General features: G+C 39.3%; 2 protein-coding genes, 1 non-coding gene and 2 pseudogenes across 3 annotated transcripts; 3 read left to right on the top strand and 2 right to left on the bottom strand.

Annotated features, from left to right (window-relative positions):
* Positions 1-18773: 18773 nt before the first annotated feature.
* On the top strand, positions 18774-19678 carry LOC144243779 (E2F-associated phosphoprotein-like; annotated as a pseudogene).
* Positions 19679-23039: 3361 nt separating this feature from the next.
* On the bottom strand, positions 23040-28874 carry UTP23 (UTP23 small subunit processome component). Its single transcript, XM_077778931.1, has 3 exons — positions 28620-28874; positions 25147-25321; positions 23040-23949 (listed from the first exon to the last, which is right to left on the bottom strand). The coding sequence occupies exons 1-3, from the start codon at positions 28805-28807 to the stop codon at positions 23569-23571; spliced, it is 744 nt and encodes a 247-aa protein (XP_077635057.1). The 5' UTR covers positions 28808-28874; the 3' UTR covers positions 23040-23568.
* Positions 28875-40743: 11869 nt separating this feature from the next.
* On the top strand, positions 40744-138031 carry EIF3H (eukaryotic translation initiation factor 3 subunit H). The gene is made up of 8 exons (XM_077778929.1): positions 40744-40909; positions 63222-63378; positions 124098-124265; positions 125785-125884; positions 127081-127230; positions 133906-134026; positions 136276-136408; positions 137810-138031. Exons 1-8 carry the CDS (start codon positions 40778-40780, stop codon positions 137905-137907), a joined length of 1059 nt encoding a protein of 352 aa, XP_077635055.1. The 5' UTR covers positions 40744-40777; the 3' UTR covers positions 137908-138031.
* On the bottom strand, positions 107767-107851 carry TRNAQ-UUG (transfer RNA glutamine (anticodon UUG)). The gene has a single exon. It is a non-coding gene; the product is annotated as a tRNA-Gln (tRNA).
* Positions 138032-174060: 36029 nt separating the features above from the next.
* Positions 174061-174469, top strand: LOC144243794 (large ribosomal subunit protein eL32 pseudogene; annotated as a pseudogene).
* The last annotated feature ends 80102 nt before the right edge of the window (positions 174470-254571 follow it).

Below are 254571 nucleotides of genomic sequence, written 5' to 3'. Positions count from 1 at the left end.
AATTACAGCATCACCCATATTCTCAACCACCCTTGTCCATGTATCCTTTTTCATAGCACTTAATTTTTAGTAAATCATGGAACTCATGTGTTAAATGTTTACTGTTCCTCTTCAGTCTCCACCTTCTCAGAAGACTTTAAGAACAGTACAAATGTTCGGCTTTTTTATTCTTGAGTATACACCAAGCTTCCATCTAGAAGGTGCTTGATAAATACCTGCTGCACAGATGACCACCAAAAGGAGACCTCGGCTACAGCACAGTTCAGCCTTGCACTGGGCAAAGCAATGGTGTGCTGGGGCTTCCCCTCACCAGCTTGCCCTTCTTCCCAGCTTCCTGATCGGGGACATCACATTGGTAGCTTGGAATCAGCCATGGTGGAAATATTCACACCACAAAAATTGACAAGCCCTACTAATCAGGCCTTTGTTTTTCCTCCTTCAGGAGAATTGTTAAACATTTACCAGTACATCACTACTGCCTAACACTGAAAACTGTTAAAAGCATAATGGAGTTTTAGCTTTTTAGTATTAGACCAACTGATCAATCAGAATTTATCTCATTTGGCTTGCTTTACTCATCAGAAGCTAAATGCTATTGAAAATAAATTCCATGCCCTTGTCAGTGTTGATGTGACAATGTTTATCTATTGTAATCACTACCAAAAAGAGCAGTGGAGGGGCGCCTGGGTGGCTTAGTCGGTTAAGCGTCCAACTTTCGCTTAGGTCATGATCTCGCGGTTCGTGGGTTTGAGCCCCGCGTCGGGCTCTGTGCTGACTGCCAGCTCAGAGCCTGGAGCCTGTTTCAGTCTGTGACTCCCTCTCTCTCTGACCCTCCCCTGCTCACGCTGTCTCTCTATCTCTCTCCTAGAAATAAATAAAACATTAAAAAAAAAAACAAAAAACAAAAAGAGCAGTGGATTAAATAGAGTTCTGATCAAACAATGTATTATGGTCACCACTACTGAATCTATATTATGGACACAGATGAATGTGGATAGATCATTCACTGAAATAATTTCTCTGTTTCACCCTCTTGCTGAATTTAATAGCACAATTATTAACTTGATGTTAAACTTCAGTTTAGTTGAAGAAATGCCTGACAAGGCACAAGCATTGTAATAGAAAATGATGACACTAAGATGTGACCTTAGTTCTCAAGGTGTCCAAAGTCTAGTGGGAGAAAATGGCACCAGTATTATGTGGTAGGCACTGAAGATCTATAGATTTAGGAGCATTCAAGAGACAGAGACCTACAAATGATCAAGAGGATTTACTTTTGCAACAATTATTTTGCTTTTATTTTTGATTATCAATACAATATCACAAAACACAAGCCTGATGATGACAACTTGGATACAATGCAAATGGTCACTGGGTCCACTTTCTGCCCTCCTGAAAGGGGTCAGGCTAATGTTCATATGTTCTGTCTCAGTGGTGATGGAGAAACAGAGGGAAAGGGAAAGTAGGAAAAGGCCAGGGATTGGAAACACCATCTCGGGTGGCAAGACAGAGGATGGATCCGGAAAACCCCGGCTCCATGTTTCAGAATCAGTACAAAGGAAGCAAAACATCAACTAACCAGGAGATTTCTGGAAACCCCAGCCACATACAGGACCCAGAATTAGGGGGGACCATGTGTTCAGCTGGTTGGGACCATCCTGGTTCACACCCATAATCTAACATGGGTCAAGTTTAACATTTGTCCCAGACAAAAGTAGACCAGTTTAGATACTAAATAATTGTCCTGATACTAAGGACATAGGCCATCAAATGGCAGCAAATGAAGCAGTACTCTGGGATTCCCAACCAGCTAGCCTAGTCATTTCTTTAACTTTGCAGGAACAGGAAGCTGTACTTTATACCAGTCCAAAGCCCCACCTATTACGGAATTTGGAACATATAATGGATGCCTTTTTGTAATTTGTGTTTTCCTGCCTCTCCTCTTTCATCCTTCGCCTGATAACACCTCTCTTCAAGAAGTACATTCACACACCCTCATCGTGACCCAGACCCAGAAGTGGCACCTGACAAAGGACTGGCCGACATCCTCAACTCTAGGTCTTTTTCCCATAAGCCTAAAAGCAGTGGGCCATTTTTCTGGCCTTATCTCAATATTCTCCCTGAGAATAAAGCCAATAAGAATAAGTAAGGCATCCAGATGACCAACAGATACATGAAACGATGCTCAACGTCACTCATCAGGGAAAAACCAAATCAAAACCACACTGAGATACCACCTCACACCAGTCAGTGTGGCTAAAATGAACAAATCAGGAGACTCTAGATGCTAGTGAGGATGTGGAGAAACGGGCACCCTCTTACACTGTTGGTGGGAATGTAAACTGGTGCAACCCCTCTGGAAAAGTGTGGCGTTTCCTCAAAAAATTAACAATAGAACTCTCCTATGACCCAACAATAGCACTGCTAGGGATTTACCCAAGGGATATGGGAGGGCTGATACATAGCAGCACTTTCAATAGCCAAATCATAGAAACAGCTTAAATGTCCATCAACTGACGAATGGATCAAGAAAATGTGGTTTATATATATAATGGAATACTACTTGGCAATGAGAAAGAATGAAATCTGGCCATTTGTAGCAATGTGGATGGAACTCGAGGGTATTATGCTAAGTGAAATAAGTCGGGCAGAGAAAGATACCGTATGTTTTCACGCATGTGGAACAGGAGAAACTTAACAGAGGACCATGGGGGAGCGGGAAGGGGAAAAATAAGGAGAGGGAGGGAGGCAAACCATAAGAGATTCTTAAATACTGAGAACTGAGGGCTGATGGGGGTGGGAGGAAAGGGAAGGGTGGTGATGGACATGGAGGAGGGCACTGGTTGGGGTGAACACTGGGTATTCTATGGAAACCAACTTGACAAACTATATTTTTAAAAAAGGAATAAGTGAGGCAGGATCAAAGGTATAGAAGGAGCTACAGAAGCTAGAGCCAGCTAGTAGAGCTTTTAAGTCAGGCTTTAAAAATCTGAACCTTATTTGAGGTTCCACATCTTCAGAACCTTACTCTGAGGTTCTCAAAACTGTCCCTCCCCAGGGACACCTGGGTGGCTCAATCAGGTAAGCATCCAAGTCCTGATTTCAGCTCAAGTCATGATCACACAGTTCTGGAGATGGAGCTCCATATCGGTCTCCACACTGACAGCACAGAGCCTGCTTGGGATTCTCTCTTGCTCTGTCTCAAAACAAATGAACTTTAAAAAGAAAAAAATAACCTGTCCCTCTCCATTTCCATGGCTACTGCCTCTCATTTCAGGCCACCATGATCTCTCATCTGGACTACCACAAGTCTCCTAAATGGGCTAGGTGTCTCCACAGTCCACCCCCTACCCTTACGCTACAGGACTTCCCACACTCCTCCGAGTTAACAATACGATTGATTAAAAATTCAAATATTATCACATTACTTTCCACAGTGGTCCTGCATTGGCTACAGGGTCAAATAGAGGTCAAGATCTACAAGGACTCACAGAGCAGACTCCTGCCTACCTCTTCAAACATACCAGCCTCTTCCATACCCACACTCCATTTGTTCTCCAAACCCCAGCCCTACACAAGGGTCTACTCTGGAGCCTTCCGTGCTTCAGTACCCTGCACAACTACATCAGCTGCTTTTCTTCTCTCAGTTTTAGAATTACCTCTTCTAGAAGCCCTGTGATTTCCAAGACACCCTGAGGTGGAGCTTAACATGTCTGTCTACCTGTCACACTTTATTGCCTTATTGGTCAATGTGTCTTCCTCTAGTATTTGACCTAAGCCTTTTGAAGAGCAGCTCCTCCTCCCTGACACTATTTTTCCCTCTTTACCATCTCCATCCCTTCCACCCACTTTCACCCCAACCCTCCATTCACCCCTACCCCAGGTGTTTCTCTTTCTTCACACAGGTCTCCTCAGCCCTCCTTCAGGAAAGTCTTTTGGTCTAATATTTAGCAAGCCTAGGTGTAATGAAAGCAAAGGACTGCATCTTGAATCTGTGAGAGCGGTTATTAATCTTTTCTTCTACCAGAACAGAACAATTACTCTTACAGAATCTCCCGTATCATTTCCGTGGCTCTAGGGTATGTCATTTGCATTACAAAAACAATTCCTTTTAGCCCTTCAGTACCTAGCAGAATATAACTGGAGTGTCAAACAATGCTGAGAGGCATTTTCCCAAATAGGTTTATGGGTTTCACGTTGGGCAGATACTGAACTAAAGTAAAAATGCAAAAGTGATTAATTGTTTGCAGCTAGATCTTTCCATGCTATTAATGAGACTTTGGTTATAGCAAAAACCAACTGCACGGTTTTCTTAGTAAAAAAAAAAGTTTCAAACATCAGTTTACATCAGAACCCCCTTTTCCTTCGGAGTTTTATCAGAATTGCACTTTTTGTTGTTAAAGAAATATTTTTAGGTCAGGGTTATGGAGAGGTTATTTTTATACAGTAAAATTCATTAGATTGAGGTATGTGAAAGTAAGCAATTCTGCAACAACCACATAAGATAATCTTTCCATCACCCCTATATATTTTTTTAAATTTATTTATTTATTTATTTATTTTGGATTAATGCAAGAGGGAGAGGAGCAGAGAGCATGGGACAGAAGACATGAAGTGGGCTCTGTCCTGACAGGCTAACAGCAGTGAGCCTGATGCGGGGCTGCAACTCATAAACTGAGAGATCATGACCTGAGCAGAAGTTAGATGTTCAACTGATTGAGCTACCCAGGTGCCTCCACCCCAAAAGGTTTCCTGTACCCCTTTTTCATTCATCTCCCCTCACTCCCAGCCCTGCTGATCAGCCACTGATTGGTTTTTGTCCCTATAATTTTGCTTTTTCCAAAAGGTCATACATGAAATCGAAGTTTGTAACCTTTTTGTTCTGGCTTCTTTCACCTAATTATTTTGAGATTTATTCCTGTTGCTATGTGTGTCAGGAATTGATTTCTTTTTGTTGCTGAATAGTATTCCATCCTGTGGATTTAACAGAATGTTCATCCATTCACCTGTAGATACTTTGTTTCCGGTTTTTAGTGTTAGGAATAAAGCTGCTATAAACATTTGCATACAAGATTGTGTGAGAACATAGACCTGTCTTCAGTAAACACTTAAGTCAATGTTTAACTTTACAAGCAACTGCCAAACTGTTTTCCAAAATAGCTGTACCATTTTGCTTTCTCACCAGCAATGTAGGAGAGTCCTTATTATAGAGCTCCACATTCTGGCCACAGTTTGGTTTTTTATTTTAATGATTTTAATAGGTGTGTTGTGGTACCTTATTGTGGTTTTGAACGTTATTAGTTTTAATCCTTTGATTGGAATACTACTGAAGCCAATAAGTCTAGAGATCTAGAGAGAAAATACTGCTATTAATACAAGTGGTTCTCAGTCGGAATTATGAGACCTGAAGGAAGCACTTGAAATGTTAAATATGAACCACTGACCATATTTTTTGTTCTTATTTTGTTACTGAGAAGGACAACACTCTTCTCCCATAAGAAAATTACCAACTATTGTTTTATAGAATGTCAAGATTTGTAAATAAAAAAACAAATACTTATTGAAACCCTGTGTTTGAGTCATTACTTGTTTGGTCCTCGATATCCATTCTTCTCTGCTTTCTTAGAGAACAGACCTCCTGATTAACCTGGGTATGTGGCTGGAACCTATATTTTCAGTTTTTCTTACAACCAGCTGTAGGCACATGTTGTGGAAGGGTCATGTGTCAACTTCTAGGAACCTCCCTCAAATATAGTTAGCATGAGGCCATTGTTCTCTTTCTACTTTGTTCCTTCCTCCTGACGGTGAGAGCTAAAGAAACCACCTTGACAGTGAGGCCATGCACAGATAGGCAATAGGGTAAAGCAGCCTGAGTTCCCAAGAATTTTGTAGCTCACACCAGCCCTGGACTGTCTACCTCTGGACTTTCACAGGAGATCAATAAATGTATCTTGTGGTGGATTGAAAATGTGTCCCTAATTGTCTCTAATCCTTCACATCATATCCTTTTCATCATCATGGGCTGAGTGTACTGTGCATATTCTGACTTTGGGTTCAGCCAATGTGACCGCTTCCTGGGTAGAATAGAGCTGCTTCTGAGCCTGAGCCGTATGAGCCTCAGCATTCCTGCTTGCCATTTTGTGCACCTTCCTTTACAGAAGAGTAGTCCTGGTTAGCTTGCCCCTCACTCTCCAATCCCAGGAGGAAGGAGGCCATCCTAGGCAAACCACAGACCTTCACTGAGAAGCAGAGTTGGCTCAACTACCACAACTGGAGAAGTATCCAGTCAAGCTCAGACCCACTAAACCATAGCCACTAACTATAAATGATTATTGATTTAAACCAGGGAGCTTTGGCATAGTTTGATATTTAGGAATACCTAATTGATATGCTTGTTCAAGCTATTGTCATTTTGCCTTCTTATTATTTAGAAACCAAATCCCATTTTATAATACTTTACATCAGACTTAAAGTCCAAGACCTCCAGGAGTATGTATGCATCAACATGGGAAAATAGGAACCAAATTAATGAGGAAAGGAAAGTATTTTAAAGGCTTCTGTAACAACTGGATGGATCCATATAGAAAATAAAAAAAGAAATTTGACCCAACATCACATACACACCAATTAGTTTGAGATGGATCATAGACCTAAACATAAAACCCAGTGTTAAAATAAATTTCTAGGCCCAAGATGGAGCCGCTCCTGCCCCGGGTGCCACACCAGCGAACTGAAACTCAGATAGCTTCCATGTCCCTATAAACACTCTTCTTGACCCCAAAATACCTTACATCCCATCAAGCAATCCCCAGACACCAAGCCAACTCGGGGCTCTCTACATGCTTCCTTGATCCTTCTCACCCCAAACACAGTTGACTACGAGGCCCCAGCCAATCAGATATTTTTCTCTTCCTTGTTCTTTACTCTTTATCCTGTACAAGTCTTCTGTCTTCTGCCCCATTTTGCACTTCTCCAAGAGGAGACAGTCCACTTTACAAAGTGTTGAAGTTTGTATCACCCAAACGGTTTTCTTTAATCATTTTTTAACACCAGAAACATAAAGGTCATATTTCTTACTCTATTTATACTGAGTGCTCACAACATGCTGCTTTAATAAGAGGAATTTATAGAATTCACTAAATACTTGCATGCCAGGTGCTGAGAAACGTTTTCGTGTGCATGATTTTATTTCATTCTCAAAGACAGCGCCATGGCTCCCCATCCCTCCATGTTTGTAGGGGATAGTTACTTTTCTTTACCTAACATTGCTTCCCCTTATTTTGGTAATGGCACCTGAATTTCCTCGGAGGACCAACTTCTCTTATACTTACTCCTTTGTGGTTTCTCCAGCACTGGCCTCAGAATCTGGTTCCTGTATCAGACATTTGAAATCCTGATGATAGTCCCAGATTCTGGGAACTGTCTTCTCTCCTACGTTATTGTTCTGTTTTTATCTAGATAGGTGGTTCCTAAATTTTAGCATGCACAAGAATCACCTGGGGAGCTTGTTGAAACACAAGTTTCTGGATTCCACACCTGGAGATTTTTGACTAGAAGTTCTGGGGCAGGGTTCAGGATTTGCATTTCTAATGAGCTCCCAGCTGATGTTAATGTTGCCAGTCAGAGGAGCTAAGAGCTTGCTAAAAATGAAAATTCTGGGCCCTCCCCCAAGACCCACTGAATCAGACTCCCTGAGGAAAGACCCAGAAAGCTGAGTTTTAATAAAATCTCCAAATGATTCTTATGCAAACCAAAGTTTGAGATGCACTGTTCCATTAGAGCTCTTGAACCCTGGCTACATATTAGAATCACTTGGAAAGCTTTTAAAATATTCAGAAGCTCAGGCATCTCTCTTAGAGAGCTCATTTGATTTTTGGAAACATCTTATTAGAGACAAGTTTGCAGCTAAGGGATGAGAAAAGCTGCTGTGAATCATGTTTTCCTTAGGAAGGAAAATAGGGCCCACATTTGTGCCTGCAGAAGTTGGGTGGGTAGAGAATGGGGGTAAGGGAACAAACACTTGTTTTCTCAAGCAGTCTTCTAACATACAAGTTCTAATGGCTGCATAGTATTCCATTATAACCTATGCACTTTTTATCGAACATATGCTAAGTACCAGACATTGACTTATTTACAATCTGTACAACTCTGTTTTACCCACAAAAAATCTGAGAAATTCCGTTGATTGTTTGGGCCTGGAACTGCCTGACTCCTATACCAGACGTTCTCAATCTGGTTCCTCATCCGAGGAACATTGAAATTATGCAAATATCTAATTTCCCAGGAGGTGAACAGGTGGAGATTGGGAGAGAGCGCCATACTCTGAGCATGGACGCTTCTGCCTGCTCCCCATACCTTGCCCTACATGTCTCTTCCATCTGACTGTTCCTGGGCACATCCTTTTGTAATAAACCGGTAATCTATTATGTATATATGTGTATGCATGTATGTATGTATAAATAAATAAATGTCTGGATTCTACACCACACTAAAGGAACCTAAATATCTTGGGGGAGGGGTTGGGGAGTGGGCATCTATTTGTTTTTTTGTTTTGTTTTGTTTTGTTTTACTATTCCCCATGACTCGCTGCATAGTAAGGACTAAGACCCACTGCCCCACAGCATTCTGCTTCTCATGTTGATGGTTTATTTATGTACCTATTTCTGATCACTTTTTCCCTTTTTCACTTTAGTAGTGTCATTTTCTTCTCCCCCTTTTGTCACTTCACCAAAGTCACTAAGGAAAGATTCAGATGGTCTAGAGTGTGCTTAGCCAGAGTGTGGTGGGGGTTAGATACATGATGATGGCCCGTGACATTCAGAAAGACTCAAGTCCTTTCTCATTGCAGTGAGAAGCACTGGGGGTTGTAAGGGCCATCCCCCTAGGAGGTCAGAGGAGTGTGTGTATCAGTGCAAAGGGTAAAGACACTGTTGAAAGGACACTGAATCAGACAGTAATTTCAAATGTGGTCCAATGGTGACTCCCTTATTATCAGCTGGGGGTGGGGGTTGGGTCGACAGACACAGAAAGACAGAGACAGTGTACCTATGTCCCCTGTGCATTAGCAATGACCTCTGGGAAATAGAGCTGTAGGACTGATGAGGGGCCCAGCCACTAGCCTTGCACTGTAACCACACCTGTTCTAAAAAAAAAATGTGTTTTATGTGCAAGGGAGTGTATACATGTGCACATGCATGCGGTCTCTCTCAGTGCCCCCATACACACACATTAGATTATCTCAATCAGAATAATTCATAAAACAATGATGAGAAAAGTAATAAATAATGTTTAGAGGCAGATAAACTTAATAAACTTAACAATATTTCAGTTAGAGTACCTATTTTTCCAACAACATATTTCTAAACATTTTTCCTTTTCACCAAAATGTATTTTTTTCCCCTAACTGATGACTATTTCCAAATTCCAAAGACTCAGGGAACAAAGTTCTGAGCAATGTGTATACTGTATTGGCAATCTAAGTTAGATGGCCCCCTTTTTGTCATACATATGTGAAACAGTGTTACTGAGAGTCATGAGTTAGGAAGGCTGAAGAGCCTGGATACAGGTATGATAAAAGAGTTCATTTCATCCAATTCAATTTCATTCATTCATTCATTCATTCATTCACTCATTCAACATTTATTAAGCACTCAGGTGCCAGAAATGACATCAACCTCTACTAGAAAACAAGGGTAGAGGGGCGCCTTGGTGGCTCAGTCGGTTAAGGGTTTGACTTCAGCTCAGGTCATGATCTCGCGGTTCATGGGTTCGAGCCCTGCATCAGGTTCTGCGCTGGCAGCTCAGAGCCTGGAGCCTGTTTCAGATTCTGTGTCTCCCTGTCTCTGACCCTCCACCACTCGTGCTGTCTCTTTCTGTCTGAAAAAATAAATAGAAACTATTAAAAAAATTAGAAAACAAGGGTAGAATAAAAAAAGGCTTTTGAGGGGTGCCTCGGTGGCTTAGTCAACTAAGTGTCTGTCTCTTATTTCAGCTCAGGTCATGATCTCTGCTGGATGCAGAGCCTGCTTGAGATGCTCTCACCCTCTCTCTTGGCCCCTCACCAACTCAAACACGCGCATGCTCTCTCTAAAAAATAAATAGATAAATACATAAAAATTAATTAATTTGTTTCTAAAAAGTCTTTGATGTTTAACCAAAGACAAGCCTAGTAATAGATCTGACTGTCTAAATGTATTATCTTAGAAAATGATGATGAGATAGAAAAACCTAGAAGCTGTCAGCATTACTGTCATACTACCCACCTGACCCACTCTCTGGGCTCACCACCATTTAAGAAACTACAAATGCGGACCCTCCATGCTAACTATAAACATGGGTCTTCTAAACTCTCCTGCCATTCCTTGACAGTTTCTTTTCTTGCCTCTGCTCTTTCTGAATCGGGAAAACTCTATGAACGCCACTGTGAATGTCATAACATCATATTGCTAAACATCATCCTGCTCATGACACTCACCACGTAAACGAGTGACATGTGAAAACAGTTCTGGAGAGCATACTATTTCATGACACAGGGATTATCATTTTCACATCAAGTTAAACAAAACATCATTGTAAGATAGTTGTGCAAAGTGATGAGCATTTGGAAGACATACCTTTTCAGCATTTGCTGCCTGTTAGAGAGGTTTAGATAATCTGTACCATTTTGGGAGCTGAAGGGAACAGATGGCATCTTTCTGACCCCATCAGGGAGTGGACAGTGAGCATTAGTCACCTTGCAGAGGTCCGCCTGAGATTAATTCACAGGAGAATGAGAAATGGTGCACTGGCACCCAAACAGCTTGTCGATAATTTTTTTCCTTAAAAGAAAATGGAAACATTCATACATTTTCTTTGCTTCTTCAGTTGCCACTAAAAACATCTAAGGTGCAGAGGTATACTCTGTTCAATTCATTCAGGTACATGACTAATTAATGAATAAGTATGTAGTATATAACTATGGTATATACTTTTTTGTTGTTGAGAAAGAGAGACAGCAGGCACGAGCGGGGGAGGGGCAAAAAGAGAGGGGGAGCAGAGGATCTGAAGAAGGCTCTACGCTGACAGCAGTGAGCCCAATAGGGGACTTGAACTCATGAGCCAGCCAAAGTCAGAACCTCAACTGACTGAGCCACCCAGGTGCCCCCCCACGGTATATACTTTTATTTATTTGTTTTTATGTTATTGTTATTTATTTTGAGAGAGACATAGAGAACAAACAGGGGAGGGGCAGAGAGAGAGGGAGAGAGAGAATCTCAAGCAGGCTCCATGCTGCCAGTGTGGCGTCTGATACAGGGCTTGAACCCAGGAACTGAGAGATCACGACCTGAGCATGAATCAAGAATCAGATGCTTAACTGAGTATATACCTCTACTGTATGTACTTTTAAAAGCAGCTTTATTGAGATATAATTCGCAAAGCACAATTCATCCATTTAAAGTATACAGGGGCACCTGGATGGCTCAGTAGGTTCAGCATCCAACTTTGGCTTGGGTCATAATCTCACGGGTTGTGAGTTCAGCCTGTCAGTTGCAGAGCCCGCTAATCTGTCCCCATCTCTCTGCCCCTTCTCCACTTGTGCTCTCCTAAAAATAAATATTTAAAGTGTACAAATTCAATGGTTTAATATATTCACATTGTTGTACGTTCATTAGCACAATCAACTTTAGAAATGTTTCCTTACCCTGAAAAGAAACCTAATCCCCCCTTACCCGCTATTCACCCCCACCTCTCCCAGCCCTGGGTATCCACTAACCTATGTCTGTCTCTACAGATTTGTCTATTTTGAATAAATGGAATTATTCAATATGTGACCGTTTGTGACTGGTTTCTTTCGCTTAGCATGTTTTCAAGGCTCACCCATGTTGTAGTATGTATTTCATTTCTTTTTTTGTTAAAAAATAATATTCCATTATATGGATACATTGGAATGGATACATTTTGTTTATCCATTCATCAGTTAATGCACTTTTGGATCGTCCCTACTTTTTGGTATTGTGAATAATGCCGCTATGAATTTTCCTATGTAAGTTTTTGCATGGACATAGGTCTTCATTTCTCTTGGGTAATACTTAGGAGTGGAATTACTAGATACATGATAGTTCTATGTTTAACTGCCAGACTTTTTTTTTTTTTTTCAAAGCAGCTGCACTATTTTACATTCCTACTAGGCATGTGTGCAGGTTTCAATTTCTACACATCTTTTTTTAAATGTTTATTTATTTATTTTGAGAGAGAGAGAGCATAAGCAGGGGAGGGGCAGAGAGAGAGGGAGCAAGAATCCCAAGCAGGCTCTGTGCTGTCAGGGCAGAGCCTGATGCGGGGTTCAATCCCACCAACTGTGAGATCATGGCCTGAGCTAAAATCAAGAGTCTGACACTTAACCAACTGAACCACCCAGGTGCCCTTTCCACATCTTTGACAACACTTGTTATTTTCTGTCTATTTGCTTATAACCATCTTGGTAGCTATGATATGGCATCTCACTTGCATTTATCTTTTTACCTTTATAGGGATTGTATTAAGAAGGTTTTTTGAAGACAGAGACAGGTTGTGAGACAGTATTTTATAAACTTTAAAGTCTATCTTAATATGTAGATGTAGTTATTCTTTGCCTGATCCCTCCTACCTCACTTTGTAATAGTACCCCATGTTTTTCTTTGGGGGACCATCCTTTATCCAATCCCAGTCTATATAATTTGAATAGAGCTGACCTCTTCCCCCTACTTCCCAAATGGGCACATGAATCAGGCTGGCTAATTCAACCAGGGATTGTTAGTTAGATCAGGGTCCAGTCAGGGAAGAGAAAGCACACCAATTATGTGAATAGCGAGAATTTAATCTAAACAGGTATGAATAGGTATCAGGTAGTTAACCAGGTAACTAAATAGATAAAAAGAGAACTCAAAGAATTCTGGGGGTAGTAACTGCATGAAGTAGCTTCTGTTCTTAGGGCAAGGAAAGAAAGGGAAGAGGTTAGAATTATTAAAACTTAGAAGCTTGGAGAAGGAGCCCTGTGAAGCTGAAACCTCTAAGGAGGTAGGCTTTAATCTATTGGTGGTGACATCTCTCGGCCCATAGGAGGGGACCCACAGATCTGTTTCCCAGACAGATCTCAGAAGAATGGGCTCCAGCCAGCTAGTGCTGATGTCTGGATCTCTGGCTGAGGGAGAGGGGTGGAGGTAATACAGACGTTTCTGTAAGCGTTGCACATTGGATTTAGGGATCATTGGTAAGAGAGAAACAGCTGCTGTGAGAGTAACGCAGTGACACTCATTAGAACCTCAAGGAATCTGCAGTAAGCTCACAGGAAGAGGCATGTTCTTTCTTCCTCCACAGTCCTTTCAGGTCTTGCCTGTGGCGCCCCACATTGGACGAATCTTAGAGAAAGCAGGTGCCCCAGAGAACTGTGGTTTGCAGAGCTCTGGCGCCATCATCACCATGGAGAGTATAGAAAGGTGGGCTTGGACCTGGACAATAAACCCCTTTGGCCATTCAGCATCCATCCATACCCTTCTGTACATATTTCAACTTTCATGTAACAAACAATTCCCTATTTCACCTAATGTGATGCAATGATCCTTCATGCAAATGAAGTTATTTGCACCTTCTTTACAAAATGAGAAGATACAAAGTCCTAATGATCACTGTAGCTATCTCTGAACTATACTGCTCACCCCTCCATTTCTGTCTCAGTCCCATCTGAAATTCTGTTACCTAAAGATTAAAGAGTAAAGTTAACATCAAATTAACAAACAAAGGGGTACCTGGGTGGTGCAATCAGTTAAGCATCTGCTTTTGATCTCAGCTCAGGTCATGACCTCACAGTCTGTAAGTTCAAACCACCCACTGGGCTCTGCACTGATGTTGCAGACCCTGCTTGGGATTCTGTCTCTTCTTCTCTCTGACCCTTCCCTGCTTGTGCGCTCTCTCTCTCTCTCTCAAAATAAATAAAATCAACTTTAAAAACATTTTTTAAATAAACAAAAACACTCATAGAAAAGAATTAGGGAAAGGAAGAGAGAGAAGAAAATAGTATGCATGTGTAAGTATATGATTCTATTATATATAATGTATATGCATACATAATACATATGCACATATATTTATATTACTTATGTTAACATATTATTAATATACTTATATACAATATACATAAATATAGATGTGTATACATATAACAAGCAAGGAAGAATATACTCATTACTGTTAGAGACATGATTTATGTAACTGTACATAAGGCCATAGCTGATATTTTAAACTTCCTTCTTCCTCTGGTATTAGCTATCTTTTGCTGCATAACAGATTAACCCAAAACGTAGTGATTTACAACTACAACAAATGCTTATCTCACATAATTTCCTTGGGCCAACAATTCAGGAGGGGCTTAACTGAGTGGTTCTGCCCTCTATGAAATCACAGTCAAGATGTTAGCTGGATTGCTGTCATCGGAAGGCTTGAGGAGGGCTAGAGGCCCTACTTTCAAGATGGGTCACTCGTACTGCTAATAAAATGATGCTGGCTAACTGCAGAAGACATCCTTTCCTCTCCACATGGAATTCTTGGTAGGGCTACTCAAATAGCCTCCCAGCATGGGAGCTGGCTTACCCCAGAGCAAATATCCAAGAGAACAATATGGGAGCCATTATGTTTTTTATGACCTAGTTCCAGAAATTACACACCATCACTTTCATAATAGTAATATCCTATGTTTACACAGGTCAGCTCTGTCCAGTGTGGGAAAGGACACACAGCTTATGAATTCCAGGAAGTGAACTTCTGTGGGCACCATCTTGGAGGCTGGTTACTGCAACTACCTGTTCCATATTTCCTTTGACCTCAGTCAGAATCTCAATTTGTTCCTTAGTTGGTGAGGTAACAACACCTTCATTCCTGAAGGGTCTGAATACCCAGTAGATCTGCCTTCCTCTGCTTGTAGTCATTTCTATTAACATTTACTATTGGACATGGAAATACTAAGAGGCATCTTAGAGACTCTCCTAGATTGCAGAAATAGACCTTCCCACTCTCATTCTGTAGCAGCAATCCAGTTTGTTCTTGGAATCTAGGATCAATCATCCCATCAGTAGAATAACTCACTTCATTGCCTGTTGGTTCAGAAACATAAGAAAGAAATCCCCAATCGACCTGGTGGCAGTCTTATCTTCCAAAGCAATAGGATTATGTTGTATCCTTGGTAGAGGTATTCCTCCTTTGGACACAGGACCTCCTAATGAGCAGAGCTCAAAGCTGCAGAGGGAATGAAGCAAAAATTCTCTGAGTGGTTTATGAGACAGTGAAAGGAGCAACTTCTACTTCTGTTCCTAAATTCTTGTTCCCAGGTATTCTAGTTATGGGAGCGACAACCATACATTGGTCTCTGATTCAAAGCTTATACTACATCTTATAAAAGAATATCTATTCTTTCCACGTATTGTCTCCAAATTGACACTGTAAGAATTACGTTTATATAGCAAGATCGTTTAATATCACAACTTCCTTGACTGGAGCAATGTTGGTGGAATACCAAGATGGCAAATAAAGCATGCTGTTAGGCAGTGCTGGCAAAAGCATTATGGGAAAGAAAAGGAAATCCGTATATAGAATAGGCTTGGTTCCATTAAGGATGCATTTCTATTCCTTCCATGATGGAAAGGACCAGTGTAATCAACCTACCAATCAAGCTAACCTAGGTAGCTCACTGGTTCCTTCCCTCTACTCTCCCAGGGATGGTGCCATACTGGGGACTCAGTATTGGTCTCTTGTATGTTAGGTACTCAACAGTAGCGGTAGTTAGGTCAGCTATGTTGTTGAAGCCGATGTATGGTGTCCATTGCTACCACCATAACTACTTTGTTCCTTAGTCCAGTGAACAGGCACTCAATTAGGTGGGAAAGAGGCTGACATTCATAGAAAGTGCATCTTTGTCCATGTGATTATTGAGAGCCTTCTATATAGTAAATACCTATTGATGGACATTCAACTGACACACAAATATCTTTAATACTCTGTGACCATTCTGAAAAATCTATTCAGAGACCTCTTCACCCGACATCTTTCCCACCAATCTTTCAATCTGATTCTTTCCAAACCCTTAACTATCCAGCTAAGCCATTAGTATCTGCCTATAAATCAGTCAAGTTCTATAATTCTGACCATTTCAGAATCCAAACAAGGTGGACAGCCAGATATATTGTTCAAAGTTCTGCCAATAGGGGAATTTCCTTTCATTGTCATCTTTCTGGGCCATTGGTGAATGGGGCTTTAATGTTGCCCTTTAATGTTGTATTCCCTTTTGGTTTGGAGCAGCATATAGTGTGAAAATATCTATAAACTAGGCTCAGGTTTTTTTCCTCTTCAGTCAGCTGATCAAAGCAAAACTCCTTGAGGTCATGAGTTGGGGAAAAGGAGGCAATACAGCACAGTTTGGTGTCAAAGGAGTGTGGGAGACTCACTCATGCACACTACCTATACATGCTGGACCTGCTTAAGTCTGGTCTCTTATGCACCATTTCCACTTCACAGACATGCCCAACTTCATGGTTTAATGGGCAGATGACATCTAGTTAGTTACAGGAAGTTCAGGTTGCCTGGTCATTTGATATCCTACGTCTAGGTCTTTGTCAGGACTCAGCAGTAGACTTATAGCTCTCTATCAAAGGATAATAGCTATCTGCAAAAAGAGGATATGCATTTCCTTCAAAACTTTAGAAGTATGTGCCATGATTCTCCATTGTACTTGCCAGAGACTCAACACTGCCACAGAGACTTCAAGTATCAATGGATCTGGTGGCCCAAGCAGAAAAACAGCTTGCAATATTTTGCTCTAGTTTCCATTGAATCTCTCAGCCTTATGGGTTACTCAGTAACATATTAAAATGTGGCATGCTTTGCCTCCAATACTCAAAATACCAAACTTTGATGCCCTGCACTGCTTCTCCTCTCCCCCATGTACCGTTTTTTTACTGAGTGATACATGGTTGTGGTGTGGCAATGTGTCACTAAGAGGTTATTTTGACATGCTAAAGATCACTAGACTCTCAGAAACTTTACTGAGGTGGCAGTCCCCTGAATTTTCATAGGGTCTATTTCCTAAACCCTAGTTCATAAAGCTTGGCAAAGACATTTGTAGTACTTGCTACATCCTGCTCATCAAATTAAATTTGCATAATGCCATCAATGTCATGGGTTAGTATGATCTTTTATGCAATGTCAAGATGATCAAGATCTCTGCAGACTATATTATGACTGAGAGCAGGTAAGCTGATGGAGCATGAAGCAGGATGGTGAAGGTGTGCTGAACTCTGTCAAGGAAACCAAACTGCTTTGGTGGTCCTAGCAAATTGTTAAAAATGGCGGGGGTGGGAGACATTTTCCATATCACATTTAAGGAGCTGTGGAGATTTGTTCCAGCAAAGGAAATACATCTGGAAGAGTTGCTTCAAATGAGTCACCCTCTGATCAACATTAAAATAATGTAGTAATGCTTTAAAGTCCATCTGCCTTCTGCACAGACCAAATCGATGAGTTAAATTGAGATGTAATAGGAACGGCACTTCTGCATCAGTCAAATGTTTAATGATGGTTGTTATCTCTATAATTCAATGACGTCCTATTCTTTTGGTTTACTATCCTGGTAGAGAGGAGAAATTCAAATAACTTCCCCTTGACTCTTCATACCCTAATGACCCTTAGTCCATTAATAGGGAGCTATGTTTTTAACAATAATACATCCTGGAACTGGAGAAAAAACATAGGGAGGGCTCATGGATCTACTGAGCCCTCTGTGATTCAAACAGCCTATGACTCAGTTTATCACCTGACCACCATAAATCTGCATTTTAAATGTCGGACCAGCAATATACAGACCCCTAGCAGTTAGAATCGATTGAGAGCTAGTATCTAATAATCCCCCGAAAGTCTAGGTGTTTCTATTCCACAATGCACATCACTTTAGAAAATAGCTACAGGGAAACTTGCAGCAATGCTTCAGGGTCCTTCCTCAGGAGAACCCAGCCTCCCCTTAAATTGAAGCACTCTGGGCCTTTGAACTGGTTTAGGTCTGGAAATTGTATGAGAGGCTATGGTTATCCTTTCTGATAGACCTGGCTTAATTTTCACGTATTTGACAAATATGTATTAACACAGTCTACTCTTAATATACTCTTTTTCCCCCCTATACATTGTCATAAATATTATAAGAGAAAACCAATGACCTAGTCAGGTCTCGCAAAAAATATATNACAAATATGTATTAACACAGTCTACTCTTAATATACTCTTTTTCCCCCCTATACATTGTCATAAATATTATAAAACCAATGACCTAGTCAGGTCTCGCAAAAAATATAATCGTAAAAAGTACTTCAAGTGGATTCATATTCAATATTATTGATAAACCTTATGTCTTGAAATATTAGCTAATGAAGCCATTTAATGGCAAAGATTTTAAAATATTTTATCTTCACCATCCTTTACATTTGGGTTTTTTTTCCCTGTGTATATTTTATAATGTACAGTAGTAAATCTACATAGTTTATAAACATACATTTATAGGTAGACACAAAAATTCTTTTACTGACAAGGATATATGATTAAATGTTCAGAGGCCACCAATCTAGGATCATATGAAAAATCAGTTCCTAAGCTCAGTCCAGATACCCAATCTTTTCTCTTTATTCTTATTTAGTTCTAGATCTCAAATTATATAGATACAGTTACACTAAGTTATTATATTTTCTCATTTACATCTAAACTAAGAATTTTTGGCTTGTACATGGTGATCGAGGGTACAGGCCACCATGAACCGGCCCCAGGATGACTATGACCCGTACGCACTTGAGGAGCCTAGCGACGAGGAGCCAGCTTTGAGCAGTTCTGAAGATGAAGTGGATGTGCTTCTACATGGAACTCCTGACCAAAAATGAAAACTCATCAGAGAATGTCTTACTGGAGAAAATGAATCATCTAGTGAAGATGAATTTGAAAAAGAAATGGAAGCCGAATTAAATTCCACCATAAAAACAATGGAGGACAAGTTATCCTCTCTGGAAACAGGGTCTTCTTCGGGAACTGGAAAAGTTGAAACAGCTGTGACCAAGTACTACGATGATATATATTTTGATTCTGATTCTGAGGATGAAGACAAAACAGCACAGGTGACCAAGAAGAAAAAGAAGAAACGACACAGGATTCCAACAAATGGTGAATTACTATACGATCCTGAGAAAGATAACAGAGATCAGGCCTGGGTTGATGCACAGAGAAGAGGCTACCATGGTTTTGGAATACAGAGGCCACACCACCAACAACAGCCTGTTCCAAATAGTGATGCTGTCTTGAATTGCCCTGCCTGCATGACCACACTATGTCTTGATTGCCAAAGGCATGAATCCTACAAAACTCAGTATAGAGCAATGTTTGTGATGAATTGTTCTGTCAACAAAGAGGAGGTTCTAAGATACAGAACCCCAGAGAACAGGAAGAAACGACGAGGCCGGAAGAAGATGCGGTCTAATCATGAAGATGCTGCAGAGCAGGTAGAGGCAGAAGCGGATGAAATCTATCACCCGGTCATGTGCACCGAATGTTCCACTGAAGTGGCAGTCTATGACAAGGACGAAGTCTTTCATTTTTTCAACGTTTTAGCAAGTCATTCTTAAATAGCTAAGTTGGCATTTAATTGCCCCAATACAATATACAATGCAAATAGGGCCACTTCTTTTCCTCCTGCTAATTCCTCTCCGGTGACATTCGGACTGGTTATTTGAGGAAGCAGCGCTTGTCTTTTTGGTAGAGAATGGTTGTCAACCTGCATCCCTCCACCTCCTTAAGAAAATTTTTCCCCCAGTTGTGTTGGGACTGATTATTCTTTTCCTTTTTGATGGGCATTTGGAAACCGTGGGGGCTTTTTAAATATTAAAACTCTTCAGAATTAAAATGTTCTGGAGTTATTAAAAAAAAGAATTTTTAAGAAAAGCTGCAGTACATTTACATTTAAAAAATATTTTAAAGAATACAAACTATTCATTCTACCCACTCATGAAAATCTATTGATTAAACCTGTCAAATCACAGCCACCTTGCCTTACTAGATGCAGAGACATAAAATATTATCTCTTAACTCTGCATAATTAAAAAACAGGAAATCTTTTTACTTTTGAACCTCAGGTGTTCTGAAATGACTTCTAGCTTTAATTTACATGTGGGCAATGAGAAATGACTGTAGGGCTTTGAAAATTAGGGAATACAGAATCCTGCCCAAACTCCACTACAAATATTTTTTTGAAGTGTTCATAAAAAACAGCAGTTTTCTGAAACACTGTTTTTGAGTCTGGCAAACTTCAGATGTTCAAAAGCACATGTACTCCACCTTTATCCCTAACAAAGCTAGCAGCTACCCTCTAAAGCAGGGGTTCTCAACGTTTTCTTTTTTCCAACCTGCAAAATGGATTACAATCACATGTGTGTACATGGTGCCACGCCCCCTTCCCTAAGTTATTATGGAGAAAATAAAGCAAGTAGTGCTAAGGATATCTGGGGTGGTGCTATGAGGGTATTGTTCACAAAAGAATTATAGTACAAAGATAGATCCTTTCGTGAAGATATTTTTTAAAGCAATATGACTAAGTAATGCAAAGTTTTAAAATATATTTTAATGTTAATTTAAAAAATTACTATTTTATAAAAATAAGTTGACTTTTCTGCCTCTCCAGTTCAGACACTCTTATTGGGCAACTAGATAGCACTGTTAAGTATTTGAGGTTCCTGGACCCAATTTCAACGTGTATTGGCAGAGGTAGTCTTCATGCATAGAATAAGCAGTGCTCTGACACCAGCAATTCAACTCAGTTCTGACATTATCTACCTGGAGATAGATAGCCTCAGATCCCACAGGTTAAGGGTTCAGTCCTTCAAGACTGGCCCCTCCCTTCCCCTCAGAACACACTTCAGACCCATACAGGCTGTTACCTGTTCTTCTGACCTCTGGCTATAAATCTTAAATTCCCACAACAGTCTTCTCCATTCATTTAATTTGCTAGAGTGACTCACGGTACCCAGAAAAACATCTTACATACTACAAGTTCATTGTAAAATGGTGATTGATTCAGGAACAGTCAGATGGAAGAGATGTATAGGGCAAAGTACCGGAAAGGGCAGAAGCTTGCAAGCCCTCTCCAGGTGGGTCACTCTCCCCAGTCTCCATCTGTTTATTAACCTGAAAGCTCTCCAAACCCTGACCTTCAGTTTTATAGGGGCTCTATTACATGAGCACAGTTGATTGAATCAATGGCCATTCTCTTCTCTCTCCCCTCCCCAGAGGATGGGGGTGGGGTGGAGACTTAAAAGTCCCAACCCTCTAATCACATGATTGTGTCCAAAGGTAACCAGTTGCCATCCTTAGATGTTTTTCAAAATCATCTCATTAACATAAGAGACCTTTAAGCGCTCATTACTTAGGAAGTTCCAATGGTTTTTGGGAGCTGTGAGCCTGGAACCATGAATAAAGACCAAATACATATATACTTATTATTAATAACAATACCTCAATAAGCTTTGTTAAAAAGAGAAATACCTGGGGCGCCTGGGTGGCTCAGTCGGTAAAGCATCCGACTTCAGCTCAGGTCATGATCTCATGGTTTGTGGGTTTGAGCTCCGCGTCTGGTTCTGTGCTGACCCCTAGCTCAGAGCCTGGAGCCTGTCTTCAGATTTGGAGACTCCCTCTTTCTCTGACCCTCCCCTGCTCATTCTGTCTCTCTCTCTCTCTCTCAAAAATAAACATAAAAAAATTTCTTTTAAAAACAGAAATACCTAAAAGTTAAGCATTTTAGCATATTGAAAATATCATCAGTGTACATTTCACCTGCTCAATCACTCTGTCTACATTTGACTCAGTAATCCTAACTCATTATTGACAAAATTTTTTTTCATCACAGGAACTATACAGCTATATTCACTTTTCCCAGTATCTTTGCCTTCCTTTAAAAAAATATCCCTGTTAAGAATTTGAAACAAAATCAAAGGACAACCCAAGCACTAAGCTGGCTTGCCAGGTAATGCTACTTGCACCTTATTCCCAGTATAGTTAAGGCTAGAACTTCACTGTCAACCCAAAAAAGCATCTCTGATTTCAACTGAGAATAATGTTTCTGTAGAAAAATTTATGGTCTCAAATTTAGGAATGGTCATTTATTTTAGTCATTAACAAGAATTTATTCATGACGTACTTCATACCTCATCGTGACACCTGAACGATACAGACTAAGAACCACTACAGAGGTGTCACAGGCAGCACCAAGTCAGGGGCTAAGGAGCAGATCCCACCTGTCCCATATTCTACTTCAAGATCCCAGCACAGAAGCATTGTTAATTTTGGTCTGATGATTAAAACAATTGGGAAGGGAGCTGAAAAAGACAAGTATGATTATTCAATTCCTAATAGAATGAGCTCTTCAAGACACTTTATTAAAAACATATGGGGGGGGGGCGCCTGAGTGGCTCAGTCAGTTAAGCATCCAACTCAGCTCAGGTCACGAGCTCACAGTTCATGGGTTGGAGCCCCGAGTTGGGCTCTCTGCTGACAGCTCAGAGCCTGGAGCCTGCTTCAGATTTTGTGACTCCTTCTCTCTCTGACCCTCCCCTGCTCACACGGTCTCTCTCTCTCTCAGAAATAAATAAAACATTAAAAAAAAAACATATAGGGGCATATGGGTTGCTCAGTGGTTTAAGCATCCGACTTCAGCTCAAGTCATGATCTCACAGTTCGTGGGTTCAAGCGCTTTGTTGTGCTCTCTGCTGACAGCTCAGAGCCTGGAGCCGGCTTCAGATTCTGTGTCTCCCTATTTTTCTGTCCCTTCCCCATTCATGCTGTCTCTCTCTCTCAAAAATAAACATTAAAAGAATTATAAATATCTCTAACAAAGCTATTAGAGAATGTGGCAAGACCGAGTCAGATGCTAAAAGAAAATGAGTACATTATTAACTTTGGAATAACAACAAAGTAGTGAAGAAATAAGTTCAATCATGGCATGCTACTTGGTTCAGTGGTGAACAAAGTTTATAGTCATAATAATAAAAATACTTTATTTGGGATGTATAAACATTAAAATATTAATATACTAGAAAAATAAAGGAGTAATACAAGTTAAGCAAAATTTCCACTTTCTAGTAGAAAGTCAAATAATGGATGGGTCAAAAGGTAGCAGCATACTCTTACTATTTGAGAATATAAATTCTACAACCACTAAAAGAATGAGGAAGGTTCACTGTAAACATGAAAAGGGACACCCATTTTTTGTCACAAGCCTTTTGTATGTTTTGATTTTTTTTACACGATTTGCCTATGTTGGAGGTAGGGGGACAATGGTGAGGCAAGTTTTACACTGAAAAACGATCTCCAAAATGCCTAAACCCATCCACTATGAGTTGTTGTTTTTACAAATAATTTTAGGAAAAGGCCTATGAGTCCATATTTATTTACAAAAATAGCAGTCTTTTATTGTAAGTACTTGTACAGATTTAAAATAAATTTATTTTTCACATTTGAATGTCTTTAAAAGTATTCAAAGGATTATCATTCTGCATTTTGCTTTTCAGAAAGTATTTTTGAGGTAGATCTGTTCCGGATTCTTTTTCTTTTTCTTTTCTTTTCAGAGGCAGGTGACTTTGTATCCTGTGCTTTTTTCTTTTTCTTCAAACAGCTAAGAGGATTGGGGCCACTTACTTTCTTGTGTTTTTTCCTACTTCTTTGTTCAGGGTTTTTCACTAAACCCTTTTCTTCTTTGAGTTGCTTGATACTTTGTTTCTCATGCACTGAGACAAGCTGACCTGACTCTACTGCTTTCACAAAAGCAATTGTTTTGGGAGAAGGTTTGTCCAAGACGATAGTGTTCTGAATAATGAACATGAGAGGGACTCCAGGCTTTTTCTTCACCTTCATAGACAAATTTTGATCCTATTAAAAAGAAAAATAGTGCTATTTAGTTCAAATATGTCAATTAAATAAGATGTCTTAAGTGGAAAAAATAAAAGAGATTACAAGTTTTACTTTTCAAATCAGTATGTCTCACTAATAAATCTTATGATTTTAAAAAAGGAAGATAAACAAGAAATCTGAGCACAAAGAATTAAGTGGCAACAATGTGAACTGGATCTATCAAGAGTCTACCACTATGTATTACAAACTATCACAAAGGTAAGACTGTTAAGAAATGCCCGACTTTCTACTCTAAGACCTGCTTCAAAAAGGGTTAAGAGTGTTCACAGAGGTTGAAGGAATAGAAATAAAATAAGAATTCATGGACTCAGATTCTAGATTCAGCTCTGCATGTAATTTTGTGATTTTATAATCCTAAAAGCAGATGTAAGCAAATCTGTATGTATGTGAACTTCTTTGTTAATATCAACCCTTCAAGGAGATCAAGAGTATCTCCTTCCCCGTCCTGGTCTTTAAAAGCCAGAAACAGTTCCATACTAGTGATACAATTTCAAATAATATAAAACATGACTTTTAGGGAAACAGTATAAACCAAGAACATGAAAAAATACTGATGTACACAGAATGTAAACTATTTGCCCTACTTCTTTTCCCTTCAATGCTGAAACATACCCCATCTTTTTCTCAGTAACTATTAAAAATTTTTTTCAGTAATTAAGAAGAAAAATCAATATGCTAAGGTTCTCTCCTCAAATTCTCTAGTGACAACTGCTTTTATTGACTGCAACTTCAAAGCCTGTATTTTAAAAAATTGAAACATTTTATCAAACCACTTCGCAGCACGGTTCTAGCACAGAGAATGGTCACAATGGTCACACGGAGGCTGTTCTTTCCAGGAAGCAACTTTATTCCTGCCTGAGCCCTGAACACCACGAGGCATATTTTCTTATATATTTTTTACTTCTTTGTTTCCTGTATATGGTAACATACAAACATGTAGTCTGATTAAGTGGTCTCATGTTACAAGGTCATGAGGGATCTTGACAAACAGGTGAACAGTAAGGTTGCCTTGAGGTTTTATTTTTTCTTTTTTCCTTAGGGAGGGGACCCTACCAAATCTCCACCTGATTTTTTGTTATTATAAGCAGCTCCATATGAAATAGAAATAGAAATAGAAATGATTAAAATTGACTCTGATTTTAAAAGCAGTATCACCTGTGTTGCCACAAAATAATGATGAGGATTTCCCTCTTCAACCATGGAGAGAAGACATTCTGATCCACTCACTGGATTCTTGAAATGGGGGCAATTTCGGACTTGGCATTTTTGTGCAATCAGTTTTGCGCCATATAAGTCTTTTCCCAATGTTTCTAACTCTTTTAACACACACCTGGGGAAAAAAATGTTATTAGCAATTCACAATTATAATATACATTTCAGTTGTTCATCTAAGTATAGAAAAATAGTCAGTTTCTACAAAATTTAAACTATACCATTACAATCTGAATTTGTTACATGTTGGCCCCAAACATATGGTAGCCATTTCACCCTTTAAAAACCTGGAAAATACTTGGGGGCACCTGGGTGGCTCCGTCAGTTAAGTGTCTTGACTCTTGATTTTGGCTCAGGTCATGATCTCATGGTATATCTGGGGTGTGGGTATGGGGTCGATGACAGTGCAGAGCCTGCTTGGGATTCTCTCTTTCTCTCAGCCCCTCCCTCCCTTTCAAAATAAACAAACATTTAAAAAGTAAATAAAAACCTGGAAAACACAAACACCGAGTGCAAGGAATAAACAGTTAAAATTTACTGAGCACTTTTTCTGTCAGGCAACATGCTAATCGCACTTTACAGAAATTCTTGCTTAAATCTCAAAGCAGCCCTATCAGTTAGGTACCTTGCTTGAAAATTATCCTTACAGTACCTCACCCTGAGAGATTCTAAGTAACATGCTCAAACACAGCTCAGAAGCAGTAGAGTTGAAATGTTAATCCAATTAGTTGACAACAGATGCCTTGCCCCAACCTTAGCACTATATGCCTCTCCTTCAAGTACAAACTGGTACACCTGTAAATTATTCTCAGTACAGAGAAGTAAAAATTTTCAAGTCATCAGTTTAGTAACAATCACAACTTCCTTTTTCAATCTGCATTTTCTCATTAATATAAGCTAATGTTTTTTAAAATGTCAGCTATATCAAATAAGACAGTAATAACACAAATTCTATTAATTTCTACTCCTTTCACATCCCCAAATCTGCACCTCTTCAGAAGTCAAATGTTAGTATGTTAATAAGCTCCCCAGGCACTTGTTCCATTACACTAAAAGAAAAAAGAAAAAATTATGAGAACTAATCAAAGATTTCTTAAACTCCAGTCAGCCTTCACCAGACTCTACCTTACCTCACTCCCTTTATCATCCATTTAGTTTTTGTTTAAGAGATTTCCCTTACTACTCATCAGTTTTGAACTTTTGGAGTTTCAGGCCCAAACTGCCAAGTATCTATTGAACACTTCTAAGGATGTACATCATCTCTTCAAATTCATGTCTAAAATCATGAAGATTTAGATCACGAAGATCCTGGGTGTAAGTCAGAAATCCTAATTGACCTTTGCTTCCTCATCCATCACCCTACCCCATCGGCTGTTAGTCGTATCTCAGTTGTTATCTGTCTCAGTAAGGTCTCTTTGTAGAACCCTCGGGTTCCTTCCCTCTCTGAAGTTTAGGCTCCGACTATTTCTTGATCAGACAATGACAAAATGAGTTTGCCGGTCTTCAACCTCTTGCTTCTCCAACTTAGCCCCCACACTGTTGCAACTAGCTTTTCTAAAAGACAGTTATCAGGTCTGATAGCATTGATCTCTTCACGATGCACACTAAGAACCCACTATGCTTTAAAATAAGCCACCAGTAAGGTGGGAGGGTGGATAAATGAAACAAGATTGGGCATTTCAACAATTCCCAAGGCTAGCTGACAGTCATTTAACTAAGCTACTGTAATTTTGTGTATGTATAAAATATTCTGTAAGTTAAACTCTTTAGGGAAAAGATGCTACAGAATATAGTTCCATGTAGTACTTCCCAAACTTTTTTGTTACAGCGTTATGTTAAAAATGTTGGTATTTTATGGGGCGCCTGGGTGGCTTAGTCAGTTAAACGTCCGACTTTCGCTTAGGTCATGATCTTGCGGTTCGTGGGTTCGAGCCCGCGTCGGGCTCTGTGCTGACTGCCAGCTCAGAGCCTGGAGCCTGTTTCAGATTCTGTGTCTCCCTCTCTCTCTGACCCTCCCCTGCTCACGCCGTCTCTCTCTCCTAGAAATAAATAAAACACTGAAAAATTAAAAAAAAAAGTTGGTATTTTTATGGCACAGGGATAGATGGACAGTATGTAGGCAAATGGGATCAACTCAGGGGCACAAGCTAAGGACTTGTCTGGCAGCCCTGAAGGCCACGGTAACAAATTGTGGGGAATCTGTAACTATTGTGAGGTACTACTTGACTATGGAAAGCAGTTCATGGAGTAGTTATTATGTGAGAAAATCAAGCCACTAATATCGAATGCCCAGAAGAGCCCATTCCTTTGTGTGTTTGAGGTCTAAAGAATTGGATGGATGATATAGCACATTAACAGTGGTCACAGGGTAGTATTATGGGTCATTTTAATTAAAAAAAATTTTAAGGTAATAATCTACAATGGGAACAATAACAACAACAAAAACCTTAAGAAACTATTAAGGTTTCTTAATAGTCCCTGGTATAAGTCTGATTTACCTTCAGAGCTTCATTTCCAATCCCATCCTGTGCTCTACTCTCTTTTTCAGGCATTTTACAACTTCGCTTATTTAAGAGGTCTTTATTTTGTCACCCACCCTAGTCCTTCCCCTCAAAAAATGAAAGGCGTCTGGGCTCAAAAGTTACCTCCTCTATGAAACCCTCCATGATTCCATTCCTCCCCCTCCGCCCCCATCCCCATCCCCAACCCCAAGAGGTTCCCAGGCTGAGGAAGTCACAATACACACGAGTCAAAACACGCCCGTAGAGGTTGACTTAAGCATTTTTACCGGCCCGGAGGGTTGGCCCTAAGTCCTGTTCACCATTATCCTCAGTGGCTAGAGCCGTGCCTGGCATATGGCTGGTAGTTAATGAAGACAGTTCAATAAATAAATAACCATGGGCAAAGTTCTTAACCTGGAGTTGTGAATTATCTTTTCGGGAATTGGAGATGTTAGCTTACAGGGCAGCTGCGAAGCTTGAAAATTTTTATTTACACTAGAAAAAGCTATCTAATAACAGCAACCACTTGGAAGAGGTTGATTTTGGATACCAGCAAGTGCTCTCTATACGTTTGATCCTTAAAGCAACCTTATTAGTTACGATATTTTCCCCTACAGGTGAGAAATCCAAGGCTCAGAGAGATTAACTCGCCGGAAACCACAAAACCGGCAGGTCTGGGTCCAAGATTCGAAGCCAGGTCGCAGTACAAGGCACGGGTCTTATTCGACGGGCCAACGACGCGAAGACTCGCAGTGCACTGTACCTTCTACCTACGCGGCAGACACTGGCCTGGCCTCCTCAGTGCCTCCACCTCGCTGTCAACTCCCAGTGGGTGGGGCGTTTTGTACTTCGTGGCCTTGCCTCTACCTCACCCGCAGGACCCCCGGGCCTCCTCCCCGGACCAGCCAGGCCCACCTGGTGGTGCAGAGCTGTGTCTCTCCCATGAGGTAGCGGGGCAGCTGCTCCCGCAGCTGGATACGGCCGCGCAGCGCCGCCTGACAGAAGGTACCGTCCAGCAGGATCTGGTACGGCTCGCGGACTCCGAAGTTATTGCGGAAGAAGCCGAGATGCTTCTTGGCGTGTTTCTGCCTCGTGATCTTCATGCCTGGCTTTCCGGGACCGAGACCTGGGCACCAGAACGCTGTAGGAAACGCCTACACTACAACTCACTCCTCCCGGAAATAAAGCACCCTTTGCCCCCGGAAGTAAACGCCCCCACCTCTTGGGCCTGCCCACTGATTGCGTCATGCTCAGACAAGAGCGCGCTTCGCTGCTGGTTCACTGGCTTGAAGATGCGCGCCTTCGGGGCGGTGCTGGATTCTATCGCGTTATCAGGCGTGCAATCAGCCTCTTAAAAATAGGCAGTGTGATGATAATCAACATTAATGTTGAAACTTAATATGCTGCAGGTAATATTCTAAGTAATTTACCATATTTTATAATTTTATAATTAATTTTATAATTCCGAAGTGGGGAAAGGAAAGGGATTGGAGTATATTGGACAACTATGGGCAGGTTTGTACTAGTTGCCTTTCATCAAAGAACTTAAGCACGTTTGCTAAGTGCACGTGGTTCTTTAGTGTTAGAACTATCACTGAAAGCCAGGACTGAAATTAGGAGCCGCCTGTAGCTCTAATGACCTTGCTACCCACCACTACCCCCCACCCCCACAGCAACTACTGTCCCTGAGAGCCAATCCTACGGATCGCCTAACTCTTCATTAATTGAGAATTAATCAGAAAATTTGGTTCCCCAGCAGGTAATTGCCAAGCATCCACTTCAATTCAGAGCAAGCTAATCAGAGAATGTGGAGAATAGAATTTTACATTTTTGTCCTGGGTCCTGGAATCTGTCCCAGATTTAGTTTTGGCTAAAATGATTTACAAAGTGATCGAGATGTGTGTGTAACTTGCATTTGGGTTTTTATTTTAAGATCTAGGTTTTTGGAATTGGAACAAAGATCTATAACGTCTGCCCTGTCCTGATTCCCAGCACAACATCACTTAGATGGCTGCTTTTATTTTGCTGAAAGTAAATCTAGGAATTGGAAGCTCTAAAGTTTTATTATGGGATTGGATGCATGGTTCTTAAGTATAATTGGTCACTGCTTTCCAGTTTTATTCTTCATCTCTGACAACTCCTTACCCCAGCGATACTCCCACCACAGAGAAATTATACCACCCCAGCCTTGCAAAAGCAGTTAAAATATTTTTTACAAATACATTTATTGATTTATCTACCACCATCATTCCATTGGATCATATTTCACTTATGATAATTAATAAAAGGAAACCTCACTATAATGGAGTTGGGAAGCTGGGTAGAGGGAGCTCTCACACCCCACTACTCATTCAATAACAGACCCCACAGAGAAGAGACAGACCTTGTAGGTGGATACTGCTTTACTACCCCAGCAGCAGAAGGAAGTCTTTTTTTTATCCAATCCCCCAACAGCCCAGCCAATGAGGTCACAACTTGGCCAATGAGAAGCCACCATACTTCAAGTTTTCAGTTTACTCCAATAGACATTTTGTTTATATCAGGCTTCCTAACCTCCATCTATAAAAGATATACCTCCTTCCTACATCTATAACAGAGCAGTACCTCTTCTTTTTTTTTTTAATTTTTTTATATTTTATTTTTTTCTGAGAGAGAGAGAGAGAGGTGGGGTGGGGGAGAAAGCAGGGGAGGGTCAGAGAGTCAGGGAGTTATAGAATCCGAAGCAAGCTCCAGGCTCTGAGCTAACTGTCAGCACAGAGCCCGATGCGGGGCTTGAACCCACGAACCGTAAGATCATGACCTGAGCCGAAGCTGGGCGCTTCACCGACTGAACCACCCAGGCGCCCCCACATTTTATGTTTGGATTCAGGAAGGCTGTCCATTAAGACAGAGAACTAGACTATTTTGTGTGTCCTGTGCTAAAAGTGTGTGTCCTTCCTTCCTTCTTATAATCTCACATCCAGTAAAGTTGATGGTGCCAGTCAGTTTTAGTGTGGAAGGTTCTCATCCAAAGTATCGTCGCTTGGATTCTCTCCTCACTCTCTAAGTGAATCACACATCACTTTTGATCATTTGGGAGATTATGACACATGCAACACATGGAAGCTCACTTTTACTCTGTTTTTCTAAGCTGCCTGATGGGTAGCAGGGATGAATGATGTAAAAGGCAGCAGAACGAAAAATGATACTTCACACTTGTTTCCACGTACGTTGCTTTGCAAATGGAATGTAGTCACTGTGATATTACACAAAAACGATTCTGATCAAAATATTCCTTTCCATTGATTAACTGTGAAAGCAGAGGACACTTCTGAAGTCAATATCAAGAAATCATGATTATGTTCCTGAAAGTGGTATCAATAAGGCAAATGGGTTTGGGTTTTGTGCCACTCAATGTCAGGCACTGTATAGTCAATGAATTCTTAAAAGTGACACCTTCAACCCATAACCAGTAAAGAAGCTGAATTAGTCATCAAAAAAATAGAAATGGAAGGGAAAACTTCCAAACGCATTCTATGAAGCCATCCTTACCTGGATTCTAAAAGGAGACAGAGACCTGACTGAAAAAGGAGAGCTACAGACCCATGTCCCTGATGAACATGGTCGCAAAAATCCTCAGCAAGATACTAGCCAACCAGATCCAATGATACAGTAAAAGGAGTATTTACTGTGACCCACTGGGATTTACACCTGGGATGCGGGGCTGGTTCAAAATCCACAGAACAACGTGAGACATCACATCCATCAAAGAAAGGACAAGAACCAGAGGATCCTCTTGATAGATGCAGAGAAACCATTGGACATAATACAGCATCCTTTCTTGATGAAAAGCCTCAAAGAAGTAGGGATGGAAAGACCATACCTCAGGATTCTAAAAGCCATCTATGAAAGACCTACCACTCATGTTATCCTCAACGGGGAAGACCCGAGAGAGCTTTCCCCCTAAGGTCAGGAACACGACAGGGATGTCTACTCTCGCCACTGTTATTCAATGAGCAGTATCTCTTCTTTTTTCCCCAGACTTGCCTATGGCTTTGAGGTAGCTCACTTGTCTGGTATTGCAATTTCCCGCTATTTGTGAATAAAACCATGCTTTTTCTTGGTAAAATAACTGGCTTAAAGTAACTGGTTTGATTTTTTTTTTTGCAGGTTTGATTTTTAAGGCTAACTCGTGAGAAAAATGTACTGCAGGACTACGGATTTGAGTCCTAGTTTTTTGTTTATTTGTTTGTTTTTATTTTTTTAACTTACTAAACTACTGCATAATAATTTTTCAAGTTCTATGTATGTGACAGTGCCATTTACATACTGGATCCTTATTTCACAAACATGAAGACAGTTTACAATGGTGATAACCAAGTTTGAAACAGAGTTTTCTATGACAGCAGTGTTTCTGAAAACATGATCCTGGGATATGCAGAAAAAGCTGTTAGGATGCTTGTTTAAAATGCCCATTTCTGATTCTGAACAAGTATTGAAGGATAGGGACACTATTCAGAAAGGAATCGACATTAATTATAATCTTCCCAAGTCATTATTATGCATATTAATGATCCTGAAGGCTGGTTTGCAGTAAAGCATCATGTTCATTCAGTAGGACATTTTCAGTAAGTAGTTCACCAAACACTTTCTGGTCTGAGGGTCAATGACCTAATATCAGAAAATCAGTATTTGTCCACAACCAAGGCAGAAGACAAATATTGCCGTTATTTGTTGAACTATTACAGGTTCTTATATTATCTTATAATGTCATCTTAAATTATTCTTATAATATCTTTGCTAACAATTTTAATAGCCATTGAAAATAATTTTGACCTTATGGTGCTGGAACAATAATGTCTCAGCATTGCTGGCTGCTAGCTTTTTTCTTAGGTCACTTTACTGGACATTTTCCATGCCAAATAGACATTCAGCCCAGGTTATTAGGGAATTAATTTATTTTTATTTTTTTCACGCTCTTCATATTCTTTATTATGTCTGGATCAAATATAATTTATAGTGTGATTTGTTGTACATGATTTTGAAGTTTTTTCTTCATGAAATTTTGACGAAGCCAAGTTGACAGGATGATTTATTCTTGTAAGGTGTGACTAATTGCGAAACAAGAGTTTTTCATGAAAGATTCACAGCCTAAGTGGAATTGAATAGGTAAACATTAAATGCAATTCATAAAGCTTATTTTGTTTAATTTCATAAATGTTAGTATTCCACATAATTGACGAGATTTCTATTGTGAGATTGTCCTGCCTTATATTCATATTTAAATATTTATAAACATTTGTTAACATCCATTGGTTCAAAAAGAATACAATGTTCTTTCTAACATTATGTAGCTAACACACGCTCTAAGTAAATAATTTCCCTAAATAAATCATTTAAAACAACTTCGGTAAACTGGTTTGTATTGAGGGCCTACTAAGTCCTTCAGTAGAATCCCCTATGATAGACTCCATCCTGGACTAGCTTACTGTGAATTTTCATACATGGCAGGCAGGCAGTGTTTTGAAGGCTGGATCCAGAGGCCGCTCCACCTTTTAAAACATTTTTTATGTTTTTCAAATTACAAAAATGCCTTTTATGACAAGTGCAACAATGGAACAACACGACGATACTCATCCCTCCTCCCGTTGCTCACGTAACACATTAGCAACTTCCTATCCTATAGCCGTTGCCCATATTCATATACTTACACATCATTTGCATACATACATGGAGAGACTTTTGCCACTTTATGTTATTCAAAAATGGAATTATATTTTATCACTTCTATACATTTTGCTTTTCTTACCCAACAATCCTTGTGGAAATTCTCCCCCACCACACACACCCCAAGTCAATTAGCATAGCTCTCATTCATTATTTTTAATGGCTGCCTGACATTCCCCACAAAATCATCATGTATAACATGATGTGGCACAGACTGAATTGTCACTCAATATCTCTTCTCTCTTTTTTTATTTTTGTTTTTTTAGTAATATAAACTTGATTTTATTCTGGATATTAATGTGCCATGGAAAAGAATCCATTTCCCAGCCTTCTGTGTATAGTCATATGGTTAAATTCTAGCCAAGGCTACATAAGTATAAATGTTACAAAGGCCTTCTGGAAAGACTGTTTAAAAGACACCAACTTGGCGCAGCAATTGGCACTTGTTTTTTTCCACTTTCTTCCTTCCTACTCTCTGGAATTTGGATGCGATGAATGGAACACTAGAAGCCTATTTTAGTCCATGAGGTAACCTGGAGGATGGAGGCTATGTGCTAAGCTGGAAAGCAGATAAAGGAAGGGGTCTGTGTCATTTCCAAATCTAGGCTCTCTATGTTTGGATTTGTTTTACATGAGAAGAAAAATAAGCTTTTACCTTGGCTTAAAAAATATTATTTTAAAAATTTCTCCCACTTTTGAGACTTGATTTGAGAGCAACAGTAGGTTTACAACAAAATTAAAAGGAAGATACAGAGATTCCCCAGATGCCCCAGCCTCTAAACATTACATGGCCTCCCTCATTACCAACATCACTCACCAGAATGGTTTGTTGTTGTTGCTGTTTGTTTGCTTGTTTGTTTTTTTACCTGAGGGTGAACCTACAATGGCACATAGAGTTTTCTTTTATATCCAGCCAAACCTACTCCTAACTGATAAAGTTAAAACTACTTGCCAGAATTTTCTATTGACCAATGTCTTTGATGAAGCTTTGAGGTTGGTAAGTGCTTGCCAGTACAATCGCCCTTTCTTTGAACAGGTTCAAAATCCTAGTTTATATATTTTCTGTAAAAGGTAGAATCTTTTTCCAAAGTAAAATAAATTAAATCCTTTTTACATGCTATAAAAGCTATCTTGACATTTGTTTCTTTTAAAAGTATAAACAATTTGATTTGAACTGGGTATGTCAGTGGCATGCATCTCCTGTTGAGTAAAGTTAGTTAAATATGAAGAACCCCAGCTGCTTGGGCAAGAAACATCAAGGAAATGTTAATGTCAATGTACTTGTCAATGAAAGCAAGCAAGCAGGATTTCTGTCTTTTGGTCCAGCTAGTACCGGTGAGCTCTCCCTCCAGGGTAAATGACAATAAAGAAACTGTCTCTTATAAAAAAGTTTCAAAAGATTTCTGTTTGTCAATGATATTTTTAAACCAGACAGTAATCAGGAAATATCCACCATTGGTTATCAGACGGCCATAAAATTAGACTAGCAAATTTGCTTGCCATAATAGTCTCGTTGAAAGAAATCACAGAGGACGCGTACTGCCATGTGAATTAAGCTGAAAGGAATTTTCAACTTTTTACTGTGAACAGATCTGAATAGTGCTCTACATTGGGATGTTACTATAAAATGTTTAATGATGTTAATGAAAGTGGCAAAACCCAAAACTGGTAGAGAGGAGGAAAAGTTAAAAGGTGGCAGCAACGTGCAAACTGTTTTACTTTGATGCATAACAAACTGCCATTTGAAATTTAATTAAATCATAACTGAAAGTGGTAGAGAAGTTTCTGCCATACAAGGTCTTTCATTTTAACTTATCAAAGCATTTTCAAAGATTAATAAATCCTTGTAAAATTACTCTAGGTAAGCAAATATTATTACTGTTACTTAAAGGAGTTTAAAGATCAAAAATTACATCAGACTATGGCATTAAAAGGATTTTCTAAAAACAGTATTTATTTACAGTGAACAAAATGTTGAAGACAACCATTTTGCTCATGCTTTCGTATATATTTTTAAGCAGCGGGAGGACTTCAGAGCAGAAACTGAGCTCCTGGTGGCAAGAAATTAAATAGACTTTCAATAATCCAGTAGAATATTATTTCAAAGTCTCTTATTTATAATTAAATTACACAAATACAAGGTATTAATTACATGATATTATACAAAGTAAAAGTCACTCTTAGAATCTGTGCAAATGTTTTCCATAATAGATGACTTTGTTTTAATATTAGCTGGTAATTCATAAATCAAAATACTGAGATGAGAAGGTCAAATGTTGTTTCTAAAATTATTATTTTAGCAAACATGCAGAAAATGCCCCCATGCTGGGTCTTATGTATAAATGAATATTATTTTCTTTTTTTTTGGCTCTCTCTTTACCCTCTTTATTGTTCCTTTCATAATACTGAACAAATCACTTAGCTCTTCAAACAATAGGCTCACAGTTTCAATCTACACGTACACAGAAGGAAGCATATGATTTAAATTGATCCCAATTAGACTAAAGAGAAAGACCTATTTTGGGAGGTGCCTGGTCTGCTCACTCGGTTGAGCGTGTGACTTTGGCTCAGGTTAGGTGATGATCTCAGGGCTGGTGAGTCCGAGCCTCGCGTGGGGCTCTGTGCTAACAGCTCAGAGCCTGGAGCCTGCTTCAGATTCTGTGTCTTCCTCTCTCTCTGACCCTCCCCTGCCGGTGCTCTGTCTCTCTGTCTCTCTCTCTCTCTCTCCCAAAAATAAATAAACATTAAAAAAAGAGAAAGAGAGAGAAAGACCTTTCTTCCCTCATGATTGGGGAGAGGTTTTCTTTTTCTTGCCATAAAAATAAAAAAATGAAGTGCATCGTGTCCATTGCTACTGGCAGCTGTTTTGAGTTTACAGGGGTAGCCAGTCTGTGGACAGAACTAAAACATGTCAGAAACCGGAGTCAAGAGAATCATAATGACATGGAACTGGAGATTCTATGGTACTTCATTTGGAATATGTACCTCCAACCTAGACATTTAGTTATATGATAGAGTACATTCCCTTCTTCTTTTTTTTCTTAGTTTATCATCAAGTTGGTATTCTTGTTTAAAATAATTAAAATGTTTTTTGGTGTTTTTTTTATTACTTGCAGCTCCAAGTGACCTAACTGATGAAATGTTTGTTAAATCCATGCCCCCCAAAAATGTGTTTTAAACAGAAAAATGACAGGGGCACCTGAATGGCTCAGTTGGTGGAGGGTGTGACTCTTGGTCTCAGAGTTGTGAATTTGAGCCCCACACTGGGTGTATAGCTTACTTTAAAAAATAAATAAATAAAAAGAAAAATGATAGCATTAACTGTAAAATACCTTGCTTTAAAGAAATTTAAGTTCTGTGACTGTTCTTATTTTATCCTGGACAATACCATGAAGAGGCTGGAATACGGAAGTAACTGTTGCTATTAGCTACTTTCAGTAACTCCAAAAGGCATCTTTTCCACTCTCGTTAAATATTAAGCAAAATGTTTTGTGTTTTATGCCTCATGATTTTCTTTGGCCAAGTGAATATTTGTGGACCTATAAAAAACGTACTAGCTTAATCCAGAACTTTAGTTTTTCCCTATTTATATGTTGTTTCTTGTGGCTTTGCTTACATCCAATTTTTGTGTTTTAGACCTGGCTTGTTAATTATAAGGACAGCATATAGTCTCTTATGGAGGGGTAGAAACTGCTCTTTCTGTAGAATAGGGAGTTTCTGATCCCTCCTCATGAGTGAGTGTCATTGGAGGGCAGGACCCTTGTTTCTCTCCATTCTCTGTTACTTGTGACTCCTGAAAGAAGGAAGGGCTAATATATTTTTGGAGATCTCATAACCATCACATAACCATATCTCCTTCCCAAGGGAAAAAAAGATCTCTGTGTTCCTTTCCAAGAAAATAATGTATACAGAAAAGGTAAGAACATATACTCCTTACAGAATCCTTGGCTGAAAGCTTTGCCTTTCCTTTCCTTTCTTCTTTTGTTTCTAATGGACACTAGTGGAGGACGACCCCTTAGCGGCGCACCATGAACATATGGTTACCCCCTAGAGGGACAGTAGATAGAAAGATCAGATTACGCTCTCCCCTCTTCCTTCACACCAAAGCTAGAAGCAATGCCAGGTTGGTCCTGTAGAGGTTAGCTATGAGCCCTGAGCAGGCGCAGACACAGAGCCTGCTCTATGCCTATCTACTCCATGACCAAGGGCACTGCTCAGTTCAGAACCCAAGATATGTCAGATGATCAAAGGAACTTTGCCTTTCATAGAGGTCTGGAAGCAGGCAACAACTGAACAGGAATAAATTGGTATTTAAAAAAATCCTTTGGCTCATCTGTATACCAAATGGGAATAAAGTGACATAAAAAAAAATCCTTTGACTCGTCTTTGGTGTCTTGACTCTCATTTTACACATTGAAAGGGATTTAAGTAAGCCTTTGCCAAGTGAGGGAAAACAGCTCTAATACTGGCTGGTTCTGAGGCATAGACTGGTCACAGTCTGACATTCACTGGGCTATGTTTTCCTAGTGGGTAGAGTTACTCTGCCACAAAGGCAGAACTAGTCAGACTGTTTATTTTTTCATTTTTTCATTCAGGTATGACAGGCTATTCTTTGCTTCCTGTCCCTAGGTGGTAGTCATCCATGGGCACAGCCCACGGCTTGCTTTGGAAGGCCCTCACTATCCTCTCTCTTTTTGCTTCTGACTGAATTTGAAATACTTCCAGCAAATATAGAAGTATGCTAAAAACTTTAGTTCCTGTGACAGAATGAATGAAGCATGTATTGCTATGGATACAGGGTAAATTTACAGGGTAAATTTATTTTATCTGGTAAAGGAATAGCCACAATGACATTAATACAATATCAAACTGCTTTTGGCAGGGCATGGGCATAAACACAATTTAGCGATTGTGACCAACCTTTTTTGGGTGATCAGTACAGAATATCCCATGTTCTACTACAATCTTTTTTTTTTTTTAATATTTTCTGTATGCTTTAGGTTTATTTTGCTCTTATTTTTCTAAGATCTTGAGGAAGGAGCTCTGATTATTTTGATTTGAGATATTTTCTCTCTTAGAATGTATGCATTTAGCTTTAAACTTTCCTCTTAGCACTGAGGTAGCTGTGTCTTACAAGTTTTGACATTTTGTATTTTCATATTCATTCAGTTCAGTGTGTGTGTGTTTTTATTTTTTATTTTTTTAAGTAGAAGTATTTTTATTTTTTTAAATGTTTTCTATTATTTCTGAGGGAGAGAGAGAGAGAGACAGCGTGAGCAGAGGAGGGTCAGAGAGAGAGGGAGATACAGAATCTGAAGCAGGCTCCAGCCTCTGAGCTAGCTGTCAGCACAGAGCCCAACGTGGGGCTTGAACCCACAAATTGTGAGATCATGACCTGAGCCGAAGTCGGACACTTAACCGACTGAGCCACCCAGGCGCCACAGTGTGTGTGTGTTTTTAAAATTCCCTCAAGACTTCCTCTTTGAAGTTATTAGAAGCGTGTTGTTTAGTTTCCAAGTACTGTATTTGGAAAATTTTCTATTACTTTTATGTTTTGACTTCTAGTTTGAATCCATTGTGGATAGAAAACATACTCTGTATGATTTCAGTTCTTTTACATTTTTCGAGGTTTGTTCATGGCTCAGTATATGGTTTATATGTTCCACGGGCATTTGAAAAGAACAAAATGAATGTGTATTCTGTTGTTGGCTGGAATGTTTTGTAAATGTTATTTAGATCCTGTTGATGGAATTGCTGAGTTCCTTTATATCCGAGCTGATTTTCTCTCTAGTTTTTCTGTCAATTGTTGAGAGAAGGGAGTTGATGTCTCTAACTATGACTGTGTATTTGTCTATTTGTCTTTTAAGTTTTAGGAATTTTTTTTCTTTACATAGGTTGAGTTTTGTTGCTAGGGAATACACATTTAGAATTGCTATGTGTTCTTGGTGATTGACCATTTTATCATTCTATAATGTCTCCCTCTGTCTCTGGTGATTTTCTTTCGTCCAAATTCTTTATTTGATTTTAATAGAGCCACTCCTGCTTTCTTTTGCTTAATGTTTGTGTGATATGTTTTTTCCATCATTTTACTTTAATATGCCTATACTATATTTGAAATGAGTTTCTTTTAGACAGTCTATTGTTGGGTGGACTGTGGTGGTTTGTACTACATCAACTTAGCTAAGCTGGAATCATACCTCTTAGAATTCCCTTTTCTGTAGCTCTGAGTTAGGATTGGCTGTAGGGGTGTGAGGGAAGTCAAAGATGACTCCAAAGCTTTTGGTCTAATCAACCAGAAGAATTGAGCTGTCATCAAATGAGATGGGAAAAACCAAGGAAGGGAGGTGGTATGTGGAGCTCTGGGAAGGCTAAGTTGGAGGTGCATGTTGAACATATAGGTGGAGATGTTGCATAGGCAGATGTGCATGCTGGTGTAGACTTCAATGGAGAGATCTAGGGAAAAACAAATTTGGGAGTCATCATTTCTGCATAGATATCTATGGGACGAGTAAACATTTGAAAAATGAGCAATAGGCAAAATTTGAAGCATAGAAAGAATTTCTTAAATTCCTTATCTAAAATGACATTCTAGAGCTGTCAAGTATTGTTTTGAAGACTTGAGTTCTAAATATCAGAGAATTATGTTGTATGTCAGCATGATTTTTAAGGAGTATGTTCTGCCTCATCCTTGAACACTATATAAAATAATTTCTGTGTACATTACTCATGTAAATCCTGTATGAAACTAACGGCAGCAAAGGGCTATCAGTTCTGATAATTCTGATAAAATTTCCGTTTTAATTAATTTCTCCATAATCTAAGTGGTTACAGACCACTATCTAAAATTACATGAGACAAATTGCAATACCATCTTGCTACTAATTAAAAGAACGACGTGGGACAAATCACGTCTCAACTTCCAAGCATATGTGATGGGAATTAATTAGTACATCTCTTCATAGTTTAGAAGGTCGGGAGTGGGGATTAATAAAAATGAAAATTGAAATCGCTTTTAGGCAAGACGCTACATAAATGTGAGCTAAAATGCTGTTATGATCAACTTACTCGATAAATAGACACTGACTAAATATAAGGTGTAAAATATTTTAAAAAGTCTGCTTCTGTCTTAAAGCATTCAATGAGAAAAATAAAAAAAACACCAACCCTAAAACGCACAACGCACATGCGCAAATGATTACTTCGGCGAAGGAGGTGAGGCTGGAAAAGGAAAAAGGAGGCGGAGACCCACTTCAGTTTTTCCTCCCAGCCCCGCCCCTCGAGCAACCGCCTGCGTATGACGTCACGTAAAGCTCGTACTTCCGCTTCCGGTCACTCACGTTTCTCTTTTTTCCTGTCTGTCTGGAAAGATGGCGTCCCGCAAGGAAGGCACCGGCTCTGCTGCCACTTCTTCCAGCTCCACCACCGGCCCGGCGGGGAAAGGCAAAGGCAAAGGCGGGTCCGGAGACTCGGCCGTGAAACAAGTTCAGATAGATGGCTTGGTGAGTGGGGTTCCGTTTCCTCAGGCCCACGTGGGCAGCACAAATCTTAGTCGAGTCCTGCCGCACGCGCGGCTTGACAGCCTCGCCCCTGAGCTTGGTGAGACTGGGACAAGGTTTTTCCCTTGAACCTTTCTCTTTTTCAAGAGCCTTGAATCTTTATTTTTCGTTGGGAGGCGCGACAGCTTTCTCTGCCATCCGTCGGGGGAGTTGAGGGCTGAGATAGGGAACAGAAGGTAGGGGTGTGTGTGACAGATCCTCGAGGTCTTGTTTTAAGATGCTTGGATTTGGAGAAGGATCCTTCTGGGAGACCAGTAGGTGAAGGAGGTGTCGAGAAGGATCTAGGAATCTAGGGCTTTTGGAAGATATAGTAAGCTTCATTGTTTCCCCGCTGGGACCTGACATCTGCAACTTCCTAAGTGGAGATTTGCTTTCTAGACACTTTTTTGAGTTTGTGGTTCAGCGTTTACCTGAAACCGTACAGTGGGAATAAACATCATTTTTGTTGGCGTCCCCTGTCCCCATAATGAATTTTAGAGTTCCTCAGGATTTGGGTTTAGGCATCCTTCTATCAGGTCTATGCCTGATGTAGTGTAACAAAGCACACTGCTGGAGCCAGACTACTTGGGTTTGAGTCCCACCTCCAAAATTAGCTGAATGACGTTGGCTAAGTTAATCTCTTTATACTTATTTTCCTCATTTTAGTTGTTCTGAGGGTTAAAATTGGCCGAAAATGTGTCAATAACTAGAGCAGTCTCTGGGACATTGTAAGTTACCATTGCATCCTGGTTGCTTAATTATTATTATCTTTGTTACAAAAAGTTACAGTAGTTGACACTCCTTTATTACTTATATTCTGATTTATATTTCTTGCAGGACTTGGTTTTTGAATGCCAGTTTTGAATACCCTACTGCTTGCTTGACATCGCTATTTGGATATTTTATAGGCATCTCAAATTTAACTTGTCCAAAAAAAACTGTTGCCATCTTCCGTTCCTTCCTGTCTCCTCCTCCTTGGTCTTACCTCGGTCTCTCCCATATTAGTAAATGGGACTACCATCTACCCATTTGAACAAATCAGAAAACCTAACCTATATTTCTTCTTTTTTTCCCCCCTTCAGCATTCAGTCTCAGCAATTCCTGTTGGTTTCATTTCCAAAATATATTAAATTCATCTGCTTCTCATCTATATGCCGTCAACATATCCACCTGCAATAAAATACAGACTTCCTACCACTTTTTTCAAGGTCTTGCTACTGTTGTGTCTTTCTCTAAACTCCCCTCATTTTTTTTTCTAGGCTTCGTTCACAGTGACATTTTAGTTGATTGTTTTGTCTTCCTGAAATACTTTCTCAAGTATTTCTTTCTACTTGGTGGCTTCTTTTGTTCCTTTAGGTTTTTGGCTTAAATGCCTCATTTTAAGAAAGGCCTACCGGGGCACCTGGGTGGCTTAGTTGGTTAAGCGTCCGACTTCGGCTCAGGTCATGATCTCACGGTTCATGGGTTTGAGCCCCGCGTCGGGCTCTGTGCTGACAGCTCAGAGCCTGGAGCCTGTCTTCGGATTCTGTGTCTCCTCTCTCTGACCCTCCCCTGCTCATGCTGTCTCTGTGTCTCTCTCAACAATAAATAAAACATTAAAAAAATAAAAAAGAAAAAAAAAGAAAGGCTTACCAACCCTGTCAAATGTAGCTCCCTCCGCATCCTCCTCCATCATACCACTCTGTTTCATAGCATATTCCACTGCCTGCAACTATCTTGTTTGCCTTCTAGTTTGTCTCCCTCACCAGAGTGTAAGCTACTGAGGGCAGGCTAGGGACTGTGCTTTTTCATGTGGTTTATTCCCAATACAGAGCCTTTTAACCAGCATAGAGTAAATGAATGAATAAAAGATTTCATTTTATTTCTATATTACTCCTAGTTCATGTCCTGATAATCTTTTACAGATTATTTTAATGGCATCTTGAATCGTTCTCTTAAGCCTCTTCAGTCCATCTTTCATACTTTCATTAAAATATTCACTTAATGTGAAAGTTTAGATCTTGTTAGCTTCCTTCCTGAAATGTTTTCAGTGATGTTGCCCTTTGCTTTTGTGTTCAGGTTAATTTTCCAGGTGTCTTAGGAAGTGTACATTCCAGCCACATAGGACTGTAAGTAGCCTCATATTTAATCAGATTTGTTCTTGGCATCTTGTTAGTGGCCAAGACCAGTTTTTCTTCTTGTATTGAACCCTTCCTTTCCTACCCTTGGTCATTTTTCATCAAATTTTCCATATCTTTATTTAGTTTTTAAAATTTTATTTATTTAAAAAATTAAATTTTTTTTTTTAGATAGAGAATGAGCAGGGGAGGGGCAGAGAGAGAGGGAGACGCAGAATCTGAAGCAGGCTCCAGGATCTGAGCTGTCAGCACAGAGCCCTATGCGGGGCTCGAACCCACAAACCATGAGACCATGACCTGAGCCGAAGTCAGACGCTTAACCAACTGAGCCACCCAGGCGCCCCATCAGATCTTCCTTATGTTTAATATTACCTTCCCCTTAACGTGTAAATGTTGTCGGGACTTTCCCATATTAAAATGCTCAGCTCTGTCTCTTTTTCATTTAGCACTCTGTGGTCCATTTCTTAGTCCCTACTTTTTTTCCTCTTGAAGTCAATATTTTAAAAAATTATTTATAGTTGTACTTTTCCATTTTTTCTTCAACTCACCAATGTTAGAATTTCTACTACCACCAGTTCCCTGATTTAGGTTTTAGAGCATTGATAGCATTAGCAAAGAACTATGAAAAATATCAAAATATAATACATAGTTTAATCACAAAATAAACATCCAGTTACCTGCCATTCAGTGTGAGAAATAGGACATTATGAAAATCCTTGAAGCCTCTTCCCCTTATTTCATCCTTTCCTCCCACCCCTTCTTTGTATCATGTAATCACTATTGTGAGCTTTGTTTCAGTGATTGTGTTTTCTTTATACCTTTACCATACAGAGTATCCTTAAATAACTTGTTTATCTTTGCTTGTATATATTAATATCAATGAAATATGAATTAAATCATAGTACATGTTCTTCTATGTCTGGAGTCACATATATGTATATGTCACATTGTTTTTGAAATTAGTCCATTCTAGACTAAGTGGTGGTAATTCATTTTCATTACTATTACTGTGGAGCATCTCATTGTATGAATTTGATGTAAGTGTCCTCATCTGACTGCTAATGGACAGTTATAGATGGCTTGTTTTCCTTGTGTTAAAAGGTATCTGTGAGGAATCTTTTATCTGTTCCATTAGACTTGTCAATTTGACTTTTACTGCACCCTGCACAGACTCGGTGCTACGTGGATCCTCTTGGAATTTCGGAAGAGTGGATTTTTATTGCAGTCAAGTGATCTCCTTGTTCTAGAGAAGATCAAACTAATTGTTTCTGTTGAACTTTTCCTGTAAAAGCTTCATTGTTCCTCCAGACCAGTTTGAATCTTCCCATTGGCCAGCAAGACTAGTGGAATTGGGCTTACCTGGTACCTTGTTAGAAATGCAGAAATACAGTATCTCAGAATCTCAGGGCCCTTTCCTGATCTCTGCTGTATCAGATAATTTATAGCATATTAAAGTTTGAGAAGTATTGTTTTGGTCCACATTGATCTCTTCCTTTTCTTCTTCCACGTTGATCTGAACTTTTTATGATGATCGTTTGTATCTCTCATCCTGACACATGAGCATAGATTGTTAATTAATAGTTTACTGTTTATTTTTCCTTTCTCACTGAGATGATCATTAGAAAGCAAAATTGTAAACCATTTGTACTTTTCATAGTTCTGGTGCTGAAAAATTATTACCACTGAAAGTTATTTACTTTCAAATTCTGTTTTTCTGTTTTATGTAAAAAGTTTACTTATTTAAAGTCGTTGGCTACCTCATTTCTCCCGTATTGGAAGTAAGGTAGAGGATGTTATTAATAAATGAAAAAGTGAGAGTTCCATATACTTTGTCATTCAGCTGTCAGCTCAGATGTTACCTCACGGGTACTTTCTGACTGCTCTAAAGTGGCTGCATCAGTTCATTGACCCTTTTATCAGTGTATTGGGCTGTTGTTGCTGTTGAAAGTCTTTTATTTATTTGTTGCTTGTTTGTCTTCTCACACTAAAATATCAACTTCTGGAGAGCAGGACCAATGTCAGGTTTATTCGCTGCAGTATTTACAAGTGTCTAAACAGTGACTGACCCATAGAAAGCACTCAGATATTGTGAATGAATTAAGACAGATCTGTGGTACAAGAAATTTTCTTGAAAATGAATCATAAGGAAAGTGGGTCAGTAAATAGTTTTGTAGAGATTAATGGTGTGTTGGTGAGAAACCAGTGAGCTTTATAAACTTGCTCATATTTCTTCCTCTTTTTAAGCATCAGTGTCTTCCCTATAAGAAAAATCACTAACGTTAATTGAGCACCTGCTATTTACAAGACCCTGTGAATGAAGGTTTGGTGAGACTATGTCTGATTCTCAGAACAGCTTTAAAGGGTAGATTTATCTGCTTTCCTTACCTGGTGGTGATTCTGATCTAATGAGAAAATGTTGGTGGAAATGCCATGTGAACTGAAATGAGTAATTCAAATTTGTAAAGGGCTTGTACTAGGCTATGACATATATCACTGTATGTTGTGTGTGTTTGTGGGAGACTACATGAAGTTACAAAGACTAGATAACAGTTTGTTAAACTATGAAATGGAAACTCTTGTCTGTAGACAAAAGTCCACGGCTCAAGTCGAACACACACAAAAATTGTGTGGCTCTTGGCTTCTTTTAGTTTTCTGACTTCAGTGAAGAATAAATAAGTTGTTTCATATATGTTTGAATATTTTCACCAGATAACTTGAAAGTCCTTCAAGCACCAAAACGTTTACATTTTAGCCATTTTAATTGTAAATCTTTTTGAAGTGTATTATATACATTTCTGCCTCTTTAGTCAGAGAATACTGAACTTAGCTTGTACCACTTAGTCATGTTTTGATCACTTAGTATTATCATTAAAAACATAATTTATTGCCCCATACTGGACAGTAGTCCTCCAGAATCCCTTTGGGTATTCACATGATGTGTTTATTTTTGTAATGTTCCCTGTTTTTGAATTTTAGGTGCCTTGAGTAACTTATCTTTATAATTGGCTGCCTTGTTTTCTTTTGTTTTGTTTTTGTTGTTAAACTTGTATGTCCATTACCCTTTTTATTTCCAGCTTTTCATTTGCTATGGATGGAAAACTAGATATGCAGTCTTGTTAGCATTATTTTTAAAGTGAGACTAAGCACACTCTGAATGAGGATTAAATTAAGTGTGCAGTCTAGCTTTTTGACCACTTAGTTATATTTTTGCTTTGACAAGTAAGATGTTACTAATTTATCTACTACTAATTTTGTAGTAGATAAAAACATTTGACATACATTTTAGGAACTCCAGGAGTTGATAGAACCAGGATTAGCTGGATTATACATATGATTCAGTCACTCAGAAACTGAAGTGTATTTTCTAAAACGTAGGTCTCTTACAGACTTAAAACCTTAAAATGCACAAGAAAGCTAATATATTGGAATCTTTAGATTTAATAATCTGTCATATTTGAGGAAATGATTTGTACCTAAAAGAAGTTAACTTAGTAAATACTGTTATTTGGAAAAAGGCAGCCTTTAGCCAACCAGTCACACAGATTTAAGACATTAGGGAATCAACATTTGAGAAAACAGGAGAAATGTTAAGGAGAATTGAGTGGTAGGTATCTATTGGTCGGTATTCCTAGGTAAGGCAGTTTACTTTCCTTAGGCTATGTAGATCTAAGTCTGTCTGACTTCTCAGGATGCTTTTAAGATTTAGATAACCCTACGGACATCCTGGACTTTTGTTCCTGTCCTCAAGGTCCCAGGGCTTATTGAAATCCATTGCCTTTTTGAAAAAACTTTCTGACCATGATTCCTTTGCTTATGGGGTATACATTAGTGATGACAAGCTGTATCAATGTTGTTTCTTGTAGCTATTTTGGGATGGTTTAAGGAGCCCAGCATACATGGTATTTCTCACGGAGGCAATGATTTAATAAGTCGATTAGCATCTCTGGGCCTTAATTTCACCTTTAATATGAGGATAACACATGGCCTTCCTACTGTAGTAAATAGCAGCTTAATATAGATAACTTCCTATTGATGTTTAATTATTGCTAGTAATAGTTTTGGTGGTTGGTATTGACTTAAATAGTTGGTATTAGTTACAGCGGGATTCCAGACTCCATGCGTTAACACGTAATGGAAGATAACAAAAGATTTTAACTTCAGTTGTAGCACACCTGGCCCAGATGAAATGGCATGTTAACTCTTCAGATACCTGTTTTGACATTAAAAGGCTATGGGTGCATAATATTTACTGGTTTTTCATCTTTTGTTGTCACCTTTGGCTCCAACTAGCTCCTATATAATTATAAATTCTGATCTTCAGCTTAATATCTGAGATTTCAAGAGCTTTGCTGAGTAACACACCAGGTATTTTAAGTCTTTGCAACATTTTTTCTGGAATTTAGCTTAGTCCTAGTCTTCATATTAGGGAGACAAGCCTCTACAAAGCATTAGGCTTTGGTGAGGGTCTCTGCCATTCTTATTTTGTGGTCATATATTCTCACTTGTACTTTACTAAGCCTCCTTAGTTTCTTAGGATGAAGGCTTCTGATTTCTCTGCCATTCTTATTTTGTGGTCATATATTCTCACTTGTACTTTACTAAGCCTCCTTAGTTTCTTAGGATGAAGGCTTCTGATTTCTCTGCCATTCTTATTTTGTGGTCATATATTCTCACTTGTACTTTACTAAGCCTCCTTAGTTTCTTAGGATGAAGGCTTCTGATTTCAGCACTTACATGAAAATTTGGTGGCATTTGCTTTTGGACGTTAGTTCATAATTGTTCTTTTCTTTTTTCTTTTTCTTTTTTTTTTTTTTTTGGTAAAATATCATTTAAAGTATGGTACTGGGATTTATTTCCTTGGACAATATATAAGAAAATATGCTCAAAGAGAAAATAGCCCTAATTGTTTCAATAAAGTACTGTTTGTAGAAGATAATTCTGTACAATGGTTATATCCTGTAAAGATTAGATTTAATAGCAAAAAGTACATTGTAATGTGCATCTCCATCTATATGGTGACGAACTATATTTGTTTCAGTAAAACTGAAGGGGTTGAAATGGACACTGGCATATGCCAGAGTACTACCCTGTATTTTTGTTAACGTTGGTACCAAGCCCAAAAATAGAAGACAAAAATTAACTCAGTAAAATAGTGGTAACTCAGTATTAACTTAGTAAATATAAAAAACTTTTTGCTGTTTGCGTCTGAATATCAACTATATTTTGGCATAAAGTTTTAAGGTTTTATTTTTACCCCAGATAGTAAGTACCTAAACATCACAGGTATTCATTGTATCCTGATGATTAATAAGAAATTTTTTTTCATAGTACCTTTTATATCTCTGTCCCTGTCCTCAACTGGCTTCATTTGATGTAATTAGAAAATGTTCATTTATCTATGGGACAATAGTAATGTGCTAAAATATGATTATTTTAAACAAAAACTGTGTATATTAATTGTATTTATTTAATTTATTTTCTTAAATGAGAAAATAAGTATTATTTATTTTATTTATTTTTGAGGGAGAGACAGCATGAGCAAGGGAGGGACAGAGAGAGGGAGACACAGGATCCGAAGACAGGCTCCAAGCTTGGAGCTAGCTGTCTTCACAGAGCGCAGTGTGAGGCTTGAACCCACAAACTGTGAGATCATGACCTGAGCTGAAGTCGGATGCTTAACCCACTGAGCCACCCAGGTGCCCCTGTATATATTCACTGTAAGGAAAGTTTGGAGAAATCACACACACACAAATACCAGAAAGAACATTACTTAGTTTATAAGCTCAGAATATGAGTATGGGTAGCACTGTTAGGATTTTGGGTTTTTTTTTGTTTTTCTTGTGCTTTATTAAATACCTACAGCCAAAGTTAATGGCTTAAAGATTATGCATGATTTTAAAGTTTGTAGCCAAATTACTCTCCAGAAGAGTTGAATAGTACAGTTTCTTTTCCCTTGTACAGAGTATTGGAGTGCTGCTTGGCACCATTGCTAATGGAAAGTGAAGAGTTTTACGAATCTTAGTCTTTAATTTTAAAATTAAGTATTCAAATTAAGTGTGCATGTTAGTATGCTAATATACTTGTTACAGTGATTCAAGTCAGTATAAAATACTTTGTCTCCTGTTAGTGCTATCACCATCTACCCAAGTCACCCAGGCTTCTGATACCATCTTTGATTGCTCCGTAGGTTTCCCTTGAATTCTCTTAAGATCACTTACATAGTTTGTGAGTCTATAACTGTGTTGTCTGCACTATTCATTTCTTACTTTCCTTTCTGAATTGTTGCAAAACTCTCATGTGACAGATCTCACAGAACCTATTTTGTACTTGGCTATCACACACCATGGTGCTGAGTAAATAAAGGATAGCTGTAGTCCTAGAATGCAAGAACCTTTTGGAAGATCCCCATTACACAAAATAAAACCAAAGTTGATAGGCTGACTATTAAGATCTTCTTTACTTTTTGTTTTTAGCCTCCAAATGAGGGCTTGTAGATACTGTTTTCAAGTTTGGTGTAAGAGTAGTCTTTAAAACAGTTAAAACCAAAATCTTTTTGAATAGAAGAAAACCTGTTTTACATTTTGTGCAGAAATGCATATAATCTTCAGTTTAGTCTTCTCAAGAGACACCTCTTGAGAAAGAAGGTGAATAATCACCTCCTGGTATCACTATGGTGTACTTTTTATACTGGAAAACTGAAGTCCTTTTAATATATTAAGCCTATTTAATTAAACAGCCATTTGGGTGCACATGGTATTCAAATCAAAAGGCAAAAAAGAGTTTAGTGAAAAGAAGCTCTCACTTTTCATCCCTGTCTTCAATCACTCTCTTCCCAGAGGCAGTCACAGTTACTCTTTTAAATGTTTCCTTCTCGACTTATTTTAGCAATCACTGCCTTCTGTTAAGGAGGCAGAAACAAACTGTAATCCAGGTGCCCCTGGATCACGTAAAGGCTTTCTAATTAAGCTGTGGTTCCGGCTCCCCAATATAACAAATTTATAATGTATTAGGAAGTAGATAACAATTTTGAAATTTTTTGGTTTGTTTTGTATGAGAGAAGACATGAATTTATTCCAGTTTAGCTTTTTTGTCACTCATTTTACTTTAGAAAAATTACTTTCCAGCTACGCATGGGGAAAATTTGCAGATCAGTTATGTATATTGAGTTGGTAAAGTATAAACTTAATGTTAAAAATAAAACCTCATCATTTAACATTTAATTGTGGTTATACTTTTGTATGTTCGATGACATCATTGTACTTCTCTCTTGAGTAATTTTTTAGGAGGGCAGTGCAGTATATTCTACTGAAATTCTTGAGCCTGCTTTGCCCTTCTCTCCCTTTTCTCAACAATTATTAGATGATTTAACTTCAAAACTGGACCATCGATGAACATTAGACCCAAGAAAATAATAATGAAGTATGCTCTTTCAACTGAAATATAGAGGGGATATTGATTAAGTGTTTTGGAGCATTGCAACTAATCCCATATGTGTCAGAATCAAAATATTTTTTTTTTTTTTGCTATTGAAGTTACTTAAATTTCTTTCACATCAAAACTGAACAGCAGTGATTTAAATCCTATTTATTATTTGACTCAGCCAGTTATGAAATGGAACCCCTATCCCACTTGAGCCATAAAATGTGTTAAATTTAAGACTAATGCTGCTTTCTGCTTTTTGAATTTACATTTTGGCAGTAACTACCTTCTTTGTTCAGTGTTAGAAAAAAATGATCTAGGCTTAACCAAATAAGAAAACTGCCAAGTTCACAGATCAGTGAAAGAAGCCAGAATTAAATGAAAGTCTAGTTATTGACTTTACAGAATATACTAAGGGGAGATTCTGTGGCATTACAGTTTCTTTGAGACTAAAATTCTTCTATGGTAATAGCAGTTCTTTGACAGTGATTGATGTGAGAAATTCAGGCTGTGGACCTTACCTCCCAGAATCTACAAAACTGGAATAAAGCCAGCCTAGGAATCATGCATCCTGCCTGACCTCTTCTCCAAATGGCCAGCAACTGGCAGTTGGGCCTTGCCTTTCTGTTTCAGACCTTTAAGAAACTCTTATGGAGTGAATCTAGTCTTTACTTTTAGCACGGTTAATTTACTTAAAATTTTCTTTTTATGTTTATTATTTATTTTTGAGAGCGAGAGAGAAAGCATGCACAGGGGAGGGGTAGAGAGAGTAGGGGAGACAGAATCGGAAGCAGCCTCCAGGCTCTGAGCTGTCAGCACAGAGCCTATGTGGTACTCGAAACCACAAGCTGTAAGATCATGACCTGAGCCAAAGTCGGATGTTTAACTGCTGGAGCCACCCAGGCATCCCACGGATAATGATGTTTTTAAAGGAACCTCTGTACATACATAAACACATGCATGCATAGCTGTTTCAAAGAAGTCAAGTTAATCTTCCCTTCGACTTTTTTTAAAGCAGATTAAAAAAAAATCTTATTTTGAACCCTCTGGTATCTATAAATAGCTCTAGATGAAGATGACTGATAAATCTTAACAAAATTGGAAGTTTGTTGTCAGGTGGTTGATTTTTAATAAGTTATATTTACATCCTATTAGACTGAAGAAAACCTCAGGAATAAACTGAACAGTCTGGGGGAAACCAGTGTCAGTGCCGTGAAGATACCTTGCTTGTTGTAGTCACTAAATATTTGTTGGATATGTGGATGGCGAGTGTGAATGGATTAGGTGAAATGTTTACTATGTAGTTGAAACAGTCGCTGACAAAAACTTTACTGAGAATTTAGTAGGCATGTGGGCTAGCTGCTTTGGGTGGATAGTTTTTTAATCCTCGCAGGAGTGCTGTGAGATGGGCGCTGACTGACTTCTCTCCCCAGGAGGTAGGTGATCTTATCTCGTTATCCTAGATATGGTAAGTTGCCTAAGGCCACAGAGCTGGCACTCAAACTTTATTTTGGATTCTAGTGCCCCAGCCTCTCAACTACGCTATATTATTTTTCTGTCTGTACAGACCAGAGCTTCACATTTGTGTATACATTCATAAGAATTAATTTTTAAGCTTGTACTGAAGTTTTCCCTCTCACTTGAACATTTTTTTGGAAAGAAATAAAAGTTAGTTTTAGAGTTGCTTTGTACAACAAATGGAAGACAGCAAATCAAGTGTGAATGTTGGAGCTTCAGCTGGGCTCACTCACTGGATAATTTACTTTCTCTCTTTTTTTTTTTTTTTGATGTTTTTTATTTATTTCTGAGAGAGAGAGAGAGACAGAATCTGAAACAGGCTCCAGGCTCTGAGCTAGCTGTCAGCACAGAGCCCAACGTGGGGCTTGAACCCACAAACCGTGAGATCATGACCTGAGCCGAAGTCGGACACTTAACCTACTGAGCCACCCAGGTGCCCCTACTTTCTTTTGTCTTATACAGCTTATGATTTAAAAAATTTTTTTTAAATGTTTATTTTTGAGAGAGAGACAGAGAGAGAAAGAGAATGTGAGTAGGTGAGGAGCAGAGAGAGAGAGAGACACAGCATCTGAAATAGGTTCCAGGCTCTGAGCTGTCAGCACAGAGCCTGATGTGGGGGTTTGAACTCACAAACTGAGATCATGACCTGAGCTGAAGTTGGACGCTTAACCAACTGAGCCACCCAGGCGCCCCTATAGCTTACAATTTAAAGTGGGCTCCTCCACGTCGGGCTCTGTGCAGACTGCCAGCTCGGAGCCTGGAGCCTGCTTGCAGATTCTGTGACTCCCTCTCTCTCTGACCCTCCCCTGCTCACACTGTCTCTCTCTCTCTCTCCTAGAAATAAATAAAACATTAAAAAAAATTTTTTTAAAGTGGGCTCCTGATACTGAAATAGGTTTGTTTTTACCCCTGTTAGAAATACAGTGTTCAGAATGGAATCAGAACTGAGACAATAGTGGTTTGATCCCATCTAAGGAATATGCCTGTCATCTCCTATAGAAGCAGCATGGAGTGGTAGAGAAACTATGGGCTTGATAGCCACACAGTTTGGAGTTCCCATCTATTGAAATATTGTCATACTTTGAGAGACTTCGTATCAGTGATATAAATTAAGAAGTGTTTGATTATAAAGTCTGAATGTTCAGCTTCTGGAGTTAGGAGAAAATGGTCTATCTGCTTAATGTTACAGTGTCTATAAACCCAGTGCTACCTAAAGTGCGGGTATGGTTTGCGAACTGTTTACTGTTTGTATGAGATAAGCCCAGGATTGAGATTGTATCACAGCACGATATTGCTGTGATAGCCAGAGTATGATCCCTGAGCTTGTATTTTCTGTGTCTTTTTAAAAAATGTCACTTTTCTTAAAAGTTTTATTATTATTTTTTTTACTACAGTATTGGTCTGTGAGGGACTGGAGGAAAATGAGTTCTCCCCCACTGATAGCCTGAGAAGCCCTGTTATAAACGATTTGCATACCTCTTCTAGCAAATAGCATCTTCCTGTAACCAGAGTCTAATTTATTTAATAGTACCATAGCTAAAATACTACTGTGATTATTAAATGCCACTAGATGTACTTTTTATTATTGGCTTAGTGGTAAAACACTTAAATGATTTCAGGATTTCTTTACCTGTGAGCTGTTTAAAAAGATGAACAAGTGGATTTAGTGTTTTCTTATTCTAGGTACACATAATATAGTTTGCAACCTGTGAACATTTCTTATGAACTCAGCTTTATAAAGGAAGGTTAAACATGGTGGATGGAATAGTTCTAACAAACATCCCTTTTATGTCTACTACAGGGACAGTGAGAAACATGCTGCTTTTCTTGGTGAACATTTATTGCTGTTTGCTCAAAGTTTGAATTGACATTTTGCTGATTTATAATTGGCTTACATTAGGCTTCTCTTAAACAGACCTCTCTGATTGTTGAAAATCAGTCTGTATATCCAGAAGTTACCTCTTTCACCTTGATGGTGTGTATGTATGCATATTGTCCAGTCATTTGTGACTGAGTGCAGTGACCTCTGAATAGAGTTGAAGAGTAACCATATCAGCAAGAGATTAGAATTTAAAGTCAGCAGGTGCTCAGGCTTTATAGTGTGTATTTTTTCTTCTTTTCAAAGCCACTCTTTCAGCCCCTCAAGTTTTTTTTATCATATCTCAGAAAACATACTTGAATCAGGATGTGTCCATATCTTTCTGTCAGCTCAGTAGCACTGTCAAAAAGAAATTAGGTTTCTTTGGTGAAACTTCATGCAATAAATTGCAGTGATTGCTGGATTTTAAAATCTTTTCTGTTAACTTTATTTGATGTTTTTTGAATTGAAAACAAATGTGTGCTTATTATAAGTAAGTAATAACAAATTCATAAGAAAAGATAAGTCCTTCCACACCATTCTTGTTCATGCAGACATAAAATGATAACTGCATGTATACAATACCTTGTTAAATAAATTAAAACTCTAACTCTGGGTGTTGTGGGCATCTTTGGGAATATGACGAATGCCACAGATCTTTCTTCCAGGAAAATGCTTTTAAGTATATAGAAATTATCTGTTAAATACATAATTAATCTCCTTAAATTTCAAAATACTTTAAAATAGTGGTAAACTTTAAAATATTATACTTTTTTGACTTCTAAAACAGTACAGTTTAATTTATTCATTTTTTAAAAATGTTTATTCATTTTGGAGAGAGAGAGAGAGAGAGAGAGAGCATGAGCAGGGGAGGAGCAGGGAGACAGGGAGACGTAGAATCTGAAACAGGCTCCAGGCTCTGAGCTGTCAGCACAGAGCCTGATGCGGGGCTTGAACTCATGAACCGTGAGATCATGACCCGAGCCAAAGTTGGATGCTTAACTGACTGAGTCACCCACATGCCCCAGTTTAATTTATTCTTGATTGCCTGGACTTACTGTAAGCATGAGTTATTATAAACTTGAGTTTACATATAGTTATACAAAATTCATGTTATACATAATGCAGGGATATATGCCTTATAATATAACTCATGTTATACATAATGCAAGGATATATGCATTATAATATAATGCAGCAGTGTTTTTAACCTAGTTTCTTATAAGCATTTCAGGGGATCTTTGAACTCTAATTAGAGAAAAAATTAGTAGGGGTACATATGAGTTGTTTCTTCATCAGACTTTTAACAATATGTACAGGTTTCTAAAGTTAAGGCATTATATATGGAGAATAAAATCCACTTATTTTAAATGTCTAGTGTGATGAACTTTTGTAGTTTTAAACAACTCTATAGTCCCACCACATCAAGATGTAAAATAGTGGCTTCACCCCAAAGTGTGCCCTTCCGTAGTCAGTATCCTCTCCCTCACCTTGGCCTCAGGCAACTACCTAGGGATTTTGTTTTGCTTTTTTAGAATTCCATATAAGTGAATCGTATAGTACCTAGCATTTTGTTTGACTTATTTCATAAACTGTTTTTGAGATTCCTCTCTATTGTGTTGATACTTTGTTCTTTTTTTATTGCTGAGTAGTACATAGAATGGATATACTGCAATTTGTTTATCTACGTTTGTTGCGCCTTTGAGTTGCCTTCAGTTGTTAGCTGTTATGGGTAATGCTATTATGAACAGTTGTGGACATATCTTCGTGTGGATGTGTTTCCATTTCTCTTGGCGAATTCCAAGTAGTAGAAATTTGGTCATGTAGTAAGTAGTAAGTTTATATTTAACTATAAGATACTGCAGTTACTGTTTTCTGCCTTTCCACCAGTACTTTTTCATGGAGCCCTGTTTGGAAAGGTCTTGGTTTCCACTTTCCTGACTTAGAAGTTCAGGACACCATTCAAGACACCATCTAGGACATAGATTGGATTGCGATCAAGCTCCTAGCCCTTAGATATTAGAGCTAGGTCTGATGCACGTTTGGGTACTGCTGTGTTAACTCCAAGGTTAATGCTTTGGTTGTTGGTTTCTTTGTCGCACTTTGTTGGTTATTTAAACTTTTTAGAAATGTAGTATATTCAACATTTCTACATGTCCTTCTTGTAGTCAAATTGGCATATTGCAAGGCCTAACAATTCCAGATATAGTTCTTAAGTAGTTTACTTTTTAACCCTGGACTTTCTTAGAGTTGCTGCCTTTGATAGGGGAATTTTGTGTGGTAGCTTCATAGACATAATTTTACCAGGTAAAGATGACCTCTGACACTGGTATTAGGAATATTGCTGATTAAAGTCCTGGTAATATTTTTGGAAAGAATTTTGTTAATATATTGTTTTATAATTAATCAACAAAAATTAATTGAAATTGCTCATCTTGAATTATGTAATGGTAACTTAAGACATAACTGTTTGACTGGGTTTATTATTTATATGCCAGTGCTTTTGGTAAAAACATGCAAGTGTACTACTCTCATGCAAGTGTTCATCCATCTCTGGCCTTTTTGTTTGGCTGAAGTATGACTTTTGTGCTTTATGAAAACTAAATATTAGCATTTTTATTTAAACTCTTATTTAAAATCCGTAGCTCGCAAATACTGTCTTTGCTCAAGCTCACTTGCTTATTCTTCAGTTTTCTCTGCTCAGGTGTCATCTCAAAGAGGGGCCTTTCCTGGAACACGCTTGTTAAGATTACTTTTAATCTCTTTTACTCCCCTTTTTATTTTCGTCAGAGTGCAATTCACAATCTGTAATCACATCCACCTGCATAATTGTCCTTCTGGTTCTTTAAGTGGGAGAATCCCCAACAGTTTTATATAGAGGGTCTCTGAAGTCTAAACTATTTTCATAATAATATTGAAACATTATTTGTCGTTTTTACTCTCATTCTTGAATGAGTGTTTAATGGAAGTTTCTGGATACTACATGATATGTGATATTAAAAGATTGAATGCAGAAGCAGATATGAGAATCCAGTTGTCTTTTATTATACTAGACATTAATAAGATTCACAAAAATGTGAAACAATGTTCTTCGATTCTGATTGAAATTTCTCTTTGAAAATGTGAATGTTACACAAAAATGTGAAACTGTCATTTTTTATATCCCAATCGCTTTTATTTTGAAATAGTTCTTTTTCTTTTTTTTTTTTTNGACTGACTAAGCCACCCAGGCGCCCCTGAAATAGTTATTTTTCTAACAAATGTAATCTGTGATAGTATGTAATACATTTGTTATTGTTTTAAGTGGATAAGTTATTTTGAACATTTTTAATTTTAAACTTCTGTAAATATCAACATAATTCTTTTGGATACTCTGTAATTTCTACGAGTGTTGGACTTTAGGATTAAAAACTTTTGAGACTTGCTATTCTAAAATATAAACTGCAACAAAGTAAAAGACTTTTATGTGTTTGACTTTAGTTCATTTTCCCAGTTGGCCTGTCAGAGGTAACTGGCCTGTAGAAGTCATTCAACACATACTTAGGTGAATGGATAAATGAGTGAAAGGAAGAAGCCCAAAATAACAGACTTCTGGTGATTCTGTGCACAGCTTCCAAATCTGTCTGTAGTAATTGATCTTTGCAGACATTATATTTGGTATAAAATTAACTCTAATTCATCAGACAGCATAATCTTTATTTTGGTTAGACTTAAAATTGTTCCCTGGTATGGAATTGAGTTTTTGGTAAGATTTTGATAGGTCTTAGAGATTCTCCTAAATGTTACTTGTTAGAGAGGATAGAAGATTTTATCCCTGATACTTACTCAGATTTTAGGTTTGTGGACTTCTGGTATAATTAATTTATTTGGTATTTTAGATTGTTGTTCATATTTTATCCTATAATATTGAGAATACTTCGTTGTGTTTAGTCTTTTGGGCATACTTAGGTTTTCATTTTTATTAAAAAGCTAGACACTTTTAAAAATCGTATTGTGTTCATCAGAGATGATGAAATAGTTTGCTTTGCTCTTTCAAATTGTCTTCTCTGAATAATAAACAATAGTAGGAAAATGGTTCCTCTGGGGTAATTTCAGCAGACAGGACATCTGTTTACTATCTTTCAAGTTAGGATTCCTTTCTAAGATCCACATAGCTTGAGAATGTGCAAACCTCAGAAAGCTGGGAGACTGTTTGAGAGAGAGTTGTCATATTCAGAGACCAATACTTACTGTGCAGGGCAAATCAAGTAGGTTATTAAACATTTAGATCCAGATTATGACAAAGTTTGGTGGGTTGTAGAAGAATCTGGTGATTCTACTGGCCAGTATGTTTCCATCCTTTAGGCATAATTTGTAGGAATATCTTTATTTACCCATGAATTTATAGGATAAGCAAACCTGGTCAACATTAGTTCATAAGTAGGGTCTTTTTTTTTTTTTTAAAGTTTATTTTGAGAGAGAGAGAGACTGCATGAATAAGGGAGGGGCAGAGAGAAAGGGAGAATCCCAAGCTGCAGGCTACGGAGCTCGATGTGGACTCCTGAACCACGAGATCATGACCTGAGCTGAAACCAAGAGTAAGACACTTACAAACTGAGCCACCCAGGCACCCCAGTTCATATGCAGTTTTAAATATGGGGGCATAAGTCTTAGAGAATACCTGCTGCTTCTCACATGGATTGTTGGCATTATCTTCCTTCCCTCTCATGTGTGTTGCTGTAGAGATTCTTCCAAGTAGGGCTTGAGTTCCTCTTATGAGGAGGTGATGTTTATGCTCTTTAAGTGAAATGTTCGCTTCTGGGTCTTTTTGTCAGTGTACTCACTGTTCATCAACACAGGGAGTCTTAAAACAGAGGAAAGGAAACTTTGTTTTAACCAGTTGTACATTTCAGTCCTCTGAGGAATTAAAAAGAGGAAGGCTGGTCCATACTTCCACGTTAAAAGTTAGAATGAAGTAGGATGTTAGAATCACCTGGAGAATCTAAAACAAAACCAAAAACAAAGTCCCCACAAAACCAATACAGGAATCTCAGCCCAGATCACTTAACTCAGTTTCAGATGTTGGATTCAGGCATCAGCTTTGTGTTTGTGTTTGTGTTTGTGTTTTTTAATGCTGTTGGCTCTATTATGTAGCCACAGTGAAAACTTCTCTTCATTTATTTATTTAAAAAAAAAAAAAAAGGCTCTGCAGGCCATTCTGGTAAGCTAAGAACAAGTGATATAGAGCTCTTGAGTATGTGGGGTCGTTTGTGACACTTCTAAACAAAATATAGGAGTATGTTTTTGTTTTGGAGAATATTAAGATTTCATGTATCTGTTTTTAAAAGTAATAGGAAGCATGACAAGCAGGATTAATTAAAAATATATAAAAATAGGGGCGCCTGGGTGGCTTAGTCGGTTAAGCGTCCGACTTTCGCTTAGGTCATGGTCTCACAGTTCGTGGGTTCGAGCCCCGCGTCGGGCTCTGTGCTGACTGCCAGCTCAGAGCCTGGAGCCTGTTTCAGTCTGTGACTCCCTCTCTCTCTGACCCTCCCCTGCTCACGCTGTCTCTCTCTGTCCTAGAAATAAATAAAAACATAAAATATATATATAAATATATAAAATATGTAAAAAATATATCCGCACTGTTTTAGGGATAGAAACCTATGGTTTGGTTGGAGTTCAAGAAAGTGAAAGAGGGATGAGCTTACCGAAACAGGACTTTAGTGGTGGAACATTCCCATCTTGTGGCTTCTGAGAATAGTGCTGCTAAAGAAGCTGTATTACATTCTAGCAACTAACGGCGGTTTCCTGTTGATGTTGCTTCTAGTGATCAGGGCACAAAAAATTTGACCTCCAGCGTCATTCTTTTTGCTGCCTGACCCAGTAACCTTACACTGAACTTTTCTACTTCTTGCGCAAAACTCTGCTTCTGAAACTTAGTTTACAGGGGCTTCCTGAAGAGCTGTTGCCCCTGCACTCTGTCTAAGCCTTGTTGTTACAAAGTTACTGGGTTATTATGAAGTAATTAAAAGTACTTTGAAATTCAAAATCCTATCTCACCTACCTGATTTAATAATTTTGTCAGAATATTTCGGTTTTCTCATCTGTCAAAGAAATGGAAAAATATTACTGACATCATAGAGTAGTTAATGGGGATTAAATGAGTCATTGCATGTAAGACACTGGACTGTTTGATATAAATGATTGATAAATGCTCAGCATTCAGTCCTTCAGATCTATTTTGAGTATCTTTTATGTGCCGGTACCAGTTTGGATGTTAAAGATGTGGCAAATAAAACATCTCTTCATTTTTATGAGAATACTTAAGAGAGGAGACCATGAGCAGAACATGGATTTTTGTGTTGTAAATACCAGAAATCTATGGAATGTTCTTATTTAAACAATAAATTCTTGTTAATTTTGTGGAATATCAAAAGCTTCTATGTAAATTTATTATTTCTGATCAGGAATTTCCTTTTGACATCACGTCTCAAGTTTGAGTTGCAAGTCCATTATGTTATTTTTTGAACTAAAGAATTGAGATTTTAGCATGTATATAGAAAATAAGAGCATAAAATGTCAAAGTGAAGAATGAGTTAGCTTAGTTTTGATAAAAATGTTTTTTAAAAATATTTTTGAATGCTTTCTTTTATAAGATTATATTACAATGGCAAGATCACAGATACTAGGGTTAGAAATTATTTTAGTGATCACCAAGCCTTTCCTTAAGTCTTTTTATTTTGGATAGGTTTAAATGCTAGAGAGAATTCACCCTTAAAATTTAAGTCCTCTTTCCTGATACTATCATCTGTGGTCCTTATTTTGCCTTTCAAAGACACATCCTCTAGTGCCTCACTATTTAGGAACTGCTCTCTGTGATTGTCCCGCTGTGGAGAGAGATTTGAATTTATTGAACTAGTTCTCATCACAGGGTTTTAAGCTATCTCTCTTACAATTACCCCTTTCTGTGTATACTTAATGTTGATCATCTTTAGCAGATAGTTAAGCCATGTGCTTCTCCTTTCTCTTGGTTGGATACTGTTAATGTAAATTTTCTCTCTGATCATCATAGAGAACTGAATGTAACAGGTCAGTGATGCTGAAAAGAGATGAGAGTTTCTCTTAGTTGGAGCACTGTACTTCTGTAGATGCTGTGTGAAGTTGCATTGACTGTTTGGCCACACATATCAAGCTGCTGTGCTGTTTGGTTACATTGCCCTCCTACCCTCATCCTTTTATAGTTCATTATTATTAGAGGTAAGACAGTGTTTCAGTGTGAGTTATCTTTGAACTGTGATAACTCATTTTCAAATTAATTTCACATCCCAGTTTTATTTGTAAAAGGAAATAAGGTTATTTTGGCCTGGCTTCTTTGTGAAACTGCTGGGTACTTGTCAGCACCACTCCTTTTTGCACACATGAGCACCAGCTGTTTAGGAATAGGAATCAGTTCTAGAGTTTGTCCGAAGATCTACATTAAACTCCGCTGTCTTTAGCATCTCTCGTTTACTTTGATTTCAACAGTGGTTCAGTGATCTCATTAATAAGGTTAAGTATCTAGGAACCTAGGCAACCTGGACAAATTGGTAGGTGTGTTTGTAATAACTTTTTATAGTTCTCTTTATCCCTTCTTAGTCACGTATGTTTCTTTTTTAAGTGTGACAATAATTGTTTTGTAGCCAAGAGGTAAGTTGAGCAGGAGCTAAATAGTTCTCCTTTTTTTATAAATTTAATTTTTTAATGTTTATTTTTGAGAGAGAGAGAGAGAGTGTGAGTATGCGAGCAGGGGAGGGGCAGGGAGAGAGAGAGAGAGAGACACACACACACACACACACACACGCACACACACACAGAATCTGAAGCAGGCTCCAGACTCTGAGCTGTCATCACAGCTGGGGCTCAAACCCATGAGCCATGAGATCATGACCTGAGCCTAAGTCGGATGCTTAACCAACTGAGCGACCCAGGAGTCCCATATGGTCTGCTTTTTATTGACACAAATCAATAATATTCATCACTTATTACATATCAGACCCTGTGTGAAGTATTCACTATACATTATCTTATTTTTAATGGTGTCAGTATTGCTATGGAACAGTTCCATGTTGCAAATTAGAAATCAAAGACTTAGGAAGAATAAATAGCTTTCCCAAAGTCACAGCTAGTAACTGTTAGTTGGAACTCATACCGATACCTCTACAACTCTCTAAGCTCATTTTGTGCCTTTCAAGAAGTAGAGAGGTCTTTTCTATAGGAATGTGTAAGATTGTGTACTTGCTTCATTTCATACTGTAGAAGGTCTTAATCATTTGAGGTTCTTCCACGTGAAGCTCTTTTTCCTCCTAACTGCTTGCTGTCCTTAAGAAGTCTGGATCTTGTTGATATCATATCTTTTTGGGGTCTGTTCATCACAAAGTCTGTGACTAATCTATTGTTTTAATTACCGAATTATTGATATGAAAGTAAGTCTCCTTGTTATTCAAGTTAAAATACATAGCTTTGGAGCTTGACTTGGTTTAAATCTTGGCTCTTCCACTTTCTGGATGTGTGACTTGTAATTGTTTACTTTCTCTCTGTTTTTGTTTTCGTATTTGTAAAGTGATTATAGTCCATTTTTCTAACATAATTGTGGGAATTACTTCCTAGGAGTTATTATTAATGATTACTGATACTGTGAACCTTTAAATTAATTGCCTGTCCAACTTTGCGTTGTTAACCTCTTTATCTTTATGGAAATGTTAAAGGAGTGAGAGTAATGCAAGAGGCAGTTTTCCATTAGAGCTTATTTGCTGTATCCTGGTTGAGGAAAATTAGGTAGTGCTGGAGACTTGGTTCTCTTTGATTTCTGTTATCAAACAGATCCTTCTTGGATACACATTCTCATTGTTGCTTCCTTTGACTTAATGAGATGCTTTGTTCAGGAACCACCTTGAGATGTTAAATGGTCTGGGGAGTGGTCTGCTTTCAGGTTTTCAGGTAATTGAGATCTTTATGCTATTGATAGTTTTATCTGTGTCAGGAAATTATCATCCTGTTAACAAAAGTTAATAGGATCACTTCCTTTATAATAACCTTGAATTGAGGTGATACTGTTTGAAGCTGTTTCTGAATTCCAGACCTTTTGGAGCCTTGACATGAAGTCATGAGTGCTGTTCATCGACACTTTTGACATGTCTTCAGACTCCAGGAGTTTCAGGTGTACATTTAGATTATGTGAGTTTATTATTTGTGTCAGAGTAAGAATTTATTTGTAAGAAAATTGGTTCTATTATATAATTTTGTAGTTTTTGCAAACCTACTAGTATGGTTCATTTTTTTTTTAAATAAAGGAAATATAAACTGTTAGGATGATTTTTAAGCTCATTTCTGTATTTTCTTTTAGGTGGTACTAAAAATAATCAAACATTATCAAGAAGAAGGACAGGGAACTGAAGTGGTTCAGGGAGTGCTTTTGGGCTTGGTTGTAGAAGATCGCCTTGAGATTACCAACTGCTTTCCTTTCCCTCAACACACGGAAGATGATGCTGACTTTGATGAAGGTAAGGGTACTCATTTCAAAAATCTTTGCAGTGCACACAAATGATTTTTAATACAATTTCTCACCGTAACCTTTGATTGTCTCTTATTGGAAGTCTATCAGGCTAATCTAGTTCACTTGATTTCTGAGTTTCCTGAAAAAAAATTATGCAAATTTGGGGCACCTGGATGACTCAGTCGATTCAGGTTATGCTCAGGTCATGATCTCATGGTTCGAGCCCCTAGTTGGTTTGTGTGCTGACAGTTTGGAGCCTGGATCCTGCTTCTGATTCTGCGTCTCCCTCTCCCTTTGCCCCTCCTCCACTAGGACTCTGTCTTTCTCTCTCAAAAATAAATAAACATTAAAAAATTATGCAAATTCTTTGAAATGAGGATTTATATCAAAAGATTCGTTAGTTTGGCCTTATTTGTAATTTGAGATTCTGATTTTAGTAATTTGAATAGGAGCTGTGCTGTTGTTAACTTTCCCATTACGAAATCAGCTTGTAAATAATTTACATCTTGAAGGGCAGATGAGCTTAGCTGTCTATTTCAGAAAGAAGATACTTCTTAAGCATTTCAGGAGGTTTTTTTTTTCCCCCTTGGTGCTATAGGTATAATTGCTTTGTTAGCAAAGGCCAGTAGTAGATAAAGCTTACACCAAAGGCCACATCAATAACTTGAAAGATTAAAAAAAATGTAGTTGAAAGTAATTTCTTACTGTGTGAACACTCAAGGATCATTCGGTATATAACTTTTTTTTATTATGTTAAGGACAAGTAGTAAAATTTACTATTTTAAACCATTTTGAGTGTATAGAGTGTTAACCATATGCAGGTGTTGTGGAAAAGATCTGTAGAACTTTTTCATCTTGCAAAAACTAAAACTCAACATCCATTGACCAACTGCTCCTCTTTTCCCCCTTACCAGCCTCTGGCAACCACCGTTCTGCTTTCTGTTCTTGAGTGTGTGGACTCTCTTATAAGTGAAATGAGCAGTATTTGTCTTTTGGCTCTTTTGAGACTGGTTTATCTTACATAACTTTATGTTCTCCAGGTTCATTTGTGTTATAGCGTATGGCAGGATATCTGTTTTTAAGGCTGAGTAATATACTGTCGTATGTAATACCACTTCTTTATCCATTCATCTGTTGATAAATAGATTGTTTCTGCCTCTTGGCTTTTTTGAGTAATGCTGCAGCTATCTCTTCAGAGTCTTGTTTTCAGTTCTCTTAGATATATATATACCCTGAAGTGGGATTTGCTGGATCATATATTAATTCTATGTTTTATTTTTTAAGGAACTTCCATACTGCCTTTTTAGTGGTTGCACCAGTTTACATTCTCCACCAGTAGTGTACAAGGGTTGTGATGTCTTCACATCCTCACCAAAATTTGTTATTTTCTGGTTATTTATTTTTTTGAAAGTGATAGCAACTGTACTAACAGATGTGAGGTGATATTGTGGTTTTGATTTTCATTTCCCTGATAGTGATGTTGAGTATCTTTTTATATGCTTGTTGTCTGTATGTATTCTTTGAAGAAATGTCTATTAAGGCCTGTTGTCCATGTATGTATTCTTTGAAGAAATGTCTATTAAGGCCTGTTGTCCATTTTTAAGGATTGTTGTTGTTCAGTTGAAGTTCTTTGTATATTCTGGGTATTAGCCGCTTATCAAATTTTCTTCCATTTCATAGGTTACTTTTTCGCTCTGTTGATTTGTTTCCTTTGCTGAAGCTTTTTAGTTTGATATAATCCATATTGTCTATTTTTGCTTTTGTTGCTGGTACTTTTAGTATAATATCCAAAAGGTTATTGTCAAGACCAATGTTAGGAAGCTTCTTCCTTATATTGTCTTCTAGGAATTTTATGCTAGTACCATTCTGCTTTGATTACTTTTGCTTTGTAATATATTTTGAAATCAGGAAGTGTGAGGCATCTAGCTTTGTTTTTCTTTCTCAAGATTCTGGCTGTTTAAAGTCCATTGAAATTCCATATGAATTTTAGGATTTTTTTTTTTCTATTTCCATAAAAATACCATTGGAATTTTGGTGGGGATTACGTTGACTCTGTAGATCAGTTGGGTAGTACGGACATTTTAACAATATTAAATCTTCCAACCTATGAATAAAAAATGCCTTTCCATTTATTTGTAATCACTTCCTCTCTTTACCAGAATATCTGGAGATGCTTAATTACATTGCAATCATAGCTCTTTTTATTTTTTATTTTTAATTAAAACGTTTTTAAATATTTAGGAGAGGGAAGGTGCATGTGCACGTGAGCGCCAGGGAGTGGCAGAGAGAGAGGAGGGATGGAATCCCAGGCAGACTCCCGAGTTGTCAGTATGGAGCCCAATGCAGTATTTAAACCCATGAACCATGAGATCATGGGCTCAGTCGAAATCAAGAGTTGGACACTTAACCAGCTGAGCCACACAGGTGCTCCTATAGTAATAACTCTTTTAGAGCTGGAAGACCAGAGGAGAAGACAAGGAATTATTAACATAGTTTTTTTTTGGTTTGCAAGTGAGGAATCTGAGAGGTTCATTTGAAGTGACATACTCAGTTATTGTGTTAGTGGCACAGTTGGGAATAGAATCCATTCCTGAAGAGTTTGTATTGTCACATAGTTTTCTTAGGTAATTAATTTTTTCCTAAAATTCTCAGTTTAGAATATGTGCAAGAAATAATGTTCAGTGCAGTTACGGTAGATGAACAAAGCAAAATGTATTATTAATTTAGATCTTTTTTCCTCTTAAAAAAATTTTTTTTAATGTTTTATTTATTTCTGAGAGAGACAGACAATGTGAGTAGGGAAGGGTCAGAGAGAGAGGGAGATACAGAATCCGAAACAGGCTCCAGGCTCCGAGCTGTCAGCACAGAGCCTGACGCGGGGCTCGAACCCACGAACTGTGAGATTATGACCTGAGCCGAAGTCGGACGCTTAACCGACTGAGCTACCCAGGTACCCCTTAGATCTTGATCACTAGATGCTGACTTATCTTATGAGCTTTCAAATAATTGACCAATATGCTATTTCACTAACATGTACTTTAAGAAGCTCCTTAAAAACTATTTTAACAACATGGAGATAAGAAATTTCAATTTAGCGTCACATAATAAAAAATTTGCTGGGATTTGTGTGCTCTGTACTGTATGTACATTGCGTATAATTAGTTGTTACTCTGCACATTTGAAGGTTTTATCAGTCCTATTTTCTAAATTAGGAAACTGATGCTCAGTAAGACAGAGAACTTGTTCAAAATCATTTAACTGGGAATTTATAGAATAGGGATTGAACTCTTTGGCTCTTTGGTTCCAAGTCTCATGATTTTCCTGCTATATGGTGTTGCTTTTGGACACTTAGTGACATGGAAGCCAGTGATTAAAGGGTGTAGAGTGGGGAGCATCATTATTTTATGCCTGAAATCTGCTTTTTGGATAAAACAATTAAATTTGTTTTTCTTGATTTATCTTTAGAAGCTGGTAGGATTTGCCATTTTTCTTATATGTGTGAAAAGTCTAAGATAATACGTTGTATTTCTGCCTAGCCTTATATAGTCAGTCTTGAATTTTTGGTTCTCTCACATAATTCATTTAATTATGTGAATAGGCATTAGTATATAGTCACCATTAGATTTTTATCATATCTAGATAAAAGCTAAATTTTTTTCATTATATGGATGTGTCCTGGAATAGAATTGTCCTGCATATTGATTATTTTAAATCTTTCTAAACATCCATTGTTTTGCTTACTATTTTTCTGTTATTCTATGTCTATAAAAATTAATATTTAGGGAAAGATCTTTTCTTATGCCCTTCACCTTATGGAAGTAAAGTCCTTAGTAAATATTTCATGATTTTAATGGTTACGTATTTTGAGTTGCTTAGGTGTTTGTTTCTGTGTTTTTGTTTGGTGCCTCATCTCATGTAAAGTGGAGAGTTTTAATCTGTGGTCTAATGTGAAATGTTTTAAATTAGGGACTGGCTTGAGGGTGTTATGCTTAGTGAAATAAGTCAGGCAGAAAAGGACAAATATCATATGTTTGCACGTATAGGAGGATTAGGAGGAACTTAATGGAGGACCATGGGGGAGAAGAAGGGGAGAAATGGTGGGGGAAAGGGAGAGAGGCAAACCATGAGAGACTCTTGAATGCTGAGAACAAACTGAGGACTCATGGGTCGGGGGGGAGGGAGGTGATGGGCATGGAGGAGGGCACTTGTGGGGATGAGCACTGGGTGTTATATGGAAACCAACTTGACAATAAACTATTTGTAAAAAAATAAATAAATAAAAATAAAAATGTATGCCCGAAACTAATATCACATTGTACGTTAACTGGCTGGAATTTGAATAAAAACTTGGAAGAAAAAAAAATAAATTAGGGGCTGGCAAGCTATAATCTGGGCCTGCTTTTGCATGTAAAGTTTTATTGAAACACTGCCATGCCCATTCCTTTATATATTTTCTTCTGTGGCTGTGTTCCTGCTACAGTGGCATAGTTGGGTAGTTGTGACAGAGACCATATGGGTACCAAACCTGAATTTTTTTTTTAACTGTTTGGCCCCTTAAGAAAGTCTGACCTCTTCTTACATTTATACACACACACACACACACACAAACACACACACACGTACACACATATATGTATATATACACATACATGTATATTCACATGCATTCATTCGTATGTATGTATATATACACATACGCATATATACATACTTTTTTTGCTCTTTTCTGTCATAAAGTTAAAGAATAAGGTAATAAATAGTACTCTCTTTCCATCGTAAATAGATGACTTTGTTGCTTATTCTTGTAGATATCGTTCTTAACATTGACTGTTAAGTTCAGAATGTATTGTGGGCACTGTAATAAAAACACTGATATTATTGGGTGTTTGTACATCTGGAAAGTATCAGAGAATGTAGTTTTTTCTTTATTCTAATGCATTACCTCCCAGCCCCCATACTGAGCTGTTGGTGTTGAGGGGAACTGTCTATAGGTACTAGGGAAGAAAGATATTCAGTTCATGGTTTTAGACTTGTGAGCCAGGTACAGGTTTCTGCAAAAGTAGAGTGTTTCTGTGAAACCTTTGTCACAAAACGAAGAAGCAGTTACCATTAATTTATATGGAAAAAATTTTGAGCATTCCCAGACCCCCAAAATAACCTCTCCTAGGCTTTTCTGATACCTTAGTACACATCTTGCTAATGGATACACAGAATAAATCAGGATAAAGCACAGATGCTCACACAGTTCTAAGCCATGGCTGCTTGGTGCTGAGGAAGATTGGCGCGGCCACTCTCACTGCTTGGCTTGTGTGCTGCCTCTAACAGTTCGCTGCAAAACAAATACTGAAGGTTATTTTCGCTTTTCGCCATTTTTTGTAAAAGTGAAAATTCTCTTTGGATTTCTTTCATTCGGTCTTTTGTAAAAGTGAAGTGGTATACTGCGGACTTCCAAAAGCAGGGTATGCCGGTATTATGGAAAGGTGATGGTATGAGGCCAGAAAACTTGGGTGGGAACTTCAGCTCTATACTCAGATTTGTGTGACACTGAATGACCTTAGTTCCGAACTATTTTTTTCCTGACTGTACTCTTTTAGCACATATTAATTACATACTAGAAACATAGCTGAAGGATAATTTCTTTATGAGTTTAACTTTATGAGATTAATGCCACCTTGGATTACATTACGGTAGGATGATTCAAAACCAAGAAAACTCGTGGAATGAAGTTTTTAAATTTTTGTTTCTTTTCATGAAGTCATATTTTCCCCCACATGTGATAACTTTAAGTCGCTTAAATCTCGATATGCTTTTTTATTACAGGATTAATTTTCTAGTTAAAAGTGAGATAACTTGCTCTTACTAGAGAACATAAGCTATTTAAAAATTGAGTGGAAAGACTCATATTAAAATTCCCATTAGGGGGCACTATTATCAAGCTTAGGAGAACTTGAGACTAATTTGTTTTCTCAGACATGCAACCCGAGGCTTGCTAAAAGGGAAAAATATTTTCATCTGATAAGATTCAGATACTGTTTTATACAACTGAATTCCTTAAATATGTTATAAAGTGCACTGAATTAAACACAGATCCAATAACTCACTGTCTTGTTTTTCAGCAAACTAAATCAGTTTAATATTGCAGGTGATATAAGACGCTTACTTTTTTTTCTGCATCAGAACCAAATCCGTAATTTTCATCTTTGGAGTGGACAAATTTTTTGTTTTGCTCTAAGTCAGTCCGAAGGATGATCCTTGGACTTCAAATACGTTTCTTTCAAAAACGAAACATGAAGACTGTATTGTACTACTAAAATGCAGTTAGGGGAATGAAATGATGCCTAACTTACTCAGATAGTATGAACGCGTGCAGCCTGCATAATTTCTAAAGTAATTTCACACACTGATATATACACACAGATAGCTTTTGTTTTTTGTTCATTTTCAGGTACCTGAAAGTTATTTTTTATTACTCATGTTTGTGATTAGAGCAAGAAATATTACTTTAGCCTGTTATACACAATTATTTTGTTATCATTAAGCCTCCAAAAGAAAAGCAGTGGTGTAGAGTATTAAACAGACTTTTCAAAGGCTAAAACGAATTGATAAAAGTGTAATTACAATAAAGTGTATTGGGAGTAATTTTTCACTGCATAGGTGTTATTTTTGTATCACTGGCTTCAGAGAGAGTAGGTTTTGTATGATTATGGTATTTACAACACTTTCCACATAACTAAGCCATAGTTTGAATTGGAGAAAAATCTCTGCTTAATCACTTCCTTCCTGAACCATCACCTTCCTTCTCTTCTTAGTTTGCCTGCAGCCCACACCCAGGGCAAATCTGCTTGAAATGGCCTCCGGTAATTACTGTTTTGGCTTCGTATTGCTTTTGAGTTCAGGGAAGAGTTGAGTCAGGATAGAAAAAACTTTCATTTTTTTTTTTTTATACAGATGGGGACATTTTGTGACAAGACATATTTATTATCTTCTGTCTGTGTGAATAATCAGTGATCACTGTGATCTGTTCGGTCTGTGTGAATAATCAGTGATCATTGTGATCTGTTCGGATTCAGTTTTGTTTTTTTTTTAATATTTTTTTACAGGGGCGCCTGGGTGGCTTAGTCGGTTAAGCGTCTGACTTTCGCTCAGGTCATGATCTCGCGGTTCGTGGGTTCGAGCCCCGCGTCGGGCTGTGTGCTGACTGCCAGCTCAGAGCCTGGAGCCTGTTTCGGATTCTGTGTCTCCCTCTCTCTCTGACCCTTCCCTGCTCACGCTGTCTCTCTCTCTCTCCTAGAAATAAATAAAAAAATATTTAAAAAAAAATATTTTTTTACATTCTTTATTCTTTTTGTTTATTTAATTTTATTTTATTTTATAGTTTTTTACAAATAGTTTATTGTCAAATTAGTTTCCACATAACCGGATTCAGTTTTTAAGGAACTATTTCTTTTACTGCTTTTTTTGCAAAAAGCTTTTCTTGGTGCAGATATGGGAAATATATACAGACAGTTTTGGAGTATGTTTTGAAACTTACTGGAGAAGTAGGAGCATGTTTACTTTGTGACTTTAAATCGTTAAGAGGTATGATAAAATGTTTCAAATATCTCAGGAAAAAAATTAGTTCTTAGTATTTCATTTAGCATTTATTGAGCAAATTACATTGAATGGTTGGTGCAAAAGATCCAGAGATAGGAAATCCTGGTTACAGCTTTGAAAGATTTTAAGTGGGAGAGAAATATGTAAAGAATTGTGAAACAGAATTGATGAAAGTCTAGAGTGCGGAATGACAAAATGTGACAGGAACACCCTTAGATATGAGCTACTAATTCCTTTTGGAGGATGACTTCACAGGAGAGGTGAAGTTTGATTTTGTAGGTGGGTGTTATTTGTATTTTAAGTAATTTTTAAGAAAGTTCATGTCTTGTGAATTTGTTCTAATTATTTACATTTCTGAGCCCTCATAACACAAACATCTCTAGAAATAAAGAACAAATTATTTAGTATGTATTCAGCTTGCCATCTTTATTGTACATTCCTTGACTGTGTTTTTCAAATTTTGTTGCTGATTTTAGGCTCTTCTGATACATAAAAGACATCTGATGATAATTTAGTGCCATGTTTATAGAAATATGGGACTCATGCTGCACTTAGCTGTATTTAAAATATTTAATAAATGTTTAAATGTGTTATTAATGAGTTTTAAACATTTAATAAAAACACTTCATATATACTTCATTTCATTTTATGTTATTAAAAATTTTTTTAAATGTTTTATTTATTTCTGAGACAGTGTGAGCAAGGGAGGGTCAGAGAGAGGGGGGGAGACACAGAATCCAAAGCAGGCTCCAGGCTCTGTGCTAGCTGTCAGCACAGAGCCTGAGGCAGGGCTCGCACCCAGGAACTGTGAGATGATGACCTGAGCCGAAGTCAGACACTTAGCTGACTGAGCCACCCAGGTGCCCCATATATATTTCATTTTAAATGAAACAGTGTGTAGGTAGGTAAGTAGAGAGAATGTGTACACTGAATTGTGATTTAGTTCTCCTGTTTACTGATCTCTTTGTTGTTATTCATGGTAGTATTTTGAAAATGTTAAACCATTCCCATTTAATGGCTTATCACTGAATATTCAGGGCAATGAATTTTAGGTTATTGCTTACTTAAATTATTTTGATTGCTCAGAAAGCCGATGGTTTGTGATTTGAAACTAACTTGAGAATCTTACTTTATAGGTTTAGTCTTTGGTTTACTGAAAGTGATTAGAATGTGAGCCTCAATCCCAATGTTTTTATGCCTTTTTTGTTCTTTTAGTTTGGATGTTTCGAGATATTAAGTATAAGAGTAAAAATAAAGTCTAGCTTCATTTTAAAAGTTTGAAGAAATTTTTTAGATTTATTAAATGTTTTAAAATTTAGTTTTTTCCCCCTTTTAAAAGAGTTGAGGAACTCATGTATGGAAGGATATACATACTATTGAAAATGTGGTCAAGGTAAAAGATTTTTCTGCTTAAAGAAATTAAAGTGCTTTACACTATACCCTCCCTTGGTCCCTAAAGTGTAAGTGCTATGGTTTGGAAAGAAGCCAAGTAAAACGTGTTCAAATTTTGTGCAGACTTAAAGTAATACTTTAAGATTTGAAAATTACAGGTGGATACAGTACTTAAATAGTATTTAAAATTCCTAAGTTTCCCAAGTCTAAAAGTGTAATCCTTAAATTACTATTCCCAGTGGTTTACATTTTAATTAAATAAAAATTGTCTTATTTTTGAGCCACAACAACTTTAGGTATAGATATTTGAATTTATTACCGAACTGTAAGGTAGTAACCATTAAAAATGAACTGTTTTGGCCCTAATTAAAATGTCAAAAAGCTACAGTTACAGTGTATAACCAAAGATCCTTGCTCTTTATGTTTTTCCAAAAATTATCCTAAGCAACACGGTTCAAGCTTGCTTCCTATCTTGCCTAGAAGTGTTAACTAGCTTCCTGCCTCAATTTGCAAGTTCTATAGAATTGTCTATAGATTGACAGATTAATTATAATTAGATTTGATGTTTTGATGCTAATGCTGAGTTTTCCAAACTGCCCTTTATGTTAAGAGTGGTATCTTAATCATGCCATGCTCTGTTTTATGTTCATCTCTAGGTGAAATTTTCATAGATCTTGAAACTTTTATCCATTTGCAATTACTCTTCATGGCTAACATATTACCACTTTCAGAGTGTTATTTTCATACCTTTATCTCTTCCCACCTTGAGGGTTATTTGCTGCCTTCTTTTTTTTTTAAGTAATTTTCACTGAGGGCATCTTAGATGCTTTCTAATATATTTGAAAACAAAGGCAGTCTTTATTTTGACTTCAGTAACCCTAATGGTATAGGTTTATAATGCAACCCTAAATTTTCCTACTACCTTCACTCACATACACACTCACCCTTTGTTTTCTCTAATGTTGAACCTACAGTCATTTTAGTATACTGTATAGACATCCTTTCTTCCGTTCTTGATTGGTGAGGAGATCACAAAATTATTCCAGTGGTCTTTGCAGAAATATATCTGTCTAATGCCTGTTTTGTAGAACTGGATAGTGCTGACCTCAAAGAGGAAGCTTTTGATGGCAGGACCCTTCCACTAGCAACAGTGGCAGTAGGAGTTGGCAGCACAGAGGAGGTGGGGCCCTTTGGACTCGCAGCAGCATGCAGCAGCTTGCAGAGGCCACAACAGCAGTGTCCTCAAGCCCTTGGGGCGTTCAGGCTCATCTGCTCTCACTTTACTCTCCTTTACGTTTCTTTATTCCTTTGTTATTCATTCATCGAATCAATATTTCATTGGGAACTATGTTCCAGGCATTTCCATTGGCTGTTGTGTACCTGTATTTCTACTAAGGATGTTTTCTTTCTTTCTTTCTTTCTNGGGGGGGGGGCAGAGAGAGAAGGAGACACAGAGTCCAAAACAGGTTCCAGGCTCTGAGCTGTCAAGCACAGAGCCCAACGCAGGTCTCGACTCACTAACTGCGAGATCATGACCTGAGCTGAAGTCGGCTGCTTAACCAACTGAGCCACACAGGATGTTTTCTGAAGTGACTGTTGTTTAAAGAACTTAACTATTCTATGCAGTATGTTTGTCTGGAAGCATGGGAAGATTTGTTAGCACATTATTTTAGGAAATTAGATTATTAGTATTAAGTCTAGATTATGTTACTATTCAGGTGAAAGTATCCAGAAGACATTTTTGTGTAGTTGGAGAATGTCTTGGGCTTACAAAGTATGTATCTGCAAATCTGTACATGTCTAAGGTTGCAATTCAGAGATTCTGTTGCTTTGTTACAATAATTTTGTCGCTAAAAATTTATAAATCATCTTGTGTTTTTTACTTTCATGGTGGAAATATTCTATTTTTGTTTTTAATCTCACTTAGTAGTGACTCCCAGAATTTTAGATAAAAGTTTTTCTGTTAGTAATTTAATCTGTAGATAAATTCTGTGGTTTTAAAAGTTTGTTACCAAGGCTTTTGGTAATGTGAGTTACTTCTTCTTAGTTTTAAAATTTCTTCTTCTCCTACCACTCCCATCACCACTCCTGCCCTGAAAATGTAGTCAGTCAAGAGAAAACACTAAAAAAATTTAGTACTAGAAGAGAGTGAAAGGTTTTATGAAGAGTGTTAACCATTTTCTCTGGTGATCACAGGAGGAATGGGATGATATGGAGATCACTGTAAGCCGTATCTGGGTTATTTCCATGCTCCTTTAGGAGACATTTGACATAACTAATAGTGAGACTCTGATGTTTTGTCAGAATGCAGGTTTGAATTTCTTTTGAATTGTCTCTTAGGCCTGTGGGGAGCCTGATAAAAAATAATGTAGTCATTTCCACATATATGGAAATGATGTGTGTACACATAAATACCATTATAGTCTTAGATGAGAGAATACCTAAAGTCATTCATAGACAGATCTTGCAAACTTTCTGAAAGGGATAAAAGGAAGGACATTTAGACTGAGTTCTGGCTAAAGTTTTGGTAAAGTTCTGGCTTACTACTAATTGAAGTCATGGGTCTCTCCAGCCTCAGTTGTCACATTTGCAGAGTGGATCACAACAGGAACTTTTGTAATTCTTTTAACAGATGGGAAACTGAGGCTGAGAGAGCCCCAACTTTATAATTAGTGGCAAATTCAGAACTAGAAACCCCAAAATGTAATGTGTAATCCACTACAGTTTGGGAGGGTTGTCAGTAATCTGAGTATTTTGTCATAATCATTATAAGTCAATGAATGAATGATATAGGTGCCTGCAATTGTGACTTGTAAGCATGACATTTTTACTTAAAAGTTTACTTCTTGGTGTTATCAGTTACTGTCAGCACTACTGGAATCAAATGATTGTTGAATTTAACACTGGACATCAGAAAGTTTTCCAAGTTTGTGTACATATACTTGGTATTAAATAAAAATAAAGGGCAATTCTAATCTTGAGGTCAACAGAAAGTTAATGGTGGTATAATATATACATTTAGCTCAGACAGTAGAAACCCATTTAAATACTGAAAGCACAGCTTCTAATATTTTGTTATATGGAATGAAGAAAGTAATTAAGTATAGATTAATCTGAATCTGGGTAGATTAAGGGAGGAAAATGTGTTCTTATTAAATGCCACTGAATGCAGTTACAAACAATAGGTTGAATAGAGATGGTTTAATTTGACTTAGGAAATCAGTGTTGACTGACACAGGAAAACTTTGTAGAATACATTGCTTCTTTGCAGATGACTTAAACAGACAGTAGTGATAAAGACTGTCATGTGAATTTCCTTCTTTACTGAGTACACAGCATTGTTAAGTGGTATGTTGTGCAATGTTTCCAATCTGCTCCAACTGCCATCTGCACAAACGAATGAAAGACAAGAGAACATGGAAAGGAAATGGATCAGTTAGTTGTAGGGAATCTGTGTGAACGCTGGGTGCCACTCATGAAACACTGAGCAGTTAGTGGTTTTCCTTTATAACCAGTACAACTAGCTGTCTGTAAACTGGAGGTGTGCACCATGTGCAGCTCTCACAGTTCACCTTTTTGATGTCATGGTGTGTACCTCTGGTTGAGACCAACTAGGAAATCCAGGGACTGTAACTATGATAATGTTACCCTTTTTCTTATTCTGTATTTTTGGATATAATCTTTTTGCTTCTTTGGTACCACTGTTGAGGTAGATGTAATAAATCCTAGCATGTTCACTGTACCTGAGTGGAATTTTTTTAGAAACAAATTATGCTATAAGACAGGTTTCCTGAGAAACATTTAAGTACTTTTGAAAAAAGTCAGACCTATAGATAGGAAAATAGCTTCAAAATCTTACAAGTTATAACCAACAGTGAACCATACAAAAGATGGAGAGGTTTTGTACGGGTGAGAGGAATTGACTGGTAGAATCTAACCTGCGTACCTTTGTCAGGATAAATCTCTAATTTGAATCTGAGGCTTATAATTTGTAAACAGTCCTTTTTATGTGCTTATGGTTACCTTTTTGATGTAAACATGTGAGCCCTTATAAAATTGCGTTAGTCCTGAGTCATCTGGTACCTTCTTAGCAATTAACATATACTTATATAGATGACTAATAATACAAAGCCACCGTGGTTTCTGTGGTTTTACCAACCATGGCTCCAGTTCTAAAACATTTAAAATGAGACCGCTCTCCCTTTTTAAACTTTTTTGGACAAAGAGTTGTCTTATCAGAAAACTGCAGTAACTTAAGCAGATCCATAACTGGGGGGAATTAATAACAGAAAGTTTTTGTTGACACCAGGAAGCAGATTAAATAGTGCAATTGTGGTAATGAGTACCATATATGATAAGCCTGAGCCACCTGGGTTTTATTAGGCTGCTTGATACTTTGATCACAATATTATTTCAAGGCTTGTCTATTTAAATTGCTAAGGTTTCTTGTCATTTTTGTGATTTAGACCATAATTTCTTTCACTGTGAAGAGAATTTTTTTTTTAAAAGAAAGACTACCTAAGCCAAAATTCTAGGGAAGTGCAAGTTCAACAGCTAGGCAAGCCATAGAATGAGAAAACCTGTTAATCATAAGATTAAAAGCTTGAAAGTATAGCAGTTGAATATCAGGTTCATCCGACCTTGCTTCTCTTTAGTTTTTTGCTTGGATCATAGTTACAGTTTTGTTTATCATATATGGTAGTGGAGTACTATAAGGACATTTGGCATAATTCAATTAACTATTGTTTGATACAAATATGTGCATTTAAGATATATGTTTCATGCTTTGAGAATGTGGTACTGCTATCGGTTTTCCTTAAGCTGGCATTAAAGTGGTTTTGATGAACACCTTTGAGAATTTATGGAAAGATTTTAACTACTTCACCCATAATGAATGAATTATATAATAATCACAGAATTTAATTTGTTTGATAAATTATCTTGCTTTGTCTTTGAACTTGAAATTTTAAACTTTAGTCTGATACAGATGAAAGCAATTTTTCATCATCACAATCAACAGACTTCCATCTACTAATTTTCTTTACTATAGAAATAGTCTTTCATAGGTGTTTAATGGTATCTTTCTTATGTATTTAAGCAAATCTTTTGGGTTGGGAAAATAAATATTCATTTGTGACTAGTAAAGGGGGAGGACAGGGATGATATGGTAATTTAAGATGTTGTTCTTAGCTTAATACATAATAATCGTTATTAAGTACCATTTTGGAAATTTACATTTAAGATGCTTTGTACATGTTCATTAATTTTCACTGTTTTCATTTTTGAATACTCTTACAACTGTTGACTTGGAGTTTCCATGTCCCAGTGTAACTTTTAAGCCTGGTTAAGGGCACTTAAGAATATAATGGTCTTCTTTTAATATATCTGATTTGCCTTTGGCAATGAGAGGAGTATATGGAAGTGGCAAATAACAGCCTTTTTCTTTTCCCTGATAAGATAAAGGAGCAAAGTATTAAAAAGAGGAAAAAGGTATGAAGGAACACAGGAAGAGTTGCTAGCCGGGAGTTTGTAACATTTTTATTTTTGGAAAATAGGGAGGTACTTGTAGGTTTTAAGGATATATGACTCATTGATTCAGTAAAGATGAACTCCTATAAGAAGCAGAGAGGCAGGAACAAGCATGTGATAACAGGCTTAGAAAAGTGAGAACGTCTGTCAGAGCAAAAACTTATTTCGGGGGAATAATATGAAATAATAAATAGGGTCAGATTATAAAAGACTCTGAATGCTTGAAAAAGGAACATAGACATGAAGCAGCTGTGAATCATTCTAGGTTCCCCAGCAGAGGTATGATAGTATAAAAATCAATATTTTATGGCTAGAGGCAGGAAAAACGGATAATGAGGATTTGAATGAAATATGGACAGTAGCAATAAGAATAAAAAAGTGAATACTAGAGAGATGGAAGAAATGGCAAACGATTGAGATCAAGGGTGTACACACAGTTTGAGGGTTTGACTTTAGGTCCGAATTAACTTTAATATCTGACATATTCTAGAATTAAATTTCTTATTGTCATGTCTTTCCTTCTTGCATAGTTTGTAAAAAGCACTGGTTCTGTGATAATGGTATGTTTGACAGAGCAGATGGATATAGTAAATGTAAGCTGTTGTTAACCAGCAGGGAGATTTCTGTACTTATTGTAATTATTATTATTACATTTAGCATTACTAAAATATTAAATAAGATTTTTCCATTCAGAGAGTTGTTTGGTCCACTTAAAAGTACATACATTATTTGGAATAGTCAATGTGAGATAAATGTGAAATGCTAATTTTAGTTCTGTCTTCATATAACCTAACCAAAATGAGTTTGTTTCTTGGTGAGTCACAGATAAAAACTACACCAGGTGGAGTTGTCGTACAAAGGAAACTTTATTTGAGACAAATAAGGAGGTCACGGGATAACTTTCAAAGCCATGACTCCCTGAGCAAAGGTGATTGGGTTCCTTTTATTTCGGATTAGGATGACTATTTAGATAGGGAAGCCTTGTCATCATATGTAGAGATGGGCATAAGGCTGCGGCTGCGCTGTAAGGAAACATGCCTATGCAGATATTGTGTGTTCTATTGAAGAGGCTTGTGCTCCTCCTTGGGCAGAGATTTTCGTATTCTTATGAGGTAAAGGTTGTTGTCTGTCATTCTAGAAGTCACTTCATGGTCCATCTCTGCAGGCGTGAATTAGGGATTATGCTCAAACTGGTCTGGGTGGTCTGGGCCAACTGATGGGGGGTCATTTTAGGGCAGTCCTGTCACTTGAGGGGCGGTTTCTGTTTCCATTTGTCTGAGTTAAGAGATTAGCTTGAAAGAAGAGCTTTAGGAAGAATGTGGGACAAAGGTCACCTTGTTAAAGTAGGTGGGCAGTAAAGGTCAGGTCTAGGGATCTAGCTGGTGGCATTGAGAGGATTAATCTTTTTTATTATAAAGATCCAATGGACAGAACTAAGATCTACTAAAAATATAAATGAAATAAACCTACTTCACTTTTTAAACAGAATAGTTCACTCATGGGATGGGATTCCTTACTTAAGACAGTTGTGCTCTGACTTAATGATAGCTTTTGCAACTTGTTGGATTCATTCATTTAGCAGATATTTACCGGGTGCTCGCTATCTCTGGAGCTTTGTCAGATATTGAAGAATAATAAAATGAACAAGTGGAGGAGAAAGACATTAGACAGCCTAATTACAAACAATTACAAGTTGCACTAAGTACCATGGAAGAAATAAACAGATGCTTTAATAGGTGGTGTCCCACCTTAAACAGGCCCCTGCAAAGAGTCTCTGATATGGAGGTAAATTCAGCTGAAGGATAAAGTGTATTCAGTTGAGGTGAAGGATAAGAAGGAGCTAGCTGAGCTAGCTGAAGAGCCTGGAGGAGAGGAAAACCAAGTGCAAAGGCCACATCTGAGGTGAGACTGAGCTTAGCATTGTTCAGCAAGTCTCCAAAAGCTACTGTGCCTGAGTAAGTCCTGCTAAATGAGAAACAAGGGGCTATGTCATTGAGAGCCTTGTAGGAGTTTGGGCTTTATTAATTAAGCAGCAAGAGGCTATTGAATTGAAGATTTTTAAGTGTATGCATTAATCTGGTTGAATTGATGATTATCATATTCTTTATAATTCTGTGACCTAATCAGGAATTTTAGTATTGGGTTGAAATATTTATGGAAACATAGCTTTGTGATTGGATTCATTGGTGATAGTGTTTATTCCAAGAAAGTTTATCCATGGCAACAGATAACCTTCATAAATAACCTTCTGTTTTAACAGAAAGTTAGTCTGCAGTCTTTATGTTTTATTAAATTTTTCATTTTGGAATAATTTTCTTTTTCTTTTTTTTTTTTTTATTTTTTATTTCTGAGAGAGTGAGACAGAGAGACAGTGTGAGCAGGGGAGGGTCAGAGAGAGAGGGAGATACAGAATCTGAAACAGGCTCCAGGCCCTGAGCTGTCAGCCCAAAGCCCGACGCGGGGTTCAAACCCACAAACCGTGAGATCATGACCTGAGCCAAAGTCAGATGCTTAACCGACTGAGCCACCCAGACGCCCCTGGAATAATTTTCAATATACTAAGAAGTTTCAGAGATCATGCAGAGAGCTCCCCTGTAGCCCTCAACCAGGCTTCCTCTAAGGTTATCATCTTATATTATTATGTTACTCTGATTAAGAAACCAAGGTACATAAGATACATTATTGTTAAGTACAGATTTTCTTCAGATTTCACCAGTTTTTTTCCTTTATAATATCCTTCATTTTTGGGGATCCAATTCATAATCCCACAGTGCATCTAATCATGTCCCATTAGTACCCTCTGCTCTGTGACTGTTTCTCAATCTTTTTTTGTTTCTCATGATCTGGGTAGCTTTAAGGCATATTGTTTAAGTGTTCTATAGAATGTACCTCAGTTTGAGTTTGTTGGACATGTTTTTATGGTTAGACTAGAGTTACAGGTTTTGAGGGAAAACCCTACATCGATAAAGTGCCCTTCTCATTACATTCTATTAGAGGTTAGAAGGATACCCACACGACCCCATTGGTGATGCTAACTTTGATCTCTTGGTAAGGTGGTGTTTGATATCCTTTTTAAATTATCATATTGTCTTGGAAATCTGTATAATTTAAGGAAAAATTAGAACATAAATATTTTGGTTGAGAAATTAGAGTTTCTCTCTTGGAAGAAACAACTTGAATAATTTTCCTCCTTATATTGTATTTCTAATAGTTTAATATTTAAACAGCATGTGTGAATGTTATATGTTATGTTCCTTACTATTTAATTTTTCACATGGATCAGATGAAAATTTTGCTTTGCTTGTATACTATACCATCTTGGACGTACTGTTGGGCATCCAAATTTGCACAGAAAGGTTAAGATCTTTGACTGAATCTGAGTTAGATGTTGGAGAATATTCCTTGCAGCTCATCAACACTTCCATATCAGGAATATTGATAACAACAAATAACAGTTCCCATTTGTGATGCTACAGAGTGTTATTGACATAGTTTGTTTCCACTGTATAATGTATACCTTTTATACAAAGGTACTCTCTGGAGGTTTATATTTGGGGTAAATATACCTAGACCACTGTCCTAGAGTATACTACCAATGTGAAAGGTACACATTGGCATATAGTCTGAGAAAGTAAGAGATGAAGAAAAAATGCTTGAAGTAGTTTGCTTAAAAATAGCCTTAAATAGCTTCTATGTTTCTTTCTTGGATGTTTAAAATATTCCAATTTTTAAATTCTGAAAGTTAAAAAAATAGGAAAAGATATGTTGAAGTTTTAGGGACATCCTTCGGTTTCCTTTTATGCAGTTCTTAAACTTTATTTGGTCTCTCTTCATATTTGTTGACTAACCTTACTCTTCAGTGTGTGGAATAAAACAGCAACTGTACATCCAAATTTTGTTTTATCTGTGAGTAAAATAGATATTTTTTTACTAGCTATCAGTAAGAACATAACAGTATGGAACTTTCTTTTCTTTTTAAATGGGAAAGTAAAAGGTTTGAAAGTTGGCAGTTGGGAGATGATAATCTTTGAATGTTCTCATCATTGTCATCATTAATTACCATTATTGTAAATGTCAGCCACATTGTAATTCCTACCATTTATTGAGCACTTGTCATGTGCTAAGCATTGATTGTGTTGGGCACTTGGCATTCATTTATTTAATCCCTGTGGCTGTTTTATGAAGTAAGTACTATGCTTTTCCCAGGCAATCTATGGTGCTTGGTATAAGAAGAGATTTCAGAAGAGGAAGTCCCCTCAGCACTAATTTGAACAGTGGGATTTGAGCTGGTGCTTGAGGATATAGGTGGCTCCTGCTTCTCTCTCTGACCTTCTTTCTTGGCACTACCTCTTACCCTTCCCCTGTTAAGCCAACTGTATTAAACCACTTGTTTCCCACCCAAACCAAATACCTATCTTGTTGCTGGATAGTAGATTATCCCGTTCTCTCAGTCCCCTTCACCACTCTAGCTGAATTAACTTCTTATATTTCAGGACTCAGTTTAGCCATTCTCCTCAGATCCCATACATACATCCCTGAGACAGAATCTGGCTACATGCTCTCATAGGTCATATGCTTATTCCCTGGTAATACTTATTAGACTTTTATATATTTAAGCCTTTTAATTTGAAATAATTATAGTTGCAAAGAGTTCTTGTATATCCTTCATCCGGTTTCCTTTAATATTATCGTCTTATATAACAATGGTGCATTTATCAAAACTAAAAATTGGTATAATACAATTAACTAAACTATAGATTTTATTTCGGTTTCTTCTGTTTTCCTCCTCGTGTTTTCTGTTCTAGGATTTGACCCAGGATACCTTGTGCCTATACTTGTCATGTCTCTTTTAGTCTCCTCCAATCTGTATCTTTCCCTTGTTTTCCCTGACATTGACATTTTCGAAAAGATGATCAGATTAAGATTTTGGATTTTGAGGAAGAATACACGTGAAGTTTCCTTCTCATCATATCAGGGGTATGTTAACTCAACATGTCTTAGTGGTGGTGATATTAGCCTTGGTTATTTGGCTTAGGTGGTGACTGTCAGGTTTCTCCACTGAATATAGTGACTGTTCCCCCTAGAATGAATCATAAGTCCAGTCCATACTCGAGAGGAGTTCAACCTCCCAATCGGAGGAGTATCAAAGAATTTCTAGAGTATGTGAAAAGCACCCCAGTAATTAATAAATATTATGAGGACTGTCAGACTGCATCTTAATTATCTTTTCAATTATTATTATTTACTTTTACTGATATGGCTGCTCACTGATTTAGTGTTTCCCTTGAATGTAGAACAGTGGCATGTGGTAAATAGTAAAATCTTTGTCGGATGGCTAGAACTGAAACCGAATTTGTGAATTGCTTACAGAGCTGAAGTAGTTAAGCTTGATCATGTAGTAGTGAGAGGAACAGTTTACTAGTGTTTCAATGATGTGATAAAGAAATTTGTTTTAGTTTTGTTTGTTTTAATTTTGTTTGTGATTAGGGAATATATTCGTCCCTAATTTTAACATAGTTAGAAAAAAATATTTTTTCTTCTTAGCTTTGAAGGAATACTGATTAGAGTAAAGCAATTTAACAAAATAAATTTAGACCAGAAGTCTTATTTTATGATTAAAGGTACCAGTTGAATGTTTTCAGCATACCCTATGTTTAGAAGGGTGGACTTAGCTTGGGAAAGCATATAATTCTAAGTAAATTAGCAGTGATAGAAAAATCCCTTCCCATTTCTCAAAAAAGGTGTTTAAAAGTACCAGTGTTATGTTTAACCTAACTTTTGCATTCAGAATGGACTCTGAACCCTAAACATGCTAAAATTAACTTCCATATTGGATGACAGTTTTACTTATGGATGCCTTTCTGAGTTCCTTTCAAACTGTCTAAATCTTTTTTTTTCTCCTTCTGTTTTTAAAAAGAATGTTGGTTGATCCAGTAGAAACTAGAACAGTAAGCCTTGCTTGCATTTGACCATTGGCATTTGTGCTAAATGGTAGCTAAAGAGTGAAGAGGATTTTTTAAGAACTTGAAAGCTTTAGGAGATTGACAGTTGTCTTTAATCTTTTATTTCAGCTACTATTGCCAGTACCCCACCACAATGAGTGTTCTCTTTTCTCTAGGAAGTTAAGCAGTTCTTGCTCCAGGGCCAGATTATCAATGGCTATTTAAGATTGTTAAAATCTGAGCCTTGGTGGCTCAGTTGGTTGAGCATTGAGTGAGGACTCTTGATTTCTGCTTAGGTCAAGATCCCAGGGTTCTGGGATGGAGCCCCACCTCGGGCTCTGCGCTAAGCATATGGACCTGCTTAAGATCCTCTGCCCTGCTTGCATGTGTGTGCACTCTCTCTCTTTTCCTTTAAAAAAAAAAAAAAAAAAGATTGTTAAAATACTTTGTCTTCTACTTCATAATTGCCATTAGAAAAAAAATCTACATTGTCATTTGCAATTGATTCAGGGTCCTTACTTTTAAAAGAAAATGAATAATCAGAGCACCTTTGTGTTCATTTAAATTAACAAGTTTTTGTGAAATTTAAGGAAAAAGTTTGTGGAACTTCGAGGCATCAAGTGTCCAGTGTTACTGGTGACAAAAGTTGGGAAATAGAAATGTGAAGGGGATGGAAATGTAAATCTGTCGTTAAATCAATATGATTTTTGTAATCCATAAAATGATACAGTTGGGTGACTTAAGAATGGTGCATCTATAACTCATTTATATAACATATAAATGTGTCTATGTAAAATTTATATTTAAATTTTTAACAGCTACATCTCTATTACTGATAGCAAAAATGTCTTTCATCAGTCAGTGGGAAAAATCTTAAAACAATGAAGTTTAGGGCTAAACAGCATTAAAGAAGTAGGAATTGACAGAGATTAAGATTTCTCAAAAACGGGGAGGAGGAGGAGGAGGTAGGTGGTGGAGAGCCTTTTGGAAATAGAGGCTGTTGCATGAACCAAAGGCACCAAGTGATGCAGGATCTGTAAAAGTTAGTGCTTCAATTTCCTCATTTGTAAATTGAAGACAGTCAATACCTATAACATAGTGTGTATTAGTTCTGATCATTTTGTTCAACAGTTTGGCCTTTATAACATTGACAGTGGGGCAGCTATGAAGGCTTTTTGTGATTATTATGATAATGTTCATATCTGTTTTAAGAAAAAATATTAGAGTACAGGAAGATCAGTCAGAGTATTGCTAGTGAGAATGAAGAGAAGGGATAGATATGAAAAATTTGATGTCTTCTGAGTAAAAAGGAGTAGTTTGTGTTAGTGAGTGATAGCTAACTTGATTTATAGGCTGGGCTTATGAAGATCTGGAATATTGTAGCTTAAACTTGTTTTGAAAGAAATGGGTATAGTTTAGTTCTTTGAATAATCAGCCATGTCAGATTTATTTTATATCAGATTGATTAGTTTATTAAAGCTGTGGTAAAATATCTGCTATTATAGTTATTTGGCATATGAAATCATAGCTGCCTAAGTAGACATGATAGTAGCCCTCTGGTGTAGAGGTCAGGGAATAGGCTCTCCTGTTAAACAGGCTATATTTGAATCTGATCGGATCGTGAGTATGATACCATCTGCCATTCATGGTTGTTCTGGGGATTGAGAATGTGTGAGGGGCGCCTGGCTGGCTCAGTCAGAAGAACATGCGACTCTTGATCTCAGGGGCTGTGAGTTTGAGCCCCATGTGGGGTGTAGAGATTACCTAAATAAATAACAAAGTTAAAAAAAAAAAAAAAAGGAATGCATGTAAGACATTAAGGTGCAGTGCCTGGCTCCTGGTAAACACTCAGTTGTTACTTTTCACAATTGTGGGTACATTTTGAGTATGATTTGGGGTTCATTGTATGCCTGGAGCCATATAAAATATGTAGGATTTGTCTTCCACCATAATTTAATTTAATCAGTTGAGATTATGTTTATCAAATTTCAAGATCAAAGCTTTATTGAGTAGACTAATTTGAATTGTATAATATACAATACAAAGTAGTCAGGGCAAGTTGAAATTGAGATTTTTAAACAGTATGATATTTAATAGGAACAAGTAAAGGCTTAGGCCCTGAGGGAAGAAACATAACCATTAATAATTCAGTGTGAGGACAGGCTTCGCTAGAGGTCTCTGGTAAAAGGGGGGGTAAAAAAGTTTGTAACATAATGCAGTATGTTACCTCAACTCTTTGTAGTGCCTTTACCCCTTTTGTAGTGTTTTTTTTTTTTTTTTTTAAATTTTTTAAAAATTCATTTCTAGGAGAGAGAGAGAGACAGTGTGAGCAGGGGACGGTCAGAGAGAGAGGGAGACACAGACTCTGAAACAGGCTCCAAGCTCTGAACTGGCAGTCAGCACAGAGCCCGATGCGGGGCTCGAACCCACGAACCGCGAGATCATGACCTAAGTGAAAGTCAGACGCTTAACTGACTAAGCCACCCAGGCGCCCGTATAGTGGTTTTTTAATAGGGACAATGGCTTGAGTATGGATGGGGAAGGTTGTAGTCAGCCTTATGCCAGTTTATTATTATTTAAAAAAATTTTTTTTTCTTACATAGTTTGTCAAGTTGGTTTCCATATAACACCCAGTGCTTATCCCAACAAGTGCCCTCCTCTATGCCCATCACCTCCCCTTCCTCTCTCCCCCACCCCCAACAGCCCTCAGTTTGTTCTCAGCATTCAAGAGTCTCTCATGGTTTGCCTTCCTCCCTCTCTCCAACTATTTTTCCTCTTCTCCTCCCCCATGGTCCTCTGTTAAGTTCCTCCTAATCCACCTATAAGTGAAAACATACGGTATCTGTCTTTCTCGGCCTGACTTATATCGCTCAGCATAACACCCTCAAGTTCCATCCACATTGCTACAAATGGTCAGATTTCATTCTTTCTCATTGCCATGTTACCACATCTTCTCGATCCATTCGTCAGTTGATGGACACTTAGGCTCTTTCCATGTTTTGGCTATTGTTGAGAGTGCTGCTGTGAACATTGGGAAACATGTGCCCCTATGCATCAGCACTCCTGTATCCTGGGATAAATTCCTAGCAGTGCTATTGCTGGGTCATAGGGGAGTTCTATGGTTAATTTTTTGAGGAACTTCCACACTGATTTCCAGAGGGGCTGCACCAGTTTACATTCCCACCAATAGTGTAGGAGGGTGCCCATTTCTCCACATCCTTGCCAGCATCTATAGTCTCCTCATTTGTTCATTTTAGCCACTCTGACTGGAGTGAGGTGGTATCTCAGTGTGGTTTTGATTTGTATTTCCATGATGATGAGAGACGCTGAGCCTCATTTCATGTGTCTGTTGGCCANACTGTGTTGATGATTACAGCTTTGTAGTAGAGGCTAAAGTCTGGGATTGTGATGCCTCCCTTTCTGGTTTTCTTCTTTAATATTACTTTGACTATTTGAAGTCTTTTGTGGTTCCATACAAATTTTAGGATATTTTGTTCTAGCTTTGAGAAGAATGCTGGTGCAATTTCGATTGGGATTGTGTTGAATGTGTAGATTGCTTTGGGTAATGACATTTTAACATTTATTCTTCTGATCCATGAGCATGGAATGTTTTTCCATTTCTTTGAGTCTTCAATTTCCTTCATAAGTTTTCTATAGTTTTCATCATACAGATCTCTTATATGCCAGTTTAATTCGCAGGCTCCCTGGTGGAATGAACTCCACTTTGTTCCCAGTTGTGGAAAGATACTTATTGGCAGTAGAACAGAAGAGAACAGGGAGCAAATCCGTTAGCATTGGGGATGGCTGGTGAAGGCAGTAAGTCTTCAGTATCCCATGTATTTGCAAAGAGGCATGCATTTAAAAAAAAAAAAAAAACTTTTCTAAAAATCTAAAAATCTATCCTTTCTTTAAAAAAAAAAAAATTAATCTAGGCCCAGTATTTCCCTTGGGGTGATCTATAACTTGTTGGAAAAGCCATACTGAGACCACTACTTCTGTGCCCTTATTATATGAATGTGTAGTAATACAGGGAGAGTTGTTGTCCTAGCCCTTTCTGTCTAACTGCATGTAGTATATTAATTGTTTTGTTTTGTTTGATTCTTTAAAAAAAATTTTGGTCTCTGTGCTTTTCATTCTGGTTTTAAAGGGAGGCTCTTTTTTCCATTTTTTTTTTTTTGGTCAGATTTACACACCTCCCAAATTACTTTGATTTTCGTTTCTCAAGAAGACTAAACATGATACAGGGATTAAATATTTGAGTATGTAATAGTAATTTAGGATCATGCTAACAACAATAAAAAACTGAATTGTAAATATTCTGAAGCCTACTCTTGGAATCCTGTATTTGAGACAGCAATAACACATTACTTCAGAAATAATTTCTGTAGTGCTTTGGAATCTAATCCTTGATGTAGTCATCAAATGTGCGTATTTTCTGTTAAATCTTAACCAGTATTCCTAATTATTATAGTAGAGGTAGCAAACCTTTATTAGTATTTGGCTGGGGATAAGGAGAGCTATTTGAAAACTTTGTCAGCATCCTATTTAAAAACTTTTCAGTGTAATCACGTGCACTCATGGCTTCCTTTTTATTCAGTGGGTTATTATATGTTACTATCATTGTTTGTTTTGATGTTCATTTTATCACCAGTTTGATCAGTAGGATCCCACTTAAGGTAGCTATGGCCTTTTGCAATGTTCCCATCAATTATTTGAGCATCATTTCCTTGCTCTATGATATAATATGATATTCCAGACTCATTTTGTACTTTCCCTGTCACAACTCTGAATCCAGAGTCTTTATTTTCCTTGCGAAGAATGGTATTTAGGTGAGAACGGGGCACTGAGTGTGTTCATTGTTATTGGAGTATCACTATTCCTGGGCCTTTTATGCTGACAGAGTTAGGTAATGTATGTATTTAACTACACAGGTAATGTACAGATCAACACATTTAGATCTATACTTCTATATTTACCTATATTGAAAACTATGAGTTCACATTGAAATGTCCCAACGCTAGTACACTAATAATTTATACTCGTTTCCTTTCTTTCCGTATTTGTAGCTCCCTTTTATGGTAGTAAAAAACTGGCCTACATTATCTTAACACATTTACTTATCTGTTTAATTTCTCCTTTATGTAACTAATCTGTGTCTGTTATTACACCTGTCCTGTGCAGATGTCCTTCTCACCTTGCTCAGGCTCTCACTCCACATCCCCCACATCCGTGACACCTTCCTCACCTCCATTGGGCTCTGATACTATATGCCAGACCACTCATCTGTGGGGTCTCCTGATCGGATGGGGGCCACCAAATGTGGGGTGAGCCAATCGGGTAGAGGCTGACAGTGCGGGCTGTGAAAGAATTCACTCAAGGCAGAGCAAAGGAGATAGAAGTTTATTGAATACACTGTCAGGAAACCATGGGCAGGACAGTAAAGCAAAAACTGTCTGCCAGGAGGTGGTAGTGGGGGGCTCTAGGTAAAGGGGGATGGTGAGGAGGTATGGGAACATCTAGAATTTTCCTTGCTTGGTACTCGTGTCTGGGTGTAGGTAATCCATTGGTTGGCTATGACTTGTTGGTTTTTGGAGATGGGTTGGTTGCCTGTTGGCCTGTTTGTATTCAGTCAGGGGTGTTGTGGGGGCGTGGTCACTGTGGGCCCTTCTACTTTACTCAGATTTCCATTTCAAATTGGTTGCCTAAAAGCAGCCTCTGTACCATCCATGAGTTGCCTTTCCCTTCCTTTCCCTGCTCAGATGTTGACTTCTCATGCTGGGTTCTCTACCTCCCACCCTCCTCACTTTACTGAGTCTCTGACACCCCATGTCAGCCATCCTTTTGTAGGGCTGCTTTTTTAGCCTGTTTAGGCTTGGACACCTGCTCACCTGCTTGGGCTGTAACACTCTGGTTTGGGCTGTTGCACACCCCTCTGCCCCCAAGATGTGGACCTTTTCTTTAGAAAAAATGTACTGTGCACAGGTAAGCACAAGGATTTATGGAGTTAATCTTATCTTTTAAGGCCTTTGCATTAGATGGGATTTTCTTAGTGTTTAAAGATAGTGTGGGAATGGATCATGGGATGAATAGAGGAAGTATGGAGAAAAACTTTTATTTTCTCATTCCCTGTTACTATGTGGGAGTACACCTCCACAAGTTAGTTTTAGCCCATACTTCTTTATTTGAATGATTAAGCTGTCTGCACCACATAGTATCTTTCATCTGAAAATAATTTAGTTTTAGGAAAACTTTTAGGGAGAGGTAATAGAACTACTTCTCAAGAATAATTTACATACAGACCAAGTATTTCAGTGTAATAAAAACAAAACAATACAATCAGGAAAGAACTAAGGAAAACACACTGCACATTGAATTTAATTTGCATTCTCAGATTAGATAAGATCTTTCGTGTATGACACAGAACCCAGAAGGCATAAAATTGATATTTCAAAAAAGTAAAAAGTAAAACATCTGTGTGGCAAAGTAAAAGAAAATATTTATAGTTCAGCACTGACAAAAAGCTAATTTCTAAATTATGTATAAATCACTTTTACAAATCACATGGGTGGGGAGAAAAATCAAGTAGACCACTGGAAACAATGGGCAAAGGTGGTTCAGACAGTTCACAGCAAAAGATTGCAAATAGCTCAGCCTTATTTATAATGTAAGAGATGCAATTTAAAATTACAGTGAAATACCATTGTCACCCTCCCTTGTCCCAGACCCAAGAAGTAACCTCTTGGGTTGATTTGAAACCTTAGAACATACCTCGCTAATGGATGCATAAAATCAGGATATAGCCTAAATGCTCACACAGTTTAGAGCTAGGTCCGCTTGATGCTGAGATGCTCAATATAGATCCCAGGGAAGAAGCGTGGTGGTCCCACTATTGCTGCTTGGAGTGCTTGCTCCAAAACAAATTCTGAGCAGTTTTTACCTTTTGCCTTTTTTTCTGTAAAAGCGACAGTCTTCTTCAAATTTCCTTTAGTAGGTCTTTTGTAAAAGTGAAGTGGTATAACATGAACTTTCGAAAAGTGGGGGATGCCAGTATCAAAAAGGGAAATATTTGCTCAGTTTTTTTTCTCACAGTTCTTTACCTTGAAATTTCCTTAAAGAAATTTGATTTACCTATTTCCTTACACATGTGTGAAGTGATTACATAAAAGAATATTTTATTGTAGGAATATGTAATATCAAAAGATGGAAAAAACTTAATATCCACCAGTAGGAGAATATTTTAAAATATTAATTAAAATATTTGACATCCATTCAGTGGGATGTACAGAAATCTGTAAAACTTTATGAACAGGTGTAGAAGATCCCTGAGACTTTTTTTTTTCTCCTTGAGAGAGAGATAGCATGTGTGCACACAACAGTGTGGGGTAACGGGGAGAGGGAGAGGGAGAGAATCTCTAAGCAGGCTCTGGAGCCAGATGCAGGGCTTGATCTCATGACTGTCAGAACATGACCTGAGCTGAAATCAAGAGTTGAACACTTAACCAACTGAGTCACCCTGAGACATATTTTTAAGGGAATACTTCAGAGGGCTTTTTTTGGTGGTGTGCTACCATTTTTGTTGAAAATATGTGAATTTAGTAAATAGGCTTGTATAAACATAGACTGCCCTTCTTTAAGGATATATACACTGAAAAGAAGGTGAAATCCAAATGAGGGGCATAGGAGTGTGAGGAGGACCCAACTTTTCACATTGTACATACTGAATTTTGAAAGATAGGCATGTGTTATTTAGGGGAAAACTTATAGAATGAATATAAGTGGGCAGATAATTTTACGTTGTCTTACTCTGATGTTGAGGCTTGCAGGCTGTTTCCTTGGTAAGTTATTGCCTAGTGTTAAGTGTAGATGACTTTGCGTTTGTTGGTTGAACCTCTTTATTTTTTTTGAATCTGTGTTTTGGGAGGAGGTTTAATAGATAAAACAATTTTATGTAAAAAGTATAAATTTCCATTTAAACTGCACTACAATGGACTCTTGACATTCACAGATTTATAATTCTTACTTCCATCATGGGTTCAAGGTGATTTAGTGAATTGGCCTAGCAGGCTGCCTAGTTTAGTATTCAGCATCCACTTACCAATGCAGCAGTGTGATTTTCTATTCATTATCATGTTGTGGGTGATACCATTTGAAAAGCGTTAACACTTTATTTCTAGAAAAATGGCTGTGGAAATAGCCACCCCTTACTCTTTAGGGAGGCTGTTCTATTAAGTTGTCACTTATAATTATGAAGCAACAGTTGCTGAAATTTGCTGATATAAGTGATGTTGACGTATTTACATTTAGGTTTCCACAAATTGAACATTCACTATATTTTTAGATATACTTTACCTCTGGTTATGTAGCATAGTCAAATTTGTTATTTTGACTTCCCAATAAATTCTTGCATCCTTGTTACTGAAGGCCAAAAACTTACCTAGTTTTCAGGATACATAACATTTTGGTTTAATTGCATGCCTTTCTGGACATGAGCTTTGGATACTTAAAGATTTGGGCTTTAAGAAATCTTTACAAAGTTGGTTACATTGACATATACATTAATTTCACTTTACTCCCAAGTAGAAAGAGGTAAGAAGGAATTACGGTGTTGACATAAGAATAAAATTAATTTAAGGGGTGCCTGGGTGGCTTAGTCGGTTAAGCGTCTGACTTTCGCTTAGGTCATGATCTCTCAGTTCGTGGGTTCGAGCCCCGGGTCGGGCTCTGTGCTGACTGCCAGCTCAGAGCCTGGAGCCTGTTTCAGTCTGTGACTCCCTCTCTCTCTGACCCTCCCCTGCTCACGCTCTCTCTCTCCTAGAAATAAATAAAACATTAAAAAAAAAAGAATAAAATTAATTTAAGCTTTATGCCAGATAGAAGAATTTAGGATTTATTAAGAAGACATAAGAGATTGTAGATACCAGTTGAAGACTTGCTGTTCTCTCAGTATCTCTTAAGTTTGATATTGAATTATTTTTAAAGTATTTTAATACCTCACCTCAGAGAATAAATTCATTAAACATATTATTATAAATAGTATTTCTGAATAAATGTCTATCACAATATAAAATCAAAATGCAATGTGAGTGGCAGGAAAAAAGTTTCTTTCCTGAAGAACAGATTATATCTTTTTCCTGAGTGTTCCTTAATTGTGTTTTAAGTCTTACTATTGTACCAAAACATTCTCCATGTTTTGCCTAAGTTCCAGTTAGGCTAGATTTTAAAACAATACTTACTTTTAGTCAAAGGTAATAAGCCAGGTGGTCTTTTGTAGGAATTATTAAATTTAATTGGTCTTTACTGATAGTTTTAAAATATAGATATATGTATGTGTATATGTGTGTGTTTGAGTGTGTCTGTGTGTGTGTGTAGGTGATGCACTTTTGTAAATCTCATAGTCTTTTAAAATGTACTGAGAATTTGCCGCTAAGGAATCTTGGGTAAGTCTTTATGAAGTGACTTACTTAGTTTATTTCATATGAAATAAACTTAGGTGATATTTCATATTATTGAAATCATGTTGAACTTTTATTAGATTTAAGGAGCCTTTCAGAGTGCTTGCAAAATTAATGTGATTATTTTTCTATTCTTATCATTGTAGTCTGTTAGATTTAGTTTGGTCCAGTAGGTAAAACCCGTGGTGCTAGAGTGAGATCCTAGGGAGGATCCATAGGAGGTTGTTAGTCTAGAAAGCAAGATCTTACCCACCAGTGTAAAACAGTGAGTACTAGAAAGAGGAAATTCATATTCATGATTTTACTAGTTATGAATAAAGCTCTCATCCAAGAGGAATAATATAAAAATTATGGTGTTTGTACTTACATCAGACAAGATAGACTTTTTAAGACTAACAGAAGACAAAGAAGGACACTAATAATCATAAAGGGAACATTCCAACAAGAAGATTAACAGTTGTAATGATGGAATAAATCCAAAACCAGCCAAAGTCAAACTTTCACTCTTTGCAGATGATATGATACTCTATATGGAACACCCAAAAGATTCAGTGAAAAAACTGCTAGAACTGACTCATGAATTCAGCAAAGTCACAGGATATAAAATCAATGCACAGAAATCAGTTGCATTCCTATACACCAATAATGAAGTAACAGAAAGAGAATTCCAGGAATTGATCCCATTTACAATTACACCAAAATCCATTAAATACTTAGGAATAAACATAACCAAAGAGGTGAAAAATCACTACACTAAAAACTATAGAAAACTTATGAAGTTTATAGCAATACAGGACTACCTCCAGAAGCAAGAAAAATCTCAATCTACCTTACACTTAAAAGAGCTAGAAAGAGAAGAACAAGCAAAACCTTAAGCCAGGAAGGAAATAAAGATTCAAGCAGAAATAAATGAAACAGAAACTTAAAAAAAAAAAATTGATCAATGAAACTAGGAGATGGTACTTTGGAAAGATCAACAAAATCGATAAACTTTTAGCCAGATTCAAAAAAAAAAAGAGAGAAACTCAAATAAACAAAACCAGAAATGAAAGAAGAGAAATAATAACCAACACCAAAGAAATACAAAAGATTATAAAAAATATTATGAAAAATTACATGACAGCAAATTGGACAACCTAGAAGAAATGAATAAATTCCTAGAAACCTATAGCCTCCCAAAACTGAAGGAGGAAGAAACAGAAAATTTGAATAGACCAGTTACCAGCAATGAATTTGAATCAGTAATCAAAAAACCACAACAGAAGTCCAGGACCAGACAGCTTCATAGGTAAATTCTAAAGATTTGAAGAAGAGCTAATACCTATTATTCTCATACTAGTCCAAAAAAAGTGAAGAGGAAAGAAACCTTCCAAATTCATTCTGTGAGGCCAGTATTATCTTGATACCAAAATCTGATAAAAACGCTGCAAAAAGAGGAGAACTACAGGCCAATATCTCATATATGCAAAAATCATCAAAATATTAGCAATCTATATCCAACAATACTTTAAAAACATTATTCACCATGATCAATGGGATTTATTCCTGGGATGGAAGCGTGGTTCAATATTTGCAAATCAGTCAATGTTATACATCATGTCAACAAGAAAAAGCATAAAAAAACCATATGATCATTTCAAGAGATGCAGAAAAAGCATTTGACAGAAGTACTACATCCAAACCCTCAACAAAGTAGGTTTAGAGGGAACATACCTCAACATAAAATGGCCAACATTGGAAAAAAACCCACAGCTGACATCATACTCAATGGGGGGAAATGTCAGGATTAAGACAAAGATTACTCTTGTTCAGTAAGTTCACAGGATACAAAATCAATACACAGAAATCCATTACATTTCTATACACTAATAATGAAGCATCAGAAAGAGAAATTAGGAAAACAATCCCATTAACAATTACACTCAAAATAATAAAATACAGAGGAATAAGCTTCACCAAGGAGGTGAAAAAACCTGAACTCTGAAAAGTATAAAACATGGATGAAATAAGTTGAAAATACAAATAAATTGAAAGATGCTCATGAATTGGAAGAATTAATGTTAAAATGTCTATATTGTCCCTACCCAAAGCAGATTTTTTGTAATCCCTATCAAAGTACCAATAGGATTTTTCACAGAACTAAAACAATCTTAAAAATTGTATGGACCCACAAAAGACCCGAAATAGCCAAAGCACTCTTGGGGGGGGAAAAACAAAAGAGCAAAAGTGGATGTATCATAATTACATATTTGAAGTTATACTACAAAACTGCGGTAATCAAAACAGTATGATACTGGCAGAAAAATAGACACATAAATCAATGGAACAGAATAGAAAGCCTGGGAATAAACCCACAGTTATATGGCCAATTAATCTTCAGCAAAGCAGGAAAGAATATGCAATCTGGAAAAGACAGTTTCTTCAACAAAAGGTGTTGGGAAAACTGAACAGCTACATGCAAAAGAGTGAAACTGGACCACTTTTATTACACCATATACAAAAATACACTCAAAATGGATTAAGGACCTAAATGTGAGACTTGGAATCATAAAAATTCTAGAAGAGAGCACAGGCAGTAATTTCTCTGACATTGGCCATAGCGGCATTTTTTTCTAGATAAGTCTCTTAAGGAAACAGAAACAAGCAAAAATAAACTATTGGGACTACATCAAAATAAACTTTTATACTGTGAAGAAAACAGTCAATAAAACTAAAAGCCTACAGAAGGGGAGAAGACACTTGCAAATGACTTATCTGATGAAGGATTAGCATCCCAAATATATAAAGAACTTAACTCAACACTCAAAAAAGCAAATAATTCAGTTGAAAAATGGGCAGAAGACATCCAGATGCTCAACAGCCACATGAAAAGATGCTCAGCATCACTAATCCTCAGGGAAATGCAAATCAAAACCACACCTGAGCTGTTACCTGATACCTTTCAGAATGGCTAAAATTATAAAACAAAAGAAATAAGGGTTGATGAGGATGTGGAGGAAAGGGAACACTTCTTGAGCAATATTGGTGGGAATGCAAACTGGTACAGCACCTGTGGAAAACGTTATGGAGAGTCCTCAAAAAGTTAAAAATAGGACTACCCTATAATCCAGTAATTGCACTACTGGGTATTTACCCAGAAAATACAAAAACTTAATTCAAAGAGATATATGCACTCCTATGTTTATTGCAGCATTATTTACAATAGATAAATTCTGAAGCAGCCCAAGTGTCCATCAATGATGGATGAATAAATAAGTGGTGAAACACACACACACACACACACACACACACACACACACACACACTAGAATATTACTGAACCGTATAGATGAATGAACTCTTGCCATTTGCAACAACATGGATGGATCTAGAGAGTATAATGCTAAATAAAATAAGTCATAAGCCTTCACTAATAGAATTTAAGAAAAACAAATGAAGAAAAAAATATACAAACCAAAAAACAGACTCTTAATTATAGAGAACAGACTGATGGTTATCAGAGGGGAGGTGGATGGAGGATGCGTGAAATAGGTGAAGGAGATTAAGAGTCTGTTTACTTAATGAGCACTGATTAATGTATAGAACTGTTGAATCACTATATTGTGCACCTTAAACTAATATAACACTGTATGTTAACTATACTGGATTTAAAATAAAAAGTTGTGTTTAATCTATTGAATCTTAAATTTCCAAATGGAAACTTTATACACCTCCCCCCTTTTAGGATGAGTATTTCTTTTGTAGGATTTATTACATTTTATATTTCATGGAGCCTGGGTGGTTTAGTCAGTTGAGCATCCGACTTTGCCTCAGGTTGTGATCTCATGTTTGTGAGTTTTGTGAGTTGAGCCCTGCATCAAGTGTGCTGCTGTCAGCCCAGAGCCTGCTTCAGATCATCTGTACGCACTCTGTCTCTGCCCCTCCCCTGCTCGCATTCTGTCTTCTGAAAAATAAAATAAACACTAAAAATTTTTTTACAAATTTATTTGTAGGTAGGGCTTCTTGGTAGTAGTGTTTTGAGGGAAAATTTAAACAATTGAAGAATATAATGTGGTAGTGAGGAAATGTAAATTTAGTACATGTTGAACAACCAAAAGAAAGTAATGTAAGACAGTACATATACTTGGAGTATCCTCAGGGCTTTTTAGCTTTTTAGACCTTCCCCCTACTGAAAACCAGATTGGTATAGAATGGGGAGTAAATCAGAACTAAAAGGTGACATTTTGGTCTTGAACTGGAGACTATATTAGTGGCATTTCATTAAATGTATAGTATATATGTATATCATGGATAAAATGGGCAAATGGGTTGTTATTTATAAATGGAAAATGAAGGTTCTTATATTTCCTAAATTATTTTAACCAAATGTTTGGTCTCATTAGGAGTGGCCATCAAACTTCTTAACGTAGTAAACTGTGTTTACATCAGGGCTATTTTATCTTTGATCTAAGAATGCTGGGAAACAGGGACTGCCTAGGTGGCTTAGTTGGTTAAGCACTGACTCTTGATTTTGGCTCAGGTTATGATCTCATGGTTTGTGAGATTGAGCCCTTCATCAGGGTCCCAAGCACGGAGCCTGCTTGGGATTCTCTCTTTCTCCCTCTCTGCCCCTTTTCCGCTTGTACTTGTGCTCACAGGCTTTCTCTCTCTCCCTCTCAAAAAAAAAAAAAAAAAAAAAAAAAAACCTAAAAAAAAAAAAAAGAAATGCTGGGAAACAAAAAGTTTACCTGAATAAGCATTGGGGTTGAATATATTCTCTGAGACACAACACTATCACTAATTTTGATGAAACTTGCTGTGGACTTAGCAATGATACATGTTCGTATTCTCACATTTTATTTGCTTCTCAGAGCCTTTAATGTGTTGAGAATAATGAATGGGTTTTGTATTCACTTGTATTCACTTGCTTCATGTAACAGATATCCTTAAAACATTTTCTACCTGTGTTTTCACTTTTTTCTTTATTTAAGATGAATGCAGAGAGCAGAACTAATCTTTGAGTATTTGCTTATCTAATTATATTAGATGTTTTTCTTCTATACACTGAAAATTTGAAGAAAAGTAGGTGATGATTAAATCCCAATGTAAATCACTCTAGATAATGGTAGTTAATGGTAGTTAGGGTGAGAATGTTTCAGCAATCTGGAAGAGTTAGTAAATCTAGTACTCCCTTTCCTGGGCTTATTAAATGTCTGTTATAGTAACCTTCAAGAAATTACTTCAGCTTAGAACTTCTTTTCAAACTTCTTGTATCTCCTTCCCACCCCCCACATATTTCCAATAAGTGCTATTATTGGTGAGGTTGAGGGATAAAGGAAGAGAGGAGCTGTTTTTCTTTTTGATTGTTTAATTCAGAAATGTATAGTCATATAAAAATATAATTAGGCTATTCTATCATCTACTTTATTACCTCTAAACAGATGAGGGTAGAAAAATTGTTTTCATCTATGTTAGTGAATTTTACGCATTTTTAAAAACAACTTTTTGGCATATGATTCCTGTACCATACAATTCATCTATTTTAAGTATATAACTCATTGTTTTTTAGTATATCCACAGATATATGCAGCTATCACTGCAATTTTAGAACATTTTCATCATCTCACAAAGAAATCTTGTACCATTAGCTGTCGCCTCCCTGTTCCTGACCTTTCACTTCTAGCCTTAAGCAACTACCCATCTGCTTTCTGTTTCTATATAGGTCTCTGTTTTGTACATTTCATATGAATGCAATCATATTTTGTGTGGTCTTTTGTGATTTACTTCTTTCACGTAGCATGTTTTCAGGGTTCACCCCTTTTGTATCATGTATCAGTACTTCAGTCTTTTTTTGGTATACATACTTTTAAATTGTAAAATGTGCCTATAATAGAACTTGTCATTTAAACAATTTAAAAAAAATTTTTTTAATGTTTATTTTTGAGAGAGAGAGACAGACAGACACGGAGTGCAAGTCGGGGAGGAGCAGAGAGAGAGAGGGAGACACAGAATCTGAAACAGCCTCCAGGCTCTGAGCTGTCAGCACAGAACCCAGTGCCGGGCTCAAACCCACGAGCAGCAAGATCATGACCTGAGATGAAGTCTGATGCTTATCCGGCAGAGCCACCCAGGTGCCCCTGGATGCCCTGTACATTTAAACAATTTTTTAAATGTACAGTTACGTGGCATTAATTATAGTCCTTATGTTGTACAGCCATTACCGCTGTTTACAAAACTTAGTCATCACTCCAGACAGAATATCTATTAAGCAGTAACTTCTCATTCCTTTTCCCTGAAGCTCCTGATAACCTTTAATCTACTTTCTGTCTATATGAATTTGACTTTCCTGGCCACCTCATATAAGTAGAATCATGTAGTATCTGTCCATTTGTGTCTGGCTTTCAGAATCTTCAACATTTTTTATGTTCATCCATTTTGTAGCATGTATCAGAACTTCATTCTTTGTTATGGCTGAGTAATATTCCAGATTTGTTTAATTATTAGTGGATTGACATTGGGGTGTTATGCTGCTATAAACACTTCTATACAAGTTTCTGTGTGGGCATTATGTAGTAATTTCTATTGGGTATATACTTAGGAGGGAATTGCTGGGTTGTATGGTAACCATGTATAATCAATTGAGGAAGTACCAGACTTTTCTAACATGACTAGACCACTTGCACATTATTATTATTTTTAAATCAAGGTAGTCATTAATTTTGAACTATTTGCCTCATTAAAAAAATACTACTTCACATATCCTATTAACAGCATGTTTATTGGATAATCTATTTACAGAAGTACATAAAACAAATGTGGTTTAATGAATGATTATAAAGCCATTATTCACATAACCACTACTTTGGTCAAGAAATAGAACATGGATTGCATACCACATCTCCTTTAGTGTTATGGCCTGGTTACATCTTCCTTGTGTTTCCCCCTAAGTAGTGTTCTGACTGTTCTGAACTTTATCTTTTATAGGTTTGCCAACTATGTTTATATGCATTATGCATTCAGTTTCATGATTTTGAACTTCATAATCGTAATGACAATGTGGGTTTTCTTTATGTCTTACTCCTTTTACTCAGCATTATATTTGTGAGGTTCACCTTCTGCAATGTATTCATTTTCTGTCACTATATTTTACTGCATGTTATTAGAGCTAGTACTTGAGCATATTCAGAAGAAGGTATCTACTGTTCAATATGTTTGTGGTGAGTTTGATAATGGTTGCTTGTTATAAAGTTTTTGGAACTTTCCTCCTGTTATTCAAAGGTTTTTTTTTTTTTTAGTTTTCTCCAATGATACAAATTATCATAGAGATAGAAGTGAGGGAAATAAGGGAGTTAAATTGGACTGGCTAAATATGGTATTTATCTTTATTTTTTATTGCTCTGCACGGACCGTAACATTTTGTTGTGTTACATTTAAGCTGTCGTCAGAATGTGTCTCTTGACCTTTTGAAGTACTTTATTTTTAACTATCCTTAACTTGTATTATAAGTATATGTGGGTAGTAGTCAGACCTGATTCACTGTAGATTAGCATCTTGGGCATTGTAGGTTTCTTATGTGAATGAATGATTGCTTTTGTAACTAAATTTCTATTAAAAATAACTTTTAAAAGGAATCATGAAATAAATAACTTAGTCACTCTCATTGTTAGAAGTTTTTAAAAATTTAGTAGTTTTCAGTAGATTCTAAAGTTATTCCAGAAACGAAAGCAGCCGTGGGAAAAACAGTTTGGAAATGATGTAGTTTTAAAACCCTATAAAAGTGCTCCAGATTAAACAAATGTCTCCTGGCCCTTCTAACTTTAAAAAAAAAAAAAAAAAAATTAAAACCAAGTAGAAAACACTCCATAAAGTCTGTCAAATGGCTGCATTAATTTCTCTTGAATTCCTCTGTCTTTAGATGATATAATAACCAAATAATGTAATTATAAATTGTAGCAGTTGTTTATTTGAAAACTTGCTGATTGCACTATTGATTTGTGATCTTAGGACACCGGTTTGTGATTTGTGTCTCTTGCTGGGGCTCCAAGGTTAGGGCAGGCAGGATGTGGATTTCTTGTCTTTTTGTTGAATGTAAACGCTGTTGATTCTCACCAATTAAAGTTGTTTTGAGATAATTCTTTAATACAGTGTACATCTAAAATGCTTTTTAGAATTGATATTTTGTTGATGGCACACTTACTTTTTGCATGAGCCCCCCTTAAAGGTAACATGTGAAGTTGTTGAGTATATTCTGTTTTTCATGTTAACTGCTCAGTGTCCACATGCCTAACTTCAGGCCTTTCTTATCATCTCAGGCCTGAATTATTACAGTAGCCTCATAAAGGTTTCTTTGTCCAAGACTTTTCTTTTCCTTTTTAGTCCATCTTCCAGTCCAAAATGATGCTTTAAAACAGAAGTCTGAGAGTGTCACTATCCCCTGCCCCCGCACCCCCGCCCTTTAAAACCCTTCTCTGGCACCTTCTTGCCTGCACAGTAATAAAGTCCAAGTCTCTCCCTGGCCTGTGGTCCTTTGAGATTCGTCTCAGGCCTTTGTTTCTGCCTTATTTCCTGTTCGTTCTTCTCTGCACATCATATGGTATGAGATTGTTTATAGAGTTCCCTAAAAATTCTGTCTCTCTCACACTTTGCCTTTGCATAGTGGTTTTCTTAGGCTGGAATACTGCTTTCACTTTTTCTGCCTGTGAAGCTCTTGCCCATCCTTCAGAAACCAGCACAGGTTTTGAACCTCTTTAAAGCCTTTCCCAATGCCCTTGGTCCCATAGTCCCCTGGCATTAATTCTGTACCCTGTGTATCTATTGAATTTATCATAGGGTGTTGTTGATGTGGCTTTCTTACCTACTGTGAACTGCTTGAAGGCAAGGCCTGTGTCTCAGTTCAAGGCTGGCTGTCAGTTTTTACCGTAATGCCTAGAAATAGAGATGGGTGCTCAGAAAATACTGGTGGAAATCATCTGGAATTGGAATCGGAACTCAGTCTGTAATGATTTTAATTATCTTTTTCACAATCTCCTGTTTTTAATATAGTATGGGTGACTTGAGCCCACTTGGTCACTCATCTTTCATTTTCTAGGATATGTAGATTATTCTTTCTGATTAGTAGGTAGTCAAGATATGCACAGAACCTCTACACCATAAACAAAATTCACTCCACAGGGCTTATCATTGACTTTGAACTTGGTGTAAAATCACTTCCTGATGTCATGGTAAATGTTTTATATTTTAAGTAATATGGTTTTAATCCAGAATATGGAACCCAAAATAAGTTTCATAAGTCACACTTGTAAACTATCCCCTAAGGCATTTGTGATTAGTTCTTTAGTCCAGTAGTTAATCGGCAGAAATGGAAGTTAAGTATTCATTCTCTTCATTGATGACTTCCTGTGTTTAATAGTAGGATTAGTCTGTAATTGTATTCTCTTTTCTACTGTCAGTAAAGTTTATTATATTAAAATCCTGGGTAAAATGCAATGTCTCTTGCTTGGGTACTAATGGAAGTAGCTGATAGCATGATGGAAACATTTTATTTCTAAACACTTTTCAGTTTGCAGTTGATTTCTATTACTCTAGGGGACTGATCCTTCACAGCTGTTAGAAAATGTAAGTGGGTTCCTCTCCTGCTGTGCAGATCTTTCCTTGTTTGGGAACCTTTGATGGCACAGTAGGGGCTTTTAAAAGCGTCACAAATGTAAGGCAATTTATACTGTGGTAAGCATAGAATTTTGTTGTTGCTGTTTATGGCAGAAAATAGAAAGTTAAAAGTAAATGGAGGAGAAAGGCTGCTGAGCATGGTGTGCTTGTGAAAGCAGCCTTTTTTGAATTGATAATGCCATCTCTTCGGATTATCTGGACTTTCTAGTTTTCCTTTCCTGTTTCTTCTACTCCAGATTCTCTTGTGGGTGAATTGAAAATAAAAGCAGGATAGATTGATGAATCACAGACAAGAATTAGCACACATCCTGTCTTGATTAATGCCTACGTTAATGTACTGGGGGAGAGATGTGATCAGCAATCGCAAAGTAGAAGGAGTCTATTGAATAGGTATGTGTTTTGAACTGAAGTGTGTACTTATTATAGAAATATTTCTCCCAAGCACTCTGTGAGGCTTAGTTGTTAGCACATTGCTGAGAAAAAGAAAGCACTCTGTGGCTGAAGAAGGTGCTTCTTTATTTAGTACCTTTTTATTCTCAGTTGTGCCTTTACTACTTAGCATTGAGATTAGAGCTATCACATTGGAATACTAACCTAAGCAACAGATGTGATCCTGAAGCACATTATACACTTTACCAGATGTTCCATTTGTCTTTAGGGCAAACTTCTGGTTATTTTCTAGTATGAAACACTGTAAGGAATCAGAATTTAAAGTTTATTTTAGACATACTCTGGTTGCTTATAAATAAGAGAAACAAAAGGCACAGTCTTTTATAACCTGAAAGACTGGGTGATTTGCATAATATCAAGTAAGTTGTGCCCCAGCTACATTTTATAAATATTTTTCTAGTTGATATTGCATCTGCTTTCTGTATTGAAAATTTTGGGAAATAGGTATATTTCAAGAACTAACTCTTAGGAAACAAATAGTAAAATAGTGTTCGTTGTTGGTTGTGCTGCCTATATTTATGATTTGCATATTTCTTCAATAGAGCATTTGAAGCAGATATGAGTTCTTGCTAATTTGACAATTTAAACAATTTATAATTAAACAAATTGTGGATATTCTTAATCATAACATCTGCAGGATGTTGATTTATAAACACTGTAAAATGCTATGTTGTTTTCGTGCTATGCATACTTCCTGTAGTATATGCTTACAGTTCAAAAGAATTACATTCTTATCTATTTCCTTCAATCTTTGAATTTTAGCGCTAGTCATAATTTTGAGTCTGGAAAAGATTTCATGATATTCCAAATTTCTGTGTTTTTCCTTCCCATCAATAACAGTCTAACAGTTTTATGTAACATTAAGGAGTGCTGTTTTATAAAAATAGCAGTAGTATCTAAGGCGAAATGCATCATCATGTGTCTTTGGAATGATAGGAATAAAATAGCTGCAGAGTAACTTTAAATGTGTATTAATTGAGAAAAGGGAGGAATCACACTGTCTTTTGGAAATTTTCCTTTATTTGTGTTCATTGTACGTCTTCATTTTAGGGGAGATTCAGCAAGAAGAGTTTTAAAGTAGATGTATTATTTGAGAAGATACACTCTCTGTTCTTTCTACTTTGAATCAAATATTTTGGAAAACGCCCTCATGTCTGTAAGACTTCCATCTGGTGAGAACTTGATCCTTTCCGCCCAGTTTCATCTTGGCTCTCTCCAGAGGTTGTAGCATAAGAGCTTCTCTTTAAGATTCAAATCGAACAAAGGTAGGCTCTTTATTATAATCAAATGAAGGTTTATAGATTTGTGATTAGCTCTTTTTCCAGATAGGGAATTATTAGAGGCCAGTCATATTTTACGCTTTTAAACTCTCTTGTACAATTGTCCTCCACTAGTGGACAATTCCTTATACTTTCTTTGTAAAATGGGAGTAATAACTGTATCTACATCATAGAACTGTTGGGAGGGTTATCACAAATACATGTGAAGTATGGAAGCTACCAATAAATGCAGGCTATTATTAGTCATATTATGGCTTTAAAAAATAATAAAGATAGCTAAAATTAGAAATAATGTAGCATATATAACCTGCATGATTATATGTCATTCAGTGCTGATAGGATCTTAGCATTTATAAAACAGTGACGTCACTATTTCTTATAGCTTTTTCTGTGAATATTGATATCAGTCATTTTCTTATTAAAAAGTTTGTATGATTTAGGGGCGCCTGGGTGGCTTAGTCGGTTAAGCGTCTGACTTTCGCTTAGGTCATGATCTCGCAGTTCGTGGGTTCGAGCCCCGTGTCGGGCTCTGTGCTGACTGCCAGCTCAGAGCCTGGAGCCTGTTTCAGAGTCTGTATCTCCTTCTCTCTCTGACCCTCCCCTGCTCACGCTGTCTCTCTCTCTCTCCTAGAAATTAAAAAAACAAAGTTTGTATGATTTAAATAAACATTTTTAGATTATGTCATCCATCCCTATGCACACATCATTGCCAGATTGAGAAAGTTAAATAGAAATTGTTATGGGCTAACAAATTTTACATGTTGTTGGTGTCCTTTAAATTCTATTTGTTGAAGCCCTAACCCCCCAGTGTGATGGTATTTGCAGATATGGCTATTGGGAGGTAACTAGAGTTAAATGAAATCCTGAGTCTAGAATCGTAGTCCGATATGATTCAAGTCCTTACAAGAAGAGATGCTGGAGAACTTGTGCACTCATTCTTTCAACCATGTGAGGACACAGGGAGAAGTAGGGCAGCCAGGAGGATGGCTCTGACCAGGAACTGAAGGAGGCAACACTTTGATCTTTGGACTTCCCAGCCTCCAGATCTGCGAGAAAATAAATTTCTATTGTTTAAGCCACCTGGTATGTGGTATTTTGTTATTGCTGCCCAAGCAAAATAATGTATAAAGAAGTGAAGCTCAAAATTGGGTAAACAGATATGAGGTAGGGTAATCTCTCATACTAAGGAGATATATAGGGCATTGGGACAATGAAAAGGCCTTCTGTTTACTGTGTAGGTTATGGCTCTATCTGCCTTTATTTCTGATAGAGCAGATGTCTGCTGAAGTTTTTGTTTTATGCCGTCACCTGTAAAATGTTATTGTTTAGTAGATGGTAGGTACTATGAGATCTTTTGACCTTAAATATTCATGCAAGTTTAGTTAATTTCTCTGGACAAGCATTTAATGTACTAGTCATTATTCAGTGTGAGATGATTATCATCTAAACAGAGGTCTCTTTGGAAAAGTTCATGCATCACAACTATAGCAAACAGCATATCATAGCATTTCATTTGTGTAGATTTTCTTGATTAAGTTGTTGAATAGAAATAATAGACAATTGGAAGGTAAGATTTTCTTCCTAAGAAATTAAATATATCCTGCTCAAGTGGCTTCATACCACTTTGCAAATCATTAGTAGATTCCATTTTAATTTTGTAGGGAAGGTAAATTTATTAGGTACAAACATTTAGAATCTTTTTTTACTTTTTACATGTTGTGATTAATTTAACCAGAATATGTACCTTCTACTCTCTTGAAATGCGACCTGCAAAGTGTTTTGTGAGAGCATTTGAACCATGTTGCCTCTGGACACAGGACTATCTTTTAAAAAAATTTTTTTAATGTTTATTTTTGAGAGAGAGAAGGGGGGTTGCGGAGAGAAGGAGAGCAAGCGTGAGCAGGGGAGGAGCAGAGAGAAAGGTAGACACAGAATCCGAAGCAGGCTCCAGGCTCTAAGCTGTCAGCACAGAGCTTGATGCTGGGCTCAAACCCTCGAACTGTGAGATCATGACCTGAGCTGAAGTCGGACATTCAACTGACTGAGCCACCCAGGTGCCCCAACAGGAATATCTTTTTAACGAGTTTTTGTTGCCTGGTTTTGAGAAGTCCTTGGAGAAAGTGTCTCAAACATTGCCTAATCTATATACAAGTAAAACAGGAGAGAAATGCTTGGAAAGAAAGACATGGTATTGAAATCAAATAAAATGGATGTTTGCTAATTATTGTTACCTTTTACTACTTCAAATGAGACACTATTCATTTAAGTTATGCTTTTGACCTCTATGTTTCAACCTGATTGCTAAACTTCCTTTTTTCCCAGTGAAATCCCTGAGAAGCACTCTTCTCATCTTTCCAGTACTTTCTTACTCAACAGCCTTCAACTAATTTTTAATTTTGCATTTTGCTGAGAGCTTAGTGTGGTTTGGATCTCTTCAGTATAATGGACAGTTCTGTAGTAAATAGACCCTACTTTCTGCTCTTTGATCTGAATATAGCCTTTGACATTATGAATTTCTGTCTTCTGGACCCTCTGCTGCAGTTCCATAGGAACATCTGGTTTACCTCTTGAAATGCTTCTGTTACTGAACTCCTCAAATTCTTGCATCTCTCTTTTGCTTTTTCTCTCCCTATCTTATCTGTATCTTTAAACTTAACTATCACTTTTGTGAGCATGTGAATTTTGTTATGAATTGAAGAACAGAATGTACTGTGTTTGAACTTTTAGCTCTTGCTAAGTTTTTCTTTCTTTAATGTTTTTTTTAATTATAAAAAGTTTATAGAATAATTTTTTAGACAATTTGGAAAACCGGAAAAGTTATTCATCTTATATCTCTTAACAGTGATTGTTAATGATTTGGTATATTTCCTTCAACTTAGAATGCTTTTTAAAATTAAACTGCTTAAAAATGTTAATGTTAGCGTTTTTATTACCTTTTGTGTTTGTTTCACATTATAGTACATATAGTGAATTTAAATAATCTTTGTCATTGTTAAAGCTGTACTGTGAAAACTTTTTTTTTTTAAATTTATTTTTGAGAGACAGACATCATGAGCAAGGGAGGATCAGTGAGAGAGGGAGACAAAGAATCTGAAACAAGCTGTCAGCATAGAGCCTGACATGGGGCTCGAACCCATGAACTGTGAGATCATGACCTGAGCCAAAGTCAGACGCTCAACCGACTGAGCCACCCAGGCGCCCCTGTACTATTAAAACTCTTAAACACATGAATGTATCACAGTTAAATAAATCTTCCTGTCACCAGAAATACTAAGTAGTTTCTAATTTTGATGACCACTTAATAGCATAACTTTTTTTTTTTTTTTCAAAATTTGAATTATAATCTTACCACTGATTTCTAGCAGAGGAATCAGTTATAGGGTGTAAACATTTTTATGGCATATTGAAAAGAATGTGGGTTTGGTACCTGGGAAAGGCAACTTTGAGTACTGGTGGTTACCTTTTTTATGAGGAGGTTACACATGTGACAAGTGGAAACACTAATACCTACTTCAATATGAAATATGGGGAGTATCTGACCTACTGATTGAAATATAATAGGTGCTCAATAAGTAATTAGGAATTACCATGAGACAGTTATTATTACTGTGACTGCCTGAATGTATGGTTTTTTTTTTTTTTTTTTTTTTTTTTTAACTTTAGAGAGAGAAAGAGAGTATACAAGTGGGAGAGAAGGGCAGAGGGAGGGAGAGAGAGAATCTGAAGCACGCTCGCCACTCAGTGCAGCGTTCAGCATGAGGCTTGATCTCACAACCCTGGAATCATGACCCGAGCTAAAATCAAGAGTCCAATGCTCCAACCGCTTGAGCCACCCAGGTGCCCCTTACTGACTTCTTGAGTCATTTCCCTCTTTTCTTCAAAGTTTTTGGTCATGCATAAAACTTTTTCGAGTGGTGGCATAATGTCATCAAAACATTTGTTTAAAAATATATGGTGACTTTTTTTTTTTTGGCAAATCGATAGTTTTTCCAGGACAAATGTAAAATAATACTTTCCAAAGAATTATTTCCAAAAATAATGTATTTTGTAGCTAAAAATGGACAAGTCCCAACTACCAGAGCATCGTTCATAATACTCCTTTTTTTTTTTTTAATATTTATTTTTTTACTTTTTTGAGAGAGAGCAAGTGGAGGAGGGACAGAGAGAGAGAGGGAGACAAAAAATCCAGAGCATGTGCCATGAGTTCAGGGACATGGAGCTCGAACTCACAAACCATGAGATGAAGACCTGAGCTGAAATCAAGAGTCAGACATTTAACTGACTGAGCCACCCAGGCACCCCACTTTTTTTTTTTTTTTTAAAAGCACAAACCAGCAGAAGTCACACTATTGCAGTGAACTTTGTAAAATAGCTGCAAAGATAATGGCAAACACCATGGTTGGGGAGAAAGCTGTGTTGTTTCTTTTACAAAATGACTGTTAAATAATACTGCCTAATATCAATTAGGCATTTACTGTTAAGTGTGCGCGTTACTATATATTCAGCTTCCCAACTAATTACAATTGAGGTGTACAGAAGCATTCCTTCTTAGCCTGCATGCTCTTCTTATATACAAGAGAAGTGGTAGTAATTTTCTTGTTCATCATGGAGAATCCATGGTTAAAGAGGAGAGAGTTTTTATTTAACAATTATTTTGTGAGCTGTGATACAAACAGGAAAAGTGTGTTAGGATCAGTACTGATAGAGAACAGAGTGCTGAACTCTATTCAGTACTGAATAGAGTACTGAAACTACAGTTTTCAGCAGGAAAAGGGCATTGATAGCTACTACCACAGTGCTGACCCACACACTTCTTCATTTACAGGGAGAAGCTTCATTGGCTTTAAAATTTTTCTCCAATGCCCTCCTTGTTTTGTACCTGAACATCTATGCAAGTGGGTTGCAGTTTTTGAATCCATGTGTCTTATAATTAAAATTGCCAGCCCTCTTTCCTTCTTTTTTTTTATACTCAGTAGAATTTTAAACTTCATGAAATAATGTTATTTCCTTTCTAATCTTAATTTAATGCAGAGGAAACTAGTGAAAATAATAAAATTAAAATTTCAGTCTGAGTGTTTATCTTCAGAATATGCTGAATGAAAAATCTGACTGTGCGTTTCTAGTACTGCCTGTACGGAGAAAGATGGCTGCATGAATCTTTCACATTAGAGAAGAGATCACATTTTTATGTCTTCTTTATGACCCAGTCAGTGCCAATAAAAGCTATTTCCATTCCTTCATATAATTTGCTAAAGTGGCATGTTTTAACTAAACATAGTATCCTAAGTAGCTTCACAGTGTTAGGTGTGAGTAAAAAAAAAAATCACAATTTTTAACATTAAGAATGTGGTAGTGGGATGAGTAAAGCATTCCCACTTTACTAAGCCTTGATAATTGTAATTTGTTTGAGGAAGAAGTTGATGAGATTGCTGTGCATATTTTAAAAACCACGTCTAAATATGGCAGTAGGTTATAAATAGCTGCAGAGCTTAATAAAATCAAGGGGTTAGAAATTAGTTCCCAGAATTTCCCTAAGTGAAATAGTAATTTCTAGGTGTAGTGTGTTCCTCAGACAGAGGTTTATATATGTATAAATAAATGCAGGCCTAGATGCAGGATCATCTGACAGTAACAAAATGCTTGTCGCTTTACCTTATGACCCGTAAGTCTGCAGAGGGAACTTCTAATTTAGTAGAACTAGAACGAGAAATACAGTGCCTTAGAAACACAACAACCCATGTCCTCCATCTCTATGTTGCATATTAAAACTCTGGAGATGATGTGCGTCACCTCTGTCACAGATATATAGTAGTTTTGTTATGGTTTTAATCTTAACTTTATTAAACTTTTATTTATATAATTAAAATTAGGATAATAGCTTTTTTTAAAACTTGAAATCAGTGGTGTCCATCAGTGCCAAATGTCCATTAAAGGATCTGCCTGTGATACAAGTTTGAGAGACACTGTTCTAGTGGTTATTTGTCTGAAATAAAGTAAGTGTTGGGGAGAAAATCTCATGACTCTCTTCACACCTCCTCCTTCTTCGGGGTTAGTCTGGGGCCTTTTTTGCGTGTGTGAGGAGCCCACATAGACTCATTAGTCTAGAACTCTTGTCCCTTCTGGAGCTGTGATCCCGGTTACCGTCCTTACTCTCTGACCACCCTTGTCGTTAGTCGTAAGGTTCCTAGTCCATATTTTTTAGTGAAACTGACTTTTTTCATTTATCTCTGTGGACTGTTAGCACCTAAAAGCACAATAGAGATAATTGATTCCATTTTTAAAACTTAGCAAAGAAACAAAATTTTATTCGTAGTAGGTTTTTAATCTGGTTTTTATCTGGTCTTCGCTAAAACTATTATAATTGCCACGCGATAAGCATTAAACCAAGTCATTTTTTCATTAAAATCTAGATGATTTTAAAAATATTTTTATGGGCAGTGTGGTTATTTGGAGGCTTTCCTCTATTTTATTGTATTTAATGGAAGAGTAAAGATAGCAATTCAGGTCTCCTGTTTTCTTAGCCAGTGAATATTCTTTTGCACTGCATTATTTGGCAAGGTAGGAAGCCAGGTCTTTGACTCCCAAACTTGATTTCTTGGTTGTTATTAGCAGAGATAGTTTGTTCACTTTAAAAATGCAGAGAACTGTATAGGATTGCCCAGATACTTTCTTTAGGAGCATTTCAGCATTTGTGTACACTCAGGAACACCGGCTGTCATCCTGTGTGTTGTATCTGCTCTTCTACACTAGCATATGAGCTGCAAGAACCTCTTTTTAAAGTCTCCCTCACCCAGTGCTGGACAGCACCTAAATGTCTGGCATATTATAGATTGGAATAAATAACTGGTGAATATATGAAAGAATGGATGTACGAATTCACTGTTAAAATTTCTTTCCCCCAAAATACGAAGAGGAAGCATCTGTAAGCCATTTTATAATGCCTTTATTGAATGGAGTATTATAATCTTTTCTGCAAGGTGGTGTGTGTGTGTGTATATATATATCCTTTGGGGATAGGGGAGAATTTGTTGTTGTTGTTAAGGTGATGTTACCTGGTTTGAAAATGCTTTGAAACATTGCAGATACTCTGATTAAACTCTGCATTTTAAGCAAATACTGTTTGATTTGCCTTTGGCACAATTTCTTGGCATAAGCTGCTGGCTCTGTATCTATGGACATTGCTGTGAGGGACCACCTTTTTTTTTTTTATGGGATGGAAGAAATAATCTGAAATAAATTCAGGGAAAATAAAACAAAGATAGCCCTTCCCTAGATAGTTATTTATGCTTCCCTAGATATATATTTATTTATAGTTAGGCAGTTTATTTCTATCAGTGTCGCCCATAGAGGTTAATTCTATTTCAAACATCTGGCAGGATCCTTCCTGCCAATTGCGGAAGAGAATTATTTGGTCTGTTTTGTAGCCTTCCAGTATCTTTCTGTATAATTTTCTTGCCTTTCAATGATTTTTATTCCCCCCTACACACTGTATTTCATCTTCCTCTCTAATCCAAGAGGCTGTTCATAGAAAAACATCTTTAGGAGCTTCAGATTACATAGTGACAGCTGATTAGACGTGTCTCCGTAATGGCTTCTAGAGGTGGCTGTAAAAACTGTAAAAACAGGATTACTGAGTTACTTGAGGATGGTGTTACTGTGTGTCTTTAGAACTATGTACCTCCAAGATACATTTGTAACATTGCAGAATATGATTTGTGCTAAGCATATTTTTATAATGTTCATATTTTTGGTAGAGACCAGCCTTTCCCCAAAATGTGTATTCTTCTCAAATACAGAAAGGATCTCTCTGTATTAGAATCACAAGCCCCTCCTTGTGTTTACAACACTCTTAGCTTACAAGTCCCATTCATTATCACCTTGTGGATAAGGGCATATATTTTCTCCTGTCCACTTTGGGGATTACTAGTCTTGGTCACAGAGTGGTTGAAGCCTCCATCCAGCTTTCCTCACAGTGGACTTCCTGGTCTTGGTAGGACAGGGTAAGAGTGACATTCTGTTGGGTATCTTGGTGAAAGCTGGACTTTCCTCTGGTCCTTTGGCCTGTCATTCTTATTCTTTCTGATAGTGTTGTTCCCTTTAGTGATCTCAGTGCTGTCCTGCTGTTGTTTGGCTATCCCTGAAGTGAATTGATTATTGCTTCATACTTTGTCTCTCTTTCTCTCCCCCTCTCCCCACATACATACATACATAAAGAGAAACAAATCCCTAAATGAGACCACATTGGCTTGCTTTCTACTGCATCTCAGTACTTGTTACTCTCTTTTCACTCTTGAGCCCCTTTGAGAATTTGGTGAAAGCTATAGACCTTCTCTCTACAAAAATGCATATATGCATGTGGTTTGGGGACAAGGAGATTTTAAGGGGAAAGGTAACATGGCCTTGTTAAAAACAAGCCAAAGGGTTTCTAACCTCAGATTTATTGTGGCTGCTATAAGGATTTCTGCTTGATGATTTTCTCAGCACAGAACTCTGTATTCCTTATCCTGTAAAAATAAGTTTGGATGAAGCAGAGCAAGTAGGGAAAGAGGTGGGGGACAAAAAAGGGTGAATGGAGAGTATGGTTATAAGTACTTCTGTTTCTCTGTTTTAAGTAATACATAGGAAACTATTTGCCCTTCCTAACCTTTTCTTAAGTTTGATCATTTGCCATTTTTGCCAGCTTTCCCATATTTAGTTTATAGCTATTCTTAAAAGATCGTGTCCCTTTGGCTTTCTTCTTATAGCATCTTTAATACTGGTTTTCTAAGTCTAAGTTGTCCTGATGTTTGAAGGTAAAGGAAACTATCTTTGGACAGTTGAAGCTGCCAGAGTGGAGCCAGTAGGGGCATGTTGTAAAGCTGTTTGCTGTATCTGATTGAGTTTAGCTATTTTACTTCTGGGTGGCAGTTTCTCCAGTAACCTTTACCTAGTCGCCACATAAGCCGGCATTACTGCTCACTCCTACCCATCCCTTCATTCTCATTGTTGTTTTTAAAGTCACCTGTTGGGAGGGGACACGGAGCTTATTTCCTTTCTTTGCAAGAGTTATAAATGGAATCAGGAGATAGAAACTTATATAGTACAATGCAATTATAGTGTTACATGCATAGTAATAATAGGACACCAAGATTACCTTTTCTTGAAATCTAATTTCTGTAGCTTGTCTCTTTCTTTATTGAATCTGTTCTTTATTGTACTGAATATAATTAGCTTATAGTTTCAGTATCTAAGAAGTATTTTTTAAATTTTGTCATCCTTATTCATGCCAGATTGGTTTTTGATCATATTCATATTTGTACATACGAATTCAGTTTCATGAAATGGTATGTTACAGCTTCGTAGATTTTATTTTTTGTAGTCACACATACAACCTCTAATCCCCTTCTCCATTTTCCTGATTCCCCCCTACTCCCATATGGAGATGGGTGAAGAGAGTTTATACACTTGGTGACCAACTTAATCAAACCCAGTTTTCCAGAAACTGACTTTGACCGAGATAAGTGCTATACGTGACTTCTGGATTCTAATTTGCATTTCTGGGTAACAGGTGATGGTGAAGACCTATTGAGTTTTTCTTGATTATTTAGTACACAGAGCTCTTGCTGTAAATGATTTCATTTAATCCTCTTTTAACTACTTTCTGAAGTAGATACTGGTTTTCCCCTCATTTTATAACAGAGGAGACCTGGGCTAAAATAATCTTGTTTTAGATTATATAACTAATGTGTGATAAAGATGGTATCTTGGCTAGAACTGCCATAACAAAACACAGTAAACTGGGTGGTTTAAACAACAGGCATTTATTTCTCACAGTTTTGCAGACTAGAAATCCAAGGTTAAGGTGCCAGCAGGGTTGTCACTTTCAACTCTGTCTTTACATGACTTAGAATACTCAGTACTGCCTGTGGATGGAGAGAGAGAAAGAGCGAGAGTGCACTTGAGCACATAGAAGCAGGCTCTGTGTCTCTCTTCTTATGTGGTGTCTAAAGGGCATTCATCTCTGTGTAGAGGCCCCACCTTCATGGCCTCAACTGAATCTAATTACTTTCCAAAGGCCCCATCTTTAAACACCATCGCATTGGGGTTTAAGGCTTTAACATAAGAATTTGGGGGTGGGTCATAATTCAGTCTATAGCAGATGGTATTCAGACCAGATTGGCTACTTCAGATTCTGAATAGTCTGGTACCCTGTTCTGTTCCCTGCTCCCACAGTTTAGGAGTGCTGGTATCTAGGTTATTTGGTGAGCATGGTAAATGTAGGCAAGTTAGTAGCAATAGAAAATTCTGTTGATATGAGTGTACATACTCCTTTAATATTACATATCTATTGCACAAATCTTTTGCCAAAAATCGTGGAAAACAAGGCCAAGAATAGGTAAGAAAACAAAATGCATACCCAATAATCACTCCCTGGAGAGCCATTGCCATTACCATTTTATCGTATTTCTTTCTAGTCTTTCTCCTTACAAGGAGGGAGCAACCCAGGTTGTTTACATATTGGCATTTATATGGTTTATAGTTTTATATATCTCCTTTTTTTAGTAGCATCTCATGAGCATTTTCCCATGCCAATTAGAAATTTTTTAGAAGCATTCTGAATGCCTTGGAGAAAATAAATTTGAGACCAGTTCAGAAGGTAGATGACTGTGAGTTGAGTGTGGAAGATGACTCAGAGTGCTCCATACTGAGATAGAAAACCCACAAGTAGTAGGGTTTGAGGGTGGGATGGATAAAGCCAGTTTGTACCTTTGTATTGTGTAGTACCTATGGGACTTTACCCTGAAAATGCTCAGTAAGCCAGAGCAAAGTTGGTGGGAGGTAAAAATTTTAAATTGCCATTATCATATGGCATTTTCTAGCTGGGGAAATTAAAGCTCAGGAGAGATAAATGCATTAACTACCACCAGCTTGTTGGGCAGCCAAATTGAAGAGGCTACTTTTTAGAAGACTGTGTCACTATAACTTTATGAGGCTCCTAGCACAGGTGGTGCTCAGTAAATGTTTCAGAACGAACAGTTTTGTTTGTACACTGCAAATAATACCTGCCCAAAGCGATCATTTGTTCTCTATTTTGAATATTTACTGCTTACTGCTAATGCATCTCATTCTATTTTTTGAACAACTGGAGTTTGAATTGATAGGGGATGAAACTATTAATTCATTTTGGCAAAACTTTTTCCTTTTTTTTTTTGTTCATAGCTTGTACAGACTATTTTTTGTGTTATAAAAATTTTCATGAGACCATTCTTTCCTTGTTTTACATTAAAAATGTAGATTTATCAGAAAGGTAAAGCAGGTGTGATTATTCTATTATGGAAATGTCTCCTGTTTCTCAAAAAGTTGCATAGTACTTTTGCTTTGAAACCTTACATGAACACTTTATATTAGGGTTAAGTACTAGGGAAAGTCTTAACCTACTATGAGATCTGATGTTTTTCTTCCTTTGAATAATATAAATGACCGTGTTTGCCTTATTGCTTTGATTGCCAGAATGCTCAGAGCCAAATTTGTGTATTTTAATAAAAATTTCCATGGCTTGCTTTATTTTGTTCAGGTCTCTGCCTCACCTGCAATTTCTTCTTTCTATATTCTGATTTATACTTTGCATAGTCCTGATTTACTGCTTATTTTTGTGTTTTATAGCAGGCTACTTCCTGTCCTTTGTGATACATAGTAAGATTGATATATAATTATATATATGTCTGTGTGTATAATTTCCTAATAATTGTGACCTTTCTAGTACATTAACAAAAAGCGTGTTTTTGAAATATTCCATTTTTTTTTTCCTGAATAGTTTAAGGACTTGACTTTGGGCTAGCATTAATGTAATGCCTGATATATTGCTGTAAATATGACAGAGCTGTTCCCTGTCCTCACGAAAAACCTGTAACCTACAATGAAATACATGATTTCTAAATCTCTTTTGATTTTCTAACATATCATGCTCTTAATTGTAGAAGAGGTAGCATTGGTCAATAGGCAGTTCTTCAAGAGAGGATTCTTCATGGTGATGAATGAGAAGGTCTATAGCCTTTGGTCCTGTCCAGGTGTATTTACTTTGTATAAATAGATCTTAGATGACATATAATGAACTTTTTAGTTACTCTCTATCATCTACTTACCTACATGTATTTTTATGACCCGTGTGTGTGTGTGTGTGTGTGTGTGTGTGTGTGTGTATGTAATGTTTTAAATTCTTATAACCTCAAAGAAATAGGATCTCTTGTGTATGTTTCATGACCTGGTTAGGAAGGTAACAATATGAAATTGTTACAGGATGTACACGTTATTTTCTGTAAAGAGTCCAATTGATTTCATAAAAGACTTTTTGAGACATATTAAAACCTCAGAAAAACCTGATTTCCTCTAATTTTTAAATCTCTTACTAGTTTTAAAAGAGTTGTGCCCCCCACCGCCCACTGCTTCCCTTATCTTCAGGTTGGCATTAGAAGGAATTATTGGTCAGAATTCATAAGTACTCTAAAGAAGAAATTAAACCACCCAAGGCAAATGAACTATGAAAAAAACATTTCTGTAAGATTATTAAGAAAGGCAGTATTTTTATTATTTCTTTTAAAAATAAAACTGATTAGTTTTTAAGTAGAGTACAATATATATCAGGCACTTAATGTGAAAAATGAACTGTTACCAAAATCCTGAAGCATTCACAGGGGTGGCCTTAATAACAGATGTATTAAGTGAAGAAAGAATTAATATATGATACAGACTTGGGTGAAAACAATATGGAAGTTTTAAGACACGTGTACCCCATAGTTCTCTCCAGCCAAAGTCGACTCTTATTTAAGTCTTTTTTTCAAATGCACATTCTGTTTGCTTAAATTACATCTGCTACTAGCTTTGAACACTTCCTGCAACGTATGTGCAGCTTGGCAGAGTCTGATATGAAGAGGAAAGCACAGAATAGTTTGTCTCATTAAATAATGAGAGAAAATCTTTACAGTTCATAGCCTGTGGGTGCTCACTGGTGCTGCTGGGAAGGAGGCTTATAATTATTTTCTTTTTTTCTTTTTTTAATGTTTTGTTTATTTCTGAGAGAGAGAGAGAGAGAGAGAGAAACAGAAACATGAGCAGGGGAGGGTCAGAGAGAGAGAGGGAGACACAGACTCTGAAGCAGGCTCCAGGCTCTGAGCTAGCTGTCAGCACAGAGCCTGATGTGGGGCTCGAACCCACGAACCACGAGATCATGACCTGAGCTGAAGTCGGAGGCTTAACCGACTGAGCCACCCAGGCACCCCTATAATTTTCTTAAAAGTCCTCCTTAGGTTAGCCCTCATGCTCAGATAGGAGGTTTTGATGTATTCCACTTCCCTGTCATGTTTGTCGTAATCGTTGAGCTCTGCTGTACAGTGTGGGGTTTGCTTGCTTGCTTACTTTAAAGCCATTTGTCTCTTCACTGAGCTTAGTAGGTTTCTTTGCTGCAAAGAGCATCTACTGCATCTTGTCTCTGTTTCTTACTTGATGTGTTTGTGCAAGTCATCTTTGATCTAAGCCAGTTCTTAGTTACAAAGTAATATTGGCATAAGTTTCAAATAGTAAAATAGAATGCAGTGTTTTAGAAGTTTGATTACATATTTGTGATAACTATGGACTTTGACATTTAAAAACCTTTGAAGGTAGTTTTATCACTTAAAATCTTACTGGTATTGCTAAATTATTGATTGATTTAGTGGTCAACAAACAAACATGCCTGAGCTGTATTTTCTTGAAACCTAGACATTGAGTATTTCTGTTCTGTTTGTGTGTTATGCTTTGTTGGCTCAGAAATAATTAACACTTTATGAATAAAAAGAGATGAAATTCTGTAAGTGGGTGGTTGCCTGGACTTTGGAGTCACTGAGTCTGAAGTCAGATTGAGTCCTGCCACTTTACAAGCTGTGTCAAACAGTTTGTCTAAGACAGTTTCAGTAATGGTGATGAGCTCGTTACAGTGTCTGTGAGGAATATGGTCAGATAACATTTGTGGACGGGAACTCTGACATAATAAATGCTCATTGAGTGGTAGTTTCTCTCCTGGTGTTTAGGTCTGCCCTTCCCCCAGGCTATATATATGTGGATATTTTAAATATAATTTTATCGTATATTTTAAAATAATTTGGATCTTTTGATATAGTACTGAGTCACTAAATGAGACAGTATGTCCATTAAGTTGTCTCAAATTTCTGAAATTTAAATTAGGTTATTTTGTCTTTTCAAAGTTAACTAATAAGACATCTATAAAACACTTTTTTTCCTTAACCTGACAGGCATTATCTCGAGTTTGAAACTATGCTATAGCTTTAACTTTCTGCTTTCAGCTCATCCCAGCCAACTGCTTGTTTTTCACTGAGAAATGATCTTTTAGTGGGGTTCACTTCAGATAATAAAATAAAAAAGATGATTTTAAAGACAAGGGTGAGGAATTGAAGGAGAAAGAATGCTGGCTACTTATTCTACTGAAATAAGCTTTTAATCCATTCATTGTCCTTCTCAGTGATCTTCAAGAGAACTCATATCTCAAGCTTGTTTGTTGTTTGCCAATGTAACTCCAGATATAGCATTTAAATATAAAACAACATATTATTTTCAGTGTTTTCATATTTGGAGATAAAAACAAGAGAAAGCCTAACAAATGTGGTGGATTTTTGAAAGGAATCGTTATTGGGCAGACTGCCTCAGTTAAGACAGTTTTAGCTGTAGGCAATTTAAAATTGACTGTTTTGCAAAGAGGATATCTGGAAAAAGTGAATATGAATATCCTGGTGCCAAACTTTGAACAGTTATTCAGTGTTGTAAACCAGGCTCTCCTTTGCTTGGGAGAGGCTTAACCAATTAAGACAATTGTAAAGGTTGAAGAAATTTATAAAACTTCGGCTCATTTTTATAATCCTTCCAAATTTTGTAGCACCACCTCAACTGCCTGTTAAGTATAGCTTTTGTATTAGTAATAGGAGTTGGTGTAGTAGTAACTATCAGTTTATTTTTGAAATCCATTTGCTGTGCCCTGTATCTCAATCCTTTGAGTGTTTGCTCTTTAAGCTAAGAATGCTTAAAAAGTTCTTTCCTAAACTTCTCACTCTACAGTTCTCAGCCCTTCTGTTGGATATTACCATCATTTAAAAATAGTCCCCCCTCCAAAATAGCTTTCCTCTTGCTATTCATCTTTGGGAACTACCCTAGGAATATGTGGTTATTAACTCAGAAGTAAATATCATTGGTTGAAATTGCTGCTTGGGTTTCTTTCTGTTAAATATGAGAATTTTAGAACAAAAGTGAAAGCGTGCCTAACCCTGGACCAATTCTACAAAGATGCCTTTAAATGCTTGTTTCTTATTTCATTGACCTGCATTAACTCAGCAGTAAGGAGTTTGTGGTATTGAAGAGCCTTCTTTTTTTTTTTTTTCCCCTTTTCCTTCTCAGTTTTCTTTTTGTGTTGTTGTTGTTGTTGTTGTGATCCTTTTTGTTCTGAAGTGTGAAGCACTCCTTAAATAAGAGTGAACTTTATCTCTGCCTGGGCACATCTTTTGTGCTGTCCTGTTAAAACGCCAGCCCAGTAAAGTGAGTCCAGCTGGGCATAAGACAACATAGTTCTATCTCCCACTCACCCAGAGCTTGTGGGCTAGGATAAGGCATCATCATAGCCACTTCCAGAAAGCATGAGCTTCCTCCCCTTCCCTGTTACCTTTGTTCTTGTGGCTAAATTGGGTCTCTTGTGTGTGTCTTAAGCACCCACCCCAGTATAACTCCCTAGAGAAACTAACTGAGCCACAAAAGTAATGACGACATTCACCTGGGAGATTAGAATCTGCCATGACCGTTCCTTATTTCCTGTGTAAAATTTACTGGCATGTCACCATTTCATGATTTTTTCCTTGTGTCTTCCATAGACCAGAGGGGTGAAAGGTGTGAGCTGGTGAGGCAGCTCAGATAGTTGAGTGGTAGTAGCTGCCAGGAGCATGGTTTTGAGACCATTTAAAGGACGGTCTGCTCGGATTCCTTATCCCTGCTTAAGTTTACCAGGATACTTCTGTAGGGTTTGGTTTTGTACTTTTTGAAAATGTGGGTTGGAGGAAGAGGAAAGGAAACACTTTGTGGGTCAAGGTAGATAAGAGTCACACATCTGTGTCAACGTTAGACAGAGGACACAGTCCTAAAAGTCTGCAAAGAAAGCAATTCGCTTGGCTGGCTGTGAGTTTTTTCTTGTTCCTCAGCTTGAATATAATAGAAAAAATATCACATAAAAATTCTTTCTGTTGAATTAAATGTACCTCTTTGAACCATGTGCCGGAGGCCCATGTGAAGTAGTCCTGGTGAGGACTGGGCCTCAATGTACCTAACTTTATATGGAAGCTCCTGCTGCACCTCATGCCCATCTTTTCAAAGATCCCTTGCAGCCCTTTTCGATCCTTTCTTTCTAACGTCCAGGAGGCCATTCTTTAAGTTGCGTTTTTAATTTTTAAAGTTGGGGTAGTGAGTCCAAACCAAAATAGGGAATATCCAGAAATTTTACACGGAATAGGCCCAGAATAGATTTCTTCTGTAATAGTGAAATTCTAGTGCCTTGTATATTTTCAAAAGCAATTTTATCAACTTAACCTGTCTTGTTTGTACCCCTTAAAATTTAATATTTATTTGCCATCTTTAGGTCATACGAAAATGCTTATGACTTTAAAAATAAGTTTTTATTAGGGGCGCCAGGATGGCTCAGTCGGTTAAGAATACAGCTCTCCATTTTGGCCTAGGTAATGATCTCAGGGTTTGTGAATTTGAGTCCCACATCGGGCTCCGCACTGATAGTGTGAAGCCTCCCTGTGATTATTTCTCCCTTTCTCTGTCCCTTCAGTGTGTGCGTGCTCTTTCTCCATCTTCTCCATATTGCTCTTCTCCATATTCATCAAAATAAATGAATACTTTAAAAAAAAGTTTTTATTAGAGCTTTGTAAAACCTTGTGTGTCATGATTTTCCAAGCCATAGAATGGAAAAATGGAAGTAGTCTCCTAATCGCCAACCCCCCGCGTCCCTTGCCCCAAGTTCTACCAGCATAGAAGGTCTCTTCACTTCTTGGTTCTCAGAATTAAATACATTCGAGCAGTGTTAACTCCAGAGGGCTACACGCCTCGTATTCCTCAGTCTCTTCCTAGCTAAGCGTAACACTTCATTTTCATTTTTGTCCAAGGGGCTTCAAGTAGGTAAGATTCTGGATGAAGAAGGAATTTAGAGGTTTGCTACAGTTCATAGAGGGTTTTTAAAAAATTTTTTTGTTTTTATTTTATTTTTTTTAAATCTCCTGCATCCTGAAAATGCTATTATAAAAGCTTTTGTGTTCAGTCTATTTGGGGAGAGACTTAGTAAGATTACTGACTGTTTTTCAGAGTAATTCATTTTTAAGTATTAATGTTTGCTGGAGGCTATGCTTTAGTCTATAGAAAATTATAACTTATAATTAGCATAGCCAGTGAACAGTGTGGAGTCACAACATTTTCACTGTGATGGGCTCTTAGATCTTTCTGGAGATGGGAAAGCTAAGCATCAGAAAGCAGCCATTACCTGGACAGCAGGATCCCCCATGGGAAAAATCTAAGCATTGGTTTGAGAACCTAGATCTCAATATTCCAGGTCTTTTCTTTTTTTCTACTGTTGCAATTGAATCTAATTTCTGCTTATGTTATAGCTAAATTGTACATGGACACATATTTTGGAAGTACTGATTTAAAGAAATCATCCTATACAGTCATGTTTGTAATGTCAGTTGCTTGGTAATCTCTCCCCATCTTCTCCTCCTCCCCCGCCCCCCGCTTTTAAATTTTTTTTTCATGTTTGTTTTATTTATTTTTGAGAGACAGAGACAGAGACAGAACACGAGTCTGTCATGACCTAAGCCGAAGTCAGACGCTTAACCTACTGAGCCACCCAGGCTCCCCCTCCTTGTCCTTTTTAAATGAATAGTAAATTTGGTCTGGCTCCTATTTTATTTGTGATATTAGAACTTTTCATAAGTTAACTTTGATTAAATTTCATTTGCCAAGTTGGTGATTTTATTTTAATTAAAAAGAGGGAATTTTAAAGCACAAGGAGACCATAGCAGTGATTCTATACCATATTTATGTGGTTGATATGAATCTGTTAAACTAGCTGGGAAGGAGGTCTGTCCTGTGCCAGAGAAACAAAAATTTAAGATTAATGATAATTGACACAAGATCGTCATACTAATTTTATACTGCTTCTTGAGGCCATCATATTGTATATAAAAAGAAAAACTAAGAAACATAATTCTTGAATAATTAAAAAGTTGACTGGCATATTTTATCAGGAGAAATAGAACTTCCCTTGGAATTCAGCAGATTTGTAATGTTGAAAAGTAAGATTGTGCCCATCTGAGAAAGGTTCTTTTATACTTTATGATCCTGAATCCTTTTTGCTTTATAGAACCATAGTGCTGTAACCAAGGAAATGACAAACATATAACTTTACTTTTGCTAAAACCTGATTAAGAGTTTTACAAATGAAGTGAGTAGATTCAGAGTTAAGCAAATATATTCATTCCACGTAGTTGTGCATTCATTATAATAATAGAAATAGCTTGGATAGTAGGTTGACTATAAAATTCTCTCCTGTATTACATATTTGCTACTCATTATTGGGCTATATTGATTTTAAAGATTTTAATCTTTTATTTATTACATTCTCAGTTTGCACCTATTTTTCTAGTAATACTGCTTTAAGTTGATAATACACATTATACTCATTAACGTGAAGGGAGTAAAAGTCAACCTTTTCATTCTGTACATGGTGATTAACATATAACTAATGAAAAATTAATATCTGTTAGTTAACACAAAAGAGCACACAAGAAAAGAGTTCTTTTTAAAATTTAGCATATGCAGCAGGGGGCACCAAATGAAGGCAAAAATGAATTCTTCTATTTTAAATCAGCTACAGCTTGTATTCTGTTCATATTTAAATAATGTGGTAGTTAATTGTTTCCCTTTCATTTTCTTGATGATTTTAACTTCTCAGTTCTAAAATCTGTGTTGAAGAAGACACTGATAACTATTCTCACTTATTAATTCAAATTTCTTAAAACCAACGAGTTTAGCAATTACACATATTTTTTCTTAAACATTGACTATTTTTAAGAGTTTTGAGAAGAGAGTGGAAACCACATTTAATAAATAATTTCAGTTTTAGAATGAGGCATTATTGTGTTTTTGGTAACTTTTCTACAACATGTTATTTCATCAATGAAGAAAGAAATTGGTGATTTGAAATCATTTGAAAGCTTAAATTCATTTTCTTTATATGTGAACTGAATTAATTTTAAATCTGGAAACCTGTTCCCTGTAGCTGATAGATTGTTGTGTAAAAACTCATTTCCAAAAAGGCTTGTTTTTAACATTTGTGGCATCATTAAATAGATTTTCTTTTACCCACACCCCATCATCTAGTGCAATATCAGATGGAAATGATGCGCAGCCTTCGCCACGTCAACATCGATCATCTCCACGTGGGCTGGTACCAGTCCACGTACTATGGCTCGTTCGTCACCCGTGCACTCCTGGATTCGCAGTTCAGTTACCAGCATGCCATTGAAGAATCTGTCGTTCTCATTTACGGTTAGTGGGAGTTTCCTTTATTATTCTTTTCTTCCCTTAATGTTATTACTACTATTTTTGCTTTCTGTCTTTTTGCCTCTAAGAGCAGCCTGGCAGGCCTTCTCAAGTAAATACCAACCCTGTTTCTGCAGCAGCCTCAGCAGCAGCTAAGTCTAGACAGGGTTTCCTTCTTTCTGTTTATTTTTCTTGCTATCAGAGCCCTGATGTGTACATTTTGGAATGCTGGAGTAGCTGCTTCATTTTTATTCCTCCATCTCCCCTCCCTCATTTGAAGGGGCTGGTGGAACTAGACCAGATGTCTAACAAACCCCAATTGCTGGAGTGTCTGGCTCTGTACGTGACTGACCAATCATAACACAGCGTGCCAAGTTTTTTTTTTTTTATACCTCTGACAGCAGCGTACAAAACCTGGACTGTTTCTTAGCACAAAGATTTTTTTCTTTTCGGCCTATTTAATGGTGTTTCCTCAAGCTCTCCAGACCAGATGTTCTGTGCTGTATCAGAACTGTAGGCAATTTAACAGCTTTATAGCCTTCCCCCTCCCCAAACACTCACAGTTTGCCATATCTGGCAGACTTGCATATAGTTTCCAGCTGAGAAGTAAATGTAACGTCCTGAGTATCTGTCAGAAAAAATACTAATGAATACGATCAATCTTATGAGCTGCCCCAAAATTGTTTCAGTATGTTAACAATTGGATTACAGTAAAGAACAAGTTGTTAAAGTGTACTTATATTGGCTGGAAACATTGCATCATCAGACCTTGATGAATTTTCCACTTGTTTCAATCTATTTTGGTTTTCATTTTATCACCTATTGCTAAAAGTTTCACTGTGTTAAGTTTCAGACAACATGAATGTTAACACAGGTTTTAGGCGAATATTAGCATGCCGGAGCCGTTATCATGCAGCAAGTGCTAAGCTCCCTTACTCAGGGAGTGTTTAAGCAGCTAGTTTTTGACAAAATTAGTTTCTCTGAAACTAAAAAGATACTTTTGTGATAGTACGTTTTAGTCGTTTTGTTTTTAGAGTCTGTTTTACTAAATTTGGGCAGTGATTCTTAGGATGGATACATTTTGTTTGCAGGGTTATTTAAATTAGTTGACCAAAATGCACAAGTGCATGCAGCATATTTTCATATTTAATATCATTAATATTTTTCTTGTCATACAGGATGGATATAAGGTGTGTAGAACATAGAAGCTGTTTAATTTTCATCAAGATTACTGGTTCAGGCTGAGGAATAGATAAGAGAATAGCTGCATTTTGAATCCTTTATTTTTACTTTAGGGAGGCAGTTCCTCTACCAATTACAAGTAGGACGGTGGGGTTCCTACATTTTCACTTAACTATCTGCTGCACTGGTTTGAATCTGCTTCAAATTGTGTTCTGATCATTTGTTTTGGCCTTCACTTTACAAAGATTGTAGGATAAGTGACAGTGTGCCTGGAACCAGTGTCATTCAGGCACTGGTGGTAACAAAATTTCTAGTAAATTTCTTTCTCTTTTCCTTATTTGAGATCCCATAAAAACTGCCCAAGGGTCTCTCTCGCTGAAAGCATACCGACTGACTCCTAAACTGATGGAAGTTTGTAAAGAGAAGGATTTTTCTCCTGAAGCGTAAGTGTTTGGGAGCCTGTGAGGCGTATGGTAAAGCATTGGCTGTTTTTCTTTTAAGGTTTTAGTTTGCCACATGTATTGAATCCATGGTGGTGGTGGTGTGGTAATGCTTCTGCCATGTGGACGGTAGACGTCTTTTGCATGGCCGAGTGCCACTTGATCTCTCCCTTTCCATGTTTAAACCGTTCTTTATGAATGTCTCGTCTGTTGTTCTCACTATGGGTGAATTCAGTTGGAGTGGGAATTAATTAGCTACTGGATTTGAGAAAATAAATGATTAAATAAAGGGAAGTTGGACGAGTGACCGGTGGCTGTCAGAGCGGGAGCTCTGTGTCAGGAGGACTGTGAGATGTAGGTCTTACTTTCTGAACTCCTGTTTTGTGGGGGTGGGGGTGGGAAAGATACAGTTTAAGGTGTCAGTAAGGAATGTGGGATTTTGGAAATTCTATGGTCGATGGTATGAACAGAATTAATTGGTAAAGCTGTTTTATGATCTTACATAATGGCATTGGAATATTTACATTAAAATTTTTAAAAATTCAGAATTCTTTTATTTCCTGTTAATTATGGGAATTTTGATTTCTTATTAAAGTGAGTAGTTTTGACTTCATTTAGGACAGGCAGTTTTTTGCTAGTTTCCTAATAGCTTCTAAAGAAATTAAGGCAAAAAATGTTAAAAAGCTAACTCATGAATAATTCTTGGGAGTGGAGGTGGTGGTTATAACTAAATTGTGAGAAATGGCATTTTTGCTGTGTTCTGAACCATTGTATATGGGGTCTGCTAGTTGTTAATTTTGTTCAGTAGACTTTTAAAATGAACTTTCCAACAACTAGAGTATTTCCCTTTACTAGATATTTTAAATGTTTTAGATACAGATTATATAACTTAACTTCCCATGGCATTTACATTTTAGTATCAATGAAATTTTGAAGATACCTGATTACAGAGAAAGAATAGTTCATTTTGCCAGAAACTTGTTTTCTGGGTTTTAAAGCTCAAACTTGGATCATTTTCAGTGTTATTCAAATCATTTGACTTATGCTGGACTCTGTAAAACTCGTTTCTGTCCCTTTTTAAGAGTGGTAATGAAACCGAGATCCTGGAGAGGGCCTGTAATTAGAGAAAATGTATGAGAGAGTCAATTTAACACTTACTTCTGACCACCAGACTAAAGTATTTTTAACATGCTTCACAGATTGAAAAAGGGAAATATCACCTTTGAGCACATGTTTGAAGAAGTGCCGATTGTAATTAAAAATTCACATCTGATCAACGTCCTAATGTGGGAGCTTGAGAAGAAGTCAGCTGTAGCAGATAAACATGAATTGCTCAGTCTTGCTAGCAGGTAAGTGGCCCTGTCTAATGAAAAGTCCCTTTTTATCACTTTCTGCAAAAGATTCTTTCACTCAGAATTTAATCCATGAGTCAAGAAAGAATTACCCAAGCACACTTTGAGGTTCTTAAGACAGAACAACATGTAGTATTTATCCAGCCCTGCTAAGATCCCAGGAAAAAGGCCAAACTGATAAAATGAAAGTGTTTGAATACTATACTTTCTATTATACGAACACTCTGATGCCTTTGCTGTATCATTTTTGCTTTGATATGGTAAATGCCCATGGGAGAGGAGTTTGTTTGTCTGTTTGTTTCTTTTGGGGCTTAGCTTTATTTATTATACACTGTCCTTAGGAGGCTTATGGTATTATGTCTGGATATTTAATAATGCTCAGAAGAAAAACAAAAATGCTTATTTGTTTTACTGGTGGCACTTGCTCCTGTTCAGATATAGACTATTAGTAGTGAATTTCCAGTGTGAATTTTCAGCTAAAGTTAGAATTTTCTGAACCTGACCCTGGCTGTCTTAGACAGTGGTGACATCTTCTCCTCCATTGTGACTGCTTTAGCTATCTAATTGCTAGATATTCATTGTGTTGGTAAAGCATTGACTGAGGTGTTCCAAACGGATTATTTCCTTTATGGAATTAATGTTTCTTTTCCTATCATTTATCACTCTTAACAGAAGTATAAGCAGAATCATCTGTATAGCTCCTCTTAAATGTCCTTAAAGGGCATTTGTTGGTGATTGTTTTGTGGTGGGAGAGTGCTAGCAGCAGACCTGTAGAAATTAAATAGGCCAACTAGGTAGTCAATCAATATGTATTTGTTGAATGACCACAAGGTGTGTTTTTTTCTTAAGCACACAGTGTGGAACCGAGTCTCAGTTATTTATCATACTTCTATAATCCCAAGTAGAAGCTTGCACAGAAGAGCATACAGGCTTTGTACTTCTTTGTGATAAGATGTGTGGGATAAACCTGGGAGAACCAGAAAGCCCAGTGTTCTTCTCCATGCTCTGGAATGGATAGGACTGAAGAGCCACTCTGTATTGCATGAATCCATCATAGAGGCCACTAGAAAGTCTGTACGGAGGAAGGAGATGGAAACTGCGTGGTAAACGGAGTGTTAAGTGATGCAGCCAGCTTGCAAGGCTAATTTGGAGCTAAAGAGTGTACTGTGGACTGCAAACATATATCCATAATAGTCCTTAAATTTGTCTCTTTTAGAAGGTCATACTTTTCTTTATTACTTTTACAAACACATTCAGCACACCTGTATTTAAAGCATTGTGCCAAGAACATTCTTTAGCATGCAAGGTTACAATTTGATATATTAAGTATATATGTAGTTACACAATAATTTTAAATTTATTATGTGAAAGCTTTTGCTTATGTAATTTATGCCTTCACCCTTTCTCAAGCTTATTGAGCATACAAAACAAATATAGCCCTTTTGTGCTTTAACATTACCAGTGAGCTGGTCTGTAGTGCCTGTTTGTCCAAAACAGCATTTATAATAGCCAAGAAAATGCTCCCAGTTTGCCATAGCAACTAAGTTCTAGACAAATATTGTATTATAGTTTTATCTTCTGTATTTTATGTGAAATAAAAATAGAGGCACTTTTCTTTTCATGTGAAATTATTTAAAACGTAAATTTGTGTTCCTGTTAGACGGGAAAAAAATGAAGCAACCCTGAAGCAGTACCTATACTAATGGACTCTTATATTCACCCAAACTGATAAGGCTATTTTAACAGACTGAACTGTAACCTTTGTGCATCTCAAAGTTTAATTTTTAACGTCAATAGCATGCTGAGAATCAGGCCAGTCACCATGAAACTTTTCTAAGAAACCACATCAGAAATCAGCTCCTCAAACATTTTGCTTGGTCTTGCTTTTTACAACCCATATGTGGATGCCACTTTGGTTTACCTGATAAATTTGTTCTAGGCTATGAATAAAACATACTGCATTTCCTTTCATTTAAAAAGATTCTAATTTTTAATTTTATTGAATGAAAGTTCTGGTAATGGCTGCTTTGTAACATCCTTCATTAATTTTTAAAAATGTGTTACACAAGCTTTTAGTTTTTCACACATGAAAAAATAATTGTGTTGTTTACTCTTTAGAAAAGTAAACTAAAGGTGGCCATTATACATTAAGGATAAGGATAAATTGATACTACAGCCAGAGTAGACTTATCACTGCATGTCTTGTTTCACATCTGTTTAAGTGAGCTGTTTTTCAGTTCTTTGTTTCCTTGACAATAAAAGAAAAGGCTATATTATTGAAATTCCTAACAGTACCTCCTTGGTTCAGTAGTCTTGTTGAATTGGTACTACTGAAAAGATCCTTGTAAAGTTGCTCTTGGTAATGGACCTGATTTCCTGTGAATGTTGTCTGTGAAATAGTTAGATATTATTTTAATTCCTTTTGCCCTTCAAGACCTGTTTTGCAGATTTTTGAGTATTTATTTCTGAAGAACATTATAGTAATATAAATTATATGAAATGTTTAGAGGCCACAGATCTATGCTTGTGTTCTTTGCTAATTAGTATACTTAACATTACATAACATTAGTACTTTATATTAAAGACCTTCTGGGGTAGAGAGGGCAAGTCTATTCCAGTAGAATTGCTAGAATCAGTGTAGCCATTCTTCAGGATTTAAGGTGTGGGAACAAATAATAGATCTGTCTCTGCATTTGGTAGTAAGTCTCCCTTATGGTTTTCTCCAGTGTCATTATCCTTCCCCCCATCACCCAGTTAATAGGGTTTGTGGTGATCTTCTCTTCTCTGAATTTCTTTTGCACTTAGCTTATAAATGACTTGTAGAAACAACTAATTGCATAATTAATTGTAGCATTTCTTGTATTTAGTCTAGCACTTTGGGCGTTCGTTCTTTCGTTGGTGGAAATGGAAGGGTCAGTGCCCTCTTCCTGAAGGCTGTCCCATCCTGTCCCTCCTGCCTTCTTGGGATCCGGGTCATTTCTCCTACACTTTCTTTCCTCGGGTATCTTCACTTGCTGTATGCACTGGTTCTTTTCTATTATATTTATTGACTTGTTTTTCCCATTAAAAAATTGACAGTGTTCAAGTCCTCAGAAAAATGGAAAGAGTTAAATCTGATGAACACACATAAACTTTTTGCCTGGATTTACCAGTGGTATATCCTGCCACGTTTAAACCTGCTGTCTTTTTATCTATGTACATAAGTGCATGGTTTTTTTTTTTTTTTCCTGACTCATTTGAAAGAATTGCTGGCATGACTTTTAACCCCTAAGTATTTGAACATACATCTCCTAAAGACGTTTAAACTTGTTTAAGTCTCCCTCATCTTAAGAAAATTATAAAAAGAATGCTTTTTGATCTCACGTCATTATTATCCTTTTCCCACCTTTTGCTTCATACTCACTTATTTGTATAATCAAACTTAGTGTTCCGTCTGTTCTCCATTGTCAGAGCTCTAACTGAAGTCATAGAGGACTTCATTACTATGTTACTGGAGATTGTAGACGCTTAAGCATTTAGTATGTTGATGACTCCTTCTTCCTGAAATACTTTATTTGGAGTCTCTGAAAGTATACTGTTCTAGGTTACTTCTCATTCTCCACAGTGAGCCCTCTTTGCTCATCCCTAAATATCAGTTTTCCTCAGGGTCTGTCTTCCCTGTGTACATTCCTGGGGTGATATCATCTTATTTCTGCGTCTTTTGCTGCCTTAGGCCAAGGCCTCATTATTTCTATTCCTGATTACTTTTGCAGTCTCCTAACTTCCTGCTTTTAACCTATTCCTCTTTTATTGTAGCAATCTTGCTAAATGCAAATTGTACTATCATATTACTCCTTTGCTTAACTTTCTGGCTGGTTCCCCATTGGCCTTAGAATAGAATCTTGCTTCCAAGACTCTGTGCTGTAACCCTGGTCTACCTCTTAGTTTCACTGCTCTCTTTTACCAATGTTGCCCTCGGTACAATTCTTCTAAGGCATCATGCTTTTCATGCCAGAGTGTCCGAACATCCTGCCTGCAGTGTCCCTTCGTCCCTTCCTTGTCTCCAGCTCCTCTTCAAAAACTCAGAATTCAACTGTCACATTATCTGAAAGTCTCATCTGTTCCTACCAGACTATCTTCTATGCTTCTGTTACATCACTGTGTTGTGTTTATCTAGTTACATTCCTGTCTTCTCACTAGGATGGGTGGAGTGCAACAGTGTCTTTTATAGTTCAGTCCATAGTATCTGATATTGACTGGGAAAATACATATGTACTCAATAGTGTGTGTTGAAAGTGTGCATTTAGATGACAAGTATTGTTAAATTTTAAGCTTGATTGTATTTGGAACACAGTGTGACTGTATTATCAGTGGATCTAGACTAACTACTTGGGGAAAAAAATTACTCACCTTGACCATTGGTGTCAAGACAATTAGAGAGGAGTTAAAATCAAGTTGTTAAGTAATTAGAAGAAAACAGAAGCAAATACTTACCTCATTTTCAAAGAATAAGAAATATTTTTAAGTTAAAAAAATGATTCACAAAATTAAATGGAATAAGACAAATATGAAATAAAATTTAATTTGATAAAAGCACTTTTGCAAAAAAGTGAAACATTTGAGCGTTTGAAAAGAGTGTCCATTAGGTCAAGTCACTGGGCTAAGGTTATGTAGGTAGTGCCAGACCTGGAATTAGAAGGTAAATTTATTTACACACACACACACACACACACACACACACACACACACACACACACACACTTCTGTGTTCTTTCATTTAAGAAAGAGCCAAAACTTGGTAAAAAGACTACAATTCAGTGGCTTTTGGTATATTCACCATGCTGTGCAACCATTTACTACTAATTCCAAATCATTTTCATCACCCCAAATAATATTCACTAAGCAGTCACTTCACCCCTCCTTTCCCCATGTCCTGGCAGCCACTCATTATTTTTTGGCTCTATGGATTTCTTTATTCTGGACATTTCATGTAAATGGAACCATACAGTGAGAGACTTTTTGTATCTGGGTTCTTTTACATAGTATAATGTTTTTAAGTTGTATGCATGTATCTGGACTTCATTCATTTTATGGCTCACTAGTATTCCATTGTATGGACATACCACAACTTATCCATTCATATTTTGATAGACATTTGGGTTTTTCCCACTTTTTGGCTTTTGTGAATAATACAACTGTTAACATATGTGCAGTCTTTTGTGTGAGCATGTTTTTAGTTCCTTGAATAAATACACCTACGAGTGGAATTGCTGGGTCATCTGGTAACTTTAAACTGTTTGGGAACCACCAAACTGTTTCCATTAGCAGCTGTACCACTTTATATTCCCACCCAGTGTATGGGGGTTCCAGTTTCTTTGCATCTTTGTCAACATACCACAATCAACTCTTAACTAAAATCTCCTGGTTTCTACCCTCTAGTCTGTTCTCTGCATAGCAGCCAGAGGGGTCATTTTAAGATTTAAGGCAAAATATATCACAAACATGAACAACTCAAGGGCACCATTTGATTGGAGTTGAGGGGTTTCATTCACTTTAACTGTTGTTAGTGTTTTGTGGTGAGCTGATGGCTTCCTCTTTGGGCTTATCTGACCTCTGTGCCCCAGCCATGGTGGAGACCTCCTCTTTTTTCAGCCTCGTTCTTGTGCATCGCAGGCATTCAGCACTGATGCTGTCTTCTCCCAGGAAGACTTTTTTGTTTGGCTGACCCTTCTGACCATTTGCTTTCAGCCTGTCCTCTCCTTAAAAGAACAGTGCAACCATACTATCCAAAATGTCTTCTACCTTCCTTCCCCTCTTCCCCATACCCAGTTATTTCTAAGCTCAGTGAAGATAGAGACCATGAACGTCTCATTCATCATGGTCTCTATTCGCTAATGCCAAAGTTGGAATATAATAGATGCTTAGTAAATACTTGTTTGATGTGAACGAGTGAATACTCTTTAGTTATCTTTAGAGTACATACATGTAGTAACAGGCTTTACCATGGTAGATAGTTACAGGCAGAAGGCAGTGAATATGATGGTCATTTTACAAACCATGAGCATCATTTTCTAAGATGATTTTGGTAAATTAGCTGCAATAGAAATTTCTGGAAAGGAAAAGAAGTATGCCTGACCATACTACACATTTTAGGAAGGGCAAGAGGAAAGGAGCCCTCTTTCTTTCTTCATGTAGCTTTGCATAATAAATGCTATTGTTCTTTTAGAACCTGCTGGATAGAGAAATCATGTGCCAGAAGTCTTAGTGTGTTTGCATGGCTCTTCCTTTTCACACCTCCTGATTTAAATGCTCTGGAACACTGTTGGGAAGGAGGTGGTACTAAGGATAAAAGGTGCGGGATTGCTGAGCTTCAGTTAAACTTGGTTGTTCAGAAAATAAACATTATAGATATGCTGCTAGGTATGTTTAACAGCTCCTCTGAGATATGTGTGCTCTGACAGTAAGAAACTGAGCTATTTCAGATGCTCTGGTGGTTACAGTTGTGAGTTCAATATGGAAAGTTTAATAACAAGCTGATTCACATTCTTTCCTGGACCCTTGTTTTTATGTATATGTGTGCTCTCGTTCTTTTAGCAAATGGCAGCTCAGTTTAATATCTCAGAAGTGTTTAGAGCAGTGGCAGAGCTGTAACTTTAAAGTATGACACGTCAGTATATTTACTTTATATTTCAGCAATCATTTGGGGAAGAATCTACAGTTGCTGATGGACAGAGTGGATGAAATGAGCCAAGATATAGTTAAATATAACACATACATGAGGAACACAAGTAAACAGCAGCAGCAGAAGCATCAGGTTGGTGTTATGGAAAAATTCAGTGGACATGGAATTCATTTCTAAGTATGGTGCTTCAAGAGTTACATTCAAAACGATTGACATTATATTTAATAACGCATTGACTATTAGCTAGTAACTATATCATATTTAAAAAGGTTATTCTTTGCATAGTATGTTCCTCACATATTATTTCTAAGTTGTACTTAAAAACACCTGTCTTAAAGAATGCTGGTGTATTAAACTCAGATTGTGATGGCCGTGTTATGCAAATAAGAGATACATTTATTGAGGAAATCAGAGGCAGAAGAGATTCTGGAGTGTCACAGCTCATTTCTTTACTAACTATAATTGGTTTGGTAGTGGCTCATTGCAGCATAGTTAGCAATCTTCAGTTCATTTGAAAAACTGAGCAATTGTGATTAAGAGCAAGCAATTTTGATAGGAAATAATAGACCCACTGCTGTGAAATAGATAGTATAATACAGATAAAAACCCTAGAACTACCTGAATATTCTCACATGCCATATACACTGCTGTGGCCATTTAACCTTCTCTTTATTAGTGTTGTTTGAAGGCCACATGATTCTTACAGTTCCTGGAATATTGTTTTTTGGACTGTATTCTTCCGAAGGATACTTACAGCACTTGATGCATACATAAGTTGATGCCAGAATGTTCATCCTTGAAAATGTTTGTATGTGAGTACTGTGTGTTCATTAAAATGCACTTTAAACAAGGTGAGAACTGTACAATTCTCAGCACACCTACAACCAAGTGGTTCTAAGAAAATTACACTAAAATTTTTAAAATATCAATGTTCATATATAGTGAAATGTAGACACTTTGTTTCTACTGAGATTTTAGAAACACATATAACTCTATCTAAAGTATATACCTCTTAAAGGAAAAGATGATGGGTGGTAAAGATGGTGACGGTGACACACTTCTAAAGGGTAGCGGGGGCGATGACCGTGGCAAAGACCCAGCCTGGTTCTGTCCTGCTGCTGCTTCCTGTGGGTGAAGGGTGCAGCCTGGAGTATCAACACTGTGAGCCCATCGATTCTGGAAACCAGTCTCACAGATATTTTTTTACCCTTCAAATATGTCTTTAATTTTTGCATGTGATGTTTATTGTACCACCACCATTCATAACCCTTTTTAGATTTGCCTGACTTCTCTCAAACCCTGTAATGAGCATAGAAATCTTTGCAGAGGAAGGCACTCACTCCCCTTCTTTAAGAATCCAAGGACTTAAAAGTTTTTTACTCGCCCACCTTGGTTTCTCATTACCTGGCCTTTTAAGGGCTGGGTGTGGGTTATTTTCCCTCTGCTGTTGTAAGCAGCCCACAAGTGTTATCTCTTGGTTGTAATTTGCTCTATGAGTCTGTAGTTGATCCATACCTTTAGCTATCTCCCCACCTTCTCTTCAGAGATCACAGAAATCTTCAGTTGGAAGGTTTCTGAAGCATTATCAAAGCCAATATTCATTCTTAGCTATAGGGCTAAAAGCACAGCTGATTAGTAGAAGTGCTTACTACTGTAATAATAATAATAGTTACAGTATTAACATCATCGGCATTATTGTTGTTTTGGTCAGTAGGGGTAAAGTTGAAAAAACTTCCCAATGTGGTAGTTGTTTTCTTTACTTATTAGAGTTAAGATAAATGGTACTTGTAATGCCGTCATTTACCCCATTGTCATAAATGGTAAAATCACTCCCCTTCACTCACTGATTATGAACTTTATTTTATTTTTTTTAAAAATTTTTTTTAATGTTTTTTTTAATTTATTTCTAGGAGAGACAGAGAGACAGCGTGAGCAGGGGAGGGTCAGAGAGAGAGGGAGTCACAGACTGAAACAGGCTCCAGGCTCCGAGCTGGCAGTCAGCACAGAGCCCGACGCGGGGCTCGAACCCACGAACCGCGAGATCATGACCTAAGCGAAAGTCGGACGCTCAACCAACTAAGCCACCCAGGCGCCCCTGATTATGAACTTTAAAGCCTCTGGTTTTACACATAACCAGTTTGCCTTTTCTGTATCATTATAGACTCTCAGAGTGACACTGGAGTTTCCAGCAAAGGAATTTTCTTTAACTACTGTCATATTCATTAGCTTCCTAGAAGCGGGAGTTCCCATGGGTTACCATTTAGAAAACTGAAGTTTGAATTCAGAGCAGTGGAATTTTGCTGATTTCTGTAATTGACAGTGGTCTCTTTTTCTCCTCTGGTAGGGACGAATAACCACATCGTTTCTCCTCTGAATTTTAGTATCAGCAGCGTCGCCAGCAGGAGAACATGCAGCGCCAGAGTCGAGGGGAGCCCCCGCTGCCTGAGGAGGATCTGTCCAAGCTCTTCAAGCCACCCCAGCCGCCAGCCAGGATGGATTCTCTGCTCATTGCAGGTACTGTCAGCTGTTGCAAAACATGGCTACTTTTCTTTCCTCCTTAGGAAGCACAAGACAAGGAAATATCTATAAACAGAGAAATACATCATAAAAGCTAGTGTGTTTAAAATGGCTGAATGATGAATTTGAATCTGGCACATATACTCTCTGAAACTTAAGAATACGTCAGTCTTTGTTATTTCTAAGGTTCTTTCTGCACTTCACTCCTTGTTTATCTAAACATTTTTTGAGACGGCATTATAAACTTTCTAAAGTGGAAAGGTTTTATTTGAGTCATCTTTCATAGAAACCAAGAAAAAAATGTTTACCTTCTCATAATGCAGAAGATCACTTAGCTCGAGCTGCTTACTTTTCGTGTTCCAGTCCAGCACTGAGCCCATGTCTGTTTTGTGGGTGTTTGAATTGAAAAGGTTTTCCCTTACTTTGACTTCTGTTGTAGCAACATGAATGTAATTCTGGATGTACTTTGTCTGGGCATACTTACCATGACACTGCCTTTTGGTGGTGGCATCTTGTGTCCTGTGCTAGGATGTGATTGTACCCTTATGTAGCCACAAGAACCTTATTTCTGTATAAATGTTGTTAATACTGTTTCATTCAATCAGCTAGTTGCCTGTGAGAAATTTATTAGAGTGAAAATTGTACTCAAAAGATGATCTTCCACAATTTCTCTCTTCTATTGATAATTTTCAGTGTGGGGAGAATTCCACATTTCTTAAAATTTTTTAGAATACATACAAATTAAATTTGGGAAACTGAGACACGTTTTCCTTAAGGTCCAATTGAAGCAGAATTGTATTTATTATACTTTCAAAACACATTGCACAAATGTTGCATTAGATTAGATCATTAATTCTAAGACTTAAAGAGTGGTGGTGGATCCCTTCCTTCACGTGGGCTCTCTGCTTCTGCTCTGTCTTGGGTCAGAAGAGGAAGAAACCGTTAGCATTTGCAGAGCACAGTCTGAAAACCACTGTACTTGTTCACATCTGGGTCAGGTAGGTCCACTTAGTTTGCAGGTCTGTGTGATTCAGTATCTGGATCTCCTTTGTGCCTGGCTAAGGAGAGCCGGTGCTATTTTCTCACTTGTCTTAATACAGCATGCGTCTGATCAACATCGTCAGTACCTTTTGGTTGATAGCTCATATGTACTTAACTGTTATGTTTCTTCATTCTCTGTGGAACTGAGAGGGGAAGATAGCCTGTTTTCAAAAGAACTTATATTCTTTATTATAAGGACATGGACAAATGAATTGATTGTTATAAACTCTTGATTCAGAACAAAACAAAATAAAGTTCTGGTGATTGTGTATTCTGATTTTCTTGCTTGACTAGTGTTCTCGGTCATTATAATTTATAGAACATTGTGACCCTCTTTCTCACTTTCCCAATGCACAGGCCAGATTAACACTTACTGCCAGAACATCAAGGAGTTCACTGCCCAAAACTTAGGCAAGCTCTTCATGGCCCAAGCCCTTCAAGAATACAACAACTGAGAAAAGGAAGTTTCCAAAAAAAGGAGTTAACATGGACTCTTGAGATCACATTGGGGTACTTCTTGGAAGAAATACACTTGCATATTGAAGTCTTTCTGCTAATAATAAAATAATGATAAAACAACCTTGACTGCTTGCTCATTTGATTTTAGACTTATGTAGCTTTTTATTTTTGTTTTGCTTATGCTATTTACTTCCAAAAGATAAAACAGATTTGACCAGAAGCCTCATCAGGCTCAGATCTTCAGGCTCCGTCACCTTTGCTACGACCTCTGAAGCACCACCTTTCAACATAGAGTCCAGTGCTGCTTGTCCCAACTCCTGACCCAGAGGCTCTGGCACTACTGTGAATTCTTGTGCTTCATCCTATCAAATCAGGGCCCCTGGAAGGCCAGGCCTTGTGTGCTTGCCCAGGCATTCCTCGTCCCCAGGCTTCGAACCGCTTGCTGCGCTGCTTATTGTCCTGCTTTTTCGTTTCCTCAGGTGATGGTCCGCCAGGCCCCATGCTCATAGGTCATTAATTGGGCACTAGAATTAAAAAAAAAAAAATTCACCAAAGGAACCATATTTTGTATGAAAAAGAAATCCATTCTGTGAATTTTTTTATTTAGGACTTCATGTTTATCCATACCATGAAGTATAATTCTGCTGATATCATGTTTTATGAGTGGGGAAAGAAGAATTGGAAAAATAGTACTACATGGGGAGAGGGGGGGCTTTTAATTTCAGATTTGAATGATAATAAAAGATCCCACTGTGTGGAATGTCAAAATCCATGAGATGTACAGCTGGTGGAAGTGTGCCTGGGAGACTCCGCCTAGTGATTTTCATCTTGAAGACGTGGCCTATAGAAAAATGATCAGAAAGAATGGGTGAGGGGTAAGGAGAGTTGGGAAATCGTTTTTTTCCCGGGAAACATTGTTTTGGAGGTAACACTGAGGCTCTGGGATCAGGCAGCTGGATGGAAACCTGACCTTTTTCCCTCTGAGGTGTACTTAAACAAGCTGCTTAACCTCTGTGTGCCTCACTTTCCTCATCCAAATGAGATGCAAAAAGGGGACAGGCATATTGCCCTGTAGGGTGGGTGTGAATGTTGAAGAAGTTTATTGAAGGTTGGGGTGAATTGCATCGAACAGTGTTGGTACATCGCGGAGGCTCAGTGTGGACTGTGATGAAGAGTACACTCTCAAGTTCTCTGTTCAGGATATGGGTTGTTAGCAGGCTTTTGCTTTTAAAAAGCTGTGGCTCTTGAACATTCTAGAATTCAGGTACTTGTTCACATAAATTAATTTTTCTTGGATAATTTCCTAAAAGTGGACTTACCGATCAAAGACTGTATAAAATTCTAAGACTTTTTGAATGTATTGCCAAATTGCCTTCAAGCAGTTTGCACTCCTACCCATGCTGCTGCCTGATTTGAGTCAACCCATACTTGAGTGTAGTCATATTAGATAGAGGAGATGTACTGATAAATAAAACTGGTTCTGGTCTCTGTCCTTGTGGATTGGATACTCTGTTGGCTTATTTCCTTACATTCGAATTACCTAGATTTGGAATTCTATTGTGAGTTAAACAAAGCACTTTTGAAATATCAAAGAGCAAACTAAAAGGAAGGAAAATCCTTTTAAACAACCTTAATTACTGTTTTCCTCATGGTGTGAGATTAATTTAACAGGATTCAATTATATTTTTTTAAAGATGTGGTTATTTCTTAAATTCCCTATGATTGTTTAGATACCCATAACTGAGAGTAACACATAACTCAGAGTGACACACTTAATGGAAGATTTTGGTAGTTTTGGGGTTAGAAATTACTGTAGTGGGAAAAACTGTTTAGGGAAACGTCAATGGAAATTAAGTCTGCACAGTATGTAGTGTTAGGGAAGAGCTTCTGTTCGGCATTTGATTTGAGTGCTATATTCTGACATTTTTCAGGAACAAATACGTATGGTTCATCTTCTATAAATATTTTGCAGTTTCTTCAAGTTGAAATGAGAAAAGCTCATAAACTGAGTACCAGGTCTAATAAATCATTCACTTACCCAAGAACAAAAAGAAAAAGTTAGCATGTTAATCTAATAGAAAACTAAATGTGACAAACCAAAAAAAGTAAAATATACTTGAATTTGACCTCATAATCATTGATAATGCTTTGTAAGGTTCTAGAAGACATAGGATTATTCTTTTGTAACACAGTCTTTGGAAAACCTAAGTGAAACCTTCATTTTCAAACCATACTGGCATTGAATGCTGGTGTGGATATTGGAGTGTTGTGAGAGAATTATTTGAATTTTAAACTCCATTTTATAGTCAACATTTCTCATTCATATTAAATGTGTACCATTTATTAATTTTTCCCCTTAATCTCATTGGGCATCCTTTTTCTATGACCCATCATAGAAATGGGGCAAGGGTGTTTAGAAAGAAAATACTAAACTGGGGTCAATGCTTACAGGGCTTATTTTAGCAAATGACTCAAGCGCCCACCTGTAGAAAGCATGATCAAGTCGTCAGTGCCTTGGACAGTGCTTTGGTCTATCAACAGAGGATTCCTTCTATTGTGACGGTGGTTAGTAGGTAAATAGGGGAAGAATGAAGATCCCAAGCCTCTTAAATTAATGTCTACAAAGATGGGAGAAAAGCAATGGGTGGTTTCTGCATCCCATAGTCTAAGACTGTGCAGTGGGGAAGTTAGAACTGGCTTACTGTGTGGTAACTTCCAAATTAGAATCTGAACCTCTTTGCATGGATTGGAACAGGAATTCATCTGACTCCAGATGCTTGAGACCGGGAGGGAGGGACTGGGGAGCCAGAGCTACCGGAAAATTACAGTTTGCTGGAGCAGACAGCTGTGGCCTGATACCCATTGACTTGAGCTTTCTTTTTACATAGAAAAAAAGCCTCACAGTAGAACAGATAATGCTATACCAAAGCCTCGGTAGTGATTTTAGGGATAAAAATCCTGGAAGCAGGAATGGTGTCCAAGAGCCACAGTTTGGGGAGTTTAGGCCAATCCATACTGGTTTGAGCTGTCCTAGACAATTCTTTGATTACCTATATTCTCTTTTTAATTTTGTTTTTTCAATGTTTTATTTATTTCTGAGAGAGAGAGAGAGAGAGACAGTGTGCGCAGGGGAGGATCAGAGAGAGAGGGAGACATAGAACCTGACACAGGTTCCAGGCTCTGAGCTAGCTGTCAGCACAGAGCCTGATGTAGGGCTCGAACCCATGAACCGTGAGATCATGACCTGAGCTGAAGTCAGAGGCTTAACTGACTGAGCCACCAGGTGCCCTGATTGATTACCTGTATTCTTGTTCTCAGAGGCTAAGTCTCACATCTTTTGTCATATGAAAAGTTTATTAGAGTCATAATTTGATTCTGTATGATGTTGATACCATTTGGATTTTTTTTAATGTTTTTTATTTCTAGGAGAGAGAGAGAGACAGCGTGAGCAGGGGAGGGTCAGAGAGAGAGGGAGACACAGACTCGAAACAGGCTCCAGGCTCTGAGCTGGCAGTCAGCACAGAGCCCGACGTGGGGCTCGAACCCACGAACCGCGAGATCATGACCTAAGCAAAAGTCGGATGCTTAACCGACTAAGCCACCCAGGCGCCCCCCATTTGGATTTTCTAACAACTGGGTTAGGCAACCCATTTTCAATTCTTTGATTGAATTGATGGCAAGCAGTCTACCAAAGATTGGATGCATCCTCAGTCTTACTAATTTAAATATCCCCTCGAACATTCATGAGTTGAGGGGATAGTAGATGGGGTACTGAATCCATGCTTATAGTAGGGCTTGCTGGAAACCTTTGTCAGTAGGCTGCAGATACATACTTAGTTTTCTGAGTGTATCTTCTTCCTCCAGAAAACTTAGTTTTCTAAGTGTAGAAAAAACACTATAAGAAAATTCTAATCCACTGGTGTTACACTATTTTAAAAAAGGTAAAAATGACTTTTTTTTTTTTAGCCCCAATTTACTCTTTTTACATTTGGACAAAAGTGAAGGACTCTAGCACTTCTTCATCAGACATATAACAATACAGGGTGGCCCGTTTCTCCTTATTTAAAGTTTAGTTGATTGCAGTAGGAAAATACTGCTTCTGGCATTTGTGTCAACCGCAAGACATAAACTCAGGTGTCACTTCGATTTCCTTCAGTAATATTTTTTTTCATTGACCCCTCTCCAGGGCACAGTCATTTCTGGCATCTTCCATCTTCCTTTGTGAACATGGAGGCAAAGGATTTGTTTAACTTTTCAGCAATGTTTACCGCTTCTGACGGTAAATGGTCCTTGCCTTTTCTTTTTGGACCATAGTCTCTGTTGCCAGTGTTTTACTTTGTATGTATTGGAAACAGCTCTTATTTTGTCAGATCCCCCGAGTAATCTTTCCCCACCTTTGTTTATCTTGTCATTTGGCTTTCACTTGCTTAACTCATTCCTAGATTCAATCTGCCTATGATTTGTTAGTTTTGATTCTTGCCTTTCTCCAGTTTGTGGTTTTTAAATTGCATTTTATTTTTTAAAACAGTCACGAAGATTTTAATTTTTCCTTGATCTGATCATGCATCTCCGAATATCATAATTCTCCAATCAGGCAGGCAAGTGTCCCAGTAACCTCATCTCCTACATCACAATGGTTGAGGGTCTATTTTTCTCTTTGATGCGTGCAGCTCCCATTATTGCTAATGAAAGGTCTTCATGTGCATTAAGGGGAAACTAGACCTCTAATGAGATACAGAGAGGAATTGCAGCTGATGATTTCCACTTCTAGCCCACTGTACTATAACAGAAATGCACTCAGGAGGCAATGGGCCAAAGAAATACAAAATGCATGTGCTGCCTACGTAAAATATCTAGTCTGGTCTTAATGGACGGGTGGTACTGTTTTGGTGTATAGTCTCTCTGATAGTCCATACTTGCCGAGGGGGACCTTTATCATGGAGGTGAAAGACCCAGATACTTGAAGAAAAGTGAATAGACTTAATTACAGTGCATTTGAAACAGCTTTTAAGGATGATCTCCTGCATTAATATATTATTTTACAGTTCACAAAGTACTTGCTCATATATTTTCTCATTTAGTATGGGAAAGGAGGGCAAATGCATTATGAAGCCAGTGCGCTTGGTATTGAGAATCTGAAAATACTAAGGGACTGAGAAACATAATTCCTTCTTAAAGATGATTAAACCAAACCGAAAAGGTGACTGACTAAAGCAGACCACTCCTACGTGGCAAGTGCTCAGCACCACTTCCCTTCTCAACACAGCTCAACGAAAGTAGTTCTCATTTTAACATGGATTCTCCTGTGGTCAACCCCTCTCCCCACTCCCCCTGCCACTTTCAGGGAACTGTTTCACCCTCAACTGCGGTAAATCACCGCACCCCCTAAATTTATAGGCTCCCAGTGTCCATGTTTATAATTGGGCCCTTTTTCTGATTATGGACAGGAAAATGAGAATCAGGGCTACCAGTGTCCATTCAGGTTCATTTCTTGAGTACAGCATATCTAACCTCTTGTGACCATCTGTGATGACAAGGCTGAGTAGCAGAGTAGAGTGTGGGGAAGAGGTGGAGAGGAGCAAAAATGAAAGCACGCTTCCAGGTCTGTCACACTTGGATTCTCTGTTTCTAGTCCCTCTCTGCCCCTGTTTGCATTCCTGCTCCATGGGTCTCAAAAAAGCATATTTGAATCTTCTTACTAACACTGCCTTTCTGTTTCTTCAGCACCTTGGAATTGGTTTCTGTTGCTTTCAACCTCAAAAATACCTAACCCAACTCATGTATATGCCAAGGCTTATTTGCTGTTAGGCCTAACTGATTTGAGAAGACACAACCTTAAGAGGTAACAGAATAAAAGTCATTTCGCAAATAAATTAATAGAATTTTAGAGCAGAAGGGCACCTAGCCTGATGTCTTGGCCACCACAAACCTCCCATTCACAGATGTGGAAACAGGCTCCAAGAGCTTTCAGTATCGTTCCCAAAATAGCCTAGATTGTTGACTCCTTTTTAGTATTATTCTGTGTGTATTTTTTCTTTCTTGATTTGGTATTTGTATGTGTTGCAAAGTGATCACCAAAGTAAGTCTAGTTAACATTTGTCACATATATAGTTAACAAAAATCTTTTTCTTGTGATGAAGACTTAAGATCGACTGTCTTAGCATCTTTGAACTATGCAGTATAGTATGAACTATAGCCACCATGCTGCACACTACAACCCCATGACTTTTAGCTGGAAGTTTGTAACTTTAGGATTCCTTACACTTATNTCCTTAAGGAGCTCAAATGCTGCCCAGTATACACTGAATCTTTCTGCTAGGGAGATGTTCTATGATGGCACCATGGAATCGAAGCGTGTTTTCTACAACAGTTGGAGCACAATGGATTCACATTCTCAAGAAGGAACAAGGAGTTAGGGCTGATTAAAAACCTTGGATATGTGGGTCATCTTGACTGTTCCATCTGGGAAGTGGATAGAAGAGGTGAGTTTTTGCTTCTTTGCTGGAGATTGGTGGTGTAAACAGGTGGTGGGGTATTCTAAATTTGGTCCAAAATGAAAACATTTCAAGCAAGTGAAACTAAGCTAGGTTCTTTTTGACAGTAAAGTTATTTCTTTAGAGATGCAGATGTCAGTTTTATTAAAGTACAAAGCAGCATTGCAAAAAAAAAAAAAGTTGAGCAGTGTGTGTGTGTGTGTGTGTTTAACAGCTACTCCTAACAAAACACTGGAAAAGTACAGCTCACCTTTGCCTCTGCCTTCTAAACTTAAGATAGAATGCAGTGTGGAGTCTATCCCTCCCACTCCCAAACTTAGACAAGCAAGAGCAATTTGTTAGGAACAAAGACATTTGCATCTGTGATGTTCACGTCATCCTGTTCATGCGTCTGTGAATTCACAAATGTACAGAAATTCAGAAATCATCTTGGGTCGGAGAGGGAGAAAGGGAAGGTGTTGATTTTGTTTTTTGATGAAGCCCTGATGTGGCAGATCTCAGATGACAATCTCTCATCTTGTTTCAACGGACTGTGGCAACTGTGGGGCACTCTGCTGAAAGTGATTAGAGTTTGGCCATGCAAATCCTCCATGGACTCTGAATAAATTCAGTGTTAGCAGTAAATCATTGCTCCTGATTTAAAGCGTACTTGGACAAAAAGATGATTTCCTCCTGATGACGTCTACTATTAGATGCCTCTCATTATCTTTCTGAAGAAAAGTCAACCAACCTACCAGCCAACCAGTAAGAGTAACATTTTTCCTTAAAGAGAATGGAGTGTTACCTAACCCTGTCAATTTAGCACTTTTGAGTCTCTATGTCAAACTTGGCAACTGGGTTGTAGCTCTGCAAATGGAGCCTCATTGTGGGATGACAGTAGAATCATAAATTTATTTTGGAGTGTCTGGGTGGCTCAGTTTGTTAAGCGTCCAACTTCGGCTCAGGTCATGAGCTCATGGTTGATGGGTTCAAGCCCCACGTTGGGCTCTGTGCTGACAGCTCAGAGTCTGGAGCCTGCTATAGATACTGTCTCCCTCCCCCCCTCCCTCCCTCCCTCCCTCTCTCTCTCTCTCTCTTTTCCTGCCCTTCCCCTCCCTTGTCTCTCTCTCAAAAATAAATACTAACTAAACAAACAAACAAAAAACCAACACTTTCAAAATAGTGTTCATTCAGCAGACAAATGTGCCAGACATCGTGTTCAACGCTGGGAATGAAAGGACAGTAAGTCCTGACCCTTGAGGGGCTTACCCAAGGCCAGTGGTTCTCTAAGTGTGGCCCCTGGAGTAGCATCACCCTGAGCTTGTCAGAAATACAAATTCTCAGGCCTCAACCCAGACACACCGAATTAGGAGCTTCTTGGTTGGAGCCTCACAACCTGCGCTTTTACAGCCACCCTGGGTGATTTTGATGCTTGCTAAAGTTTGCTCTGAAACAGTGCTTCCTGAATCTGGCTCTGTGTCATTAATGCCTGGAGACTTTTTGAAAAGTCAGGTCTTGAAATAAGACCTGGGAATCTTTTTGTTTTTGTGTTTTTGCTTATTTGTTTTTTAAGTTGCCAGAGATGATTTTGGGAAGACCTTGCAATCAAGTTATAGAGTAGCCACTTCTATTAGAAGTTAAGAGTAATAATTAGGTCATGGAGAAGGAAAGTGATTCCAGACAAAGCAGAAAGAACCCAGGTCTGTGGAGGAGGAAACAAAGGCTGGAAGGAGTCACGGATCCGGGGACTTATGTGCCATGCCGGGCGGGGTGGGGAGTCTCTTGACTCACCAGCAGTGCAGACCAGGTGTACAGGGAGCCTGATACAATAGCAAGGCTTTGTTTACCCAAATATGATTGCAGCGGTGACCTGCAAGTCACGGTGTCATGTACTACAACAGAAAGGACAGCAAGTGTGTGTCACTTCACACCCTTGCGCTGAACAAAGCCTTAGTGACATGAAATCTGTATTGAATCGCGGCAGCGGGACAGAGAGGAATTGTGACAATCTGCCTCCTACCTTCACCCTCAGCTTCCCCTAATTAGGGTCAAGGAGCTGGATTTTTTAAAAAGGAAAAAAGTATACAAGATTCAAATATATATCATTTTTTTTTCTTTAGCAAAAACGCAATTGTTAAACACAAGACCTGTAATTTATGGTAAAAAGTATACTGGTATTGGAATAAAACAACCACACTGTTCTCTGCCTTTGTATTCAATCGAAATCACATGCAATTCTGTTTGAACTGATATCTCCAAAATAGGACTCATTTAATCTTTGGAGAAATTTCTCGTGCATTTGAGCACCATTGGTGGTGTGAGACTAGAGCATGCAAAATATTTGACATTGGGAGAAGGGGTTTTTTGAACACCTTTACAAAATTGGCAGGGAGAAGTGCATTTTTAGCAAACTGCAAGATCTCAGCCTGAGAGTCTATTCAGAGTGGAGGCTGCATGGACCGCCTGGGGGAAGCCATATCCGCATACCTGGAGGCAATTGAAACAAATCATTGGAGACGGTAAAAATAGAGTTCTTTCTTGCTGCCAGTGTTCCCTTTCTTCCTCTCTACTTCAACTTTTTGGGTAGTGTTTTCCGAAATGCTTTTTTTTAAAAAGAAGCATATAGAAATTTAGATTTAATTTGTTACAGCTTGCATTTAAAACTCTGGAAAAATGAGAAATAATTGGAAGATAACAGTAGCAGCTGCCTAACCAGTTGTTTCAAAATATGGCAATAAAATATTAAACTTGAGACTTGCTATTTTTGTGCATGGATGTCTGTCATTGGTTATGATAGATTTCTAACCTCCCTACCAAGTTAATATTTTAGGAGGGGCTAGGGGAGGATGCTTATGACAAGTCCTGGACTTAAATATTATTCCTGGGGAAATTTTGTGATAAATGAGGCCCTGACTGTAAACTTTACATATACTAGGAATTATTCTGTTTAAAAAGTAGGGGGTGGGGGGACAGCCAAGCACATTGCTTAATTGACCTGGACTAAATGGGAGCCACAGATTTTGGATACTACTATTGGAAAAGAGCCTGAGAATGATTCGGCACATAAATCCTAAGAACTTGGACTTAGAGGGAGGGTGAGCAGTTCTGATGGAAGATGCATTTATTTGCATTACAAATGGGTGGTATGGGATGGTTAAAGTGTATTAAATGAACATCCAGTGCCACACAAGGATGGAGTTTCATTATTCCTGTAAATGGAATTAGCCTGCAGCAGCAGCATGGACTATTCACGTTATTTTCACAAAAATGGGGTTCATTTGCCCGTGGAGCAAGGTACAGTGTGTCTCAAATTGGGCATGCCCAGAGCAGTTGTGTGGGCGTTTGGAGGAGGCAGGGTGGCTGCAGTCCGGGAAATGGGGGACCGCAGAGCCTACGAAATGATGCAGCCTCTCAGATGGGGATGGAGGAACTGGAGTGTCTCCCAACTGAGTCCCAAGGAAGACTAGTTTTGTGGGCTATTTATAGGTGCTGCTTGCGGGGAAGAACCTTAAAAACTTTTCTGGTCACATAACCTTGGGAAAAGCTTTTTTAAAGAGCATTCATTAGATTGGGTTCCTCAAGATTTGTACAACCTTTAATACCTAAAGTGAGATGTAAAGTTTTAAGAAGTAGCGATACAGCTAGTGGCTGCCCTTGCTTGCCACGGCTGGGTAGCATCTGAGCACCTTCACGTAACTGTGCCGTTGTTTTCATCTTTAAAATGGAAATTTCTAGGATTTGACCTACAGTAAATGGCAGTTTCACATAGTTCAGCCCAGTCCCATTAGAATACCATGTGTGTATAGTAATGTCCACATCATATAATTGTTGGGAGAATTTAATAAGGTGATGTGTATAAAGCTCTCTTCAGTCACAGTAGCAAGCTGGTGGCTGTGTAAACTACGTGACCCAAATAATGTGACCAACAAGCCCTTGTCTCTAGCAGTAGCTCTAGGACGGTTATGGGATTCCAGGGAAGGTTGCTAGAGATCTGGGGTCAGCAAGCTTTTTTCTACAAAGAGCCACATAGTAAATATTTATGGCTTTATGGACCATGAGGTCTCTGTAGCAACTACTCAGCTCTGCTGTTCCAGTGGAAAAACAGCCACAGACAACATGTAAGAAAATGGGCGTGGTTCATGTTCCAGTAAAACTTTATTTATAAGTCTCTGGCGAAGGTCTGTTTTTGGCCCGTGGGCTATAGTTTTCTGACTTACTTTAGACAAAGGAAAGCAGTGAGTTGTAAAGCCAAGAAGACTGAATTGGGTATTTGGAAACCTAGGTTTGGTTTCCAGATCTGGTACTGCCTGTGAAGTTGACTTCTTTGAGTCTTACTTGGTTTATCAAGTGACTTTGTCTGTTGTGCCCGGATAAAGTCATAAACTAAGAACAGCATGGAAGGAGGTGCCATAAAGGCAGACTGAAACTTGTGCAAACGTATAGTATTTTTCTAGGGCTATTATCTGTTCGTTTATTCATCTGTTCACAAGTTCTTTTCTAGTATCCTCTACGGATCAGTACTTCTATGTTTGTGAATAAGACAGATATTGCCCGTGTCCATATGAAGCACACATTCTTTTTGGGTATTTATTTTTGGAACATTGTTATGATTTAAATGGCAAGTGGTGCTATAAGAATTGTTGATTCCTTACCTTTTACAGAAAACTCTTTGTCCTGAGAAGAATAGAGCAAGGTAAATGAGAAGGTGAGTTCCTCAAATATAATGTTAGTCCAGAGAAGAGATTGACTTTTCCCAAGATACTCACTGAATAGGACTTAGGATGAAGTCAGGCTTAGTTGGTATTTGAGCTTTAGCTACAGTTTTGTGTATACGAATACTATATTCTGTTTATACAGCAGACTCTGCCTTAGCCACAGATGTTTCCGGCACCTGGTTAATTTATCCAGGAAAGGCCAATGCTCATTAAGTCTCCCAAGTCCCAGAGCTAAGTTTTATGGGTGGGGAAACTGAGGTACTGAAATTGGTTATGGGATTGGCTCAGCTCACAACTCGCTGGATTTAGGACTCTGGCCAACACAACTGGCAGGTCCTAGGAATGAGACCAAGGTCCCCCTCCCTGGGACTCCCTGACTCTTCAAGAATGGCTGAGACTTCTCAGACCCCCATCTCCAATTAGGCTTACGAAATATTAAAGGGCCTCGAGTGGAGACCCTGCTGGGAGAGAACCTGTTTTGACAAAGGAGAGACTTGAATCAGGAAACCAGATGTTGCTTCAGGGCCGAAGAGCTCTGGCAGCATCCAAGCTGTGAGTCCTAGGCTGCAGTCTCTCAGGACATGTGGAAACAGGGGCTCTCTTCTTCCTTTCACTAGCTGCTTTCTAGTGTCCCCTGAGCGGCCCATATCCAGGTTGCCTCTCGGTGAAGACATATCCTCGAAGCAGAGTGGTTCCTGCTTAGATGGTTGTGATACCATCTGCCACTTTCAGCTTTCCTGGGCACGTGCAGAAGTAGAGCAAGATGTCTTGCCTTTTCACCCCAGTCTGGTGGTGGTGGTCAAGCATGAGGGCATATTAGAACCTCCCAAAGTGGCCCTGGTGGCTGAGGGAGTTGGGAGTGTTAGGTATCATTTGAACAAGCTTCCTTAATAGTAGAGTTTACTTTTGTACTTTGGACATGATAAAAAGAGAAACTGTTGGTTTTGTAATTTGCTCATCTTGGCATTTGTCTAAGTGAACTACCAAAAGGGAAGCTCATTCACATTTTCTTGGCCACTTGGGATAAGCAGTCATTCTAAAAATTGTTGGGAAGACTGGGAGATTTTAATGTTTAAGGAGAAAGAAGGAGACCGAAGTAAAAATAGACTCTTTTCTAGTTGCCTGGCTAAGATGACAAGCCTAGAGCTGGGGATTCTGGACACAGTCACAGCAATAATGTAAAGACTGAAAATAATAAAGCATCATGTCATTGAAAGGGGGCTGTCCCAGCTTTCATCAGTGACAAGACTGGTTAGTGGGTGGGCTTTGCATTGTGTTTGGAAAGCCAGCTGATTTGTGTTGGTCAGACCTGGTGAGAGTTGGGAGTTTCAGAGTAGATCTGCTGCTGGGACCTCAGGTCCCTGAAGCTTACCTCCAGCAAGTAAGTCATAGATGTTCTGGGTGGTGCGAGGTCCAAGCGAAGCAGGGCCTCACAAACTCTACAATGTCGAGGTCATACTTAGCAGCTGGTGCTGTTCAAAGGTTGTTTTGACTTTCTTTGAAAGGTTAGAAGGAGGTGCAGAATTCCCATTTATGTACAATAGTTTTAAGCCACCAAGATTTCGGGGTTTTTGTCACCACAGCAAAACTAAAACTGTACTGACTTACTAAGCCTCAATTTTCTCATCTGTAAAATGGGAATAAGACTAACCTCATACAGCTATTGTGAGAATTCAATAAATTAATGCTTATAAATTGCATAGTCAATGCCTTACATGTACAAGGTGCTCCATAAAAGATAGCCAGCCATGTTGATACTGATGTTGCAGTGTTGAAAACAGCTTTTCCTTCAGCCATTGGTATGGTTACTTAAAATACAAAGGCTCTGAGGAATGGAGCATTGGTATTGATTCTGTAGGACATGTCCTTGGAGTTGACTTTCCAGAGGATGGGTTACATTTGCTCTGCTTCATCCACATTCTCTCAACCAGTCTTCACCATATCTGCAAGCATATATTCATTTTATGCATATTAATTGAGTACCTCTTACACACAAGGCCTTGTGACAGGCCCAGGAGAAGCAGGGGGAATAAGTGGGCATTACTGCCTGCATCAATGTGAGTCCTCTGGGTCCTCAGGGAAGCAGATACCCTTAGAGAGAAAAAGGAGAGGGAGCTGGGGTGGGGGAGGAACATAGGTAGTGAGCGTCTCAGAGGGCAGCCCAGTTGTAAGAAAGTTTTGGCCTGTCGGAGGAGCCTCACATCTGGCAGGAATGATCTGCATTCAGTGCTTATCCCTTATCCTAGGTCAGTGGCTGGGAATAGCCTATGGGAAGCAAGGCCTTGGCATGTCACTTTGGTGGATTCAGAGTACAGCAGCTGGCACCAGTTGTCACTTACCCCCGAGGCAGCAGGAGACCTGACTAGGGCTACCACACTGCCTTCATGGAGTTTACAGTTTGGATTGGGATATAGGTATTAAGCAAATAGTCACGTAAGCAGTGAATGATTTGCAGTTGTGATTAGAGCCATGGAAAGAACTACAGGAGGCCACTAGATGGTATCACACAGAGCCTGCCATTATGAAAAGTCGGGAAGCCATCCTGGGGGAAGGGATTTCATGGGGCTGATGTTAGAAAGACAAGCAGGGTTGGGCTAGGTGAAGAGAGGCTGGAGGCATATTCCAGAGGGAGTGAGAGTCAGGAGCATTCCAGGGAGAAACAGAGGGAGAGATCGTAGAGTTGATGTCTGGCACATTGTCATAGAAACTCTGGAGGATTAGGGCACCTGGGTGGCTCAGTTGGTTGAACATCCAACTTTTGATCTTGGCTCAGGTAATGATCTCATGGTTCGTGAGATCAAGCCCCACGTTGGACTCTGCTTACAGCACAGATCCTGCTTGGGATTTTCTGTCTCCCTTTCTCTCTACTCCTCCCCTGCTCTCTCTTTCTCGCTATCTAAAATAAACACTAAAAAATACTCTAGGGCCTTAAATGATCATTTCTATTTTTCTTTCCTTTGGGATTCAGTGGTTGTGGTTTTTTTCTGGGAAAAAGAACTGGCCCCTTCTCCACCATGCATACATTGTGAGGGAGACCCTACTGAGACTTGTACATCAAATTTCAAAGAAATTGGGATTTATCTATGCCTTGGGGGACTGAGACATTTTGGCTTTATGATTCTTTATGATGAAGAATTTATCAGACCATTGATACCAAGGACATCTCAATGTTGAAGAGAGGTCCTAGTCATCTCCACTGTGTTGGAAAATGATGAAATGCTAAGACAGGTTATAAAATTAGTACCAGGAGTGTATCTCAAGGGCACAATATGTCACTTGAATGTTTGGAGACGGACAGCAAGAGTCTAAGCATGAGGTTGACGGGACCCCCCACACTGCCTCCTAGCCATAGACTCTACTGAGATTTCTGTGTGTGGGTGGCTTTATGCAGGTCATGGAGATGATAGAGGATGGCTCACGTGTACCAACACAGATTCATGCAGGTTGATTGATATTGAGTGAGAGGGGCCAGGAGAGATCTAGATCCCCTGACTTTCCTATGAGCCTTTCTCTGAAATCCATCACTCTTCTTAAAAACTAAGAAACCTTAGCTGACTAAGGCTAAGTAAGCCTCTAAAATAGGCTAGTGTCCTTAAAACCTGTTTCCCTTCACCTGACTGCCCCAGCTGGTCCCTCTGACCTAGATAATCAAGGACACCTGTCATAAGAGTGTCTCCCGATGATTCTAGGCTTTTCGGGACAGGAGATGTAACTTGAGTGCTGACATTGTTTCCATTTAGCTTCTGTGCTCCTGTTGGAGACTGTTGTCTTCTCCTCCTCTGCCTTAAATATATTGCCATTATGTATAACTCTCAGCACCCTTCTTATGGGAGAATAACATTTTTAATATTACTTAAAAGAAATCGGCTCTGTGTGATGAAGCGTTCAATTCGGTTTTCTGCCAGTCTGTGCACCTGAAGAATGATTCTTATTAGATTAGAATCTGTCGTGGGCTGTATTAGCGTCTAGTGTTTTATATCTGCTCTCTCTCATGAGAGGAGTGTTCCCTCCCACACACCCTCCATAGCGCGTTTCCAAGTCTGTGCATCTCACTGTGCATCTGCTGTTGCTTTACCCAGGCCTGAGCAGCCGCTGACAGTGATTGGCAGAAAAGAGTTTCCAAGAATATTTTAAAAAGAAAAAAAGAATGAAAGGGAAGAGGAAAGAAAGGAAGAAAAGCAAACCAAGTAAGAGAGAGAGGGAGGGAGGGAGGGAGGGCGAGAGCGAGAGAGAGGGAAGTTTGCTGAAGAATGACGAAGAACAAATGGGCCTCCTCTTGCTGTATATGATTGATTGTACAGACCAAGATGCTGGCCTTTTGAGTTACAGCTACCAGCTGGCACTCACTGCATCACCCATATGACACCCTTATTTGGAACAGATAAATTCTGTATTCAAAGTGCTGACTGGGGGGTTTCTGGCTTGCATTTTCTCAGCCCCTGCTTGGTTCTGGAAGCACAAAAGTCCAGGGTTTGTAAGGGGAAGGAGAGTGAGTGTCAGGACATCGTGGCTTCTGTGGGACACCCCACCATGTAAATGGTGGTTTAGATAGAGTCTTGATGCAGAGAGGGTAGGAGGACCAGCTCTTTCCTCTGTTCACTTCGTTGTCTCTTTTCTCCTTCCTACTGCTATTCCTTCTGGAAGGCAATTCTTAGGTACTGTCTCTGCACCAATAGAGAAACCATATGGAAAATATAAGCCCCACAGAATAATTCTCTGGGTGGTGCAGGTGGATGCCTTTTACGACATGAGCTTTCTGAAATGGGGCCCTCAGAATGGCCTTCCTCCTGCTGAAGATGTTCTGTGTTGACTCCCTGTTGCCCCCAGGCCCCGCTTTGAGCTCTGACTTTGCCCCCATGCAATTTGATAGGCAAGGAACTTGGTGAACTGGCCCCTGTGATACCCTTCAGCATCTGGTGCTGCTTCCCTCAGGCACACTTTCTGCGCTATGTGAGGGATGACGCAGGGTCCAGCCAGGAAATTAGTAACTCTGAGTGCTCACGACAGAAGGGATTGAATGCAGGGAATTAACCAGGTAAAGGGGGGTTGAGAAGACAACAGGGGATGGTGTGGCTGTCAGAGATTAGCAAACAGAAAGGCATAGGTGTAGGGGACAAAGGCCACAAATGGGGCTTTGGTTGCCTGGCAGACGCAGAGGCCACATAGGCCTGTCCTGCAGAAGTCACTCATGAGACAGCTGCCAGAGTCGGGGGGCGAGAGAGAAATATTCTGGCTTTTTCTTTCTCCTTCCTTCCTGTTTTGGATAGCTCAGGCTGCCATAACAGAATACCGCAGACCGGGTAGCTTAAACAACAGACACTTATTTTCTCACAGTCCTGGAGGCTGGGTGTCGAAGATCACATGGCTTTCCCCTGTGCACGCAAAGAGAGAGAGACAGGGAGAGACTGCTCTGGTGTCTTTTCCTCTGATGAGAACACCAGTTCTTTCAGCTTAAGGTCCTGCCCTCTTGATCTCAGTTAACCTTAATTACCTTTTCAAAGGCTCTGTCTCCAGATACAATCACACTGGGGGTTAGGGCTTCAATATCTGAATTTTGAGGGGATACATTTTAGTCCATAACACTTGTATCCCTTACCAAGATCTCCCACTGGTCAAACCAGTGGTTGACATGGGAACCTGGGAAATGCAGCCTCCAGGGGTCAGAGCCTGTGTGATAAAGCACGGGGTCAGTGTTGAGTCACGTTGGGTGTGTGTGTACACGAGTGGGGTTTATGTGATCAAAAGTGGGCTTTGAGTAGAAGGGGAGCGGGGAAATGGATGGTGGTTGGGCAACCAAAAGTGTCCACCTCAGAGTGATACTGAATCTCTTTCTGTTTCTGGAACTATGTTTCTTGCATGTTCATGTTTTCTCTTTGCCTGGGACCCTTCCCATCTCCTTTTTCACTTTACCATCACTTTGCCTGGCTGACTTCTCATCAATGCCATCTCATCTGTCGGTTATGTTCTTTCATTTTAACTGCCAGGCCGTGTTCTAGGCCCTGGTGATATAGAGCCAATCCAGTGTCTACCTTCATGGAGCTTACAATCTGGTTGGGGGGAAGAGAGGGACAAAAATAAAGAAATGAGCAAATAATGGTACTTCAGATGGGGATTTAAAAAGTAAAATATAAATCAAGGTGGGGACGACTGGGAGTGCCAGATGAATGGGTGGTATACCTGTATTTTATGCTATATTGGCCAAGAAGGCCTGAGAAATAAGTAGTGTCTAAGCCAAGAATTTAAGGACAGGAGTCATGAGGGTTGCTATACACCAAATAGTGGCCTCCCAGATATGTCTACATCCTAATTTCCACAACCTGTGACTATTACCTTACATGGTAAAGGGACTTTGATATGTGATTAAATTAAAGATAAAGATAAAGATAAAGGGAAATAAAAAGGTCAGAGTCAGTACTAGGAGATATTATGACCAAAGTAAGATGTGAGGACTGGTGTATAGGTGGCCCCTCTAGGAGTTGGTAAAGCAACAATGGGAAGCCCATACACAGGTAACAGGGGAGAATGTTCCAGACAGAGGGGCAGCAGGTGCAACTGTCCTGTGGTAGGAGATTCCTGGCATGTTGATTCCATTTAATGATTAGCACTTTTTGCCTCTCCACTCTCCCAGCACCCAGGCCTTACCTCACTATTAAAACTACTGGTTGGTTTGTGTTTCTCCCCTCTGACTATGAAACCCCTTGAAAACAGGGACCTAGATCTTTTTTCATTGCTTTATCCCCAGTGCTAGCACAGAGTGAATACTTAAAAAAAAAAAAAAATGCTGTATTTTAGAAGTTGAAGACTCTTCAGGAAATTCCATCTGTGTGTACAAATCCATGGGACCACATGATGGCCTGTAGAGTGGTCTTCTTGGGTATTTACGTACCCACTATCATCTGGATTGTGGACTGGGCAAAGAAAGACATATAATGGGGTACACAGACGGACTGTCCTCATGGTATTGAGAGTACTGAGCCAAGGTAATGACCCAGTCAGCTTCCCTCGTCATCCATGATGTGGTAATAGGCCTGTTCTTTGTGTGAGGGTATTTATTAGTGAGGACTGCCCATTAACAGTGATGGGGGTCAAGAGATCACTGTTGTGGCTGGGGGACACCTAGGCCTTCGAGTTCACCACCTCATTAAAGATTTTCCTGCTTAGTTCCTGTGTAATCCTTTCTGAGCCCAGCTGCCATGGTAACTGGGACGTTATCAAAATCCTTCAGGTCTGAGGATGTACTCTCCTGCCGCGCATCTCCCCAGGGTGGTCTCTGGCTCTTCTCTGCCTCCCAGCTCAAGCACAAGGCTTACCAGCTGGGGAGAGGTGCTTTCATCAGAACCCTTGGAAGCTGTTCAGGGGGGTTATATGCTGATTTTCAGGCTGTCTGCTCACCAGCGTCTTCATTATTTCACACTCCAAATACTTGAAACTGCTGTTGGGTCACCCTCAGCTCCCCGCAATTAACCATTGGCTTTGAAAATCCAGCTGTGCTCAGCATTTCACTGATGATTACAGATGCAGGGAAGGAGGTCAAGGCTCTCAAGTAAGACCGTTGTTGCTGGAGGAGGGAGGAAGGGAAGGCATCAGAAGGAAGATGAGTGTCTAGGTGTGCGTGCAGGAGACTGCAAAGTGCTAGGAAAGAGAGAGGCTACCGAAGAGAAAACACACAGGTGTAGAGGAAGATGGGAATGGTCTGTGCACTGGTCATTAGGTTATGCCCGGAAGAAAGTGCTCACCGGGATGGGGAGGTGCTGTGGAACTGTGGCGTGTACACACGTGGTTGTGTGTTGGGTTTGCACTTAGAGATGGAGCAAGTTTGAGGGGATGTTTACGGAGAACGAGAGACAGAGCAAGGGCCTCTACCTCTGTTATCTCCCTTAGCCTTCATCTCAAATACACATGTGCCAGCCTTTATTATTCTCATTTATATGACATGGGGGAATGAAGGCTAAAAAAGACCACACCACATGCCAAGATGGCAAAGTCAGGATTCCAACCCAGTTCAATCTGAATGTAGACCCTTGGCCCACTCTAGGGGTTGGACATCTAAAAAGATTACAAACGTCAGGCAGTGGATCTGCCCATTAGAGTTTCAGAGGTCTGAATAGGCTAGGTCATGCCCTAGTGACTATTTCCACCAGCTTGCTGTCCTATGAGCCACTGGTTTATCTTGCAGCCATGCTGCATGTTCATTGTGGTTGGCATCACTCCATGACCCAGGCTGATGGAACAGCCTCGACCTTGAGAGTTGTATCATTTGTAATGAAAGAGAAGTAGAATATGGTAAAGTCTAAGATGGCTGTTGCTTGGAAGTGTCACACATCTCCTCTGCTCATGTTTGTTTGGCAAAATCAAGTCTCATGGTCAAGGCTGCTGCCAGTGGGGCAAGGAGATAACTAATCCTCCAAGAAGAGCATTACATGCTTTTGAGTATCAGTATGGTTGATCACAGGCAGCGGGCAGATATCCGTGAGGCTTTACCACCCCCAGGACAATTCTGGTCTTGCACATGGCAGGTGCACGGCTGGTGCCTTGTGGCCAATACGGGGGCAGGAGCGTGCAGTAGTAAGAATAGGAGCTGTGTTACTGTAAGGTTACCCAGCCTCCATGACCTTGCCTTCTCATTGGTAAAATGAAGGCGACGATATCTTACTCTCACAGTTGTTGAGGATCAAGAGAGATTACAGACATATGGCTGTACATATCCAGCAGCCAATAAATGTTATGTTGCTTCCCTTCCTCCTGAATCGGAGTTATACTGTCCTCGATTTTCAGATCATATATTGAATTTGGATAAAGCCATTATGAGAAATGATATAGTAATGAACCTGAGCTGTGTTCCATTAAAAAAAAATTTCTTAAATAACCACAAGGTTAAAACAAGCTCTTATGGCTCTTCACTGCATCTTCTGTTAGTTATACGTCTGCTTATTTGGAATGCTGTCAGCCAGACCAAAGTGTTTTCCAGCAGAAAAGAATTGAGGATTATGTATTTCTTTTATGCACAGGGTTATTTCACATGTGTTTTAGAGCAGATAGGGTGGAAGATTATTTAAGCTGTTATTGGGTGTGGTTGAAAAACTCCTGGCCCCAATCAGAATCATTATATATCAAAACTTCATTTGAAAATGAATTAGATGAGGGTTTCCCAACATGGATTCCACAAAATGCCAAGACCTGTTTACAGGTATGGTATGATATGGTAGAGGGTAAACTTGGCCATAATTCTTTACTCCTCCCTGTATCGTGTCCTTTGCAACGTGACTTTGCAGCTTCTCCCATAAAGAGATGAAATGTATTTTCCCTACCTTTGAACTTGCACCCACTGGTCTTCTGCTTTGCTCTGGTCCCTAGAATGCAGAAGAAGTGATACTGTCCTAGTCTTGAGCTTATGTATCAAGAGTCTTTTCGTGCTTCCACGTGCTCTATGGAACTCTGTCCAGCCGCTGGCACTAGCTTACTGGGAGATGAGAGACCACGTGGAGAAAAGAAAAGTTGTTCTCACTGAGACCATCCTAGATCAACCAGCCACCTGCCTACTTGACAGGTAACCATAGACCCATGAATGAACTCAAGTGAGATGGGAACCATCCAGCTAGGCCTATCCCAAATTATTGATGTGCAGAATCACCAACCAAATCAGTGGTTATTATTTAAAAATAACACTTCAGGGGGCGCATGGGTGGCTCAGATGATTAAGTGTCTGACTCTTGATTTTGGCTCAGCTCATGATCTTGTGGTTGGTAAGATGGAGCCCTGCATCAGACTCTGCACTGATAGGGCATGGCATGCTTGGGATTCTTTCTCTCCCTCTCTCTCTGCCCCCCTGTCCTCTTTCTTTCTCTCAAAATAAATAAATATTTGTTTAAAATATCACTTTGGGACACTAGGATAGCTCAGTCGGTTGAGCACCTGACTCTTGGTTTTGGCTCAGGTCATGGTCCCAGGGTCATGGAATTGAGCACCTCTTTGGGCTCTGCTCTGAGCACAGAGCCTGCTTAAGATTCTCTTTCTCTCCCTCTGCCTCTCTTCCCTGTTCATTCTCTCTCTCTCAAATAAATAAAATGAAAAAAAATTCTTAAAAAAATAAACTAAAAATTAAAAAAGTAAAAATGTCACTTCAGGGATATTTTGTTATGCATCAGAAGTTAGCTGGCATTCAAGGGGAGAAGAGTTTCTTGGATAAGTAAATGGGAGGTGTTGGATTAAACAAAGCAAAACCTATTTTGTTTCTATAACCCTTTTCATGGGCCTTTTATATTAACCTATCCTGAGAAGTGCTGGGATGTTTATAATTATATCTTCCATGGAAAAATCTATCTTCCCACCTTTTTCATGTATTAGGATTTCAGAAAATATTTTTGAGATTATAGATTTGAACAAATATATTAGGTTCATAGAGGGCTTTTAATCTTTTTTATTGAGTTATCAACACTTAAAAATCAGGAATTAGGCACTAATATTTGGAAGTGCAAGCTCTTTGAGGGAAGAGATCATGTGTCATGTACACTGCTACATTGCTAGTTTCTAAAATCTAGCACATAGTAGTTGTTCAGTAAATACTTAGCAAAATAAAGAGTGAGAGAAAAATGGGGCTGTGAACAAAGGTAAATAAAGTCACTGGGGTTTTCTGGGAGGGGCTGTATGGCTCAAGACAGAGTAAGCACCTCAAGTGCAGAACTGAACTATTTTCAGAACTGGCTTATCCAACTGTTACCTCTGGATCTGAGGTCGGGTTCTGTGCTATGAAGGAGGTGCTGTGAACTCAGACTATATCTGGGGCTGGCTGGTAGCTATTGCCCTTAAATCATAAATTGATAACTGGTGCAGATGTGTGTTACTTATTTTTTCCATCTTTACTGAAGTATAATTGACAAATTATACATTGTCATGTGGTGATTTTTGATATACATATATATAGTAAAAGGATTCCCTCCATCTAGTTAATGAACACGTCTATCATCTCACATATTTATCTTTTTTTCCCCCTAGATGTGTGTTATTTGATCGCCAAAATACTTTTAAACGTTTGGTCCTTGTCACAAATATTTAAACATCAGGAGATGGCACATAAGCATGTGGCTTCTCTTGAAACCTCAGAGGATATGCACCATCAGACCAGGAGACGTTGCTGGCAGTGATGAGCTGGAGGTGAGCGGGGGCTGCCTTCTTCGGTCAGGCACACATTTGCCTGCTTGCCAAGGTCTCATCTGTCCTGGGGCGCTCCAGTGTGTTGCATTCCTGGCCTCTGCAGGACCACAGCAAACTACCGCAGTGGCCTACTCAGGAGCTGCTAGAGTAGCAGGGTGATGATTTGTCTCCAAAAGGGAAGACTGTGCCTGGGTGGGTTAGCTGTCATCAGATCAGCACGGTCTGTCATACCTCAAAGGGGCCTGACATGTTCTGTTTCCCCAGGAGGCTGGTGGAGCCAGCCCCCGTGTGGGGCAGCAGGAGAGGCCGAGCGAGGCTCAAAATAAGCAGCAGACATGAAATATTTCCCAGAAACCTACTACATACCAGGCGAGGAGCTAGGGATAGGAAGATGAGTAAGACACACAGAATCCCTCCTTCTAGGACTTCATTCAAGTCTATCTGGAAAGAGAGACCTAATAAGCACATATTTTAGGAGCTAAGGTATATGCAAATAATAGCACACATTTCAGTGATACCATGCAGCAGGCACTGTTCTGAGCTCTCCACAGAGGGGAGCACATTTATTTCTTAAAACAACCCTGTGAGGTAGGCATTGTTACTTTATTGGGTCCAGAGGGCTTTAACATCCTTTGGCTTAGTCCTCAGTATTTAAACTGAATTAAGCAGATGAGGAAACTGAGCCAAAGAGGAGTGAAGTGATTTGCCTACGTCCACACAGCCAGGCAGTCTCAGGGCTGGGACTCAACGCAGGACCTTGAGTGGTACAGTGTTTACACTCTACCAGCCATTCAGCCCAACTCAGCAAAGACTTCTCAAGAGAGACTGGGGTTGTACTTTGAAGGTGAAGGGGTTTGGCAGATGTACTAGTGACTGGAAATCTTTACAGGCAAGGACGTGAAACTGAAAGGAACTGAGGATTTGCGCTATCCAGCAGCGGAGTTCACGGCACCTTAGATAAGGCGGTGGTCATTGTAAGTGGCCGTTCCTGATGCTGCAGAGCTGATGGTGCGTGGCTTCCTCCACAAGGCTCATCAGAATTTAATACTGGCACACCTGCCTGCATTTCTAGAGACAGACTTCCGTGCGTGACTGGTGAGTGGACAGCATGTGACGGGGGGATTCAAGAAGGAGGCCTCTTTTCAACTGTCACTTTGGTGAGGACAATTTGAAGCAGAAATAAAGTCACAAGAGACAGTGGGAACTTGCATATAAATTTCTGACTCCGAGGAGAGCCCCAGGATTCACTTTCTTTGCACGGTGCTGGAGAGTCCCAGCATCCCAAGAGGCTCATCCTGGCAGTTTAATGGAGTTTCTTTCACAGAACCCATGGTTTCTGGATCTACCCGAGGTCCTCTTTAGGCTCTCAGCACAGGGTCTGGTACAGAGTAAGCCCTCAGTCGCGGCTTCTTCCCCCTTCTCCTCCGTTATTTCTCTTTCTCCTCTTCTTCATCCCCTCCTCCTCCCTTTTTCTTTGTTCCTCCTCTTCCTCCTCTTCTTCCTCCCTCACACCCTTCTTTTTCTCCTTATTATTATTTACTCTTAGGGTTTGGTAGATGTCACCCTATATCAAGCCTCTTTGTGGTTTCTTCTCAGCTCTTAACAGGCCATGTATCAGTCAGGGTCTCAGCAAGAAACAGATGACGTGCTCATATTGGGTAAACTGATGAGTCTCTAAGAAAGGAGCTGCTTATAAAGGCTTAGGAAGGGCTGGAGATACCACAAGGGCTATAGCAAAACTCCGAACCCACTAGCAGCAGGTGCCAGTAATGCCCTGATACCTGAAGGGCCAAAGAGAGTGCATCAGCTGATTTTTGCCGCAGTAATAGACAACCTCAGTATCTCCGTGGCTTATGACAACAAATAGGCCTTTCTTGTGCCGATTACCTGAGGGCTGTAAGCTGGCTGTGTTTCTGCTTGACTATGCTGGGCCCAGTTGGGCTCCAGTGGGCTTCGCTAGGCTTGGCTGGCTTGGCAGAGCCACACATACCCTCTCATTTGAGAACCCAGGCCTACGTGAGTCTTTTATTGCGACATGCTGTTCCCATGATGGAACGCAGAATAGGGGGGGCAGAACCAAACCAGGCAAGGGCACACAAAACGCGTCTGCTCTGAAGAGAGGGTCACAGCCGCTTATGTTCCATTGACCAAAGCAAGCCAAATGGCGGGGTCCAAAATCAGTGGCGTGGGGCTTATAATCTGCCTTGAGAGAGAAAATGGAAATCTGTGAACAAATGATACAAGAGGGAGGGAGTGGTTACTAGAGCCTGGAGACAGAGCGGTGAGGAGAGGGCTCTCTGGCCGGAGCTGCACCTTTGTGTCCAGAGTGCAGCCAGCCGTGGAGCGCAGAGGAAGGATTTGGGGGGAATAAATGCTTCAGGGCCAAGTCTTCCCTCTCTTCAACATCTGACCAGTTCTCCCTGTGTTCATCCCCACCTGGAAGCCAAAGGTAAGAGAGCTTTTTCTGTCAGTTTCCTGGGACAGAGAGTAGGATGAAAAATGTTATAGAGTGAAACCGGAGAGGGAAATGGAGGATGGTTTGGTTCCTACTCAGAGGGATTATAAGCTGATTCATAATAAGGATACTAACATCGCAGAACATGTACCACAAGCATTTCTTGAAAACCAGTGACTCCTCATTCTTAAATAACTTAGGAGGAATTCCAGGCTGACGGTTCACAAAGTTAAAATGGGGGAAAAATTAAGATGGCAATAAATCTTCCTTGAGACCATGTTATAAATCTAGGGGAAAACCCTTTTGGATGACATAAGGCATAACCTTTAACAGCTAATAGTCTAGAAACTGTTTGCAACTGACCGTTCTGAGGCCCTAAGTGGTTTCCATTCCAACATTGTCATTTATCTTGTGATATTTACTTTACTGTGGTAAGTTGCAATGTTTTTTTTTTCCTCAGAGAGTCTGTGATAAAATAAACTCACAAGAGCAAGAGAATGCCAACTTATTAACAAGCATCACTTAGAAGGGAACAGAGCTAAACTGGCCCAGCAACAGATGTAAGAGTTTTGCATCCCTTAACATCAATCTGGAGAAGATGTTCATCTATGCATTTGTATGATGTTACAGCCATGTTGCTGTAAAGGCTCTGAGTTCTGAAATACTCTTGAGCAGGGTAGTGAACGAGGGCAAAGGATCTGTGCAGTGTCTTGCATCTTTCTGTTAACTTTTTTCCTCTCAGACTCTTTCCCACTTCTCCCGGGACACAGCACCCTCACGTATCCCCGCTCTGTCCAGATACCCTGAACTCTAGGACCTGGACTTCCCCATCAGTCCTACTTTTTTGTGTGTGAGAAAAAAATGTAGACTGTTGAAGCCACTGGTAGTTTGGACTTTCTTCTCCCAGGTGGCCACACTAGTCCTAAATGATGTGACCTTTCATTGGTACACTGATGATTTTAACTTATGGCTGGACTACCCCCAAGGTCTTTATGAGGTGCATGTGTTAAGTGTTTGGAAAAGTGTCTGATGCAGGGTCCTAGGAACTCAGAAGGGGGCACATCTCATCTCTTCCTGAGGTGAGTAGAATCTCCTCAAGCTGGATAGCATACCAATGCTCTGGTTTCAAGGTGAGCTCCTAGTCACATAGCAACTTGGACGACAAAATGTTTGTTGACCTCATTTGGCTCTCTAGGAGGGCCTAGCCCCAACACACCCCCAACACTACCTGCTGAGGCCTTGGCCGCCTCGTAGTTTTGTCTTGGTCAAGGGCAGTGTATGGAAATGTGACTCTTCATCTGAGATATCGCCATGCTATGATGCTAGGAACACCATGGCTGTAAATGGCCGGGTGGGAGCTATGGACTCCAAGATGTTGAAGTCAGGAAAGAATTGACATATCTAATCCAGCAAATTCATTTGGCAGATGAGGAAATGATACAACTAGGAAAAGACAGAGCTGGGACAATGATCTGGGTCTCCTGCTTTCCAGTTTGGTGCTCTTTCTTGAGTATCTGATATTGCCTGGTGTGTTAGTCCAGATTCCCTAAGAAACTGATGCCAAAACAGGATTAAATGTGTGTAAGAATTTTCTTAGGAGAGAGGCCTGTTAGAGAAAATGGGGAGGGAGCTGGAAAATCTTGGGAGAGTTGGCAGACCATGATGCAATTCAGACACCAAGTGAAGGAGAGAGGAAGGGAAGGTTGAATTAAAACCTTACAGACTGCTGTGCAGCCTAAGGAGGACCTAGCAAGGCTGTTGGTGAGTCTTTGACAGTCAACGCCTGGAAATATGTTGGCTTTGATGTCCTTGACAGGGAGTAGCCCATGGGAAGTGTGACCTTAGCACAGATGCAACAATGGATTTCAGAGCTATAGCCCTTGGTCAGTTATGGTTCCCATAGTTAGAGGTCTTAGTCTCATGGCTGCCACAGCTGGCATTGCTCCGCTGCCAACACTTTTATACCTGTAATATAATTTATGTTTGTGTGCATCCCATTGAGTGTTTTTATGGACAATGGACAAGGACAGATAGGTACATTATTTGTGTGAGGACTGACATGGCTGGTCTTCCCTTTCTTTTAGACCTAACCGTGGATTCTGAGACATGCAGTTTAATCACTTGAGCTGCCCTTTGATGGGGAGAAGTCCAGTCACTCAACCTAATAAATACACCCTAAATATAAATGATGGGATCAAAGCAATTGCTATATCTTTCTTTTCCACATTTGTCTGGGAGCAAGTTCAACAGGATTGCTGGTGAAGTTCATTGACATTTTCTAGAAAATTGTATGAAGTAGGACCTTGTGCAAATTCCAACTATAGACATGTGGCTAATTCTTCATCATTGGATTTCCATGTTTCTCTGCTTCTTTAAGCCAAGGCTGCAAGGCGAGTGGGGGACATAAATATGGGTTGTATACTGAGGACTCTGACCCTCATATGTAATCCAGAGAATACAACAGCACACGTGGCAAGACCTGGAGACTCTAGCTTCTCAGGGGCTGCAAGCATTTCTTCTGCTTAGTGACTACTTAGCACACTCCAGAATCAGAAATCCTGAAGTTTGGGCGCAGTGGTAAGGGTCTTTGGGACTGGTCCAGGTGGGAAGGAGCAAAGTCTGTAATAGCAGGTACCGTGCACCTAACTCCCTGTTTTCTGTTCTCTCATGCTGATCCTCATCTTGCCAGAAGAAGGCATTCATTTACTTTAAAATTCAATAAACATTTATAGCATACGCCTTATATAGGGCCACAGAGATTAATAGAACATGGTTTTCATCCTCAGGTGGCTCACAGTGTGGTGAGTTGATGGACTCCTAGACAGAGAATTAAATCCAGTGTGACAGGGCAGTGTGAGTGTAGTGAGAACAAGAGCCACTGTGAGGAAAAAAAAAAAGTGCTACCAGAAACCAGAGGAAGAACCTCTAACTCAACCTGGGAGAAGCAATATTTGGGTCTTATAAGAAAAGACATAGTCCGCCGGTGTAGGAAGGGGTGGGAAGGAAACTCTCAGCTTTGTGAACAATAGCATTGGATGTGCAATAAAGTATAGGCAGTTTGTGTTGCTAGAATAGTTACTCTCAAAGTATGGTGCCAAGACCACTCAAGGTTCCTGAGATCTTTTCAAGGGGTTCAGGAGGTCTCATTCTCTCATGGTTTTACAGCAGAGTTTCCAAATACTGTATTAAGTGTGACATTACAACAGAGTAAATGCAGAAGCAAATATGAGAATGTAGATGTCTGTTCTTTAGTCAGACATGTAAGAGATTTATAAACATGGAAAACAGTATCACTCTTTTCACTAATCTTTTTGTTTGTTTTGAAAAAGTTATTTTTCATAAAATATATGTTATTTATTTAACATGTAATGGCCTCATTACTGTTAGTTTAAATCAATTAATAAAATGCTTTAAAATTTTCTTAAAGTTCTAATACATAGATATAAGTAGATATAGTAGATTAATCCTTAACTTTTTTTTTTAAGATGATAAAATGGTTACATTACAATGCAAAAGAGAGAGACAGAAAGGAGACTTAGACAGAGGCTAGGGCTCGTGAGAAAGCAGGCAAATGGCTGGGACAGAGCAGTAGACAACTGGTCAGTGCAGGAGCTTAGATGGACACAGAGACAGAACGAGGAGCTTGAAACTTATTTTACGTGCAGTGGGAAGCCACTGGGATTTTTCACACAAGGAAGTGAGATGATCTGAGTTTTGTTTTAAAATATTACTCTGGCTGCTTTGTAGAGAGTGGATCACGGGAAGGCAAGAATGGGAGCAGGGAGACCCATTCTGCTAGTTTATCATAGTCCAGGGAAAAGATAATGGTGATCTGAATAGAAGAGTAACCAGAGAGGTGGATATAAATTATCCAACTCTTGGCATTTTGGAGAACGTGCCTATGGGTCTAGGTGACAAATTGGATGTGTGTATGAAAAGGACAGGGAGGGGAAGAGAAAGGGAGTGATTGGGGATGTCTCTTGGGTTTTTGGATGGATGATGCTTCCTTTTACTGAGATGGAGGAGGAGCAGATTTTGGAAGCAGAGAGGGAAGTCATGAGCTTTCTTTTGGAAATGTGGAGGTTGGGGTTGCTTGCAAGAGATACCAGCCAAGACCTCATCCGGTAGGCAGTTCCGTATATGACTCTCTAGATCAGAGGGGAGGTCAGGGCTAGGCTGTAAATTTGGGGTGTGTGGAGATATTTGGGTCATTTAGAGCCCATACCTGGATGAGCTCACCAATGAAGAGACAGTGTAGACAAAGAGATGAGGCTATGACAGAGTTGGGTATTCTGCCATTTAGAGTACACACAGGCATGTTGAAAATATGCCAGGCCATGTGCTGGTACTTGGCCATGCATCATTTTATTCAGCCACTTTGTCTCAATTTATTCCACAGTACTGTTGGTCATCTGTATGCTTTGCTTCTCAAATCTGACCAAAATTGGATAATCTAGTCCACATGACTCAAGTACTAATAACTATTGGCTGAATTGAACAAAGGATGAATTTCTTATGACTGTGGGTTCTCACACAAGAAAGGTGCTTCCTGGCACTTACTGTGAGAAGAAAGACCCAAGAGAGGCAGCTAGAGGGAGGAAGGAGGCATCCGACTAAGACGTCTCCTCACCCTACCTGATAGAAGTGCTTGACGACGAACCCAGCTCTATGAAGAAAGGAAAGCCAGGGATGTCGTTGCTGCCAGGAATATTAGGGAGAGACTGCCTTGTTCTGAAATTTTGGCCAGTCCAGTCACTGATCTTATTATACCAGTGTAAAGAGAAAAGATCATAACAGCATGGTGACATCCTTTTGGTATAGCCCTAATTGTCATGTGCTGACATCAGTAAGATGTTAGAGAATGGACATTGACACTCAGTTTCTGTCTTTTTTAAGAACATACTTCAAAGTAGATGGAGAGCTGCTGATAATAAATACTGGAATTCCCTTCTACCATCTTTTCTTCTCTTATATAGACCTTTAAAATATTTATATTTCTATATATTTAGCCATTTTAACAGGAAGATACATTAGTCGTATGTTTTAGATCAAGGGCTCTTTGAATTCTGTATATTTCCCACTAAAAAAATCCCAACAAATACTAGACCTGTAAGTAGATGACGTGGTTTCTAGCATTTTCTCTTTTGCCATCTGATGATCTTGGGCAAGTCATTTAGCTTTATTGAGTCTCAGTTTCTTTTTTTTTCCTTTTTTAAAGTTTATTTTGAGAGGGGGGAGGGGCAGAAAAAGATGGAGCAAGAGAATTCTAAGCAGGCTCTGCGCTATCAGATGCGGGGCTTGATCTCATGACCATGCGATCCTGACCTGAGCCAAAATCAAGAGTCATACGTTCAACTGACTGAGCCACCCAGGCACCCTGAGTCTTAGTTTCTTTGTCAGTAAAAAAAAAAAAAAAANTAAAGGTTAGTGACCATTCCAGAAGCAGAAACCCTGGGAGTGTTCTGTGAAATTTGTATACACAAATAAATAGGTAGGAAATATTTATAAAGAATCCAGAAAACCATCTGGAACATCCAGAGATCAGATTGCTCTGGATCATCAGACAAAATATTACATCAGTAAGTTGGCTTAGGTTGCAAGATATATATATTGTCTTTATAAACAACAAAGTTTGATACCCCAAACCAATTCTTTTAATTGAAATAACAGAGAAATAGCAAATTTTGCAGAAGGGCAGGAGTATGAGTTATTTCTGGAACCAAATCTTGAATTAGCTAATATTACATTTTCATGTATTCTTTGGGATGCCATATAGAAAGACACATATTCAGAAAACATCTATTGAGCACTTACACCGAGCCACTCTGTTAGGCATGGCACTAGAGATAAAGCCGATACGAGAAGTGGACAATATCCCTGCCCTCTTCGAGAAAAATAGTCTAATGGGTGATACAGACAAGGGAAGAGAGTCAGAATGCAATGTGGGAAGTGCTTTCAGGGAGGAAATACAGAGGAGAGAGCCAAGTACAGATGTGGAGGTGAGCATGTCAAAGAAGGTATCTTAGCTTGGGTTGCCTAACAAAATACTAGAGCTGGGTGGATTATACAACAGGGATGTATTTTCTCAGAGTTCTGGAGGGAAGAAGTCCCATATAAAGGTGTTGGCCAATTAGGTTTTTGGTGAGAGCCTTCTTCCTGGCTTGTAGAGGGCTGCCTTTTCATTATGTCCTCACATGGCAGAGAGAGTGAGAGAGAGAGAGAGAAGCTCTCTGGTATCTCTTCTTATAAGGGCACTCATCACAACATGAAGGCCCCACCCTCATGCTCTCATCTAAACCTTACTAGCCCCTGAAAGCCCTATCTCAAAATGCCATCACATTTCAGCTTATATCTCCTTTGGGGGGATATAATTCACTCCATAACAGAGGCTTCCTGGAAGAAGTGAGATCTAAGCTCATTCCTCCTGAAGCAGTTTACAGGGGGAGGGAAGATTGACTTAAGGAGAGATGGAGGCAGGAATCGAGAATGTTCAAGCTGAGGATCCCAGAATACTTACTACTATCCTACTTCCTGAGTTTCTAAGCAGGATTTTCTCACCACCTAGAGGCTCCCATCCCCCATGCCCCTGCCTGATGACCTTGTACCTGTGTCTCTACACTTTGATCCCAGGCTCTCCTCTATGAGCACTCCCTTACTCCAAGCAAAGTTCATCTTATTGTCCTCCACACTGTCAAAGTAGACATTGGTGCCTCTCTGGAGAGCTCTTTTGTGTCCATCCTATCTCATATATGTATATATCTTCCTATAAGGAAACTTAGCTGTAAACATGTGAATGTAAGATGGACCCAAGTAAGCAAAGTCAAGGTCTTATTATTTTTCTTTTTTTGTGCTTCCCCAAAAGTGTCTAGCACTATACCACCATACACTGATGATTTAGCTTTTGCTTAGCAACAAACTATCCCCAAACCTTAGTGGCTTAAAACAACAGACTTTCTACTTAGTTCATGTTTCTGTAGGTTATCTGGGTGGTTCCTCTGGTTTAGACGAGGGCAGATGATCTTTGCTGAGCTCTTTCAAGTGTCTGTGGACAGCAGGCTGGCAGACCAATGGCTAGTGATCTCGCATGGCATCACTCACACATTGGCTATTGACCATTTGTAAATAGGGGCACCTTGATTTTTCCTCAGTGTGTCCTCCATGATGTGGCCTCTGATTACCTTTTCAACATTTTGTCCATGAACCCTTTAGGCCAACCATCCTCATTTATCCATTTCCCTCAGAAGGCAGGGACCATGTCTGTTTTGCTCAGTGTCGTTCAAGTCCTATTGAATGAACGAATGAAGAAACTTTGTGTGGCTGCCCAGAATAAGCCACCCTTAATGATGGAGTAAGATGAAGGATTCTACCATGCCATTTTGCACCTCTGTAGTAAAGGGTCTCTGCAGCCCCACTCCTCCTTCAAAGCTCTGTTCAGATGTCATCTCTTTGGAAGCTTTTCATTATTCCGTAACCAAATTAATAAGACTGTCTTCCGTGTCGATGGATCTTTAATACAGCGTGAGTCATCTGATTCTACTTATTATTTATGTGTCTTGCTTGCAAGTAAACTGGGAAGTTCTTGAGGTGATGTGAAAGGATGGATCTGCTTATAATATGTCACTGATGTGTCTGCATTTTGAATCCTGATTCAGTCATTTACCATTGTGTGACTGTATAAAATGGGGTCCATTCAATAACATTTATTCTACAAATATTGACAGAGTTTCTTCTGTCCGCCAGGCACTAAGCTGGCATGGGGCATAAAGTAGAATTTCCATTCTAGGGGGTGAAAAGACAGGGAGACACATGACTGCATTCTTGCAATATATTCTTATGTACTTATACATCTGTGGTATGTGATGTGAGAGGGAATAACAGCGACCGACTTAATAGGGTAGCCAGGAAGTCCTCTCCAAGGAGGTGGTGGTTTCTAACTAGAGACTAAAAACAAAGGGAAGCCAACCACATGATCATTGGATGCAATGTTCTAAGCAGCAGGAGTGGTGAATATGGAGCCCAAGTGAAGGAAGGACCGACCTGAAATCAGGGAGCAAGCGGGAGCATGGAGGGATGTATCTGGAGACACGGCTGTTTTGTAAATAGCTGTGCCCTCATTATCTGTGTCAGATACAATAGGTGCTTAGTAAGTACTTGTTGAATGAATAATCAAAAGATTGGAATCAGTCCTGGTTCTCAACTAAGAGTTGGGCTATGACAGGGTGAGAATTTCCTGTGGTTCTTTTCTTTGTCTTCTTACTGGTGTTGAACAGACTGTGGCACACAGACCTCTTCTAATCGGCTGGGCAATGTGGAGAATACCCCACAAATGGGGTTTTTTTTTGGCTCTTTTTACTCTACTCCACCCCAGTTTACTGTGCTGGGTGCTTCCCCAGGACAGGGCTCCCACCTCATGACATGCCATCACTCTAGCCACCACAACTGCCAGTCTGGGTAGCCTCTCTTGCCCAATAACAGGACTGATAAACTGAGGTCTCTGGGGAACAATTGCCATGTTCCCTAGGCAGCAAATCAGCTCCTATAGTCTGGCCACCACTTACATAAGGCTATTTCTAATTTCTCCCCACAAGCACCTCTCTCTAAGATACAAAGTGGAGACAAATGTAACAGAATTGCCAGTATTTCATTCGGAACTGCATCTGTTTCCCTGTGACTAAGGCTTTGTCACTGGTCCAAGCTTCTCTGCTGACCCTCTTCCCAGTTAGGGTGAGAGCTCTCCCAGGAGGCTTCTCAGTCCCTTATGCAAATGTCCTGCTGGCCGCTCAGCCCTCCCCCGCTCCCCAGCTCATTAAATATGTTTATAGACAAGTGAATCCCAGAGGTGGATACCTGGTAGGTCTGAGGCTACCTTCTTTTCTTCTCCTCCCTCCACAAAAGCCTCAATTTTCTCTTTCCTCACCGAGGAAAAGTCTGGTAAAGGCATTTGAGATACAGATTATTGATGGAGCATAATGTTTTACATCTGCCGGAGACCAAGCTGAAATTCGAGAGAATTTTCTTAAGTGTAAGAAATTAAATTTCTCTTAAGTGTAGAGATGGGCATCTCTCCATTGCACCCTCGTTCAAAGCTGTTCTTTCACGGACTGGTGCTTGGTACTGCCAGGGTAGGTGGAGCTGAGGCAAAGAGCAGCTGCCGTGCCAGTGAGCAAAACCCAGTGAGTCACTCTCCAGCTTAAAGGAAGTTGGGTTGCTCTGTCAATTTGTCAGTCACAACAAGACTCAGGCTCCGGAGCCAGGCATACTAGGTGCCGACTCCCATTTGATCACTGGCCAGGTCTGTGAACATAGGTCACATGGTCTCCCTGTGCCTTACTTTCCTCATCTGTGAAATGGGTAGAATAATAGTTAAGAGCATCAATGTCAGAGTCAGACTCCACCACTTACTATCTCTGTGAACTTTGGCTAGTTATTTTCTCTCCCTCTGCCTCAATTTCCTCGTCAGATGGTGAAAACTATTAGTGTACCTCCCTGACCAGGTTGTTGAAGCGTTACATTGGTTGATACACAATGGGCACTTAGAGCAGTGCCTGCACACCGTGAACACTGCGTGACTATTTGTTATTATCGTGGATATTATTATTGTTCGGACCTACCGCATAGGTTGTTTGAGATGGAGAGCATGTAGAGACCTTGCCTGGCACTGGATGAATTTCAGCTAGTGCTTTTCTTAGGGTAACAGCAACACGGTGCTGTGAGCATGCGAGGGGCCCGCGCTCAACTCTGTATGAACTTCTTGAGGTGAAGTTTACAAGTTTAGGAGAGGGAGGGCTCTCAAACTTGTTTTGCACTTCCACACACTCACTCTAATGACCCAGTTTTTTCCAGCATCTTCTGTGAGGAATGTCTAAAGCTTTCAAGCGTGTAGGAGCTGCCCTTAATCACAGATAAGGGGAATAAATGAGAGGAATACAGCCGAGCGATATTAGAGCATGGTGGGTTTACGGAGTCACGTTAGGGGTGTTCTGATTCCTCTGCTCTATTAAACACCCCATATAAACTATAAAGTAAAATATTTACATTTTTACATACCTAGAAGTACTGGGTGGGTAGAGGGAAGTGACTTGGTAGATTTCCAGATCCATGAGGCTTGGAGGATTCTGGTTTTGCTTCACCTGATGCAAACTGATACTCCATAGATTCTATGGAAAGCACATTTTTCTGCTTAAGTTATTCTTAGTCGGGGGGCTGGAGACCATAGTGGCTGTGGAAAAGCCTGAATAGAGGCTGCTGTGGCATTTTGAATGAACAGTCACTCAAATTTTTGATAACTGGAGCAGGGGGGAGACATTATATATATGTGCACATATATATGCACATACATATACACATATATAATTAATTTTTCTGTTTATATGAAAAGGAATTTTAAAGGCATGCAATCTAAAAATTTCTACTTGCAGCTGGTTAGTTTTCTGAGCCACCATGAAGACAGAGCTAACATCCTGCCAAAGTTTAATCATAAACTGATAGCTGTAACTTGCAGCAAGAAGTGGGGGGGGGGCTGATTTAATAAGCGGACAGATAAGTCAAACACCCACAAATGGTAATTTATGGCAGCAAAGGGCAGTGTTTTAAAATCACCCTAGTGAATTATATGTTTCTGAAAAAGCAACTATGTATCTGAAAAATTATGTTCTTTGGTAATACTTTAGACAATATTTTTTTGGCCCTGTTGCCTCACTAAGGTTATAAATAACATAGTCCCTTCTACTTTGATTTTCCTGGATTAGCTAGTTGCCACCAGCTCCAGTTTCCTGGCTGTAATTGAACTGCATTCTGTTCAGCTGCAAATGCTTTGTTACTCCTCCTCACTGTCACCTCAGGGCATGGATCTCAGCTGCCCTTGGGGGAGCTGAGTGGCTTTGGGGATCTTTCTTTCATCCAGTTGCTGTGTTGCTCTTCCACAGCTACTCCACAGGCTGCAATATTGAAAAGAAAGCATAGATATTTCTTGCTCATTCATTCACTCAGTTACCCGCTTTTCCCCAGAAGGCCTTGAAACTGTAGCACCCCGCCAGCTGGAGCAGCTTGTACTGCCTTCCCAGGCTGTGCACGGAGGTGAAGCAGAATACACCACTCCAAGATATGCCCCTTTGGCATGTGGATTCTTTTAAGCTGAAGACACTCAAGGCCCAACAGACTCAGGAAGAGCTGTTACCTTCCTTCCTCTACAGTGCCTGGCACATAATAAGCACTGCATGACTATTTGGTGTTGTTTTTGATATTATTACTGTTAGTGCCCACCTCATAGGCCATGTGAGAATGAATGAGATAAAAGCATGCAAGGGCTTCCTCAGTGCTGCCGGCGGAGGTGGCAGCCATCTGTTATGCGGCATCATGGCTGCCCTCAGACCTCTGGCGAAGCCCAGTATCATTAAAAAGAGGACCAAGAAGTTCTTCTGGCACTGGTCAGACTGATATGTCAAAATTAAGCGCAACTGGTGGCATCCCAGAGGCACTGACGGTAGGGTGCAAAGAAGATTCAAGGGCCAGATCTTGATGCCCAACATTGGTTACAGGAGCCACAAGAAAACAAAGTACATGTTGCCCAATGGCTTCCGGAAAGTTCCTAGTCCACAGCGTCAACAAGCTTGAAGTGCTGCTGATGTGCAGCAAATTTTACTGTGCAGAGATTGCTCCCAGTGTCTCCTCCAAGAACCGGAAAGCCACTGTGGAAAGAGCAGCCCAGCTGGCCATCAGAGTCACGAATCCCAGTGCCAGGCTGTGTAGCAAAGAAAATGAATAGACAGCTTATGTGCACATCGTATTTGTGTTAATAAAATTATAGAACTACAAAAAAGAAAAGCATGCAAGGAGCTTAATTGCCTTGAAGGAATTTAGATACAGGAAATGCACCAGGAGAGAGCTAATGCCAAAGTAACTTTTTATCATAAAGGCTTATCTGCACGGCCCCACAAACATTTGTCTACCAAACATTTGCGCTTCTCATCTTCCTGTGAATTATCTTCCTCCCCTTTGGCGCCTCAAATCTCTACCCCTTCTCCTGGGCTCAGGATGGCGGATAAGTCTCAATTGACTGTCTTTGGGGCTTCTGCATGTATGAAATTTGTTTTTCTCCTATTAATCTGTCTTATGTCAATTTAATTACTAGACTACTCAAAGAAACTAAAAGGGAAAAAGGGAAGTTTTCCTCCCCTACAGCATCTACCTGGAAGAAAGGGCACCTTTGTCTAATATACACAGAGGAGCTTCATCAGCTACTGAAGGGCCTGGTTAGGAGCACTGAGAGCCCACGGGAGAGGCTTTGTCTCAAGGAACATCTATGTCTTGCTGCCATCTAGCCATCAAACACCGTGGCAGTGGAATTTAGGGCCTGAGGAGTTTTCTGCATTTTCTCACATTAGTGTGGCTAGACAGGGATTCTCAAGAACAATGATAGCATCAGTGAGGACAACAGTAAACAGTGGCCGATTGTATTTTCCAAGTTGACTACAAGAACATTGCCATTCTGCATGTTCTTATAAATGTGAGCTTGCCACTCCTGATCACAAGATGGAGTCCGTTTCTCTACTCCCTTGTGTCTCATTAATTCTTTGACCAATAGAATATGGTGGAAGTGACCCTGGCATTTCCATAGCCCTTTCCATGTCCTGGGAGGTTCTACTTGCAGCCTCTCCAAGGCCAGCTGCCGTGAAGACTGGGATTGTCCCCTGTGACCGCCAGGTTGTGAGAAACCCATGTGGGGAGGCCAGAGAGGAAGGCACCTGTGTGAAGGAGCTGTCTCAGAGAGGCAGCCCCGGTGAGCCGCCAGACGACCCCAGGCCCAACTGTCCTCTGGCTGCATCCACACAGAAGCCCCCAAACGAGACATGCCCAGATGTGGCCAGGCAACCCCCAAATTGTGAGGGAGGAGACACTGCTATTTGAAACCACTAAGTTTTGGGGAACCTTGTTATATAACAATGATACCCAAAACACCCTCCCTGCCTCCTGCCACTTCCTCTGAAAACAAAATTCCGTGTTTTCCAACTGAATACTTTTTTGCTTCTTGCAACTTCATTGCAGGAACTAGAGCCATAGAGAAAATGAAGAATATAAGATGTGATAGAAATCTCATTGTAATAGATTCTTGGTCAACAGTGTCCACATTTCTCATGGGCTGGTTTTTGGTTTGTATTTCCTCACTTCTCCTTTACCTCGTTTCTACCTGTCCTGCTCTTTGACATAAGATACATGAAAAAAGGGGCACTTGGGTGACTCAGTCGGTTAAGTGTCATGGTTTGGGTCATGATCTTGTGGTTTTGTAGGTTAGAGCCCCACACTGGGCTCCATGCTGGGAGTGTGGAGCTTGCTTGGAATTCTCTCTCTCTGCCCCTCCCCTGCGTTCTCTCTCTCAAAGTAAATAAATAGAGAGAGAGAGAGGAGAGAGAGAGAAAGAAAGATACAGGAGAACATATAAACTCCATTCATTCATGTATTTATTTTAGTCGTTGGTCATGGAGGTCATGGAAGTGAAGTTTAGATACTGAGAGAAAGCCTTAGAGCTATTAAGTCATTGCAGAACTTTTAGCACATGACAGGCATGGGGCTGAGCACTTTCTAGTCATTTTCTAGTGACTTATAGAATTGTTACAACTTACTAAGGTAGTTAACATTATTCTTATTTTGTAGCTGGGGAAACTGAATCTTAGAGCGTAAGTTACCCTGGTCAAGATCATGGTGAGTGAAGCCTGAGTTTCAAATACGCGGCACTTAAATTCTGAAGTTTATGCTTCTACCATGACGCCCCATTGTCCTAATTTTGGAGTCCAAATGTGCCAGTCAAGTGGGGCTGACTGTCAAATAGAGTGCAGTTTTTATGTGTCTGGTTTCCCAATTTCCCCATACGTTCCAATTCTAAAGCTAATATACTTGGGTTTAAATTTAGCAATCTCTCATTTCCAGCCCCTAACTTAGTTTGGATATCATATCCAAAAATTTGGATCCAATGTGTATATTTCTTGTGGAAGCAAAAAAGTGCAAACCTTCTAGCATCTGTTACTTATAATTGCTCTGCATTAAATTACAATTTTGGATTCAAATTTGAAAAAGTACATTTCAGTACCAAGACTTTGATGTGGAAATGAACAAGGGTAGGAAGTAACTGATACCCTCCATATTTTTCTTTAATAGATGAGATGTATAAGAAAATTCAAAGTCAAGGGAAGTTTCCGTGGTGCTTGTTCTTAGTCTTTGGAGGAGATTGTGGAATGTCATACTTGTGCTGGTGTTGAGGACCAGAATTTACAACATGCACCCTTACATCTAGACTGGTTAGCCTTGGAATTTTACTTCCAGCCCTTCCTGATTCACATTCTGTCTACAGTAGTTGCAGCAGGTCCTTCTCTACTGCATCTAGCTCAGCTCCTGGTTGGGAGATCCACATAGAAGCCAATAACATACACCATCAGCGTCCTGTAATTTGCACATCTATTGTTATAAATCCAATGAACATGGCAGGGGTGTGGGGAACTCACAGAAATTAAAAAAAAAAACTAGTTGAATAGAAGGAGAAAAAAAGATGCAAATAGGGTATAATCATTTGCTAGGGCTACCATAACAAAACACCACAGACCCGGTGGCTCAAACAACAGACATTAATTACTCATAGTTCAGGAGGCTAGGAAGTCCAAGATCAAGGTGCCCACAGGGGTGGTTTAATTCTGAAGCATCTTCCCTTGGCTTGCAGGTGGCTAGCATCTCACTGTGTGCCCTTTCAACCCTTTCTTTGCATGAGTGCAGGGAGAGAGAGAGAGAGAGAGAGCGCCATCTTTCTAGTCTCTCTTATAAAGATACTAATCCTGTTGGATCAACTCCACCCTTATGACCTCATTTAACCTTAATTATTTCTTTAGAGGCCTCAGCTCAAATTCAGCCACACTGGGGGTTAATGCTTCCACATATGAATTCTGGGGAGACACATATTCAGTCCGTAACACAGGGCATTCACAGAAACAGTAATACAAATAATCAGTTCAGAGGCACTATTATGTTTTCAACAACGTTCATGATAATGAATTTGGAGATTATTGTCTCCTAAACGTTGTTCTAAGCGTTTGGCATCACTTCACTCATGATATACTTTTAAGACCTCTATGACCATGTAGGTTCCATTGTTATTCTATTTGACAGAAGAGGAACCTGATGCTCAGAGAGGTTAGACAACTTTGCCAGGGTCACACAGCTAGGAAATGGCAGCACCAGAATTTAAGCTCGAGAACTGGCCTTTGAGCCTGCACTCTTGACAACTCTCTAAGATGCTCAGGCTGTGCACAGGTTCAAACCAGAATAACACACTAATTTTTAGCCATTGGATTGATACAAATTTAAAAGCTTAATATATTGATATATACAATGTTGGCAAGAGTTTGGGGGAAAATGACATCTGTACACACCTTGAGTGAAAGTGGAAACTTTTGAAAGGCAATTTGGTAGTAAGTATCAAAATTAAGTTATGTGTGCATTTATACATTGAGCCAGCAGTTCAACTTCCAGAAATTTACTCTATCGACATGCTTACAAAATTATGCCAAGAGAGTGAACAGACATTCACTGCAGCTTTGGTGTGAGTTAGTCAAAAGCCTGGAGTTGATGTAAATGTCTAAAGGGCAGGGTTTAAAGAAAACGTGATGAGATGATGGAATGTGGATGTGAGAGCACTGATATGGACATATCACAAACATATACCAATATGCTGTATTAGTTTGTTAGGGCTGCTGTAACCAGGTACTGCAGACTGGGGGGGCGTAAACAACAGAAATTAATGTCCTCACAGTTCTGGAGCCTGGAAGTCCTAGAGACCTTGCTCCTTGACTTGCAGAGGGCCACCCTTTGGCTGCCTCTTCACATGGCATCCCTGTGCATGTGTGCCCCCTGGTACCCCTTTGCACATCTTAATTTTCTCTTCTTATAAGGACACCAGTCACACTGGATTAGGGGTCACACCAAGAGCCTCTTTTTACCTTAATTACCTCTTTAAAGGCTGTATCTCCAAATACAGTCACATTCTTTCCCCCCCCCTTTTTAAAAAGTTTTTTTTTTTTAATGTTTATTCATTTTTGAGAGACAGAGACAGAGCACAAGTTGGGGAGGAGCAGAGAGAGGGAGACACAGAATCTGAAGCAGGCTCTAGGCTCTGAGCTGTCAGCACAGAGCCTGACGTGTGGCTTGAGCCCACAAACCATGAGATCATGACCTGAGCCAAATCTGGATGCTTAACCCACTGAGCCACTCCAGTGCCCATCCAAATACCATCATGTTCTGAGGTACTTGGAGTTGGGCTTCAACATAGGAATTTTAGGGCACACAATTCATCCATAGCATACGTGGAAAAGAAAGATAGATAATCTTATGAATAGTATAATCTCTTATGTATAATTTGGAAAGATACATAAAGGCTGGTATATGCATTGACAATTTTTTCTGTAAAGCTCTCCAAGAAACTCTGAAGCAGACTAACTTTGGGGGTAAAAAACTAGATGAGCCTGGAGTGTGATTGAGGATAAATGCCTATTTTTCTTTTCTAACTTTCTGTGTTTATATTCTAACCATGTGGAAACATTGCTTTATCTTATTGTTCAAAACTCAGCAAGGGCTACCTACACAGAGTGATTGATTATGCAACATTTTTGCCTTTAATTTCTGTTGAAGAACTTAATAGATACTATTAAAATAAAAAATATATACTTTTAAAAGGAACAACAAGAAAATTGAGAGGAAATGGGCAGCATGTATGTGAAGAGATTACTAGTTTATGCTTAACTTGGTTTTCAGTGTGTTGTGATATATTGATGGCCTTTGAAGAGAACTTCTGTACCGTTTTATAACCCATGGTCTCATCCCATTTTTCTGGTGTTATTTCAATTTATAAAGTTTTCTTGAAGGTTAACCTATATTAGGAAAGTGTTGTACCTTCTCTTCCGTGGAAATAATCCAACAAGAAGAAAAAGATATTACTATCAACTTTTGACTATCTCCATTCTATTGATCTGCTTTAGGGATTAAGCACAGCAAATTATTAATCACTTCCCACCTTCTGTTACCAGCAGGCTCCTGGGTCACCTTCTCAGATCATCAATGTGTTCATTAAATGTCAAAGAATTTTAACATTTGTTCGAAAGAAATGTGATCAGAAGGAAAATCTTTTACACAACCTTTCTCCGAAGCGAAATCTGGAAATCTCTCTTGCTTCTGGGTATGGACATGCCACTACATCCTTCTAATAGCAAAGAGCCTTCGAACTGAAATATTTTAACAGATTTGACCCATAGGGAAAGGAAAAGAGGAAATTACTTTTATTGAGAGCCCACCATGTACTGAATACATATATTCTCTCATTTGACCTTCACAACTACCCTGTGAAATGAGCATTATTACTTCCCATTAATGACGAGGAAATAGAATCAGAGGGTTAAAGAAGAATTTCAAAGTCTGGCACCTGGGGTATGGGTGGAACCAAGATCCATTATCAGTTCTTTGCATCCGGAAGCATGTGTCCCGCCTGACCTCTGCCATCAGTTCACAAATAAGGGCCCTGCAGGGCCCTCTGGCTTTGGGGATTGGTGAGGCAGAGCAGGACAGCAGGTCCAAGGCCTGGGTTTCCCTTGGAAACAGGACAATGGAAGAATCTTCACTCGAAGGACACTGGTTGGATAGTAAAGCAGTGCTGCTGGAGGGGTTTCCATTAATTCCTTCCTTTTACACAGGGGGAAAATGAGGCCCAGAAAGGTTAAATGAATTTTACTCTTATTTCTGACATCCCAATTTCCTCTTTCTTTTTGCTTTTTGTAGATTTAAAGAACAAAGTAGCAAGTTCTGAAGTGCAGGGAGATGGTTTGCCAGGGGATTCTCTGTGGGCTGTGTGGCCTCATTCCTTTTTATTAGCCCACTGCCTAGATGTACTTGAGTGTTGTCCTGTGTTTTCCTTTCAAGATTTCATTAAGAAATGAAACTTTGGGAATCCTCACTTATTTTATTATATGTGTTTTAATGGTAGAAAAATTAAAAATACACAAAATATCTAAGGTGCCTAGGTGGCTTAGTCGGTTGAGCATCTGACTCTTGATTTCTGCTCAAGTCATGATCCTGTGGTCATGGGACTGAGCCCTGCATTGGGCTCTGTGCTGAGTGTGGAGCTTGTTTAAGATTCTCTCTCTCTGTCTGTCTGTCTCTCTTTCCCTCTCCCTACCTCCCTCTGCCCTCTTCCCCCATTCATATGTGCTCACCTGTTCTCTAAAATAAAATTAAAAATTTAAAAAAAATGTACAAAAATATAAAACAAAAAAATAAAATTCCACATGATTTCTTACTCCAGAAAATCAAAGTTTGGGGTATAACCTTTCAAATGCTTTACCATAATATAATTGAATGTACCCCATGCCTAGCTATATGGAAGCCTAAGGCAAAAACAACAAAACAAAACAAAACCCCAAACAAATAACAACACTGATCTTTATTGAAAATTTGGGCGTTTTGTTCATCATGGATTTTTTTTTTTTGCATTACTTTGATTTTTCAAACATTACGTTGAAATATTATCCATGTTAGCTACTGAATTTTTTGGTGCTCCTTAAATTTTGTTCCTGAGATGTCTGTTCTATGTCATAGTCTCACACTCGCCCTGGCCTGGGAATACATACATTAGTATTAAAAGAGGTTTTATTTTCAGCTTATTTTACAACATTAAAAAAATCATACTATAATAAGAGTTTACACTTCTATAGCACTTACTATATAATTCTTTAGAACCACTATTCTTTGTACTCTACGTATTAACTCACTTTTTTTTTAATGTTTTATTTATTTCTAGGAGAGAGAGAGAGAGAGAGAGAGAGACAGTGTGAGCAGGGGAGGGTCAGAGAGAGAGGGAGTCACAGACTGAAACAGGCTCCAGGCTCTGAGCTGGCAGTCAGCACAGAGCCCGACGCGGGGCTCGACCCCACGAACCGCGAGATCATGACCTAAGCGAAAGTCGGACGCCCAACTGACCAAGCCACCCAGGCGCCCCTTAACTCACTTCTTATAACAGCCCAATGAGGTAGATGCTGTTTATATTATTTCCACTTTGTAGATAGACAAATTACAGAGGCATACAGAGTGAAAGTGCCCAAGGTCACATGGCTAGTGAGGGGCAGAGCTGGGATTTGAAGGTAATAGTGGGGTTCCTAGAGTGTGTGCTCTAACCTGCAACGAACTCTGTCTGTCCTTGAGCCCAATATCCTGTCACCTACAGTTTCTTTTTTTTTCTTTTACTCTATAATGGGCATCTTTCAATTTCAATATGGAAGACTCTACCCATCTTTAGGTTCCCAATATAAATGGAAATTTATAGGTAAAAAACCCAAACATCTTCCAAGAGCACCTTGACAATCCCCTCTCCTGCAGCCAACGGCATTGCCTCTGCCCCTGCCCTTTGCCTATCAAAACCATTTCTCTCCAGTGGACTTTTGACCATTACAACTGTAGCTTCTCTTTTGTGCCAATGCTCTTATTCTGAAGGTAATTGACTTGAGCCAGCAATCTGGCTGCTGTGTATGCAGAGCAAGCCACCTCTTCACAAGCTTAGGGGAAACATTTGGAGCACAGATTGCAAAGCACCTGAATTTGAAATGTTTATTTCTTGGCTGGCTTTTATTTTCTTCCAACTATCAAAGGAACTCTGGCTGAAGTTGATGCATTAATCACTTGTCTAATTTCATTTCTTAAAACCTAGTTATTTTTAAATGATAAGTAACATGATTTACTGCCCTTTTTGATTTAGAAACCTGTTCAAAATGCGAAGTGGTGTCTGCCTCTTTGTTCACAGAGTCTTGGGATGCTTTTTCTTTTTCTTTTTGGGATAATTAAATGCTTAGGATTCTTTCATCTAAAATGCATGTTCTATTGATATAGTTCATGCACTCTGGACCATTTAACTTAGGTATTGGTTATTTCTAGTAAAATGCAATATGGTTGGCATCCCTGGATAAGTGGGCTAGGAGAAATACCCTACCCACTGTGATTATTTTGCAATATGGTACCTTTCCATTTGTGGGTAGTTAGCAAATCCTGCTAACAAGGTCATTAATTCAATCACTAGATGGCTCACTTCCAAGGCCAAAGTCTGTGCTCTGATTTTGTGATGTGGAACATTGATCACAAAGTATATGTGTGTGGGAGGGGGTTGGGGGGGTAAGAACAGTCTGAGTAGTTTATGTGTATCACTGGGGGTGGTAGGGGGGTGGTAGTGGGTAAATTAGGTGACCTTATGGGCTGAATTATGTACCCTCAAATTTATATGTTGACATCTCAACCCCTAGACTCCCAGAATGTGACTATATTTTGAGAGAGGGTCTTTAAAAACTATCATTAAATTAAAATGAGGAGACCACAACTGGTCTTCTCATAAGAAGAGATCAGAGGATAGCCACACACACACAGAGGCTATGTGAAGACACAGGGAGAGACGACCATCCACAAGCTGGGGGCCTCAGAAGAAACAAACCTTGACTCAGACTTCTAGCTTTCAGAATTGTGAGACCATAAATTTCTGTCACTTAAGGCAGCCAGTCTGTGGTACTTTGTTATGGCAGTCCTAGGAATCTAATTCAGGTGGAAAGTGGGTAAAACAGGGTGGAGTTTTGAAATGAATTACATACATTTTTGGTAACCTGGGCAAGTTAAAGATCTCATTAATTTTACTGTCCCTGGTAATTTATGTACCTGGAAATAGATTTCCTGCTCTTGAATTGTTGTGATTCTCCATGTCATAATGAAGTAGCTTTTGTAGCCAAAATGGACTGAGTGTACTAAGTGGTTGGAAATTCCAATGAATCACCTCTGAAGAATGGGCCATGGAGGACTAAGGAGCACAGCTATCCTTTAGAGGGAGCTGTAGAAAGACAAGGTGCCACTCCCCTTTGAATGGAGGTGAAGAAAGCCATTGGTCTCACGTGACTAGCATTGTACTGTGAGCTTTACATACCTGGTGCCCTCTCGTTTTTGCCACAAACTTGCCATGTGTTATATGATCCCTGTTTTACAGATAAAAACATGGAGGATTCAAATAGGTTTGCCTCTTGACAGACTATATCCAAACTCCGTATTGTTTTTATTACACCATGATGCCTCNGCCATGGAGGACTAAGGAGCACAGCTATCCTTTAGAGGGAGCTGTAGAAAGACAAGGTGCCACTCCCCTTTGAATGGAGGTGAAGAAAGCCATTGGTCTCACGTGACTAGCATTGTACTGTGAGCTTTACATACCTGGTGCCCTCTCGTTTTTGCCACAAACTTGCCATGTGTTATATGATCCCTGTTTTACAGATAAAAACATGGAGGATTCAAATAGGTTTGCCTCTTGACAGACTATATCCAAACTCCGTATTGTTTTTATTACACCATGATGCCTCTAATTTTTCTTCCTTCCTTCCTTCCTTCCTTCCTTCCCTTCCTTCCTTCCTTCCTTCCTTCCTTCCTTCCTCTTTCTCTTTTTTTGAAATATTACTGCTTTGGTTCCTATGATGGCTAATTTCATATGCCAACTTGGCTTGGTTATAACATCTACTTAGTCAAACAAGAAGTTATTTTCCTGGTTCTTTAGCCAGTCTAGAAATTGCTGTGCAAGTGCTTTTTAGATATGATTAACATTTATAATCAATAGACTTTGAGTAAAACAAAGATTACCCTCTAATTGGATGGGCATAATTCAATCAGTTGAAAGCCTTTGAGCAAAGATTGAGAAGGATAAATTCTGCCTCAAGACTGCAGTATCAACTTTTACCTGGATTTCTAGCTTGTTAGCCTGCACTACAGATTTTGGAGTTGTCAAGCCCACAACTGTGTGTGAGCCAATTCTTTAAATCTCATTCTTTCCATGTATGTTCTATTGGTTTTGTTTCTCAGAACCCTGGCTAACAGTCTTTAATCAAACTTGAGTCTTCAGCTTGGAAGGCAGGAAATCTCTTTGTCTTAGAATAAGTTACTTGCTGTACCAAACAATCTCTCCAAATCTCAGTCGGTTGATACAATAAAAATTTTGTTTCCTGCATATCTTGATCCAACAGAGTATTGGCAGATTGGTCTTTTCCATGGTGATTAGAGAACTGGGCTTCTAGCCAGCGGTTCTGCCAACCTCCAGGGTTTCTGATGTCCACCCTCAATCCTTTGCTCTGGCTCGGAGATGAGAGAAGTGAATGGGCTAGAGGTCAGCCTCTGAGGCACATTTTCTCCCATATTCCACTGCTCATAGCTGCAAGAACACTGGGTGTGTAGTCTTTCTGGAAGAGTCCAGAAAGGAGGGGAGAAGCACATGTATTGGAGAGCACTGACTTTCTTTGTCACAGCCTTATAACTGTCAACATGGCTTTTCATGTCAACATGATAAGGGGAGTGGTAGGGAAAAATTGACAGAATAAATGGATGTTGTTTTTGAATGGAAACACAAAATACTTCTATATGTCTTTTTTTAAAGTTAATCCATGGATCTTAATTTTAATGTATAGATACACAAATCCAATACAAAATAATTCTAGGATTCTTGCCCTGGAATTTACCAAACTTTCCCCAAAAACTAATTTGGAAAAATAGTGGTGCATACAACCAGAGACAACTTTGAGCAAGAAGAGCAGGTAATGTGGGGAATCTGTTTCCACTAGATATTAGACAAGGCTATAAAGTAATACCTTGTAACTGAGATACCACTTAACATCCCCTGGTAATGGCCAGTGCAGGTGACCCTCTAGAAAAATGAATAAGCTCAGATGGTGTTGGTGGTACTGTTTTTGGCACAACTCTTTCAGAAAGCAGTATGAGGCGATCTCTCTCTCTCTACATATATGTATCAGGAACCATAAATGTGTTCCTACTCCTTGACCTAAAAATATTAACCCTAGGACTTTATTTCAAGAAAGAATTTAGCTTTAAAAAAAAAGCTATTTGTAAGGATATATTCATTATATTATTACTCTCAATAGGAAAAAAAAAATGGTGCTAAGCTTGCAAATACCTAGTAATTATTTTTAATGAGAGTCCTCTTCTTTTTAAATACCCAGTGTCTCACCAGCCACTGGTAGGGTAAGAACTGAAAAATAGAATTTTGCTTTAAATTTGCGAGGATGAGCTGAGGCAGAGCATAGATGTAATTGCATATCTGCTCACCACTGTGGAATCATATCATCTTTGTAGATCTAACCATGTTTCTTTCTCTCTTCCTAGTCTTGAAGCACACTATGGTCATTATTAAGGCAGTTTTCCTAACTCTTAAAATGCTTTAATCCTGCTTGCCTTTGGAGATTCTCTGGGGGAACAGAAGAAAAGGAAAGATTAAAGTAAAACCCAGCCACACTAATGTTTGCCTCTGGCAAACAATGGTGTCCCAAGACGGAAACCAGGTGAGGGTTTGATAAATTTACGCTGTGATTTGTGTATGTGCCTAAGACTCTGACAGAGAAAGAATAGTCTGGCTTCTTCTTGTAAGTCACGGACATCTTTGTTGGTTTACCCTTTGTCCTAGGATGTTTGAGGTGGAATGCTTGGGCCCTTTTGTTGGGAGGAATAAGACTCTGGGCCCCATTCTGTCCTCCTCCTCATTTTTTGATTGAGCAGAAATTATTGTGTAGAAGGTAGTGGGGGAGGATTCCAAGTGCATTTGGATACCTCTTTGTAGGATGTCTGTGCTAGTAAATCCACTGGGTGCTAGTAGTTGAGCAGAAAGGGGCGGAAGGTAGGGTGGGACGGCCCACCTGTTGTCTTTGTCTCGTTGATGAATGCAACCCTTCCCTAGAGGCCTCTGTCTCCTCCGCTCTCTCCAGAGCCGCTGCTGGAGAACAAACCCCTCAAAGCTCCTAAGGTCCTTTGAGGAGTCAACCCAGCAGCCTGGCTATCTAATCTATTTTTTTCTAAAGGTCTCTGGGTGGAAGACACAAGTGGGAACAGATTTACCAAGAGAAATGGCAACAGAGACAGAAATCATCACAGCAAACAATAATTATAGGATTGCCAAAGACACAGTAACAACTCTTTCCCAACGCCTCCCACTGTCCTGGCCAGACTCCCTGATTCCTGGGCCCTGAGGCCTGGGCTCATGACTACTGCGGTCCCTGCTACTAAGTGCTGGGCCTGCTCCCTGGTGGCTCCAAGGGCCTTGCCTGAAGTCTTGGGCATGCACCCCCACGGTGGTGGTGGGAGCTTTAAATAAACACAGCCCAGGGGAAGAGGGAGGAGAATAAGAAGCCAGTGTTCTCACACAGCACACAACAAGGCCTCTTGTGGCCCTAGCACAAGGAGCTCCCCTTCCAGCTGTCCCAAACATTTTCTCTTCCAAGAAAGCACTTTAGAAATGATACCTCAGACAACAGGAACAGTTTTGAGTCACCAACCACATAGCAAGCTAGAGGTTTGGGAAAGTCTCTCCGTGCTGGGTCAAGGCAGGCAGCAGCTTAGAGGCTGGAACATTGTGTTCCTGTGGTCTCCAGGTGTGATCCAGACGCCGGCTTTCCCTTGGTCTCCAGGTGTGATCCGGATGCCGGCTTTCCCCTTGCCAGGGTAGTGTGAGTGTGGGCAGTGGGTCCGGAATCCTCAGGCAGCTAGAGATCTGCGCGGGTTTCTTAGCTTTGTAGGTTAGCTGGACATTCTTTGTTCTCTTTCTTCCTCTCTCCCATTTTTAATTTCTCTCTCTCTTTCTCCCCTTCCATATTATTTTCATAATTGAGCATTTACTATGCATGGAATACTGTGCTGGACATTTAGGAGGCTGCAAAAAAGTGACAAGGCATGCTTTCACTCTTCAAGTAGCTGAGAGCCTGGTTTTGGAGACTGTAACCTGAGCTGGGAGTAGAGTATTTGGTTCCTGAACTTCTCTGTCGTAGGTCAGTGGTACGACCTTGGGCAAGTCACTGAACAGTTTCTTGAGTTCAGTTTCCCCATCCGTGAAATAAAGGGTCATACAAGGTTGTCCCATTATTTTCTAAACTCTGTTGAGTTTTTATAATGAGTGTCAAATAAGGAATTTGTTCACTTAGTGGAGGAAAGTGGCATTGCACAGTTCTTAGAGAAAGCTTTATAGAAGAGATGGGACTTGAGACCCAAAGGATGCATAGGGCATACTAGCAAAGAGAAACCAACCTACAAATCCAAGGGACTAGAGGTGTTTGGGAAGAAGAAGCAATGAGGAGGTTCTGGGCCAGGATGGATGTGGGAGAAATTGAAAAGAAGGGGCAGATGAAGCAAATGTAAAAAATAGATCTTGGATATAGGGAAATGAGAGAGAAAAACCACCAAGTGGCTTCTTGATTTTAAACAGAAACGATTTCAATGACAGTGGTAATATTGATGGAACCAGAAGACAATAAAGGGAGTTTGTCTAATGGGGGAGATGCTGAGTTCAGTTTCAGATATATTAAATTTGAGGTGGGGCTGGGACATCCATTGGAAATGTCTGGGGTGCAGTTGAAAGTGTGTAACCAACCTTACTTAAAGGTCGTGAGTGACTTTCAAAGACTGGGGAATTTCTTAGTTAGAGGTTCGTGTTGAAGTGATGAGCCTGGATGAGAGCTCTGACAAAATATGAGAAAAGAGCCAGCAGAGGGTGAGAGGATGAGATGTGGAGACTCCCCACCATTTGAAGAGAAGCCAGCAAAGGAGAGAGAGGAACAATCAGAGACAGAAGGGGAGCTAGGGCAGCGAGGAGGGAGACTGTTTCCAGGCACATGGGTGTCTGGGACATGAAGGACCCCTATGAAAATGCTGTCGGGATGGCACACAGATGGTCACTGTCGAGCTTTCCTGATTTTGTTATTGGTTCTCCTCTCTTATGGAAATGTCAGATGGGACATTTAGGGAAGTTTGGCGGAATTCATTTCTTGAAGGGTCTTTTTTGCTTGTTCATTTATTTTTAAGAGAAAACCTGGAGGAAACTGAGTTGGAATATAAGAAATCCTTATTTTAAAATATCATTGCTAAAATAAATAAATAAATAATAACGTAAAATATTATTGCTAGATTTATAGTTAATTTGGTGTAGTGACTACTTCATTCCTCAAACATTAATATCTAAGTTGAGACTGAAATGTGTAATGAGACTGAAATGAGACTGTTTGGGAGATGGCATGTCACAGTATGATCCTTCTCCCCTGAAAAAATACACAAAATAAAATATTATTCTCTTCAGAAAAAAAAGTATGATCATTCTCAGGAAAATATATAAAAATTAACATACAAATTTAGGTGCAGTTTCCCTAAAGCCCCTATCAGGCCATGTACCCAAGTGAAGAACTCTCACATACGGTCCAGCTCTTGATGTTATATAACCCCTGTGCCCATTTTTTAAATTTGTAAAATAAAGACAGTCCTTTGTATAATGAACATTAAATGAGCAGACGGAAAGTGCTCGAAATAAAACATAACACATGGTGAGCACTCGATGATTGTTATCTATTATGGTTATGATTGTTATGATGTTTATTATATGAACTTTCCTCAACTAAATGACTGTTCTCTGGACAAAGCCCTTTTTCCCTAAAGCATTCATTTACTCAAACACTCACTTACTTATTCATGTAGTCATCCATTCACTCATTCATTCACTAATGTATTCACTCATTCACCCCTCACTCATTTCCTTTCTTTCTCACTTTCTATTAGCTTGTCCTAGGATCTAGAGAATTAAAGAAGATTCAAGCTGCAAACCTCATCATCAAGAAGCTCTCAACCTCGTGACATGTAAACAGACACTTAGTTTCCCCCGAAAGTTTCAAAGTTGAGGTTTCAAGTAAGAAAAGGGCAAACAAAGAAATAAGTTGGGAGCAAACACAGTGTGTCTGCTGATAAAACTTGAGAAGATGAGTTTGTGTTTGAAGTGTAAGGTGTTTGGAATCCACTAACTTGGAGTTGATGAGAGTGGAATTAAATCTTTGTGAGATGGAATGGTAATATACCTTCTGCCATTCTTAAAAAAGGAGTATATTTAAAAAAGCATAATACAAAGAACCAAGGGGACTGTCCATTAGGTGCTCTGAGAGGACTCTGATTTTACTTCTATTGTAGCATCCTGAAGCTTATTGTGATGATTTGTCGACATTTGACGATGAGTTACCAGAAGGCAGGGAGTCTCTCTCATTCATTTTTGTGCCTAATACTGACTAATTGGTTGCATGATTGTATTTAAAGGGAAAAAGAACTTTTCCCATTCATTCCCATTTTAACAGAATACATTTATTTAGAACTCATTAAGGCAAAATTACCAGTGATTATCTGTTTATTAAGGTGTCTACCTGGCAAACACCTTGTTAATCTATGATTTGTATTGTTCTAGAAAGTATTAAGATAACTTTAAACATATTGAATAATTCAGAAATTTCACTAACTCTGAAAGACCTTACCAATTAGATTAAATTAGTGGGATATTCATATTTACTCTCTTAGAAAAGCCTTTATCTTAGAAAAAGGAAGTGGGGGGGGTGGCGCCTGGGTGGCTTAGTCTGTTAGGAGTCTGACTTTTGCTTGGGTCATGATCTCGCGGTTCGTGGGCTCGGGCCCCGCGTCGGGCTCTGTGCTGACTGTCAGCTCAGAGCCTGGAGCCTGTTTCAGAGTCTGTGACTCCCTCTCTCTCTGACCCTCCCTTGCTCACGCTGTCTCTCTCTCTCTCTCCTAGAAATAAATAAAACATTAAAAAAATTAAAAAAAAAAGAAAAAGGAAGTGGGAAAAAGCCTAAGAATTCACTTACCTTTGGTATCTTTAGGGTTAAGAAGGGGCTTCATTAAACATTGCTTTTAATTAAAATTTCTTTGAAATAGTTTTATGTACCACTGGAGTCCCATTATGTATTTTTTACATTAAGGCTGAACAAGCTTCTGAATATAAAATCAAACTGGGATTTGCTTTTGAACACTCTGAAGGGAAAAACATATGTTTTTTTCATGATTGTATCCGGGTTTATTAGGAAAATGTACTTTGACTTAAAACATTTTTCGTAGGATCTGAAGACAAGGTGCCCCATTTTACTGAATAAGGTAGAATGTGTGACAAAACGCAAACTTCTTTGTCTGACTTTTAAGGACACCCAGTGTCCAAGCTCAGCCCACTTTTCTAGTACATCTTTCCATGTCTCCCTAACCATACCTGTGTTCCACCCAAACACATCTACTTACATTTCCCAAACCCATGTACTTTTCAGCCTCTTACCCCTACCTCTCACAACCTCCTGAATTCCTCCACCAATCCCAGGAATTCACATTTGGAGAAAATCCTACCATCCTCTGGGAAGTATTCTCTCTCTAGGTCCCATGTGGAAATGATTCTTCCACCTACATTTCTTTTTAAATCAATGATTCCAGGCTAGTCACTGGACTAAGAATTTTATAGGCATTACCATAACAAGTCTATGAGGTAGGGAATGTTATTAGCCCCATTTTACAGATAGAGGAACAAGTTTTGAATGGCTATTTAATTTTCTCAAGATCATTATAGCAGGGAGATGGCAGAGTCAAGATGTGAACCCATTTCCATCTGATTCTAGAACCTGAGTTCTCACCCATCATGTTATTCTGCCTCCCCTGACCCTCCCCTAGCACTCTTGTATTTCACAACTTTGTTACTGAAATAGACTTCCTTTTAATTAAAAATATATTTTGGTATTTTTCATGTTTATGCAGTACTTTTCTCTGATTTTCTTTCTTTTAATGTTTATTTACTTATTTTTTGAGGGAAGGAAAGGTAAAGAGAGAGGGAGAGAGAGAATCCCAAGCAGGGTCTATGCTGTCAGAACAGAGCCCAACTTAGTACTCGATCTCACAAACTGTGAGATCATGACCTGAGCTGAAATCAAGAGTAGGACACTTAACCGACTGATTCACCCAGATGCCCCAACTTTTCTGATTTTCAATTAGACTATGAATCCCTTTGAGGGCAAAGATTTTGTCTTCTTAGTATTCCCCTTTGGTTTCTAGCATGATGTCTTTTGCATAATTAGTAAGTACTTCCTGAAGAAGTAAAAGTAAAATAGATTGAGTAGAACAAAGTGGACTTCCTAAATCTTGAAAGTTAGAGTTAGCTCACAACTTAGGCTATCTGTCCTCACAAAGTGTTATAGACTGAATTTTTGTGTCATACGTTGAAGGTCTAACCCCAAATATGATGGAATTTGGAGATGGGGCCTTTGAGAAATAATTAGGGTTAGATGAGATCATGAGGGTAGGACCTTTGTGGTGGGATTAGTGGCTTTATAAGAAGAGGAAGACAGAGGAGAAAGAGATACCTCTTTCATTGCCATGTGAGGACACAATGAGAAGGTGGCGGTCTGCAAATCAGGAGGAGATCCCTCACTAGGAATCAATTGGTGGCCATGTTGATCTTGGACTTCTAGGCTCCAGAACTGTGAGAAAATGAATGTTGTTCAAGCACCACCCCAGTGTATGGTACTTTGTTAGAGTGGCCTGAGTAGACTAAGGTACAAAGGTATATTAGAAAGGAGAGGTCCTTTAAAGATTTATGGAGTGTCAGGATGAATGGAAAACACTAATGCGGCACCTAGAGAGAAAGAGCTTTGCAGAAGCCTCACTGTATGCCTGGCTCCTATAAAGTAGGTGTTCTCTGTGTGAGCAGTCTAAGCATGGAATTGCATCCAGGAAAAATAACACATTTGATATCTAATGCTGACAAACAATAAAAATGTTTATTTCAGTCTCAAATAATCAGAAAGGAGATCACAGTGCATTCTCTTCACTCATGTAGTTCTTTCAGAGTCCTACTGATCAGACAGAGGCTGCCTTTCTTAAGTTCCTGGCTACATGCTCACACTTGGCTTCTGGTCCTTCTGCTTCCTTTCCTTCTCCCAGTGCAGTCTGTCCTCAGGCGGCACCCAATACCGCTGGCCTTGTGTATAAACACAGCATCTCACTTAGAATGCAGGAGAGTGTTGGAGATGGAGGATGTAGTCATAGTTAAAAAAGAGTGAGATTATTCTGGGAATTCTGGTGAAAGCAATTGGGGAAGATTTGGGAAGCAACCTGGCTTTCGGGCACTCTGATGAGTTCAAGAATGCATGAGCACCTTGCAGTGCCTTTGAAAAAGGGTATGTGAGCCACATAATGTTCTGTGTGATATACTGTGGTGGCAAAGGTGAGAAGGGACAGGAGAATCATTTTGTTATGACAGCAGTGAAATTATTACTATTATTATTACTTTCCTTTTTAAGGTATAATTTTTTAATATTGCCTGGTATTTAGAAAACATGTTTAAAATTGTCCAATTGTTCTACGTACTCTTGCTCTTTACCAGTTAAGAGGTGTATATGGTTGAGTGTAAAATGGATGGCATGAAATGGTGCTAAGGTGTGGGTTCATAGCCCTGCCCTACCTCTTACTGTGAAAATACCCAAAACTATCCAGCACTTACTAGGTATTGTTCCTGGTTTATATGCACCATCTCCTTTGCTTCCTTCAATAAAGTTATGGAAGACACAAGCACTATGAAGAACTCTCATTTTACAAAGAAGGAAGTTGAAGCAATGAGAGGATAAATGATATACTCAAGGTTAAAGAAGATAAATGGCAGAACCAGGAATTGAGCCCACACAGATTGTTTTTAGACTGTGTAATTTTAATTACTCCTGTCTACAGCTTCAGGTGGAGGGAGCACAGTCTGTACCCTTCCCTCTGGCAAAGGTCCAAAGCAGAGGATATGCTAGTCACCATGGGTTGACTATTTCTTAGGAGGAGCTAGTTTGGAAGCCTCAATTTTTGAGTTGCAATGAATATACATTTGGTACTCCCTTGATTTCCAAATGCATTTGTATAGGCAGTAGACTGATCATTTTGACTGACAGAGCAGCACAAGGGAGGGTAGCAAGGCAAACATGAAAAAGGGGGTCCTAACATCAATCCTTATGGACCTAGGATGGGTGAGGGTACAGTAAGTTACAAACCACCCCTCAATCTCAGTAGCTCGATGGAATATGTTCTATTTTTCATGCTACAAGTGCAGTGAAGGCCAGCAGGGTGCTCGATAATCATCCAGCAGGGACTTCAGAATGACAGAACTCCTTCTTGATAAGTACTTTCAAGATTGCTGTAGTAGGTGAAGACAAAAGGGTGAAGAGTGTCCACCTGAAAGTGACTCGCATCACTTCTATTACTATTTCATTGGATAAAGTAAGTCATATGGCCAAGCCTCATTTCAAGGAGGAGAAGTGTAATCATACCATCTTTCTGGAAGAAGAACCAGGAATAGTTGAATGAACAGCACCCAGACTAACCCAGAGCCGGGAGAGGCTCAAGCAGAGTGTAGATCCTGATTCAGTACAGGAAGAGACATGTGGAACATAATGCAGTTTCCAAACGCATGGAAGAGACATAAATGGAACTTCCACATTCTGTCTCCCTCAACAATTGCTCATTCCAGTTGCTTATTCCAGAAAACACACTGAGATGCCCAGAGAAAATGTCATCATTTTTAAGTATTATCATAAAAAAAGTATTTCCTACTCATCTGCTTATGTGAACCAAGAGCAATTTTGTGGTTGTGTGGTATCACAGGAGACAAACTCTGTCCAGGCTTGGTAAGAACAAGCTTTATGGCGATTTTAATCTCCAGAATAGTCTACATGCAAGAACTCTTATTCATAATCCACAGTTCATAAAATTTTATCAAGTGCCAACATTAAAACCTAATTTACTTATTTCCCTTTAAGTATCATTTTGTTTTTTTTTCTCTCCAATGTGGAGTTAAGAATCCTCTTTAGACTGATAAGAAAGCTTTTATTTTCCAATTTGATTAATGAGTGCTTTTTCCTTGAAACTGAAAACAGTTACTTTAGATACTTTCTGATGCTTTCTCACTTGTCATAAAAGTATGAAGGTAACAGTTTTCAAGTTAATTATCTCCCTTTTCTTTACTTTCCTTTCTCTTCTCCTCCCTATCCTTTCTCCCCTCATCTCCTAGCCTCCTCTTACCTTCCCTTTCTTGCCTTCTCTTTCTCTCTCCCTCCCTTCCTATGTAATTGTCATTTTACCAGCTCCACACCCACCTTCTATCTGATCAACTCCTACTCATCCCTAAGGTCAATGCCTAACATTATTCCTTGGATGAACTGTCCTTGTCCTTGAATGCCAGTTTTGTCCTTGGGATGAACTTTGATAGTATCTAGCACTTCCTCTCCAGAGTGGTTATGAAAATGTATAATTATTTTTGGAGTTATTTGCTTAATATCTTTCCCCCAATAAAACTGTAGGATCCATGAAAGTAGGCATCAGGATTCTCATGTTCATTACTGTGGCTGTAAGTTCTCACACAACACCTGAGCCACGACAAGTGCTCAACAACTATTTGGATATCTATTTAGTCAGCAATGCTATTACTTTCCACCATCCTTATATTTGGATGGCTTGATGGCTTTTTTGGGGTCGAGAGGTGCACGCCAATTCAGATGGGAATGAACTGACAGTGGAGAACCCCTATAAAAATGAGAACAGCAGCAACAAAAATAACTGCTTGACACCAACCTGCTTTCTCTAAATGTTGATATTTTGTGGATAGTGGTCAAGTGACATTTTAGACCAATAAAAGCTTATTGCCTCAAAACTCTGAAGTTTAAAAGTGCTATTGATGGAATAGTACGTGGGGGGAAAAGAGGGAGAAAACTCCCCTTTTTTTTTCCTACCAGTTACGTAAGGTCCTTTTCTGCCTGCCAACATGCCTGATATGATAGACTGAAAGCACCATTTTCTTGGTAAAACAAACACAGACTTCTCTTTAAAAACACCTTTTGATACTTTATGAGTAGGGCTGGTATATGTAACCGATCAAGACCAACATATGGCTTATTATGACATTTAGCTGATTAAAATAGTCTAGACATAAACTTGAGATTTCAGAAATGTTTAAGTTAAGTAAGAAATACATTTTAATGTACAGTAGATGTGTACTTAGTGCTAGGCCACCTGTATCCCTACAGGAATTACAGAGCAGGAAGTACTTTTGACTCAAGAAGTGTGTCTGAAAATTAAGGTTGTAAATTAACAACAGCTTGTCTATTAGATTATTTCAGCCATAAAGGACTCAGTATGTTTCAAAATGCTCGTGATTTTCAATACATCTCTGTGGCTCAATTTAATAAAGAGGGATGCTGGGAATGGCTTTGGCTCGAAGGTCTGCAAAAGCACATTTTTAGAAAATCCCAGAGAATAAATAGTAGCTGCTAGTTAGGCTGTGGTAAAACACACCTGTGGCTAATGGAAAAGGAAAAGTTTGAGCCGCCCCTTGGCACCAGCCTCTGGGCCCACACCAGGGGGAGAGCTGTGGCTTAGTGGTCTGTGCCCGGCCTCCGCCACAGGGCCGGGAGCGCCAGGCTCCTCCTTCAGCCCCCAAGGTCTTGGGTATAGCCACCACTCACTCTGGTTTTGTTTTCCTGGTCTGTAACTGGTGAATAATGAGGCCCAATTCACATACGAGGTGCCTGCAAGGATGAATTGGCTGATGTCTGAGGCCAAACACTTTGAAGTGGAGCCTCTTAGGATTAGTAGCAGGGAAGTGCTAAAGCTTGGTTTAGGTTGTGATTTTGATGAGTTTTTTCTGTCATTGTGACCCTCTTCTGGGCATGTAGGAGGTGGGTACGGTGAGGGGAAGACATTGGGGTGCATCAGTCAGACACACTTCTTTAGCTCTCTGAGAGAGAGAGAGAGAGTGAAGAAGAAAAAGGGAAGGGGAGGAGGAGGGAGGGTGGGAGAGAAAAGAAAAGAAGGGAAGAGAAGAGAGTGGACACTTCTGAGGTCTCTGAGGGCATAGTTTCCAGGTGGTCTATGAGTGTTTGGAATTGACTGGGATGAGATGAGGGTAGAGCACAACGTGGTAATTTTGCCTTTCTCCTGCAGCCAAACTGGAAAGAGCTGGCAGGAAGACACAGAGCACATGGTGACCTGAAGCCCATTCACTGTACTTGTTTTGCCAAGATTTTAATAATGTCTGTGTATGTGAACTCTGTTAACCCTTTCTTCTCTGAAGCACTCAGTGGCTTGGACACAGGCATGGTAGCCCAGAGAATAGGGTTCTTCTCCCGGTTTGTGATTTACAGTGTGATTCTAAGTGGGGTGCTTTGTTTACCTCCTTAGTCTACTCATTTGAAAAACAAGGAGTAAATGAGCCAGGATGTATCAGTTAGCTTTTGCTGCGTGACAAACCACCCCGAAGCTTTGTGGCTTAAAACAACAAACATTTATTTAACTCACAGTTTGGTGGGCTGGCATTTGGGATTGAACTCCTCTGGGTGGTTTTGATGGTTGGGACTGGGCTTCGCTGACCTGAGCTGGGCTTGCTCATGTGTCTGTGGTCAGCTGGTAGGGCAGCTGGGGCCGACTGGTTTATGATGGCCACGCCTGGACGATGAGATGACTGGAGCCTTTCTTCATGGGCTCATGCATTCTCCAGCAGCCTAGCCCAGGCTGACTCATGCAGTGGTCAAAGGTTCTAAAAGAGTGGAAACTGCAAGGTCTTTGGAGGCCTACAGACAGAACTGTCATGATCGAGTCACACACCAGCCCAGATTGAGGATGGGGAAATAGACTATTATCCTTGATGGGAGAGCTGCAGAGCATTGTGGCCAATGTCTTCTTTACTACACCAAGGTACCTTTCAGCCCCCAATTAACGATGAGCAGAAATCAGGACTAATAAAACAGCATCAATTTTTTTGAGTTTGGCTTTAAGAATCTGAGGTTACAAGTCCTAGCTGGCTATTTTGAATTCATTATGTGACTTTAAATAAGTTTTTCAATCTTTTTGTTGATTTAAATTGCTGTATTAGGCTCCTTTTGCTTATATATTACTAAGAAAACAATCAATGAAGCATTTAGAGAGAAATTTAGGTATACACGAGGCTTGGTGAATAAGGGGCATTCGATAAATAATAGTGAACACGAAATTAATACATGTATTAATACATACTTAGATCCTTTAAACTTTTCTTTGCAATACAAATTTTTTCTTGCTGTAGAAATTTAGAAAAGAAATATAAAGATATGAAAATAGAAGTCATATTTTACTCCATCATCAGAGATAATAGTGTATAATTGTTTATTTTTTTGGTATAGTTCCATCAAAAATTTTTTCAGTATGTAAGTGGTCTGCTGCAAACATAGGATCATACTGTCATACTGTTTTTATAATCTGCTCTTTCATTTTGATAAATATACTATAGTGCTTCATTTTTGGTGACTGTGGTATTCTAGTGCACACATGTGCCACAATTTACTGAAACTGCCCCCCACTGGTGGGCATTTAAATTTTTTTTTGTTTTTAAAAGTTATTTTAAAAACCATCATATAAACATTTACTGCTAAATTCTTTGAATATATTTGTGGCATAATAAGGAATATATTTGGTCTTTGTCCCTGGTTCCTGGCATAGGACTCCTAAAACCCTTGCAGTTTCCTGAGTGACTGGAGTGTCTTTCATCATTCATAAGGAGTCCTTTGGGGCACACCTGAGTGTATGCTAATTAAGAGACATAGGCTGGGGATCCTACATAGCTTCATGATGGGGCTGGTCACGAGGAAGACAGACTTATCAGAAGACTGGAATTTTCAGTCCTGCCCATTATTCCCTGGGAAGGGTAAGGTAGGGGGTGGGGCTACAGATGAAACTCTAGAAAACTCTTGAACAATGGTATTTGATGAGCATTTGGGTTAGTGAGTGGATCCATGTGCCATGGGGTAGAACACCCTATTCCATAGGAATAGAGACCTGTACTCCAGACCCTTTGGGACTTCACCCCTATGTACCTTTTCATTTGGCTCTTTATCTGTATCCTTTATAATAACTTTTGTAACAAACTGGTAATCTAATAAATTAATTGTTTTTCCTGAGTTGTGTGAGCTGCTTTGGCAAATTAATTGAATCAGAGGAGTGGGTTGTGGGGACCTCTGATTTATAGCCAGTTAGTTAGAAACAGAGGTAAAAACCTGGACTCTTGATTGTCTGAAGTAGAGGTGGTAACAGTCTTGTGGGACTAAGCCCTTTAACCTGTGAAGTCTGATGCTAACTCCGGGTAGATAGTGTCAAAATTCAGTTTGTAGGTTATCTGGTTAGTATTTGCTGAGAATTGGAGAATTGCTTGGTGGTGTTGGAAAACACTCCACCATTCTTAAATATTTCCATAGAATATATTTCTTGAAGTGGTGTTGCTATGTGAAAGGGTAGGCATAATTTAAAGACTTTTCATTCATTCTAAAAAACTCAAAAAAAAGTTCAATCATTTGCTCGCACATTACTTAGTGATAAGGTCTACGTTTTTCGGTTTACCATAATCACCACAAATCTGTAAATGGTTTTGAATACTTCTGTGATAACTCTACATCTCATTAGAGGTTATACAACTCTCAAGATAAACAAACTGCAGAACTAGAAAGAATCTCAAAGGTTATTAAGTATAACCCCATAGGCAAAGCTCTAATGCTAGCACTTTCTCTATGTATTCACTTAAAGGTATCGGATTTAAAGAAACACAGCACAACATTGAGGTGTATCTGACAAACAACAGCCTCACTTAGAGCTGTTGAGCATGACCGAGTTTCTGTTCTCTCTAGGACAAGGGAAGGAATGAGAACAGACTTCCAAGTGGTCCTGGTTTCCAAAAAGGAGCAAAACTCAGTTGCTCACACCCCTCAGCACAGCACACTAAAACGATTAGCAAGATTTCTGCTCAGTGCTGGGCTTTTGAGAGAAACTACAAAGGTAGAGTTAGAGCATCCTTCTATCAGAAGAGAAATGGTGAAAAATAAACACATCTATAACAAGCATAAGAAACAGATTAATTTCACTAGATTATTTTTGCCATTTTTTAAACAAATTTAGAAGCTAGAAACTAGCCCTTCTTAATTCCTTCCAGCATTCAGAATTCTAATCCTGATCCTTGGGCTGGCATGCAGTTCAAGCTCAGAAAGTAGATTTATAACAAAGCAACAAAACACAGAGTCATCTTTCAGTCCTACTTTTTCCTTGCACCCTGCTCCTTCTTCCAAAGGGAGTCCAAACTGGTAGTGGTAGCTATTCATGGTCCACAAATACATGAGATTGCCAGTTTTATGACAAGTCTACGTGACACGTTCACACCTGACATTTATTCATTCCCTCCAGTAATCAGAGCATTTTAATTGGGCCAAGCTGGTCAGCCCTACTCCTTCTTCCCTTACAATGAGTTCTTTTCTAGAAAGGCTCTCATTCAGCATACCTTCCTGATAGGTCCACCTCCCTAGACACACTAAAGTAGATCTGAATTGTGCTTGGTGGACGTGGCTTTGGCTGAGCCTTCTGATGCCCAGTCTATGAAAAACACAACATTTACCAAATTTCTGGTGATTTGGCTCCACTCTCATTTCCCCAGAAATCCTGGTAGCATTCACTCAAGGCCTCTCTTGGTTTCCTCATGAAATCCATTGGAGCATGGAGACTTGAGCCACTCAGCATAGCAACTTGCTTTATTAATAATCTCCCCCTTTTTTAAACACAGAAGATATAAGCATCATAACCACAGAGTTTTCGTGTGTCTTACTATCCAATGACACTGTTTCTCCCATTCAGCAGGCTTCAGCCACCATTGCTTCTCTACCTTCCTTGAATGTGATGAAAAAACGCTTTTTGTTTTCCTAAATGTTTGCTTTTAGGTTTAGTTCATTCTGTCTATTCTCTGGCAGTGCTTTTATAAGATTGTCAATCACAACAATAATAGCAGCACAATAATGGCATTTCTTTGTTCTCAGGGTCCTCACAGCTTATTTACATGGATCTGTCAAAGTTGGCAGAAAATGTCTTCCAGGACTTTAAGACAGATGATGAAGACATGGGGAAAAAGACCTCAGCAATACTGTGGTGAAAAACTTCTTTAAATAAGGGCTCTTTTACTTATAAAGAATGGCTGGCAAATATCTTTGTTTTAAGGGGGGAATTTATTTATTTATAAAGATATTAAAAAATTTTAATGTTTATATATTTTTGAGTGAGAGAGAGAGACAGAGTGCAAGCAGGGGAAGCAGAGAAAGTGGGAGACATAGAATCTGAAGCAGGCTTCAGGATTGGAGCTGTTAGCACAGAGTCTGACGTGGGGCTCGAACTCATGAGCTATGAGATCATGACCTGAGCTGAAGTCAGCTTCAGCTGATGCTTAACTGACTGAGCCACCCAGACCCAGGTACCCCTGAGAGGGGGAATTTGGAGAATGTATATAGGCTTTTGAAACTTGCCCGTCATGGTCTTGTTCAAGGATCCATTCCTCTGGAGAGCGTTCCCTGATGCTTTACTCTGAATGCTTTTTCTACTCGCAGACCTCTTACGGAACTTGGCTGTATTTCTCACATGGTGTTGACCCCTTTCTACTGTGTTTCAAGATTTTTTTTCTTTTCTGAACATGTCTTAGGAACTTTGCTATATTGTCCGTTCTTTGGCTCATCCATCTTTATACCTGTAACTCTAACACAGTGTCTGGCACACAGTAGGCACTGAATCAGTGCTTGTTGAATGAAGGAACAGAACTGCAAAGGAAGGACCTTTGGCAAGGACAACTTACTCGGAGGGAAGCTCTCCAGAATACACACAGGTGTACATAGGAGACAAACACTAGAACCAACGAAATGAGAAGGAAGCTATAAGGACCTTAAGTCTTGAAAATCTCAGGTTTACACATTCTCAGGTGGTTTGCAATCAGTTCAGCTTGATTTAGTCTAATGTCATGTGGTAAATAAACATCACTTATGATCTGGCACTGTGTGAAGATGTATTGGTCTCAGCCTATCAATAGTGAGGCCATTGGCTGGGAACGCCTGGTGGCACTCACTTGGGCACTGCTTGTGACAAACCCCCACAGACATTTTCCCCAGTGTCTGCAGCCAGTGTTGTGGCTGGACCAGCCCTTATGGTTCATGTTATATGATTGCAGGACACACCTCAGCCACAGCCTTCAGGGAAGAACAAGATTTATCATTCACAGGTTCTGGAGGGTACATGGCATGCCCAAGGGCCACACAAGCAAGGTCGTGGAGAAAGAGAGAGAGCATGTAGACTTGAGGCTCTGCCTTTCTTAGCTGTCTGAGTGGGGCTCTTTAGGGTTTAGCAGGATCATTCTTTACTGGAGAATTTGAAACATAAGAGTAGGAATTAAGGGAGTGAGGAGGGAGAAGCCAAGTCAGTCAAGTGGTCAGTTACCTAGGTTTCTCCAGGACATTCTAAAAGGGAATTCATGGGTGGGGGTAGCCTGCTCCTTTACCTAGTTCATTTGCTAGTAGCTGTGTGGTATGGCTGGCAGTAAGTTTCTTTGAAATGAATATCTTTGAAATGGATGCTTCAGTAATCAAAGAGCTTAAGTCAGGCACTTACACTATACGCTGGGGGGCGGGGCGGGGGATATAAAAATAAGTAAATTCTGCGTGTGTCCTCATAGAACCCACAGTCCAGCAGAGTGGACACATGTGTAACAAACAATTATAGGACATCGTAATTAGCTCTACACAAGATATGCAAGGCTTAGAAGTAGTGCCGAGGGAGGCATGACTGCAATGGGAGTAGCAAAGGGTCTGGAAAGTTCCAGACTCATCTCCTTGGCTTTTCTGGAAGTTTTCCAGGTGGACAAGAGAATATAGGTTGTGTGGTGTGTAGAAAACTTGTTCTGGGTACATTTAACAGAGTAAAGAAAGGCATAGAATCATAGATCCGCATGGGGTGTTAGGGGAAACACAAATGGTTGTTGGGCCATAGAGAACCTGTTGAAGAATATCAAAAGTTGAAGGTTGGGAGGAAGGGAGGGATGAAAACAGGAAAGTTGGACCAGGACTTTTCAAGTTGTGTTTTTTCTTTTTTTTTTTAATTTTTAATGTTTTATTTATTTCTAGGAGAGAGAGAGAGAGAGAGACAGCGTGAGCAGGGGAGGGTCAGAGAGAGAGGGAGTCACAGACTCTGAAACAGGCTCCAGGCTCTGAGCTGGCAGTCAGCACAGAGCCCGACGCGGGGCCCGAACCCACGAACCACGAGATCATGACCTAAGCGAAAGTCGGACGCTTAACCGACTAAGCCACCCAGGCGCCCCAAGTTGTGTTTTGTCTATGGCAAGAATTTAACTTCTACAAGCTGTTTCGATCCACTATCTTTTCCTCTTATTGTGCTATAGGAAAATATTAAAAACAAATTTGTCCATCTTTTTCCAACATGAAAGTTCCCTGAGAGTACGAGTTTCACCTGTAGCATGTGAATTGTCAACTTCTTTAGTGGTCCTTGTGAAAGGACTGAACTTTATATAAATTGCATAGACAAAAGTGGTGACTCAGACAAAAGACAACTTTGGTATTAAAATGGAATGTGCGCAATTAGAGGGAATGTAAAATGGTGCTGCCACTATGGAAAACAGTATGGAGTTTCCTAAAAAAATAAAAAAAAAACAACAACAAAACTACCAGGTGATGGGAGCAATCCTGGGTCTATATCTGAAAGAACCGGAATCAGGATCTCAAAGTGGTATTTGTCCTCCCGTGGTGACTGCAGCATTATTCACAATAGCAAAGAGGTGGAAACAACCTAAATGTCCACCAACAGATGAATAGATAAAGAAAATATGGTAAATTCATAAGATGGGGGCATTATTCGGCCTTAGAAAAGAAGGAAAGCCTGTCATAACCAATAACATGGATTAACATGGAGAGCATTATACGAAGTGAAATAAGCCAGTCACAGAAGGATAAATACAGCATGGTCCCACATATATGAAATATCTGAAAGAATCAAACTCAGATATGGAGAGTAGGTTGGTGGTTATCAGAAGCTGAGGGGAGAATGTATGGGGAGTTGTTCAGTGATGAATTATGCACTGAAAAATTTGCTGAGACTGGATCTCAAGGTAAGCTTTTTTTTTTTTTTAATACCACACATACAAAAAAAGAAAGAACAGAATTTAAAGGAAAAAAAAAAAAAGAAAGTAGAAAGAAAATAAAGGGCATGAGCTCTACAGCCAGGCAGAACCAGTTTAAATCCTGCCTTTGTCAAATATTAGATATCCAAGCTAGTGAAGTTTATTTATTTTGCATTTTCTTGTTTGAAACTAAGGGGTAAGAGTATCTGGGGATTACAGGTTCTGCTTTGCAGCCTCCATGGAAGGATGAAACAGGGAGACACATATGAGCACATTTGGTGCGTTGGTGCTAAACTATATGATATGATAAGAAATGTAGTTTTCTTTGAAGATGTTTTGTTCTATACTAAGGGAGATAATAATTGCTAATTTTCTGAAGCTTCAAGTACTTTTAAAAGCATTTGGCTGCTAAGAATTTACCAGTTTTTTTTTTTTTTAATGTTTTATCTATTTCTGAGAGAGAGAGAGAGAGAGACAGTGTGAGCAGGGGAGGGTCAGAGAGAGAGGGAGATACAGAATCTGAAACAGGCTGTAGGTTCTGAGCTAGCTGTCAGCACAGAGCCCGACGCAGGGCTCAAACGCACAAACTGTGAGATCATGACCTGAGCTGAAGTTGTATGCTTAACCAACTGAACCACCCAGCCGCCCCAAGAAGTTACCAGTTCTTAGAAGTTTCTGTATTTTTGTAGTTTTAAGTCAAATAGATAATTCAAGATATTTGTTACTGAATTAGGAGTCCTAGAGAGAAAAGTAGAAAGTAACCTAAATGGTGGGAAATAGAGTCTGGCAGAGAAAATGTTGGCTTTCTCATCCATCCACCCACCCACGCATCCACCCACCCATCCATCCATCCATCCATCCATCCATCCATCCATCTGTCCATTAGGGAGATACACACACACATACACTCACACACACACAGCCATTTTTCTCTTTTTTCTTTACTGGAAATTTCCTCTTTGTGTTAGATGTGATTTTTTTTTTTTTAATATTTTTATTTACTTCTGGGAGAGAGAGAGACAGCGCGAGCAGGGGAGGGTCAGAGAGAGAGGGAGTCACAGACTGAAACAGGCTCCAGGCTCCAAGCTGGCAGTCAGCACAAAGCCCGATGTGGGGCTCGAACCCACGAACCACGAGATCATGACCTGAGCGAAAGTCAGACGCTTAACCGACTAAGCCACCCAGGCGCCCCATGTTAGATGTGATTTTTGAAAGGCTGAGAGAAAGACTTTTGGCAAGAAGAATAGCTGGAGGGCTCTTGCAGGGGTGCAGAGCTGACCCCAGGCAGTGGGAGAGAAAGGGTTTCTGACAGTATCTGTGGTGAGGTTTGTCCTTACTTCCCACTCTCTGTTTGAAACTCTGGGCACATCACTTAAACTCTTTGAGCCTCAGTTTCCTCATACATTTGAAGCTGGGCAATCTACCTACCTGTAGTGTTATGGAAAGGACTGAGTTAATGTGTAGGCGAGAGAGCTTGGCACAAGGTAGACATTCAACAAATGGTCTATGTGTTTGTCTAAATGTCTATCTATCTATCTATCTATCTATCTATCTATCTATCTATCTATCTATCTAATTGCTATGAGACTTGAAAGAAAAAGACTAAAGGTTAGCCTCTTTACACAATTATTTGTCACCAAAAAATCCTAAGCACCAGCAGGAGATTTGTGGCAGTATTTGCTTTTAAGATGATCATCTAATTTATCCAGAATATGCTTATGTTAATTTTACCATTATTCTTGAAAGCAAACAAAACTTAAAATTTCTCATAGTACTTAAAGGCCCCTGAAAACACATTAATAGTCCACGAGGAATCAGTGATTTGTACATGAGAGCACTGAACTAAGTTATTTAAAATTCCTCTTTTAGTACTAAAACTGTACCTTTTTTCCCCAAAGGTTTGGGGTCCTGGGGAAGGCAGAAACAAAGAGAACAAAGTTAGTAGGGAAAGAGTGCTGTAAAAATATGTATTCTCTGTCATATATATTATCTTGTTTAACTCTTAGGACAATCCTCTGAGAGAGGTATTATATTTGTATCTTAAAAACGAGGAAACTGGGGTTTATGCAGATGAAATGACTTGCCCTTAGGCTAAAGCAAAAGAACTTGTATGTTAACATAGGCGTACAATTGATCTGTCTGTAATTGCACTGTTACATCTGGGAAAGAAAAATACACTGTAATCATTCATTCATACGTTCAAGCACCAAGCATTTATTAAGTATCTACCACAAATAGGCACTGAGAGATCTCCAGGTGAAAGCACTGGCTTTATATGCTAACTTCCAGAATGTAAAGTGAATGGAGGCTTTTGGAATTGTGTGAGGTGGTATCTCCACACTGATGCACTTTGCCTTTATGAAACAAAAAGACAGTATTGATTTATTGTAAAAGATGGGAGACGAAGAACCTGTGAAGGCAGGTAACAACCATTTCACCCAGGTCTGCCGAATGTTATCTATAAAAGTACTATCTCCACGATGCCTCTCATAACATCGAAAATGTCCATGTGCTTGCCCTCTAGGGGAGGGCGCTTTGTAGAGAACAGCGCTTTGTTGTAGCAGGGAGTGCCTTCCACCTCCCCTGAGCCCAGCGTGTCTGAAAGTGAAGGGAGCTGGCGTATTCTTCTTGGACTCCAGGTACCTGGCCACGGAAATTGTTCTCGAGAAGACAGCTGGCCCAACCGCAGTATCTCAACCCCACTTCCTGCCACAGGGATTCGCAGGGGATGGCCGTGTGACCCGGGCCCAACCAGAGTCATCCTCTGGGATTTTTTTCAGCTCAGAACTAAAAGAATAAGGCCCCTTTCTGTCTCATGACAACATAGGAAGATGTGAGCCAGAAGCTGCTGGTGGCCCTGCTTCCTGCCTCCTGAGCAAGCCAGAGGCAAGAAACAAAGCCAACAATCAGAGAGAAGTGGAAACAAGGAGGGAAGAAAAGCCTGCCGGGGCCGAGGCCCTCAGAACCCCGGAGCTGCTCCCGTCCCTGCCTTTCCCTCATGTGTGGGGGAGCTGTGTGAAGAACAACTCCCTTCTGCAAAAGCTGGTTGGAGTCTGAGGTTTGCTACTTGCACCCAAAACTGAAAACTGGGGAGCAGCAAAGCTAGGGTGTTTGGTAAGCTTCATTACCCGCCTCGTGCAGGGCTGAATCCAGGAGAGCAAGACAGAGGAGGAGGAGGAGGTGGAGGAAGGCAAGCCTCGTCTCCCCGTCCTCTCCTCTCCCCCTCAGGCGCCTGATAAGACCTACACGTGTGAGGTGGGAACTCTGCCCGTGCGCTTTGAGGAATCTGGAACAATAGATTGGGGATAATTGAGGACTCAGGAGGGAAAAAGAAAGGAGCACAGCAGTTCAGCCACTGAACTGGTCCCTTACGTCTGGCCCCTTCTTTTCAGTTTTCTCCAGTATCAGCTGCTCTCTTATAAGAATATACCAGTTTACACATTTAGCACTTTTGGGGTGCCAGGCACTGCTCCAAGTTCTTTCTGAGCCCACTGAGGCCAGGATCATATTTAGCCTCATTTTACAGATGAGGAAACCGGGACATAGAATGGTTCAGGAAATTGTCCAAGAGAGGGTCAAGTTTAAAGTTTAGATGTTTGGCTCCAAAGCTCATGCTAGCAACCTCATTTAGCAAGCCGGGCCTTTGAGACCATTTCTGTTCTTTCCTCTTCCATGTGCCAGGACACTTATTGATGATATGTTTAGTTGTGTGGCTGATACCACCAGGTCCTTTTATTTTTCTTTTTATTTGTTCCCTGTCCTCAACCTGACACTGTGAGGTGAGTGGCCATGCCTTTTATCTTCAAGTCACTATAGCCCCAGCAAAAAATGTTCAATGTAGTGGCTGTGAATGATCGTGATATTAAATCCAGTTTTTCTTAAAAACTGGACAGCTCTCAGGGAGGCTAGGTGGCTTAGTCAGTTAAGTGTCCGACTTTGGCTCAGGTCATGATCTTGTGATTTGTGAGTTTGAGCCCCGCATCAGGCTCTGTGCTGACAGCTGAGAGCCTGGAGCCTGCTTTGGATTCTGTGTCTCCCTCTCTCCGTCCCTCCCCCATTTGCTTTCTCTCTCTTTCTCTCTCTCTCTGAAACATAAATAAACATTTAAAAAAATTAAAAAAAATTAAAAAAATCAGACAGCTCTAGACATGAATACAGTAATACCTTACACAAGTTTTAGGGAGGGAAAAAAAATGAAGAAGAAGTTGGGTTTCTCTTTCCTTTCAGACTTCTTGAAACTGTAAGAAATTTTCATTTACAGCCTCCTGCTGCCTCCCCAGCCTCCCTTCTCTGCTTGTTCAATGTGTCCCTTTAAAGGATGTCCCATTTAGAAAGTAGCATTGGGAGTGCCTGGGTGGCCCAATCGTTTGAATGTCTGATTCTTGGTTTCAGGCTCAGGTCATGATCTCACAGCTCGTGAGTTCAAGCCCTGTGTCCAGCTCTGTGCTGACAGAGCCTGCTGGGGATTCTCTCTCTCCCTCCCCCTCTGATGCTCTCTGTCTCTCTCAAAATAAATAAATAAAATAAATAAAATAAACTTAAAACAAAAGTAAAAATTGCATTGTTCTATGTACCGCCTTCTCAGGACGCCATTAGTCAGGGCCGGCCAGCTCTGGGGCCTGCTATGGATAATGTCAGTATATGGCCTTCTGTTATTTGCACTTTGGAATCAGAAAATAAGTTAAAAATGTTTGCCCTTGAAAACATGTTAGAGAATTAACTGCTGGTTTGAGATGTTATCTGCTGAGTTTGAGCCCCAAACACATTTTATACCTGAGTTAAATCTCTAAAAAGATTTAATGCTTAAAAAAGCATTGACCTGAAGTTGTCTCTGATGATATGCAGACAGGCAGGCCCTCTGAGCAAGGCGAACTTACAAAGCGCAGAGAAAGCAAGAGGCAGGGGAATAGTGGAAAATTTGAAAAAACATTCCTTCAGGCACATCTGTCCACGCCCTCGGCTGCATGGAGTTGTAAGGAGCAGTTTCCTTTTTATTTCTTTCCCTTTGAGCCTGTACTGCTTTTAAAATCTTAATCTGAAAATTATACTATTCAAAATAAAATTCAGAAATCTGAATCACCAAATCACCAAAACGGCAACACAGAGCCGTGATTGATGAGGGCCCCATAAGCCTATGTTTTGGTTGCGAAATTTAATTCTAGGACTTTATTTTTGTGTTTTTTGTTTTTTTTATAACTGTGTTTTTACTTCTTTTTCTTTCTCGTCGCTTTCCCCCCTTCAAAACTAAATTATATCTTAGGCTTTGGAAATAGCTTCAAAGCAAAAGCCTGCATATTTAAAAATAACTCCACCTCCTCTGAAGGTGGGGTGTTCGAGTTTATTTCAGGTTTTGGGGAAGGACGCACCTCCAGGCCGCAACGAGGGATGATGTCCAACTGCCTTGGCAATTCTATTCCACCCTTTGTCCTTTCACAGATGTCCACTAGGACCCCCTGCTCCCTGCCAAAGAATCATGTGTTTCTGGTATTGAAGAGGGCGCACTGACGGTCAGACCGAGTGTGGAGTCCCCTGCCTCCCCGCCTGTTTTCTTCAGCCTTAGTATTTTTGCACTCAATGGACATCTCTGTGACAGACACTTGCTTCTCCCCGTGGGACTGCTTAACAGGTTGGTAGACTCCTGCCTTGCTCCCTGCCCTCAAGTCCTCCCCTCCTCACTTTCCTGGTGCCCACTGGAATGTACTTTGTGCGCCAGGCCAGCAGAACGCCAGCCGACACCTCAAGCCTGGCAGCTGGCCAGAGGGGCTGAAGCAGACACTAGGTTTCTTGTCAGCCACTTCACATAGAAAGGAGGACAGCAACCACGAATCCCCAAACGAGACTGTCCAAACAAACAAACAACCCCAAATACAAATGCAAATGAAAGAAACCACGCACACTCTGTAAGACACAAAGCCAAAACTCAAGAATGCTATTTTCTGGGGCTTTCACCAGCCTGATGTCCCAGGGAGCTGATGGGGCGGCTGGGTGGTTTTGAGATTCCTGTGGTCTGAACACACACCCTCCTCATCACCAAGATGTGCCTGGAAAAAAGTGGTCATGGTACAGGCCTCTGATTTATTTCCTGATAAAATAACCTTTACTCACCGAGGGTGAACTGGCCATCCCAGCTTTCAGAGAACCAGTCTTTATTCCTGTCCACCAAAGCCTTCTGCAAATTAGGTCATTCTGTCTGTGGTCCTGGAGTCCCAGCTCCCACCCACCCTGCCAACACTACAGCATTTTCTGGGCTATGCCAAATGTCGACGTGGAAGATAGTCACAGGCAAGTTATAGAATTTCTTTAAGTGGAAGGAATTAGTTGACATTTGGAGCCAATAATGAAACCCTGTTTAGCATTGGAAAATGATAGATTCTGATATGGCTTCTCCTTCCTGCCCGGCTCCCCACCCATTTTTTTCCCCTTCTGCTCAATATTTCACATCTTACTCGAAGCCTGTCCCAAATTATCTTGAAGCCTCAGAAGGTGGCCTGAGTTGGCTGGACCTCACGATGCATTCCTCATCTCTCTGTCATATCAACACTCTCCTTTAAATTAGTGCTACTTACTTTCTCATTTTAGGCACATTCCATGTCTCACAGAGGGACGGAGATGGTAATCCTGCTTGGGCCATGAGGACATGAATAATCTCTTGCCTTTGTTGTGTCCATTTCACCAAATGTAAGGGTCTTAAGTGTTGCTACTGGGTAAGACATGTGGAAAGACTCCAGCACTTTGGTGGTGCATAAGAAGTGCTTAAAAATGCCCTTTTCTGTCCCCCTTTCCTAACTGCTTAAGCTATTGCCTATCAGTTAGGGGGGGAAATTGCTATGTATACTCTCCTATGACCTTCTCAGGAGGGTAGATCTTGGTGTTAGAGAACTCTTTGCTAAGTGTTCATGTCTTACAATGTATATCATATTGGGAAAGCCAGATTGCTCTAGAAGGGAGGAAAGCTATCTTGTGGTAGAGGTTCTGGGACCAGAAGAGACAGCTATAGTGTGTAGTATAGCACAGAAACTTGGGAGAGTGCCATGTTGAGTGTATGAAGCTTGGGCTTTGGGGTGTATGATATAAAGTCTTCCACCCCCACATTGCTCCCTGCCACCCATGAATTCTGCAGTGTAATTTATATTATTCACTAATATTCTTAGTATAGTGGGCTACTTGGCGAGATAGGAAGTCCTGTGTATTTGTGCACCAGGATGAAGACAGGGTCAGCCTCAGCAGAATTGGTTTTTTCCTATTTGCTGTCTCTTTCCCTGGCTGTCTCTGCCACCTCATTCCCTGTTCAACTCCATCTCTCACCTCCTCTCCCTTTCTCTTTGCTGATTTAGTGGTTCTGGGTCATTAAGCTGTGTGTTCTTTGTGCCACATGCCTTCTAAAGAGAATATAAGGTAGGATCCTATGGAATGTAAACTCATGTATTATGGACAACTGCCATTGTATTTCTTAACTGGAGGGTGAATAACTGAGAAGAAAGAAGTGACTGGAAAGGAGAAATGCAGTAAGTCAGAGTTTTATTTTGTTTGTTTCTTTTCAACTGCTTTTGGAAGGGAATTGTCTTTTGGAGAAGATGATTGAGGAAACAGTGATAGTGTGATGTGTTCTATAATGGAGTTATTCATAGGATGAGATTAAAGCCCAGTAAAGTATTGCTACACTGGAGAAGAAGAAGGTACAGACTTCAAACAACTGGTGGCCCTGTTATGTGTTCTTGGCTCTGTCTTCCACTCAGCTGAGTACCCAGGATACTCCCCCAGTCCCACTGTCTCTGAGGACTGAGTGAGGTTGGGGCTTTAATGAGATCTCCCTATGGCTTTGGATGGTACTAGACAGAACCAGCTATGGTACCTGGAAGCATGGAGAAAGGGAGCCCAGAGGAGGAAGGAGACAAAAGATGACCTTGGTGGCTTGTAATGTGGTCTCAGGCACTATTAACTAATATCAGTCCTAAGCCCACTGGCCACACCACTAATAGCCTATGGGGAGCTGCTTTTGGAATGAGAGTCAGGCCAGCATCGAGAAATCTGGGGTCAAAATCCAAGGTGTTTTCTTAGTAGCTGTGTGATCTTGGGTCAGGACTTCAACTCTCAGAACCTTAGCTTCGTGTCATGTATTTTTTCAGTGAACAGTTTCCATGGCATATTTCAGGTAAAAGTGCCTATATTTCATAAATGAGCATAATTTATGACACAGTAATATTGCAGGTCTTAACTATGTTCGTATGAAAGGGACTATATGATAACAAATTACTATGATAACTTTGTCACCAAAAATATCAGTAAATAATTTTCAGAGCTTTATTAAAGCTGGAGATCCATATTTTTTTCTATGAAGAAAGACTTATTGGCCAATGTTAGAAAATTGCTACCTCTGAAATTTTTTTTAATAAAACATGTATTAAAGAGCATGGTAATCACTATGTGCCAAAACTCTGGATATGGTATACTTTGAACAAGAGAAATTGCTCAAAACACATTACAGTAGCAAAATCTCAACAAAGTCTTTTTTTCTCAGTGTAAACAACTCCAGCATTTGGGCTGAATCTTTGTTCATTTTTCTCTATAGAGACATACTTAAGGAGAGTGCTGGGAACTGGGGTTTTGACCAGCTCTGATGTTAACCCCATGAGGCTAATTTTGTATTTGATGGGTCATTTCTTTAGGTCCAGAATCTTGGGCATATGTTGGAGTCAAAGATATCACTTTAGAGCCTGACTCAATCCTCCCAGAAAATTGGCCTATGGGTGCATTTAGCACTTGTCCATGGAAGGATGGGATCGGTAAGAAGGTTGTATCTGCTTCAGGGCAGACTTCTGGGTCCTATCTGAGTTCAGAGACAGAAGACATTTTTGGCTTGAACTAGCTGGTTTTTCCCGTACTTGTCTGCATGTATTTCCTGTCTTTATTCCATACTCATTCCATAAACAAACTCTTAGCTGCATACTTGAAGTCCAAACTATCCAACCATAGTGTTCAAGACCTGTCATGTCTGTCTGTAATCCATGTTTTCTCCTTCCTACATCACTCTGATTGGCCTCACAATGCACACGTCTATCACAACAAATTACGTGTCTTTCCCTTAGAGGAAGCCATTTATATTTTCTTTTTAAAGAATATTTATTTGTTTATTTTGAGAGAGAGAACGTATGAGCAAGGGGAGGAGCAGAGAGAGAGAGAGAGAGGAGAGAGAGAATCCCAAGCGGGCTCTGTACTGTTAGTGTGGAGACTGACGTGGGGCTTGATCCTTTGAATCATGAGATCATGACCTCAGCCAAAATCAAGAGTCGGGTGCTCACCTGACTGAGCCACTCAGGTGCCCCGTATATATTTTCATCTCCACATCTTTATTTAAGTTATATTCATTGTTTGGAATGTTCCCCATCCATCCTCACCTTCTCTGCTGATTAATTCTATGCATCATTCAGGGATCAGCTGCACTGTCACCTTCTCTGAAACCTTTCCTGTGTCCACATTGAGGATTGACTGCTCTCTTCTGTAGCCCTTTGTATATATATCACAATCCTATGCAGTTCAATAGTGAACTCATGCCCTCCCTACCATCATTAGATTGTAAGCTCCGTGAGGACAGGGGTGTGAGACCCGCCCAGACCAAGAAAACCCAGCCAGTGGAGCACTTTGTTAAGGGTGCTCTCATCTGTTTTTTTTCCACTTTATGTACCATAAAGGGTACAGATTTTAAACGTATAGCTTGATTAATTTTTGCATTTATACGCATCTTTCTCTCTCTCTCCCACCATCCAAATGAAGGTATTCAGAACACGATAAAAATCCAAAAAGTCTCCCTTAGATACCTCCCAGTCAGTTAGTAACCCTCCTTACCCACCTCGGGCATCCACTATCTCGACTTTTATCACTATGTATTAGTTTTGCCTATTCTGAACTTTATATGATAGGATTATATAGTATACACTCCTTTATGTCTGACATTTTTCACTCAACATTATGTCTGTGAGATTTATCTATGTTGCTCCATTCATCAATGGGGTTTGTTACTTTTTATTCCTAAGTAGTATTCCATTGTATAAATATGCCTCAATTCATTTATATTTTCTACTTCTTATGGACATTTGGATTGTTTCTGAGCTTTGGCTCTTAGAAATAAAGCAGCTATGAACGTCCTTACACATGGTGTGCTTTAGTGGTCATAAACACTTATTTGTGCAGAGACTACATCTAGAAGAGCTGCTGGGTCAAGGGTCATTGTGTATATTTAGCTCTAGTAGGTTCTACAACACTTGCTCTCAAGTGGATGTACCAATTCCCACTCTCAGTTGCTCCATGTTCTTGCTCATCCTTGGTAAGATAAGTCTACTACAGATTAGCCATTTGGGAGTGTGTTGTGGTAGCTCTCTGTGGTCTTAATTAGTTTTTCTTCTCCCTGATGACTGATAAATTTGAGCACCTTTTCTTACATATATTGGCTATTTTGACATTCTCTTTTATGAAGTGTCTATTCATGTTTTTTTAGGTCTTAGACTCTGAACTAGAGAAGCCAGGTGATATCCACTCATCAGAGTTGGGTCTGGCCTGTTGCAAGTCTAGATTTCCGTAGTGTCCAAATTCCTCAGACCATCTCCTACATACGTTATGATATTTAGATCAAGTTCACTTTTTGTATTGGGAGCTTTATTACTACCATCAGTTAATTCTCACTCTCTTGGCCTACCATTGCTCAAAGTTGGCATTTTGAGAACAAGAGCTTTATCAAGTGAATTCTGTTGAAAGGAGACTTCTTTCCTCTAGTTTTCTCTGCTCAATGCTAACACTACTTCTTTCTTTACAGCAGTAGCCTCTCCCTTGAAGCCTGTAGTTAATCATCTTTCTTTGTGGGCTCCCTGGTAGCTGATCAAGGACTTTACTCTTTAGTTACTTGACTTTCAATACCATGTAAGCCATTGCCTTTAAATAGTTGGTGCTCAATAATTGTTGGCTTATATTCAACTGGGATTTTAGTAGTATGGGATGTTATCTGTACTGGAGTTTTCTTGGTAGGTCTGCCTTTATGTGAGAACTTTAGGGCAAGCCATGTACCTTTGTGACTATGACTCAAACAGTAGTAGGAGCAGTCTTGATCCAAAATGTGCAAAATATTTCAGGCTCCTGACTGTCTTCATAGTTCACCACCATTAGAATGCAGTCTTTGAGTTAAGTCACTGCCTTCAAACATCTCTTATCAGATTATTTCTATGTTATCTGGAAGGAGAATATGAACTCTGGCATCCACGCACATTTTAGTAAGGGTTCGCTTATTAGTTATCTGGCCTTAGCAAGAAGACTCCTAAAAAAAGGGAAAAAAAGAGGTGAATCTGGGGGTGGAGGCAAGGTTTCACAGCAGTAGTAATGCTGGAGGAGACAGATGTGTGCACTCGTCAGCTAGGGGCATCATAATCATGGGACCCCATTAATTCATTCTTGGAGTCAGGAAACCTGTGTGCAAATCACCAATTGCTGCGTTTTTGCTCTGCAACTTTAGATAAGTTACTTCATTCTTTGCAGCTTAGCTTTCTCATCTGTAAAATGGAGATATCTCCTCAGTTTACCCCACAGGGTGGTTGTGGGGACCAAATAAAAAGAAGTATGTGAAAGTGCCTTGTACCATTTAAAGGACTAATCACACATATTGTATGTATTTTAAAAATAATAATTTTTGTTGGAGTGTCATGCAAAGCAGAAAGACGGTGGAGACAAATCACTTACTTCACAATTCCACTCTGGGCTGTGGCTATGAATGCAAAGACTGGTTGATTAACCCTCGTCTATACTGAGCGTCTTATAGTCTCATGCAAATAATAGCAGAAAGGCTCAAATGCATATGCATAATAGTAAAAATGAACCCATTAGTGAAAGATTATTGTGTTTTTTAAAAATAAATATAATGTATGAGGTGGCTTGCTTTATTTCTAGGACGTTAAACAACAGTTTGGTTGATTATTTTTCCTCCATGAGTTTGATAACATTCATTTGTTTTGGCATGGGGCAGACCAAGAACAAACTGCATGCGCCTCGGGCTCACGAATTCGATTGGTCTTGGGTTGTTTTACTTTTCCACTTTATTCTTCTTCTACTTGGTTGAGACACGGTCGATCTCTGGAGAACAGGGGCCCTATTGAAATAGGCCAGACCTGCATCACTAGCCTGGTTCATTTTATATCAACCAGATGAAACGTAATTGAGTGAATGAGGGAAGACTACAAATTTCAACTGAAGATATCTATCTTTTTTGATTATTTGAAAATGCATCTTGCTTTTGTTAAGAAGAAAGAGCTATGCTGATTTCCCAGGTGCAGGCAGAATCCTACAATGTTTGATCTGGAAGAGACTATACAAATCATCTAGTCCAACCCCCTCACTTTATATTTAGAGAAGCCAAGATATAAAAAGATTTAATAACTTGCTTCAGGTCGTATTGTTAGTCAGTGGCAGAGCTGCACCTGGAAGTCAGGTTTTCTGCCCTCAGTCAGGGCACTTTCTCTGACCTGCCATCTAAGGGTGTGGTAGAGCAGAACATTTTCATTAAACAGTTGCCTCCTTATAGACTTATAGACAAAAGATTATTTACTAGTTTTCATAATAATGGCTCATACTTTTAAAAAGACAAGAATCTAGGGGCATCTGAGTGATTCAGTTGGTTAAGCGTCTGACTTTGGATCGAGTCATGATCTCACAGTTCATGAGTCCGAGGCCTGCATCGGGCTCTCTGCTGTCAGCACAGAGCCTGCTTTGAATCCTTTGAACCACCACCCCTCCCCTACTTGCTTGTGTACTCTCTCTCGTTCTCTCTCTGTCTCTCTCTCTCTCTCAAAAATAAATAAACATTAAAACAATGACAAGAATCTAGAAAATTTAATTCTTTGAAATTAATCCCATCCCATACCTTTGGAGAGGAAGGAATGCATCGTATTTTGGCATAGATCCTGGTCCGTAGTGGACACTGAACCAGCACTTGCCCAGTGCTTGGTCTGTGACAGCCCAGGCTGATGGTGATGCCTACAGCGAACACTTATCTTAGAGTCCATGGGGTCATGGTTAAGGACACTGATCTATGGGTTGTACCCCAGTTCCACTGAGCCACAGTTTCAACAGTCTCACCTAGACATATGCATTAGTAACACTTTTTAAGTGTTGTTTTAGTGTTTTAACATTTGAAATCATCGCTCTGAGACCTTCTTCCTCATTGCTTCCTAATGCTCTAGACCGATAGATTCCAGAAGGACATATGGCCATAAGATGTTTTAATTTTTGTTTACATTTTTTAATCTAAAAATTAAAAAGGGAGGTAAGCATTTCTTACATTTAGTACATGGGTTGACACTATAGTCTTGGTGCCCAAGTAAGACTGGGAACTCCCCGATACAGAAAGCTGACAATGCTGGCTTATCTGCAACCAGCGTATTGTCGCAGAATGCACTTGAATGCTAAATTGCATCAAAGTGTTTAATTTTATAAAACTGTATGTACACACACACATTTATTTAAAAAAGGACGTTTACACATGTGATGATTAATTTTTTGTATCAACATTGGGCTAGGCAATGGTGCCCCATTGTTTGGTCAAACACCAGGTTAGATGTTGCTGTGGGGGTAATTTTGTAGGTGTGATTAATATTTAAATCAGAAGACTTTGAATAAAGCAGATTACCCTCCGTAATGTGGGTGGGCTTTATCTGCTCAGTAGAGGGCCTGAAGAACAAAGACTGAAGTTTTCCAAAAAGAGAATTATCCTCAAGACGGCAGCATAGACACCTGCATGAGTTTCCAGCCTGATGGCCTAGAGAATTCGGACTCAACACTGCAACATCAACCCTTATCTGAATTTCCAGACTGCTGGCCTGTTCTACGAATTTTGAACTTGCCAGCCCTCACAATTGCACGGGCCAATTCCCTAAAATAAATCTCTCTTTAAATATATTTTACTGGTTCTGTTTCTCTGGAAAACCTTGACAAATACCACACCGTAGAAATTTATCATTGTGTATTAAGGTGGTGAGTGATCATCTTTTGCACTGCACAGAGTTTCAACAAAGATCCTATTCCAAATTTTTTGAGTTCTCAAACTTAAAGTCCCTAATTTTTATTTATTTAAAAATGTTTTAATGTTTTATTTATTTTTGAGAGAGAGAGAGAGAGAGAGCGAGCGTGAGCAGGGGAGGGTCAGAGAGAGAGGGAGACACAGAATCCGAAGCAGGCTCTAGACTCTGAGCTAGCTGTCAGCACAGAGCCCGACGCGGGGCTCGAACTCATGAACCGTGAGATCATGACCTGATCTGAAGTCAGATGCTTAACCAACTGAGCCACCCAGGCACCCCTTAAAGTCCCTAATTTTAATTTCTTTTACAAAATCACAAGTATTTCAAATTGAGAATAGTCCTCCTTAGAATGCTACCTAAAGATATTTTTGAAAATATATTTAACCTGTTCCTTCAAATAAATGTGATGTTTTGAAAATAAATAAGAAATGGGTCTTTTTTTTCAAAATAAAACCTTTCTATGGAAAAAGAATTTTAAAGATACAATTTTGAAACTAGATTGTGATTTGTGTGCTTTTGTCTCCCAAAATGACTACATGTTTTGTTTACAAAAATGTTTATGTCTGTGTATTAAAAAACTCAAGCAGAGTTTTCTAACCTGTTCAAATGGCCAGTGGGTTTTTACCCCATTTGTGAAACAAAAATGTAGCATTTTCCAATTAGTTTACAAACAAAAATGAGTGGCATAAGGGAAGATAGACACTTAACTAGCTGAATTTCAACCAAAACTTTTGCATAATTATTACTTAACAAATAAGCATGGCTCCTTAAGTAAAGCCAATGATGGGTTTTTTCCTGCAGAGATATATCTATCTATGATAGGCATCCATTTCAGCTCTGAATGCTCACAAAATTAAGTAACCAAATACAGAGATCTGAAAAACATATCCTTGAATTCTGGTACCCCCAAGATTTCCAAAAGTAATGTCAGACAATTAGTCTTTCTGTTTGTAGTAAAATATTATTAATAATAATTTAATTATTTTGTTTCATTATTAAAATATATAATATTAAAATATTTCATTAATTCCTTTTATATTTTTAAAAGTTATGCAGCTTGTTTGTACAGTAGTGCAAGGACATAGCTTAGTAAACATGAATGTGTTGAAGTAGAGTGCTCCAAATCTGCCTATGTTTGGGGCAAGTAATTAAAGAAGTTTGGAGTCCAATGTTTAGATTCTTGAAGAGTAAATGAAGCATGCCCCCCTGTGGCGAGGGGACTGGTCAGAGCCATTTGCCACAGCTTTAGGGCAGGACTTGCACACTTCAGGACAGGAAGTAAGGAAACAATCTATGCCCAATGGAAAATCCCAAGGGGGTAAAGTGAGGCTGAGGGCAATTATGCCAACTGGAGTCTGTCCAGGAGGCTAATACCTCTCTTCTTGTAGAAATACCATGGGATTCAGAGAGGAGGAGGGAAAAAGAAGAACTTGGAAGCCCATCAGGAAATACAGGAAATTTAATTTTAAAATTAGAGAAAGTTTTCATTTAATGGGATTTAGGAGAACATTGGGGAAGTACTGTTCAAAAATGTAAAACTGTGTACAGAATGGCAACCTGCCAACAGCCTATAGTCAGTACTGTCCCCTCCCCCTTATCTAGAATGGCTCTTTGTCTTTTTTTCCCCCTGAAATTTTAAACTGTTTGGCTGGTCAATCCATTTTAGAAGACGTTTTCTTATGAAAAATATATAACATGATGGTGTGACTTTTTTTTTTCTTCTTCAAGATGGTTTAAACTACTGAGGTCTGGTTAGGGTTTGGAGTAAAAGATTCCCTTTCTCAGTTAACCAGGTTGTTTATTACTGAAAAAGAAACTGTGAGGTACAAACTAGATGGGAATGGAGTCAGTGTTTTGTTTTTTTTTTTTTTTTTTTTTTTTTAAATGTAATGCCAACCAATTACTGGCTATGAATAGACTTGGTAAGGCAGATGTGTGCAGTAGCTTCCTTCAGAGGAAAATGAGGGATAAAGTTTTCAAAGAGTATATTGTATTTTGTTGCATAATTCTCTCCATCCTCTTGGCAAATATTTGATTATCATGCAGGGAAAAGAGGCGGGGAGAGGAACGGATTACGCAGGGTACTTCAGATAGCAGTTCCCTTGCGGAACCTCAGTGGGTTTGAGTAAAGCAATCAAAGGGATGGGCATGACTTCTTTTTTTTCATTTTTATTTTTATTTTATTTATTTTTGAGAGAGAGATAGAGACAGCATGAGCAGGGGAGGATCAGAGAGAGAGGGAGACACAGAATCTGAAACAGGCTCCAGGCTCTGAGCTAGCTGTCAGCACAGGGCCTGATGCGGGGCTTGAACCCATGAACCCTGAGATCATGACCTGAGCCGAAGTTGGACGCTCAACCGACTGAGCCACCCAGGCGCCCCCGGATGGGCATGACTTCTAATGCCTGTCCTGACATTCAGTAGATGGTGTTCCTCAAGTCAGAGTTTGTATCTCTTCAAGGCTTTTGTTCCTCCCAAGTCTGTCTTTGGCTCTTTCCTCATTCAGGACTGGAAGAGGGGCAGCCAGGCTCTGAATCCCAGAAGGCCATAGACAGACTGCCCTTGCCTAGAGTGTGGTCTGGGGATGAAGAAGGTGTCTGTGGACATTAGTCATGTCCTGGAGGGGTGAGTGGTTGGTGGAAAAATCAACTGTAGAATTAGATCTCTTTATCTCACAGCTCATGGGTAGTCATCAACAAATCCCTTATCTCCGCTTCAGAGTATATCCAGAATCCAGCCACTTTTCAACCTTCTTTTATTATGCTCATGGCTAAGCCACCACCACTTGCCCCTGGATCACTGCAGAGCCCCTGACCTGGTCTCTCTGCTTCCACTCTGCCCGGTAGAGACTATTCTATGCACACGGAGTGATAGACTAGATCAGATCCTGTCCCCTCTCAGGGGCTCCCCACTGCACTCAGAGTAAAAACCTTTAAAAGTCTCGAGAACCTACAGGATCTGGCCCTATCTTCCTTCTGATACCATCTCCCTTGAGTGCTTCATTCCAGCCACACAGGCCTCCTGGTTCTGTCTCAAACATGCCAAACAGAGACTTTACTCTTAGGGTTCCTTCTGCTTGGAACGTTCTTTCACAGCATATCCACACAAATTGTTCTGTGTCCCTCACCCTCTTCAGACCTCTGCTGACCAGGTCTTCTGCCTATGAATAGACTTGCTATATCAGAGATAACATTGGAATACTGTGTTTTATTGTCCATTGTAGAACTAAAACTACCTGACATACACAGACATTTATGTGTGTGTAGTATTGAGTCGCTTGCCAGAGAAGCTCCTATTGCATTCTTTCCTATCAGGACAGCCAGTGCTGCCTCTTGCCAAGTTTGTTTTTTTGCTAGTTTAGGTTAGAAATGTACTTGAATGCCATAAAACTGCATTTTATTTATTTTAAAAAGAAGACTGCAACATTCCTTCAGTCCAGGGTGGATTTGGAGCAGTTATTTTGAATAAGTGAAGGCTTCTGTATAGGTTCTTGGGGAGATATTGGATGATTGGGGTTTGACAAATCCATCCAGGATGCCACACTGCCAGGGACTAGATTGTGTCCCCTTATAATTCATATGCTGAGCCCCCAACTCCCAATATGATTGCATTTGGAGGTAGAGTTTTTAGGAGGTCATAAAGATGGGGTTTAAGTCTGATAGAATTGGTGCCTTTAAAGAAGAAAGAGTCTCTCTGCCCATGTGCATATACCAAGGAAAGGCTTTGTGAGTATATAAAGAGAAGGAGGCTGTCTGCAAACCAGAAAGAGAGGACTTTTTGTTTTCCAGAAACCAAGTCATCTGGCTCCTTGATTTTAGCCTTCCCAGGCTCTAGGTTGTGAAAAATAAATGTCGCTTGTTTAAGCCTCCCAGTCTATGGTATTTTGTAATGGCAGCCTGAGCTAACCAAGACACTGGTCCACCACAACAGTGCAAAATGGTCATATTATCTTGAGAAAGTTCTGGATGTCATTTGACCACCCAGAGCTAGTATTGCCAACACTGTCATTTCTACCTTTAAGGCATGGGCATCACTTCAGGATTAGGAAAGGATGAAAGAGGTGATGTGAAATGATTTTATAGAGGGGGATAATGTTTCTCTTCATGAAAGGACTACACATTTGTTTTAGAAAATTTAATACAGCAGAGAATAAGAAGGAAAGAAAAAAGATTTTATTATATTCTGAGTCAGCCATTATTAATGTTTTATTGTATTTCTTTCCAGCCTTTTATCTATGTATATTCAATGAATCTAAGTTTCTTTGGTATTTCTGCTCTCTTCTCAGAATTCTAGCACAGTGTAAGTACTCGTTGAACATCCCACCTTCTTGCTATAATTGCTTCGAGTTTTAGTTTTACCCCCTTTTAATTTACACTAAATATTGGTATTGTTTTGTTATTGTTTATAGTCAGTAAGAATTATGGTTACAGCCAATAGTTAATTTCATTTATTGATATTAATACATCTTTTTATGGGTGTTTACTCTTTTTTTTTCTTGTTCTTCCTGTGGGTTCATCTTTCTCTGTTAAAGTGCATTCTTTAGTAGTTGTTTTAGAAAGTGACTGTGGCACATATACATTCTTGGTCTTTTATGGTTAGAAAAATATTTATTTTGCCATTACAGTAGAATGAGTGATTAACTGGGTATAAAATTCTAGATTGATACTTACTTTCCCTTGGCACTTTGTAGGTACCACCGCCCTGTCTTTTACTTTCATGGCCATGGCTTACAAGTGGCCTTTCGAGGACTACTTGTTGGTCATTTGTGTGTAATTTGTATCTTCTCTCTGGCCCTTTTTGAGCTTATTTCTTTATCCTCCATTTCCTGCCAATATGGGCTTATTTTTATTTGTCAGAAGGCATTATTCTCTGAGAACTCACATCTCTCTTTCACTTTGAAATGGTCAGCAAATATCATTCTGGCCATTGCTTCTTTGTCAGTTCCTCCATTCTGTACTTTGTAGATTCCCACTTGTTAGAACCCAGAGACTCTCTTCCCATATTTCTTAACGGTCTTATTTTTATTTATTTATTTATTTATTTCCTTATTTATTTATTCATTTAGTTTATTATTATTATTATTTTTAAAATATTTTTATTTCTAGGAGAGGGGGAGAGAGAGAGAGAGAGAGAGAGAGACAGCGTGAGCAGGGGAGGGTCAGAGAGAGAGGGAGACACAAACTCTGAAATAGGCTCCAGGCTCTGAGCTGGCAGTCAGCACAGAGCCCGACACGGGGCTTGAACCCACGAACCGCAAGATCATGACCTAAGCGAAAGTCGGACGCTTAACCGACTAAGCCACCCAGGCGCCCCTTATTATTATTATTTTTAAAGTAGGCTTCACACCCAGTGTGGAACTCATTTCAGGGCTTGAACTCAGGACCCTGAGATCAAGTGCCCTAAGAGTCAGGCACTTAACTGACAACCACCCAGATGCTCAAGCTGTCCTAATGTTTGAAGTAATTTTGTCTTTCTGTGTCATATTCAGGGTGACTTCCTCACCTCATCTCATCTCAGGGTGACTATCTTTGAAATAATGAATTCTCTCCTCAACTGGGAACAGTCCAGAATTTACCCTGTTGTGGCATTTTAATTTCAGTAGCCATAATTTAGTTTTCAGACTTAAATGATCATTTTTCATAGACTCTTGTTCCTGTTTGATTGCTGCATGCTTATTAATTCCTTGTACTTTGTAATGGACATGACAGCGTCACTTATCCTCCTTAAAGTACTTAATTTAAAAGCTTTCATCTGATATTTTTATAAAATAAGTTTCAAATCATGGTAAATTTGTGTTCAAGTTGTTTATTTTTTGGCTGTGTGTGTGTGTGTATGTGTGTGTGTGTGTGTTTTGTCTTGTTTCCCCATGCATTTGCAATTTTTATTTCTATACTCATTTTGAGAGGAGGATATTTTAATTTTGTTTGTTTTCCTCTAGTGGTTTTGGAAGTCCTTTAACTAGTTCTCTGGGTCCCCAAGTCAGAGCTAGGCCCAGTAAAGGCAACTGCAGGGATTCCTGCCTCAGGATATATTGTGGGTAGAACTGTGTCCCTCAGGAAGATATGCTGAAATCCTAACCCTGGTACCTATGAATGTGACCTTGTTTGGAAATAGGGCTTTTACAGGTGTAATCAAGGTGAACTGAGGGTAAATCAAGGTGAATCAGAGGTGGGCCGTAATGCAGTGGCTGATATCTTTATTAGAAAAAGGAGAGGGAGATTTGGACACAGAGACAGACTCACAAGAGAAGACAATTATATGAAGATGGAGGCAGAAATTGGAGCTATGCTGGCATAAGCCACGGAACATCTGTACCCACTGGAAGCAGGACTAGGTAAGGACACAGTGTTCCCTAGAGCCCTCAGAGGGAGCATGGCCCTGTCGACATGTTGAGTTGGATATCTGGCCTCCAGAGCTGTGAGAAAATACATTTCTGTTGTTTTAAGCCACCTGGTTTGTGATACTTTAAAAATATTTTTTAATGTTTGTTTAGTTTTGAGAGAGAGAGAGAGACAGAGAGAGAGAGAGCACGAGCAGGGGAGGGAAAGAGAGAGAATGGGACAGAGGTCTGAAGTGGACCCTGAGCTGACAGCAGAGAACCAAATGCAAGGCTTGAGCCCATGAACCGTGAAATCATGACCTGAGCCAAAATCAAGAGTCAGATGCTTAACTGACTATGCCATCCAGGTGCCCCAGGTTTGTGATACTTAAAAAAATTTTTTTTTATTGTTGAAGTATGGTTGGCATTCAATGTTACATTAGTTTCAGGTGTACAGCATAGTGATTTGAGAATTCTACACATTATGCAATGCTCACCACGATAAGCGTGGTCACCATGCTGTGTTATGACGACATTATTGACTGTATTTCTTATGCTGTAATTTTCATCCCTGCGACTTATTTATTTTGTAACTGGTAGTCTGTATGTCTTAATCCCCTACACTTATTTTGCCCCCTCCCTCCATCCCTCCTTTCCCTCTGGCAACCACCAGTTTCTTCTCTGTATACAGAGTTGGTTTCTATTTTTGTTCACTTGTTTGTTTGTGGTTTGTGATACTTTGTTGTGGCAGCCCTAGGAACCTAAGAACACAGGGTGATATTGGGATCTTGTGGATCCATCACAGAGAGAGGGTAGCTTGAGTTGGTGCCTGGTTCTACTCACCTCTTGAGCTTGGACTCAAGCTCTGTTGAGAGGCACTTGCTGCCGAGGTTGGGCTGAGCTATTTTTATTTTTGTGCTTCTTCTAGAGTGAAGAGACTGAGAGAAGTCACTCTAACTTGAAGCAGTGACCCTGGCTTGTGACCCCAGCTCCCCGTATCCTGAGTGAGACAAACACCTACCTATTGCTGCCATGATTAAACCCAGAGCCCACCAGTCCTGAGATGCTAGTCCTGCCCAGCATTTTGCATTTCTGTCTTATTAGTAGTCTGTGAATGAACTTAGGTTGAACCAAGTATATCTTTTAGTTTCCTTTCTTACATTTTGTCAATGATTTTGTATATTTAGAGCACTGGGAATGAAGGATGAGACTTTCTGCGGGATCCTGACCAGAAGACCAGTCTCTAATAAGTGGCTTTTGTTCATTGGTAAACTGTATGCAGTTGCTTTTTTCCTACTTGACAAAAGTAACATTAGTATTGTTCCATGCTATTGGAAACTCTTCATGAACATAATGTCGAATGGCTGTGTAGTACTCCATCAAATGGAAGTGGGGTAGTTCTTTAAGGAGACAATTGCAGTGATAAAAACCTTTGCCATGAAATATCTCAATTTCCGGCTTAAAGAATCATTTAAAGTGTCTTCAGGCAGAGGTGTTGGAATGCCGTGGGGCCTCCTTTTATGTTTCAGCTGGAGTGGAGGCAGTAAAGTTCAGTGACTGACCTAAGAGAAGTGTCTCTACTTGTGTTCTAAATTTCTTGAGCAAGGAGCAGTTAAAAGAGGCTTTGCAATCCACTCAGTGGTGTAAGTGGTTTCCATGGAATTTCATTTGGTTTCTGAGTATAGCCTCAGGTTATATGCTGTGAAGAAAGTTTTGACATTTTAAATGATTATAACTTGAAGTCAAAAACATTTTCCACTGGAGATGAGAAACAGGCAACAAACAATGTTCTTCCATAATACCTAGGATTCAGTTTTTGATATTCAGAGCTTTCTCCTGAGATTCTAACAGGGATCCCTTGTAGGACTCCCGTGCTTCTTCTTGAAAGTGACACTGAAAGCAATGTGAGTCTCTACTCAATTCACAACAGCATCTGTCTTAGAAATGTGTGGGGCTAACAGCATTCTGAACTCACTTCATAGAAAGAAGGAAAGCATGAAGAGAGAATTCAAGAAATGTTGTACCACCAGGGGATTTTATTGAAAGCTGTACCTTTTTCCATTGGTTGAAAAAAATAAAGTGTCTCATGTTATAGTATTACAGAGGTTGAAGGGCTTTAGCTGTACTTCGACCAGTTCTTATGTGATTTGTGAATCTCTTCTACAACATTCCTAAGAAGTGGTTATTGAACTTGTGCTTGAATATCTTCAGTTACAGGGAATCATTACCTATAAGAGCAGCTTATTCCCTTGTTGGACACAATAATGTTAGAAAATTTTAATATTGAGCAAAAAGCAGGCTCTTCATTTGTTCTAATTTACTGTCTGGAGCCACAAACTAAATCTAGAATTTCTTCCATGTAGCAACCCTTTGATTATTTAAAGACATTTGGTATGGGCTCCTTGGATCTTCTTTCCTTCAGGTCGTACATTTCAGTTTCTTCAAACGTTTCTCATATTTCTTTACCTTCAGCTAAAGAGATGATCCAGCTTGATTCTGGAACTGAGGTCACAGATGGTGTCTTAAAACACAATGGGAAGCTAGCCATGCCAAAGTCATGCAAAGGTCAGTGAGCAAAAAAATAAAACCCATAAACAGAGATCATTAATTAGGAGGAGCTGGTGCCAGGAAGTTGCTGTAGAAGAAGGGTGAAATCCGAAAAATAATTTAGCGGAAGATTAGAGTCTAATACTTAGGGTGATGGCAAATAGTGGGGTAAATTCCAGAAAAAGAGACTGGTTAGGACAAAGGGTAAGAGTCAGAGTCCAAGAGACTCCACAGAATCAGGGTAGAGGAGAGCCTTCTGGAGGCTGGACAAGATACTATCATCCAGGAGAACAACTCTACCTTTTGTTACTTGCTTGGCCTGCTTCTTAGTGGGAAACAGATGTGGCCTTTGATAATATGAAATGGATTTGTGGTTCTTCTTGATCCTGTTCTCTCTCCAAAGTCCTTGAGTCTAAGTCACTTAATTCACATCTAGTGGACAGTCTGCAGAAGAGAAAAACGTTGGCTTCACCATCTGCTACAAAATGCTGTCATAGACACTGGGAGGTTTTTGATGAACAACTAGATATCTTTTTTCAATTAAAAAACTTTTTTTAATGTTTATTTCTGAGACAGAGACTGCAAACAGAGGAGGGGCAGAGAGAGAGAGAGAGAGAGACAGAATCCAAAGCTCCAGACTCTAAGCTGTCAAAACAGAGCCCGATGTGGGCTTGAACCCAGGAACCATGAGATCATGACCTGAGCCAGAGTCGGATGCTTAATCATCTGAGCCACTCAGGTGCCCCAATTTAAAAAAAAAAATTTTTTTTTAAGTAGGCTTCATGCCAAGTGCAGAGCCCAACATGGGTCTTGAACTCACAACTGTGAGATAAAGACCTGAGCTGAGATCAAGAGTGAGACAGTTAACTGACTGAACCACCCAGGCACCCCTAATTATCATTTTAAACAGCAGCTCATATTTACCACCTCCTTCTACCCTTACCTGTATCATAAACAAAGACCCTAAAGAAATATCTGAAAAAATTCAAAACTATTGCCTTTTAATTTTAAGTAAAACTTTCTTGTGGTCAAAGCCTCAATCCTTCCAATTCAGCTCAATTTCGTTCAGATTGAGGCTTATGGATTTAGGCTACTATTGAAACTTCTCTCCATATCCATTGTCTTGGGTGGAACTTACTCAGATCATGAACTAAGGAATGTGAATTTGCAATTTCACCGTACTTAGCTTGACCCTTTTGCTAGGAAGTCAAACAGCTCAGGTATAAAATTCTGGCTGTGCTACTTCTAGCCATAGAACTGGTTTGGGTGAGTTTCTGAATCTGAGTTTCAGTTTGTTCCTCTGTAAAACAAGGATAATCATGACTTAATGTGACTTAAGTGATGTGATGGGTGTAATGTGTTTATAATATCTGGCATAGAACACATGCTTTATACATGTGAATTTTAAAGTTCAGCGCAGGCACAAAAGCTTAAATGTAACAACAAATATTTGACAAATAATAAGTGAGTAAGTATCCCCTGTGGTCAGCACCCATGGTGAAAGCTATATTATCTATTGATATATAGAAGACAAAACTGTCTTCTATAATATTGTGAAAATTATTTATCCAGGTTGAGGGGCCAGTCAATACATGTGAACTAATCTCTTTCTGTAACTTACATGTTAATAATAGCACCATTAACAGAGGATTCTAAGTGACTGAGACTGTGCTGAGTGTATACAAAGGTTATCTTCTTTAATTTTCACAATATATCTATGAGGTTGATGTTATTCTTTTTTTTTTTTCTTTTGAAGAAGAAGAAGAAAAAGGAAGTAAGTGCAATGGAGTTAAATGACTTTCCCCAAAAGATACAATTGGAAAAGCAGCTGAGTTTACATTTGAATCCAAGTACAACTTCAAAATCTCTTTTATACCCAATAGAGAGGGGCTGTGGGAAAGATTTGAGGCATTTGTGTGGGTTGCCCGTTCCTAAGAGAGTGTCCTTGGGAAACCAGAGATTCCCCTGGATCTGGGACAGCCAGCATTGGGATCCAGAGTAAGCAAATGGTGAGAGCCAGGAGGACATGAGTATGACTGGGAGGGGCAGAAATTACAGAGTCAGTGCAGAATGGCCTGGAGGCAGGTGGGAAAGAGTTTCTGAGTGTCCAGGATACCTCTTTGCTCCAGTACGAAAGAAGCACCCACATCAGCCAGGTGTCTAGAGGAGGTTTTCCTGTAGGACCTGAGCCATCAACATGTGAACTCCATGAAGGTGGAGACTTTGTTCATGCTATGAGCCATGCGTGGTCTACAGTGGGTCCCCAATAAACAACTCTTGCATGTATGAATGAATGAATAATTAAAATATTTGCTCTAAGACCGTAATTCTGAAATGGATGAAGTGACGGGCCCAGGACAAAAGGACTACATGTGCCACTTGTCCACAGTGGTAGGCACCCTACTTAATACTGCTGAGGAAGATAAAGAAGCAAGGAGTGGTGCCTGCTGCGGCTTTAAACAGAAACATAATGTAGGTATGATGATTATTGTCTCCTTTTGAGGTTCAGTTTGTAAGACAGGCTCTGATAAGGTTGTTTATTCTCTTTTTTAAAAAAGTTTTTTAATGTTTTATTTATTTCTGAGAGAGAGAGAGAGAGAGAGACAGCATGCCTAGGGGAGGGTCAGAGAGAGACGGAGACACAGAATCTAAAAAAGGCTCCAGGCTCTGAGCTAGCTGTCAGCACAGAGCCCGACATGGGGCTCGAACCCATGAACCATGAGATCATGACCTGAGCTGAAGTTGGACACTTAACCGACTGAGCCATCCAGGTGCCCCAAGGTTGTTTATTTTCTATTGGATCCTTGGCCTCCACAGTTGGGAAACCAAAACCCAAAAAACAATCCCTTAATGCAAATTTAAATCTTTAAGTGGGAGCAGTATTCTTTACCAAAGCTGGAAATGATTCAATCAAATTGGTGAAAAGAAGACACAAAACACTAAACCTATTGAAATGTGGACCTTTACTGGGGATTTCTGCATTTGTACAAACCATAGTTTAGAAACTCAGATGTGTCTAATTGCATTAAGAAGAGTCAAGTTCATGGGGCACCTGGGTGGCTCAGTTGGATGAGCATCTGACTCTTGATTTCAGCATAGGTCATGATCTCATGGTTTGTGGGTTCGAGCCCTGCATCGGCTCTGCGCTGGCAGTGCGGAGCATGTTTGAGATTCTCTCTTTCCCTCCCCCCGTGCTCCTCTCCTGCTCTCTCTCTCTCAGAAATAAATAAACATTTAGGGGCGCCGGGGTGGCTTAGTCGGTTAAGCGTCCGACTTTCGCTTAGGTCATGATCTTGCGGTTCGTGGGTTCGGGCCCCGCGTCGGGCTCTGTGCTCACTGCCAGCTCAGAGCCTGGGGCCTGTTTCAGTCTGTGACTCCCTCTCTCTCTCTCTGACCCTCCCCTGCTCACGCTGTCTCTCTCTCTCTCTCTCTCCTAGAAATAAATAAAAAAAAAACCTTAAAAATATTAAAAAAATAAATAAACATTAAAAAAAAAGAGTAGAGTCAAGTTCCATGTTAATTTCCAAAGGTCTCTCTTCCTCTAGGGTACTTAACATCAGCCAACATCTCTTAAACAGCATTTGTTTTTCATGTCTCCTTGGTCTGTCGCTATTTCTTACACATGCATCAGCTTGGTGGGTTTGGAGTGAGGTGGGTAGGGAAAGGGAGATAAAGGGATGGAAAAAGTTGTTTTTGAATGGAAGAGCTTGTTGGCCAGTTTATATTGCTTTTGACCTTCTCACTGTCTTTTTTTTTAAAAAAATTTTAATGTTTTATTTATTTATGAGAGAGAGAGAAGAGAGAGAGAGAGGAAGACAGCATGAGCAGGGGAGGATCAGAGAGAGAGGGAGATACAGAATCTGAAGCAGGCTCCAGGCTCTGAGCTGTTAGCACAGAGCCTGACGTGGGGCTCAGACCCACAAACTGTGAGATCATGACCTGAGCTGAAGTCAGATGCTTAACCGACTGAGCCACCCAGGCGCCCCTACCTTCTCACTTTCAACCTTGGGTCTTATCTTTAATATCAAATGTCTTCTTCGTGAGAAGGACCTTAATACCTCAAATGTATATTATAAATAGAAGAATCTTTTAAAATCCCTCTTATTATGTTCCTTAGTAACAAATCCCCTGTCTTTATTTTTGCATGCTGAAGACACAATTAATGGAGCAGACAATGTAAAATTTTTTTTTAAAAAGTTGTCCCAGGACATCATAAGGTGGGGCATCCTGTGACTGGCATATATTTAACTAGAATATTAATGAAGGGAAAAGCCTCACTATTATTGTGGTTAACACAGTTTTTTAAAACTTCACAGCACAAAACAACATGTTTTATATTACTGCTTACCCCCTTGAAGGAAATGGTTGTTTTAAGGGGACATTGTGAGACCAATCTCATTATGTGCCACCATGGCGGCTCACATATCTTCTAGAAATCTGAAATGCTTTAAATACATCCAAATATTTCCACAGTGAGAATTTCCATGCACAGTGCTGCCAATCCCTCCTCTAGGCACAGAATGAGATTAATTATTTACCAGAGGTCTCTGTTAATTACTAAAACAAATAATTTACCACCTCTTTCTGAAAGGCACGGCAGTATGTGATTATGGATATTGGAAACTGTATTTCATCATCTACAATTTTTTTTATTGTCATCTACAATCTTAGATGTTACTTTTTCCTTCTCTACACGTCAGAAGGAGTCTGAATATTCTTTTTTACTGACAGTCAGTCCCTCTGCCCAGTTTATTAGCTGGAGTCAGGGACTAGGTGATTCTTGTGGGGCTGGGAACAGTGGTGGATATGCACTCGGTGCCCTGCCCACACCTCCTTGTCATCTACCTGTGCATCGAGAGGCTGCTCACTGGGCCACCCATGGCTCTCTGCCTGAGGACTTGTATCCTGGCTGTGAAGTGCTCTTAGGGTCTCTGAGGCAAATTGGAAATTCTATTGAGTTGATTCCTTGAATCAACTGTCCTTGAAACAGCCCCAACCAATGAAGGATGAAGATTAGATGAATAAAAGCCACAAGCTTCCTTGCTCCTCAGGATCAGTCAGTGGGGGGAACTCCTAGTGTCTGGAGGGACTGAGCTCCAGGTGCTAACTGGCTGTACAAAGTCCCCTTTATGCTTCTTCCTTCCCTGCAAAAGTTTCCAGCTCTGGAGGGGTGATTCCAGGGCTAACCTCCGAACCAGTGACCCACACTTGAATCTCAGACTTTGCCTCTCTGAAGGAATCCAGAAATCCTCACGAAAAGATTCTGAACTGATTTTGGGATTCAAGCAGAATGCGTCTGAGTTATACTGAACCAGCTCCAGCTTGTCCTGAAGAAGTTCTATGCCTCTTTGCTTTTCTTGTTTTTACTAGAGTTTATGATATTTAGAGCATTTTTAGGTTCATGGAAAACCTGCACTGAATGTATAGAGAGTTCTTGTATACCCTGTGGCACATGCAGTGTCCCCACCGTCAGTGTCTTACATCAGAGTGGTACATTGGTTATAACAGACAAAGCTGCACTGACGTGTCCTCATGTCCTAAAGTCCATAGTTTACCTGAGAGTTCACTCCTGGTGTTGTTCATTCATTCTATGGGTTTGGACAAATGTATAATGACATGCATTCACCATTCTCTGAATACAGGCTTAAAAAAAAAAAAGCCCTCTAAATTACTATTTAAATTTCAGTCCTGTAGCTTTCTGTCCTGAGCAGCTGCCGAGTGGGAGTGCCTGGTGATAACTTGCTGCATTTCATCTGCATTGCAGCGTTGGGACAGCCATCCCTTTGCAGGTTTTGGCGGAGGCTGCGCACACCTAAATGTGTAGGTCTTGTCACATGCCTTGGGGTCTTTAGTTGAAACAGACTATGTAAATATTATCTATTATTATTAATTATTACCCACAGCTGTAACGGTAATAAAGCTTGTGTGCAGTTGAGTCCCGGATGTGAGCCTCCTGGGCCCTTGTGTTCAATGGTGACATGAACTGCAGTGAACTTGTCTTGTCAGACCGCATCTCCACACAGAGAACAAAATCCCTGTTGCTCAGAGATGGTGGCCTGTCGCGCTCCACTGCAACTCGATCCTCATTTGCACTTCCGAGAAGTACCCCCCCCTTTTCTTTTTTAAAATGTAGAATGGAATAATCAACTATAGTTCTCGGTGGGAGTTCTCCTGTGTTCTGCCCTAGATTTTCAATCTGGCTGTCAGGCCAAGCTGAATTGTAGATGGAAGAGAGGTTTTTTGCTTGTCTGTTTGTTTGTTGTTTTTTGAGTTTTTTTTTTTTGATGGGGGAGGGAGGCTTGGCAATTTTCTGTCTTAACTTTTTCTCATTTTTCCCTTTCCTTTCCCTCTGTTCTTTTTTACCCCACTCTAATCACAGTGCTTATAGCTGCACGGTTTTAGAAACTGTACGTGCTCCCTGCTGGGCTATAAGCAGCAGCTTATCTGCCTGCCCTAAAGGGGAAAGTGACAGCTTGGGACCCAGGAGCCTGAGCTAGCTGCATGGCTGAAGGTCCCTGGCTCAATACCTCGGCAAGGTTTAGATTCCCAGTCTGTATACTATTTGTGAGTGTTGGGAGCATTGTGGAGTTGTAGATATCTTTTTAATTTCCTATTTATTTATTTACTCTTTTAGAGAGAGAGAGTGAGCAAGAGCAAGCTAGAGGCAGAGGGAGAGAGAGAATCCTAGGAGAGGCAGAGAGAGAGAGAGAGAGAGAGAGAGAGAGAGAGAGAGAAAGAGAGAGAAACAAGGCTACTCTGAAGCAGGGCTCGAACTCACAAACCATGAGATCGTGACCTAAGCTGAAGTCAGATGCTTAATGACTGACCACCCAGGCATCCTCCTCTTAAAAGTCCCTATTCGTTTTATTTAAAATGATTTTTATCTGGAGACACAGTGCACCTGCACGCTGTACTGGCCACAAAGCCCACCCTGCGCCCCCGTCTCTGCTCACCCCCCACCAGCTCCCTGCCTGACACTAAAGAAGGCTCAGCTAATCTTTGTGTTGAATGGGCAAATAAATACCAAGCTAGGAGGCATCTTAGCTATGGTGTTCTCCCCACTGTTCTCATCCTGTAGATGAGAAACACTAACACTCAGTGAGGAAAATGGCTTCTTAAAAGTTGCAGGGCTAAGATACAATGAGAAACCACAAGGGAAGTGCTCTAAAACTATACGGCATGCCATGGAAATACAAAGTGTATTGTTTTTCTTCTGGTGGTAAAGTGGGCAAGATGTCAGTGTGCTGATGTGGGAACAGGCTGGAACCTAGGCAAGTTACCCATCCAGAGTGACGTCTGATGTGCGCCTCAGGCCTACGACAGTTTTTACCAAGTCTATCAGACTGCACTGACCACCTTCATGGGATTTTAATGGGCTCATTTCCAGGGCAGGAGGGAGGCACCTCCAATTTGTTTTTCGGCCCAATTTCCCATTCTATTTCTTTCCTAGCCAGCTGCGTGTTCCATTAGCTGTCTTTCAAACAACAGCACCTTCAAATGGCTGCTGATTCCCAGGCAGTTATATTTTTATTGACTGTCTCCCTACCTGAAGCGGGACTAATGTGTTCTAGACAAATACTGGTTTCTATGATATACAGTTGGAGAAGTGGTCACCAGTCTCTGGGGCGGAGCTATAGGCATGGAAGGATATTTTATAAAGTCTGGGACTGAATGTGTGCAAAAGGGAGAAGTGGTTTCAGTAAGGTTACTTTATTGGAGTGAGGTGGGGGCTTGTGATTCAGATTAAGGACCAGGTGCCAAGGCTTAGAATGCCAATTATGGAAGGAAAAATGCATTAGCCATTACTTCAGTCTGGCAGACTCTAGACAGACGTATAATAACGACATTGCTGTACCCGTAAGCCAGTTACATGCTGAGGAAGTCAGCTCAGTTTTGGGAAGCCATTCTTCTTTGAAGGGAGATTTTTTTCCCCTCTTCTGCAGTGTTTCCCACCAATAAAATGTTAATAAATGCTTTTGAAAAAGCCCAATATCTGTGGTCAAATACATTTTTAAAAGGGAAGATTCAAAGCAGTTAAACAGGTTAAGATGGGACCTTTCTTAGTCTTTGCTTAGTGTTCCTTGGGAATGTCCAAGAGCAGCTCTTGTTTGTTGTGTATCCCAATCTTATTAAACCATGGAACACTTTTTAGAAAAGTGTGTCAGAGGATTCTAATTTTGAGAAATGCACCTTTGGAAACAGTCTTTTGGTGTTCTACCAGGGTTCAGCCATTTGTGATTTGAATGTCTTGGCTTCATTGGACACATTTTTCCTGCCTGAAAAAATTTTTTTTCCTGCCCTGAGAATTGAATTTTCATGAAACATTTCCCACCATGCTTGCCTTCTTGGCATTTATCCGAATGAGTAGTTCCCTAATCATTATTGGCATGGTGGTTTTAGATACATCTAAATATTATTTGGAACTTGAAAAAATGAATACCCAGATAGGTCAAGTAGTCTATCCAAAATCACATTGTTATTTTGTTTCTTTTTCCTCTATGAATACAAGAGCTGCTTCAGTGAACATCTTCCCAATATCCTTCCTTAGGCCATTCAGAACATCTTGGTAGAAAATGCTTCTTTCCATTTTAGAACAAAGCGGGTCTGACTCAGTGCCTCTGTGTAAACTCAGCGAAAGTGATGTTCATTGCTGAGAGATTTTTGACCCTACAGAGGAGCTCTGAGAAGATGTTTTTGTTGGTTTGTTTAGTGTTAATTCCTTTTGCATCTTGAGCAATAAAGAAAACTGAAATGCCAAAGAGGGAGAGGAGGAGGAGAAATAGGAGGAGGAAGGAGAAGAAGGGGAGGAGGAGGAGGAGATCACAGAAAAGCTGGGTTCCTCTGAATAACAAACCCACTTTTTCCATAGCCAATTGCTGGGACTTGAAGACCAGGTAAGTTTCCATCTGCATGATGGAAAATGCCAGCCCGAAAAGGAGTTCTTTCTTCCGCTCCGGTTTGGTGAGAGGCCCTTTGGGGGGAGGGTGGGAGGAAGAGCCAGAAATATTCGCTTTTCGACTTTATTATCGGGCAGTTGTATTGAGAGGCTATGCTGAGTTTTGGTTTGGTTTTCAAATGAATGATTGCCATACCTCTAAGAAGGTCAGAGGGAAAGCTGGCCACAGGCAGGGATGAGGACAGATCTGACACAGTTGTTACTACTTCCCCAGGAAGACCCAAAGGGCTTGAAGTCCATCAAAACAGGAATTCCCAAAGTTCATCGGCAGGAAATATCTGAGGACAAAGTTTTTTGGGGGAATTTGGTTATAAAAGACTATTGAGTGAACAACAGGACTCAGCCTGGCAGAAATCTATCATAGAGATATATGCAAATGAAATGGCTTGTCAATGGCTTCTTCCATTGTCCAGAAACGCAAAATGTCTCAGATGTGTAACATGCAATACAGAAGTGGGCACACATGTTTGATGCATGTGCCTTACACCATGAACTAGCTCAATTTTGTAATCCTAGCACTTGGCACAGTGGCTTGCGTGAAGTAGGAGCTTAATGCTATTTGTTGAATGAAAAAATGACTAAGGTTATGAAAGTTCTGATGTTGCAATGTCCTGGTTTAGAGATGGCTAAATCAGCCTGAGGCCTTTGAACGTCTCCTTTCGTTTCAAGTCTTCTGCTAAAAATCTCATAATTAACTGTCCTTTTGTAGTTCAATATAGGAATCTGGCAACCTTAATGTCTTTGCAATTATAAAGATAAACTTGATGTTCCAGAGTAACTGAGAACAATGGGGAAACCACAACAACCTCTTCTGTGTGACAGAGAAGCAGCTCCAGGGAAGGACCCTGTTGGCTGAACTTGCAGCAACTGTTTGATAAACTAGTTACTGCAGACACTAAATCCTGGTTGCCTGTGGGAGAAACTCATCTGTGATGTGGTTTTGAGAACATCCTGGTTTTTCATGGTGTTTCCTGTCTGAATTCCAATAGCACCTTCATTGTGTGTGTGTGTGTGTGTGTGTGTGTGTGTGTTTTCTTACCTCCCCTTGCTTGGGAAGAACAAATGTCTCAGGGTTGGGATTTCTGGATTTAAGTTGGGTTGTGCCCCCTTACTGATGAGTGTCCTCGGGAAAGTCACTAGACAGCACTGAACTTCAGAGCTCTCTCTTGATAACATCTTGTCACATTTTTCTAAGGATTAAACAAAATAATAAATGAGGAAATACTTGTCAAAGCACAAAGCAACGTGCAAATTATGATAGCATCTAATTCCATACTTGCACTTAGGTATTCCCATCAGATGGCTCATTCTTTAAAAGCAGGAGGCTGGAGATGATCAATTTTTCTCTCTGTGTCACAGTACCTAGCAAACGGACTTACATAAAATAACTGAAGTATTGAATCAGTATCCTGATAGAGTTAACAAATCAACAAAGAGAGCAAACTCTCTTTGCCAACTCTGAGAAACTTATGGTAATAAGGAGGGCCCCTTAAGAGATGGAGGAGGCTGGGGACATGCAGAGGTGGAGGAGAGAGGCATAGNTAATAGAGAGGGAAGTGATATCAGAGGTTTGGGAAGGCAACTGCCATGTTTTCCTACAGAGACATGTAGGAGAGAAATGGCTGATAGGCCAGGTGGAAGTGCTCTTGTGAACTTGAGTGCTTTCTTCCATGATATTAGCCAAGCAGGCATCTAAACTGATCATAAACAATGGGGCTGGCTTGGAAACCCCAGGCTTAAAAGCCAGCAGTATCCAATGAAAGGAAATTTGAAACCTGAAGATTTGAAAGGACCAAATGCTTGATCTCCATTTAAGTTTGAAGGAGAATTGTAGGTCCATTGGCTAAGGTAAGATCTTACATTCTTTCCAGCTAGGGATAAAGGGGACAATGAGAGAGTTGAGGAAGCCCCCCTCCCCCACCTTTTTTTTTTGGCTGAGCTCCAACTATATTTGAGGGCCAAATATGTCCTTGTTAGATTTGATGATTTTGGAAAACTGTAAAGCCATACAAATGTGTTTTTAGTTTAAATGAGGTTCAACGTGATCTGTGAAAGGGACAGTTGCATAAGTGTTCCTCTGTCTCTTAGAGCAAACCAGGAATGGTTTAATCTTTGATGGCAGTCACTCCATGAAGTTGTGGACTAGGCATTACTGCAAATGTTAAAGTGTGCCCTGGCCCTGTTTGTCTACCCAGCCTCTTCCTCTTTCTCCTGCGTCTTCTTTCTGTATCTGCTGTATTATCTTTTGTGTCTAAGGTTTGCACCTCTGCTTGGGAGTTCTCTCATTGCGGGTTTGGGTGTGGTTTGCAAAGACAAAGATGAACATTCGTGCTGGCTGTCTCCCAAGTGATTCTTCAGTGGCAGCAGAATAACACCTGTGGGAAAGTCACTGAAGGCTAAACAGGACCTGGAGGGAGTAAGTCTGTCTCAATACCTCCTTGCCTAAATTTTCATTCCCCTCTAGGCTTCTCTGTATCCACTATTCTCAGAAGATAATCACACTCCTTAGTGGTCCCAAAGGCTAACTTTCTCTGACATTAAGCCACTCAGATTGCCGTCATTTGCTGTGCTGTTTTTGCATCCATTTGTGTGTGAAGCTGACATTTTCTATCTTCAATTATAAGTTCACAGTCATGAGGATCACCTTTGATTTGATTGTGTCTCTTATAATGAGCATCTTGGGGAGAGTGACAAAGGCGTATTCATGATTGTATCCATGGGACCTAGGATGAAGTTACTGCTCTGCTACTACACATGGATGTTGCTCAATAAAGATTTGGAGGATAGGAAATTGAATAAAGCCAGGCTTATGTATGTGCCAGGAAAGTAAAATATAATGGTCATGAATCATGAATGTATTCATTAATGACCCAGATGAAAATTCAAAGTGGTCACATGAGTGTAGGGCTAGTGATGACCTAAGATGAATTTCTGCTCTGCTTTTGACCACGTTATCATTGACAGGACTCACATTTCAACTGGTAGCAAATGTAGCATCTTTATTTATATTGGGATCTATAAGTTCTTTGAAGAAACAAAAGACTGGAACAGCCAAAAGCAGACTTGCAATGGTTTATGTCTTTGGGAGATCAAGGAGGCTGTCCAGAAGTCAATGTGAAGCCATGAAACTGTGTTGGGCAACCTTTTCCATAGTTTCTTTGCTGGCTCAATAGTTCCCTCTTCAGCTGTGTGTTTCCCTCTAATAAATCTGCCTTTCCCCCTAATAAATCTGCTCATTATGTTGTGTACACAAAGTTCTTTTAATTTCTGACTGGCTCAGTTACTCCTTAGAACATTGTATAATTTCTGCTGTGAATTGTTATTGCTTTGAGATTGAGGGACAGACTGGAACCCATTTGCATGTATGCTCTCTCTAAGGTAGTGCCACCAAGAGACCACACCACTAACATCGTGACCTAAGATTTTTAAAAATGTTTATTTATTTATTTTGAAGTGGGGGAGCACAAGTGCATGCACACACGGGGGAGCGGCAGAGAAAGAGGGAGAGAGAGAATCCCAAGCAGTCTTTGCGCTGATAGCCCAGAAACCTAAGCGGAAATCAAGAGTTGGACATTTAACTGACTGAACCCCCAGGTGCCCCACTAACGTTTTTTAAAACTCAATGTCATGAAGCTGAGATCTGCTTCACCCTGACCCATGGACTCTGGTCATTTTTACACAGCAATTTAAGAAACACATGGAGGAGCAGGAGAAAGGGGAATTATGCAAATCCTGACCCCTTTTTCTGTGTACAGAGATGGCATAGATGGATTGAATCAGAAATTCTTGTTTATAGTGATGGGGAAAAACAGAGATGAAAAGTGTAACATTGTAAGGCAATACTTTCTAAGGTTATTCGAGGCATGGATTACTGTACACCAATTAATACTGAAGAAATTATAGATCACCAATGTCTCTAATTTAATCAGCTTAAAATGATCAGGTTAAACTGAACAGTTCAGTTTAACATAAACTAACTGAGCACCTACTGTAAAACCTAGAATATTTACTAGGCACTAGATATGCACAAGTGGATGATACAGGCTCAATCTTTGAAGAGCTCATCAGAAGCTTTGTTCACAAGTATAAGGAGTGTTGCATTTTACTCTTCACAAGGTTCTGAAAGAATGTAGATTTCAGACCAAATTTATAGCACAGATGCTATAATTCTTCCTATTACTGATTCTTCATTATTAATCTGTATTGTTTTCACATTAGTATTCTCATAGTGCCCATTAGTATCTGCAAAACGGTTTACCTGATCAATCTCAAATGTATTGATTTACCTGAAGGCTACTTCCTTTTGTAAGGGCATACATATGTAAATAGTTTTCAAGCAGGTTTAGAGAAAAGAAAAATATGTATAAACTTTATTATTACAGTGTCAGATTCAGCAAGCATTTTCTTTTACATTTTTACCCGTTGCTGTGAAGCTCTATACTCTCTTTTCCCCTGCCTTGAGTTTTCCTCTCTCTTGGGTTCAACTCAAATCTCAACTTTCTTAACTGACCCACACCCTTCTCCAAGTCCTAAAATACTGGTTTATCTGACTATATTTTGGCAATTAACGTGTATTTCATTGTTATTATCTCTCATCTCTGTTCTTCAGTTAGCCCTATAGAAACTCAAGATGTAGCCACATTGCCTGTGCTTTTGTGTTCTTTGAGATCTAGACTAGAACCTCGTATGTAATAAGTAGTTAATAGCTCTTATTTGTTAATTGATTTTGCTTTTTCCTATGTGAGGTGTTTGTTGCCCATATTAATTAATGCCCAAGGCAAAACATGTGAGAGCTACATGTGCTGGATTAAGAAAGATAAAATCAAAGCAAACCCTTGAAATCTGAGAGCCTAAAACCTCATCTTGATAAGGGAAAGAACAGTTTTATGAGTTCAGGCATCATTTAGGATTTTGGCTTCTCCTTTGTGAATTGGCGCCGTACCATGCCACAGCAAAGTTCGTTTTCTCCTTAGGACCCTGTGCTGGGGCACAATGCCACTCTCCAGTTACCCACTTTTGTCGTTTTTCATGTTTGGCAATTGAAACTGATGCAAAATAAAATGTTATTTGCAAAAGAGTTAAAAACAAAATGACCACTGGAAAAGCATTCTTCTTTGAATAGGGAACATCTCTGTACTGCTTGTTTGGTTTCAACATCCAGATTGGCAAATTACTGGTTTATCAGTGTTTGGCTGTTCACTAGCGGCATCTTATTGGAACAATTAAAATGGTACAGAAAAGTCATGGCAGTGCGGCTGAAGCTGGGAGTTTCCTGGGAACTATTTAAGATACTTGGCAGTTTATGCCAAACAGGCCCAGGCCATATGTAGGCAAATAATCCTGCATTAAATAAAATTTCGAATCTCCGAGTAATCTCTCTTGGACATCTTTTTTCTTTTGTTTCCCAAAACACAAAATGAAGGAGCCAGTGCCACTGAGCATAAAACATCTTAAGTTGCTCAGGGGTGACATAATGTGGGTGAAGGTCCTGGAAAGATGAAGTCTAAGAGAGCAGGACTCTCAGGCTTGCCTAACGTCCTCCCTGCTACTAGCCCACGTAAACTACTTCCTCTGGTTCTGATAGGTACTCTAAGTTTATAGCTCCCAAGACCTAAGCCTGTATATATATTTGATAACCTACAAAAAACCTTCTTCTTCAGGGTGGTGGAGAAAGAAAGCAATAGGTAAATCTGATCAGCCCTTGAAGCACAAGACCCTCTGTCTAAACCTTTACAATGAGAATCCTTTTAGAGTTGTAAATCAGTGGAGTAGAATTCTAGTACTGCTCCTTTTCTAAGGGAAATAAGCTCTCCTGGAACCAGAGGCTTGGAATTTATTTGTGGCCACAGAGATAATCCTTTTCATAGAAAGAATGAACTAGCAAATAATTCCCAGCCTTGAGTATGCTTATCTTTTGCTGAATCCCCCCCACCTTTTTTCCAAATTAAATAGTGGGGTTTTTTTTGTTTTTGTTTTTGTTTTTTTGAGAAATGCATTTGCTTTTCCAGTGATTCTTTCCTTGTGCCTTTTTTTTTTTTTTTGGAGTTTTGAGGTTCAAGGTGCTTATTGGGAGGAGGCTTGGGTTATTTCCAAGCTCATCCAAGGTATAGTGGAAAAATCTCAGCCCAGGTTAAACTGCATTTTCTTGCCCACAGATTCGCATTTGCATCTGCATCCTAGCCAGTCTTCGTTTCTTGGAAAGCATTTTTCACACATGCTGAGGCTTGGTGGGAAAATATAAACTCCTAGCTTTGAACGGTGCCATGTGTGCAAGTGTAAAAATGTGGTAGGGTAAAATAGGTCTCCCGACTGGGCCGAGGTTGGCTTTATGATTTCTCATTTCACTTGGTGTCCATGGCTTTCACTGTTCTGAAAATCAAGTACAGAGCTGGGTGGGGTTTATGTAGCTAATCTTACCAATGTAGATATATAGTCTGAATCACCCAGACCTCCAAACTTCCATTTTAATTCAAAGGGGCTTTGAGACTCAGTGTTCCTTTCATTTTGCCTGTCAGGGAGCAGCCTGACTGTTTCGGATGGGCTACTCTTTCTTGCTATGGGAGGATGAGGATTCTTCCAAGACCAAAGGATTAGAATCTAGACGTGAAGTGCAAAGCTGGGGAAATGGTTTGGGGAACTTTCTTTTCTTATCCAACTTAACTGAACTACTGAACGCGTGGCAAAATGAAAATAACTCTTATTAAATGGTATAATCTAGTCAGGTATTTTCAAAAGACAAAACTGACACTGGGAAACTTTGCATTCTAACCAGCCTTGTCAGGAGGTTCTAACAAAGGACCGAAACTCCTGGGTTTAGCCATGGAAAATCACAGTGAAATAATGAAGTGGCACCAAAGTTCACTTAAGCAACACAGAGTGAACAAATGAAACTGGTGAGCCAGTTGTGAGATGAGAGAATATTTTCATTCCACTGGAATAATTTTTCTGGCCATTGACTGTGACCCTCTAAAACGTGTATGGATTTCAAGCTCTCTCTATTGCATTTGAATTATTCTCAAAATTGGGCCTTAAATGTTGATCTAGGCACTGGAGCTCAGGGAATTGTGGTACCTGTTCATTTTACCAGCACTGTGTGGACAAAGCAGATGTATGTTCATGGAATCTGTATTCTGGAGTTAGTGACATAACTAAGGGAACATTGTGTCTAGCAAATGCCGCAGTTATTGGTACACTTTAGAAAAACCCTTTGTCATCCAGGAGCATATTGTCAAGTAAAGAAAGCAGAAATGAGACATGAAGCTATTATGAATGATATAAGGCAGCATGTGATAATGTACCTGTATGTAGAGCACAGTCAACTCAGACTGAGCCTTAGTGGTCCAAGGAAGGGAGACAGAAAGATGGACTTTGGTGGTAGAAGAGGTGTCATGGAGCAGAAAGGACCTGAGCTAGGACTGAAGTTAGGGAGGGGCAGGCGAACAGAAGGAAAATGAGAGATCAAGAGTAAGCAATTGACATAGCAATGTTGAGGAGCAATGAGACGAAAGGTTTGTAAGGTAGTGGCCTAGATTTGCTCTACATGCCCCAGATTCCTAAAAGGAATAATATTTTCTCCAATATTTGGTTGGTCATACTGCCCCTCCCTTTTTTCTCTTTGAGTAGGAAAATGGGCTTAGTTTGTCACTGTGGAGGAGGCTGAGGTACCAATGTGCCTGCCAACAGTTCTGTAAATGGAGCGGCTTTCCCGGCCACACAAATGACAAAGTAGATTCAGAGGAGATTCTGTGATGTAGATTTCCCAGAATATCTGACCATTGCCTGGGCCATGAACTTGACATTCCAAGTGCAAGTTAGATCATTTCTATTCATGGACATAAGTTAAATGCTACTCCTTTAGGTAACTCATTTGAAAAATGCTGGTTCTTGAGCACAAATTCTTTCTTTTAGGGGGCCAATGTTAGGCACCCACAGCATAGGGCCGGATACCATAAAAGGTATTTCCTTAGAGTTTAATTATTGTGCACAAGACTCCAGCAGAGTGATTTCAAAGCCTTTTTGAATGACTGAATATTCGGTTTTCTGTGCCCACAGCTGTCTATTCTTATGCTTTATGGAGGCCTTCCATATTTCTATTTGTTGAAGATATAAAACCACATCTCAAAACCCATGTAAAAATACTATAAAAAGCATACATGATTAATAGAACATTTTCTACATTAACTGTCTTAACCAATTCTATTAAAAGAAATTTTAAAGAATATCTCCCCCCTTTTTTCTCCTTCCAAGTTTTAGGGGGTGTTCCAAATATGGAAGCCTTCTGTCAGAATTCTCTCAGATTGACAGGGTGGCTCTATGATCATGATATAAAAAGACAGAAGTTTCTCCTTTTCCCCAAATTGTTGTTTTAACTATTTTACAACTAAAAATATGTTCAAAAGCTTGGTACCCTTATGAATATAGAAATAATATACTTTATCTAAGACCATCTCCACCAAAAAAAACCCCACAGGAAATAATCTGTGTGGTTTTGTTGCTACACTAACTCACTGCTTGGGGTTCTCCCCTTTCAGTGGCTGTACCATGTCTGAGGATCACCTCCTCTCTTGTGTAATGTTCTCCTCCACTGTCCCAACTGCTGACCCTTCTTCAGACTTCATTTCACTTATGATAAATTGAAATGACAACATAACCAAGGCAGTGATGGTCAAGTTTCGAGACACAATATAGCACATTGAGGAGAAACAGTCACCAGAATGCAAGCCCTTGTAAGAAGCCCAAGATAAAAGAATCTTATTTTTTTGGCGAGCCCCAAAGACGTTCTGCAATGACAAATGATATGACTGTTATCTTGACACCATACTCTCCCATGTTGAAACTGTTTATGAGAAACAAACATCATATGAAAAACAGATTGCCAGACACTAAGTAAATCACTATAAAGGATAGTGAGTCAAGTATTGCCAGTTTTACCCACATTGTCATTGTTATGATGTAACACATTCCTTGAGGCTGATACTGTATCCAAATTTGGGCACAGAAACGTCCTCTTGATCAGTTGGCTAAGATTCTCTACCCTATAATATGTCACACACACACACACACACACACACACACACACACACGGATTTGGAAACCCACCCAACCTGAATTAGGCACAAGGGATAGTCCAGAAAGGACGGACTATTAAAAAGGTGTGCAGAGATTATACAAACTGTAAATTTCAGCCCTTGCCCAGGCAATAAACCCAGTAATCCTCTAAGCTCTGCTAGCAATGATTAATAAACAGTTGGTGTGCTAAACATATGGAAAAATCATCCCATCTGGACCATTTAAAACTAGGACATAGACTTTATCTTTGTTTATTTCATCCTTAGCTAAAAGGCTTATTATGAATTGCAATAATCCAAGAAGCCAACCATGGAAGACAGACAAACTCTTTAGATAAAACCAAAAAAGCAAGTTCTGTAACCGAGGACCAGATGTATTTTTGGGTTTAGCCCTTGTACACATTTAGCCGAGCTTTTCAAGTGGTGAAGATTTGCATGTTTGTTTTGCAATACTAATGAATATGTTTTTGATTTACATTTTAGAAAATGGAAACTTTTATCTTCTTGGGGCTTTGTAACTTAATGACTTCCAGAGGGTGGTTTGTGTCCTCTGTTAACCCTTCACCATGAGAAAACGTATCTCTTTCAGAAGCCCAGTGCTCTATCTTGCTGAATAAAACCCCTAAGATAATGTGGTTCTGTCTTTTGTTGCCGGAATGGTAAGGGTTGAAGAGCATTTGACTTTCAATCTAGTGAAAACATATGTAAATGGCAAATTATTTTTAAACTAGCTTTAATGTGAATCTTGGGGGTATAAAGAATGACTCCACAGATGATATTTATATTAGATGAATAAGGACAACTCTTTTGGAAAAACATTGAGAAGTAAGATCTTGAGTATTGGTTCAATTTCCTTGGAGATAAAGATTGTTTCAGGAGGATGAGGAAAATGTCTTCCTGAATTTTTTACTGTTGGAAGATATCCTTAGGAGTTCTTTCTTCCTTAATGTTTCTTTGAAGATGGTACGTAGAAAAATAAGTAAACACATTTCTCCCCCAAGACTTCCTTTGCTTGTAATTTGGATTGGACAAGGACCTTATCAGAAATAGAACAATTTATCCTTGAGGGATAACAAGTATTTTAGAATAGGAGATAAGTAGAGCTTTGAACTCTCATTATTTAACAAATTGGTCCAAAGAGATAGCTTTTCTTTCAAGTTCTTCAGTGGTTTTTTAAAATAGAGTGTGATAGAATAATAAATATGCTCTTAAAAGCTTGTGTTGGGACCATTCAATGGGAGATGTTGAATATTATTTCTACAGTGATTAGCTGTGTTGAGGTTCAGTGAAAATGTGCTAGTGAGGATGGAGTAGTTGTTTGATAAGGAACCGGTGGTGTTTTTATTATGTAATATTGGAAAGGCTTATGATCAAGAGTCCCTAAGCCAGAGTCTTCACGTGGGAAATCGTTTCACCCTGAGAGAATATTTTTCCCACCCAGACTCTGTTAATAACTAGTTTTAACTTTCCAGAACTGTTTCATAGTGTTGTATTAAAATTGGATACATATTTGCTATGAGTTCTTGGTTAGCAGGCATTTTCTAACCCAATTTCCTTAAACCAAAGAAGGTTGAAATGTGGTGTTAGAATTCTTTATTTTCCCTTAAAAATTCCTCCAAAATTTTCAGTTCCAGTTTATTTTAGATCCTAGAGAAAAACTACCTAAATTAAAAAAAATTTGTGTGTGTGTTCATTTATTTTGAGAGAAAGAGAGAGAGAGAGAGAGAAGGAGAGGGGGAGACAGAGAGGAAGAGAGAGAATCCCAAGTGAGCACTGTGCTGTCAGCAGGGATCCCTCTCCCTCAGACTTGATCTCATGATCCCTGAGATCATGACCTGAGCTGAAATCAAAAGCTGGGTGCTTAACCTACTGAACCACCCAGGTTCCCCCTACCTAACGTCTTTTAAAAATAGACATTTTTTTTCTTATTGTTCAGAATCCAAGTCTAGAAGGACACTTCCTTTATTGTGATATTAACTTATTAGTTCTTAGGTTTTAAACTGTTTATCAATAATTTAGTTCTTTAAAATTTTTTTGTGTGTTTATTTATTTTTGAGATAAAGAAGGAATGTGACTGGGGGAGGGACAGAGAGAGAGGGAGATACAGAATCCAAAGCAGGCTCTAGCCTCAGCTTTCAGCACAGAGCCCAATACAGGGCTTGAACATACAAACCATGAAATCATGACCTGAGCTGAAGTCTGATGCTTAACTGACTGAGCCACCCAGGTGCCCCAATAATTTAGTTATTAATTTATCCTTCCTCTTCATCTATGATAAAGAGGAAGGGAAGAGGTAACTAATTAACTGTGTAAGTGCTATATTCAAAAAGTTTGTCCCTATTATTCTATCTTCACAGAGACCTTTAGGTAGATCTTATTACAGGGAGAGAACATCAAAGCTTAGAGAAGCTAATTAATCTGTGTAAGGTCATAGAATCAGGTAGATATTGAGCTAGAATTCAAACTGAGGTCTTACTGCTTCCCCACACAAATTTTTTTTTTTTTTTTTGCCTGACATCATGCAATTTTAACCCTCGATGGCTCTGGGTCACTAATTACACATCTTTTTTCTGTTGATAGTGGTGTTCCTTAAAATTAATATGACCAGCATACCAGGTACCTTGAAGGATGTAAATCTAACTGCGTATAGAAAACCAGTTGCTGGTGGGATTGCCAGATGAACACTTCAAGAGCAGCTAGTGACAGACAGTTGGGGAAGAATAGGAGACATTGCATAGCTTGGAGTAGAATGGTGGTAGCTTCGGCCGATTGTTCCTACCTTTTGCACAGCGTCCTTTGAGACTCTGATGGGAGTTATAAACCCTCTCCCCAAAAAATTGTATACATGTACACATTTGCTAAACATTTTAGGAGTTTGCAGTCACTAAAGCTGCTCAGATTGTAGATCCTATGCTGAGTCTGTGGCGCTAGTCCTTGCTATCCGAGAGCATTGTTCATGGACCAGCAGCCTCAGCAATCTCTGAAAGCTTTTATAAGACAAGAATCTCAGGCCCACATCAGACCTACCAAATTAGAATCTGCATTTTACAAAATCTCCAGATGATTCCCAAGTACATTAAAGTTTAAGAAACATTGGTCTAGGTAAGCAACAGTCAGGTAAGAATGAGGGTAGGATTTTTTTAATGAGAGGTGTTGAAGAGGTTAGAGGGTAAAGGTAGGGAATATTGTGGTTGAGCAGAAAGACTGAGAGCAATACAAGGTCTCAGATTTATCAGGAAGTGGGGAGATGGCTGGAGGCTGGGCATTCGATTGTTAACTGTGGACCTTTCTCATCTTTGGTCATGATGAAGGGGATAACTGGCATAGGTTGTCTGATTCTTCTCATCAACAACCTATACTTACTGCATTTCAAATGACTGAAGCAGTTTTATACAACTATCATTTCAAAGTCATAGCTGAAAAAAATGACAGTAAATGGGAAGTGATGAAATTGTAGATTTGACCGTTACATAGCCACTTAAGCTATTCAATATTAAGTTTGTTTTTTCCCTCTTAAATCAGCAAGGTTAATGGATGGGTTTCACATCATGTGGAAAAGTGGTTTGAACTATCTTCTTTTAATTAAGAAGATTTAGATTGATGTCCATACGCTCATTACAGCTTCTGATTCATGCCCATTAGCCCTGGTAGGCAGTTGCAGGAAGTAGCTGAGCAAGATGTCTTTACATCACAGCCATTTAAAGTATTTTCTAACAGGATTGGAACACCAGTAGGTTTACTTGTGGGGACTGGCCCTGGCAAGGTTCTCCCTGGGACTGGCATCATCAGGATTCTTAATTAGAACTCATGTCACCCAACCCACAATTAGAATTTGAGTCATATAGATGGTGGCCACACAGTTTTTCTGTAAATGAACGTACTCACTTTTCAAGTGGCTTTTAAAGCATGTGTAACCTTAGCAAGTATTAATTAACTGCTTTAGCCTGAAGACCCTTTGTGATATGATATCCTATAGCACATGAATAGTCCCAATGTTCTCTTATAGGCAGGAAAAGGACTTGAGACCCATAAGATACTATGACTAAGCAGGGTAAACTATCTCTGGTTGAATATTTCTAGGGGCAATGGATTTCTGGAGAAGACATGTCAGTGTTTTCAATAACAAAGTAATTTAGTCATTTAACATAAATCCATTGAGAACTGGATCTTCTACAGGTCTTGTGTGGTGAGGGACATGCAGTGTGACAAAGACATGTGCCCTGCCCTTCTAGAATTCTAGTGAGGTGGAGGAAGCATTAATGATAGGGGAGGCAGAGAGTGCCCTAAAAGAAAAATATCCTGACCCAAATTTGTTGGAACAGCAAAGGCTTCCTAGGAAGAAATAAAGGAAGAAGGAAGTAATTTACAAGCTCATATTTGAATGGATAATGGAGTGGAAGGGTGCCCAGGCAGAGGGAATGGGGTGTACAAAGGCTCAGAGGTGAGAGGAAGGATGACACTATCAGATAACAGGAACCATACCAACACCATGATAGTGCCTTGCCTGGGGATCTGGAATGTAATCTCGGAGCTTGAAGAGGTCTTTCAGGTCCTCTAGCCTAAGCCACCCAAGATGCTTTAACAGTCATTGTCTCTTGAGCACCTCCTGTGATGGAAAGCTTCCCAAGAATGCCTATTGTTCCTTTAGCACCTCTAATGAAGTCCTTCCACAGAAGGAAAAGAAAAAAACCTTCTGCTTCTCATCACTGGTCCTTGTTCTGTGCTTTTCCTTTTGTCACTGGGACTATTTGTAGCTTCTCTCATGGTTAACAGTCATTGGCCAGTGCCCCCCAACCCCCATCCCTTTGGAAACAAAATGCTGAGGGAGACAAGGCAGAGTCAAATTGGACAAGTCATACAGGCAGCAAATACTTGTACTTCATACATTACAAACTTACAATATCCCTAAACTGCAGTTTTATATAAGCTCTCAGTCAATCATATTTCATAGGGGAGGTGGGGAGGCCAAATATTTGGCTTAAGGAGCTCACATTATTAAGATTATATTAAGGATTCAATTTTGTGCAAGCCTTCCTGTAAATTTCCCCTTCTCATCCATCCAGTCTCATACCATGCCACTGTTGAGTTGGCTTGAATTGTCAGCACACCTGTATTTTTTAATGATTATGGCTAACCCTCAGTGCCAGCTGGAGAGAAAGGTCACATTTCATGGTGGTGTAATTGGAGAACTATTTCTTATGAATAGACGTAGCAGAGTCTTGCTGGAAAGTTTGAGAACATAGACGTATTCAGAAGCCACTGCCTTTGGTAGTGAATCATTTCTTAAATAACTGATTGGACCTTGATTTTTTTATTATGGCTGCCCCCTTACATAGCTAGAGGATTAAGTTAGCAGTCAGAATTAGATATGTATAGAACCCAAGCTGAATGTGAGTTGTAAGAGAGGAAAGAGTTGCAGGTAATTGGGTACAGTGTGTAATATGGGATCCATAACACACTTTCACACCTTCACATATGAAAGGACGATTTTCCTCAGCAAGTGGCCCTGAATCATCTCTATTAGTTAAAGCCGTGTTTGCCATTCTAATAAAAAAGTAACTCTTACTTATTTCTATAGCCAGCCTGTTCCCTAGTGCAGTCTGTTGATGGGATGCAGACACGGGTAAGCATTGTTATAGCACCTTTTAGATTAAAAAAAAAAAAAAGAATCTCTCTATATATACAATGCTTAAGTTATACAAATGAACGTGGTTTGAGAAGAGATGAAGTGACATCTAAAAGATGAAAAATGCATAGCATCTGAGTTTAGAAAATGTTAGTTTCATTTGTGGCAACACAGTGAAAATATCCAAGATCTAATCTTAAAATAAAACTTGGCTCTAAGAGACATGTGTAATAAATTAGCAGATTAAAGTTGTTTACACCTTTCGCGTTTTTAATCTCATATTTCTGCTTTAAATAGCTTTCTTGGCAATTATATTCTAGTTTTTTTTCACCACGTAATTCTAAAAGTTGCCTATTGGACACATTTTTGATATTTATCTTTACCATTCTTTCTCATTCTCTGACTTGGAGATGATTATTGGTTAATGATAGTTAATAAAAAACTCTATGTTTGATTTACTTTTTATATGACTATAGTAGGTGTTACGTTGACACTTTGAAGTAATAAATATTTAAATTAATTCAAATTAATTTATTTTTTAACTAATTTATTTTAATTCAACACATTTAAAGAAATATTTATTTGGGTATCTAGGGAGCTAGACATGGTGCTACATCATATGGAAGGTATCAAACTGAGGGACACATTTTCCAGGCTCTCGGGGGCCTTATAACTGTGGAGACGATTTAAGACAAATATTGAGATGAGTATAGTATGATGAAGGACCATGAATGAAATTCAGAGAGAGCACTGTGAATTCAAAGGAGGGAAAGGTACATCATTACATGCTAAAAACATAAGAGATTTTCTTCATATTGAGAAAACCCCATCAGATACTTTCTTACAGAGACTTTTTTGACCTCCCCTAAAATGGGTCTCATTTCCCTGCTCTTAAGCATCTGTATGCTTCCTTAAAAAAAAAAAATTTTATTGAGGTATATTTCACATACCATAACATCCACACATGTGGATACACTCGTCTGTATTTTTCTTTATATGCGCGTGTTTGTGTGTGTGAGGTGTATGTACAAACATGTGTGCATGTGTGTACACGCATGTGTGTGCACTGGACTAATGTAAATATGGGCTTCCTGGAGCACACTACTCTTCCTGCAGCACCCCCTAGTGCCCTAGTGGAAGTTCTGCTCCTCCCTCACCCCTTGCACATTGGATGCATTTGGGTGTCTTTCTAGTTCACCGTTTCCATTTCCAGGCTATTCATTCTCCTTCCCTCTTGCCTAAAACCCTGCAGCTTTGACTCTCTTGTCATTAGACAATCCCAGCCACCGCCCTCTTTGTTGCAGTCTTCTGTAGACCCTTAGATCACTCCGGTCCACCTGTTGAAGACTTTAACCCTGGCTCACTGTCATTCTCTCCTTTCTTCATCCTCCCTTTTTTTTTTTTAATGTTTATTTGTTTTTGAGAGAGAGAGAGAGTAGGGGAGGGTAGAGAGAGAGTGGAGAACAGAAGATCTGAAGTGGGCTCTGTGCTGACAGCCAACAGCCTAATAAGGGGCTCAAACTCACAAACTGTGAGATCATGACCTGGGCCAAAGTCAGACACTTAACTGACTGAGCTACCCAGGCATCCCATCCTCCCTATTTTATTTATTTAACTAAAAAATTTTTTTCAGTGTTTATTTTTCAGAGAGAAAGAGACAGAGTGTGAGTGAGGGAGGGGCAGAGAGAGGAGGCACAAAATCTGAAGCAGTCTCCGGGCTCTGAGCTGTCAGCACAGAGCTCAACACGGGGCTTGAACTAATGAATGGTGGGGTCATGACCTGAGCTGAAGTCAGATGGTTAATCAACTGAGGCACCCAGGTACCACTCCATCGTCTCTTGCTTTAATATCTAAAGGGTATTTCCAATATCCTGGGCCCTCTGTTCCTTGAACTCCTTCCCTCCAGTGATTTTATTCTAGACCAATATTCCTAACCCATTCTCCCAACCATTCCCTCCCAGGGTTATACTCTAGAGTCTAGACATCATGCGACCTACCCATAATTTCAGTTTCAAGGACCCCACCATCTGACCCCCTCTCTTCATCTCTTCAGGTTGGTTCCCCTAACAGCCTGACACCAGCACCCCTTGAACTCTCTGGGACCCGCAACCTATTGAGCCTCCTATGTTTTCCCTCTCTCCCCTGCCCCCATTCATTCTACAACCCATCCATTCTATCACCTTACCCTTCCTCCTAATCACAAGCCTCCCTTCCCAACCCAAATACCACAGTCATTACAACCATTACCTTGCTCTCCCTCTCAATTTTCTTGTCCCTCTTTCTTGTACCGATGTGGCAAAACCCCAATCTTGCTTAAATAGAACTCTGCCAATTCTATGTCTGTACCCATGCACTGATGTGGCTGGAAAATACACACGCGAACGTAATGGCTACAAACCTTATGTGAATATCTAATGCTTCCCAGAAATCATACCACATTTCTTCATTTATTCATCCTGCTGTTCTGACAACTATTTTAGGCCTTCCCCCCACCCCTTTTTAAAGCCTCTAGTACCTCTGTGTCACTGGAGATGGCTTTGCTTCTTATTTTCACTGAAAACACAGAAGCAAAAGGTAACTTCCCACAGACACCACCACATTCACCTGCCTCCCAGCACCTGCTGTGATCCATCTCCCTTTACTTTACAGCAAAGAAATGTCCATGCTCCTATCTAAGGGCAGCCACTCCGGTGTGTGCTCAGTTCCATTTCCTCTCCAACTACTCAAGGACATTGCCTCCGCAGTTCTCTTTCTCATATCAGTAATTTCTCTGCTCTCCGGTCTATCATGCCCAACATATAAATATACAGTTATTTCTCTGAAAAAAACCTCCATCATGTCAAAGAAACTGTTTTCCTCAATGTTGCCACATTGCTAAATCCATTGGCCAACTTTCAGTGGCTACCCTTGACCCATCAGAAACATTGGGCACAGTGATCACTTCCATCTCCTTGAAACTATTTTTTCACTTGGCTTCTAGGATTCTCATATTCTGGGTCTTTTGATGTCAACACGTTCAGCTCTTCCTGTTTCCTTTGCAGATTCCTTTGCATCTTCCCCACATCTAACGGGCTTAACTCTTGGTTCTCTTATCTTCATCACCTGCACCCACACTCTTGGTGCTCTTGTTTAATTTTATGACTACATATTGCCAATATGCTGACAGTACTTAAATTTATATTTGCAACCCCAACCTGTCTATGAACTCCAGATTTCTATGTCCAAAAGACTCCTGGGCTCTCTCCTTGGACGTCTAATAGACACCTCAAATGGATCCCTGCAAGAGCACTTCTGATCTTTTCTCCCCTTCAGTGTCTTCCATCCTGATCAATGATAGTTCTATCCCCCCAGTGGCTCAGGCCAAAGAGCTTGGAGTCATCATCAACTCTAATGCCCCACATCCATTGGCAAATATCATTGGCTCTTCCTTCAAAATATATTGAGACTCCTGATACTTTTTCCACTTTCCCCTCTGAAGGTAATGGTCCAGGCCATAGTCATCTTTTACAGAGATTGTTGCAATAAACTTTTTTTTTCTTACAAATACTTTATTGTCATGTTGATTTCCATATAACACCCAGTGCTCATCCCCACAAGTGCCCTCCTCCATGCCCATCTCCCCCCTCCCCCCCACATCCATCAGTCCTCAGTTTGTTTCTCAGCATTCAAGAGTCTCTCATGGTTTGCCTCTCTCCCTTTCCCCCACCATTTCCCCCCTTCTTCTTCCCCATGGTCCTCAGTTAAGTTCCTCCTAATCCTCCTATATGTGCAAACATATGGTATTTGTCCTTCTCTGCCTGACTTATTTCGCTCAGCATAACACCCTCAAGGTCCATCCATGTTGCTACACAAGGCCAGATTTCATTGTTTCTCATTGCCATGTAGTATTCCATGGTGTAGATAAACCACATCTTCTTGATCCATTCGTCCATTGATGGACACTTAGGCTCTTTCCATGTTTTAGCTTGTTGCAATAAACTTCTAAATGAACTCTCCACTTCCACTTTGGCCCCCATTTTAGTCTATACTTGAAAATACCATTCGGGGGCACCTGGATGTCTCAGTTGTATCCAGCTCTTGATTTTGGCTCAAGTCATGATCTCATGGTTCATGGGTTCAAGCCCTGCATTGGGCTCTGTGCTGACAGTGTGGAGCCTGCTTGAGATTCTCTCTCTCTCTCTCTCTCTCTCTCTCTCCCTCCCCTGATCCTGCTCTCTCCCTCCCTTTCCCCTGCCTCTCTCAAAAAAAATAAATAAATAAACTTAAAGAAAAAGAAAACACCACTCAGATTCCTTTAAATTTTAAGATGATGTTATTCTTGTTCTAAAAAAAATTCCAGTGTCTCTGCATCTGATACAAAAGAAAAGCCAAGGTCCTTATAGTGACCCACAAGACCTTACCCAAACTGTCCATTCCTGTTCCACAC

This window comes from Crocuta crocuta, unplaced genomic scaffold, assembly GCF_008692635.1.
Source record: "Crocuta crocuta isolate KB4526 unplaced genomic scaffold, BGI_CrCroc_1.0 scaffold448, whole genome shotgun sequence".
In the NCBI taxonomy this organism is placed as follows: Eukaryota; Metazoa; Chordata; class Mammalia; order Carnivora; family Hyaenidae; genus Crocuta; species Crocuta crocuta.
The sequence above is the reverse complement of the archived record's forward strand: the minus strand, read 5'-3'. Positions and strand labels throughout refer to the sequence as shown.

Bases quoted from the DNA above. Each gene is read 5' to 3' on its own strand.
- UTP23 (XM_077778931.1), bottom strand. From the start codon at position 28,807: ATGAAGATCACGAGGCAGAAACACGCCAAGAAGCATCTCGGCTTCTTC. The intron at 25,322-28,619 runs GTGGGCCTGGCT...TTTTTTCCCCAG, and splicing joins ACACAGCTCTGCACCACCAG to GTGTGTGTTAAAAGAGTTAG. The intron at 23,950-25,146 runs GTGATACTGCTT...TCTTTTTAATAG, and splicing joins ATTATTTTGTGGCAACACAG to GATCAAAATTTGTCTATGAA.
- EIF3H (XM_077778929.1), top strand. From the start codon at position 40,778: ATGGCGTCCCGCAAGGAAGGCACCGGCTCTGCTGCCACTTCTTCCAGC. The intron at 63,379-124,097 runs GTAAGGGTACTC...CCCATCATCTAG, and splicing joins TGATGCTGACTTTGATGAAG to TGCAATATCAGATGGAAATG. The intron at 134,027-136,275 runs GTTGGTGTTATG...TCTGAATTTTAG, and splicing joins AGCAGCAGCAGAAGCATCAG to TATCAGCAGCGTCGCCAGCA.